At 47.8% G+C, this 265353-nt stretch overlaps 8 protein-coding genes and 2 long non-coding RNA genes across 15 annotated transcripts; 3 read left to right on the top strand and 7 right to left on the bottom strand.

Annotated features, from left to right (window-relative positions):
• The first annotated feature begins 2687 nt into the window (after positions 1-2687).
• Positions 2688-14406, top strand: DIABLO (diablo IAP-binding mitochondrial protein). Of its 2 annotated transcripts, none has more exons than XM_045534906.1 (6): positions 2688-2788; positions 3585-3711; positions 7527-7658; positions 8758-8868; positions 9361-9457; positions 13521-14406. In XM_045534906.1, exons 1-6 carry the CDS (start codon positions 2742-2744, stop codon positions 13721-13723), a joined length of 717 nt encoding a protein of 238 aa, XP_045390862.1. In that variant the 5' UTR covers positions 2688-2741; the 3' UTR covers positions 13724-14406. The 2 variants fall into 2 exon arrangements, with proteins under 2 accessions (XP_045390862.1, XP_045390864.1); XM_045534908.1 differs by lacking the exon at positions 2688-2788 and adding an exon at positions 2930-3296.
• B3GNT4 (UDP-GlcNAc:betaGal beta-1,3-N-acetylglucosaminyltransferase 4) lies at positions 12682-17880 on the bottom strand. Of its 2 annotated transcripts, XR_006730731.1 has the most exons (4): positions 14697-17196; positions 13307-14377; positions 12797-12865; positions 12682-12721 (listed from the first exon to the last, which is right to left on the bottom strand). XR_006730731.1 is itself a non-coding variant. In XM_045534895.1 (2 exons), exon 2 carries the CDS (start codon positions 15750-15752, stop codon positions 14700-14702), a length of 1053 nt encoding a protein of 350 aa, XP_045390851.1. In that variant the 5' UTR covers positions 15753-15761; positions 17805-17880; the 3' UTR covers positions 14556-14699. The 2 variants fall into 2 exon arrangements, 1 of the variants encoding a protein (XP_045390851.1); XM_045534895.1 differs by lacking the exons at positions 12682-12721; positions 12797-12865; positions 13307-14377 and adding an exon at positions 17805-17880 and having other exon boundaries at positions 14556-15761.
• A 344-nt stretch (positions 17881-18224) lies between these two features.
• LRRC43 (leucine rich repeat containing 43) lies at positions 18225-34524 on the bottom strand. The gene is made up of 12 exons (XM_045534724.1): positions 34258-34524; positions 33788-34048; positions 32765-32875; positions 31651-31790; positions 29892-30130; positions 29063-29250; positions 28235-28464; positions 23116-23257; positions 22761-22907; positions 22481-22669; positions 22146-22179; positions 18225-18477 (listed from the first exon to the last, which is right to left on the bottom strand). Exons 1-12 carry the CDS (start codon positions 34522-34524, stop codon positions 18350-18352), a joined length of 2076 nt encoding a protein of 691 aa, XP_045390680.1. The 3' UTR covers positions 18225-18349.
• Positions 34525-38465: 3941 nt separating this feature from the next.
• Positions 38466-42775, top strand: IL31 (interleukin 31). The gene is made up of 4 exons (XM_045534723.1): positions 38466-38665; positions 40823-40986; positions 41775-41917; positions 42467-42775. The coding sequence occupies exons 1-4, from the start codon at positions 38466-38468 to the stop codon at positions 42773-42775; spliced, it is 816 nt and encodes a 271-aa protein (XP_045390679.1).
• Positions 42776-59045: 16270 nt separating this feature from the next.
• Positions 59046-114092, bottom strand: LOC123626075 (MLX interacting protein). Of its 2 annotated transcripts, none has more exons than XM_045534878.1 (17): positions 113558-114092; positions 76042-76148; positions 75299-75384; positions 73769-73858; positions 73331-73372; positions 72821-72992; positions 72000-72089; positions 71326-71417; positions 69695-70346; positions 69105-69226; positions 68793-68973; positions 67189-67313; positions 66473-66574; positions 66237-66382; positions 65860-65983; positions 63634-63763; positions 59046-63031 (listed from the first exon to the last, which is right to left on the bottom strand). In XM_045534878.1, exons 1-17 carry the CDS (start codon positions 113968-113970, stop codon positions 62910-62912), a joined length of 2796 nt encoding a protein of 931 aa, XP_045390834.1. In that variant the 5' UTR covers positions 113971-114092; the 3' UTR covers positions 59046-62909. The 2 variants fall into 2 exon arrangements, with proteins under 2 accessions (XP_045390834.1, XP_045390835.1); XM_045534879.1 differs by having other exon boundaries at positions 66237-66364; positions 113558-114057.
• Positions 114093-124973: 10881 nt separating this feature from the next.
• On the bottom strand, positions 124974-128457 carry LOC123626096. The gene is made up of 3 exons (XR_006730738.1): positions 128426-128457; positions 126832-127136; positions 124974-125672 (listed from the first exon to the last, which is right to left on the bottom strand). It is a non-coding gene; the product is annotated as an uncharacterized LOC123626096 (long non-coding RNA).
• A 2027-nt stretch (positions 128458-130484) lies between these two features.
• On the bottom strand, positions 130485-157040 carry BCL7A (BAF chromatin remodeling complex subunit BCL7A). Of its 2 annotated transcripts, none has more exons than XM_045534900.1 (6): positions 156726-157033; positions 149511-149592; positions 145953-146049; positions 141941-142108; positions 136787-136908; positions 130485-132311 (listed from the first exon to the last, which is right to left on the bottom strand). In XM_045534900.1, exons 1-6 carry the CDS (start codon positions 156815-156817, stop codon positions 132240-132242), a joined length of 633 nt encoding a protein of 210 aa, XP_045390856.1. In that variant the 5' UTR covers positions 156818-157033; the 3' UTR covers positions 130485-132239. The 2 variants fall into 2 exon arrangements, with proteins under 2 accessions (XP_045390856.1, XP_045390855.1); XM_045534899.1 differs by lacking the exon at positions 130485-132311 and adding an exon at positions 135531-136536 and having other exon boundaries at positions 156726-157040.
• Positions 157041-157378: 338 nt separating this feature from the next.
• LOC123626094 lies at positions 157379-165273 on the top strand. The gene is made up of 3 exons (XR_006730736.1): positions 157379-157549; positions 157840-158006; positions 164879-165273. It is a non-coding gene; the product is annotated as an uncharacterized LOC123626094 (long non-coding RNA).
• Positions 165274-169930: 4657 nt separating this feature from the next.
• On the bottom strand, positions 169931-228385 carry CFAP251 (cilia and flagella associated protein 251). The gene is made up of 22 exons (XM_045534910.1): positions 228054-228385; positions 227350-227588; positions 225962-226327; positions 219823-219963; positions 217499-217608; positions 213748-213859; positions 213423-213503; positions 210261-210338; positions 208793-208843; positions 206167-206381; positions 204105-204299; positions 203086-203336; positions 202595-202746; positions 201322-201495; positions 200061-200245; positions 193008-193122; positions 192218-192381; positions 188062-188152; positions 187709-187852; positions 172024-172252; positions 171205-171306; positions 169931-170185 (listed from the first exon to the last, which is right to left on the bottom strand). Exons 1-22 carry the CDS (start codon positions 228235-228237, stop codon positions 170073-170075), a joined length of 3492 nt encoding a protein of 1163 aa, XP_045390866.1. The 5' UTR covers positions 228238-228385; the 3' UTR covers positions 169931-170072.
• Positions 228386-230365: 1980 nt separating this feature from the next.
• Positions 230366-250285, bottom strand: PSMD9 (proteasome 26S subunit, non-ATPase 9). Of its 2 annotated transcripts, XM_045534905.1 has the most exons (7): positions 250059-250285; positions 245923-246025; positions 242482-242693; positions 240735-240836; positions 232045-232133; positions 231669-231719; positions 230366-230808 (listed from the first exon to the last, which is right to left on the bottom strand). In XM_045534905.1, the coding sequence occupies exons 1-6, from the start codon at positions 250254-250256 to the stop codon at positions 231692-231694; spliced, it is 732 nt and encodes a 243-aa protein (XP_045390861.1). In that variant the 5' UTR covers positions 250257-250285; the 3' UTR covers positions 230366-230808; positions 231669-231691. The 2 variants fall into 2 exon arrangements, with proteins under 2 accessions (XP_045390861.1, XP_045390860.1); XM_045534904.1 differs by having other exon boundaries at positions 230366-231719.
• Positions 250286-265353: the final 15068 nt, after the last annotated feature.

The raw sequence follows: 265353 nt of genomic DNA, 5'->3' as shown, positions 1-265353 counted from the left end.
AATACTAAAATGCACTGGGTTTCTAAAGCAGACAGGAAGAGGGGCTGTGATGAAGATGGCAAGGCTAAGAAATGCAGACATCACATAGACTAGCTTTAGACTGTGAATCGCACCATAGAGCCTGATGTATGTATCCACAGTCGTATGGTTTAATGATGACATACCGTGGAAAAGAGAGGATGCCTTTTTGTCAGACAACAAAGAAAAATACAGTAACGTACAATTTCTCAGATTCTTTTATTTCTAAATGGATTCATGCGAATTTCAATCCATGTAGTGATTCTTAGCTTCAGTTACTCCGTTGCTGTAAAATACCCAAAATTGGGTGGTGACGAAGTCGGAAAGTCTGAAACACGTAACTGCCTTGAGACGTCCATTTGAAGGATTATGAGAGTTAAAAGGGAACAGAGAAAGGCCTATTTTTAATAGACTGTTTCAGCCATTATTTTGGTGCGGGGTAAGAGTATAAATCTCAGCCATACTTTCTTTCCTGTGACTGGGCAAGACACGGAAGCCCTTCAGATGACCAAGTCTCTGGGGGAGCAATTACTACTCCCTGGCTTCCTGAGTGGCTTGATGATGTTCTGCTGCTGTTTTCAGCCAGGCTGCGGCCGAGGCAATGATTTGATAATAAGAGATCCTGATTAAATTAAGGAGCCATTTGTTTCTGGATGATGATGTTGATAAAGGGGTTGATGTCCATGCTGCTTGCTTTTTCAAAAAACAGTCTTTAACTAAAAACTACTACAACGAGCAAAATAATCAGAAGCAGCATAAAGTTTGTGATTTCTTTTCCTTCATTGTTACATGTGGGAAAGTGTCTCTTAGTTTGCAGAAATCCCTACTGGCTCCTTTTGCCTCACATTTGGAGGAGGTGAAATTGGCAGTAGGCACATTGGGAAGGTGCCTGCCTGTGTAATGAGTCTGTAAACTGCTAAACTCTGTGTAAATTAGAATCTAGCATTCGGGAGCTCTTGGGTCTCTTGGCTTGGTTCTCACGCACACATGCAAGCTCGCACTTGCATGTTTTTTAAGACAACAGCGTTTGTATTAGTTGAGTGGTCACAGGTTGTTTGTACAGTGGTTCTGGTGTCCAGACTCAGGTTGGGACTGGTCTCGATGTTTGTTAGAAAAGGAACCATTGGCACTGTAGCCCACCTACAGTATTTAGCAAAGCAAGGCAAGAAGGGGCTTGAAATACTCCCTAGTGTACCTCCTGCTCAGCTCATCTAAGGCAGGAGCTTGGCACACGGCGGCCGAATCCTCTTATCTGTGGTGGTGACACAGGCGGAGAGTGGGCAGGGTTGCCGGTGCCCCGCCTGGCCCGGGAACGCCTGTGCGCAGCTCCCTGAGAGCTCAGGGACCGCACAGAGGTTGTAATTGGTCTCCAGGCCACACCTAGTTGTTGAGTGCGGCTGCTGCCTGAACATCTCTCAGCGCTGCCGAGCTCGCCGGAGTGCGCGCAAGCTACCTTCGAGCTCCAGACCCAAGAGGACCGGCAAAGCCCGGCGGTGGAGGAGTTTGGAAACTGCCAAGTGAGTGAAATGGAGAGAGAGGGAAGCTAGTGGCTGGCACTGAGGGGTCGCTGGGCAGGGCAGCAATGGTGTTAGAGCCGCCATGTGGTTCCTACTGTCTGATGGGGTCTGGTGGGAGTTAGCAGGGCTGGGGCAGATGCAGAGCACCGTGGGGATGATGAACCCAGGATCAAGTTGCTGCCACCCTGGCACTCCGGGCTGGCCAGAGGGCGAGTATGCCCACCAGGGAGCAAAGATTCTCCAGCTCTGCTGCTGGCGAGCTTTGGGGCCAGGGCGCTTGCAGAGGAGCTGCAGTGAGGGCTGTGCCTCCCCCTGCCCAAGCGGGTCTCTCTTCTCTTCCCCGCCCAGGCAGGGCCCCAGCTGGGGCTGCAGCTTGAGTGACGGGAAAGCGAACTCCACTCCACCAGCCCATTAGCGGCACTCGGAGCATTAAAAATGCAGGGGGTGGTGCGAGGAGAGAGCTGGGACAAGACTAGTGCGGCAGGGCTGGAAGAGCCAGGCTTCTGCCTCCTGGGAGCCCCGCTCAGAGCCCAGGGATGAGGGCGACTTCTAGTGTGGGAGGATTCTCCACTGTAACTGGGGACGGCGTCCAGGTGGTGGTCGCGGAGAAAACCGGCCTCGGTTCCTGTGCAGAGGGCCAGGACCTGCCTAGGACGCGCCAGCCCGGCCGCGCCCGTCTCCGCGCGCTCAGGGTCCGGGGCCTCCCCGCACAGGGCGATGCCGGCCTCGTCCGCCGTGCACGTGCTGCAGCTGCTGCGGGAGCTGCTCGCCTTCGTGCTGCTCAGCTACACCGTGCTGGTCGGCGCGCTGCTGCTGGCCGGCTGGACCACCTACTTCCTGGTACTGAAGTGACAGCGCCGCCGCCACCGCCCGGGGCACGGAGCCGGCGCCGCCCCGCCGCCAGCGCACTGCTAACCAGAGGGCTCCCCGCCTCACGCCCGGGTCGACCCGACGCCACCTTTGGGCCCAGGACCGCCCAGCCCCGCGCTGAAGGGGCAGCGGTTGCGGCCCCAGCGCGCCCGTTACGGCCGTTACCTTAAGCTCCGCCTCCTCCCTCCCCGTCTGTCCAATCCCAACTGCACCCTCGGGTCGGGGCGTGGCCATGAGTCCCGGTCTGCGCAGGTGGAGGTCGCGCCCCGCCCCCGCTCACGAGGTGGTGTCACTTCCGGCGCGTGCGTCCGGCGCGCGGCGTCCGCCCTCCGCGGGATGGCGGCTCTGAGTTGGCTGTCGCGGGGTGTAGCCTCCTTCTTCAGGTACCGAAGCGGCCGCGTAGGTGGGTGGGCAGGATATGGGGAGGAACCGACGCAGAGTGCTGTCGCCTGCGCCGCAGCACCGCCTTGCTTGCGCGCTGCTCCCTGGTCGGCCGAGCCGGGCCGCGGCGTCTCGCCCCGCTCGGCAGTCCGGGGACCGCCCCGCCCCCTGGTCAAGCCCCGGGTTCTTTTCTCTTCAGTTTCCAACTCCTACAAACGAGTCCCCCAAGTCCCGGGCTGCTTTTATGGGGCCGCTCAGCCTGCCGGCCGGCTCCCGTCGCCCCTCGAAGTCCCTGAGAAGAGTGGAGGGAGGAGGGACGTCGGCGTCGAGGGAGGCCGGGGAAGGGAGCGGATTCCTAGGGGACGTCCTGCCTGAGGGCGGAGGGGGACCGCGACAGGGCGTTTCTCTCTGAGCGCCGCCAGACACGCCTGGAACCCGGGCCGGGCGTCCAGAGCTAATCCTGCCTGCAGAAGCTTTTATTTTGGCATAAGATTCGTAAAAGGCTTTGAGGTAACAGTTTAAACTTCCTTAGCTTGTTTAGATAAAAAAATAAATAAACTTCTTGGCCTTCCCGCTCAATGATGGTTCGCTGGGCTCAGTAGTGGCTGCGCCTTTAATGAGTCGGTGGCTTTCCAGGCCACCGTGCCCCCTCTGTGCCTGTCATCTGGAAGGCTGCCCCTGCATCCTCACTTAGATTTCTGCTTGGCCTGAGTTTGGGTTTCCAATCCCTGTAAATAAATTTAAGGGGCTGTTACAGATTGGGGGTTGTGCCTTACTAAATTTGACTTCTGTTTCTAGGTACAGACGGTTTGTTCCTGTCGTGGCTAACTTTAAGAAGCGCTATTTGTCAGAATTGATAAGACCATGGCACAAAACCGTGGCGGTTGGATTTGGTGTAACCCTGTGTGCGGTTCCTATTGCACAGGTAAGGTACTGTTATTACGTGCAGGGTTTCTTGTCTTACTTAGGGTACCGTGTCCTCTTGAGGTCTCAAGTGGACAATGGAGCGTGGGACAAGCTACCATAGTTTTACCCAGTGCTGCCACCCCTTCTCCACATGATGGTATACTTTATCCTGTACCAGCATCTGTCCAGAGTTGAGCAGATATGTTAAAATTCCCATTGATTGTCTAGTTTAGTAGGAACAGCACATCAAGTTGTATAAAGAGAGTAGAGAAATGAGAAGAGCGTATTACAATCAGTAAAATGCTCTTTTATTCAACAGAAATTTATTGAGCAACTTTTGTGTGTCATACACCGAGAATGCAAGAGTGAGCAAAACAAATTTCTGCCCTTGTAAAACATTCCGAGGAGATGAAAGGAGAGAAAATAAATATAAACTGTCAGCTGGTGATAAGTGCTGTGAAGAAAACAAATAGGTTAAGGGAACAGGCAGAACTCTGAGGAGGTGGTTTTGTTTTAGTTAAGGGTGGTCAAGAAGAGCAACTCTGCTAAGGTAAAGTTTAGAGAACTGAATATTCTGGAAGAGTAAGCCATGATACTAACTGGTGAGGGGAAGAGCTTGCCAGGCAGAAGGAACTGAGAAGTGCAGAGACCTCGAAGCAGGACTGTGCCTGGTATGTTTGAGGAGGCTAAACTGTGGCTGCAGTGGAATGAGGGAGACAGTAATAGATGAGGCCAGAGCGTTAACTGAGAATCAAATCATGTGCTTTGTGGGCCATTGTAAGGCTTTAGGTTTTATTTTGAGAAAGAAGCCACAAAGTATTTTATCACAGGACTGTTATGATCCGACATAAATTTTAAGTTTTAAAAGGTTGCTGTGAGGAACCAGGAAGACCAGTAAGGAGGGTGTTGCTCTAATCTAGGCATGTGACCATAGTGGCTCGGACTTGGCAAGCAGCAGAAGCGGAGGGGAGAAGTTGGCCAACTGTGGCCAGCAGGAGTTGCTGATGGATTGGATGTGGGGTATATAACTTGGATTCCAAGATTTTTTTTTTTTTTTTTTTTTTTTGAGACAGAGTCTCACTGTGTAGCCCCAGCTAAACTGCAGTGACGTCCTCATAGCTCAAACTCCTGAGCTCAAGCGATCCTCCTGCCTCGGCTAGAATTACAGGTGTGAGGCACTGCGCCCAGCCTCCAAGACTTTTTAAAGGCCTAAGCAACGGAAAGATTGGAGTCGTCATTTAGTGGGATAGAGAGGAGTGAGTTTTGAAAAGAAGAAATCAAGAGTTCAGTTTTCAAAATGTCATTTCTGAGATGCCTAGGTGGACCTGTCAACCAGGCAGTTGATATGAAAGTGGCACGTCATTAAAAAAATCACTGGTTATATGCCTTATAGGAAAAAGCTAGATAAGGAAACCACCCAGCCCTATTTCAGCAAAATATTTTGCTACTTGTGTGTGTGTATTGAGATTAATTCCACAAGTATTTTCAGCATCTTCTGAGCCTCACCTTCCTGTGCCTGACTTCAGCTGTCATCTCTGCATGCTGATGAATCTTCCCCGCCCCACCCCACCCCCCAACGCTATCAGAACTCTAACATGCTATTAACTGTTGTACCTTGCTGATGAATCTTCAGTTCAAAACCCTCACGTGAACACCAGGCCATTTTCAGCCATGATTAGGATAACTTTTCTTCCTTCAAAAGATTTTTTTAGGTGTGTCCTTTTTCAGTTCATGTACTACTTTCTAAGCCCTTGATTACCTTAGTTCTGGGCTACAAACTGGAGCAGTCCCACTTACATTCTTCAAAACCGACGGTGGCTCTCCATTAGATGTTACAGAACTAGAATCCAACTTTCCTGCACTCCAGTGCCCTAGTCACTCTCATATCTCTTGTGCCATCTGCTCTAACCAGGCTAGATTCCTGGATATCCCCTGCATGCAATAAATGTTTTCTCCTCCTCATTGTTTCTTTCTCTCTAGGATTCCTGGGGATTCTAATCCTGGCTGTCCTCTGTACCAAGTCCCACCTCTCTGTAAAGCCGTTCTTTGGCTGGGTGTGGTGGCTAGTGCATGTAATCCTAGCACTCTGGGAGGCCAAGACAGGAGGATTGCTTGAGTTCAGGAGTTCGAGACCAGCCTGAGCAAGCTGAGACCTGTTTTTACTAAAAGTAAAAAAATTAGTCAAGCATCATGGTGCACCTGTAGTCCCAGCTACTCAGGAGACTGAGGCAGGAGGATCGCTTGAGCCCAGGAATTTGAGGTTGCAGTGAGCTATGAGGACGCCACTGCATTCTACCTGGGGCGAGAGACTGAGACTTGGTAAATGAATGAATACCTTACCTACCTGCCTTCCTATGTACATACATACTTCCTGGCCATCTCCCTCTTTCTGGCCACTTAATATTATATATTTTGATATTTGATGATAATCCCTGAGGCACTCTCCTGAGTCGGGAGAGCACAATGAAAAGGGTTCAGACTTTGGAGTGAGATTTGGTTTGAGGTCTAGATGTATGACTGTTTGGGAAAATTACATAACTACGCTGAGCTTCCATTTTATCTGTGAAAAAAGAAGTGATAATACCTGGACTGTTACGAGGAAGGAAGGAAAACACATCGTAAAATGTAGTGCACTATGAAGACTTATCAGAATATTATGTCAAAATTAGCTTCTTGTGAGCAGAGATACCATCATTCTTCCCTTTGTAGCCCTTCAGTACGAGGTACATAATGAATACTTAATAATTATTTGATTAAACATAAATATAAATGAAATTCTTGGTTTGGTCATGTATGAAAACTATTTCTTGACTGCTGCTTTCAACATGCAATGCTTTGGGGTGTTTGTAAATGGCAAAAATAAGAACATAGAGCAGTTGGTTTCTTTATTGGTTCTGACACAATAAATGAGGAGGAAGAAGGCAGAGTGGGGATGACCTGTCATTACAGTTGCCAGTATTTAGTCAAGATGGCCACAGTCCCTTAACTTTTGGGGTACTTGGTCTTTTCTTTTTCAACATAATAGCTGAAGTGAGAGTGAAGAGACCCCCTCCCCCACGGTATTGCTCATTTTGTTCAGAGTTGTCCTCCCCCATCCACTCATGTACTTTCTTGGACTCAGCTTAATCCTCATCAAATCTATGAGGACTTTTCTGAGCTATTATCACTCAGCATAGAATTGATCACTCCCTTATGTGCACCCCCACTGTACCCCACATAGACTTTCCCCCAGCTCCCGTTCTACTTGATTGCATTTGGTTTTCTGCTTCTCTGTTAGCCCGTGTCATCCTGCTCTCCCTGCCCTGGCCTGCAATCTTTGAGGGCAGAGAATCTCTCTTACTTATCTTTATATCTCAAGCATCTAATACTGTGTTAAGGAATGACTTGTAACCTCATAAATTTGTCAGTTTATAATTACTAGCATTTTATTTTTTATTTTTATTGTTTTATTTTTAAAGACAGGGTCTCACTCTGTTTCCCAGGCCGGAGTTCAACTCCTGGGCTCAAGTGATCCTTCCACCTCAGTCTCCCAAAGTGCTGGGATTACTGGCATTAGCATCACACCTGGCCACAATTACTTTATATAAAGAAATACTTTGTTTTTTGGAACAGAGAATGAAAGTAAGTAAAAAGCAGAAAGCATACTCTGGAATTATTTCCCAATATTGTCTTAAATAGCCAAAATAAAACCATTAAAAATAGTTAACCCAAAGCAGTATAGTGCAATTACAGCTTAAAACACTAAGCAGCATGAGAATTGTGGTTTTTTGTCTGTGACAAAGTTCTCAGTTTGAGCTTTAGGTTAGAAGTTGAGTGACAATGTTTGTCTTTCAGAAATCGGAGCCTCACTCTCTCAGTAACGATGCGTTAATGAGGAGGGCCGTGTCTTTGGTAACAGACAGCACCTCTACCTTTCTCTCCCAGACCACGTATGCATTGATCGAAGCTATCACTGAATATACTAAGGTATGTCTCCTCTTAAGTCTTCATCTTCTAAACCAGAGGTTAGCAAACTGTGGCTCACAACCAAATCCAGTCCGAAGCCTGTGTTTGCATTTTATTGGAACATAGCCAGGCTCATTTGTTTATTGTCTGTGACTGCTTTCAAGTGTTTGAATGGTTTAAAAAGAGGCTCTAAGGCCCACAAAGCCTAAGATATTTATTTACTTTCTGGCCCTTTACCAAAATGAGCCCTGATCTAAATAACTGGTTTCTAGACTTTTTCCAGAAATCTTTCTAACAGAAAAATCTGTTGTTTTTTTTTTCTTGGAGAGTCTTGCTCTGTTGCCCGGACTAGAGTGCTGTGGCATGAGCCTAGCTCACAGCAACCTCAAACTCCTGGGCTCAAGCGATCATCCTGCCTCAGCCTCCCAAGTAGCTGGGACTACAGGCATGCGCCACTGTACCTGGCTAATTTTTTCTATATATTTTTAGTTGTCCAGCTAATTTCTTTCTATTTTTAGTAGAGATGGAGTCTCGCTCTTGCTCAGGCTGAGCTCGAACTCCTGACCTCGAGCGATCCTCCCACCTCGGCCTCCCAGAGTGCGAGGATTACAAGCTTGAGCCACTGTGCCTGGCCAGAAAAATCTTAAATATGGCTATTGAGTATATAAAACAAGAGCCAAGCTGATCTGGGGTTCACTTAGGGGTAAAGGAGTCCAAAGTCTATCACTAGAGGCTTCTTTGTGAGGACTGTTTAAAAAATAGCGATCTCTAATAGAATATGTGGATAATCGGAATCAAAATTATTTCAGAATCTCATGTATACATTTATTTTACCTATATTTTCCAATACCTTTCCTCTCAACCTTTCGAATTTTCCCTCTGCATTGTGTTCTTTTTCTACATTTGAGTTGCTAACAGGCTTTAAAAAGAAAAGCTTATAGGTGGAGGAACTAACGTCCTGGAGTGAAGCCTCTACTTCATCATATGGTGACAGTGAAACTCCAGGGAGGCAGAAGGACTGGAGAGCCAGTTTGCTGCAGTGGGTCTTCACCTCCTTGACATGGAACTCTCACTAACATGCCTCACATTTCACTCAGACTTATTTATTCTGTGTTTATAGGCTGTTTATACCTTAATTTCTCTGTACCGACAATATACAAGTTTACTTGGGAAAATGAATTCACAGGAGGAAGATGAAGTATGGCAGGTGATCATAGGAGCCAGAGTTGAGGTAAGTAAAAAGTTACTAGACATTTGTGTTTTGTTGTTTTTTTTTTTTTTTTTTTTTGAGACAGAGTCTTGCGCTGTCACCCAGGCTGGAGGGCAGTGGCATACTCATAGCTCACTGCAACCTCAAATTCCTGGGCTCAAGTGATTCTCCTGCCTCCCAAGTAGCTGGGACTGCAGGCCCGTGCCATCACACTCAGCTAATGTTTTCTATTTTTAGTAGAGACGGTGTCACTCTTGCTCAAGCTGGTCTCAAAATCCTGAGTTCAATTGATTCTCTCACCTCAGCCTCCCAGAGTGCTGGGATTACAGGTGTGAGCCACCCTGCTGGGCCTAGACATTATGAATTAGTGTTCCTACCTCATTGTAGTGTTTAAGTTACTGAATTAGTCTAGCCAATCTAACCAGTAATTGTTCTCTAAACCTATTTTGAATAAGTCCATTTAAAAGTGCTGAACCTCTTCATGTTGTCTGAAGCATTTTGCTTAATTGACAGATGACTTCAAGACAGCAGGAATACCTGAAGCTGGAAACCACCTGGATGACTGCAGTTGGTCTCTCCGAGATGGCAGCCGAAGCTGCATACCAAACCGGTAGGTTCAGGTTTTGTTTTCTTTCGCTAAGGAGATGCCGTTGGAGTTTTCAAAATGAGGGATTTATAATTAGATGGTCTAATGGGTGGTCTGCTGTGGCTCTAACTTTGTGGGAAATTTTCCCCATTTCCAATATATTAAACATTTTATTTGTATAGTAGGAAAAATGAGCACTCATGTAGAACAGACCAGTAGAAGGTAGGTTGCTAATATCTAGAAAAAGAAAAATGATAAAACTTTTGCCATTGGAAAATGATTGCTTCCAAATAGTTTAAACGTTTTTTTGTAATCCAGACAATTAAGTCATAGAATGACAGAGTTGGATGAGACCTGATTATCAAACTCTGTGGACCTTGAGACCTGGAATCAGAGTCAGTGGCAAAACCAGGACAAATTATTGAATATTTGTCTATTTCAGGCTTTCCTAGGCACCTTTAATTTAATCCCCACAGTTCCTTACAGATTAAGAAACTGGGGGACAGATGGGTTAAGTTATACCTAAGATGCCTGGGGGTACGTACGCAGCTAGACTGATGTTCAGCCGCAGAGGTCAGGTAGCCAGGGCACCGTGCCCCTTAGTGCCCCGACAAAGAAAATGCAGTTATTCACCAAAGTATTCATTGTGCCTGAGCTGAGTGGCTTTTTACAGTGGATTCAGGAAAACTCTAGTTTAACATCTTCCCTAATTGGTTCTAAACAGGTAGGCTCAGAGAAATTATAGCCTAGAAACCAGGTCTTACTAACTTTGTTTTTGTTTTCTGATTTCAAGATAGACTAGACTCTCTTAAAAATCTCAAAAATGATAAAAAGGATTTTTTAAAAGTAAATAAGTACTTCATAACCATACTGAAAAACAAAAAGAATTCTTAGTGAACTAAAACCTAAAGCATCAGAGGCTCTCAAGGGTGCAGCAGCAGCAGTGCCCCACCACAGTTGCAGCAGGGCCCCCAGGGGCAGCGCACGGCCTCAGGCACCTCCCCAGGCACCGTTCACCACTTGCCGAGGCAGCCTCAGAGCTGGCAGGTGACAAGAGAGAGAGGGATGTATAAGCATTATCTGAAAAAAATAGACAAACTGATTGAAAAGGCTCACAAAAGTTCTGAACGGTTTTTTAAGAAAACACAAGTAAAATTATAACGAAAAGATTCAGAGAAAAATGCTAAAAGCTACTAGAAAGAAAAAAATAGACATCAGTCTTCTTACCAGCAAGACTAGACACAAACTGACAATAAATCAATAATCTAAAATTTTATATGCAGTCAACTATCATTAAAATTTAAGACATATAGAGGCTCAGAAAACTTACCACCTGCATACACTTTCTGGAAAAACTTTATGAGGAAGGAAAAATTAGTTTTGAAAGAAGATACAATAATTAACAAAATTTAGTAAAACTTTCCAAAAGTTCTGAATATAAAGCAAATGTTTAAAAAATCAGTTTGGGGAAGGAGAGCTAGACAGGGCATAGCATTAGATATTGTTACACACGACAGTAAGAGCTAGTAGTGGGAGGGGAAGACTTGATAGATTCAGTTGAGGCAGGAAAGGTTTAAAAGAAACAAAGCCTGTGAATTAGAAAATACAAAATAAAATATAGAAATAATTTCAAACATCAGTAATTACAATAATAGATTAAACTTACTGTGTTCAAAAAAATTGCTCTAGCAAAACTTGGAAAAAGATAAACTGAACAAATTACCCACAGAAAGCTACCCAGAACTCACAGAGCAGTGTCAGAAATCGGAGAGAAGATTCAAGGCAAAAAGCAATAAATGGGACAAAAAATAATTCATCAAGACAATATCAATCTTGTACCCAATAAGGCAAAAACTGATAGAATTACAAGGAGAAATTCAGTTTTACACACATCTCAGTGGCTCACAGGTCAGGAAGACCAAAAATATTACAGATTGGGACAGAATGATTGCTAAAGGGTTGACCAAATCTATAACTGAGTATAAAGCTTTGTCCCCCTCCCCCACAGAATACATACTCCTTTAAAAAAAGACACAAAACCATTAAAAAATTGATATTGTGCCAGGTGACAAAGGAGGACAACCAGATCCTTTAAAGAGTTAATGTACTACTTTCACTGACCTTCAAGTCACCACCAAAAAAATTCCTTATGCCTATAATATTTAAAAACACATTTCTTTTTTTGTTTTTTAAGAGATAGTCTTGCTGTGTCACCCAGGCTGCAGTCCACTGGCCCGGTCATAGCTCACTGTAACCTTGGTCTCTGGGCTGTAGCTGATCCTCCCACCTTAGCCTCCTAAGTAGCTAGAACTACAGGCACGCCCCACCATGCCTGGCTAATTTTTAATTTTTTTGTATACATCATACCTTGCAATGTTGCCTAGGCTGTTCTCGAACTCCAGGCCTCAAATGATCCTCCCACCTCGGCCGCCGACTTTTAACTAAGTTATAAAAAGCAAAATAAATTGAGAAAAGCAGAACAGAAACAAAAAAATAAAAGGCATAAGAAGAAATTAAGTAGAAAAGTCTGTTTCCTTGAAAAGACTGAAAATTAGGCACAGATTTGGCAAGTGAGTTTTTTTTTGATTTTTTTTTTTTTAGAGAGAGTGAGAATAACATCAGAAAGGGTTGTTATAGATAAGGATTTTTTTTTTAATTATGTGAGACTGTTATGACTTTTATGTAAATCCCAAATTGGCTGATTAAGAAATCTATATAAGACTAATAACCATAAAATTTGAAATGGTATTCAAAGATTTTTGTGCCCCCAAAATGGACACCAGGCCCAGGCTGTTTTGTTGGGAGAGTTTTATCAAATCTTCAGAAGCCGTAATTCCCACATTACAGAAAGTGTACTGGTGCATAGAAATTACAAGCCTCCTATCACAACTGTGTGAAGCCTGATCCCAAGCTGGCCTGGGTAGTACCAACACACAAAAACTAGTTCAGTTTCACTTCTAAACATAGATGTAAACGAAATGTAGCCATTTACCCTCAAAATACAATGATAGTTCAACATGAACAAATATCAACATAATTCACTACTTGAGATTAAAGAGAAAAGCCACGCCACCCATGCAGTCATATCAATATATGCCCAAACACCTTCAAAAAACTGTAACACTCATGATTTAATCAAAGGACACTTAGCTGGGCATGGTGGCGAGGGCCTGTAGTCCCAGCTACTCCAAAAACTGAGGTGGGAGGACACCCCAAGCCCAGGAGATCGAGGCTGCAGTGAGCTCCGACAGCACCACTGCACTCCAGCCTGCAAGACAGAGACCCCATCTTAAAAAAAAGAAAACTAAGTACATTTATGAAGAGAGAATTTTCTTAACATGAAAAACATAATTTTATGCTAACCGTCAAAGAGGAGGATGCCTGCTGTTCCCCACTCCCTGCAACGTTGTCCTGAATGTTCTTATTAATGCACTAAGATAGAAAAGAAGAATCCAAATGTTCTGTAGATGAATTGATAAAATATGTATAGCCGTGTGATGAAATACACTAGCAGCAAGTAAAATGGTAGAGCTCAAAACATTTTTAAATGAAAAAAAAGTTATAAAATATGTTTAATAAATATATTTTATGCTGTTATATAAATTTATAGTAAAATATTTTTCTGTGCATTCTATATGTATATAGTTACATTTGAAAGATGAAAAAAATACCTCTAAACTCCCAGAAGAGGACCTCTGAAAATTACGTACGGTGATCTTTGGAAAGGGATCTTTGGAAGTTTTATTACTGATCTCTTAATTTGCCAAAAAGAAATGTATGACTTGTGTAGTTAAAAAATTAAATTCATAAAAGGTCTGTACTAAGAGCTGTACAGCTATCAAGATGATTGTGGGAGCTGCATTTAGTACTTACAGTGTCAGCTGCCGATGGCTGAAGAGAAATACTGGGGTTTTGACAATACGGCGTTGGATAAATGCAGACCTGGAAGTTGAGGTGAAAGGTCCCCCACTCCAGGGAACCAGACCCCAAGAGGGCCTCAGATGACAACCACGGCGCCCGCAGGCTTTCCTGTGTGCCCCTTCTACCCTGTTGGTGGGCCTGGCTCAGCTGTCCCATCTTTTGGCAGGAGCAGATCAGCCGTGTATAACCGCCAGGAATCACATTCAGCTGGTGAAACTGCAGGTGCAGGAGGTGCGCCAGCTCTCGCAGAAGGCGGAAACCAAGCTGGCAGAAGCTCAGACAGAGGAGCTCCGTCAGAAAACACAGGAGGAAGGGGACGAGAGGCCCGAGCCGGAGCCGGAGCCGGAGGCCTACCTGCGAGAGGACTGAGGGCCTGACCTGCTGCCCTGTCTGCCTGCTGAGTGGGGGAAGCAGGGGCAGAACCATCCTGCCCAGGGTTGGCGCGACTCTCCTCGCCGCGCAGGGAAGGGGCGGCAGGTTCTGGCCCGGCCCATCAGGCGAGAGGCCTCTGTGAGCTAGAGTGCCCGGCCCCTCCCCCTGCGGTCTCAGGCTCGTCCTGGACCAGGTTCTTGTCACTGCATCCTCTTTAACACTTCACCCCACTCCGTACAGCTGCTCCCACCGCTGCTGTTCTTACCTCAGACCCAAAGCATTCGCCAACCTGGGCCAGAGAAAGGGGTCCTTTCTGGTCATGCCCTTAGGTTCAGTAGCTGTTCAGCCTCAGTTTTTAATCTTACATTTTCAAATATGATTTAGTATTTGCTCCCTCTGAAGTATTTGCTAACGTGGGAGGGAGCAATGTGAATTTTGGGGGAAGGGGAGCCCATTTGGTTAGCAGGATTTCCAAGTGTTTCCAATTCCTTCTCTGATCGGGCCCCGCTGCCCTGCAAGGACAGCCCAGGCCAACAAGTCAAAAGCCTGTCACCGTGAAGGGAATGAATGCAGAGTGTTTACCTGGTGCTCTCAACGGGACTGTTCTAACACATGCCTCTCCTTTCCTTCTTTCGAGTTTGTCTGTTGTATCTAAAGGAAAAGAATAAATTTTTTTTTCATTTAAAAGAAGAAAATGTGTATGTCTTCTGGGGCCCTGTGCAGCCTCCCCCTCCAGACCCCAGACTGCCAGAGCCCCGGGTGCTCCGGGCACCCCCCATTGGTTGTGGCAGCGTTTGCTGCGCTTGGCTCCCACGCAACACACCACAGGTCAGCCGGGCACTCTTTAATCAGCGCTAGCAAGGTGGGGGGCGCGGCTAGGTTACAAAAACGAAGCCAGCGTTCCCTGCAGACCAGCAGGAACCAGAGAGAAATCAACATGAGTCCACTCTTGAGCTGCTGCTCAACCCACCCCTCAGAGCGGGGGTCTGGGGGCAGCTGCACACTTGAGCCCCTCATCTGTCACCAGCGCCCACATGGTCCACATCTCCTGGGGGCTGAGGCGGTGCACCAGCAGGAGCCCTCTGTACAGGCAGGGGTCCAGAGGCTGTCGGATTCCAAACGTCTTGAAGCCAGCATGGTGGGTGGGGCTCAGCCCCAGCTTCCTCAGGCACATACCCACAAAGACGTCATCGATGGGGAAGAGCTCCGCCTCCTCCACGGCTGCTTGGAGGCGTCGCACGGTGGCTCTGGACATGACATACCCTCCACCGCCGGCGTAGGGTGGGTAGTGGCGGGCTCTGTACATGGAGGGTGGGATGAAGTATTTGACCTTGGTGTTCCTGTTGGGCAGGGCCTGGCGGATGACATCTCCCACCAAGAGGTCCTGGGCTGGGTCCCAGCCATCCAGGAACTCTAGCACATTGGGGACATGGACAAAGACGTCATCATCCCCCTTTAGCATGAAGTGTGCCTGAGGGCAGGCGGCTGCCACCCATCGTTGCAGGTGCAGCTCCTTGAGCGTCAGGTTGAAGAAGTCCTCGGCAAAGTCCCACTGCAGGATGTCATCGAACTCCCCACTCTCATAGGCCAGCAGCTGGGCCGGGGGCGTGGGTCCTGCCACCCCCAGAAGGAACACCAGCTTCAGTGCCCGGCCCCTGGCCCAGCTCCCTGCCCGGCCCCATGTGCTGCGGATGGCCGCACGCCGCTCCACGTGACCAGGCTGTGACTTGATGGCCAGGAGCAGGAAGGTGTCCTTGAAGCAGCCAGAAGGCTCCAACAAGATGGAGAAGTTTCGGCAGTGGCGATAGGTCAAGAAGAGACGGTGACGGCTAGGCAGGGACAGGGAGGCATTAGCCACTGTTCGGTTCGGTGGACACTGGCTGCGGTGAGGCCCTGGGGGGGCCCAGAAGCGCTGGTGGGCCGTGGGGTCCCCGGCTGGCTCTTCCTCCTTCCGCAGGAAGAGCCGGCCGCTGAGCAGCAGCACCGCGAGGCCGTACGGGAGCAGCCGGGCCAGCCTGCGCAGCATCGCAAGTCCCTGCAAGGAGACAGCCGCCTCAGGAGGGCCCTGCCCTGTCCCCCTCCCTCACCCGGGTCCCTGTCCCCAAGGGCTGAGCGAGAGTTACCACAACCCAGCAGCTAAGTCCCTGTTGGACTTTGGGACTTTTATTCTCAGCAGATCCTCTGGCTTTTTCCAGAGTCCCTGCCTCAGAGGACGCAGTTAGCACACCTGCTGTGCCAGCCCTCGCCTTCCTCTGCCATCAGCTGCAGGCTCTTGGGTCGACATTTTCCCTAAATGACTCGCAGCCCCTTCAAAGCTGAGACACCATAAACATTCTTAGCCTTTCCAGGAAATTCAAATACCTGACGAGTTTGAGTGAAAATAGTGAAAACGGCACAGACTTAGATTAGCTTTGGATAAAATTCACTCATGACACCTGATGCTCGAGGTTCTTGAAGTCTGAAGTCAAATCATTTAAGGAGAAAAAGGTGTGGCAACTGCCTGGTGTGTCCGCAGCCGGCTGTGTTGGGTGTCTCCGAAATGACCAAGCCACAGGCACTGCAGGGTACAGGTGGCTGTGACCACCAGAGAACACCCCCTTCACACCTGCCTCCAGCGGTCGGGTTTGTGGGGAGGAGTCAGTTAACTGGGCTTTGAGACAAAACCACACACACACAGCAGGGCGGGAGCAGGAAAGCTGGTGACTTGTACCAGAGATGGCGCCCCAGGCCGCCCTGCACCCCCTTCCCCGTCTGGTGCACAGTGCTGACTCCTCCCACCAGGTCCCTCAGCGACCCAAAGGACAAGGAAACAGAATCCACCAGACTAACCTGCCCAAGGTTCATAGTGGCAAAGCCAGGCTTCAGTGTCCCATCTTGCCATTTTTGTCCCTTCAGTGTCCCCCTCTCCCCAATGCCTTCCCTCTCTCCTTCACTGCTAACCAGTCTACCTGCAGCAGCCTCATCCCCACCGCTGCCACCAGAAAAGCAACTCTGCCAGGTGCCAGGGATGTAGTGGCAAGACGGGGTCACTGCCCTCCCAGAGAAGACAGACCAGCCCTCCAAACTCCGGTGTGAGCCAGACTCGGGCGGGTAACGGAATGAAGCGACCGGAGGTCGCTGTCGCCTAAGTTGGTTAACAACGCCCTCCTTATAGAGGAACATGTGAGCAAGAACTGAATGAGGACGGACACACCGTGACGATCAGGGGAGCCATGCGAGGAGGCTGAGCTCAGCGCAGCGGGAGCACCCGGGGAGGAAGCGGCGGCGGGGCCGCGGGAGAGGCGGGGAAAGAGCCGGTTTCGCGCCAGGCAGATCCACGGGGGCTCCGGCAGAAGCAGTGAAAGAATTTGCATTTTTTTTAAACGGTTGCCGCTGTCGCTGCCGCTGCTGAGATGCCGGGCTGTGGGCGGCCGGTCTCCCAGCTGGAAAACTGCTCTCTCGCCCGGGACGCGAGGCCAGGGCGGCTGCAGCGTCCGGCGGGAGAGGCCGCAGGTGTGCGGGACCCGCGGGCGCTCGGCGGCGCGGTCGGCCGAGGGGGCCGCGGTCTCGCCCGGCGCCCGCTCCCTGCGGCCCCGCCAGGCCCGGAGCGCGGCTGTCAGGCCGCCGCGGGCTTCGCGGGCGCACGACTCCCGCGGGGGGAACGCGGGGCCCAGGGCTGCACCTGCTCCTGGGGTGACAGGCGGGGTCCTCGCAGGATTCGGTGACCCGACACGCTACGATGCGGGAAAGGGCCACGATCTAGTTCCTTCTTTCAACCTGACTCTCCAGAGGGCTGTCGAAAGACGACAGGGACCGCGGTCGCCAGAGCGAGGACCGACCCCGCGAAGGCCACCGCCCAGGCTGGCGGGAGCACGACGCGGGACATTCCGCCCCGGCCTGCGGACGACAGCCGAGCGTAGCGCCCACCCGGCCGAGGCCAGGCCCGGCGCCGCAACCCCCGGGGGCCGGTGTTGGGACGCGGGGTGGGGAGACACCCGAAGCCCCGGCGCCCGCCCCTCCCCGCGCGGGTGACACGGCCGCCCTCACAGCGGCGGGGCCCAGGCGCCTAAGCCCGGCGCGACGCGCCCTCGGGACCTACCTGGGGGTGACGCCGGGGTCGGGCACGGGCGAGGAGCTGCGCCGCGGAGCTATGGCCGCGCGCCCAGATGCGCCGGGTCTAGGGGCGGGGGCGGGGTCCTGTCCCCCCTCCCCCCCCGCGCTGGACACGCCCCGGCACGGGGGGCGGGGCTCCTGGGGGCGGGGCTCCCGGAGGGGCGGGGCGGGCCCCCTGCCTTCCCCGCGCTGGACACGCCCCGGCACGGGGGGCGGGGGCTCCCGGAGGGGGCGGGGCTCCCGGAGGGGAGGGGCGGGGCTCCCGGAGGGGCGGGGCGGGCCCTGCCTTCCCCGCGCTGGACACGCCCCGGCACGGGGGGCGGGGGCTCCTGGAGGGTAGCGGGGCTCCCGGAGGGGGCGTGGCGGGGCCCGCAGGTGCAGCCCGCCGGGTCTCCGCGGGCCCGCCCGGGTGCACGTGCCCCGCGCCGCTTCCCCGGCCTTCGCAAGAGCCCGGCCCGCAGAGGCCACTCCCGCCCCGGCGCGCGGACAGAGCGAGGCCCCGGTGCCCAAAGTGGCCTTTACTGCCCGCGGCTACACGGCGGACGCGCGCAGCGCCTCGGCGGCCGAGCGGCTCTGGCTCAGCTGCACCTGCAGCTCCACGGTCAGGGGCTGCGGCGAGTAGTCTTCGTCGGACACCACGGCAGGCAGGGGTGTTTTTTCTGAAAAAACGGAAACACGAGCGAATGAGTCCAGAGCGAGGAGCCGGCAGTTCTCGGCACCACAAGCCCTGTCCTCCGACCTGCGGGAGCAGAGCTGCGGCCCTCGGTCTGTCCCATGATCAGACAATTAAATCGCAATTATATCATTTAATCAGTCGCACCTGTGGGAGTTGCAAGACGGAACTAGCTGCTTTTTTTTCTCAAAACACCGTTTTAACTGGAAAGAACACTGACTAACTGTGTATGTTTAGACTTGGGTATTTGGCAGATATTTTTCTGCAACTGAAGTAATTCTGACATTTCAGGGAAAACAACTGAAAACATTTTGATAAATAAATTTATAACTTTTGAGCTTTCAGCTCGAAATTGTAATTTTGGAACATTGCATCTGCCACCGTGAATTTACCAGCTTCCCAATACTCAAAGACTTTTCTAATGATAGGGGTGGTGATATTAAACAATGTGATTTTTGGATAATGTATAATGAATGTGTTAACAGCTGGAAGATCTGCATAACTCAGCCTGTATTTTACAAATAACCAATGCATGTATAAATCATGCATGATAAAATATCCATTCAAAATGCAAAGTAGACCAATAATCTAACTTATGAAAAATTTCAGTATAGATTGTTTTCACATCTTAACAACCGTTAAGAAACTACTACCTGTCAAATTTGGTGTAATATTAAAGAATATCGTCAATTATTTGAAAGTCTATTAAAAAATACCCCCTCCTTTCCAATTATGTGTCTGCATGAGTTTGGATTTCCTGCATACACTTTAATCATCACAAGCAACTGTCTGCAGAAGTAGCTATAAAAATTCAGGTGTCTCCAATTAAGACAGACATTAAAGAGAATTACAAAAATGAAAAAAAAAGATCATCTTATCCCTACAGACAAGTATGACAAGTCACATGTCCATATCATGCGTGTGTGGGTCTTGGAAGTCCAGTAGTGTAAGTCTTCCAACTTTGTTCTTCTTTTTCAAAGTTTTTTGGCTATTTTAGGTCCTTTCCATATGAATTTTAGGATGTTTGCTGATTTCTACTAAAAAATTCTGCCAGGACTATGATTGAGATTATGTTGAATCCATAAATCAATTGGAGGAAAACCAACATTTTAATATTGAATCTTCTAATCCACGTACATAGTGCATCTCTCCCTTTACAGCATTTGACAGTTTTCAGTGCACAGGACTCCCACGTCTTTTGTCCGATTTATCCCTTTTTCATATTTTTCAATGCTATTATAAATGGTATTTTAAAATTTCAATATCTGTTCACTGCTAGTGTACAGAACTACATTTTTTTTTTCTTTTTGAGACAGGGACTTGCTCTGTCACCCAGACTGGAGTGCAGTGGCTCAATGGTAGCTCACTGCAGCCTCAAACTCCTGGGCTCAAGGGTTCCTCCTGCCTCAGCCTCCCAGGTACATGGGACTACAGGCACCCACCACCACACCTGGCTAATTTTTCTTATTTTTTTATAGAGATGGGGCCTCACTATGTTGCACTGGCTGGTCTCTAGCTACTGGCCTCAAGCGATCTTCCTGCCTTGCCCTCCCAAAGTACTGGGATGACAGGTGTGAGCCACTGTACCCAGCCTAATTTTAGATAGTTTCTATTGCTTCAAGTTCACTAAACTTTACTTCTGCATTGTCTAATCTGCTGTTAATCCCACTGAGTGTAACTGTCACGTGACATTGTAGTTTTCATCTCTAAAAGTTTGATTTCTTTTATTGTCCATGTCATTACTTAACATGTTCAATCTTTCCTCTAGCTTCTTGAATATACAGAATGCAATTATAATTACTGTTTTAGTGTCCTTGTCCACTAATTCTATCACATATGTCATTTCTGAGTCAATTTTGATTGATAATTACATATTGCATTTTCCTGTTTTGCATGCCAAGCAATTTTTTACTGGATGGTAGACGTTGTGAATTTTACCTTAAGTGGTGTCTCTTTTTGTATTCTTACACATATTCTTGAGTTTTGTTCTAGGATTCAGTTAAGTTTGATCCTTTCCGGTCTTGTTCTCTCTTCCTGATCAAAATTGGTGGGGTTCCCCAGGGACTGTGTCAACCCTTTTTTGCAGACAAGTGGTGTCTCTTTTTGTATTCTTACACATATTCTTGAGTTTTGTTCTAGGATTCAGTTAAGTTTGATCCTTTCCGGTCTTGTTCTCTCTTCCTGATCAAAATTGGTGGGGTTCCCCAGGGACTGTGTCAACCCTTTTTTCTTGTCTGCCCACAAAAGCTCATGTATACAAACTGATCATTTCATTACTAAATGTTTGTAGATGGCCTATTATGTGCCTGCTATGCTGTTGCAGGAGATTATGTGACATTATATAATACAGGCACAACCCCTGGCCTCCTGTAGCTCACAGTGTGAGGGACAAGATAGTAATTACATAATTATACAGATGGATACCTACTGGGTTACCACTGTGGTAAGTACTGCAGAGGAAAACACAGGGTGCTGTGAAGAATGCAGGGAGCCCACCAGAACCCCCAGAGGATCGGGGAAGACATCCCTGAAGAAGGGTCACTGAAGCTGAGATGAGACAGATGAAGTAGTAGCTGAGCGAACAGGGTGGCAAGTGCAATGTAAGTGTTCCAGGTGGATCTCTCAGCGCCTTCATGGAAATAACGGATTTTGTAATGTGGCTACCAGGAAGTCACGAAAGAACAGAGTCTCGCTCCATCGCCCAGGCGAGAGTGCAGTGGCGTCATCATAGCTCACAGCAACCTCAAACTCCTGAGCTCAAGGAATCCTCCCGCCTCAGCCTCCGAGTCATGGAAGAATCTTAAGCAGGGCAGTGACTCAACCTGACAGCAGCTGCAGGGGAGGAGGCAGGTCTATATGAAGGCAGGTGCGATTGTATGGGTTCCAGAATATTCTCAGCACCCCAAGTGGACACCCTGTCCACGTGAGACAATCACATTCTCCTTCCTCCAGCTCCTGGCCACCACCAGCCTGCCTTCTGTCTCTGTGAACTTACTTGTCCTGGACATTTCATACAAATGGAATCATCTATGTGGCCTTTTGTGCCTGACCTCTCTCACTCAGCATCATGTTCTCAAGGCTGGTCTACGCTGCGGCATGTATCAGACTTTCCTGCCTTTTCGTGGCTGAGTAATATTCCTTGGTACGGAGGTGCCACGTTGTTCATCCATTCAGCAGCTGATGGACGTCTGGGTTGTTTCCACTTTTTGGCTTCAGAATTATGGATAATTCTGCTATGATCTTGCCTTATTCTTTTACAACAGCTTCCAGCTGCTCTCTGTCTCCTCTCTCTCCCTCTAAGCCAGGCAGTTCTTTCTAAAACTCAGATCTAAAACGTGCCTGTTTCAGACACTTCAGCAGCTCCCCACATGGCAAAGTAGGGCCGAGGACCTGAAGCCGACGCCAGACACCTGCTGAAGGAGGACCCTGGGCTGCGCCCGGCTCTGAGCCCCTTGGCGACAGGCGCCTTTTCCCGCGGTGTCAGGACCCACAGTGGCAACGTGGTCTGGGGGCTGCAGGGAAGACCCCGGGATGGGTCCTGAGGGTGGGCCTGGCCCCCCACGGGCCAGCAGACAGGACTGTCCGCCCTTCTGTTCCTTTGCCCCATCAGGGCTGCCCCGCAGGGCTCCGTCAGTCACCACCTCCAGTGCTTACCTTTTTTGGCAAGTTTCTTAAGCTTCTTCAAATCCTGAGAGAAAGAACCACAAAACGAGGTCTTTACTAGAATGGGGAGATGCTGGGGAGGGGCGTCTCTGGGGGCCCCATCCCCTCCAAGGCCTCTGGCTGGTCCAGGGGGCTAAGGGCTCTCCCAGTGAGGAGGGTGCCCACCCCAGTCCACACCGTGCGCGTGGCCCACAGAGGGGTCCCCACGTGTTCCACCCAGGGAAAGGCCCCACCGGGCCAGCCTTCCTCCTCCCACAGCCCGGGCAAGGTTTCCTTGGGGAGGGCGAAGGCAGAGGTGGGGGGTCACCGTGTGGGCCCCGCTGTACCCTGGCAAGTGTCAGCTTATCAGATTCCAAGGTGCGGATCACCCCAAAGTTGCACTCTGTGGACACCATGGGCTCCCCCGAGAGCAGGGGCTCCAGGGCCACCGGGCCGCTGCCCAGCACCCGCAGGATGGGCGGGTCCTGGCGCAGCTCCTTGGGAAGCTCTTTCTTCTTCTTGTGCCACTTGCGTTCCTGGGGAAGAGGCCAGGGACGTGGGGCGTGGGGCGGGACAGGCGAGGGCCTGTGGCTAGGTGGCCCACCCGTCTGCGGGGCCTGCTCGTACCTTGGCAGCCTCCTTCTCCTCCTTCCCTGCCTTGTCCTTCCCCTTCTTGTCTTTCTCCTTCTTCCCTTTCTGGTCTTTCTCCCCTTTTCCTTTCTTGGCAGGCAAGGGGCTGTCGACGGTAGGCGGCACTAAGGACCAGGAGACGATCTGGGAACAAGAAAGGGCCCCAGGTGAGCAGAGGTGCGGGTGGGCCCCGGGGCGGCCCCCGCCCACTGTTCTGGAAAGGCGCAGAGACCGGTCTAAGGGGGCAGCGGCTGCAAGAAAGGCTGGGATGGCCCCATGGGATCTGGAACCGAGCAAAGGGTGGGAATGAGTCAGCCACGGGGAGATCCAGCCCCCGCCTCCGCCTGCCCACCTTCTCCTCCACGATGGTCACAGTGGTTCCCGTCAGCAGGAAGGCCTTGAGCAACACCAGGTCCTTGAAGGTGTGCTGCATCTCGTAGTTGCAGGCAATGACCTCAGCCCAGGGCATGTGGACGGTGCTGAAGAGGACTCTCCTTGGGGAGGGGGAGATCAAGACGTGGGCGCCATCGCTGGGGGCTGTGGCCGGGCACCAGGGACAAGGCTGTGAGGGGACTTCGGAGAAGACCTCAAGCATCAGAGCCCAGGCACAGCGTGAGACTGGGGACCTGGCCACTGCCTCACAGGGCAGAGGGACCAGAGGGCCAGGAAGGAAAGTGGGCACAGAGGAGAAGGCAGAAGAAATGCAGACAGAGAGTCCTTCCGGGGCATGACTGTGCCCTGCACGCCTCGTGGAAACCAGCCAGACAGGACCGGAAGCTTAACACAGAGCTCAGCAAAGCAGCCGCAGAGGAGTAGAGACACTACAAAGTCATGCCCCAGTGGCAGGCAAAATTCTACTGGGATATGTCCTGGGGCTTGACAAACGGAGTGTGGGGAGTTACCTGGCAGAGAAAGCAAGAAATCCGAAGAACCCATTTACAAGAGAACGACAGGGACTGGAACAAATACTGTGCGGTTCTACTCACACCAGGCACCCGGGGTAGTCACATGCACAGAGACACACAGTAGGACAGCAGGGGCCAGAGGCTGCGGGGACGGGGAGGACAGTGAGTGCTTACTGGGGACAGGGGTTCAGTCTGGGAGGGTGGGAAGAGTTCTGGAGATGGACGGTGGTGATTGTGGCACAATAATGCAAATACCACTAAATTGTATACTCAAAAAGGGCTAAAAAGGGGACATTTTATGTCGCGTGTATTTAACACAATACAGAGCTAAGGATTCTGTCAATGGTGAAGTCCAGGAATGTACTGGCACGCCAAAAGTGATATTCTGTGAATAAACAGATTGATCGATAAATGAATGAGTTATTTATGCCACTGGATTATAAAGTATATCAAAACCCAAGAATTCCCGGAACAGCGAGATGCTGGGTCCCAGGCGGAAACTACTCCAGCCACGCCGCAGACTAGAGCACAGGCCGTGTACCTGGGACTACGTCAGCGTCGGGACATTGTGGTAACCCGGAAGCAGCATTAAGCTTGGGAAGTATTTAACATATATTGTTTTTACAACTTGATCACAGAATTAAGAAGAATTCATAATATACTGTAACAAAATTAAAATAAGCCCAAGTTAAATATTAATCAAAACCAGATGAAAATCGAATAACTCACTTATTCGAGCTCTGAGGAGGAAGGACAGCGCAGTCAGAGAGAAAGTCGGGGCTGTGGTGTCACAGCCGGCAGGGCCAGTGACACAACGGGGTCAGCCCAGGGCTTGCAAAGGATGCAAAAGTTGAGCAAAACCACTGCTAGAAGGGGAACATCAACATGGGGGAAATTCATGTGACAATAAAACATATGTGATTTAGTGATAGGATACATAGTAAAATCTCAGATACAATGTGAATAATTGTACTTTCCCAGGTTAAAGAAGTTTTAGAACTTCCTGAATTTAAAAAAAAAAACAAAACCACATTTAAAAACCCCCAAAACTAGTGATAACATGCTGTGTGTAAATGATACAGATATATAAAGGTTACCACTCAGAAATCTACTGAAGAAGTGAGTGGGGAGTCGACACAATCTATCTGCACGACGTCATCTTCTTCACTGTCGTCGCTTCCTGGAACGTAACCCTGACCTGGTTACTTCTCTGCTTAAAACTTTCCAGCAGTCTCTCCTGGGGAGGAAGGAGGCTTTTGCTCCATCTATCTCTCCAGCCCTATCTCTTGCCAACCTCCACCCTCCGTCTCATTCAAATTTCTTTCTGCTGTTTCCTCCCACATCTGTGTGCCCGCCTGGGCCTCCTGAAGCGCTGGGATCACAGGTGGGAGCCACGCGCCAAAGGTTTCTTAAATAGGAACATTAATAATGAAAACGTCTGTTCATCCAAAGATCGTGTTAAGAGAGTGAAAAAGCAAGCCAGAGAATGGGGAAGTTACTTGCCATGCATAATACTGAGAAAGGCTTATATCCAGATTATATGAGGAAATCCTACACATTAACAAGAAAAAGACGGATGAGCCAATCAAAAAATGGGTAAGAAAGTCAAGAAGGAAATCCACAAAAGATGAAATCCTCATAGCCGATAAACATATGAAAAAGTGTTCCATGGCATTCGTAATCAGGGAAAAGCACATTCAAACCACCCTGAGATACTAACACGCACCTATGGAGACGAGGTCACGGAGCAGGCGGGAGCTGCTCTCCTTAGAAAGGCGGCTTGCGGCGGGCCCCTGCCTGGCGTCTGGGAAGTGTGGTAAGGACCTTCCACACCGTCAGAATCTTCAAAGATTCTAGGGGGGGTTCCCATCATTCTCTAACTGGTAAGAGCGGCTCATCGCTTCTAGACTGTTTATACAAACAACATGTTTCAGGCTGCACGCCGGCTTTCCTTCTGGGAGGCTGGAATTTTGGTAGGTGCCTATATGACCAGCCCCCAGTAAAAACCACCGACTCCTAGACTCAGGTGAGCTTTCCTGGTAGACACTGTACGAGTGTCGTCTCAACTTGCGGGGAATTAAGTGCATGCTGTGTGACTCCACGGAGACAGGACTCTTAAAAGCGCGTGCCTGGTTTCCTCTGGACTTGTCCCATGTACTTTTTCCTTGCTGATCTTGCTCTGTGTGCTCTCACGGTAATAAATCACAGCCACGAGTTTGACTACAGGCTGAGTCCCGAGAGTCCTCCTAGTGAATTACTGAACCTGGGGGTGGTCTTCGAGACCCTGACAAAACACTCAACAGAATAGCTAATATTAAAAGACTAACAAGAGTTAGCAAGAATGTGATGCAACTGGAATTCTCATATACTTTTTGTCAGAGAGTAAATTGGTACAACCACTTTGGGAAAATGTTTCACAATATCTCCTAAAGCTGAACATATACATATATATATTTTACCACAATTATACTTCAAAGAAAAAGAAGAATGTTCCTATGAACAGCAGGTTTACTCATTATAGCCCAAACCTGGAAACAATCCCAAAGTCCAACAATAACAGCATGGACATAAAATTTGGTACATTCATGCAACAGAATACTGCACAGGAAGGAATCGGAATGACCTAATGCCACACACAACATGAGTGAATCTCATGAACAAAATTTTGAGTCAAAGAAACTGGACACAAGAAAGTACTGCATGGTTTTATCTATATGAAGTTCTAAGACGGGCACAACTAGTTAATGGTGTTAGAAGTCAGGAGAGATGATAGTGGCCTTGGGGAGGAGAGAAGGGGCTGGGATTTGGAGGGGCTGTGAATGCTCTACTTCTTGTCGGGGTGGTGCTTATGTAAGTGCCCTCGCCACTGAGCTGTAAGATGTATATACTTTTCCACACGTTACACTTAAATTATTTAAAAAAGAGCAGGTGTATATGTCTATGCCACATGCAGAATCAGCAAATTTCAAATCAATACACAGAACCAGGCCGGGCGAGGTGGCTCACACCTGTAATCCTAGCACTCTGGGAGGCTGAGGTGGGTGGATCGCTCGAGGTCAGGAGTTCGAGACCAGCCTCAGCAAGAGCGAGACCCCGTCTCTACTAAAAATAGAAAGAAATTATCTGGCCAACTAAAAAATATATATAGAAAAAATTAGCCAGGCATGGTGGCGCATGCCTGTAGTCCCAGCTACTGGGGAGGCTGAGGCAGTAGGATCACTTGAGCCCAGGAGTTTGAGGTTGCTGTGAGCTAGGCTGACGCCACAGCACTCACTCTAGCCCGGGCAACACAGCAAGACTCTGTCTCGAAAAAAAAATACATAGAACCAGTCCATTTTATTGCAAAAAATAAATTATATAAATATATGTATTCTGTATATATGTCTGTTGAAGAAGAATTAGGGAATTACATACACAAAACTGCTAAGAGTAATTAATTCTATGAAATGAGTTAGATGGATGGAGGAAAGGAAACTTTTATTTGCCAATTTACCTAATGTTTAAAGTGGGAGAATTATTTGTGGCTCTTACTTTTCTGTTAATTTTTCCAAATATTAAAAGAAAATTAAGTCCTCCGCCGTGATTCACCAAGCACTCTCACACAAAATCGGCAGGTTCCACTACTGTCCCCTCTGCCGCAGCAGGGACAGTGGCTGCCCACGTCCCGTTACCAGGGGGAACATCAGTGCTGAGATGTGGGGGGGGGACTAGCTCCCCTCACCCTCAACAAGCCTGTAGCATTTACTTTCAGCTGAGGTTTTAAAGTAACTGTTAGCAGCAAAACCTGCGTGAGGTCCAGTGAGCTGGAATCCACCCACTTTAGCATCTTTCAATATCTAAATTGTGCCTTCCGCCCTCTGGTAATGAGAAGGCTCAAATAACCACCAAAGCTGACAGCTGGAAATTTGTAAAAAAATAAATAATTAAATAAAGTATGCTGCAATTGTTAATATACAGGCCATAGGGAAAAAAATAAAGTAAAATAAATAAACCAAAACAAAGCTCAATATTTTGAGATTAGTACAAAAATCAGAGCCTCAATACTCTGTGAAAACTGACTCTAAGTTCCTGTAAAATTCTTCATCATCAGAATAAATTCTTTAACAAATCAGATGTGTGATACATGCGAAGCCCATGACATGGACCAGATCGGACTTAATAAGGACAGGAAGAACAAAGTATCCGGGCTGGAAGATCCTTACTGCACTTTCTATGCCCGAACACATTCCACATGGACTACAAAGTTAAACCGAAAGGTTCTCAACCCCAAGGGCTGAGATGAAAAGGGTGTCCATTTACCGTCTCTCAGGTGACTCAAGAACATTCAATCGTTCAGAAACTCTGGGCTGCTCAGGGAGACGGGGTTTAGCTGCACTGTGGTGGGAGTCAGGACTGCAGAGATTGGACCCACCCGGGATCGAACCCGCGCAGCCCACGGCCCAGGGCCTGAGTGGGCTCCGGGGTGTGGCTCAGCCACCAGGACTGGAAGGGGCGGGTGACAGTGCGGTCCCGGCGTGCTGGTACCCCAGTGACACTACTTGCTCCGGGTCAGGTTCCCATCCTTACCCCGGGGACGGGAAGAGCCGGGGATCCATGCGAGGCCGCAACTTGCCCAACTCCTCCACGGAGTCTATCGACCCTGGCACCTCGACTGACTCGGCCGAGACGAGGGTCGACTCCGACTCTGCCGACTCGGCTGTCCCAGACTCTAGCGACACTTCTTCTTCAGCCTCTTCCACAGACTCTTCAGCAAATTCCTTGACAAATAATTCCGGGCTGGGAGAAGGGTTGACGATCTGCAGGGAAGACACAGAAACACGTGCCAGGCGGCCGTCTTCAGACAGCTCCCATGCCCTGGGTATGTCCACAGCCATCGACGTCCGGAGGAGCCTAAAGCATGCGCAGACACACCAACTTAGAAGGCAGGAAGTTTAAAAAAAAAAAAAAAAACGATCATGTTTTTTCTCAAAGTTCTACTTTATGAGCGAACACAGCAGCAGTAACGACCTCTACGCCAGAGCGGGAGACGGGGATCGTCACGTCAGTCCCGGTCAGATGGTGTCCTTGGGTTTTCTTCTGATGTGCAGGGAGACGGGAGACGCTGTAGACACTGCAGAATGGGGCTGGAAGTGAGGGGCCTCATTAGGAAACTCCGGGCTGCCCCTCATAAGGCCAGGATTTTGAGGGGACAGAGGATGTGTGCACCGTCGAGAATTCCTCTGGCTGTAAGCAAAGGGCTGAGCTGAAGCCAGGCCCCTGCTCAGAGCAGAGGCATGAATGAGAGAGCTCCACGGCACGCATGTTCCTGGGCCCCAAGAAGCAGTTCTGCCTGCACAGGGACCCAGCAGACCCACGCATGGAGCCACCGTGTTCCAGGAACAGCCCGGGGCATACCTCGGCCAGCACGCCCATGTACTCCTCCTCTCTGACTTCCTCCTCTTCCATAAATTCGTAGGTCACGTAATAGTTATAGGTGATGAAAGGGCCTTCAGGCCCTGGTTCCGAGTGGAAGACAGAGGAGTCCAGAACCCCTTTGACATTTCCAAGGTTCACCACAAGCTGCGCCTCACATGCCAAGAAATCTGCAAGGAGGAACAGGCAGGACTGAGCGACCTGCGGGAGCAGAAGGCGGCAGGCAGACAGTGGTCCCCAGCCCTCTCCTCCACGCAGGGCTGAGCCTTAGAGCTTGGCCGACTGGGTGCACATCCCAGCTCTGCCAAGTTCAACCGGAGTGATTTGGGCTAATTCATTACATCCAACTGAAGCCTGGCTCTCCCCGTCTGCACAACGGGAATGCCAAGAGCTGCTTTGCAGAGATGGTTACAGCGAGTGCTGGAGATCAGAAATCTACGTCATCTTAGCAAGTGCCCAGCACACAGCAGATGTAGCGGTTGTCAACGTTTTATCTCGCTGACCTTGAGGGCTCCAATGCACCTTGTGGCATGGGCCACAAGGGGGTGATCTTAAGCCACCATGGAAGTGAAGAAAAGGCTTGAAAAAACTGTCACGGCCTCCCGACCTCTTCTATCTCCAAATCCCAATCACAGGGATCAAAACCTGGGGGAAAACCCTGACCCAGAGGAGATGCTGGACCTGACCAGGGTCTGGGTCAAACGGGGAGCTGCGGGGACGGAGGGCCAGGTGGACCCAGGAGGGTGCGGGATGGCCAGGCAGAGGCTGGGGCATCCTGTGCCATCTCCTCCCTACACCCCGGCACCCTCACCACCACTGAGGCTGAGCCCCCGGAACTGATGCTTCTCGTTGGGGGACACGGTGATGTCGTCCAGCACGCAGAGCCGGGACAGGGTGTCGATGGTAAAGCCGCGGTAGTAGGGCACCAGTGCCAGCGGGTTCCCCTGCAGCACCAGCAGCCGCAGCCGCCTGAGGGGCCTGAGGTTGACCATCAGGCCCTGCAGGTCTGTCAGGTCATTGAAGCTCAGGTCCAGAGAGACGAGGTTGGGCCTGGAGGGCGAGCAGGACCGCGCAGGGTCAGGAAGCCAGTGGGCGAGGGGTGGCAGCCCTGTGCCCAGGACGACAGCCCACCCTGGGCCCTCCTCATTCCACCCAGGACCCAAGTCAGCCCTGGACTGGGAATGACCTCCTGGCGCTGCGTCTCTACCGTCTGGTGAGGCCGCCACCCACAGGACGGCCGTCGCAACCTGCCTCTGCCCGACTTCACACTGGGTGCACCTGGGAGGTTCTCCACAAACACTCACTGAGACCCCGGACAGCAAGGCTGGGGGAGAAGTGGGGGCAACGTGGGGGCAGGGAGGGGGGCCCCTGTGGCTGTAGGAACAAGCCGTCTGGAAGCTGGAGAGTGCTGGTCACAGCCAGAGCGGCACACGACCACAGGACGCTGCATCCGTGCCTGGAGAAGGGGGCTGGGAAGGGGGGCCGAGGCCTGCGGCGGGGTGGGCTTTCCCGCTGCCATGCACTAGAAAGCAAACTGATGACAGCCCTGAGGACAGACGCAAGGGAAACTCGAGGGGCACCTGTCAGCACAGCCATTCACAACCAGCCAGTCAGTTTCCCACTGATTGAACCCAGGGACCTCACCTCTCGTCCCCAGAGCAGAAGAGAAGGGGACAGAAGGAACCTACGGTCAGAGAGGGGCCATCCCTTCCCTACCAGGTCTTCCCCCCTGCAGCAGCCGGTACGATTGGACCCCTCAAGAAAGTGCGCAGGTCCCCTGGGCGGGGGGGCGAGGTGGGCTTGCCCTGCCCCTTCTGCAGTCCCCGGCTGCGGAGGAGGAAACAGTGCTGCCCTGTGCAGACGCTGAAACCCTGGGACTTCTTGCAGCAACCTTTGCTTTGCGAAGCCTTCCCGGCCCAGCTTCCTGTGATGGCCTTGCATGGGTGGCTTCTGACCCCCTCACACTTCTCAGATCCAGGATTTTAAGTTTTCCACGGCTCACCCGCCAAGGGGACAATGTCAAACATCAATAACCAGGAGGTGACTATTCTGCGCAACTTCAGACAGACACTGGCTCTTCAGTAGCGATGGCGCGTCCTGCGTAACGGAGGGTTCTGTCTCCAGGGCAGTGGTTCTGCCTTGGGGCGAAGTTGCCTCTCGTGGGACCTTAGGTACCATCTGGAGACATTTTTGATTGTCACTACTAGTGGGGAGCTGCTACTGGCATCTACTGGGCACAGGCCAGGGACACTGCTGACATCCTACCGTGCACAGGACAGTCCCCACAACAAAGGACAATCAGGCCCAAAGGGCAACAGAGCCCGTGTTGAGAGGCCCTGCTCTAAAGTATGGCACCAAAGCTAAGAGTCAGACCCACTCCCACTACCTCTCGGGATCCCTCCCTGGGCTTTGGTGGGCAGGGTCAGAGAAATAGGGCCCTGGTCCGGAGCTGGCAGCCCACGGGGAGTTAAAGGAAGAGCAACGCTGAGTTCTCCAAGCCACCAGGGCAGAATCGCCCAACCTAACACTGAATCCTCCCCTCCCTCTCTCCCTTTGGGGTCCCGAGTTACCAATGATTAGAGGTCAGGTACAGACTTTCCAAAGGGCCGCGGAGTTTGTTGTGGCCTAAGCCCAAGTGCTGCAGGTGCGGGGGTGGGTGGGCGCACAGACACTGCAGGCTGCGGATCTCGTTGCTGTAGAGCTCCAGCACCTGGGAGGCCACACGGAGGGAGACAGTGAGGTGCTAAGTCAACGCTGGGAAACTCAGAAGCGGAATCCCAAGTTATTCCTGCTTTGCCTCCCTGGACCCATCTGGACTCCCTTTTAAAAACCCAGGAAGAAAATATTCCTGCAGGTCTTGGGAAGTTTCCTTTCCTTTTGTGAAAGAACCTTCAGATTTTGGAAAGGGGGTGATGTTGGGTGGGTGGGAGGGGAGATGCGCCACACTTTGCTACCTTCTCAACTCATGGGACTATGTCTCTGCAGAAGTCAAAGGGACCCTGGACGGAATAAGGAATAACCCAGAGATAACTGAGAATCCTCTCCCTCACTCGTAGCTCTCACCCAAGGCTTTACCTGGGTTTTCTGGAGCATGGCACACAGCCACACTCAGGAGTCCCTTCTGCCACTAAGTTAACCATTCTCAGCCTCTAATTTAAAATTAAGATCATTTTGACATGCTCAGCTAAAGACTCATGATAAAACCTGGCCTACCCTTCTTAATCTATCTCTATTGGGATAAAATATATATAACAGAACATTTACCACTTTAACCATTTTTAGGTGTGCGATTCAGTGTGTTAATTACATTCATAGTCCGCCTGTGTTACAGCGTGCATCGGTACCTCGTCCCTTTTAAGAGTGAATAGCGCTTTATTGTAGGATATACCACGTTTCTTTTGCTTATTCATCTGTTCACAGACACTTGGGTCGTTTGCACCTTTGGCTGTGGACATTGGTGTGCGAGGACCTATCTGAGTCCCGTCTTCAATTCTTTTGGGGATACAACGAGGAATGGAATTGCTGGGTCACACAGTGATTTTATGTTTAACTTTTTGAGGAATGTGGCCTATATTTTAAAAGCCTAGAGCTGGGCCTGAGCACACAGCTGCCCTGGCCAAACCCGATAGGTGGTGAGGGGCAGCCCTGGCTCAAAGATCCTAAGCGGACCCGGGGCTCCCTCACCTTGAGCGTCGGGGGCAGGTTGGCAGCATCAACCTCCTTGATTCGATTGGCGCTCAGTACCAACTCCTCCAGCTTTAGAAACTTCAGCAGGTCTTTATCCACGTGGCTCACCTGGAGGGGAAGGCAAGGAAGCTAAAGGCCCCACGGGGCAAGGCAGCACTGGAGCAGAAGGCCAGTCTACGTTAGGAAAACCACAGCTTGCCTGCTCGGAGGGTCCCCTCCCAGTGCTCCCTCCCCTGTAAATCATCCCACCAGGATCCAAGGGCCTCGTCCAACCCTCGCCCCTCCGCTGTCTGTGGGTGGTGTATGATTTCCAGGTCAGCTCCTCTGCCCCATGAATCCTCAGTTCTCTGTGGCCCCCAAGACATCAGGAGCCTTTCCTAGCCAGGCCCCTATCCTCTAGGGTGACCAACTGCACCGATGGCCCCCGAGGGAGGGGTTCCTGGGACGTAAAACCTTCAGCACTAAAACTGAGAAAGTCCCAGGCAAACCAGTACACGTCAGTCACCCCACTCACCCGCTACTACCATGTAATTTCCCAGGTTCTCTGGAAAAAGAAAGCAAAGCAAAGGCCCGGGAAGTCTGAGACTAAGTTTCTACACAATGCTGGGCTCTGTTACTGGTCTAGGCAAAGAAGGCTTTTTAGTGACAGAAATGAATACAGGTAGCAGTGTGCCAGCCCTGCCCGACCCCAGGCCCTCACAGTTCAAATGCAGTGAAACCAACACGGACCCTTCACAAGGCCTTTACTAGGACCAGGAGGTTGACTGCAGGTCCGCCAGGAATGACCAGCGGACTCCCCCCACGGGCAAAGGAAGACACATGGCAAAGGATGACTAGCAGCTGGCCCTGCGTGGTGGCCAAGCTGACGACATTAATTAGACAGAGGACAGGCTGGCCTTGGTATCAGCCCCCAGCGCAGGTCCCCAGAGGCGCTGCAGAGAAGGGCACCCACGCTGCTCCTCCCTCCGGGCAGCGGCCCCCTGACGCGAACCCCACAAGCCGGTGCTCACTCGCGCTCACCTCCTCGTCCACCACCCGCAGGGACCGGAAGTAGGAGTAGAAGAAGGTGTCCTTGAGCACCAGTGGGTTCTGGACGGCCAGTTCTCGAAGAAAACGGTCTTCGTCGCTCGAGTCCGTCAGCAGCGCCCAGGGGGAGTGGTGGCTGCGGACCAGGCCCAGCAGGGCCTCCTCGGTCTCCTCCCCGGGGCTCACCGTGTCCTCCTCTCTGGGGACCAGCTCCCTCCATGTTCGCCAAGTTTGGGGAAGAAAGCGCGACTTGTTCTGCAGGGGTAGGGATGGAGAATTTCCCCAGGTGTGACAGTGCTGTTGTGGGGACTGTCCTGTGCCCTGTAGGACAGTTAGCATCTCTGGCCTCTGCTCAGCAGATGCCAGCAGCAGCTCCCCCACTAGTTGTGACAATCAAAAATGTTCCCAGATGGCACCTAAGGTCCCACGAGAGGCAAAATCACCCCAAGGTGAGAGCCCCCCACCTCGCCGCTGCAGCGGTGCCCAGACCCAAACTGCCTCTCAGCCCCTGGGTCCGAGCCCCGCCGCCCCGGCCAGTCCCCTCGGGCCCACGCAGCTCCCAGCCAGGCCCGGCCCGGGTCCTTCCCTCGGCCGGCCCCTCCCGCCGCGCCGGCCCGCACCCAGCTGCCCGCGCCGCAGGGGAACTCGCGCAGACACAGCGCCCGCAGGTGCTCGCGCACCGCCGCGCTCACGGCCCCGCTCTCGGGCTCGCTCGCGCGTCGCGCCTCCATGCCCGCGCCTGCGTTGCTAGGCAACCGCCGGGACGCGGGCGCGCCGGGCGGGCGCGTTCTCGAACCGCGGGGGCGCGCGGCCGCCCGGGCGCTGCCCGAATCCCGGGCTGGCGGAGAGCGCCGGGTTTCCCTGGAGGAAACGGCCTCCCAGGCCCGGGATGGCGGACCCCGGCTCAGCCCCAGACCACCTGGGTTTTCCCTCCTGATCTCATCTGTAAAAATGGGACAATAATACACTGACCCCACCACACTGGTGGCTTTAAGTGCTGCAGCTCCCAGCAGGATTTGATGGCCCCAAGACCGCAGGTTCCCCACCCGACCTGTTCCCATTTCTCCTCCCAAGGACTCCCCGCGGAAATGCTGATTGTTAGACCCATTTGACAGACCTGGAAAGGAGAAATGAGCCCAAGGTCAAACATCTTAAGGCTCCAACCAGCGGATTCCGGTGGCCATCTCTGCAATCCTGGAGGCGGCTGTTTAGCGCTGTCTACCTGTATAACCGTTTTAGCACCAAGACCTCACTTCAGACTGGTCAGTCGTACTCACCTCCCCGTCCCTCAGAGCGTGGCCGCACAGTACGGGCTCCTGGGCGGTGCTTCGTGAAATTAATAGGATAAGATGGTTCAGTTCCTGCAACTGGGAAATGCAACATCTTTGTTGAGATGTAATTTACATACCATAAAATTCACCCATTTAAAGTGTACAATTCTGTAGGCTTTAATATATTCACAGTGCAACCATCACTGTAATCTAACATTCAACGTTTTTCTCACCCCACAAGGAAACCCCGTACCCATTAAGCAAGTCAATCTCCATTCCCCCATCTGCCCAGCCTCTGGCAACCATTCATATGCTTTCTGTCTCTACTGATTCGTCTTTTGCATGTAAGTGGAATCATACAGTATTTGTCCTTTTGTGTCTGGTCCATTCACTTACAATGTTTTCAAGGTTCATCCATGTTGTAGCATGTGTCAGTCCTTCATTCCTTTTTGTGGCTGATTAATATTCCATTGTATAGACCACATTTTGTTTATCCATTCATCAGTAGATGAACATTTCGGTTGTTTCCACTTTTTGGCTACTATGAATAAGGCTGCTATGACCATTTGTGTAGATGTTTTTCTGTGAACATACTTTCATTTCTTTTGGGTAGATACCTAGGAATGGAATTGCGGGGTCATATGGTAAGTCCGTGTTTAACATTTTGAGGAACAGGGCCAAGCACGGTGTCTCATGCCTGTAATCTCAGCACTTTGGGAGGCCAAGGCAGGAGGATTACTTGAGGCCAGGAGTTCGAGACCAGCCTGGGCAACATTAGGAGACCTCATTTTTACAAAGAATTAAAAAATTAGCTGGATGCTGTAGCGCATGCCTGTAGTCCCAGCTACTGGGGAGGCTGAGGCAGGAGGACTGCTTGAGCCTAGGAATTTGAGGCTGCAGTGAGTTATGATGATGCCACTGCACTGCAGCCTGGAAACAAAGCAAGATCTTGTCTCAACAATAAGTTGTTTTGGTTTTTTTTGAGGAACAAACTGTTTTCCACAGTGGCTGCACCATCTGCTTTCCTACCAATAATATATGAGAGTTCCAGTTTTTTTATATTGTCGACAATACCTGTTATTTTACTTTTCAAAATTATTATTATAGCCATCTTAGTAGGTGTGAAATGGCATCTCATTGTGGTTTTTATTTGCATTTCACTAATGCCTGACTAATGCTATTGAGCATCTTTTCATGTGCTGATTATGCCCATTGGTATATCTTCTTTGGAGAAATGTCTATTCAAATCCTTTGCCCATTTTTTTCATTGGGTTATTTGTCTTTTTATTGTTGATTCTTAAGAGTTTTTTTTTTATATATTCTGGATAATAGCCCCTTATCTTACAGATGATTTGCAAATATTTTCTCACATTTTGCGGGTTGTCTTTTCACTTTCTTGATAGTATCCTCTGACATACAAAAGTATGTAATTTTGATGAAATAATTTATTTTTTTCTTTGGTTCCTTATGCTTTTGGTGTCATTTCTTAGAATCTATTCCCAATCCGTACAATTGAGTTTTAAGCATTCTTTTTTTTATTTTTTTTTACTTTTATTTATTTATTTTCTGAGACAGAGTCTCGCTTGTTGCCCAGGCTAGAATGAGTGCTGTGGCATCAGCCTAGCTCACAGCAATCTCAGACTCCTCGGCTTAAGCAATCCTACTGCCTCAGCCTCCCCAGTAGCTGGGACTACAGGCATGCGCCACCATGCCTGGCTAATTTTTTCTATATAGATTTTTAGTTGGCCATATAATTTCTTTCTATTTTTAGTAGAGACGGGGTCTTGCCCTTGCTCAGGCTGGTCTCGAACTCCTGACTCGAGCAATCCACCCGCCTCGGCCTCCCAGAGTGCTAGGATTACAGGCATGAGCCACCGCACCCAGCAAAGTTTTAAGCATTCTTTATATATTCTGTTCACAAGTCTTTTGTCACATGTGTGATTTGCAAATATTTTTCTCCCAGGCTAGGCTTGTCATTTCATCCTCATAACTCTCTTTAGAAAAGCAAAAAATTTTACTTTTGAGGAAGTCCAACTTATTGATTGTGATCTTTCCAAAAACACCCATTATGGTGAGCATCTGTCTCCATCTGTTCCTGCTGCTGTAACAAAATATCTTAGACTGGGTGCTTTATAAAGAACAGAAAGTTATTTTCTCACGGAGGCTGGGAAGTCCAAGACCAAGGTGTTGGTGGATTTGAGCCTAGGAATGTCTGGTGAGGGCTGCTCTCTGCTTCCAAAATGGCACTTTCTTGCTGTGTTCTCACAGGGCACAAGGGATGGCAGGGCCAGGCGGCTCTCTGAAGCCTCCTCTACAGGGGCATAAATCGCATTCATGAGGGGCCCTCATGACTTCATCACTTCCCAAAAGGCCTCACCTCTTCAAACCACCACACTGGGTACCAGGTTCCAACATGTGAATTATGGAAGGACACCTTCATGCAAACCATAGCAACATCTACCATTCTTTTTACTACTAGAAAAATTATCCGAAACTGGGAGATAAGCAAAAAGATGACCATATGTCCTTTCAAAGAATAAAATAAAGATCCATGAGTCCATAGTGATATAAAAGGAGATGAATCATAGATGGCTCCTGGGATTTTCATGGAGCAACTGGGTGGAGGGTGTGCAGTGAAGGGAGAACTGGCGCGGGGACGTCACGAGTCCTGTTTGGAAAGAGGTAAGTTCGAGATGCCAGGGGGCATCTACTCAATGTCAAATCAGCCGTTGGGTGGGAGTCAAGAGCTCAGGGATGAGGTCAGGTCTGGGAGGTCCATAGAACCCAAAATGCACAACAAAAGTGACACAGCCAGGAAACCCCAAGTTCCCCTCTGACCACTGCTATCTCCTTCCTCTTCTTTCTCATCCACGCTTCTCTACAGAGTGGTCTACGCTCACTTTTTCCTCATTTCCTAAACCACCACCACGTGGCTTCCATTCAAAAAATTTATTCAAACTCCCCTGGCAAAGTTCCTGTGACCTCACGTTGCCCAATCTAGTGAATCTCTTCAGCCTTTATCTTGTTTGACCTCCTGGTGGCTTACGTACGATCATGCCAACCATTTCCTCTGTCTTGAAAAACCACTTTCCTCTCATTCCATGACAACGTTTTCTTGGTACTTTTCTTTTTCTCTTGAGAGTGACCTTCTCAGTGCTCTAGATTAAGTCACCTCCTTAACCGAGATACATCCCAGGGCTCCACACCAGACTCCCATGTGTCCCACTGTTCGTCTATTCTAGGCTTACAGTTTTATCAACCACAATATGTTGAAGACACCCAAATTTATGTCTCGAGTTCCTTCAGGCTCCAAACCTAAATGTCCAGTGTCCTGTTGAAAGTCTTCCCCTGAGCGTTCCATGACACCTCTGCCTCGCCGTGCCCGAAACTGACTTCACCCCATGCGAGCCCCGAAGGCTTTCAGCCCGTGGCGCCCTCTCAGTCTGCAGCAGCAGCGTCCACCCGGGTTCCTAACCGGAAACCCAGACGTCGTCCTCGACGCCAACTTCCCACCAGCCCACATCCCGTCCAGCGCCATCTCCACTGTCACCAGCACCCTGGTTCAGGGCCCCCCTTTGGGCATGTTGAATCGCAGGCACAGGTGGGACATTTGGGAGGACATTTAGATCTGGAGTTGGAAGGAGAGAGGCATCAAAGTGTGAGGAACACAGACCAAGGGAGGAGACAGTGGAGATATGTCCGCATAAAGGGTGGAGCCGCAGGTGATTCAGCACAGAACACTGAGAAGGAACGTGGGGTGGGGGGCAAACCGGGTCCGGATCACATTGCGATGGAAGGAGAAGAAAAAGAGGTAGTTCAGAAGGTGGAAGTGATCGGCATCATCACCTGCCATGGAAGGGCCAGGTGCGATGAAGGCTGGGCAGAACCCAGTAACGTTGGCAACGTGAGGCCGCTGGGAACTGTGTCAGTGCCCTATTGCTGCTGCCACAAGTGCCACGCTGAGCAGTTTAAAACCACAAGTTTCCTGTCTTGGTGTCTGCGGGTCAGAAGTCCAGCATGTTGTGTGCGGATTCTTTGCTCGGGATCCCACTGGGCTAAAATAAAGGGATTGGCTGGGGATAAGGCTCTCAGCTCGGGCTCAGGGTTTTCTCCCAAGCTCACTGGTCGTTGGCCAAATTCATTTCTGTCTTGTGGCTTCCACGAGGCCCCCTTCATCTTCAAGCCAGGTGAATCCTTCTCACACTTGGAAACTCTGCCTTCCTCTACTGTCTTTAAGGGCTCTGTGATTACATTGGGCCCACCCAGGTAAACTAGGAAACTATTTTAAAGTCACCTGATTAGCAACCCTGATTACATCTACAAAGTCCCTTCTGCCATGTAATGTAACATAATTAGGGGAGTAAACCCCAGCGGGCGAAGGTCATGCCTGGCACAGACCTTGCTGGGGGACTTCGATGAAGTTGTTGGGGTGGAAGCCGTATCATGGTGGTTTGGGAAGTCAAGAGAAGTGAGCGTAGACCACTCTGTCAAGAAGCCTGGATGAGAAAGAAGAGGAAAGAGACAGCAGCGTCTGGAGGTTTGGGGTTTCCTGGCTGTGTCCCTTCTGTTGTGCATTTTGCATTCTATGGACCACCCAGACCTGACCTCATCCCTGAGCTCTTGACTCCTACCCAATGGCTGATTCAACATGGAATAGATGCCCCTGGTTCTCGAACTTACCCCGTTCCAAACGGGACTCCTGACCGCCCCTTTCCAGTCTTCTCTTTCCTCACTGAACATCATCCGCCCAACCACTTCATCAAAACCCTGGGATTCAGAGCTGGACGTGGTGGTGTATGCCTATAGCCCCCACTACTTGGGAGGCTGAGGTGGGAGGATTGTGTGAACCCAGGAGTTCGAGACCAGCCTGGGCAACATAGCAAGACCTCAAGTAAAAATAAATCTCAGGATTCTTGCTTGATTCATTTCTTTAATCCATCTCCACATCAGTCCATCAGCCATTTCTCCCTAGTTCTGAAGCGCTGCCATCTCTCACCTGGATGCTGCACAACCTCCCATGGGTCCCCTGCTTCCACCTTGGGTTCCCACCACACATTCTCCACTCGGCAGCCTATCTCATTCTCTCTTTTTAAAGTACACCAGGGCTAGGTGTGGTGGCTCACACCTATGATCCCAGCACTTTTGGAGGCTGAGGTGGGAGGATCGCTTGAGCCCAGGAGTTCAGGACCAGCCTGGGCAACATAGCCAGACCCCATCTCTACAAAAAATAAAAGAAAAAATTAGCCGGGTGTTGTAGTGCGTGCCTGTATTCCTAGCTACTTAAGAGACTGAAGCAGGAGAATTGCTTACGCCTAGGAGCTCGCGGCTGCAGTGAGCTATGATGATGCCACTGCACTCCAGCCTGGGTGACAGAGAAAGATCCTGTCTCAAAAGAAAAAAAAAACAAAAACCAGTGCACCAGATCCTATATTTGCCTATATTTCCCTACCTGAAGCCATCAGTGGTGGTGTCTCATCACACTTGGCATAAAGCCCAAGTTCTTTGTCATGGCCTCACTTCACTCCAGCTACCACGCACAACAATCAAGCTTTGCCCGAGCACCTTTGCAGGCGTGTCCTCTGCTTGCAACATTCTTTCCCCAGATCTGCCAAAGGCCAGCTGTTTCTTATCTTTCAGGTTGCAGTTTAAATGTCACCTCTTCAGAGAGATTTTGTTCTGATCACTTGACTTAAAGTATCTCACCTGTCACTCCGTAGCCCATCACCTTGCTATTATGACAGTCCCCGTTATTGCCTAGTACCCTGTTGTGTCTCGATGAGTGTTGTTTGTCGTCTGCCCTGGCCCACTACAACGCCAGGTCCGTGAGGGCAGGGACCTTGTCCAACTCGAGCCCTGCCATTCCCGAGACCCTAGAAGAGGGCCTAAGTGATTCCAACAAACAACTGGCGAGCATGGAGTCCGGTGTGGGCCCTGGGCCTGCAGAGGCACAGGAGAGAGGCCAGGGGTTGGAAGGCCAAGTGCAGTGGAGATGCGGCCTCAGACTCCCCACACTCTCAGCGGTTACGGGGGCCCTTCTCGCATGCTAGCGTGGCCATCTGCAGATGTCTCCAGAGATACCGCGTTCTGCGAATCTCACCCCAGCTTTGTGCCTGTGTGCACTCAGCACAGCCTCCCCAGAAATTCCCTGCGGGGCGCTGGCCCTCAACTCCTGTAAGTCACTTGTTCCCTGGTGGTTGTGCCTATCAATCTGGGCTTCAAAATTTTGTCTAGTCAAATCAGCAAGCTCTTTCCAAGAACTGGCAGCGACGTGAGTGCCTTCCTGTGCAGCGTGTGTGTGTCTCTGCACTGAGTCAGGCATCTGCCTACCTTGAGGGTAACCTCAGCGTTTCCTTCCAACCCTGCTTTCATTCAGCCTTGGCGGGCAGAATTTTGAGTGTTTCTGGAGAAAAGATAAGCAATTAGCCAGGGGCGGGACACTGACTACTGTTCCTCCCCACCCTGGCCCTTTATATACCCCCGGCGGCCATGGCAAACGCATCTGGCTGCAGAAGCTGCCCGGAAGCAGGCCGTGCTCCCTCTCGCCATGGTCTCTCGCGCAGGTACAAGCCGTGCTGGAGCTCTGGTGCCCACCGCATCTCGGGCATAGTCTTACCTCGCCGGGGAGGAAGATTCTGGAAGGGGGCTTCAGCAATAGAGCTGGGGGCAGGGGTGTCAGGTCCGTGTGCCTCACGGCATCCCTCTCTCTCTAGGACCCACGACGTCCGCCCTGTTCCTGCTCTGCTGCGTGGGGAGCTGGCTGACCTCCCACACCTTTCCCGCTCTGGGACCAACCGAGAGAGGGAAGATATTCAAGGAATTACGGTCCTTGTCAAAGACACTTTTGGAAGACTACGTAAGTGCCCCAGAGATTTCTTTTCCACACTATCTCTTAAAATGCCTTCTGTTGCCCCCAGGAGCAGCTACTCTTTCCAGACCTGAAGCTAGGGCTGTGGATACACAGGGACAGGGGACAACTAGACAGGCCAAGATGGCATTTTTATGAGGATAAAGATGCACTCAGATCAGACATTAGCCCAGAGGCACTCCAACTCCCCTCCTCGCTGAGCACCCAAGAGCAGATTCTGGAAGGCTGTGGAGGCCCCAGCTTGATGGGCAGAGGCAGCAGGATGGAGCAGTGGTCGTCAGCGTGGGCTTCAGAACTGCACCACACCTGGACTGGGTGCCGGGTCTGCCCCTTGACCTTGGGCCAGCTCCATAAACCAAGTGAGCTCACACTTCTTCTAGAAAGGGGGCTAATGGCCACAGCTTCATAGGGTGGTTGCACTGATTAGATGAGGTATGAACCAGGCCGGTCACAGAGGAAGCACTCGAGCACTAGCTGTTAGGATTTCTAGCTGTATCGCAAACCTAACGCTCACTGTTTCTCTTCCTCATTCCACAGGTGAAGGAGGAAAAGGGGGTGCCCACGTCCCAAAGTTACACGCTACCGTGTCTCATCCCCGACGCCCAGCCACCAAACAACATCAACATCTCAGCCATTCAGACATATCTCCAGACCATCAGCCAGCTAAGAGATACCACAACTATGGGTGAAATCATAGAACATCTTGACAAACTCAAGTTTCAAGATGGATCAAAAACAAACATTTCCGCGCCTACAGGCACCCTTGAACATAAGCGCTTCATCTTGACGATCTTAACACAGTTTTCGGAGTGCATGGAACTGGCATCGAAACTATCTAAACTCTGAAGCCCAACGGGCTGGTTAAGGCCTATTCCTTTTGGAGTGGCAGGAACTTATGAAGACTTAAAAAATGACTGACAGCTAAGTGTGAGAACTCTGCTGTGATCTATTAAGTAAATTTTTCCAGTGAATAATCCCAATGAATGCTCGGGTGTGCCAGTCCCGGGAGGGCTGAGATTGAAATTTATGAATTAACTTGAAAAAGATTATGTCATGGTTCTTAGTCTTGGTATTTATAGAATGTTTTTCTTCTGCAGGCTCAAGCCTTACTCTCATTATCCCTTTTGAGGGCAGGAGGTGGCAGCTATGTTAATTTATTGATATTTATTGTATTAAGTGTTGTTAAGGCTACTTGGAGGAGCCTTTGTAATTTATTTAATAAATTATATTGATTGTTTTCTCAAAATCTGTTTTGCATTTTGTGAGGGGGTTGAAATTAGCGAGTGGGGACCCAAGCTGGGTGGAGCTGTTTGGAGGGAAGGTGGTTGTGTTCTAGAAATAGATTACTCCCACCACTGCCATTTCCCCCACCGGACACACTCAGTAATGAATAGTGAGCCCAGCAACAACCTTGTTGGACATTTTCTTTATGCCAGGTCAGGTATTAATAAGTACTGTCACTGTCCTCTTTTTATGAGTGGGGAAACTGAGGCAGGCAAGCATTTTAGTCACCTGCTCAGGGCCACACAGCTGCTAACAGGTGGAACCCAGACTCCAGCTTGCACTTCACCACCCTCCCCGCCCTTCGTCTCTCCCTGGGCAGTGACTGGGTCTTAGAGGCATCTGCTGCCAGGTGTGGCACAGGGCAATCTTTCAGGGACTCCTGTGCGATTCTCCACTGGATTTTCAGGGCCCTCAGGGATGACCCCATCTTTCCAGGTCCAAAGATTTTGTCATCTGAACAAGCACCGAGATCCCAGCTGTTAAGGGTTCTTAGAGATATCTGGACTGATGGTTCTCAAAGAGCAGTCTCTGGCTGGCACCTAGCAATGTTTCAGAAATGCAAGTCCTTGGGCTCCACCCCAGAGCTGCTGAATCAGACGGTCTGTGAGAGGAGCCAGCGATGGAATGAACACGCCCGGGAATCTTACGCACTCTCAAGCCCGAGAACCACTGATCTGGAGTGACCGGCACCTTCACCTTCATCTTACCTTTGGGGAAACTGAGGACCAAAGAGGTGTGGTTTGCACAAGTCCACATGGAGGGGAGGATGCAGTCAGGATTCCAAGATCAGTTTTGGACTTCTCATTCTTACTCTTACAGGTATGTCCACCCCAGCCCCCCGATATCCTAGTCGCCAATGACAATGCTTTGCTGATCCTTCCAGAAACACCCACTGCAGTGGACACCCATCTCTTTTTGACTGTCCTATATCAGAACACCTTTACTATTAGGAAAATTATCCCAAACTGGGAAATAAGGCAAAACATGACCACATGTCCTTTCAAAGGATAAAATAAATATCCACGAATCCATTGTGATATAAATAAATAGTTGACTAGATAAATAAATGGGGGAAAGGACAAATGTTCCTTACAGAATTCTAATTAATAAATAATAAACATACGAGGAATGAGGGAAATAGATTTAACATCATCATTAGAACACCACAGTAATAACTGCCTCAGGCAAGATCCACAGAAGAATGCTAAAATTAGCAGGTGAAACTTTAAGGGGAAACAAGAAATTTGCCTCAAAGTCTCTCCCCCCAAGTATTTATTTTTATTTATTTATTTATTTATTTTTTGAGACAGAGTCTCACTCTGTTGCCCGGGGCTAGAGTACCGTGGCATCAGGCTAGCTCACAGCAACCTCAAACTCCTGGACTCAAGCAACCCCCCTGCCTCAGCCTCCCCAGTAGCTGGGACTATAGGCATGTGCTACCATGCCTGGCTAATTTTTTCTATATATACATTTTAGTTGTCCATATAATCTCTTTCTATTTTTAGTAGAGACGGGGTCTCACTCTTGCTCAGGCTGGTCTCAAACTCCTAGGCTCAAACGATCCAGCCGCCTCGGCCTCCCAGAGTGCTAGGATTACAGGCATGAGCCACTGTGCCCGGCCTTACCCCCAAGTATTTATGAATCGCAATGGTGGTTCTAACACACGTCCACAAATTCTTTGATATTTATTGCTTCCTCCGGGAGGTGGAGCTTAACTCCCCTCCCTTTGAAGGGAGGCTGGACTTGGTGACTCGCTTCTAAAGAACAGAGCACAGGAGGGAAACCACAAGGTGATGGGGAGGGTCATGGCAGACACCACATCTGGCCAGCGATCCAGGTGGATATCACCTGCCACATCGTTCTCTCGCACTTGATGCAACACGGTTAGAGGGCACCTCCCTCCCCTCTCTGTGGTCTTCCTCCCCCAAACCCACCATGCCAGGCTCATCCGGAGAAAACACCTGCCAGGCCCACACCAAGGGTCCTTTTACAAAATCTCCTGCCCAGCACTCTCCCAAAGTGTCAGGGTCATGAAAAACAAGGCAAGGCTGAGAAGCTGTCACAGATCGGAGCCTAAGGAGATGCGAGAACTAAACACAATGTGGGCGCTGGGATTGGATCTTGGACCAGAAAACAGACGTTAGTGGAAAAACTGGTGAAAATCCAAATTAGGCCTATAGTTTAGTTACCAATGTTGTATCAATGTTAATCGCCTAGTTTTGATAAATGTGCTGTGGTTACATAAGATGTTAACACTTACGGGAAGCTGGGTGTGAACTCTCTGTACCACCTACAACTTTTCTATAAATCTAAAATTATAAAATAAACATTTCAAAATAAAAACAAAAATATAAAATTTCAAAATAAAACATTTACAAAATTTTTTACTTCCTCAATCTCACTAGCCACATTTTTTTTTAAGAGATGGGGTCTTGCTGTGTTGCCCAGGCTGGAGTGCAGTGACACAATCATAGCTCACTGCAGCCTTGAACTCCTGGGTTCAAAGGATCCTCCTGCGTCAGCCTCCTGAGTAGTTGGGACTACAGGCACGGGCCACCACACCCAGCTCCTAGCCACGTTTCAAGTGCTCGACAGCACAGCAGCTGGTGGGTACCATATTGGACAGCGTAGATACAGAACATCCCCATTACCACAGAAAGTTCTATTGGACAGCACTGCTCTCTGAGAATGGAACTTACTGTCTGACATATTACATATTATCAATTAGGTCCCAAGGTCTCTGAACTTAGAGAAAACGGATAAGATGCAAAAGATTTCTATCAAGTAAAGAAGATAATTCCAGAGGTTCTGGCTGTATTGACTGCAGGGTGTTGGCCAGATGAGCATCTAACCAAGCGTTTGATTCCGGCATTCGTTTTCTTCCCTGACAACAGAAAGACAGATGAGAGACCCCAGTTTCTCGCTCCTCCTTTGAATCGGTCACGTTGTCCTCATTTCCTCAGTAATGACTTAAACAAAACCTTGCCCCGTGCCCACTCTGTATGAGGGGTGTTTTGATAGCTGGAGACCCGTGTTTGCAGCGCAGCAGAGCCTGCTTCCTGCCATGTGGGCACGTGACCACAGCAATACCAACAGACTCAGTGACATGAAGCAGCGGGGACAGTGGCAAGTGAATCACTGTGGGGGGGGGGATGGCAACTGCATGCAGCAAGATGCAGTCTGTGGAGCAACAGGGGCTGCCTCGTGCCCCCCCCCACGCCTGGATGGGTCCCCACAACCAACAGGCTCACAGCGATTCTGCAGAGTCAGTTACTGCTGCTCGAGTGATGAGCTCACTCAGGATCTTCCACAGACCTGGAGGCAGCCTCAGATTTCTCCTTTTGTCACCGAGAGCCCACACTTCTGGAGATGACTCAGCTGCTGGCTGGGGGACTCCGCTATGCTCTTCTGACTAAAATCACTTCACTGCTCTCGCAGGCGGAGGAAATCTTTTGAAGTTTCAGATTTCTCCTCTCCTATACTTCTAGCCCTTCCACCTACAGCATCTCTGGCAGAGATGCAAACCTGCTAACCACTTCTCTCACCCTTTGAGGGGAGCACCCCAGACCCTACTGTGGGGTGCAGCGCCAGCTTCACGGGCCTGGGGCCTGTGCAGTCACAAAGCCCTGAGCTCAGACGGGCCCTAGGCTGGTGTTAATGCTCTGCTGTCATCACTGCCTTGAAATTCTCAATGATACTTGAACAAAGTACACAGTCAGTTCTGTTGGGGTGTTCGGGTAAAATGCAGATTCCTGGATGTTAAGCCCAGAGATTCTGATTTAGTAGGGCTGGGCTGGGCCCTGGGATCAGTGTTTTTAACAGAGTTTTTGACATATAATTTACATACCATAAAGTTCCTCTGCCTAAAATGTACAGTTTGATGATTTCTTTTTAGCACATTCACATTTGTGCCACCATCACCACTACCTGATTCCAGGACATTTTTATTATAATAATATCATCCCCCAAGAAACCCTGTGCCCATGAACTGGCACCACCCCCCCTCGCCCCGTGTTCCCTACCCTCAGCCCCGGTGACCACTATGCTATGCCCTGTCTCTGCGGATTTGCCCTTTCTGGCCATTTCATACAAACAGAAGCATACAGTAGGTGGCCTTGTGTGGCTGGTTTCTTTCACTCTGCATGGTTTTCAAGGTTCATCCAAGTATCAATGGGCCATCCCATGTTGCTGGGGTCACTACTCCCTACCAGAGCTGCTACGGCCTGACACAGCTGCCTTGATGCCTAGTTTCCCTACAGATTTTCAGAAACAAGAAAAATCTAGAAGGGAGATAGGGAAGGAGATTAGAGGCAGAAATTCACCTCTAAATCAAGATCACCTACCACAGCATTATGCAAGAGAAAAAAAAATCTAATTCATATTTGCTTTTCCTGAAAGCAGCCACACAGGACAGAGCCAACCACAGGCAGTAAGTATGACAAATCCTAAGTCACCTGCAACTTGACTAGTAAAAACTCTCAAACAACTAGAATTTCTTTTGAGGTTAATCTGCCAAAACCTTAGAAAGAGACAAAAAGACACCGAACAATTCCCTGGGCACGTCTCGTGATCAAAACAGTCCAAAATAATGAGTTTTAAAAATCAAGTTCCACTAACGCACAGAGGAAAGGAAAAAACAAGGAAACAAATAATCAAGGGTCATAGAGAAGCTGAAAGTAGGATGATAACGTGATTTATTTCAGGAGAGATTAAGACTGAGTAAAAGCTTAAACGTGTGCAATTTATCAAGGCAGAAGAAGGAATAGCTGTAAGAACAAAAGTTTGAGCAGTATCATTTCCTTATTCCGGAGATTCGAGAATGAATGAAAAGAAAATAGAAGAGGCAATCAGAAAATGAGACGGGAGGGCAGGGGAGAGCTGCCTGACCGCAGGAGGTCTGACCCTTGCTGAAGGAAAGAGGGAAGGTTGGGGACAGTGTCTTAGCCTGTGGTGCTCCCCTAAGAGAGTTCCACAAGGCCGTGGGGAAACCCTCAAGCCACAGTCACTGTCAGAGGAACCTGTGTCTCCCAGCCTCAGCGTCCCCGCCGCACCGTCTCGAGCTGGGAGCACAACAGCTGGGCCCTCGCTCAAGTGCCCTTCCCCAAGTGGGAGATCTGACAGGTGCATTTTCACGGCCACCATCCAACCCAAATGACTAAAAATAAGGCAGTGACTAAACAAACTACGATGTCCCTCTATGTGATGACATTATGTGGCTACTCAAAATCATTTTCTCAAAGTATATTTAATGGCATGGTAAAATGCTCCAAATATAATATTAATTTATAAAAGCAGGCTATGAAACTATGGTGACCCCTCCATTTGAGTTAAAAAATGTGTCTACATCTAGTTCACATATGGACAGAAAGCAACACTGGCAAAAAGTGTCTTCGGGCAGGGGGATAATTTTACATACATACATATATATTCATATACATATATATAAAAAACACTTTGGCCACGCCCCCAGGGTTTTTATGATAGCAGTGGGTTTGTGACATTCGTGTTCCTTCTCGTTGGTCTCTGAAATGAAGCTCAGGTCTGCTGTTCGCAGCTCTTCATCTGGTCCGTGCATCCCCCAGCTGAATGGCAAAGCCGCCCATCAAGACGATCCCCGTGTAGCCCACTTCTCAGTGAGACCAGCGCAGTGTTACTCTCAGCCCTTTAACACACGACCCAAAGCTACCGTCCTTTATAATGAGAATATTCAGCATGACAATTCTGAGGCTGCTCAAGATCCCAACTGTATTAATTTATTATTTAATGGTCCCAGAAACACCTTCCCCCAACAGCATCAGCGTGAAGGGCAGATATTCTTGGGTTTCAGTTTTTGGTCCTCTACTTACTACGTGTGATGTAACCTTAGAAAAGTTGCTCCCTCTCTCTAAAGTATATAATTTAGTAGAGTGTATATGTGTGTGTGTGTGTGTGTGTGTGTGTGTGTGTGGTGTGTATTCACAGAGTTGTCCAACTCCCGTCACTAATTCTAGAACATGTTCATCACCCCGTTAGCAGTCACTACCCACTTGCTTCCAATCCTGCCAGCCCCAGGCAACCAGGAATCCGCGTTGTCTCTGGGGAGTTGCCTACTCAGGAATTTCATATAACGGAACCACACAGTACCTGTCCTTTCGTGTCTTCGCTTCACTTAGTGTAGAGTTTTCAAGGTTCACGTGTGTTGCAGCCTGTGTCAGACCATTCCTTTCTATGGCTGAGTAACATTCTGTTGCGAGAGTATTCCACATTCCGTTTATCCATTCATCAGTTCTAGGACATGTGTTGTTTTTGGCATGTTTTGACTGAATAATGCTTTTGTGGAAATCTCATACAAGTACCTGTTCGAGTCCTGGTTTTCTTTTCTTTTGGATCTATACCTAGGAGTGGAATTGCCAGGCCACTCCTTTAACTTCTGGAAGAACTGCCTGTTTTCCACCATTTTACCTTCCCGCTAGCCATGGACGAGGGCTCCATTATCTCTACATCCTCACCAACCGATTTTCCAGCTTTTTGTTTTTAAATTATAACCAGCCCAGAAGATGTGAAGTGGTTTCTTATTGTGGCTTTTACCTACATCTCCCTAATGCCTAACTAATATGTGGAGTATCTTTTCTTGTGCTCGTTAGCCATTTGTAGCTCTTCTTTGGAAAAAGGTCTATTCAAAGTTTTGATCACTTAAAAAATTATCCATTAATATTTACTTTAGAGACTTCACTCTGTCACCTAGGCTGGAGTACAGTGGCTATTCACAGATATGATCATAGCTCACTGCAGCCTCAAGCTCCCAGGCTCAAGGGATCCTTCTGCCTCAGTCTTCTGAGTAGCTGGGACTAGGCACAAAACATTTAAAAAATTTTTTTCTAGAGATGGGGTCTCACTATATTGTCCAGGCTGGTCTCGAACTCCCAGCCTCAGGCAATCCTCTTCCTCAGCCTCCCAGAGTGCTGAGATTCCAGGTGTGAGCCACCACGCCTGGCCTCCTTAGTTACTTTTTAATTAGGTTATTTGTCTTTTTGAGTTGTAAGAGTTCTTTATATGTTTTGGATAATAGCCCCTTATCAGATACACGATTTGCAAATATTTTCTCCCATTCTGTGAATTGTCTTTTCATTTGTGTGCTCTTTGACACACAAAGGCTTTTAATCTTGATGAAGTGTAATTTATTTTTTCTTTGTTTTCTTGTGCTTTGATGTCATATCCAAAAAAACCTGTTACCCAATCCAAGATCATGAAGATTTACACCTGTTTTCTCTAAGTCTCAACACTATTTGCTGAAAAAAATATTCTTTCCCCATAGTCTTGACATTCTTGTTGAAAATCATTTGACAACATACTTATAGATTTATTTCTGGACTTTCAATTCTATTCCATTGATTTATAAGTCTATCTTAATTTCAGTATCACATTGTACATTTATAGTTAGTCTTAAGATTGAGAAGTGTGATTTCAACATTGTTCTTCTTTTTCAAGATCAATGTCCTGTAACTACCACCTATATTAGGTTCCAAAACATGATGTCATCATTCCAAAAGGAGACCCCATACCCATTAAGCCGTCACTCTTCACTCTCTGCCCAGCCCCTGGCAACCGCCCATCTGCTTTCTGTCTCTATGGATTTATCTATTCTAGATATTTCATTTCTATGGAAAAAATACAATATGTGACTTTTTGTGCCTGGCTTCTCTCACTTAGCAAAATGGTTTTGAGGTACATCCATCCACATTGTGGCACGTATTCATCCACTTTTATGGCTGTATAATAGTCCTCAACAATGTTGTATAATTTTCAGTGTCTTCCACTCCTTTCATTAAATTTATCTCTAAGTATTTTATTCTCTTTGATGCTATTGTACATGAGATTGTTTTCTTAATTTCCTTTTTGGGTTGTTTATTGCTACAGAAACACAACTGATTTTTGCATGTTGATCTTATGTCCTGCAACCTTGCTAAACTCACTAGCTCTAATGGGCGCGCGTGTGTGTATGTGTGTGTGTGTGTTTGTGTGTGTGTGCGCACGTGCATGTGAGCATGCATGAGCCCATCCTTCAGGGCTTCCTATATACGGCACCATGTCATCTGCACACAGAACTAGTTTTACTTTTCCCCTTTCCAGTCTGAAGGCTGCAGATTTCTCTGTCTTGTCTAACTGCCCTAACTAGGACCTCTGGGACAATGTTGAATATTGACAGTACTGAAGTGGAAGGACCACTTCTTCCTGGTCCTAGGGGAAGGCATCCAGTTTTTCATAGACGCTATTTATGAGGTTGGGGACGCTCTACTTCTACTCCTCCTGTGCTGAGTGCTCTGATGATGAAAGGTGAACCTCAGGTTAAATGAGGATAGTAGCCTGTACTGTCTAGAGTCTTCTGAGGATGAAAATAGGATAACATGAAAATGTCCAGCATGGGGCTGCTACGTGTCAGCTACCATCATTCTGGGGCAAATAGGCTCTATCATAAGACACGCCCAGGGCTGCAGTTGAGATCAGCACTTGCTGGTAGCAACGCTGGGTAAGTTATATAACCCTCTAGGCCTCCGTTTCCTTATCTCTACAGTGGGGACTGTCAGTAGCACCTACTTCACAGGGCTCAGTGCCACCTCAGCAGGCAGTGGTAGATGTGACTTAAATCGTGCACTTACTAAGTGCCCAGGACACAGAAGCTGCTTGCTATGGTAGATGACTGATAAAATGAGATGCGGTCCTTGTCCTTAGGATGATAAAGTGACTGCGGCACTGGCAGTTACATTACACGTGACATCAGCAACAGAAATGGAGCATCAGCAATAGTTCCAAGTACAAAGCAGCGGGTGGGCCAGGCCAGGGCCGGCCACCGGGAGCGGAAAGCCCTGGGCCTTCCCCGGGGAAGCAAATGCTGACAAAGGCATGGAGGGAAGAAGTGCGGGACGCAGCTGAGTGGCCATGGGACGTTCCTCTTGCTGGGCCCCTGGGCTGCGTAACCGGGGAGCAGTGGGAGGTGACCGCCGAGTTAAGGGCTGTAAGGTGAAGTGTCCTGCTGAGGGCGGGAACGGAGGGAGGCAGAGCTTTGAAAGAGCGATTGGTGTCAGAAAGCAGGATCTGAGACGACTCGAGTGGCACGGGATGGGACCCGAGTCAGGGACGTTTTGGATCTTGAAAAAGAAAAACAATGTTGAAGTCACCTTTCTCAATCTTAAGACTAACTATAAATGTACAGTGTGATACTGAAATTAAGATAGACTTATAAATCAATGGAATAGAATTGAAAGTCCAGAAATAAATCTATAAATATGTTGTCAAATGATTTTCAACAAGAAAGAATTCACAGCACAAGATTTGCCAAATGAGAAGGGGAGGGAGGGCTGCCGTGAGGAAAGAAAACTTAGATATGTCTCCAGGGCGTCACGGAGGAGGATGGTCTTAGTGGCAGCCTTAATAAGAACTGAGAAATGTGGAATAGACCGGGGGAGATGAAGGATAACAAAAGTTGATTACTTTATAGGTGCTGAGTGTGGACCCTGCACATTTAATTCCTGTAAGAATCCGCAGGGTAGGTGTGATTATTACCCACATTTGCTACACGAACACTTCCAGGTGCAGACAGCTGTCGGCAAGTCAGGAGCCCGGTGGTACAGGGCTAGCACCTCTTGGTGAGGACTTTGGATTTTACTCTGAATGCAGTAGGAAGCCCCTTGAAACCTCAGCAGGGGAAGGCTACGGTCTATCCTAAGCATTGTTAAAAACACCATTCTAGCTGCATAGAGAATGGATTCAAGAGCAGCAAGAGATGAAACACAGAGACTAAAGCTGTCCAGGCAACAGGATTATCGACATGGCTGTGGGGATGGGGAGAAGTGGCTGCATTTGCCAGTATAGATGCTCCTCCACTTACTACAGGGCTACGTCCTGATAAACCCATTGTGAGCTGAAAACATCATTACGTTGAAAATGCATTTAACACACCTAACCTGCCAAACAAACATCATGGCTTAGCCGAGCCTACCTTAAACTCGCTCAGAACACTCACGCTCGTCTACAGTGGGGCACAACCGCCTGGGGACATGGCACACTGCAGAGCATCGGTCGTCTGCCCTCGTGGCTGCGTGGCCGACTGGGAGCTGCAGCTCGTTGCCGCTGCCCGGCATCACAGAGCGGCACTGCGCCACACATCCCTGGCCTGGGAAAAGATCATAATTCAAATTTTTTTTCTTTTTGTTGAGACAGGGTCTTGCTCTGTCACCCTGGCTGGAGTGCAGTGGTGTCATCACAGCTCACTACAACCTCAAACTCCTGGGCTCAAGCGATCCTCCTGCCTCAGCCTCCCAAGTAGCTGGGACTACAGGTGCACACCACCACATCCAGCTAATTTTTCTACTTTTTGTAGAGAGATGGGGTCTCACTCTTGCTCAGGCTGGTCTCAAATTCCTGGCCTCAAGCAATCCTCCCACCTAGACCTCCCAGAGTGCTAAGGTTACAGGTGTGAGCCACTGCACCTGGCCCATAATTCAAAATCTCAAGTACGGTTCCTACGAAATGCAAAATGCGTATTGCTTTTACACCATCCTAAAGCCGAAAGATCCTAAGTCAGGGACCGTCTGTGTTTGGGGGTGTTACTGACAGGACTTGCTAACAGGCTGACTGTGGGAAGTGGGAAAAGAAGATCAAAGGTGGCATCTGAGCTTTCGGCTTGAGCAAGCGGGTACGTAGCAATGCCGTTTACCAAGAGGCAGAGCACTTTCGGATGTGTGTGTTTGGGGCAGAGGACTGAAAGTAAGGTTGGTTAGAAGCAGAGAGATTTGAGAAAGAGAAACTTGTGAGGAGAGGAATGAGTCAGTGGAAAAGGAGGAAAGCGCAGGAGACAGAAGAGGTAACTGACAAGAAAAAGCCCCGGGGCGGGCGGGAGAGACAAAGAGACAGAGTCTAGGAAAATCTAAGACATGGAGATGGCAGATTTGGTCTTCCCTAAGGGTTTTGCATCGGGGTTCCTTCCTCCTGCTCTCCCAGTCCCTCCTTTGTCAGGTAACTTTGCTTGTCCTGCTAGTTTCTGGCGCGGATGCCACCTGTGGCAGGGGCACTCCCTGGCTGCTCCCCCCAGGATGGGCTAATGCCGCATCGGTAAGAGCTCGCAGCACCCCACGCTTGCACTGCCGGTGGTGTCAGGGCAGACTTACTGCATCCCCAGTAAAGTCGCTGTTGTGTTCCTACAGCTAGTGCAAATCCGGCCTTCAGTACACGCACCTTGATCCAAGGAGAATAGAGATGAAAAGGAAAAGCTGGGTCAATGTGCAGCGAGTGTTAGAGGAAGGGACAGACGCTGGGGAAGCGTATGTGTGTCTCAGTGGAGGTCAGTGACACTGATGACACCAGGGCTGTGGGACAGGTGTGGGGCTCGTGGGGGGACCGATAACCCCTGCCCACTCGGGACTCACCCCTACCACAACAATGTAATGGAACCAACCAGCCCAGCTCGGTCACATCTCCCAGGAGCAAAAATCCCTCAGACTAGATTAAGAGATTAGATTGTTGCTTTACCTTACCCACGAAGGCAGGAAAGTATAGACTCTTATCTTAAAAAGCCTTTCCCCTCTCTAAACAAGGGTTTTCTAGGTAACGATTCAGAGCAATAGAAAATCTGATCCCTCAGAACGCTCCACTCCACGGCTTTCTCGTTCAGCCTGACTTCGTAGATTTTCACAAAGCCTTTGGGAACTTTTAAATGACCAACGTTGCAGGTGGACGTGGAATTCTGGAAATGGTCATCACGAGGCACCCGTAACAGATGAAACCCACATGGTCTCTGGGATGTGCCTCAAAATGCCAGTGGTGGGGCCGAGGAACGCGTAACACAGAACCACCCCGCGCCGACCCCTGCTGGAGTGGACGACGGTGTGGGGCATCCCACGTGATTCTCTGCTTCTGTGGGTGCTGCAGATTTTCTGAACTGAAAAGGTAAAAAGCACATTTGTTAAACTTTAGGACAAGTGCGATCACACCACCCTACACGAGTCTAAATTCAGATCTTGACCAAAAGTAAGAAGATAACCTGTGTTCTACAGAACCAGGTCCCCATCAAGATGAAATGCTTTCATGCCACTTAGAGATTACTCTTGTATCTACAATCTAAATTACTCAAGGTGAAGTTTTAGAATTACCTACGTAGCCTTCGGAGTGAACGCCTACCTTAGCTTGACATCTGCACGCTCTGGCTCCAACGCCCTCCCTCCTGCGCTCCTGCCGCAGGCCGGGGGCTCCCTCCCCAGCTGTCTGCACACCTGCTCTGTGCAGCTCTGTGCAGAGCCAGGCACCGGGCCCTTGTCCTGATGGGCTTGGAATCTGGTGGGGAAGAGAGACTGAGTAATTATGACACAACTGGTCGTGTGTGTGTGTGTGTGTGTGTGTGTGTGTGTGTGTGTGTGTGTGTATGCACTGGTACACGGGGTGAGGAATGAATATTAAGGCTGGTTTCTCAGGAGCTGACATTTAAGGAAAGACCTGAAGACGTAGAAGCTTGCTAGGAAAAGGAGAGGAGATGGGAAAGGGCTTGGGAAAGCCATAAGGAGGGAAATAACCAAACAAACCAAACGTGGTGTGTTCGAAGAACCAAGAAGAGCAAAAATGAGGTTGGAAGGCAAGTAGGGGCGAGAGCTGCCCTTACGCTCGGTCTTTATCCGCAAGGCCCTGAAGGGCCGAAGAGCAGGGCGACGGGATGAGACTCGGACTTTTTCAAGCTAGTGCCGACTAGGACGCGAGGCCCAGGGAGGACAGAGGGACACGTCACACGAACTGGCTGAGAAATGACGTGACTGGACTGGAGTGCGGCCATGGGTATGGAGCAAGGTGGATGATGCATTTGGAAGGACCTGAGGAGCGGACGGGAAGGACGGGGGACGATGCTCCACGTTTGCGCTTGGCCACTGGAGGGCAGAGAAGCCATTCCCAAGACAGAAGCAACCTGTTAGCTGCCTCGGACCCAGGGAGCCTTGTAGCCTTGGAAACGACTTTGGTTTCTTCCTCTATAAAATGGGAATAGCCACGTCAATAACTGGAGAATCGTTTAGAGGCATGTATGTCCCTGCAGTGGCCCAAAGCCAGACACTGAGCAGGGCCCAGCACACCTGAGTGGGAATCTCCTGTGCTGTGGCCTCACTCCCCCCAGAAACACCACTCCTGTCCTGGGTGCTGCAATCGCTACTCCCTCTCTAACCTATCCCAGTGCACCTTCTCCAAACTGTGCCCTCACCATCATTGTCTGTTTAGAGACACAGTCTTGCTCTGTCGCCCAGGCTGGAGTGCAGTAGTATAATCATAAGCTCACTGTGATCTCAAACTCCTGGGCTTTAAAGATCCTCCCGCCTCAGCCTCCCAAGCAGCTGGGAATGTAAGTGCTCACCACCTATAATTAGCCTGGGTAATTTTTACAATTTTTTTGTGGTGATGGGGTCTCATTATGTTGCTCAGACAGGCCTTTAACTCTTGGCCTCAAGTGATCCTCCCGCCTTGGCCTCCCAAAGCGCTGAGATTACAGGCGTGAGCTACCGCACTCGGGATGCCCTTATCATTTCTGGTGATTCTATACAAACATGGAGCCAGGCTCAAAACATTAAAAAGAACAAAACAGACTCCTGCTGCTTAGCTCAATGGGAACCAAGTTCTTCTAGCCCAAAGCAGTCAGTGAACCACTCACCTCTCTCCACGGCCCCCGTTCTCCAGGCCCAGCGTCTTCCTTTGTGTCATACTTTTTTCCCTTAGGGGAGGCCGGAGGTTGGTCAGAAGAGAGCCTGTGCACTAACCCACTGCGCTGTGAGTCGAGACGTCCAGATCTGGGCAGCGGTTGGGAGAAACAAGCCGGCAGCATGTGCGGAGCTGGCTCTTCTCATTGGGTCACCCCGTCCAGGCACAAGGAGCCGGCCGCAAGGGTGAGGGGCACAGGAAAACGGTGTGGAAGAGAAAAGCTTCTAAATTAAACAGAGATGATCAAAACTTTCTCAGCACCTGAACAAAGGGACATCTCTACTGGTCAACTTTCTAATATTTCCCGTCTATGGTATCGGGTCAACAGTTAACAGCATCCAGGGGCCACCAGCACGGCTTGAGACCCCCTCAGAGCTGGGCCAGTGTTGGCCATACTGATGACTACACTTTCTAAGCTCAGTGCTCCATGGGGTACCGAATGCTCCGACATACACGATTTTGTGTGAACCTAGAGCGTGCAGGGCCCGTGCAGAGACTGTACAAGCATCAGTGAACTCTGTCCGACTGGGCAGGGTCTGGACCAGTGGCCTGGTGAGCCCACAGCCGCACCTGCCATGCTGGGTGTTTGTCATCAGCCTTTTGAGCGCAGGCCTCTCTTCAGGACCACGGCCTTTCCGGACACACCGCCAGAATCCCCCTCCCGCCTTGGGCCTCTCCCCGACCCCTGCCTCCAACCCAGGCGGAACCACACCCCCAGGCGAGACGCAGCTGCCCGCTGAGGGCCTGGCTCTGCTCTGACCTCTTCCACAGCTTGACAGCGTAGCATTCAAGGCCACACACCACAGGCTTTTCAAAAAAATAAGGTTTCTTTATTGTCTTGGCTGCAAATATAGTTTTAAAAATGCATTGTAGTGTTGGATACAGCTGGTGGGAACGTGCTCGAGAGCAGAGTGTCAGGGGGCTGTGCTCAGGGTGTCTCAGGCCAGACCAGACTCTTCTCTGGGTCTGTTTCTCGGACCATGGGCGTGACTGTCTCTTCAAAGGAGCCCTGACACGATCCCCAAAGCTCACAACAGGGGGAAAAAAAGCCATTTACACAAGAAACTGAAACCTAGAAAAGGAACAGAACGTGGTGTTTCAGCTGTGGCGGTACAAAATCAGCAAAGGAACCCGTTTTCCCTTCACGGCATGTGAGAAAGACTCAGCTGGAGAAACAGCAGGGGTGTCGTGGGCCGGCTGGGCCCAGTTCCCAGCAAGGAACATTCTGGAGCGGGTCCGGCTGAGCCTTTCCAGCCTAAAATAATTGCAGGATGTCAACGTTATGGAAATGGATAACACTTCAGCATCTCCCAACCCTCCACAATCTCAGCTCTCAAGATCTGTTAAGAAAACCAGAAGAGAATTCTTCCAATGAGCTACACCCAGGGTCCAGATCGCAGAATCAAAAGTTTGACTGGGAGATGGAGGTGGATTTTGCTACATAATTGGAAAGGAATTTCACAGAAATAAAATTCTGTGGAGTAAACACACACACACATGCAAGCACACACAGAAGTCAACATTCAATGTGAAAAGTTCCCTTTTCTTTTTCAAAGGTTGATTTTCTTGAGCCCCGACAGTCACCACATGGTGAGCCAGGAAGGCCCGGTCCGCAGAATGAAAAGCCAGGGGTTGATCTGTCCTCAACCACCGTCAAGGCCGGCCCTGGCAGAGGCACGGGGGTGGGGCACCCTAACAGCTTTTTCCAAGCTTCCCAGGTGCCCCGAGGTGCCCCTCAGATCACAAAAACCTCTGGAGGTGGCCATGGTCAAGGTGTCTACTAAATGCAACAAACAAGGTTGAGATTCAAAGCTCTTTAATTTCCTGGCTGGGCGAGGTGGCTCACACTGACAATCCCAGCACTTTGGAAGGCCGAGGCAGGAGAATCGCTTGAGGCCAGGGGTTTGAGACCACCCTGGGCCAAGAGCAAGACCCCAGCCCTACAAAAAATCTTTTTAAAATCAGCCAGGTGTGGTGGCACAAGCCTGTAGTCCCAGCCACTCAGGAAGCTGAAGTAGAAAGATCTCTTGAGCCTGGGAGCCTGAGATTACAGCGAGCTATGATCTCACCACTTCACTGTAGCCCAGGGGACAGAGGGAGACCCTGCCTCCAAAAAAAATTTTTAACTACAAAAAAAAAAAAAAAAAAAAAGCTATTCACCCTCCAACCTCGCTGTCCTCTCTCTGCTTACGTATCCAGACGTGGTAAAACCCTCCATGACAATATGAGGCGTCGAGCGCACTGAGCCACCAACCACAGCTCCCCCTGCGCCACGGCCTGTCAGCCCAGCGCCCTCCACCAACCCACTCCCCGTGAAACCGCCAAGAAAGCACTTTGCAGAGGGAGGTTTCACCAGGGGGTGGGGTTCATCTGTGGCTGGGAAGCAGGGCGTGTGGGGAAAGCCACTCCTCCCACCTGAGAGAAAGAGAGAGGCCGGACCCACACCCAGGCTGCTTGTCAGGAGGCCCCAGGCAGACGGGACAAAGACCAGGGAGGAGCCAGGTGATGACAGGGAAGCACAGGGACAGCGGAGGGCAGAAAGAGGTGACAAGAGGGGTCTCCCAACCTGCCCACATCAGTGCCAGGGAGAGAAAAGAGCTGGGCGGAGGCATGGCCCACCAGCACTGGGCCCAGGGCCCACAGCTCCCCAACACCCACACCCAGGGGTCTGCTGCCAGGGCAGAAACGCTCCACTCCCACGAGTTCTGAGAACGCAAGGTCTCAGCAGGCAGCAAAAACCTGCCATCTTCAAAACAACAACATACCTGCAAACTTAGGACACACCCGGGGGGCCAGTCGGGGCCTCAGAGGAAGGGGCCTTGCCAGCCACACACACCAGCTCCCCCTCCGTGCAGGAGACCCTGACTCGAGCCCAGGCTGCTGGCGTAGGTCCAGCCAGGGCTGTGCACACAGAAGGGTGATTCGAGCCCTCCCTGGCAATGACAGGGACAGAGGTCTCATGTACCGCTTCACCTGGGGAGGGACTGGGAGTTTGGCACCACCTGGGGTTTTGGGTGCTGTGTCCTCTAAGAGGCCCAAGTTTTCATCCCAGCCACAGAAGAGAAACCTTCAGGACTGACTTCTAGAAAAGAGAGTGGTGGCAGGTCCCGAAGGCAGGAAACAGTAGAGTCAGGTCACAAAAGCACGAGGTCTGGCTGACCGCTGACCCCTCCTGCAGTGGCTCTGGGACCTGCGGGCAATGCCAGGGACCCTGCTGCCCTCCAGCCTCTTCCCACTGAGACCTAGTCAGTGCTTCCCGCTAGAAGGCGGCCGGCCGCCCTGGGGGCAACAGCAGGTGTGTAAGCTGCTGGTCACGTCTCAGAAAGCCCCCTGGGGGCACCCAGCCTGCCTGACGTCTCCCACTCATCACGAAAGCACAGCAGAGGACAGGGGCCCTCACAGAAACACTCTCGAGTATTTATATGCCAGCAGGCCTTGTTTTGTCTTTTCAGACTGATTCTCTTATTCTCCAAAGCGCTAGCATTTTGAAGTTTCTTTTACGGGAAGGGGGACAGGAAAGGGGTGAAAAGGAGTGTAAACAAAGCGCAGCCCTGAGGTCAGCGCCCACTGGAGGCAACCAGCAAAGTGGCTTCGGCTGTCCCCTCACCCAGCCCAGGAGTCCAGGACAGAGGTCAAGGCCAGGCCCCTCTGGCCGGATCACCAGGCAAGATTCCAAAACAAGAAAACTCCTGGGACAAGAAACAATCGCGTCTGCAGCAAAGATTCGGCACTGTGGCCCTACGGCCACGGTAATCATGAGCACCAAGAGAAGTGAATGCACAGAAATATCTCGAAACAAAGATATGCACACAGTTAGCAATGGACACAGTTAGCAATGGACACAGTCAGCAGTCTGCCAGACTGTTAGCAGACAGCAACAGGCGCTCGCACGTACGTATGTACGTGTACACACACACACACACACACACACACACACACACACACACGCGCGCGCGCACCCCTTCAAGTCTCCTACAACCTAACAGCCTTCAATATTTGACAAAACAGAATCAGGAACAGTAATTCAGCAAAGGGGAGAGGTAGGCCAAAGGAGCAACAGGCCAATTTTATATCCCACGGAGTTAAAAAAAAAAAAAAAAAATTACTCCCCAGCAGGGGGTGGGGAGTAAACTGTTGATTTAGTTAGGAGAGACCTTGGCTCGCTTGGCCGACCACCAGGGTCACGTGTGTGTTTTGCACAAGCACAGGAGTTGGGAAGGGCTGGGCTCACGGCCCTCCGTGAGGCTCTCACAGCTAGCAACGTTCAATTTTTTTCCTTCTGACCTTAGTGGAATTCTTACCACAGTGGCCCTTGCCTTTGGAAAGGGGACTCCATGTTTATCCTGGGGGTGAAGGATGGGTGTGATTGCCATTCCCAGTGGGAATTCCGAGGACCAGCCCAGCCTGGTCTTGGGAGCCGGAAAGCCTGTAAACACGTCTGGGGCGGCGGAGGTGCCCAGGCTGCTCTAGCGAAGAGCTGCAGCACAGACAGGGGAGCAGGCTGCTGGCCGGGGACCTACAGCAGAGGCGGTGGCAGGGCCAGGGAGACCCCATCTCTGTCCTCCATCAACCGAGGCTGAGGCGGAGCTGGCTGCTCCTCGGAGCCCCAGTTCTGCGGCCTCCAGGAGCCAGAGAGCGCCCCTGACTGATCTAAACTTCAGGGGCCGCCTGTGCCCCTCCCCTCACGCTGCCAGCTCACGCCAAAGCCCTCCTCAGACCTGCGGGCAGGGGTGGCAGAGGCGGCGGGGAGGACAGAGGTGGAGTGGAAGCCTTACAACACGTTCTTCCTCGAGGAGGGACCTGAGTGTTGCAAGGCCCTGCCTGGCAGCCACGTGCACAGGCAGCCAGAGACAAAGGCGGGCACCGAGACCGCGGCCCTCCTGCTGCCCACGCGCAGTGGCCGGACCGGACCTGCGCAGGCTCCGGCTCTTCACGGTCCGGTCTGGGGGACACCCAGAGACAGCTCTGAGGGCCGATCCTCAGAGTTTTGCATCCACGTTCAGTTTCTTCCTCCAAACACAAGACAGGACAGACTTTGAGCTTGGTGACATCTTTGGTCTGAGAAGTGTCCTGGTTTGGGGCTCCCAGCAGAACATCAGACAAGAGGCAGCGGCTGACAGGCAGGAACGTGGAGTGTGACATCTGAATGCCAGAGCTGAAGGGGTAACCACTCCCACTGGACACACCTGGCTTGTCACTGCTGCAGCTCGGAAGCAAGTAGAGAATAATGGCAGAAAGGCCATGGCGGCGAGGTGACACCCGAGAAGGACCTGGGCGAGTCCCTGTGGATCCTGCAACGCCAGGTGGAAGGGACACAGGACAGACGAAACACCACTGGGAGGGTTTCCAAGCCAGAGCAGCAGCTTCGCGTCGCATGTGCTTCCTTTCCCGTCCTGCGTGTGTGTCCACACACACCATCCGCCCGTGTTTTGGGGGGGTCTCCGGAAAAGGCACTTCCCCCAGCAGCCTGAACACAAGCCCAAATCCATCCAAAGGGCCAGGCGCTGCCAGAGTGGGGGGAGAAGAAGGACGCCTTCCAACTGCCCTGGGCAGGCCGGACAGCAGCACAGGGCACCGGCCAGGGGAGCAGAGTGGACGGGACGTGGCGGAGGGACAAATCCACGCATTTCAGACAGGAGCAGGCTTTGTCTCCCTCAACCCCCTCACTGGCATCAGACCCTGACAGGCCACCAGCAGGACAGGATGAGCACAGCTGGCACTTCCCTTTTGTCCGGGCTGCCCGAGGGCAGGGAGGTTGGTGACTGAGGTCACTGAGTGCGAGTTCACAGCAAGGGGGTCCCGAAGACGGGCTATTGCTGTCAGCAGGCCCCGAGCCTGCTTCAGACCTGAGCGGCGTCCTGACCCGCGCGGGCCGGCAGAGGTGGAGGGAGGCCCTGAGGCTGAGCATCAGGAAGGGCTGGGGGCGCAGTGTCCTCTCCACGGGCGCAAGGGTCTCCATGGTGTCTCATGCAGCCACATGCCAGCTAAGCGGTTAAGACTCTCCCGATTTCTTGCCGATTCTGGTGACAGCCTCTGACGCCTGCTCCGGCAGCTGGGACGGGTCTGTCAGGATGGAGGTGGTGGTGCTCAGCTGCCGGAGGGTGTTCAGCACCACTGGAAGACAGAGTGGGGCAGTAAGACACAGCAGGGACACGGACCCACGACACACAGTGTCCCTGGCTGCATACCCAAGCCTTATGTGGCGATTCTCAGGCACCAATGGCAGCCACAGGCTCAACTGGAGGAAAGAACACCAGGAAGGCCCCACGCTGCGGCCTGGGCACTCGTGTCTCTGCCTCCAGTTAGAGTTCCACCTCCCAGCAGGAGTTATAAATAGGTGGAGGATTCTAAGCTGTTCCTGCTGCCACAGGGTTTGCTCTAGCTGATTTACTATTAAGCTCCTATAACCTGAATACATAGGATTAGCTTTCTAGTTCTAAGAATTGAACAAGGAAATACGCCTGGGAGCACCTGATACAGGGCCTAGCAAGTAGTAGGTGCTTAAGAAACGTAAGATGGAGTGGTTGGAAGGGACACGCTGCTGGTAAGGGGCCTGGGGACCTGTTCCCCGAAGTGCGTCCCTGGTGTCACGCTCACGTCCCCTGCCTGGCTGCTGGCAGTGCAGTCTGGACCTTCTCAAGCATGACCTCCAGCCCAGGGCCTTCCTCCCTCCAGGACCAGCACGAAGCCCACGGCCCCGGCACCGCCCCACTCACTTGGCCTGAGGATGGGCAGGGAGCAGCGCTGGTCCAGCCAGGACAGCGCCGTCTGGTGCAGCTCCTCCAGGCTGCTGGTGGACACCATCCCCTTGAACGACTCAAACAGCGGCTTGATGATGATGCTGAACTGCAGCGCTTGGGTTAAAGGAAAGGCAGTGTGGAGGGGGCCAGGGAACCCCCGAACTGAGGTAGGCCAGGTTTCCTATCGATTTCCCTGGGGACTGGCAAACGATCGCCCACAGAGAATTGATAATGGGGGGACAGAGTGAGAGAGCAAGACCTCCAGGCACAGTGCGTCCTCCACTTGACTAAAACCTTTCGAGCTAACTGTCACTGGAGAGCAGCTCATGACCACTGAGCAGGCAGTGGCAGGGAAACGGAAGTTTCCTTAGTCTGGAACAGGTCCCAGCACAGTGATGCGAACACAGTGGTTCTTTTTTTTTTTTTAGACAGAGTTTTGCTCTGTTGCCTGGGCTAGAGTGCCGTGGTGTCAGCCTAGCTCACAGCAACCTCTAACTCCTGGGTTCAAGCGATCCTCCTGCCTCAGCCTCCCGAGTAGCTGGGACTACAGGCATGTACCACCATGCCCGGCTAATTTTTTATATATATATTTTCAGTTGTCCAGCTAATCTCTATTTTTTTTGTTTGTTTGTTTGTTTAGAAGAGACAAGGTCTCACTCTTGCTCAGGCTGGTCTCGAACTCCTGAGCTCAAATGATGTACACTCGCCTCGGCCTCCCAGAGTGCTAGGATTACAGGTGTGAGCCACCACGCCTGGCCAACACAGTCATTCTTTTTTTTTTTTTTTTTTTTTTGAGACAGAGTCTCACTCTGTTGCCCGGGCTAGAGTGCCGTGGCGTCAGCCTGGCTCACAGCAACCTCAAACTCCTGGGCTTAAGCGATCCTACTGCCTCAGCCTCCCGGGTAGCTGGGACTACAGGTATGCGCCACCATGCCCGGCTAATTTTTTCTATATATATATTTTTAGTTGCCCATATAATTTCTTTCTATTTTTAGTAGAGATGGGGTCTCGCTCTTGCTCAGGCTGGTCTCGAACTCCTGAGCTCAAACGATCCACCCGCCTCGGCCTCCCAGAGTGCTAGGATTACAGGCGTGAGCCACCACGCCCGGCCAAACACAGTCATTCTTAATGCATATCGGCAAGTGGAGGCACGAATAGATCGAAAGGCAGAAGCTGCCTGGGTGCCATGTGCCTTTTGTGCTGAACATAAACATGCCGTCTCTCTGCAGCTGTGCGGGTCTCCAGGCCCATCTTAGGAAACAAGCTCAGGGAAGCACAAGGTGCATTTTTGGGGGTTTTGGTCCAGGTGATGCCCACAGCGTCCCCCTCTGCCTGATGGTGAGGAACGCAATTCACCAAAGCAGCTCTGACTTATCCCAGATGCCACTCAGCCCTGTAACGAAAGGATCACGACCAGGGCAACAGTAAACAACAAAGCAAAGCAAGGGACTAGAGCTGGCGCCTGTCATCTCTTCATTTGAAAATCATGCCTTAGAGCTCACAGGCACCCTGCCCTGTCCCACTGCTGCGGCAGGGATCCTCTCCCCTATGTGACTGTCTCTGTCAGACCCACGTCCCATTGCGGCCAAGCTACCACGTGTGCTGCTTACTCAGGCAGAACAGAGGCAGGGTGGGGGGCGGGCGGGCAGGAGCCACCCCCTACACTGTCGTGCTGCCACTGGAAGGCCCAGTGCAGCACTCAGGTGGACATGCTTCGTTACGGCGTTCCAGGCCACAGGACACAAATGCAGAGGAGAGTCTGAAGAAAGTGGGTTCAAACCCCACTCTGCCACCGCCACTCAGTGGTTCTGTGAGCCCTGGCTCCCGTGTCACAGTGGGGGTGGCACTCACCCTTCCTGTCACTACGTGGACTGAGCTGGCCACCAGGCTACAACAGATCCCACTCCTTCCCCCTTGTAGCTTGTGCAAGTGGCTCTAGCATTGTCCTCATTTCCTAAGGACCAAGAGAGCAAAACTCACCGCTCTGCCTCCCCAGCCCTTCCTGCAAAGCACCCCAAAGCCCCAGCCCACACTGCCCCAGGACAGACCACTCTCTCCCAAGACAGACACTAGCACTTTCTGTCATGACAAACTCAGTGACAGACATTTAAAGAGAATCTTCCTGAAGGAACTAGAGCGTCACCATCTACTGTTTCCGTGCATTGGCTGGGGGTAGGAAGAGCAATAGAACTCAAAAGATACAATCCAGAACTTCCAATTCTGCAGCGTCCGGCTTTTCACGTATTCGTCAAACATGTCTCTCATGTGATCAAACTGGCGCCGGGTGACAGGGACTCCTGTGGCAGGGAGCAGCTGCTGGCAGGAGCTGAAACAACAGGAGGAATCAAGGGAAGCTTTGGAGCAGCCGATGGCAGATCAGGACCCTGGGACACAAGCTGGCAGGGCCGGCCCAGTGCTGGGCCACAGCCAGAAAGAAAAAGAGAGGTCTGGGGAAGGAGGAGGATGACAGAAAGCTAAACTCTGCAACAAAGAGGCATCTGTCAGTGACGAGGCCACAGGGTCCCCCTGCCTCGGTAACATGGGACCGTGTGGGACGCGGCACCCGCCCAGAGCCTTACATGATGGTGGCGTTGAGCTCCTCGATCTCCTCCCGCAGCCGCCGGGCCTCCTCCTGCATCTGGCTCCGCTCCTGCTGCAGCTTGGTGATGTACTCCACCGTCTTCTGCAGCGTGATGGCGTGACTGGTCTGCAGGACGACAGGTGGCTGGAGGCGGCAGCAACGCAGCTGGTGGGCCCCACCCGGCGCCGCCCGATGTGTCTGACCCGCCCGGCCCGGCACTCTCAGGCCACCCACCAGCTTGGAGCTGTTGGAGATCAAACTGTTCAGAGTGTCGAAGCCCATCTTGATGTTGAAGCGCCTCTTCTGTTCGGCTGAAATGTGCTTCATCTGCCGGTTCTGTTGGGGAACCGACTGTCACTGAGACACGTGGGCATTGCAGTGGGGTCACATCACCTGTCCCTCCTCATCTCCCAAGCTGATGCTGAGTGGCTGGGGGCAGATTAGGACCCTGGGGCACCTGACAGGCCAGGGATAGAGGGCTACGTGGGAGGAGGGGACAACAAAAAGCTACTGGCTCCAGTGAGGACAGGGCAGGCAACACTAAAAGGTCATCGTTGCAGAAGAGGACACAGCCAAGGCTGGGGACGGCCATCAATGCAGCCCTTCCCAACCAGCCTCAACCTCACCTCTGCCCAGCCCCACCCTCCCAGCTGCAACCTCCCCCTACAAGTGACGGGCGCAGAGCTGTACCGCTCGGGGGATTCAGTGTGGGCTCCTGGGCTTGGGGCCCACCCTCCCCACAGGGCTGGTTAGTGCGAAGGGGCGGGAGCCCATTTAACCTCAAGGTTAAAGCAGCAGACCAAGGGCTTCTGACAAGACCCAGGATGGAGCACCACCGCCGGATCTATGATTCTATTTTCCAGACATGTGCTCCCCAAAGGTTCCCTGATGTTCCCCCCGCCCTCCTCCACCTTCCAAGGAAATCAAGGCCCAAGAGAGACACGTGATACCTTCAATGCAGCCATGTTTTTGGGGTCTGCAGATTTCCCTGAGCAGTTGTTCTGGGGAGACTGAGGACTGGGGCTCTGTTCTGACGCACATGGAGAGGCCTGCCCTGAGCTGGGGCAGTCCCGGCCTGAGAACAGAGACAGCCTGAGAAGGGCACTTGGCAAAGCAGCAGCAGGGCCACCCCACCCCACCTCAAGGCAGTCCCTACAGACGAAGGAACCCCCAAGACTTCGAAAGCCATCTGTAACCTTCCACGGCCATCCCAGAACAAACGCTAGAGAAATCTTTGCCAACCACTGGGCCCAGCAAGGCCTGAGCCAGAGCGCAGCGGGAACGTGCCCGCGTCTGGGGGACGTGGCAGAGTTCAGAGGGAAGGGCCGACTACTGACTTGGACCCTCGGAGTCACCTCAAGACAGCCAGGGGGTCCTGCGCGGCTCGTAGGGTGCACGTTCTCACCCTGTGTGCTGAGGACACAGCTGTCTGTCTCATTTTTGTTCTTTAAACTGTACACACACGTTTTCTTACACCTTTATCTTACCCACTCCATGACATTTGTTAACTAAAAACACCACCCCCTTTGACCCACACAGAGCATAACAGAGAAGCCCTGTGACCTCCAGGGGCCCCTGTTCTAGTCAATGGTGCCTGTTTAAGAGACATCTCCTGGGTGGAGTCTGGAACCTTCTCAGCCTGTCTCACTTTACCACAAAAATGCCTCAACTCCCTGTGCTCTCTACTGGACTTCTTTTCCCCAAACTGCCCTGTCAGGCCGCACAGCACGGCTCTCAGTTCCCGTGTGGACTCTGCCCGTTCCCTAGACTGTTTCGTGGCCCTTCCAGTCTTTCTCTTTCCAGACTGAAGAGCCCTTATTCTCCAAAACCTGTCCTAGGACAACTCCCTCTACTGTCCGTCCCTCTGTCAGAGATACCTCCTCATTCGTGTCTTCCTGAGGTCGGGGAGACAACTGTCTGCACAGAGACCCAGGGACAGCTATGCCGTGGCTATACTTAAGAAAGGAAGACATTTCTGCCTCCGTCCCTGTTGTGGCATCTGAAAGGAAGGAGCTGAGGTCCTGTCTGCACCCTCCTGGCAGCCCCACAGCTGCAGGCAAATACTCAGCCCTGACCTATCAGCTCTTCGATGGCCCTGGGCACAATCAGTCCTGCCCTGTCTGCCTTGTGGGAGGCCCCGGCGTGGAGAAGGCTCACAGCTCTGCGGTGCTCTCAGAGCTGTCGGGGGTGACCACACCGGCGCCAAGACCAGGCTGGGTGGCTTCTGTGGCCACAGCGACCCCTATGCTAATGATTCCTGGAAATGGAACACAAGGACTGCTCGATGCCTTCTCTGGAGACCGGCAGCACCGAGCCAGGGCTTTCTGGGAGGTCAGAAGTGGCCACCGAGCCAGGGCTTTCTGGGAGGTCAGAAGTGGCCTCCTATCGAGCATTTTCCCAGCCTGTGCCATCAGCAGGCCTACGAGACCTCACTGTGTATCCTGCAGGCCCTGGCTCCATTCTGGGGAGCCCTGTGGGGGGCCTCCCCAACCCATGGCAGCCCACTCATTTCCCTCATGATGTCACGACCATTCTGCCCTCAGTGAACACTCACTGGGCCCTGCGACAGGGACCTGAGGACTGCCCCCATGCAGTGGGACCTGCTCGCCCTTCACCAGGGAGTCTTGTACTGTGCTTGGAGAGAAGAGCCGGGAGACGGGGCCAGGCTGGCCACCCGTGCTGTGGCCAAGGTCTGTCACCAGGATGCTGCTGTGGAACTCCGTCACTCCAGGAGCCTGTGGTAACACGGGAGAGAGGCCGTCCCCAACCACAGATAAGCAGCAGCAGAGCAGGAGACCAGCTATATCAGGGGAGCGTGGCTCTGGGGTGACAAGGACACTGCAAGTCTGCCCAGGGCCCTCCTCACCCTGGCGATGGCAGCAGGTGCAATGACCACGTTGGACTGGGACACAGTAGAAGCCAACATCCCTTCTCTCTTCAGAGGGCCTGACGTCATGATCACTGCTCGTGGCTGGCCTGCAAAGGCAGCTGCCGGGACACAGAGAAGGTGAGTGAGGCCCCGGGCCACAGGCCCGGTCCCAGCCCACAGAGGCCATGGCTGCTACTGATCGGGGCCGGCCACGCCGCAGACACAGGGCTCCTGAGGAGTGGTACCCACCCTCTGCCTAGAGACCTCTCGTTCCTTGCTAAGGGGACAGAAAACAAAACCACCAGGATCCCTAACACTATTTTTGCAACTTCTCCTTGAGGAAGACATATCACAGACCAGGACCATGTGTTTTCAAACTGTGGTTTGAGATTAACTTTAACAAAAGATATAGAAAATAGACGAGATCACCCAAATGCAGTATTTTTCGACGCCTGTTTCATCTAGGTGTGTGGGTCTGCATGTGTGCCCAGGACAGGATGGGTGGTCACAAGTTTGAAGGCTTCTGGGACAGGGAATATTTCTCCATAGGGGCAAGAGCCCAGGCTGGCCCCCTTCCCCTGACTCACCTGGGGTGAGGCAAGCGTTCTTCAACACCAAGGACACAGGCTCTGGTTTGGGAGCAGGCACTATTTTGGGGGGCTGCTTGGGCCTCCCTCCAGTCACTGATACAGGTTTGGGGGGCACAAAAGTTAACCGAGGCTGGGGAGGCCCAACAGCTGGAGGCCGGGTGACAGGAGACAGCGCCAAGCCGCAGGGGGCCGTGGACGGGGCAGGGCGATGGGTTGTGATCACGAGGCCCTGACTCTGGCTGAAGGTGGCAGAGGCGTCGTGGGTGAGGGTGGCAGAGGCTGTGTGGGTGATGACGGAGGGTGACTTGCTGACTCCGGCAAACTTCTGTGGCTGAAGGAAGGCAGGTGGAGCCGGGGGGCTCAGGGGGGTGGCAGGAGGAGGAACCAATGGCAGCGCTGGGGACACAGGTGACGGGGCAGGGCTGGGAGACAGCAAGGGCATGGTGAAAACCGGGAGGAAGGGCTGCGGGACGGTCAGCGGCGGCTCTGAGGGGCCAAAATCTGTGGGCTGGATAAAGGGGTCCCCAGTCTGGGAAGAGCGTTCACAGGCCTGCCCATCAGCAGGGTCCAGGGAGGGGGCCGTGGGGGGCACGATGAGGCTGTCGGGGAGGCTCACGGTGGGGAGAGTGGTGGTCGGCAGGATGCTCTCCTGAGAAAGGAAAAGAGAAGCCACGAAGCCACACTGGGCTGAGACGTTCACTTTCACTGTCCAATACCACACACTGCAAAGCCCAGCGGCCCACGCCAGCACCTGGACAGAGGGACAAAGGCGATGTCTCCCGTGCCCATTACTGCTGATCTGGGGAGACGCAGCTCCCTGGGCATCTGCAGGGGTTCTGTTTCCATTAGGAACTAAATGATAACACAGAGCTCAGACAAAGCAACTGCCTCCACACTGCTGGACAGCAGCCTGGGAGTATCTTGTTTCTGGATCCAGCAGAGGTCCCCCCAAAGTCTCTGCCATCTTCTGTTACAGGGCAGAGGCAGCCTGGACCGCAGCTGCTCAGGGTTCCCCCAGGGCAGTTTCACATATCAACTTGCAGCCAGGCCTCCTCTTCCCAAATGAAAAGCTATAAGCAAACAATTGTCCAGATCTCAGTCTCCATAGAAGAAATTCTTCCCAGAGCCAATTTGAAGAAGGTGCCAGGTTACCAGTATCTAACTAGATATGGGCACCTGTCTGAGAGCTCCACAGGGGTGAAGAACTGTGCCCTGTTCAGCTCTGTAGCCCCAGCACCTATACCTGTAACCAATTTTTTTGTAAAGTAAAAAGTGAAAGAACTATACAGAACTTATTTTTATTAATGATCCATGTCGTTCTTCTTTGTCTAGCTAGTCCTGTCTTAACTGATCAGAACGGAGCCAGCTGCACACAGGTTACCTGGAGCCCCAGGCAGGAGCACCCACATCCTGGCAGTGTCCTGCCTCATGGATGTCTCAGGATGTTTTCGGAGAGGGCTGAACTAGCGCCTCTGCACGTTACCCGTGTGCCCAGCGCTGCTCTAGGAATGCTCAGGATTCTGCATGCGATGCACGGTCACACACCAGCCTTGCTCTGGCCGTAGGGTTTTGATGACCAGCCCTGTGCCTGATGGCGCCTCCCCCGCCCCACCCCCAGCATCCTCTACCTGTGCAGGTGGGCTGTTGGGATCTGGTACAGATGCTGAGGCAGGTGCAGGCAGCAAGGAGTTAAAAATGGAGCGGCTGGAGGAAAAGAGGTCTGAAAAACAATATCAGGGGTCTTTGGAGTGCCACATGCCCTGGAATTAAGACCCAAGCAAACTGAGCACTGAACCCCACATCAGCCAGAGGGATGCCATGGCCAAAGGGCATTCCCCTCACAGATAACCTTCTTCTGTGGAAAGAGGCCCTCTGATGGGAACTACGCACTCCGGCAGCCATCCTGGGCTCTGAAACACTCCCAGCCTGGTCTCAGCGGCTCTTGCAAGGCAGGGCCCAAGGCCCCGTCCACCTGCAGGAACCTGTGCGGGAGGTGGCTGTGCCGCCAGCGCCCTCTGCTGCTGAGAGAGAGAACCGCTCACAGTCACAGCAAACCCGAGGCTCCAAGCCAGTGAGAACTCTCCTGAGAATGCCAATTTCCTTCGAGAGAGAACATCCCAGAAAAATTTCCCAGACCTTGCAGTTATTGCAAAAAAAAAAAAAAAAAAATTTTAGTTTTTGAAAAATTCTAAGTCCTCCCCCTTGCCCACTATAACTTCTCTCTCAGAAAGGAAAGCACCCATCTGCTCTGTGCGGGCAAAGGGAGACACACAGTCAGGCTCACTCGGCCACCCATCCTCACCCTGGAAAGGCTCGAAAGTATCCATGAAGTCCAGGTTGGGCTGCAAAGGAATGAGCCCTGGCTGGATCATGTCTGCATTTCCCAGATGTGCTGCAAGAATCAGAGAGAGAGCACGATCATTTTGCTTTCTCAGACAACGCTGCAGGAACATATTATATAAAAGGCCTGGAACAGATCTTCTGGGCCCTGCTCACATTCTAGAGTCTTCCAAGGAGAACTGTAGGCAGCTGGCTGGGATTCTACCTTCTTACAGGTTCATGGCCATTCTGCACCCTCAGAAGGCAGGAAAGAAAGTGATTTTTACAAGAAAGGCAAACTGAGTATCAGGAAACGGACACCCCTAGAAGCTGTGACTAGCTGGGCAGAGACCCCTCCCACCCCCTGGTCTACTCTGTGATCTGCGGGCTCATCCCTGAGGGGCCAACTGGAAGTTTGAACGCTGTCGGGTGAGAGATCATGCCACGGGCGCTTCTTTAGACAAAATCAGGGCCCAGCCACTTAGGCTCAGGCACATGTCCCCCACTAAGGGGATGGTATCAGCAATATGGAAATGATTCAGACTAGACCTAACTGCTGTTTTGTCACAGTGATACTGAGGGAACGGCAGAGGCCCCAGTGAAGATCAATCTGCAGGCCAACCTACTCAATGCATGTGGCCTCAGATGCCACATGAGGATGGCCAGTCCTCCTTATGTACTCTGTCTGCACAGTGACATGCAACAGCTCGGGGAGGGCCCTGAGGCGAAGCCTGGCCCCGAGGGGGTCTGGAGAGAAGGCAGCCGGCTAAGTGTTCCAAGTCCCGGGACCCAGGTGTGCCTTACCTATTTCCCGTGGGTTGGGCCAGGCCACGGGCTGGTGAGAAGAGAGTGTGGAGAAGAGGGTATCGCTGAACTCTGACATGAGCATGTCTGTGTCCAGCAGGGCATCCTCCTCCATGGGGACTGGGGTCTTCCACCCGTCCCCATGCTTGTGCCAATACAGCATGTCGTCATCCTACCACCAATACAGTGGGGGGAGGGAGAGTCAAAGGGCAACAGTGAACTCAGAATTCCCAGAATTCCCGAGCCCACTATGCTGGGAAACACGTCACAAGGACTGCTCCCCAGGAATGAGGGGAGATGTGCAGAATGAGGAAAGCAGCTCCCTGCAGCCCACCCCGTGCAGAGAGCTGGACTGCTTCCTCGGCCATTCACAGGACCTTCTGAGGACAAGGGAGCTGGCCCCATCTCCAGCCTTGGTGGGGGCAGTGTCCTGCCAGCCCCTGCTGCAGTGCTCACTGCTGGGCCACCAGGACTCCCGTGGGGGTTCTCATGGTTCCAAAGCTCACTCACCTGGGCCAGGCTGGAGAGGTCCTCATCCTTGTGCTGCTGTAGCTGTGGGCAAAAGGGGGGCGGGGCGGGTTAGTCACCCAGGGCCCTGGGAGGGGATGTGGCCCCTGCCTCACTTCCCTGGGAGGGAGGGAGGGAGGGATCCCACTCCCTGCCATCCCCAGTCTGAGGCTGGCACAAAGGAGATTCCCACCCAGTGTGTGTGCAATCAACAGCGCAGTTCACAGATAGGCAAACAGAGCAAAGATGATATGACCAAACAGGCGGTCACCTGGGCTGGCTGGAACCCCAGGTCCTGGCTTTCCTCCTTAACACCACATGCCCACATGGGGTAGCATGGTGTCCACCACAGCCTCAGGCCTGCGTTCTGAACACAGACTCTGCTCCTTCCCTCCCCCGCGGGCCTTCCCCAACACTCCCCTGTGAGGGCCCAGCAGATACCCTTTTCTTGAAGTAGGTCCTCCACTTGTGATACTCCCTGATCACGATCTCAATGCGGCTTTTCCAATACTTCCCTTCCGTGGTGATGGCCTGTAACAGAGACACAGGCAGGATCAAAAGAGATGTTTTTGCTCAATTAGCAAGACTCACCCATGAACAAAGAAGTAAGTGACAGGAGAACTGGGCCTCAGGCCATCCAGCTCAGAAACCCCTATCCTGTGGCTCCACCTTCACTCACAAAGTGTAGCCCATCTCCTCTGCAGAGACAACCGGCCTCTAGCTAAAAACGCACTTTCCAGACCTAAGGTAGCCAAGGGGGCTTCCGGTCCTGAGGCTCCGCACAGGAGCACAGCAGGGGAAAGCAGAGAGCCGCCACTTTCAAAGGGTAAAACAAAGAGCCAATCACAGGAAGGTTCTGGTGGAATGTGACCTCCAAGAGCATTAATTCAACCTTCCCGTGATGCCAGGCGTAAACACCTTCCACGACAGCCCTGAAGAGCGAGAGGGACCAGGCAGCCACCTGCCTGACAGCCCACCTCACTGTCAGATCTCATGGCTCACGTCATTTTACCCAAAAATAATTCACTGTGTGTCCTGAACAGTGAAGGATCTTTAAAAACAAAAACAAGATTACAATGTTATTATTATACCCAACAAAATGATATTCCTCGATACTGTCTCAATATCAGATCAGGTCTGTCTCAAAACTGTCTTTCTTTAGGTTACTTTCTTGTTTCTCTTTCAGCGTAACATTAAAACAAGTTTTGACAAAACTGAAACAACGCAGAAGGAGCATAAAGTGAAGAGAGTCTGGCGCCCCACTCCAATCCCACCACTCAATGATTTCTGTACATCCTTCTAGATGTTTCCCATGCACACGTAATCACACAGATACACATTTTTAAAATTAACATAAAGATACTAAAAAGACTGCTGTGCCACTGGCTTTTTTTCATTTATTCTTTTTTTTCTTTTTCTTTTTTTGAGACAGTCTTGCTCTGTCGCTCCAGCTAGAGTGCAGTAGCCTCATAGCTCACAGCAACCTCAAACTCCTGGGCTCAAGCGATCCTCTTGCCTCAGCCTCCTGAACAGCTGGGACTACAGGCACAAGCCACTGCATGCGGTCCCTCATTTACTCTTTCTTCAACCTCTTTTCATCTCAGTTTTTAAAGATTTTGAGGTCCTTCTTCAATTGTTAAAAATGTGTGCCTTGTAAGGAGCCAGAATTTCTCCCTGTTGACTTCCAGAAGAAACTCCAATTTTAAGTGAAAGTGGAGGGTAAGTCTCCATTATTGAATCCCTCGGTCCTTGGGCCAGCCCATCTGAGAAGCGGGAGCCTCTAAAGCCTGGGGGCTGTTAGAAGCCTCCTGCCCCCCATGCCTGTCCTTTCTCCAGGCTGTCCTGTGAGGACTGTGCAGGCCCCGTACTGCCCCCAAAGTCTCCCTGCAGGATCCAGGCCTCAGTGAGATGTTCCTGTTGAAATGAGGGCAGTTTTCCTTTCTCAGCCACCCTTGATCACCTGCCAAATACCTCTGGCCGGCGGTGCTCATCCACGTCAACAGAGCCATCCAGGGGAGTGACAAAGTGACACACGGGGTTCTTGCGCTTTTCCAGATCTGGGCAGGGAGAGGGTGAGATGTCATCACTATGATCCAGACCCCCGAAGGAAGCCTGCTCTGTCTGTCCACACCCCCCAAGTGGGACCTTCCCAAGTATTCTTTCCTCTCCTTTCCTTGGAAAACTGGCGCTTTCCAGGGAAATAAAGGAGTCCAGGTTAAAGGGAAAGAATGTGTCGATAATGCACGAGCAAGAAAGGGAACCTGGCTTATCAAGAGGAAAGCCAGCCTAGCACCAGCACGCTCCAGCCCACTCCTCTCCTAGAGAAATCCCTGGGGCCACCAGCACCCGCGCTGGAGTCAGGAGGACAAGGCTGCACTTGCATCTCCTCAAACCTGCTCCCAACTCTTCAGATGTCACCTCTCTGCTCCACCCTTCCAGCTCCCCTTCCCAACTCCAGCCCAGGCGTCCAGGATGACACTGAGCACATACACTGCGGGGAACCGTCTCACATGTCAGTCCTGTCCAGACCCTGGCAGCTTCTCAACAGAGGTCACTTTATCGGCCCACTGGCCCCGAGGGCTGGCAGTATCCAGTTCCCTAGGGTTTGGCTTGGGTTTCCCAGCTCCACAGCCTGCACAGAGACCTCTGCTAGAAACACAGTGTCCCAAGAGCAGGCTCTGGGCCCACGGTCCCGTCCTGCTCCTGGCACTTACACTGCATGTACCACGCCCGCCAGATGGCGTTGTTGAGCCGGATCTTGTCTCTCCACTGGAGCTTCAGGCCCTTGAAATTCTTCCACTTTGGAGACACTAACTTCCCACTGAAAGGCAAGACAAAGGGGGAGACTCAGTGGTGCCTCTGATAATGAGGTGAAATGACAATGTGCCGCCCCATCATTCCAGGCCCCCAAACTCCTCACTGGCCCATCACTAGCCACGGGCTAGGCTTGGTGGAATGCAGAAGTCGCACTGGGATTGCCTCAGAGCGACGCCGCAGCGACAGTGTCAGGTTATGGAGGAAACGGGATCACCCACAGGGTGCAACTGCTGGAGTGCAGATGATATGTGGGGTTCACTGTACTCTTTGGTCTACTTTTGCATACCTTTAAGATGTTCCATAATTATTTTTTTTTTTTTTGAGACAGAGTCTCACTTTGTTGCCCGGGCTAGAGTGAGTGCCGTGGCATCAGCCTAGCTCACAGCAACCTCACACTCCTGGGCTTAAGCGATCCTACTGCCTCAGCCTCCCGAGTAGCTGGGACTACAGGCATGCACCACCATGCCCGGCTAATTTTTTGTATATATATTTTTAGTTGGCCAGATAATTTATTTCTATTTTTAGTAGAGACGGGGTCTCGCTCAGGCTGGTCTCGAACTCCTGACCTCGAGCGATCCACCCGCCTCGGCCTCCCAGAGGGCTAGGATTACAGGCGTGAGCCACCGCGCCCGGCCCTAAAATGTTCCATAATTAAAAATTAAAAAGAAACCTGCTGACCACTGAATGAAGACCTGACCCTGGCCCGCCTCCTTTGCCACCAGAGCCCGAGAGGCGCTCGCAATCTAGACACACGTCCCACTAGCCTGAGTGCTCGCCGGGCCCTCCTGGCTCCAGGAGCCTCGAAAACGTGGTGCTCACTCCTGATGGCACCCCGTCCACCTGGCCACCGGCTCGTCCTTCCAGACGCTGCTCCCACACCATCTCCTCTCAAGCCAGTGCTGGCCTCTCCCAGGCGGTGGCCGATTCCACCTCTGGGACAGCACTCGTGCGCATTCGACACGGCAGTGTGTACACACATGCACCTCCCCACACGTGAGACTGTAGCTTCTCTAGGGAGGGGCCCTTTAGGTATTTTGGCACATAGCAGGGGCTCATTTAATAATTCTTCACTAAATAAGTGAAGAGCACTTGCAAACCAAGCTGGGAACAGGCAAGGAAAGCTCCTGGTGGCACAGCCTTCTTGGGCAATTCAGTTTTCCAAGTGCTATGCCAGGAGCCATCTCTGAGCAGCTGGCATAAGGTTTCTCCCCTTCTGATGGCTCGAGAAGGGCAAGGCACTATTTTTGGTCCATATCAAAGCAGGTTTGGGAGTTTTACCTGACCGCAGGCCATAGCCCTGGCTCATTCTCCAACCCCACTTCAGAAAGGCCATGTGCTGGGCAGGGATATGCAACAGCTGCCATCTTCAGAGGAAGTTCCCATGCAATAAACATTAAGTGAACCTGAAAACTTGGTTTATAAAGCAAATGCCCTGGCTAAAACCTCATGCCTATCCCCACCAAACCCAGCAAAGAGCCAAGGCTTTGGATAATATGGGCCAGAAGGCTGTGACTTTCAGAGAAAATGTCACAGCACATCCTCTTGGCATACGAGGTACACACAGCCAGCAGCTGTCTCTGTCCAAAGGGTGAGGGGTCTCAGAAGTCACACACACACCTTCTTCCTTCCTTCTCCCCCCAGTTGAAAGGCATGTCTAACCCACCTCCATGCTGTCAGCCTCACCTGCGTCCAGGAGTCAGAGCTGCGGCCGCTCAGGGCTGCTACTGCATTACCACACACCAGCAAAATCCGAATAACACCCCCTCCTCCAGTGCGTGAACAGGGGTTAAATGAGAGTATGCGTGTATACGTGCAGGATATACATGCAGATACACACACACAAACATAGATATTAATAACCACCTCAAGTACCTAGATTTAAGTTATCACTGAAAGGTGGTTTTTTAACACCACCGCGTGACTTAAGAAGTCCTTTCCTTGATGTCTGCCACATTGCCATTTGGCTCCTGCTCGCCCACGTGGAAAAACGGGACATGTGTGCCCCGTCAATACCAGCAGGCAGCGACGCAGGCAGAGGTCGGCCCGTTCACCACCTGGAGCCCTGCGTCACTGCAAAACTGAGGACTTCTTGAGTGCTTCTCATTTACTGTCGACAAGCACTAAGCACCTACTCTGTGCCATCGAGAGCTAAGAACTGAGGAAAGGGACAGATGAGGCAGCTGTGGCCCCCAGGGGCTGAGGCACATGTCACGCCCACATGCCAAGCATCGGGAGGGCAGAGGGCTGTGGGCAGGAGGCAGCATAACCAAGCCAGCCGGGCAGTCAGGAGAGGATGGGAAAGCTGGCTCAGCCAAGAAGGGAAGGCAAGGCCCACGCTGCTCCTTCTGCCTGGCCTCTGGTGGCCCCGGTGAGCAGGAACTCGGCCTGGTCAAGGCAGCAAAAGCCCCCAGTGTGGTCAGACCTGGGATTGGGGGTGGACAACACCAGAGGGCAGAGGGTGTCCCGGAGGATGCTGGCTCCCACCTCTGCACAAAGCCAGCCCTCTTTCCCCTTCTCTGCAAGATCGCCCAGCCACTTGATGCTGGCCAAGCAGGTGGATCTAGGAATCAAAACTGTCCTCTCTTACTATTTCCTTAAGGGGAAAAGAAACCTCAAATAACAAAAAAACTCCCACTTTACTTATGCTTGACACACCGTCCTCACACTGAAGCCCAGAATCCCAAGGCTGCTTTCTCTGTGTGTTCAGCAGGACCAGATCCTGATCGAGCGTCTGCTGCCCGGTGGCTGCAGAGGAGCAAAGCAGAAGGGATGTGCTGGGACTTGTGTTTGCAACCGTACCTCTCTGTGCTACTAAAGAAAAAGGGGCCAGTGTGAGCACAGAGCATCTTCCCACAGGAGCCAGATAATACCAACAGCTTCAATTACGCACAACAAAGGGAACAGGAAGACACAGAGAAATTAAACCTTATAGGCTAGAAACCAAATGTGACAGGCTTTGGTTTGAGGATTCCCGTCTTCTTCCTCCCCACTTGCTGAAATGTTTCCCTTTTCCTAGATGTTTATGTCAAATACAGTCAAACTTCAGCACGAATACACCGATTTCAGAACTCCTAACTGGTCTCACATCATCACCCCAGGATTCTATAATATCTCAAGAGCCAACAGGTGGCGCTCAACAAACATAAAGAAGTGAGTCCAAATCCAAACCAAAACCTAAAACCTGCCCCCCCCCACCTGTGTAGCAGCTTCAAGCCAAGACCCAAGGGAGCAACACGCGTGGTTCTATGACCTCACGGTGTTACAAAGAGAAAAGGATACGCCTAGACAAATTACGTTAGCAAACGCTGGGGTAGGTTTTCATAAATTTCTTTTCCTCACGAGCTCCTCAAAGCCTTCAAGTTGCTATGTGTGATGTCGATCTCCAAGGAGGGAAAGAGAAGACATTTCCTATGCAGATAGCCACAAGGACCCAAAGTCTAGTTTTCCACAAAACACACTAGGAAAAGCTGCTCTAAAAAGTCCCACAAGGGAACCCACAGCAGTGGAGGGCAGCTCTCATGGCAGCGCACAGGCAACACCCCAGAAAACATTGAGGGTCAGACTCCAGCTCCCCCAGCCTCGCCCAGCTGAACTCATCTTCCAGACGTTGACTGGGATGCTTCTTAGTCTAACTCAGAGCGGGGCCTTATTCCTTCTTTAAAGCACAACCAGAAACATACTATGAACATTGCTCTGAGATCCCTGGCTTCCCCAATTCTCACAGGTCCTCTTCCAGCCTCAGCCTCCCAAGCCATCTACCCATGGGGTTCCTGGGGCCACCCTGGCCACCCAACCCTCTCCTTCCTACTCTGTGGCAAGGCCAAGGTCTAGGGCTGGCTCACCTCGACATTATCAGCACAGTGCCTGGCACACAGGAGGTGCTTTTAAATAAAGAATAATTAAATATATGCTAAACTTTTCCATGAAGAACAATCTTCACACCACCCTGCCATGGCCGTCCTTCCTAGAAGGCAGGTTCTTGACATGAAACAGGAAATTCTCAGTACAACAAAGGTCTTTCTCAAAACTTCTTGGATCAAACTAGCAAACTACGAATTCTTCAGAAGTCTGGCAAGAGACTGCTTTGGAATGGAAGGAAATTAAATTGCAAGCCTGGCACAGACCAAGCCAGAAGAAGAGCAGGGGCGGGAAGAGAAGAGGGGCGGGGCAGGACCAGGTTAGGGATCCCGAGTTCTGTTGGTCCCAGGCAGGATCAGCTCCTGACTCCTGTTCAGACCATCGTCTCCAAAAGAAAGCAGGCAGAGGGCTCTGCTCTCAGAACATTGGTGGCGTCCATCCAACCATATTTGATTGACATGGGGCAAAACTTATTCGCCATTCCTGATGCTTCTGGAGGGACATCCGTCAGCAAAACATCCCTGGCCTGCCTCTTCCTCACTCCCCTGCAGACAGGTAGAATGGGGTATGCCACCCATGTTGGAGGAGATCTGGGCAGGGGTGGGTAGGCCCCTCCCCTCCTCTCCTCTGGGGAGCAAGCTGCCCACAGTCCTCCCACGCTGCTCCTGGGGAGAGGGGGTGGGGAGGAAAGTCAGTCTGGGCTTCACTTACAAGCTACATCCTTAGCTTGATTAACAACAAAGGTAACATTTTTGTCACTATCTTCTGACTGTTTTAAATTGTAGTAAAATACATATAACATAAAATTTACCTTTTTTTCACGTAGAGACAGGGTTTTTGTCACCCAGGCTAGAGTATAGTAGTGCAATCATAGCTTACTGTAACCTCAAACTCCTGGCCTCAAGTGATTCTCCCACCTCAGGCTCCCAAGTAGCTGGGACAACAGGCAAACACCACCACACCCGGGTAATTTTTTAATTTTTTTGTAGAGACAAGCTCTTGCTATGTTGTCCTGGCTGGTCTCGAACTCCTGGCCTCAAGTTATCTTCCCACCTTGGCTGCCCAAAGTGCTGGGATTACAGGCGTGAGCCACCACACCCGGCCCCATTTTAACATAGACAATTCAGTGCTATTAAGCACAATTCACAATGTTGTGCGACCATCACCACTACCTAGCTCCAGAACTTTTATCACCCCAAAAGGAAACTCTGTGCCCACTCTCCATTACCTCCTCATCCCAGCCCCTGGTAACCACCAATCTGCTTTCTGTCTCTACAGATTTGTCTCTTCTGGACATTTCATACAATATGTGGCTCTTGGTGTCTGACCTCTTTCCCTTAGCATTATATTTCAAGGTTTACCCACACTAACAGTTTCAGAACTTCATTCCGTTTTAAGGCTGAATTATATTCTGTTGTATGGACAGACCATGTTCTGTTTATCCTTTCATCTGCTGACGGACACCTGGGTTGTACACACCTGAGGCTACTGTGAACAGTGAACTGACTGCTTTGTTCTATTTCCCAATCAGTTCAGAGCTCTGGCAGGGAAGAGGTCTCATCACTGAGCTGGCGCTGGGGGTACAACGATGGGCAAAAACCATTGTGAACCCTCCTGGAGGGCGAGTTGATAACTGTCTATCAATATTGTAGGTGCACATCCCTCTGACCCACAATTCCACTTCTAGGAATTGATTCTACAGACCCGCTTGCATAGGAGTACTAAGACAAAAACAGAAGGACATTAGACTGCAGCAAAACACTGGAAACAATTGGGATGTTCATCACAGGGGACCAGTTAAACTGTGGCATCCTCACACAGTCGAACACTATGGGGTAATTTAAAAAACAACACATTTATATGTGCTAAAAAGCCAAGACCTACAAGACACATTGTTAAGCAAAAAAACAAAAACAAAACCAAGGTGCAAGATATACAGCGTGGCTACCATTTGTCTTTTTAACAGGGAGATAAACACACAAACACACAGGAAGGAAGGGAAGGAGAGAGGACGAGAGACGGCCAGCCAGTCTCAGGATGGATACACAAGAAACAGGCAACAGTGATACAGCAATTTCCCCTTGCAGAGATGAGCTGGAGAAAAATTAAGGGGTTGGGTGTGAAGGAGTCTTCACTGTCCACAGTTTTGTATTGTTTAAATATAACATAGGAATGTACAGCAGTTCCCTCATCCACGGTTTCACTTTCCAAGGTTTCAGTTACCAGCAGTCAGCGTTGGCCCAAAAACATTCAACGTAAAATTCCACAAGTAAATAATCCATAAGTTTTAAATTGCACGCTATTCTGAGCAGTGTGATGAAATCCCAAACCACCCTGCCCTATCCTGCCCTGGATGTGACTCATCCCTTTGTCCAACAAGTCAGGTGTGTTTGTGTTGGAGAGTTATTATCCTGGTCCTTTGGCTCCTTGCTTGGAAGAATCACAAGCAGGGCTGGTGCCACGGAATGAGGACAAACACGAAGCACTCCACAGAAGCAGCCTTAATAGCAAAGCCAAGGATACAAGTCAAAAGTGTGTCCTGGAAGAGAGATGGGGCTATCTCAGTGAGTGGAGAAGACCCTGGGGTCTTCACACACTTCTACTTTTATGTCTATACCTTATGATATGCTAAATGGTGAGCAGAATATTTATTATTTTTCTGGGAAAAGAGTGGCGAGTTCCTAGAGCTAACGGTCCTCCCCTATTGTATCCTTACAGGGTAACTTCCAGGGGTTGCTATGACATTTGTAAACTATCATGGCATTGGTGGGTGTGGTTTTTACTATGCTAATGTATGTTAATGGGAGAAATGTTACCTTTGGACATAAGCTCCTAGGTTCTCTGCATGCTCCTGGCCGGGAAAAGCCCCTCACCTCAAGTTCCTGTTGGTGTAGGTTTGGTTCTAGATGCTCACTGGCCACCTCATTTTTGCCCCCTTCCTCTTTCCCTGTGGTTTAGCACTGCCAGCCTGCACCTGTCTCTAACACCTGTGATTCACTTGGCAGCCTTCTGGGTGATCAGGGCAACTACTGTGGTATCATGGTGCTGGTGTTCAGGTAACCCTTATTTTATTTAATTACGGCCTCAAAGCACAAGAGTAGTGATACTGGCCATTCAGAAATGCCAAAGGAAGCCGTAAAGTGCTTCCTTAAAGGGAAAAGAAGAAAGTTCTCGACTTAGTAAGCAAAGAAAAAGAATCGTATGCTGAGTTTGCTAAGATGGTAAGAATGAATCTTTTACCCACGAAATTGTGAACGGTATATTGCTGTAATTGTTCCATTATGTTATTGCTGTTAATTTCTTACTGTGCCTAATTTATTAATTAAACTTTACCATAAGTATGTATGTATGCGAAAAAACACAGGATATATATAGGGTTTGGTACTATCCATGGTTTCAGGTATCCACTGGGGGTCTTGGAACATATACCCCTTGGATAAGGGGGGACTACTATATTATTTTTTCAAAATAAACAAGGAAAAAATATGAGTCAACGTCCAAGATCTTACAGGCTTCTAGTTAATTTGGGAAGGCAATTAACCACAAAACAAATATAAACTTGTGAATCGGCCAACTTTGTACACCAGATCCAAACATGGGGATAATAGTTATTAAGTGATTTTAATGGGTGAGTGGAGGAATAATGTTCCATCTTTCTCTCTTCCAGTCTCCATCGGCTCTTCCTGGGACCTGGGCCTGGTCCCACAGGCTGCCTGGAGCCAAAGCTAACAGGCTGCAAACAGACAAAGGTTCATTGAGGAGCTGGGACGTGGGGCAGAGCCACAGCCAGTGGCATGGCAGGAGGAGGGCAGAGTGTATGCAAGCCCCTTTGTCACAGGCCACCCGCCCAAGCTGAGAGAGCCCGGGAGGTTTGCAGGCCCTGCTCCCATGCCCAGGTGTGGGCATCTCTCCTGTACCTGAAATTTATCCTTCTCGTGGCTCCCTTAGCATCTTATTTCTTCTTACGTTCAAAGAAAGTCCCGTTGGAGAAGCAGGCTCTGAAGGGCTGTGGCAGGAAGCAGGAACACGGGCTCCTGAGGTCCTCGCTCCAGGTCTGTCCTACTGACAAGGTGAGTGAGCGAGTGCACTCAGCACGTGGCTGTGTATCTGCCCATGTGAGTGCCGGCTTGCTTGTGAGGATTATGCTCACCTTTTTTGTGAAAAAAGCAGGAAGTAACCATTTCCATGATCACAAAAGGGCAACGTGAGGGAGTGAAGACAGGCAAAACATGCCTTGCTATGATGATTTCTTCCCTTGCGGTGTCCTCCAATAGCCTGAGTCCTTGCCGTCCCCTTGGGGACAGACACCATCATGCTTATACCACTTCTAAGGCAACGAAGAAAGTAGAGTAGCTCCATTTCTGGCCAATTTTCTTCTGCAAAATGATGACAATGTCCACTGCGTACAGGAGGTTTAGGAGGGTCACAGCAGGTGTGGGGGCCTGGGCCCAGCACAGAGGAAGCCTGGTCATTCTGGACACGTTCCTGAATTTTAGGTGATTCTTGGGCATGTTCTTGAGTTTAAAGCCTGGAGCTGCCTGTCAGATTTGAGCTGTAACTGGACTTTCAGACAGGGGCAGGGGCCCCTGCGCAGCGTACCATTTAAAGCCTTATTCCTAGGTTTACTTACCAGGAGAGTAAACTCTGATTAGAACCCAGGGTGCTCCCAACTCCTCTGGACTAGGGATGGGACCAGATTTGCAACAGGAAAAAGGGGGTGTCTCACTTCAATTTGCATCATTTGTTAATGAAATTTAATAATTTTAAAAAATCTGTGCATTAATTGTGTGTCTCTTTTATTTTCTGAGGTGTCTGTCCATGCCTTTCATCTTAAAAAAAAAACAAACCTTTTTGGGCCGGGCGCGGTGGCTCACGCCTGTAATCCTAGCACTCTGGGAGACCGAGGCGGGTGGATCGCTCAAGGTCAGGAGTTCGAGACCAGCCTGAGCAAGAGTGAGACCCCGTCTCTACTAAAAATAGAAAGAAATTATCTGGCCAACTAAAAATACATGTAGAAAAACTTAGCCGGGCATGGTGGCACATGCCTGTAGTCCCAGCTACTCGGGAGGCTGAGGCAGGAGGATTGCTTAAAGCCCAGGAGTTTGAGGTTGCTGTGAGCTAGGCTGATGCCACAGCACTCACTCTAGCCCGGGCAACAGAGGGAAACTCTGTCTCAAAAAAAAAAAAAAAGAAAGAAGAAAAGAAAGAAAAGAAAGAAAGAAAGAAAGAATAAAAATGCAATGACAAGTCCCATGTACCCTTCACCCAGCTTTCCCAGTGACAGCACCTTATACAGCCATGGTATAATATCACAACCAGGAAATTGGCTTTGGGGCATTTCTAGTAACTAAAGTCTTATTCAGTTCTTCACCACCCATTGAAATGTTAGTTTGTTTTTTCTTGCCATTTTATATTTGTGATGTTAAAATATTAGTGATACCTAACACTTTGTGAAGTTTCTGCAAATGTCTCTGTGGGGTTGTGTTTTTTTAAAATAGAGACAGGGTCTTGCTATGCTGTCCAGGCTGGACTTGAACTCCTGGGCTCAAGTCCTCCTGCCTCAGCCTCCTGAGTAGCTGTGACTACAGGTGTGCACCACCGCAGCCAGCTCTCCCCTGGGTTTCCAACTTGTTTTGATAGCACGTCTCTGATTGTAGCTTATGTATTTTTGTAGTCAACCCGACTAGTCTTTGTATCTCTTGTGTCGCTCCCCTGCCTGCCCACTCGCCCCATTCAGAGATTTAGTTTTCATTTTTATCTCCTTTTTAGTTTTAGTCTTATTGATTTCTTTAAAAATTACCCACCTACATTGAAAGAAAATTCAAAACATAAGGAACAGTAGAAGGAACAAAGGCAAAGTCACCTGCAATTCCACCACCTAGAAATAACTATTGTTAAATTTTGGTGATAATACTGTGTAATAAAGATGTGACCTTACCCAAGGAGAGGTCAGGCCTCTACCCTTGGCAACCAGGAGGTGAATTCTAGCCCCTGGAATGTCCTGCCTGATGGGAGTGTCTGCGTTTGCCTGGGGGCTTTTGCCACAGCACAGCCTAACACTAAGGTTTACCTGCAAAGGGAGGGGTCAGCTCCAACTCTGGAGGAACTGATAACTAAAGGTCTTAGCCAGACCTGTGGGAGGGCCTGGAGACTAAAGTTCAGCCCCAGTAAAAACTCTGCTCTTGGCTGGTTTTAATTTCAATCCTTTCCCTGCAATATCCTATAACCATAAACATAACCATTTTCGGTGAGTTCTGTTAACCCCCCTGGTGAATTAGTGAGTCTGAGGATGGGTCTAGGAACCTCCCAATATGTAACTAGTGTTACAAGTAGTATGAACCGTTCTAACTCTGTAGATAGCCCCTAAGTCCTCCCACAATGCATTTATCTAACTATGTATATATACAGATGAAGATACAAATATATGAATAAACATAATGTTTAAACATGTGGGATCACATTTTCGGTTTTGGGGGGTTTTTTGTTTGTGTTTTAGAGATGAGGTCTTGCTCTGTTGCCCAGGCTGGAGAACAGTGACACGATCACAGCTCACTGCAGCCTCCAATGCCTGGTCTCAAGCCATCCTCCTGCCTCAGCCTCTAAGTAGCTGGGACTACATGCGCGTGCCACATGACTCACGTAAAAATATGCCTTGCATATTTCGTTTTAAAGCTCACTTTTGATGTATATATCACAGACATCTTATGCCAATAAATATAGTTTTATAATATTTTTATTGGCTACAGAATATTCCACTGTACATATTATCATAATCTACTTAGCCATTTCCCTATAGAGGTATGTTTATATCAGCAGATACATATTGTTTCGATTTTTCACTATTATAAAAGATGCTGTGACGAACATCCTGGTACTTAACATCTTTGTGCAAGTGCATGACTGTTTCTGTAAGAATAATTCCTAGATATGGAAAAGTGGAATCAGAGGGTATGTATATATTTACAATTTTGTGACAGTCAAAGAATCTTTCAAAATTTCTACTAATTTATACTTCCACAAGTAGTGAATAGTGCCTATTTCTTCAAACCATTACTCACACTAATTATTAATGTTTGCTAATCTAAAAAGCAAAAATTTAGGTCGCTGATATTTTGATTCCCATTTAGCAGTATCTTTTATGTTTATTAGCCAGTGGGTTTATGTTAACTGTCTGTACATCTTTTGCTCGTTTTCTGCTTCTTTTCCTTGCTGCTTTACGAGCGCAAGGTCTCCAACACACGTGACAGAGTTACTGTGCCCCGTCCTGACTGCCGATCTTGGTCTCGACTATTTAGGGTGTGCTTAGTTTGGGTTTTGCCTCTACTTAACTTTTTAATATATGGTGGGTTTTTATTGTTATTTTTAGTAGAAATTTTCAGTAATGTAATCAAAATTTAAAAGTCCTTTATGTTTGTTTTTGTGTCTTATGTAAAAAGGCTTTTCCCGCCCAAGACTGTGAAAACACTTGCCTATGTTTCTTTCTAGTACTTTCACAGCTTCATTTTTTACATTCAACTCTTCCCTCCATCTGGAATTTATTTTGGTGTGATGACACAGGGATCCTGCTTTAGGATCATACTAAATAATCCACCTTTCCCCTGTTAAAGTTCCACCTTCTTCGTGCACCATCTTCCCATATATATACTTGGGATCACATCTGAATGCTGTTTCTTATGGTGTTTTGTGCATATGTTTTTAATGATTTCACTTTTTACATAACTGATTCATTTGGAGGGAAAAGCAATTTAGTTCTTCACACAGCTCACCAAAATAAATTCCGACTACTTATCTGTCTCGTCTTCCCCTACTCATTTATGACACTTCCATTAACATATATTAAATCATAACATACAGTAAGGTCTGCTCTGGGGCCTTGTGTCATGAACGTGTCCAATCCTGTGCTAGTATCGCAATGATTTAATAATTACCACTTTGTGATATGCTTTACTGTCTAGGTAAGGCTAGTCCTCATCATTTTTTAAAACAAATTTTAGAATTCTAGCCTATTTAGTCTTCCAGGTGAACTTTATAGTCATATCATCAAATCTCAAAAGAAAACTATTCTAGTATTTTGACTGTGGTTGTACTTAACAAATTAATTAATTAATGTGAGCAGCACTTATCATCCCAATTGGGCTACCTCCACCTCAAATTAGGGAATGTTTCTCTACTTATTCAAGCTACTTCACACGTTCAAAAAGAAAGAGAAATCTGAAGCTGTCTGGTTTTCTATAATCTACTTCATGTGTATCCTTCACATTTCTGATCGTAATACTTTCATAACATTTTAAAATTATATAAAAAGAAAATTTAGAAAGAAAAACCAGCAAAACAAAACTGAATCACACAGTTACACCACCCAAACACAAGTACCATCCACCTTGTACTGTAGTCCACACAAACTCGCCTCTCTGACTGACACTGCCACCCTCACCCTGACCAAGGGGCTAAGCCACAGATACAAGAGAAAGGTTTCTATTATACTCAGTAGTTGAGATAACTACCCCCAAACAATACAGCTTTTCTCTCTCTAGCACCTCATCTATCTTTGTGAAAAGATAATTAGTAGGTTCAAATATTCACCAAGGTAAGATTTTTATGTAAAGAATGAAAACCTCTACCCTATTGCAGACATATGGCTTAAAGAGAAATAAGTCAAGGAACAGAGTTTCCTGGCCAGAGCACACACCTGGGGTTAAATAAGACCTAAAACTGGCCACCAGAGATACAACAGAAACAGATCATACTTGCAAATGTTTCTGAGCTCCTTGGAAGACTGACAAAAACCAAATTTGTTATTATCACCCTTATTAGTCATTTCGAGGCATTCCCAGCTACATAACCTACTTAAAAGTCAGAGAAACCTGAAGCTGTCTGACGCATTCAGAGGACAGATAAGGTAACACTCACTGGCCAGGTAGCCAAGGCCTATTAGTAAGCTTTAAATGGGCTTTTCTGTTTTTTAGATGAGACAGAATTCAATGAACTCATCCCAAACTCCTCTTCAGCTCTGACAGTCTGGAATTGTACTCCTCCTCAGAAAAGGAGATGCTGGCCTTAGAGGTCCCCAAAGCAGGCTGTAGTCTCAGAAAGAACAGACAGATCTACAACACCTCCCCACAGCTTATCTCTGAGGACGGGGATTCAAAACAAGCAGACAACTTTCTACTGTCCTTGTCACATAACAGAAATTCCAAAGCAAAATCTGTTTTCCAAATTAGCCAGGCATGGTGGCGCATGCCTATAGTCCCAGCTACTCGGGAGGCCGAGGCAGGAGGATCGCTTGAGCCCAGGAGTTTGCGGTTGCTGTGAGCTAGGCTGAAGCCATGGCACTCTAGCCTGGGCAACAGAGTGAGAATCTGTCTCAAAAAAAAAAAAAAATCTGTTTTCCTTTTGCCTGCTGAAGATGATTTCCCTCCCATCCGCTGAGAACTGGCTGTCATCCTAAATCTCTCCCTTTTTTTTGTCCTCCCCCATGTGTTTTTTAATCCATTTGTTAACCTTCCAAGTAGCAGAGGAGTTTGAGGGGGCAGGAGAGCTGGAGAGCAACCCACTAAATTGAAGGCAAGCCACATAACCTCAGACCGGTCTCTACTTCATACACGCTACAAATCTGCGCAGCCGACCCAAGCGAGGCAAAACAGCCCTTCTGTCTCCGTCTTCTGAGACATACGAATGGATCGCATCTTTGTCAGTATTCCAATACCTACATTTCTTTCTTTGTGATATACTCATTTTCACTGACCTTTCTGTCAAAAGCAACAATTCATTATTTGTATCAAACTTAAAAACAGAAGATAAAGTGAAGTTTCAGTTTATTATCAAATCCCAATTTTAACCTCAGACCTTTATATATTATTGACCCTGATGCAGGGGTTATTTCTCATCCTCACTGCTAATGCAAATGCATAAAAAGAAAAGGGCATTTTTTTATACCTCCATTCAAGGGGGAGCACACCTTTAGTTACCACAGTGCTGTGAGAATCAAGGTTGCAGTAACTACAGTCTCTCTCTTCCAACTACCCCTGCTTCAAGGCCTCCTGGGAAAACAGACAAAAATAAAATGAGAATGCCTAAGGCACAGATAATTTAAGAAAACAAACTAGGGAATAGAAAAAAGAAGTCAGCACAGAAAGCGATGGTCATTTATTTTCCCAACACTGAAGCTCCTGCTATGCTGATTTGTTCCTCCACATTCACAAACGCAACCAGAAACCCACGATACACAGGCCTGGCTGGAGCCTGAGCTATAATAAAAGGCTCTGAACCAAACGGGAAGGAGCTTTTGTGCCTTTTTTTTCCTTCAAAGAGGACAGGGTACCCAGGCTGGAGCACAGTGGCGTGATCATAGCTCCCTACAGCCTTGAACTCCTGGCCTCAAGTGATCCTCCCACCTTAGCCTCCCAAAGTGCTGGGATCACAGGCGTGAGCCACTGCACCTGGCCCTGTGCTTTCTCATTCCCGCAGATCTTTGGGGACCAGTGTTCCTTTTTAGGGGAAGGAGGTGAGTAGGGAGAGAGGTACTTATAAACAAAACTTGAAGCCAACCATTTATGATGACTTTTTAACTATAAAGTTTCAGTCTTTGTGTTATTTGTAAGGGCCTGCTACTCTTCCTTGGCATATGGAAAAATGATGACATTTGATTCCTCTGAGGTCAAAATCCCAGATTTTACAGAGGAAATCTGATTCTGTCCACTGTTTCTGTCCGAGGTCATAAAAATTCATCGTATCCATCAGCAGACTCTCCCACCAGGCCACCCTCCACAGGGGGAAACACAGGATGTCTCCCAATCAGAGCCACCTCTGAAAGACACTTTCAGAATCACCATGTCACCTGCCAGCCACAGGAGAGCTGGGAAGAAGGCAATCACTGTCCCCACCTGCCAGCTCTTTGCACTTGCAGATACTTGGCCTTTCTGAACTTCACTTCTTTGGGCAAAAAGAAACCTACTCCACAGAGCTGCAGTAAGAATTAAATGAAGTCAGGTATTTACACTCCAGGCTAGGTACCCCTTCCTCTTTTAAGAAAAAAAACTGTCTGGAACACAGGAGGTTATCAGTACAATGAATTTATGCATTCGGCTGACACTTGCCATGATGCTCACACTGACTCACTGTGCTGTGGGAAGGTACAATTAAAGACCTCTAGGCCACTGCAGCCAGGCCTCCCCGTGACTCTGGCCAGGAATGATAAGCAAAGGTCCTGGAGAGAGCCACGGGGAGAGATTAGATGTGTCAATGAAAATGCAAAGGAATCTCACCAGTATCACGGCACAGATAGAATTGTCTTTTTTTCTTAGCACCAGTTCACACTCCACTACAGCAGAGTATCTACATAGCAGAAAAGCCTCAGCTCCTCACCAGGAACTGTAGTCGAGGTTTCACAGCCATCCCATCACCTGCACCTCCAGCTCCTTCAGCAAGAAAATGCTGCCAAGGGACTGACTGCTGCCTGCAACATCAGCTCTTAGGCACACTTCACAGCAGTGTCCCTTACCAAGCACCACTTAGTCAGGCCAGAGAGTGGCAAGTCTGGGAGAGGGCGGAGAAGGAGAGAAAACACGAGGAGGACGCTGGTGATGTGCTAAGCACTTGCCAGCTCCAGGAGGAAGCGGCAGGCCTGAGTGGATTCCTGTCCTTGGCCATGTGGCTGGCTGCTATGCCTCTTGCAGCTCTGTGAATCTATAGCAATAAAGAACAGCAGAATCAGAAATGGTTCCCCTAGAATGCTGAGAAGCCAGCTCTAGGGCAGGTGCAATAGTTACAAAAGGAAAGGACAAAGGGTTTTCATTCCTTGATTAGTTATAAGGTATAGATAAGTGTTTTGATTAAAAAAAAAAGGCCTATAATTCCATCTTGCTTTCACCACTAGGACTCAAATGCATCCATACCACACAGAAGAAATCATCTGCAGGCCAGGGCGTGAAACATGGTACGTCAGCGACATGTACCAAGAGCTGGCAATACGTCAGGCTCTGCATGGAGGACCAGATGACAGAGCCAGTCCCTGGCCCCTACCCACAGGACCCCATGAGCTAAAAGATAGACACGTCTTCCTTTGAATGAGCAAAGGCATGCGTGGCTGTGCACTCAACGGCATTTTCCTTAACTAGGATGCCCCTGAAACAAGTCTCCAAGGACAGGCAGAAGTTTAACCAGGGAAAAGGAAGGTAGAGAAAGGGGTTTCAGGCAGAAGCAATAAGGAGGCCTTTTTTAAGATATTAGCAGTTTTGGCTTCTGGCCCTTTCTCTTCCCTCCCTCCTCTATCACCACCATAAAGAGGTCCTTTGCTTTGAAGAAAAAGGAGTTAAGATAACACCACTGATTGTGTGGAGCCCTCAGGGTCAAAGTCTCAGCCTTCCTGCTGCTGTCCCCAGGTGGGAGGGATGGCGTCAGCAACAGAACTCAAGTTCCTGGTGGTGGCGCCAGGGCTCATGCCTATAATCTAGCATTATAGGTAGCCAACGCAGGAGGCTTGAGCTCAGGAGTTGGAGACCAGCCTGAGCAAGAGGGAGACCCCGTCTCTACAAAAAATAGAAAAATTGGCTGGACGTGGTGGCACACGCCTGTAGTGCCAGCTACTCTGGAAGCTGAGGCAACAGGATCGCTAGAACCAGGAGTTGGAAGCTGCAGTGACCTATGATGACACCACTGTTCTCTACCTGGGGTGACAGAGTGAGACTCTGTCTCAAAAAAACCTATAGAATTGTACACGTAATAGGGTGAATCTTATTGTTTATATATTATATCTCAACAGAGCTGATTTAAGTTTTAAAATTATAGTCATGACACCCAGGGTTGGGGAGAATGTGCAGAAAAGGGCACTCTTATATAGTGCTACCGAAAATATTAATTGGTAATATTTTTTGTAATAGATTTATTAGAGTACAATTCACATACCACACCACCCATATCTATTTTAATTTTTAATTTTATTTATTTACTTATTTATTATAGAGATGGGCATCTCACTATGTTGCTCAGGCTGGTCTTGAACTCATGGCCTCAAGTGATCCTCCCGGCCTGGCCTCCCAAAGTGCCAGGACTACAGGCGTGAGTCACCTCACCCAGCCTAATTCATATACCATACCATTCACCCATTTAAAGTGTACATTTCAATGGTTTTTAGTATATTCACAGAGTTGTGCAACTGTCACCATAGTCAATTTTAGAACATTTTCACTACCTCAAAAAGAATGCCACATTCCTTAGTTACCACCCTCCAACCGTAAGAACTACTAATCCACATTCTGTCCCTAGATGTAGGGACATTATGGAAGTTTCACATAATTGGAATCATATAATATGTGATTTGTGCCCGGCTTCTAGCACTCAGCACAATGTTTTCAAGGTTCGTCTGTTTTGCAGCCTGTGTCAGCACTTCCATTGCAGGTATGGACCATGTTTTGTTTAATCCACTCATTAGTTGATGGGACATTTAGATTGTGCCTAACCGTTGGCAGTTATGAATGAACATTCATGTACAAGTTTTTGTATAGACATGTTTTCACTTCTTTTGGGTAGATATCTTGGAATGGAATTGCTGGGTCACATGGTAACCCTATGTTTAACTTTTGAGAAACTGCCAGACTGTTTTCCACAGCGGCTGCACCATTTTACATTCCTACCAGCAGTGTGCGAGGGTTACGATCTCTCCACATGCTCATCAACACATATCACATGCTAGTGGGTGTAAAATAGTAGCTCATTATGGTTTTAATTTGCCTTTCCCTAATGACTAATGGTACTGAACATCTTTCCATGTGTTGTTTTTTTTTCTTATTTTTAAAAAATTTTTTGTAGAGACTGGGTCTCACTATGTTGCCCAGGCTGGTCTTCAACTCCTGGCCTCAAGCCATCTTCCTGCCTCGAGCTCCCAAAGTGCTAGGATTATAGGCATGAGCCACCACACCTGGCTTTCCATGTGTTTATTGGTAATTTGTATATCTTCTTTGGAGAAATCTCTATTCAAGTCCTTTACCCATTTTTTAAAAAATAGGTTGTTCCTTTATTTTTCAGTTGTAGAGTTCTTTATATATTCTAAATATACAATCTTTACTAGATATATGATTTGCCAACATTTTCTCCCATTCTAGAGGTTGTCTTTTCTAATCAATTTAACTTTTGAAAACCACTCCGGCAGTATATATCAAAGATTTCATTATGGATACCCTTAGATTTTGCAGTCTCACTTTTAAGGATGTCTCTTAAGGAAATCAATCATTTCCTTAAAAAGTGTAATGAGGGCCGGGCGTGGTGGCTCACGCCTGTAATCCTAGCACTCTGGGAGGCCGAGGCGGGTGGATCGCTCAAGGTCAGGAGTTCGAAACCAGCCTGAGCAAGAGTGAGACCCCGTCTCTACTAAAAATAGAAAGAAATTATCTGGCCAACTAAATTATATATAGAAAAAAATTAGCCGGGCATGGTGGCGCATGCCTGTAGTCCCAGCTACTCGGGAGGCTGAGGCAGTAGGATCGCTTAAGCCCAGGAGTTTGAGGTTGCTGTGAGCTAGGCTGATGCCACTGTACTTTAGCCCAGGTGACAGGAGATTGTCTCAAAAAAAAAGTTTCATATCTTTACCCTTCCACATGATTTGCAGATAATTTCTATCACATACAGGTTAATCTGGAAACAACTTTCAGTGATATTACTGGATAATAATGGCTTCAGATTATCCTGTAAAAGAAGTTTATATGTATGGCATTATCTCACAATTATCTGGAGCTCAAGTTAGTTATCCAGAAGTAACTAAAAATAATTCAAGACACATAATAAAGGTCTGTGCACTTAACTCTGAGGAGAGTCTCTAATCCTCACTAAGTTAATTACTCTTATTTTACACCCAATTTAACAAGTTACGCAAACCAGTAGAAAATGGGAGACACTAGACAGACAGGTAAACTCACTGCAGAGCAAGTGGCAGCCAACAGCCTGGAGGAGACATCGTTAAAGATTTGAAAACACGACTCATGAGAGAGTCTGGGATCCCTGAGTAGAGAAGCCAGAGCAGTGGAAGATGCCACAAAGTTACTATAATAATATAATAAATAATATTCAGAAATAGGTTTCTCAATAATCAAAAGCTATACTATGTTTCATGTGTTCAAGAACGCAGCAGATTATTATGCATTTGAGACATTTCTGCTTCCTATTAATAATGGTTAATTTTATAAAACAGATGACTAATAAAATAAACAACAGTGATCTAGAAAATCTGCTTATAGGCCAGGGGCAGTGGCTCACACCTACAACCCCAGCACTCTGGGAGGCCAAGGAGGGAAGATTCCTTGAGATCAGGAATTTGAGACAGCCTGAGCAAGAGCAAGACCCTGTCGCTACAAAAAATAGAAAAATTAGTCAGGCATGGTAGCACATACCTGTAGTCCCAGCTGTTCAAGAAGCTGAGGCAAGAGAATAACCTGAGCCCAGAAGTTTGAGGTTGCAGTGAGCTATGATGACGCCACTCTACCCTAGCCAGGGCAACAGAGCAAGACTCTGTCTCCAAAAAAAAAAAAAAAAAAGACAAAAAAGGAACCTGCTTATATCAAAGGATATTCCTCAAGAGTGGGGCACATAAATGAGGTATTTTTACAAACATATTTTAATAACAACACAACTTTAATGACACAAAACTCAAAGGACTGACCTTTCAACCTAAAGAAGTCATTTTAGATCCATTCAAAGATTATTCTGTGCTCCCCAAATAGTACCATGGAGGTGGTTCCCAAGTCTGTCTCTAAGTAAGACTACCCTGCGGATAAGGTCATATGGTAAAATGAAAATATCACCATCCTACCACCCAGCTTGGTCCTCCAGGTATAAACTCCTGCTTTTGCACCTTCATCTTTGAGAAAAAACACTGTAACTTGGTTGTCTGAGACAAGGAACTTAAAAAAATTTTTTTCCACACTCTGCATTTTCTCTGTCTAAGCTCTTCAAAGGTCAGTCTGCAACCACACTGCATTTGGAAGCTATTAATCAAAATGCAGAGAAACTAAGTTCCTGGCCTGGTGAGCAAATGGAGTCTCAATCTTTTTACTACAAACACCTTCCTCTGTGAGCTATCTCCACCCCCAAGGGAGTTCCTAATGTCCTCAACCCCTACAGGGCCGGGATTTCCACAAAGACATCTGGGTATGACGAACCTGACTGCACAAATGTGAAACCAAACTGAGGGGTAGAAGTTAGACAATGCAGCCTAAGTTTGCATCCAAAAACCAAAACACGAGGCTCTGCTCCCTAGTCTTGAGGGAGTTCAGCCAGAGGATTTTCTCTCTTGCTAAAAACTCTGTAGCCTGAAGCATCACACACATGATAGGGACAGACACCAGGCCAAAAAGGTCACGGGGGGGGGCCATCAGCCAGGGCAGCAGTGACAGCAGGTGGGGAACCTGGCCAGAGCAGGTGGTCTCATGTCTGGAAGAGTCAGGCCACCGGCAAGCAGTGTAACTCCTGGAAGTTCAGTGCCCCTGGGGTCTGGGATCAGCCTGGGATGCCTACTGGGCCAGGAGACAGCCATCGGGTCTGAGATGTTTGACTAACTGCCCTGAGATGCTGCTGCCGAGCAGGGAGGGCCGAGGGAGTCATTACTGCCCTCTGGAGCTGGTGGTCCTCCTCCCAGGTCGCCCCCAGCAACAGCAGTGGAGGTGGGAGAAGAGAAGCCAGTTTCAAAGCACCAGAGGGACTCAAACCAAACCAACTGGCACTTTATTCAAAACAATGATGGCTTTGTCAAGCAACAGCCCAATAAGAGCCGGCTGAAAAACCTGCCCTCCTCTCCTAATTTCTAGCCTCAAGTCCCCGTGACTTTGAGGCACAATGTTAAAAAGGAGGAAAAGAAATTACACACATAAACCAACATTGGCCAAGCCATGTGACCCGACAGAAGGCAGGCCAGCTGCCCTTCAGGGGTGACACATCACTGGAGCTGGCTGTTTTGTAGCTCTGGATCTCCTACCGGGCAGCCCAAGCTCCTAAGACACATTTAAGCTTCACTTACTGATATATTTCCAGTGATCCCAGCCAACAAAGAACAAAGGGTTGAAACACCAAGTTTCTCTATAGTTGTCTGGGAGGGCAGTATACCCCAGACCTCAACTTGAGCTACCCAGTGGGGGTGGCTGCCCCCCATCTTTAAAGGAGCCTAAAAGCTGCTACCCGGGGCCCCTCTAGGACAGGAAACAGAAGGAAACGGCCTGCAGGGAAGAACTGGGGGCTGGGGAGAAGCAGATTATAGTATTTCTCACACTACACCCTGCCCTGCTCACTTCATCCCTATTTTGCCAATCGGGGCAATCATTGCCAACGCTGTCCAAACACACCCATAGCTCCAAGGAGCCAGCAACAAGCACACAAACAAAGATAAGCAAACAAACTTATCAGACAAAAAGCAGCTGGCTCCACATAGGCCATGCCAGCTCCTGTATCCACGGGTCTCCAGTAGGCTGCTCTGAGAAGGATCTAGAGGAGGCTGGGCACAGCACAGGTTGAACTTTACCTGCCTGCTGGCTCTCAGGGACCACACAAGGACAGGGCCAAGGACAAGCCAGAGCTGAGCTGATAAACGAGTTCTTTGCTTTTGTGGCGGCAGGCTTCCCTATGAACAAAGGCTTCTGCCAAGGTTTCTCATGGGGAAAAAAAACCATGGATTGCAAGACTAAAGGAGAAGGGAGATGGGTGCAGCAGATAAGAGGCCAGCCTAAGAGAGCAGGGAGCAGGGAAACGGCCCCACAGGAGCTCCCAGCAAGAACACAGCAGGGGGCACCCAGCCTCCATACAGTCAGACCTGACCAATTTTCAATTTCCAAACATAACCAGAGTCCTCGTGCCTTCGATCAGCAGCCCCTCCACCAAGCCCTCTGCTGAGGGTGCAGGTGGCAGGGCAGATGGATCCACAGAAGCCCACAAGCGAGCAAACTGACGACAAGGCCGCCAGAGCCAGAGAGGAGTATCTCCAGCCCTTCTGACAAGGAGGACTCAGACTGTTTCCCAAAACGCTGAGTCAGCTCTTCCTTCCACATATCAAGTTATACCCCGGCTCTGCAACACAGGAACATGCACGCATGCGTTCCACCATCGCATGTGCGCTCTCGCCAGCTGGGAAGGCTCACACCTGGAATCACAACCTTCCACAAACTCTCGCTCTCCCTACCCCAGGCGTAACAGCCAAGGGACAGCAGTCACTGCGACATCACTGCAATCATGGCCCCAGAGGTCTGACAGCCAGCAGCGCGTCCTAGGACGTGCAAGCTTGAACCTCAGTCCTATGAGCACACTGCTGACCTTCCATTATGTCCCCTGCCCCACTGGAGCATTCAGATCCAGAGCCCACAGCACCCGAACAAGGGCCAGCTTTCAGCTACGCACTTACTGGCCACCATTCCTCCACATACCTGACCAGTACGGGTGAGACAGTGGGACAAATTACCTACTAATGTGGCAATAGGAGTTGCTGCCTTTTATTAATGAGTCCTGGAAAGTTCTCAGGGTAAAGGATCCTGTCAGGAAGGAGGAAGAGGCAGACGGATATTCTCAGAGAAAGTAGCCAAATCTGGTGCATGACAACAGAGATGAATGGAACAGGGCCCAGAAACACCAGAGGGGGTTACAAAAAATACCATGGAAACACTCTCCATGATCAACAAGGAAGGATTACATAAACAATAGTACATCCACAAAATAAAATACTATCCACTAAAAACACTGCATAAGCTGGGCATGGTGGTGCGTGGCTATAGTCCCAGCTACTTGGGAGGCTGATGGGGGAGGACCACTTGAGTCCAGGAGTTCAAGGGTGCAATGAGCCATGATTGCATCACTGAACTCCAGGCCTGGGTGACACAGCAAGACCCTGTCTCTGGAAAAAAAAAATTGTAGATGAATATTTTGGGGCTTAGAAAGATATACACAACCTATTAAATGGAAATATATATATATTTTTTTTTTCACTATGCAAAAAAATAAAAAACAAGGGCCAGGCGAGGTGGCTCACACCTATAATCCTAGCACTCTGGGAGGCTGAGGTGAGAGGACCCTTTGAGCTTGGAGTTCAAGACCAGCCTGAGCAAGACCCTATCTCTACTGAAAAGTAGAAAAATTAGCCAGGTGTCACGGTGCACACCTGTAGTCCCAGCTACTCCAGAGGCTAAGGCAGGAGGATCACTTGAGCCCATAAGTTTGAGGTAGCAGTGAGCTGTGATGACACCACTGCACTCTACCTGGGGTGACAATGAGACCCTGTCTCAAAAAAAATAAAAATAAATAAATAAATTTAAAAAAAAAGCCGGGCGTGGTGGCTCACGCCTGTAATCCTAGCACTCTGGGAGGCCCAGGCCGAGGCAGGAGGATCGCTCAAGGTCAGGAATTCTAGACCAGCCTGAGGAGCAAGAGTGAGACCCTGTCTCTACTAAAAATAGAAACAAATGATCTGGACAGTTAAAAATATATACAAAAAATTAGCCGGGCATGGTGGCACATGCCTGTAGTCCCAGCTACTCGGGAGGCTGAGTTAGAAGGATTGCTTGAGCCCAGGAGTTAGATGCTACTGTGAGCTAAGCTGACACCATGGCACTCTAGCCTGGGCAACAGAGTGAGACTCTGTCTCAAAAAAAAAAAAATAATAATAATAAATAAATAAATAAAACAAAAATAAATAATAAACAAGGTCTAGAAAGATAAACACTAGGGAACTGACAAGTTATCTCTGGTGTTGGAATTTTTATTTTTTTCTTTAGCTTTATCTATATTTTGTAATTTTTCTATGATATTAATATAAAATATAACTTAAAAGGAAAAGGTTAATTTTAATTTTAAAATGTAAAAAAAAAAAACAAACAAAAAACTACAAACATAGAGAAATAATGATAAGTGAAATCTGGAAGGAGGCCTGGAAAATACAGCCAAATTCCAAAAAGTAAGGTCTTAAGCTTAGAAAAGAATCCCCCAACTTTTCAGTGAACATGTCTCAGCAGAGGAAGTACTACTGCATCTCTGATAAATACAAATTCTATTTTAATCTTGCTTAGAAGCAGATGTTATAGCATTTAAGAACCATAAAGCTATTTGCCAACACTTTTATAAATCAGATCAAAAAGAAAGAAAGAGCTAGAAATCCTAAGGAACATGTGCAAGGTGCACAAGCAGTACTTCTGCATGTGAGAATGTGTATGGTGGGAGACGGTTCTAACTCGCAAACTCACTGCTTCCTTAGCCACCCCAAACACGCGCGCGCTAGGAAAGCTAAGCCACAGATATGTAACATAATGTAAAATGTGCAGGTTAGAAACTTTAAACAAAAACCAAGACAGAGGCCTTTTCAGTCTAACCCAGAGTTATAATTTTGTTTCAACTATAACCAAATCAACTGTCTGGAGTTAAGTCAAACTATCCTCCCTTTCTTCCACCCCAGAACCACCCTAACAGCCCCACCCTAGTCAAGTATGGTGAAGATGAGGGGTAACAGGTTGAAATAAAATGTAAGGCTAAGATTAACGCATCATATAATCCAAGAATTTCACAAAATGGAGACTAAACTCTCTATTTGCAGGACAAGATTTTTCAAAATCATTGCCTTAGCTCCTCATAACTCAGATTAACTGTCTCCAAGAACTGCAGTCCCCAACCCCCAGGCCACAGACCAGTACTGGTCCATGGCCTCTTAGGGACCGGGCCACAGAGGCCTGCCTCCCGCCCCCTCTCCCCACCTCCCCTACCCCCCCCCCCCCCGCCACATCCCCACTGTCCCTGGAAAAACTATCTTCCATGAAACCAGTCCTTGGTACCAAAAAGGTTGGGGACCCCTGTCCTAGGAGCATGCATACCTCTGGGGGTTACCAGGCAGATAGTCTTAGATTTGGTATTCAGAGTGTTATGGTCTGTGACTTTAAACAGAGCAGGGGCAAGAAGGCCAACATGGCAGTGAGAACACCTAAAAAAATTGTCCTTTTGCCAGAGCTGACTGGTGGCAAACAGCACACCACCTTCATCTCTTAAGCCAAGACTCACTTCTAAACAAGATTCAACCTGGATTAAATTCATTTCCTCAGAATACCTAATACCTGAACTCAGACTTTAAATTATAACCTAACTGAACCAAAATTTAAAAGTAGAGTTCACATAAAGATCCAGATTTCTTCCAATTTTCCAAATACACTAGATCTCACAACACTGGGCTCATATTCCCAAACGGCAAGCAAGAATCAGCCGGAGTTGAGTGATGGCTGCCTCTCGGGTAAACACTGTACAGGTCACCACAGTCCCCACCACTCCCTATTGCCTTTCTGTCACTGAGGCCAAGTTGACCGCAGTTGATGCTCATACAGTCTTCATAAAATATTTCTCTGTAACCATGATTTTATCAAAAGGAGGAAAATAAAAGATAGAAAAGGTCCTCTTGGCCTTACAGAGGAACTATTTTATTTCCTGGCCCCTGTGAGCATTTAAGTTTGTGACCCCTGACCCCGATAAACAATGTTAAGAGAAAAAAAGGTCTTAATAGGATAACTTTACAGAGGGTAATTTGGCAAGCTCTGATGCAAGACAGAGAAACCAATTCCCAGGTTGTTTCTGACCTAGGGGAAATGCTCAGGGAAGGTCACTTTCCCAAACACTTCCCCACTCACTGGACACAGTGGACATACAGAATCATAGGATTTCCAGGCACTGACACATTTAGGATCTTTAAGACCATCTGGTACTGCACTTCCCAAGTCAGATTTCTTGAAGATAATGTTGAAAATCTGACCTGTTTTCAATATTAAAAAAACAACAGCTTATTGGCATAGCATAAAATTCTCCCTTTGTGTTCAGTGGTTTTTAGTGTATTCACAGAGTTGTGTAACCATCACCATTCTCTAATTTTAGAACATTTTCATCATCCCCTCAAAAAAATCATACCTATTAGCAGTGACTATCCATTCTTCCCTCTCCCAGCCCCGGGCAACCCCTACTCTATACTCTACTTTCTGTTTCTATGAGTTTGCGGATATTTCATACAAATGGATCACAACATGTGTCTTTGTGCCGGGCTTCTTTCACCTGGAATGATGTTTTCAAGGTTCATCCATGTTGTAGCATGTAACAGTACTTCACTCCAAAGTTGTTTTCAATATTTTTAAAAGTATTTGCTCACCCACAATAAAGCCAATATGGTCATTCTTTCAATAAACGTGATTTTTCTCATTTTTTCTAACACTTTATTACAAGAATTTTGAAACATACAGGAAAGGTGAAAGAATTACACAGTGAACACTCATGTACCCACCACCTGGGTTATACAATTAACATTTTGATATCTTTACTTGATCACTAATCCATCTCTCCATCTTTTTTTTTTTTTTTTTAAAGCGGTGGTTCTCAAAGTGTGGTTGTCAAAGGGTCCCTGAGACCCTTTTGGGTGTCCACAGTATCAAAACTATTTTGAAAATAATACTGAGAGATTACCTGCCTTTTTCACTTTTATTCTTTCAAGAGCATATGGTAAAGCTTTCCAAACATGTGCTATCACAAAGGATGAACGCAAAAGCAGATCTGAACATCCAGCTACCGTCTCAGCAAACATCAGCCAAACATTAAAGAGATTTGCAAATGTATAAAACAATGTCATTCTTCTCAATTCTCTTTGGAAAATATCCATTTTCCATAAAAATGGGCTATTTGTTAACACGTGATGGGTTATTTTTATAATGCTTCAAAAATATTTTTAATTTTTCTCAGTTTTGATTTCTAGTATGGTAAACATCAATAGACATAATCCATATAAACAAAAGCTCTTTGGGAGTCTCAATATTTAAGAGAGTAAAGGGGTTCTTAGCGCAAAAAGTTTGAGAGCTATTCTAAAGCATTTCAAAGATGCAGAAAGCAGAACACTTCACCCCAAACACCTCAGCATGCTTATCATTAACCAGATTTAATATTTATCAATGGTTCTTTTTGTTTTGGGTAAGAATTACATACAACGAAATGCACAAATCTGAAGTCTGCCATCCAGTGAGTCCTGACAAATTCTTGACAAACGTATACTCATTCCCTACCAAGATGTAAAACATCAGCATCACCCAGAAAGTTCTCTCATGCCTCCTCCTCATGAATTCCCTCTCTAATCCCCCTCAAAGGCAAGTATTGATCTTGCTTTGTTTTTCCCTGTTGGTTAGCTTAGGCTTTTTTTTTAAACCATAAATTAGTTTAGTCTATTCTAGAACTTCATACAAATGTAATCTTTTGGGTAAGCTTTTTTTCCTTCAACATGTTTCTAAGATTCATCCATGTTGTTGCATATACCAGTCATTTGTTTATTACTGAATGTCCTTTGTTTCTATGGTAGTATCTCTCAATAAATAAAGTTCATGAAAGAAAAATAAGGTTGGTAACCATGATTCCAGTCTAACCCTCTCACTCTTGCTTTGTTTTTTTATTTCCTCATGGACACCAAGACTTAGAAGAGCTAAGTGGTATGCTACCAACCAGTCACACCACTGTCCTGTGGCTTCCAATCCAAGCATCTGTCCATACACCTCATGGCTATTTCCATATGCTCACTCCATAAGGAAGTTCCTGATGCTATAAGAGAAATTTGTTACAGGAAATGGAAAGTCAATACCCAAATAACAAAGGTACTAAAAGTCCCCTTAAAAGCATGTCTGTCAATGGATATAGAACGGAAAAACAAAATGTGGTACATCCAAAAAATGGAATACCATTCAGCAATAAATAGGAACAAAATACCTGCCATGTACTACAACAGGGATGACCTTTGAAAACATGATGCCAAATCAAAGAAGCCAGACACAAAAGGCCAAATATTGTATGATCCCGTGTATAGGAAATGTCCAGAGAAGGCAAATCTATAGAAACAGAAAGCAGATTAGTGGTCATCTGGGGCTGAGGTGGGAACTGTGATTAAATGCGAAAGGACACAAAGGATCTTACTGAGGGACATAATGTCCCAACACTGGGTTGGGATGATGACTGTACAACTAAAAAAATCACTGAGCCGTAGACTTACAATGGGTGTATTGTATGGTATGTGAATTACAACTCAATAAAGTTCAAACAAAATTTAAAAAAAAGGCTTGTCTGACTACAAATGGATAAAAGAGTTCTACTCCAAGGCAGAGAAAGATCTGCTTGATAATTTAAACACAGGAGGCAATTTAAAAGATGGTGCTACTCAACTAGACAACAGCTGTTTAAAACAGCAAGTTGATATAACTATATACTATTGTAAGAATTCATTGAAAGTGTTTTATTTTAATAAATAAAAGGAGCCGAGAGAGCACAATGGCTCGTACCTGTAATCTCAGCACTTTGGAAGGCCAAGGCAAGAGGATGGTTTGAGGCCTGGCATTTGAGGCCAGTCTGGGCAACATAGTGAGATCCCATCTCTACAAAAAATTTTTAGAATTAGCCAGTCATGGTGGTGCACACCTGTAGTCCCTGCTATTCTGGAGGCTGAGGCAGGAGGATCACTAGAGCCCAGGAGTTGGAGGTTGCAGTGAGCTATGACTACACCACTGCACTCTAGCTGGGGCAGCACAGCGAGACTTTCCCTTAAATAAACAAACAAACAAACAAAGATTTATAAATTAACTTTCTCTAAAAAGCTTAGTTTCAAGCTATCTAGGCAGGATCCAACTGCCAATCTTAAGATAAGGCAACCCATTTCCAAGATGGTACCACATGAGTATATGAAGAGGTTCTTTAAAAAGCTAGAATGCTGCGTGAATATCCAAAAATCAAGCTAATTTTCCTACTTCCTACATAAGAAGCTGTTTTTTGTCTTGGTGACCAAGTTGCTCTCATGGTGGCAGAACAAAAGCAGCCACCCTCCGTCCCCATGTCCACAAGCCTGGGACGAAGGAAGAGTGAGTAGCTTTCAAAGCTGCTTCTCCTACTCAGAATATTCCTCACCAGTGAAGCTGTACTACCAAAATCTCCATGGTTTCTCCTCTGCAATGCAACAAAATTCCCCCAAACCTTTGCTTCTGCCAACAGCCTAATTCTCTGCTCCATCTTCTTTCAGGAGCCTTAGCTCTTCCTCCTCACTGCTTTCCAGTGGAGATCCTTCACACTCACGTCTCAGACTCAAAGGCTAAAGACATGAAATGCTGTTTCTGGAATTATTTCTCTAGATTTTGGACCCCCTTCTGCAGCTACCAAAATCACCCCTTCTCCACTGCCTGCTTCTAGAAGATTTTTTGCAGTCAAACTCTAAATACATCAAGAATGGAGGCTTCAGAGAACACAAGCTCAGACAGTATTCCTCCACCACCGCCAGACCCATCTGAGGAAACACCACGCAGGACACACGGTGGTGCACGTCTCACACCACTCAGGATGCAAGCTCCAAACTCCAAAGCCTTCCTCCCTACCAGCCCCCGAGAGAGGCCCAACAGAGCTCAGGGGACAAGACAGAGCAGCCAATAGAAGGAGGAACCCAATGCCTCACAGGGCAGGGCGACGTGGATGGCTGTGGTGCCCACCACAAGGACAGCCCCTCTGAGGGAAGCTGCCCGCCCGCAGCTCGGGCTGTCAGGGCGGCGCTGGGCAGCTGAGCTTTGTGCACTGTGGTGCCCTCATCACACACCAGCCCCAGAGCTGACTGGCCCTTCCCCAGGTCTCCTCATGTCAGGAGTGGCCCCCAGATGCTCAGGCCCCAAACCTCAGATTCATCGTTGATTCCTTTTTCTTTCATCTCCCATGTCTAACTCATCAGCAAGTCCAAAGATTACCCTGAACGATCCACCTACTCCTCACCACCTCCACTGCCACCACCCCAGTCTGAGAACGGAGCTGGACAGCTGCCCAACGGCCATTCTCCTGCCAACGGCCTCTGGCCTCCCACAGACAAGCCACGAGCCGCCCATGGAGATTTATCGGTACCTCCTCGTTTCCTACCCCAGCCAACAAGGCCCCTTGTCACATCTTCCACCTTCTCTCCTGCCACTCAGCCTGCTCTCGACGCCCCCCGCCATGCTGGCCTGCTTTTCGGCCTTGCACTGTGCCAAGCTCACTCCACCTGAGCCTCTTCCCCTGCCTGGAATGCCTGCCATGTCTGGCTCCTACTCGCCACTCGGGTTTCAGCTCAACCTGACATGTCACCTCCTCAGAAGACTACTCTGAGGTTCTTCACTGCACTCAAAATATAAATTCTGACTTGCCTACAGACTCCCCCACTAGAATGTAAGATCCATGAGGGAAGATGACATATCTGTCTTGTTTACTACTGTGTCCCCAAAGGCTAGAACCATGCTGGCACACGAGAGAGGCCTGGTTCATACTTCTGCAGGGAATGAGCACTTGAGCTAGGGGCAGCTAGACCCAGACCAGAGCCCGCTCATGCTCTGAGGCCCATGAGGTTCCACTCAGAGTGGGCCAGCCAGGCACCCTCTCAAACATTTGCCTTGGACACCAAGGGGCTAATTTAATTAGAAACTGGCAAAGAGCACTGATGGCCCAGGATGCTCTAAGTGAGGTCTGTATGTGAAACACAGGCCACAGGCAACCTGGAGCTGGCACACGCAGAAGCTCCCATGCCCAGAAGCTTGCAGCAGACGGACGCAGCAGGGCAGTGGTGAGAGGGCAGGCAGAGAGAAGCAAAGCCTGCCAGGAGCAGAGGCTCTTAATGGTGGCCCGACAATAAAGAGTGTCTCCCCCTGCTGCGGACAGAGCCACCTGGAACGCAGGTCCAGTCCCCACTGAAGTCCAGTAGCCTTGGACTCCTGTAATTAGCATGGGTGACCAGCACCCTCCCTGACCCATTCCACGGGTGAGCAAGGGAGGGTCCCTGACGTGTGCAGCCGAAGAGCTCTGCCTACAACATAAGCCCTGGGCCTGGAATTCTAAACATGGACAAGAGAATTCCAACAAAACACAGAAAACAATCACCTATGACACTGGCTGTCTGGACTGCACATTTTACACCCAAGAATTAATTCAGTTCTGGAGAATGGGAGCTCATGCTCTGATTTTTTCATCAGCCATTATATAAATCCTTAAAAATAAACAAAATTAACTTTCTATAATACCTTATTATAGAAATTATAGTGAGAAACAAGGACAAGGTCCACTTCACAGACTTTTTTAACAAGGGCCCTCCTGTCACTAGATCCCCCTGCAAGGCACCCAAGACGCCCAGCATGGCGCGATGGAACTCGGGCTGGGCTGCTGTGCTCTCCTGTGGTGGAAGAAGAGTTAAGCCAGACTTTCACACCAGGCTTATGTGCTTAAAATGTTTCCTCGAGAAACTTTTGAAACCAGTTCGTTTCCTATCATTGCTATAACAAATCACCACAAACTTACTGGCTTAGAACAACACAAATGTTATTATCTTGCAGTTCTGGAAGTCAGAAGTCTGACCTGGGTCTCAGAGGGCTGAAAGCAAGACTGAGCAGGGCTGCTTTCCTTTCGGAACCTCCGGGGGAGAATCCGCCCCCTTGCCTTCTCCAGGCTCTCGAGGTGCCCGTACTCCTCAGCTCTCGGCCCTTCCTCCAGCTCCAAAGCATAGGGCCACATCCTCCTACTGTTCTCTCTCTGGTTCTCTCTTCTGATTCTCTCTCTTAATTTTGAGAATGCTTGTGAGCACATTGGTCCACCCAGATAATTCAGATGTTAAGGCCAACAGATCAGCAACCTAATTCCACCTGCAATCTTAACTCCCCCATGCCACGTACCTGACGTGTTCACAGGTTCAGTGGATTAGGACGTGGACATCTTTGTGGGGGGGACTAATCTGTCTAACACACCAGTCCAAGTGGGCCCTGATACAAACACCACCCAACAAAAGCACTTCTCCTAGGGTCGCCTCCACACAACATGCCCTAAAGCACAGTTCCACAGGCCATGTCTTGTCTGCAGAGCTGAAAATAAATCAGACTTGCCACGGGTGAGTTTATAAAGTTGGCATCCAGGTCTCTGAGCGTTCCTGTTCAATTGATATTTCTTAATCACCTACTACGTACCAGACACTGTGAGGCTCCGTAGGGAAGTCAAAGGTGAAGAGAGAAGGATCCTGGTAAGTCAGGTCCCCAGAGCAATGACACAGGCCGAATCAAACAAGGGCCGGCGTCGCAGAGGGACTCCACGTTCACTCACTTTGGGAAGGCGTGCCAGGGCGTCAGGTGCGTGAGCTGAGTCTTTAAGGAAGCACAAGAGGGACACAGAGTGGCCCAGGGCACCCATTTTCCCTGCCTGGCCTCCCCGCCTTAGCTCAGGAGAGGAACTGGTACTTTCACCTCCTCCCTAACAGAGCTCAGGCTTTCATGAGCAGGTGAGGGAGATAACTTTTCTGCTCAATAGACTTTTCCTTGGCTGGGCACAGTGGCTCATGCCTGTAATCCTAGCACACTGAGAGGCCAAGGCGGGAGGATCACTTGAGCTCAAGAATTCGAGACCAGCCTGAGCAAGAGTGAGACCCTATCTGTACCAAAAATAGAAAAAATCAGCTTGGCGTGGCACATCCCTGTAGTCCCAGCTACTAGGGAGGCTGAGGCAGGAGGATTGCTTAAGCCCAGGAGTTTGAGGTTGCAGTGAACTATCATGACCCCACTGCACTCTATGCCGGGTGACAGAACAAGACCTTGTTTCAATAAAAAATAAAGAGAGAGAGAGAGAGAGAGACTTTTCCTTGAACAAGTTGCCCAACTTCTCAGCAACAAAGCAAATTATCTTCTGAGCTTGGGTTTTTCCTTTTTTTTTAATTTGAAAAATGAGGATTCCATTACCACCTACCTAGAGGGGTATTATGTGAGTTGCTTAAGATTATGGAAAAAGAATCTAGAACATAGTGGCTGCTCAGTTACTGTGAATCCTCTTCCCTCCTCCTCCCACCCTAGCAAATAACCTCCCTCCAACTTCTCTAACCTCTGCCCAGACTCTCTGTTCCCAATTCTCTCAGCCCTTCCTTGCCCCTCCACCATACTGGCAAGTAACCTAGAAGCCTCTACACAAAATGGAAATCTGGTCCTGTGCTACTAAAGGGGAGAAGATAGGTAAAAAGAACATGACTTTCTGGTGGAGAATGTGGGGTTTTGTTGTTGTTGTTTGGGGGTTTTTTTGAGACAGGGTCTTGCTCTGTTGCAGGGCTGGAGTGCAATGACGCAATCATAGCTCACTGCAGCCTCCAACTCCTGCCCTCAAGCGCTCCTCCTCAGCCTCCCAAAGCACTGGGATTACAGGCATGAGCCACTGCACCCGGCCTGATCCGTACATAATTTTGACAGTAAACTCGGGAAAGGGAGGATAAGTACTAAACCCTCATGTCAGGGGAACCGTCCACACTGATTCTGGTTTTTGTCTATACACACACACACACACACACACACACTCTCTTTCACTCACTCAGTCTGGCTTAGACACCCTCCCTGAGCACTGCCACGAGACCTGCTTCACCCTGCTATCACAGCCCTGACTAACTGCTCTGCAACTGTCTGTGTATTTGTCCCCCACCCCTCGTCTGTGAGCTCCTTGAGGACAGAGACTGTGTTTTCCATCTCTGCAGCCCAGCTCCCACCTCAGAGCACACCTGTAATGACACACTCTCTAGTGATTAGAGACTAAAGAGCGCAAGAGAAGAAAAACTGCTTATCTCTGGTACAGTTGCAGGAGAGTAAAATTAATTTAGTCATTTTGTGCGAATGGTTTCCATTCCAACTAGTTACCATGCCTAGCACTGGAAGGTTCCTCTACTGAAAACTCCACATTTGGAGGCCATTATAGCACTCTAAACCTTTAGTCCTCGCTACTCCTCCACTCTGGCACACACTCCCACCTTGGTCAGAACACAGGATTACTCTACAGGGCATAAAAATAGAGGGGTTACATCCTAGAAACTAATATCCCAAGGCTATCTTGCAGGCCCTGATTTAAGTCTCCTAAATATACACTTAAGCACAAACCCATTTTCCAGAAAGCTACTGCTTATACATTAAAAAAAAAAAAAATCTCTTACCCCTGGAGACATTCACACCCAGCCTCCCTGATAAGGAGTTACTTAAAAAGGTAGAGAAGAGGAACCAAAACCAACCACAACAAGCTACACACTAGATGTGTTCAGAATCTGTGTGGGGGACGTACATGTGTGACATTCCTTAAAATGTTAAGAGGGCAAGAACCATGAACTATGTTCTAGAGCACATAGCTCCATTGTGGAGCCTTAGAAAGTGTCTGGCCCAATCAAGAATGCTTCTATTTAGTACTTGTCGAGCAGGCATCTGAAAGCTGTGCTAAACGAGCCCAGTTAAAGACATCATTTTCTGCAGTTCACAGATGAGAAATTCGGGCTCCTAATAAATGTCAGATGGATGAGGAAGCTGAACTGCAACTCCGCCTGACCCACCTGCTACATTAGCCTCATTCCCAGAGGTTATCTCGGTAGATCCTCACTTCCACCCTGCAGGCAAAGTTCTATCCTCCCCATTGCAGGGCAGGACAGGAAGACATAGACAAGGAAAGCTACAGGCTCCTTTCCCCTCGGGGAAAGGCAACTTCTCCCCTCCAAAATGTCCCAGTAATTGAGTCCATGTTTTAGGACCAAACCAAGACATATCGCCACAGGGCTACTTAGCATCACAGAGAGGGAAGGACATGGACTGTAAAGGCAGCGCCATGAAATAGGAATCTCATCTACGCTGTACTGTACCCGGCAGGCTACTGGGCATGCTCACACAGCCCTCGAACACCATGTCCTACCTACAGTCAGTCCTGGCCAAAGATCCTTCTGGAGGTAAAGCATTTGCACGTTCAGGAACAGAGCACAGTCAGAATCCCTAGACCACTTCTCAGAACTGGGTGAAAAATAACCACAATTTCCTTGCACTTAGTTCCTCCCCAAAGAGCTGCTGAACCTCATCTGGAAACAGCTGGGAGGCAGCAGTTAACAGGAAACCAAACCAAAAAAACGAGCACAGAATGTACCAGGAGAGTTAGGCAGCTAGAACGAAGAGGCCAGGGGACAGACAGGAAGTTGAAGTTAGAGAGAACCTGGGCCAGAAACAGTCACACAGAAGAGGAGACCCAGCTGGCCTACCTCTCAGCCCAAGCTGGAGAAAACCCGGAGAACCGGTGGGGAGGGCTCAAACCCCCCAGAATGCAGGTCAGACCACCGCTGAAGTTGTCTTCTTTCCTCCCTGCCCCCATCTCGATCTTACTCCTCTGAAAGCCAGGCAGTGGTCCTAACCGGGAGAGCTGGGGTCAGAAACTCACTTCTCTTCAGCTTCCTTCTGTGCCAAAGGCCGCAGCCCAGGCAACTGGGTTTGAGTACTCCTGCGCAGATCTGCACTAAGTTCCGCACTGCCAACTAAACTAAACGGCTGGTCAAACCAGCCTCACACAGACAAAGGGTATCTTCATGAGAAATTACAAGGCAGATTCCATCCCGGGACCTGCAGCAGTAGACCTTAGGTGGCAGCAGATCTCAGGCACAGGGAACAGCAGCAAAAGCAAGAGAGCCAGAGCTGGCGCAGTGGCGCGTGCCTGCAGTCCAGTTACTCGAGAGGCCCAAGGAGTTTGAAGCCAGCCTGAGCAACATAGCAAGACCCTGGCTACAAAAAAATAATTAAAAACATAAAAAATTTGTATTTAAAAAGAAAAAAAAAGAACCAGCGAGAGAGCCAGCAGGGTGAGAAGCCCTGAAGAGCTAGGTGAGCTTCTTGCACCAAACTAATGGTGCATTTTGCAATCAAGAAAGCTAACTGAGCAGTGAGTGGCCAGTTGCCAAAATATTTTTGAAAGAAATGAAAAAAAAAATCATTACTAAAATTCTTTGGTATTATTTTAAAAGCCTTTAGGTTATATAAACAGAGTGCAAAGGGGAGACTAGTTTATTTTTCCTTTAATAGCGCTTACTTAGGTGAGACCTTTCTGGCCCATGCCTCCTGTGACTCAATCATGCATTCTCTCCCAATATATGTAGAAGTTTATATTAAAATAAAGAAGAGGATTAAGTTCTCTTAATAAACCGCATTCCTGTCTTTCACCTCTAGCTTTGTTTGAAAAGATTCTCAAAGTATAGCATATGCTGCAATCTACTTGGGTTTGTTTCCAATGGACGTGCTCAAAATTTGAGACTGAAAGGCGCACAGGGCTACAACCTCAATCCCATTTGTTTTTTTTAAAAAACAGAACATCTTTATGGGCTCAGTGCCAGCTCAAACTGGCAAGACTAGAGAATCAGAGCAGACTGACCAATGTGTGAGTAAGGGGGATGGGAGGAAGAGCTATGGGAACAAATCATCAGGGAAACCTACAAGAGAGGAAATGGGATGGGGGGGGTGTTTCGGGAACATAACAAAGGAACAAGTTGACTAATCATTTATTCCAGAGGGGGAAAACGCCACCCAGAGCCAAGTATCTGGTATTTTAACTGCAGGTAAATGCATTCAGGGCTCACAGCTCTCCAAAAAAGCGAGGAATATTCCTACTCTTAACTGTGTTGCTGGAGTCTCTTAGGAAACTTTTCCTGCGCTGCCTGTAGAGCAGACCCAAGACAGCCTGGGCCAGTCCAGTTACTAATGCAATAAGCCCAACTCAGCAGAGATCCTATCACGAGCTCTGTGCGGGGTGAGCTGCTCAAGCCACCGCAGCTAGTCCAAAGAAGTTCTGCTGCTGAGGTAGAAAAGTCACCTGAAACAAATACCTAGCATACACACTGGGGAAGAGACAGAGTGGAAAGATGTTTTAACCCCTCAAGGGCCAATAATTTCTGCGACTAGGAAAAAAGGGATCTCCACCCAGGATCAATCCACAAGTCAGGATGGTATCTGGGATGTCTGCCCCAAACACTGACATCTCCCTCATATAATGTTTCAGGGCAGGCCAGAAAACCCTCCAACTTGCCAGGAGGACAGACTGCACCTCCAACAGCTGTGGTTTCTAGGAGGCACCCAGGGCCCTCCCAAGAAGGGGGAGGATCATGTCCCAATAAACGGTTGTGAGGGGGTCTTCAGGTGCAGACACAGTAAGAAAAGGAGCCAACATTTCTGGAGCACCTAACTCTTGCCAGGTGCTGGAATGAGCAATTTACTCATCTCATCCCATCCCCACCACAGCCCCACGAAGACAGACGCTACTGTCATCCCCTTTTTATAAAAGGGGAAACAAGCTCGGAGGTGTTACACAACCATTAAACAAACAGTGGAGCCAGCGCTCCAGCCACCCTGAACAGGTGGTCTTAACTGCTGCTGGATATTGCTCGAAACACACAAAGCGTTTGGGGGAAGGGGTCGATAGAGTCGGTAACACAAGAGGCAGGCAGCTTATTATACCTCTTTCTTGTCCAAAATCGGTGGCCCCAGGACACTGGAGGGGAGGGCCTGGATGGGGAACGTGAAGCCGAAAGAACCCAAGCACTACCGGCAGGGGAGGAGGCCAGGACCCCGGCCCCTCTCACAACGTTGAGGACCCCAGACCCCTAAACCCTCCCGAAGGGTTAAGACCCAAAGGGAATGCGTAAAGCCAGGGCTCAGGCGGTCCTGGGCTCCACGCTTGTTTTGTCGAAGGGGGGCCCCCGCGGGAGGCGTGGGGCCCGGCCGGGGCCTCCGGAGGTCGCCAGGTCCCTACCTGTAGGCCAAAGTCATGCACTCAAAGAGCTTGGTGAGTGAAGCGTCGATGGACAGGTGGCAGGAGCTGGTCTTGCCGAAGCTGTAGGTCTGGCAAGTCTGCTTGTTGACCGTGTCGAAATCGTAGCCCTTCTTGGGCGGGTGCTCGCGGTGCGGCGACGACACCATGAAGTGGCCGCTGTGGATGATCTGCTGGCGGCGCGGAGGCTCCTCGCGGCCCGGCCCGGCCCGGGGCGGCGGCGGCGCGGCGCTCGCGTGGGCCCGGGCCGCGGCGGTCGCGCCGGAGGCGGGCGGCGGGGACGGCTCATCCGTGTCCGAGTCGTCGTCGTCCTCGGGCACCTGGGGCTTGAGCAACACCGGGCGGCCCCCGCTGCGGGGCCGGCGCGGGGAGCACATGAAGACGTCGGCGGCCATGAGGGGGGCCCGGCCGGGAGCATCCCCCGGGGCCTGGGGCGACGCGCGAGCTGAGCTGAGGGCGCCGGCCCGGCCCGCGCGCGGACTGTCCGCGAGCGCGCGGCGGGGCGGGCGGGGGAGGGCGCGGGCTGACGGGGCCGCCTCGGCGCCGGCCCCGGCGTGACGTCACCGCCGCGTCTCGGCCAATCGGCTGCCCGTGTCGGCCTCTTAAAGGCGCAGGGGACCCCTTCCTTATCAAGGAGGACAAAAAAAAAAGGACGCGGAGGCCGTGCCTCCCTGCCCTCCCCTCACCACCTCCTCCCCTTTGGGCGGCTGAGGGGGCTGCCGAACTCCGTGGCCTGGCCGCGCCACCCACTGGTGGCGGGGCGTGCGAGCGACGTCCCGCCCCGCCCCGCGCTCCGGAGTCGCCTGCGGCCTCGCGGCGGCCGGGCGGCGCTCCACGTGGTGGGCGGGTGGGGGTGGGGGTGGGGCGTCCTCCCCGCCCAGGCCCCGCGGCGCCCGGAACTGGGTCTTAATGGCTCGTTCCTGATTTTGCTGGGCCTGTGGCAGTTGTCCCCTTTTGGTTGAGGCGAAGACCGGGTCGCTGAAGACCGAAAGGGTTTTCCTAACGCGAAAACAAGATCAAGAACACGTCTCACTGAGAGCTCGCGTCCACCGCGGTGGAAACTGGCTCTGCCAAGTTGGGGCGCTTTACCGGCGCGTCGCAGCTGCTAGTGGCGGAGCCCGCGGAGCCCAGCTGGCTGCCGCCGGGTCCCGGCTCTTTTAACTGCAACTCGGAATGCCCGGGCTTTTGTGGTTTTTTTTTTTTTTTTAAGTGTGGCGGGCTAACTAGCCCCAAAACGAGTCCAAAAGGGGAAATTCGGAGCCACAGTTTTCTTCTCCGTCAAGTGGGGAACAATTCCTGTGCCCCAGAAAGTCGTGACGGTGTCAAAATGGCCCTAATGTCCTCCAGTCCTGATTTTGTGGGGGGAAAAAATGGCTATAACGTGTTTAGCAGCGTGGCTGGCAAGAGACTGAGCGCTAAATAAATGGACTATTTAGGTTGAAGGAATTGAGTCTGCCAGTCCTGAGGTGCCTAGAAATTAGCAATAGTCGACCACTTTTTTTTTTTTTTGAGACAGTCTCACTCTGTTGCCCGGGTTACAGTGAGTGCAGTGGCGTCAGCCGAGCTCACAACAACCTCAAACTCCTGGACTCAAGCGATCCTCCTGCCTCAGCCTCCCGAGTAGCTGGGACTACAGGCATGCACCACCATGCCTGGCTAACTTTTTCTATATGTTTTTAGTTCGGTTAATTTCTTTCTATGTTTTAGTAGAGACACGGTCTCGCTTTTGCTCAGGCTGATCTCCAACTCCTGACCTTGAGCGATCCTCCCACCTTGGCCTCCCAGAGTGCTAGGATTATGGGGCCAATCGACCACTTTTTGACCTACAGAAACAGCAACTCCACATGGCTCAACCTAACCTCTAGACACTTCTAAAAAATTGTCAAGTTTTCAGCTGCTTAAAGCCAGCGTGAAGTGGGGATGGCAGGGCACTAGGAGGGCGGTGAGGCTCCTGAGCCTGGAGCACCCACCTTAATACCTCCACAGCCGCTCCTTCTCTCTGCTTTGAAGCTACTTTCACTTCCAGATTTGGGCGGGAGCTGGGTGTCCTGCCCCACCCTCCTCCTGAAGGGACCAAGGACTCTTACCAAAATGACTGCACCAGCTCCTTTCCAAAGGTCTGCAAGGAGGGTGGGCTAGATGGACTGGCAGCTTCCAGGTGTAAGTTTGAGATGTTCTTTCTTGCCCAAACCACTGTTCCCAATGCTGGTTGCAAATGTTTGAAAGTCCAGCCTTTGAACTGCCTACCTTTATCTGAAGACCAGTCTCCTTGGTAAACTTAAATGCCCAGCCACATTTAACACACAACTATCCCACTTATAGAATGTTATCCCAAATATATGTGCACAAATTATTGTAGCATCATTTATATTAGTGAACGCTAGAAACAATGTCCAATAAGAGAGAATTCTTTGACTATATTATAGCCCCCAATATAATGTAACACTGTATATTAAATGATGTATATTTATTGACATGGAAAGATATCCTTGATATAGTATTCTGTGGAAAAACAACTTTTAAAAAGTCATCAGGGGTTAGGCACAGTGGCACATGCTTGTAATCCCACCAATTTGGGAGGCCAAGGCTAGAGGATCACTTTAGCCCAGGAGTTAGAGAACAGACTGGGCAATATAGCGAGACCCCATCTCTACAAAACAATTTTTAAAATTAGCCAGGTATGGTGGCACAGGCCTATAGTCCCAGCAACTCAGGAGGCTGAGGCAGGATCACTTGAGCCCAGGAGTTTGAAGTTACAGTGAGCTATGAACATGCCACTGCACTCCAGCCTGGGTGACAGAGCAAGACCCCTGTCTCTAAATAAATAAATAAATAAATAAATAAAAATATCAGTAGTTTGCTACCAATTAAATAAAATTCATATATTTATGTGTATATGTTAGACAGTGTTACAAAATGTTAACACCAGTTATCTCTGGGTGGGGTGATTTTGATTTTCCTCTTTATGTTTAGCTATATTTTCTAATTTCCAAAATAAACATGTATTCCTTATATACATTTTTTAATTAAAAAAATTAAACATCAGTTCCTTGGGAGGACATAACCTCATAAGGCTGAGGTTGCCAAGTGGCAACCGGAGGACCATATTCAGTGCAGAAACATGCTTTGTTTAATCTTCACTATAAATTCCCAAGAGCGTGTGTTAGGGAAGAAACAAGATTTGAGAAAAAGCACAGTTAAAACTGTGGAAAGCAAAGACCACAGAGTGCGAGGTCCAGTCATGGAGGGTGCTCCAAGCTCACCATCCATGGCTGGAAGGACAAGGTCTCAGGAGGAGTTTTCAGGGAAATGTGTAATTGCTTGCAGAGAATCTAGGCTGGTGGTCCTCCACCTCCCTTCCTGCTGAGTAAAAGGCAGTGTCAGCAAGTGTGCAGAGGCTGGACACATGTGGAGTGACCCGGGGAGCTAATGAGCCCCGTGGAGAACAAGTAGTTCTCATGCCCAAACAAACCGCAAGAAAACAGAAGCTCACAGGGTCGCCATCTCTTCTCCAAAAATCAGAAGAAACAATTGTGAGCAAATTAGTAGTCAGGCAAATAGGGATTCCCGAACACAAAGGATTACAGACCAGCAGAAGTCAGCAGGCAATTAAAGAAAGCCCGCACTCTGGAAGAAAGCTAAAAGCTAACAAGTAAGGGGGGAAAATTAACAGAACAAAGACTTTAAAAATAATTAACAGTCCTAGAAAGAACACAGAAGACTCTGCACCCACTAAGCAATAACCTATTATGAGAAAGAAGCAAATAGGGGTCTTGGTAAATAAATACAAGTATATAAGTAGAAAAATATGATTTTTTAAAAAAGATCTGAGTTAAATAGCAAAATGGAGAAGGCTGAAAAATACAGCAGTAAACTAAAAGATGGAACTGAGAGTTTGTCCCAGAAAACTGCCAGAAGGACAAAGGGAAGTTGTGACATGGAGGACACATCCAAAAAGTTATCCTTCCAGAAAGAAAAAAGGAAATGGGGGGGGGGAATAAAGTAGTAAGAAAAGAAAATTTCCCAGTGCTAAAAACACAAGCCTTTTATATCTGTAAATATAGCTGATTGTGTTGTGATAACAAACCACTCCCAAATCTCAATGGCTTAAAAACACATAAAGGTGTATTTGTTGCTCATGTGACCTGTCTATTGCCTGCGTGTCTACGGCAAGTTGCAGTGGGCTCTGCTGGTTGAAGTCACTCCAAGACTCAGCCTCGTGACAGAGCAGCCACCACCTTGCATGTTGCCCATCCCCCTGGTGGAGGGGAAGAGAGAGCTCAAGAGAGTCTCATGTTGTCAATTAAATGGTCTGACCCAGAAGTGACATGTACTTGCAACTCCTTGGCCAGAAGTAATTACATGGCCCCACCCAACCACAAGGAAGCCAGGAAGTCCAATCTGATCATATGACCAGAAAACAGTCAGCCAGAAATACTTGGGGAATGGTAGATATGAAGACTATAACTGAAGACTATAACTTTGGATTTTAAAGGTGCCCTGTAAGAGCAACTCCAGGAATGACTCTCAAAAGCATTGTGCTAAGTCAAAGAGGTCAGACTGTTTGAATCCATTAATGTGACCTTCTGGAAAAGGCAAAACAATCAGGACAGAAACCAGATCACTGAGTTGCCAGGAACTGGGGGCAGAGGATGAGGGACAATGGAACTGACCACAGAAAGGCACAAGGGATCTATTTAGGGTGATGAAAACATTCTGTCTCTTGACTGTGGTGCGGGTTACGTGACTGTGCAAGTTTGTTGAAATTCACAGACAGTACACCTAAAAAGAGTGAAATTTACTATATGTAAATTATACCTCAATACATTTTGGGCGATAAAAGGTTAAATGGTCTTTTCATCCATAGGCCATATTTGAAAGAATTACTAGAGGCTGTTCTCTCCAACAAAACAAAAATGATATTTGAGTAAGAAAAAGGTATGCAATGCAAGAAACAGTGTAGAGCAAAAAAAATAAAATAAATGGGTTTTAAAAATTATGATAAAAAAGAAAAGAGTTTTTAAAAATCAAGCTATGTTAGAATTTTAATTAAAAATAACAGTCCCTTATCTGACCACCTACATGCTTCTCCCCCTTACTAGCAGACCAGAACTAGTTATACAGCCCTACCAACCACCTCCCCAGAAGTAATCACTTTGAAATTTTTTAGTTATTACTTATAGCAGTTATTTCTAAATTTTCTAAAATAATCATATATATTCTAGAATCTTCAGTTCCAGAGATCACCTATTGACTTATGTGTTAGAATTATTAGATTTTACTTCCTTATATACCTCTTTCCTCCCCCATTCTAGCATAGATAAATCAAATTTTGTTAAATTCATATTTAATGTTTTCACTACTTGACTAAAAAAATGTGTGTTCCTAAGCCAGGTTGTACACTATGATTTCTTTTCCTTTATTGTTCAAATTTTTGTTTTTCCTGGAGTTAACAATTGCCTCACTTTTTTCCCATTTGCTTTGCTTTTTTGAAGCTGCAGTTAAGTCTCCTCATCCCATAAAATTGCTTTGTTAATTATCTCTCAATATAATTTTCAGAGTCAGTCCTGTCAAATCCTATCTGTCCCAATTTTTCTGCCTTGAGTTTTTTGTCCTACTTCTCTAATCAAAACTAGTTATTCTCTAAGCCTAATGCATAGCTGTTGTCTTGGGGCTTCCTTTTATCATCCTACGAATTAATTTCATTTCTCTTATGTCAAATCTACTATTTCTTGGATCCTTTGCCTTTTTTTTTTTTTTTTTTTTGAGACAGAGTCTTGCTCTGTTGCCCAGGCTAGAGTGCCGTGGTGTCAAGCTCACAGCAACCTCAAACTCCTGGGCTTCAGCAATCCTTCTAACTCAGCCTCCCGAGTAGCTGGGACTACAGGCATGTGCCACCATGCCCGGCTAATTTTTTTCTATATATATAATTTTAGCTGTCCAGATAATTTCCATTTTTAGTAGAGATGGGGTCTCGCTCTTGCTCAGGCTGGTCTCGAACTCCTGATCTCGAGCGATCCTCCTGCCTCGGCCTCCCAGAGTGCTAGGATTACAGGCGTGAGCCACCACGTCCGGCCTGAGTGATCCTTTTTTTAAAAAAAAGAAAATATCCTATTCTTGTTTCATGGATGCCATATTGTCTCTTATCTCTCAATAGTATTTTGAGTTTATCTGAAGTTATCTTTTACTCCCTGCGTTGTGTATATTTCTATTTCTTTTTTTCTCTTAGTTTGTTTTGACCTCTTCATGTTGGAAGCTTTCCTCAGAAGTCTGGAAAGGAGCCCATTCAGATGACTGATAGGAACAGAGTGTATGGCAGGAGCGTGGCCCATCAGCTGGTGAGTCAGCGGGTGGCCAGGCAGCTTCCTGGTTGGAGGCTCCCGAACATCAGTACCTGGCGTTTTCTCTGCGGGTGATTCCGGTTGTCCAGGGGAGGACCCCAGTTGCCTTCCGGACAGGTGTTGAGTCTGGCTGCTGAGTCCCTGGAGCAAAGCCAGGGAAGGGGACAGTAATCTTGCTGTTTGCTCTGCCCACTACCACTAACCCTCTCTGCACTCAGCCCCTGGCAACTCACTCACTCCCGGTACTCAGTGCCCACTGTCCCCAATTCTAGTGCCTCTCTGATTTAATGTTTCCAGAAGCTAAACTTGGAGTGAGAGAGGGATCATCAGCTGAGACTGCACAGGAAGTGGGGTGGAAACCTGGAGGTCTCACTGTTCCGTATACAGACTTTCAGCCAAACTTTGTTTTCAGTCCCCTGCTTTCCACAGAATGGATGCCGCCGATTCCCCAGACTTTCTGGGATCCTGGGGAAGGACTGGCCTGCGTCTCGTTGGGATCTGCTTCTGCAACAGTTGGGTGGAATCTTCCTCCATGTGCAAAGGTCATTTCTGTTCCTCTCTCCTCTTTGCCACTCTCATGTTTGAGGCTACAGATGTTGCCTTATTTCACTAAATATGGCTTTTCTGCTTCTGTTTCTCCTTTTTTTACGCTTTCAGGGCGATTTTGGAGAAAAAGAAAGGGGTGAACATGTCTTTAGCACAGTAAACTGACATCTAAATAGTTTTTTTTTAATTTTGACTTATTTGCTAACATTTTAAAAATCATGACATTTCATATCATATAAACCTTAGAATATTAGGATTTTCTTGAACTATCAGAAGACCTGACAACACTAGCCCCTTATTTCTACATAGCAGTAGCGGAAACTCAGGAGTGACTTTCCTCTTTAGACAAAGCATGAAGCATGTGTTCTCCAGCTTTCCACAATCCCCACCCATTCCTATTGCCCCAGCTCAGGGGTGGGGAACCTTTGCATGTTGGAAGGCCACATTAATTTAGCTGTAATCAAATAGTTTCTAATTCAAGAAACTTCAATTAGATTTACTTAAAAATGTACATTATTTTTGTAAAAATCTACTATGTACTTAATAATTTCAAGAAATGAAAACTATTTGTTAATTTTAAAGTTAACTAACCTTTTAATGACTTTAATCCTTTTTGTTGGAGAGCATTTGAATATTTGGTTGCAGCATGGAGGTCCACAGTTTCAGTTGATCCGTGACCTTAAGTGTGTCTTGATTTGGGTTAGGTAGGAGAATATAGATTTGCAGCAATAAGTGGCTGAAAAGCAAAAAAGCATTTTTCGGGCATGTTGCTAAAGTCGTGGGTATTCTACTGCATTATTCCATATTTCAATTGGATCTTCTTAGCATCAATCAATGACTTTAAAATGTCATCTACTGAGAGCTCAATCAATTCCATCTGTAGTTCTTTAGGTGCCTTGGTGATATCAATAAGGTGGGGCTGAAATGCTAATTTGAGTGTGATGTCATGATTCTCAAAGTCAGTGAACCTTTGATTGTCTTCTCCAATTAATAGGTGGATAACGGCTGCGTATTCTTCAAATGATTCCCACATATGATCTTGCTCATAAATGACCTTTGCTAACTGGAGAAAATGTTCATCCGAAATTTCCCTTTGAAGAAATATTTTGAAAAAAGATAGCTTTTTCAATAATTCACATTGCTGATTCTGTTCTTCATCAGATTTAACAATCTGTTCTCAAAGAAATAAAACTTTGGCTAACACCTGTCCCTGTGATAGCCAATGCACTTTAGAATGATATGGCAAATCCACACTGAATACCTCATCGATCAACATTAGCATGTTACGAAGCTGACTGATGATGCTGTGTTGCATTTGCAGAAATACAGTTAACAATATTTATAACTAGTTGCAAAGTGTTAACTAAAATAGTAGCTTTAGCACCTAGATTTTGCTGATGCCAGATACAATGAAAAGAAATGGCAGCATCTGGATCTGGTAATACTTTTTTTTTTCCGAGACAGAGTCTTGTTTTGTCACTGCGGCTAGAGTGCAGTGGCATCATCATAGCTCACTGCAACCTCAAACTCCTAGGCTAAAGCCATCCTCCTGCTTCAGCCTCCCGAGTAGCTGGGACTACAGGTGCGTGTCACCACACCCAGCTAATTTTTCCATTTTTTGTAGAGAGGGGGGGTTTTACTCTTGCTCAGGGTGGTCTAGAACTCCTGAGCTCAAGTGATCCTCCTGCTTCAGCCTCCCAGAGTGCTGGGATTACAGGCATGAGCCACCATGTCCACCCATGTTGATACTTTTTTAAAAAATCTGTGCAATAAACCCTTCATGTTTTCCTGTCATGGAAGGTGCTCCATCTGTACATACACTCACTAAATTTACCAAATTCAGTCTAACATCACAACATTTGTCTTGAAAGTTGTTGAAGATATCTGTTCCCTGTGTTCTCTTTGCAAGAGTGCCCAAAGTGAGTAACATTTCGTAGCAAAGAAAATCTTCTGTTAAGACTCGAATGAAGTACAAAACCTGTGCCAAGTCAGTAGTATCAGTTGATTCATCCAAAGCAATTGAATAGTATGTATTTTCCTTTTAAAGTACTGCATGAAGTTGTTCTGATAATTTGAAGGCTAATTCATGCTGCCAGTCAATTATGGTTCTCCTTGAAATATGCAGTTGTTGGTGCTTTGAAATGTTATCAGGGTCTAAGCATCCTAGAATTCTGACAATGCATTCTTTCACAATTTCTACATCACTTCCCTTTATTTCCCTGAGTATATAAGCTGCTTTATAAGTTGCTTCAGTGGCATTATTTCCAGGTTTTATTGCTGCTTGAAAGAATTGACTTTGCTTTTCATCTTTTAATTTTTACAATACAATCTTTCATGCCTCTCCCTCTGATTTAAAATAGTTGTGGTATTTCCAAGTGTTATAATGCTGATGAGCATTGAATTTCTTTAATGTTGGTATTGCAGGATCACAAGGCAAGTAAATCATCTTATCTTTAGCAGAAACAACATAATACTGCAATTCCCAATCCTCATTTAAAAAATCTGTTTTCTTCCTTTAGTGTTCTCTTGGTTGTCTTTGACATGATAGGCTGTTACGCAGACAGAATTAAAAATACTGTCGAGCTGTGCAACTATTCACAAATTCCACTTCCAGCAGAATCACAGTACTCGACCCCCACAAACTCTCGCCAGCCAGCCTTGTGCGGTGGTGGCACCAGTGGTGGGGGTCGGGGGGCAGGGGGAGAAGGAGTTAGAACTAAACCATGCACATAGCAGCCGTCGATTTAGCCCTTACGGCTTACTAATGTTCTAATTGTGCTGGTCAATCTGGGAGGATTATTTCATTGAAACTTATTTTATCCTTTAGTATTTTAAATATGTTCATTTTAAAAATTAAATTAAAATATTTTTTGAAAAGTATTAATAAAAATAAAAGGATTGTTCTGTAAAATTTGGATTCAGTCAAAAGGCCGGGCTTAAGGACCCAGAAGGCCACGCTTCCCCGCCCCTGCCGCAGCTGTCATGCTTATTGACATGCCCTGCCTGGCTCCTGCAGGCGCTTGAGTCTCACGTTCCAGCTAAGCCTTGTTGTGCTGTGTGCCCTTCTGTGGAACAAGTTTGTGGAAACTTTTCCTCCTGCGGCTGTGGGAGAGAGGAGGGGACAGCCACAGGAGAGGCGAGTGTTCCAGAAGGAAGAGGGCACCGGAGATCAGACCGAGGGGGAAGGAAACTGAAGGTGCGAGGGCTCTGGGGACAAAATTTCCATCATTTGGGATAATTACTTCATAGGGTTGTGAGGACTGAGTGTGTTAATACGTACGTAAACCACTTTAAATAGTGCCTGGCATCGAGTACGTGGTGCTATGTTTGCTGTTATTATTTGTTTTGTTTTGTTTTATTAAGGTATAATTTACATAAAGTTCTCTCTCTTTAGGGTACAGTTCCAGGAGTTTTGACACACACACACGGTCAAAACAAACATACACAATCAGCATAGAGGACAGTTCCCTTTGTAGTCAGCCCCTGGCGACTCCTGATCTCTTTCTTCCCCCTATTAGTTTGCCTTTCCCAGAATGTCATATAAATGAGTCCTTCCAGAAGCCACCTTGAGGCTGGCTTCTCTCACTTAGTATAACGCATCTGTTGTGTCTATGGGTAGTTCATGCCTTTTTATTGCTGAGTAGTATTTCATTTTGCGAATGTACCATAGTCTATCCATTCACCGGTTGAAGGCCATTTGAGTTGTTTCTAGTTTTGGGTGATTATCAATAAGGCCACTGTAAATCATTCACATCCAGTTTTTTGTACATTTTCTTTCTTTTCTTTTCTTTTTTTTTTTTTTTTTGAGACAGGGTCTCACTCTGCCACCCAGGCTGGAGTGCAGTGGTGCAATCATAGCTCACTGCTGCCTCAAACTCCTGGACTTGAGTGGGCCTCCTGGGACTGCAAGCACTTGCCACCATGTCTAGCTATATATTTTTTTAGGTTTTGTAGGGATGGGGTCTTACTATACTGTCCAGATTGGTCTGAACTCCTGGCCTCAAAAGATCCTACCGCCTTGGCCTCCCAAAGTGCTAGGATTATTGGCATGAACCACTGCACCTGGCCAGTTTTGGGCACATTTTGATTCCTCTTAGGTAAACACAGGAGTGGGATTGGTGAGTCCGACAGTAAGTTTATGTTTAACTTTCTAAAAATATGCCAAACTCTCTTCCAAATGGCTGCACCTCTTTACGTTCTCACCAGCAGTGTGAGGTTCTAGTTACTATGTATCCTCACCAACATTTGGCATGGTCAGTCTTCTTAGCCATCCCTGTGGACACGAACCAGTATCTCATTGTGGTTTTAATTTGTGTTTCCCTAGTGACTAATGATGTTCAACATCCTTTATGTGCTGATTTGCCTTTTGTATATTTCCTTTGACGAAGTGTCTATGCAAATGTTTTGCTACAATTTTTTCTCTCTTGGTGAGAACTTTCTTCTTATTTTTTTCAGAGACAGGATCTTGCTGTGTTGCCTGGGTGGAGTGCAATGGCATGATCATAGCTCACTGCAGCCTTGATCTTCTGGGTTCAAGCAATTCTCTGGCCTCTGCCTCCCAGGTAGCTGGGATTACAGGCGCGCACCACCCAAGCCCAGCTGTGCTTTTTTCTTATTGAGTTTGGAGAATTCCTTATATATTCTGGCTATAAGTCCTTTATCAAGTAGATGTTTTGCAAAGATTGTCTGCCTGTCTGTGCCTTGTCTTTTCCATTTCTTAAGCATGACTTTTCAAGAGCAAAAGTATTCAATTCTGATGACGTCCAATTTATCATTTTTTTTCTTTTACAGTCAGTGCTTTGATGTCACAAAGATTTTCTCCTATGTTTTCCTCTAGTTTTACATGTTACAGTTTGGCTTATGATTTTGAGTGAATTTTGTGATAAGGTGCAAGGTATGGGTTCATTCCTTTTGCACACAGATGTCCAATTATTCCGGCATCATTTGTTGAATACTTGCAATTATTATTGGTAGTGTTGGTGTCCCTAGGGCTCCCAGGGGTAGGGGTGAGTAAGGGAACCCCTGGCCCACTCTGCAATGGAGTCACCTGGCCCAGACCGCCCTCACACCCACTGGCTAGGGCCTGCTGCAGTTCTTTGCTGGCAGAAGACTTTGTTTCTGGTCTCTTACCTCTTCTCTCTCTTCCTGAAATCTCCCGTGTAGAACAAACCATGAAAGGGCAGGGGTAGCCTCGCGGTCTGGCAACATCCCTGTGAAAATAAACAAGCGCAGAAACTGAAAGGCAGCAGCCACCTCTGGGGACTACTCGGGAGAGAGTTCAGGGCCGGTGCATCCGCTGCGCGTGGCTCTCCAGCCCCGGCCGGCGGCAGGTCGGATGTGGCAAAGCCAAACAGGATCCTGATTGCTTCAGGTGCCACCTCTGGCCAGAGAGACCCCTGATACCTTTGCAGTGAGCACCTAATCGTGTAGCTGTAGGGGGTCTGGAAGAATTTCATGGCTGAACAGCCCTCGAAAGTTTGCACAGCCTTCCTCACCCATCCTCCTCTTCTCCTCTGTCCCCACACAACCCTGCGAGGTGGGCAGGGCAGGGAGGTTGACCCTGTCGTACAGGTAGGGCAACTGAGGAACAGGAGGGTGAAGAAATAGATGGGAGGGGGGTTGGGATTTGGGGAATAGCATTATTATTATTATTTTTTTTTTTTTTGAGACAGAGCCTCATTCTGTTGCCCAGGCTAGAGTGCCCAGCGTCAGCCTAGCTCACAGCAACCTCAAACTCCTGGGCTCAAGCTATTCTCCTGCCTCGGCCTCCCAGAGCGCTGGGATTATAGGCGTGAGCCACCGCACCCAGCCAGGAATAGCTTTATTGAGGTCTAATTTATGCCCCCTTAAGTGCCCATCTTAAGTGTACAATTCCGTGAGTTTTAGTAAGTTCACACAGTTGTGTAATTGTCCCCACAATCCCGTTTCAGGATGTGTTTAGAAACCATTCCCTTGTGCCTCTTTGCAGCCAATTCCCATTCCCAGCCCCAGGCAACCCAAGTTCTGCTTTCTGTCTCCACAGTTTTGCTTTTTCTAGAAATTTCGTATAAATAGAATCATCCAGTAGCTGGTCACAGTGGGATTTCAAGCCAGAATCTATCAAGGAAGCCAGAGAGCCAGGATGGCAAACACAGCGTCACTGAGGGCTCCCACCTGCTGCGTCACCTAATGGGACTCACTGTCTCAGAGCCTCAGTTTTCACACCTTTAACACCAGGCGACAGATTTACCCCCTTGTCAGAGCAGAAGCCAGAGTGAAATGAAATAATGGAGGTCCGATGTCTCCCAGTGAGTATTCGTAATCCACCCCCCAACTGGAAATATCCCAAAGACCCAGCAGCAGAACGGGTAAGAACAGTGTAGAACATACCCCATGGAATATTCTCCAGCCGCGACGGTGAATGGACTGCAGTCACACACAGCAGCATTTGTGTGTGGCGTGAACGTCCTGTTGAGTTAAAGATGCCAGACGCAGAGGAGCCCACACTGCACGATTCCATGAACGTAAAGCTCAGGAACAGGCCAAACCACCGTGCAGGGAGAAGTCAGGGGGGTGACAAGCTGGGGGCCGCTGGCGGGTCAGTAATAGTTTCTGGACGTGGGTGCTGGGAATGCAGGTGTGTTCAGTGTGGGAAAATTCATTGATAAAAAATTCAGCAACGTCTTGCATGATGCCTGGAACACAGCAGGTAATTATTATTATTCTTTCGACTATATAGCATTTCAACAGGGAGGTGGGGCCTGTGGCAAGGGTTGGCACACTTTTTCTGTAAAGAGCCAGGTGCTAAATACTTTCAACTTTGGGAGCCACAGGGTCTCTGCTGCAATTAGACAGTCTCCAACTTGCGATGGTAGAAACCGTGCTTTGAGTACCCGCACAACCATTCTGTTTTTCACTCCCAGTACCATATTCAACAAATTACATGAGATTTTCAATGCTTCAGTATAAAATAGGCTTCATGTTAGAGGATTTTGCCCAACTGTAGGCTAACGTGGGTGTTCTGAGCACGTAGGCTGGGCTGAGCTGTGATGTTCAAAAGCCTCCTTCCCTGAGTCCCTGCGGGACCCTGTTTGGTTGCTGTCCCCCTCTGGCCTGAGCATCCTGTCTGTACAATGGGGAGGCCGATTCCCTGCTCTAAACCACCGTTCGGGTTGCGGGGAGGTCAATGAGCTCAGCAGGGAGGGAGCCCTGAGGGAGAAGACGGCAGGATTAAGGGCCGCTTGAGGTTCTCTGATGCAAAGCAGATTGTTTTTTCTGCCTAAGTCTGGCCCTAAATCACCCAGTGCACCCAGGGGCACAGTGCCACAGGGGTACCCCAGAGGGAGAAGGGCACAGCCTGAGCACAAGTCCACCCGGAAACAGGCAGAGGGGAGATGGGAAATGTTCCTGGCTGAGGAGGGGTCCTGAGCAAAGGGCAGAGGTTAGATGACACATCCCTGCCCCAGCGCTGCTGCTTAGGGAGCTTGGGGGCAGGGGTCTCAGAACAGCCTGTTAGAGATTCATTTCCAGTCTCTCTCTCACTGTTCTCTCTCCACAGGTGTGGGGGGAAGGCCTCCGGGAGGTGAGGACCAGGACCTGGTGCCAAGCCTGTGGACACTTCCCTGGACCTGAGCTTTCTCTGCCTGCCCACCTGTCCCCACCCCACCTGCCTGCGGTGCCCAGGGCTTTCACATCACCTGGGGGCACACGGGCCCTCTGGCCAACTGCTGGCCTCTGCTTGGCCTCCTTCCCGGTTCCCCAGTGGTCTTGCCCCTACCTGTGGTCTGGTCTTTTCCAACCCATGCTATGCCAGCACATCCCTAGTCCCGCAGGACTCAGAAACCTCCAGCCACCCCTGCTTAGCCCCGTGCCTGGGGTTCCTCCACCATCCCAGGAGCCTCCCTGCCCCCACAGTCAAGATGTCTGTATCCCCTAATTCCACACTGTGTTGGGCATCTTTCTTGGTGCCCTGGGGCTCACTTACCTGTCTGGAGGGAAAGGGTCAAGTTTGAGTCCTTGCTGCCCAGGGCCCCGCACACAGGTGGTGCTCAATGCATGCCTGCAAAGCCTACGCTCCCAGCTCCGTGCACGGCTGCTGCTTGAAGGGAGATGGGGGAGAAAGTCGGCTCCATGGAGAGAGGCAGAAGCCCAGAGAGAGATCCCGAGAAAGTTAAAGGAATGACCAAGAGACAGAGACCAAGGGGCATGGAGACGAGAGCCCCAGAGACGAGGAACAGACTCGGGTCTAGACAGCGGCCAGGGCAGACACCGGGCAGGGCGGCACGGGAGGGCGGGACCTGTGCCAGCTGAGGCGCTTTTCCTTTAAGCAAACAAGGCGCCTATGATTTGTGTTTTGTCAAGCTGAACTTTCCATATCTGGAGTTTAGTTAGCTGGGCAACCAATTCTGGTAAAAAACACTGGGACATGCTTAAAAGGAGCGGGGCGGGGCGGAGTCAGACAACACAAAAAGAGAACGTTTGCCTCCAGGTCGGCACGAGGGGGACTCCGCCCCACTCCCTTGGGCGCTGACCCAGGGCTGGGGTGAGGCCAGACAGAGGAGGGAGGGGAATCAGCTGAGAGGGAAAGGCCCCGGGGAGGTTCTGGTTCCAGCCTGCCCATGTCACTACAGGCCAAGTTAAGAGAGGTCAAGACAAGGTTGCAATCCAGCTGTGCGCTGACCCTTCAGAGTCCTTACTGGGCACAGGCCAGAGGGGCGGGGATGGGATTAGGTATAGCTTTTAAACCAGGGACAGCCCTGCTGTTTCCTCACCAACACCTGCTCACAGAAAGGAGTGTCTAGTGGCTTGCATGGTACCCAGGTGGTGCTTAATAATGACAGCTCTCACGACTGGAAACCAGCAGTCGCTGTGAGCAAGGAGCCCGCCGAGCCCTGCAGAGCCAGGGCCACACGGCCGTGCAGGGGCCAGGGCCACGAGAGGGGCATTCCCACCCTCAATCTGACCTTCCTCTTTCTCATAAGGTGACAAAACCACAGGGTATTCATGATTTGAACTTTTTTTTATTTTCTGAAATGGAGCCATTGTACATTGTACAAACCATATCTACTGATGGAATAAATAAGTGAAAAATTATACTGCTGTACAACACACCAAAAAAAAAAAAAAAAAAAAAGATCGTAAGAGGGAAAAAAAAATTAGGTAATGGTGAAAAAGGTCTTTATGCCTCTCACCAGGTCCTCGGCGATAATGAACATTCCAAACCATGACACCGGTTGATAATGGGAGGTCACCACCCTACACGAGTCGGTCAACAGCCTTCCGGGTTGTGGGTGTAAGTGCCAGCACTTTGTGGAATGTGTAGCCGCGGCTTCCACGACTTCAAGTTTTGGGGGGAATCAAGTCTGCCCGGGGAGCCCTGGAGGCCGCGGGCCCGATGTCCGCGGAAGGCTTTCACCCAGGGCCCCGCACCCCGGTTCTGCGGTGGGGGCAGGCGGGGTGCGGGGCTCGGAGCAGCAGGCCGCGCCGGGAAGGAAGCACGTGGGATCGCTGCAGTCTCGTCGTTCCGCGCGGAGCGCAGGGCTGCTGGCGCTTTGCCTGGCGTGGCCGCGGCCGGGCCCACTCCTACCTTCAGGCACTTCAGAGAAAAACTAGTGACAGCCTCGGTACCGTGGACGTCTTCGTCGCCTCCATCCTCAGCCGCGCCAACTCCCCCTGCCGCCCGGAGGCCGCCAAGAGGCGCGGTGGCCCTCCCGCGTCCCTGGGTGCGGGTGTCTCGCTCTCCTCCAGCTGTCTGGGTTGTAACCTCTTGTTTCCCAAAAAAGAAAAGGGCGGGGGTATCCAGATTCATCTTCCATCAAAGTGGAGTTTCCCTGCAAAGAAAACCGTTAACTCTACAGGGTCTGGCGGTGACCCCGCGGGGGGACGCGCTGAGAGAGACGCTTCTGGATGCTTCCGCGCCGACCGCAGGACACAGTTCTCCACAAAACTGACGGCCTGAGGGGCAAAACTGGTAAGTACAAGGATTTTTTTTTTTTTAAGACAGAAAACTTTCGGCATTGCTAACTTCAACATTAAGATTTTGCAAAGTTTTTTTTTTTTTTCCCTTATTTCAGGAGACATTTTGCATGAGGTATTTGAAATTCAGGAACATTTTGATTCTTCTTGAAGTGCAGGAAGTAGACAGGCTCCCTTTAAAAAAAGAAAAGGTAAGAGCCTCACCCTCAGAAACTCTTAGAAAATGGAATCTGGCAGACGCTTTCCATGGTGGTCAGGAGAAAGATCCACACGTCAAAGGTGGTACCTGAATATGCACCAGTTAGCCAAAAAAAAAAAAAACAAACAAAAAACACAACAAAACCCGCAACCCGCCCCCCCCATAACACACAACTCAAAGGGAGTTAGAACTCCAGTGCAGTAAAGAAAGCTCAGGAAAGGTTTAAGGTCTGAGGAGTCCGTATATTAAGAGCAAACCAGGCCTCAGAACCCAACGACTAGGCAGCTCGTCCAAGGGGCATCTGGGCTGAGTGACAGGACGTGGTCCCAGCATAGGCAGGGACGGAGGGCGAGTCCGTCTCCCCTTTCGGAAGGGTGTGCAAATCTTCCTAAGTCCTGGGCGCCTTGTTTCTGGCCTTCGAGGCCCAACCATCAAGGCCTGCCCCCCCGTGGGGACCGACGTAGCACGTTCCGGGAAGGAGACACGATCAGACTGTCAGCTCTGAGAGTCAGAACGTCACGCAGAAGCGAGTGGATTGTGACCGGCTGCAGGGCTGCCTCTCAGGGCATGGGCCAGGGTGCGGGGGAGGCAGAGGGAAGCAGGTTCCCGTGGATTTGAAATCCAAGCGACGTCCTATGAGAGAAAGTTCAGCACCAGCTACTGCTGCCGCCTGCTCCCAGCCTCCCCGGCCCGTTAGCGTCTTGGGGAGACAAGCCTTGCAGTCAGCCAGAGAAGCCTTTTCATCCTGGGAGGTCTGGAACAAACCGGGGGTGGGGGTGGGAGTAGGGGCAATAGAGTGGAAGTGCCAGAAAAATCTAAGGGCTTTGCATGTCCATCCGGGCCGCTGTGGGCTCGGGAACACCCAGCCTCAGAGGCCCCGAGGAAGTGAGGGCACATCGAGCGCCCGGTCTGGACCGAGGAGGCCAGCCCTTGGGGACCATGCCCCACACCTGCGACTCCTCGGGCCCTGGAGGCCGGTGCGGACCCCACCCAGGGCTCAAGGGGGGCCGGAGCCCCCTGCACCTGGAAATCAGGTGGGCCGAGGAGCACCCCGCTCCGCCCTGCCTGCCCCGATAAAGTCCTGGGGCACGGAGGAGAGAGGTGAGCACGGTGGCGGCTGCCGCCCTAATGAACCAAGAGGGCACTTTGCAAAGGAAGATGCAAAACAACCAGGAAACATGCCAGAGGTCACCTCAAGGGCACAAGGCACAAAAACAGAAAGCAGAAGGAATCGGTTGAACAGTGTGAAAAGCCCCGACGAAAAGCGAATTCCTGATCGGTACCACCCTCAAATAGCTTATATCGTTAAATAGAGAAGTGGAAAAAAACACAGCAGCAACACAAACGTGGTCTCGGCTTCCGAGATGTGTGCAGACGCTCCCGGGCTGCCGACCCGCCTCCCCAAGGACAGTCACACAAAGGTTCGAGTGTTTCGCCTCACAGCAGAGTTCTTCAGTGTCTGAGAAGTTACGTCGTTCTAGGTGTTCTTGGATTTGCACTTGGTAAACTTGAAACGTTAGTAGTTCTGTTCGCACCCAAGAGGAGTCGCTCGGGCAAAGTTGTTCTAGAATTAATTGCTGATGTACCTTCCATGAAACATGGACCGGAGAGTTTCACTTATTGTCTACATCTCTTCGGAGTTTTGTTGAGAGGCCTCCAGTTTCATCTTTTTAGAGGGCGGCACTCCTTCCAAATCCTTGGGGGAAGAAGGAAGAAAAGAGAAACCCAGTTAATAAGCCAGGGGAGCGATTTGGGCCGCACAGCCGAAGGGCAGCCTGGTGGTTCAGAGGAAGGCCCGTGCTCGGGCTTCAGGAGGTTCCCGAACCTAGGGAGACTGTCACACTCGGACTCCTCCTGAGCCCGTGGAGGCCTGTGTCGCCTGCCCCCGCCCAGCCCTGCCACAGGTGAACCATGCCCTCATCCAGGACCGTAGGCCACGCTCCCTTCACCCGCCCAGACGGTTGTCAGTCTTTCTGCCTGTGATGAACCGCTAGGGTGGTGATTTGTGCACAAGTTTCAGGTTCACCTCTCCAAGTTCCAAGGCCATCTGTCGAAGGCCCAGACTCGCATTGCCACATCAGAGACTAAGTGAGGCACACTCTCAGCCTTTCCTGAATGTACTTATGTATGTGACTCTGGGGGGGGGAGGGGGTCTATAGCTGTCACCAAATTCCCAAAAAGTCCCATGACCCCAAAAAAGGTTCAGCACCCACTCATTCACCTATCACCCAATCAACCCGGGCATCTCCAACCTAACCTGAGACCCAGTCCCGACTATAGCCACCCATCAGCCTGGGAGAAAACCCAGGCCCGGATGGCACCCAGCAGCCCCACCCCCGCCTGCACCCCCCACCTATTAGCAAGTCCCACCAAGCCCATCTCCTTGAGCCCACCCACCCCTCTGCACTGCCCAGCGCCCCGTCCACACCTGAGCCAACATCGCCTGTTCTGTTGTTTCAGTCACCCTGCTCCATCCTCTCATAGCACTTGGTGTGACTCTGTGACCTGTTTGTGTCTGCTCTATCCCAGCCCTGCCCGAGACCCCCTGCCCATCATTAGCCCCACGAGGGCAGGGAGGGACCCGGTGCAGCGCCCGGTCCGAGGCAGGTGCTCAGTGCTAAATGTTAACAGAGGCCCCCGGGCCTGGAGGAAGGACGTGGCGTGAGACTCGCAGAGAAGGTGACACGCGCTCCTTCTGGGGGACCCTGGGAGCAGGAACCACGGGCAGTCAGGAAGGCCTGGCTTTCTTCCCTCTCTCCCCTTTTGCCTTATTTAGAAAGGGACACGAGCTCGACACAGATGTAACAGGAGAAAGCAGGCCGCGGCGCCTTCTAGGGAAGGTGGGTCCCACGCAGGTGAAGGGCCTTTTGTTTTGTGGAGCACCTGGCCAAGGGGTGGCTGTGGGTGAGCTTGGGAGTGATGCCCGGGAGACAGAGAGGACAGTCTGACCTTCTCAGGGCCACCCAGCAGGGCAGGAGATGGGAGGAGGAAAGGGAGGAGAGAGAAGGGCAAGATGGACCGAGCACGGGGGAGGGCCAGAGGCATCTTCCTGACGCTGGGGCGTGGGCAGCATGAAGAGCATGTGTTTTCTTAAATGCCAGGGGTTTGCTTTGCTGGAATGCATCCTCCTCTTGCTCACACGCCTGACTCTGTAGGGCAGTGTGTGTGTCTGCGTGACCGGGAAAATGGCAGAAGAGGTCTAGGACCTCTGGAAGCAGGAGTGGAGGAAATAGGGGGACATGGGAATAGGAAACCCCTGGCCTTTTCAGACACCAGGGGAGGGCGCTGGCCGCTCTCCCAGGGTGTGGATCAAAGTGTCAAGCTGACCTTTATGCCACTGAGCTCAAGGGGCCGGGGGACCCCAGCCAATAACTTTGGTTCTGTTAGGTCATGTATGATTTCAAATCAAAAGCGTAGTTTATTGTATTTCAAACAAGAAGCAGTATAATTAATCAAAGTGTGCACCTAAACTATCGACACAGTTTTGCCCTCTTAATGGTAGCTTGCTTATGCCAGCAGCGAAGAATCCTGGAGAGCGAGTGGCGATGAAATTGTGAAAGGCATTTTCCACAGCTTGTTGAGAATTGAGTATTTTTCCTTGTAAGAAGTGGTCCAAACCCTGGAAGAAGTGGTAGTCAGTTGGCGCAAGGTCTGGTGAATATGGTGGATGACAGAGAGTTTCCGAGTCCAGCCTCTGTAGTTTGAGCAGCGTTGTTTGTGTAACATGTGGTCGAGTGTTGTCTTGCAAGAGGATTGGCCTGTCTCTATCAGCCAATCTCAGCTGCTTCATAGCGAGCATCCTCATCATTTCATCCACCTGGTTGCAGTACACATCCGCCGTAATGGATTGACCAGGTTTCATGAAGCTGTAGTGGATAATACCAGCACTGGACCACCAAACAGACACCATTAGCTTTTTTTTGATGAATATTCGGTTTTAGACTGTTTCAGCACTTGATCCAACCATCGTGCACAATGCTTGCAAGTGTCAAAAAGAATCCATTTTTCATCACACATAACAATATGGCGTAGAAATGGTTTGCTTTTATGTCATGACAGCAAAGAAAGGCAAGCTTCGAGACGATTTCTCTTCTGATGCTCGTTTAATTCATGCGGAACTCATCTACCTGCTTCTTTACCTTGCTGATTTGTTTCAAATGGTCCAATATTGTTAGAATAGTAACGTCAAACCTTGCGGCTAATTCATGTGTAGGTTGAAATGGATTCACTTCCACTACAGCTTTCAGCTCATCAGTATCCACCTTGGTCTCAGGTCACCCCCACATGGCTCATTTTCAAGATTAAAATCACCAGAACAGAACTTCTCAAACCATCGATGTACTGTGCGTTCATTAGCCACACCCTTCCCAAACACTTCGTTGATATTTTGAGCTGTCTGTGCCGTACTGGTTCCACGATGGAACTCATATTCAAAAATAAAACAAATTTTTCACTTATCCATGGTTTCACAAAAATTGCTCTAAAAAAAAATCTGAAAGATAATCACAAGCCAAAATGTGCCTTTGTAAGACTGAAGGCTGTACCTTCATGGTAAACATAAAACAAGTGTCAAAGTGAAATGTCAGCAATATCAACGGTCAAACTTAGTACTTAAGAAAATCGGGGCTGGGTGTGGTGGCTCACGCCTGTAATCCTAGCACTCTGGGAGGCCAAGGCGGGAGGATTGTTTGAGCTCAGGAGTTTGAGACCAGCCTGAGCAAGAGCGAGACCCCGTCTCTACTAAAAATAGAAAGAAATAATCTGGACAGCTAATATTATATACATAGAAAAAAATTAGCCAGGCATGGTGCCAGATGCCTATAGTCCCAGCTACTCAGGAGGCTGAGGCAAGATTGCTTAAGCCCAGAAGTTTGAGGTTGCTGTGAGCTAGGCTGACTCCATGGCACTCTAGCCTGGGCAACAGAGTGAGACTCTGTCTCAAAAAAAAAAAAAAAAAGAAAATCGGACATGTCATACTTATTTACTATACACACCAGGTTTGAATTTGTATTGTTTTTAACCAAATGGGCTCATGCTCTGCCTGCAGTTCTGCAACTTGCTTTTCTCAGTTCATGTTGCGAGAATATTTATGGTACCTGCAAGGTCCAGCCATGCTCTCCTGGGCAGCGCCACACTTGTCTGACACGCGACCTCGGGTTTATGTAACCAGCCCCCTTTGGAGCAGAGGCCGTGTCTACTTCCTGCCACGGCAAACGCACCTTCTGTCAATGTCCCCTTTGTGCCTGGGTGCTGGTGGGGGGCCCCGCGGGGTGAGTTCCCTGAGGATCAGAGGATTCTGAAGATTTTAAAGTCTGAGGGACACCTCTGGGGACGGCCTGTTTTCAGGCTCCGCCACGAGACCCACCGTGTCCTGCTGCCTCCCTTCGTTTTGCTGTGACCTCTTGTTGGTTTCCCTCGAGGCACCAGAAGACACTCAGCAGAGTGGGAACCATGTTATTAGTTGAGGTTTCGAGACCTCTGAGTCCCCACTCCTCTTATGGTGAGTCTGTAGGATTTGCAGCAATAGTGATGGCCGCGGCAAAGGACCCTTCTGCATCTTCTGCGCCTGGCTCCACGCTAGGCCACGTTCTCTCATATGATCCTCACTAGTGCCCTAAGACAGTTCTGTGACCCATTTGACAGCTGGAAAGACTGAGGCTCAGAGAAGTTAGCTGCCCAGCTACTAAGGGACAGAAGTGGGATTCCAACCAGGACTTGGCTCTGGGAGGTTTGCTCCTGACCACGGGCCACGGTGCAGGTGCACTGACTGATCCAGACCAGATCAGGACACACAGCTTCGACCCAGAAAGGGGCCCAGCCCCGGGGCTCAGGGTCAGCTGCGACATTCCAAAGCGTGAGCCACTTGCCTTCCCGGCCCTGGAGAATATTGGGTCGCTGAGACCAGGTGATGCTTCCGTGAACTGAATGGACAAAACGATGAAGCTGAGGGTGAGATTAAGGACCCTCCCTTGTCCTGTACTGAGGACAGGGACCCTGCATTTCATCTATCCCTGCGGAGCCCAGGGCAGATACGGGATGAGGCTCACAGATAAATGACAGTTCCACGTGTCCAGCAACAAAACGACAAAAACACCTTTCAGCATACCCCTGACAACCTAACAGGCTCCCAGCCGCCCGCCACCCTCCGCCCCCAGACCCGGATCGAGGTACCTGAGAGATTGCTGACGTCTCCGCGGCCAGACCCGAGTCTCCAGATGGCTGCCGCTCCACTTTCTCTGAACTGTTCATCGAGTGTTCCATCGAAGACTGTGAATTCTGCTCGTCAGAAGCGTCTGCGGGAACAGCAAGACGACAGAAGCTGTTTTCAGGCACGTGAAACGGAGCCAGATGGGCCAGATACTAAAAATACCCGCAGCTGGGAGCTTTGTGGTCGGGGGTCCTGGGGGGGGCTGCAGCGGGCTGGATGTGGGTGTTGGGGGGCCTGGGAGAAGCCTCTTATTTCTTAGTGACACTGTTCTAAGCAGCCAGGCCACACGCTTGCCCTGAGGTCCCCAGCCCTCTCCGGCACCCTGATTAGCTGCCACGTGCCTCAGCCTGCAGGATGCTGTGGGCGCGAGCTGCGTGCACGCGGCGCCCCCTGGTGGCCCCAGCGCGCCCAACAATCATGGCTGAAGGTCCCTCCCTCCCGCCAGCCAAGGTGGCTGTGTCCTCTCGCCTTCCAGAGCCTGCCTCCTCCTCCTGGGGAATGTCAGAGGTACCTGGCCCTTTGTAAACATTTCACTTAATAATATGGGTATTTTTCTGATTGTCAGAGCAATGACTGATCATTGCAGGAAAGAGAGGATACAGAAAAAAATAAAGTCACCTGTCACTCACGCTACCCAGAGACCCTCCCCTAATGTTTTAGAGATTTTACTTCCCATCTTTCCAGGTTTTTCCTCCTACATGCATATAATTTTCCCCCTCCCCAAACAGGCATCAGCAGTGTTTGGGAAGAATTTTTCACGTCTTTAACAATTCTCTAACGGCCGGGCGCGGTGGCTCACGCCTATAATCCTAGCACTCTGGGAGGCCGAGGCGGGCGGGGATTGTTTGAGCTCAGGAGTTCGAGACCAGCCTGAGCAAGAGCGAGACCACATCTCTACTAAAAATAGAAAGAAATTATCTGGACAACTAAAAATATATAGAAAAAATTAGCTGGGCATGGTGGCGCATGCCTTGTAGTCCCAGCTGCTTGGGAGGCTGAGGCAGGAGGATTGCTTGAGCCCAGGAGTTTGAGGTTGCTGTGAGCTAGGCTGATGCCACGGCACTCTACCTCGGGTGACAGAGTGAGACTCTGTCTCAAAAAAAGAAAAAAAATAGAAATTAAAAAAAAAAAATTCTCTAAGTACTGGAGCTCACGAGAAGGCGGCACTGCAGCCCCGGGCCATGGGTAGACCTAGCAGACCCAGGCATCCGGGCGATTCTCAGGCCTCGGCCTCCCTGCTGCTTCACCCCAGCTTCCTCCAGCAGAAGGAGGGTAGAGGCTGGAGGCGGGGGAGGGGGTGGCAGCAGCTCTACCTAGAGCTTACCGGGCACAGAGCCGCAGACTCATGAAAAGAGCAGCAAAATCCCACCAGGGCCCCAACACTGTTACCCTGATTTTTAAAAAGCCCACTCAGCTAATCCTGAAGAATGCTGGAGCAACCGAGGCTCGCTTGCCGGGGCTTCTGAGGCAGAGAAATAACAAAGGGGAGGAAAAAAATCAACCAAGCAACACGGGGCCAAGAGGAAGGGCTGCGACAGGCTGGGGCAGAGGACCCGGGGGCTCCTTCTGGGGGCTGAGCAAGCGTGCGGGGCTGTTGGTAGCAAACGCCTGTTACTCGTCAGGCCGGGAGAACCGATCCCCGCGCAGGCGTCACGGCCGGGCTCTGCGCTGGGCTCTCTCGTGCCGCGGGGTGGGGGTCAGGTGCCCACAGCCCGGGGTGTGGAGGACACAGGGTTTGCAGATGGATCTGGGTTCCAGCACGGCCCACCCCGCCTCTGCCAGACGAGGGGCTCTCAGCCTCAGACGCCCCCTCTGTAGAAACCAGGTGGACAACAGCCACCCTGTGGAGTAGCCGTGAGGATTAAATGGAACGACAGGACAGACACCCGAGCAGCACAGCCGCCCCAGGCGGGAGTAACTGAGGGAGAATCCAGGGCGTGAGGAGCCAAACTCCCCAGAAACCTGAAATTTCTTTGATGCTTTTAGTTTTACCTTTAAAATCCATGGTTAATGGCCACACCTCAAAAAGTTAAACACACAGTGATCCCAGGACCCAGCAATGCCCCGCTTAGGTGTGTACCCCACAAAACTGAAAACTGGGACTCAAACTGCTATCTGTACTCGAATGTTCCCGGCAGCGCTATTTGCGGCAGCCCAAATGTGAACGGAAAGATGAGCAGACACACGCGCACGGGAGCGCGATCCAGCCAGAAAACAGGGTGAGCCACTGACACACGCCACGGAGGGACCTTGAAACCACGACGCTGAGGGAGGAAGCCGGACACAAAAGGCCGCGTGTTGGAGGACTCCACGCACACGAAACATCCAGAACAGGCAAATCCACAGAGACGGAAAGTAGATTAGTGGTCTCCAGGGAATGCGCGAAGGAGAAATGGGGAGTGACCGCTAGTGGGTACGTGGTTTCTCTTTGGGGTGATAGGAATGTTCTGGAACTAGACAGAAGTGGTGGTTGCACAACCTTCTGAGTATACTAAATGCCAGTGAATTGTTGTTCACTTAAAAGTTGTTAATTTTATGTGAATTTCATCTCAACAAAGAAGATAAAAAATCCATGTTGGTGTTATAGTCTATTTCATAACATATATTTGTTTTAACATAAACATTTAAAATTTTCATTGACCTAAAAAATTTGCCACACCTGTGGCTTTGCATCTGACCACAGTTCCTCTTCTGCTGGGCACCGCGGGCTCTTAGGAGTGGAGCCGGAGGTGGGCGCCCCAGTTGTAGGCTTAGAAATCACGCAGGCGGCCGATCGCCCGGAGACTCATGCTGACCCTTGCCGGGTGGAGATGCCCCGGCAGAGGCCTCCCCCGAGAGCCAGGCCGGGAGCTCGGTGGGAACCGGCCTGGGAGCTCACAGAGTGTTCAAGGGCTCGGGCAGCAGCTGATTCTGAGTGCAGTGGTGCTGGAATTCACCCAGGGGAAATTATTTTCCTGGGGACTAAATTTAGTCCAGGGAGCTTGGACATTATGTCATTCCCTGAACTCACTCGGCAGTAAACAAGTTCAAAGCAAGGTCAACAGCTGGTGGCCGACCTGCCCTGTCCTAGCAGGCAGTGTGCACCCACCTGGGAAGGCCATGTGGGTGTGTCCTTGTGCCCCCCTCCAGAGAGCTCGACAAGCCCCTGGCAATAGGCAGGTGGGTACTATCTGAGCAGCACTTGGGCAGCTGTGTGGGCCCAGGGGTCTGGGGTGGCCCACCTGGGTGCCAGCACTTCAGCTTTTGGTGGTGGCGGCAAGGAGGGGTGGGTAGAAGTTAGCGAAATGTGGCAGTTATGGGAGCATGAGCCTAAAATACAATTCCTGTAGCTGAGTTCTAACCGGCCTTTATAGCAAAGGAGATGCAGACCCCAAACATGGGAGAAACAAGGCCACGGCCAGAAGGAAACCAGGATGGGAAAGAAGCCAGAACGTGGCTGCAGACGTGGCCCACACCAGCCCCCAGCACCCCCAGAATCGCTCCCCTGGCTCCCCAGACCCTTCCTACGCACCAGGTTCCAGGCCAAGTGTCCACAAAATAACCTTGGCAGTGGTCCCCCCACCAAGGACGGGAAGGACACTTGCCTTGTCTGTGTCCTAGTATCTGTAGAGACCCTGTGTCTACCAAAAAAAAAAAAAAAATAGAAAAGTTAGCTGGGCATGGTGGTGTGCACCTGTAGTCCCAGCTACTCAGGAGGCTGAGGCAAGAGGATCGCTTGAGCCCAGGAGTTTGAAGTTGCAATGAGCTGTGATGACACCATTGCACTCTAGCACAGGCAAGAGAGCAAGACCCTGTCTCGATAAAAAAAAAAAAATCTTAATTTTCCCTTTAAATCTACAATAGGAAAAACAGTCATCATGGGGGAATACGTGGCACTGGGCCGGGCACGGTGGCTCACGCCTGTGATCCCAGCACTCTGGGAGGCCAAGGCAGGAGGATCGCTATAGGTCAGGAGTTCGAGACCAGCCTGAACAAGAGCAAGACCTCATCTCTACTAAAAACAGAAAAAATTAGCCAGGGGTGGTGGCATGCACCTGTAGTCCCAGCTACTCAGGAGGCTGAGGCAGGAGGATGGCTTGAGCCCAAGAGTTGGAGGTTGCAGTGAGCTATGATGATACCACTGTACTCTACCCTGGGCAACAGACCAAGACCCTGTCTCAAAAAAAAAAAAAAAAAAAAGAAAAGAAAAGAAAAACAACAAACACACATGGCAACTGCCCTTTGGCCTTGGTGCTGGAGTGACAATAGGGAGTGGTGGGGAGTGCGGTAACTGGTGACTACAGGCCATCCCACCCTCCCTGGAAGAAAGCCACTTCTCTGCTCTAACTGGTTGCTGCCTTGTGGAAAAGCAGGCCTACTACTGCCAAATCTGATTTTTCAAAAAATGTCGGAAATCAACCCTATTTATTTATTTATTTTTAATCTGTTGTAGAGACAGGGTCTTGCTATGTTGCCCAGGCTGGTCTTAAGTTCCTGGCCTCAAGCTATCCTCTCGCCTTGGCCTCCATCTCCCCGGTCCGACCACCATCCTCTCCCACCTGGACAAGTGCAGCAGCCCCTCCCTGGTCCCCCCATTGTCGGTGGTCAATCCTTCATATCACGTCACCCAAACCCCAACGGCTCCTATCTCACTCATCATAAAAACGTGGGTCGGGTGGTAGCCTTAGGAGCTCCCCGTGCCAGAGGCTCTGCTTCCTCTCTGACTCCACCGTATCTTCCAGTCCCTCATGCACACTCCTCCAACCACGGCGAGTACACACCTGCCACAGGGCCTTTGCATGGCCCGCAACGCTCTTCTCCAGATACACACTGGCTTACTCCTTGCCTAGTTAAGCCTCATCTGTGCTAACGCCAGCTTCTCAGCGAGGCCTTCCCTGACCACCCTAAAACTGTGACATCCCCCGTTGTTCGGCAAGACTCCCCATTTCCCCTTCCCACTGTCTAATTCTCCACCACACTTGGCTTCCAAAGAATAGATTGTCTGACTTTTTAATCACCCTGCAAGACCATGTGCTCCAGGTGTTACCTTTCATGGCAGGGCCTCCTTAAACACCTGTCCCCCGAGTGCTGAAGGCCGGGTGGAGGCCCCTGGGAGCCCAGCCCCAGAGGGCACGTACCTTCAGCCCCAGGGTGGCCCTTCCCATCGGCCTGGGCATCATCTGCCTTGGCTTCGGTGCCGTCACCTGGCACAGCCGCGCTGGGCTCGGGAGCAGGGCTCGAGTTGCTGCTGTTCTCCTGCTTGATGGGGGAGGCGTCGGCTATGGAGCTTTGGTTGCTGTTATCGTCTGTGCAGGGAGAAGAGACCCAGAGGGTGAGATCCTGCAGCTGCCGAGGACAGGCAGGTTGGGGTGGCTCGGCTTCCCTGTGCCCCAGCGCCTGCAGCCCCACAGGACACTCTCCCAGGAAAGGGTCTGGGTACTCCCTCCTCCACTCCCTCCTCCGGAGCGACCCACACCACCCAGGGCCACCCTGCACGGCCTGACCTCCCCCACTCCTCATTCATGGAGAAGGAGCCCGTGTTTGGAGGCAGCCAGCTAGAGACGGTGGCCTAACACGTTTAAACTCTTTGGGGGACATCTGGGTGGGGAAACCAGCCATCGTGTGCATCTGGCTGTGAGGCCACACGGAGGACAGCACGGCAGGGTCCGGGGGCATTACTGCCAAATGCCTCATCCGACTTCACCGAGCCCTAGCTTCCGCTTGGTATGAAACAAAAGGGAGAGAACAAGACAGCGGCAGAAGGTGGGACGTTCCAAAGGACACTTGGTCTGATCTCTTCAAGTTAATATCATTTTTATTAAAAAGAAAAAAAAAAAAAGAAAAAAGGAGGGGGGAGAAATAGGGAAGGTTACCACGGAGTAAAAGAAAGCTCAGAGACCCGACAACTACATATGAAGTATGGAAATGATCCGGATCCTGTTTTGAACGTGCCAGCTGTAACGTTTTGGAACAAACTGGGAGATTTGAATACGGTCTGGATTTTAAAAGCTATTAAGGAATTGCTAATTGTGTTAGAAGTCACAATGGTACGGTGGGCATAGAGAAATGGTATTTTTTAGCAATGCACGCCGAAATGTTTAGATATAGACTTAAATGTCACGATGCAGAGAAATTTACTTTAAAATGCTCCAGCACAGGTTGCACACAACTGTCAGAACTCCCTGAACTTTACACTCGAGAGCTGCGAATATTTTTAATGTAAATTAGACTTCAATTTAAAAAGCTTAACACATTAAAAAAACAGACGGGGAATACGGCATCGTGTTCACGAGAACCAAGTCATGGGGTACACATTCGTCTCACTACTCTTCTCTACAGTGAAATGTCTCACGATGAAAAGAGGGAATCGTCCATCGGCCAGTGGCATTCAGGCTTGGGCTGGGCAGAGGTGGGGGGCCCGGGGGCCCCTCTCCTTGCCTTGTACCCGCTTCTAGGGCACGAAGAGTCAGTTTAAACTGCAGATGCCCAAGTGGAGATTTCAAAAATACCACCACACTCTGGCACTGCCTTTCTAGGCCACGCTGCACCTGGGACCGAGCCATTTTTGCACAATGAAAGACACCCTGACAGGCCCAGGCACCAGCTACACGCCAGGCACTGGGCAGGAGCATTTACGATCACCTCGTTTAATCCTCCCGACGACCTACCAGAAAGGTGCCGCTACCACCTTCACTGGGGCAGCAGAGCCGTGTGCTCAGGCTGCCGGCCCAGCCCCCAGCCCTTCCCCCGCTCCACCTGCCTGGGAAGCACCAGGCAGTGGGGCAGCCCCAAATGGGTAAATTGGATCTTATTTTAAGCATACTCTGGGGTGCTCATTACACAAAAGCATCCTCCTGTGAATTCTGGAACTTTAGGGGGGGAAAAAAAAAAGGATGTACACTCTCCCGATTTATCCTTCCGGAAAATCCAAACTTCTTTTCCATGCCAACCGTACGTGTGCAAGCAGCTCGACTCCCAGGCTCCAGCCTGAGGCTGTGTTAATTAATGACAATAAGCACTAATGTTTAACGAGTTAGCGGTCTGAGGCTATGCTGGTGACCTGGTAACAGGCTGACCCTGACACTTGGGCTAACACCAGCTGCATCTTGTAGACTAAAAGGCCAAATGTGTGCACCCTCTCCCGTCACCTCCTGCTGAGCCCATCCTCCCACCTGAAGCCTTCCAGAAAACTCTTCCCCTGCCCTGCGCGTCTCCACAGCCCGCAGCGTAGTGTGGTTTGGGGCGCATGTGTACGAAAATGGAAATGATACCGAGAAGGTGAACAGGGCTCCCGTGTCCAGGGACCTGGTTTGTCAGGCATCCTAGATTTTTCTAGATCATGTGTCCAGGCATAAACCTGCACTCGGCCTTTGAAGGACTGGGTGATGGTCTCATCAATGTCAGCTGTTAACATGCCACAGCTTTTAAAGGATCAGCTTGACTGGACGCAGTCGGCACGACCAGCCCTATTCTACAGATAAAACCAAACAAACCCGAAGGCCAGCGGCCACGTAAGCAGCCCAAGATCGCACGGCCGGGGGAGGTCCTGGGAGAGTTAGGACTTGAACCCAGGAGGGATCCTGACCTCTCTTCACCTGTAATTCTGTGAGTATGATCCAACCGAAATCCAGAGCCGGGCCTGGGGTCTCCTCGGTCCCCACAGAGGAAGGGGAGCTAAGCAGGGTAGGGAGACTGGTCACATCCCAGCTCACATATCTATTTCAGAAAATCAAACGTATCCCAACTACGATCCTACGGCCAGCTGAGGGGGGCTCTCTTGACACATCAACCAGCAGCCAAGCTCCCACGGCGCTTCCCCAGCATTGGAAACTCCAGCAAACCAACATTCCTTTTTCTGATCTCCTTATTTCGTTACTTAGCTGATTCTGCCTCATTGTACCGAAGGCTCGGGATGGTCACAAGCACAAAGACCTGGGAATTGGCATCGAGAGATGGAAAAAGGCAGGAGTTGCAAGCTCCTGTCCCACCAGGCCAGGCAGGTGACAAAATGAGGTGGTGGAGCCAGGTGGGCCTGGAGAGGGCCACATGCCTCCCCCCGCTTAAGGGACACCGCTCGAGGGAGCACCCGCTCCGGGGAGCCAGACTGCATTTCTCAGAGGACGCCAGTAATGCAGATTTCCTGATTCATAAATATCGGAAGCTCACTCAATTTTTTAAAAAACTTCAGGTTTGAGTCTCTGAGGTGGTTTTCCCTGGAGGGGCAGGGACGGGGACCAGGAGGCCGTCGGGAGGAGCACAGGGATTGTCTGGGAACGCTCTGTGTCCGACCTGGGTGGGCCAGACGGGTAGGTGCGGTTTGGGAACATTTCATGGGGCCCCACACTTAGGATTTGCGCTTCTCCTCTCAGCTAAAAAGGTAAAAACAGAACCAAACAACAGCAACGGGAAACAATGGCAGACAGTGACAGCACCGTCACGGATTTGACGGCTGGGACACTGGTTACAACTTCCGTTTGCTTTTTGGTGTTTTGTTGTTGTTCTTAAAAGACAGGGTCTCACTACATGGCCCAGGCTGGAGTGCAGGGGTCATGGCACACTACAGCCTTGGACCCCTGAGCTCAGTCGATGCTCCTAACTCAGCCCCCTAAGTAGCCAGGACTACAGGCGTGTGCCGCAGCATCTGGCTGCATTACAACTTTTGAAATAAGACAGCAAAGGAAATTGGGCTGTGGATGTGGAAAGGCTGTTCCCATGGTCCTAGGGTGATTAACATGAAGTCAGAAATCTGGTTTGGAGCTTCCCAGCAGCCAATGCAAAATGGGAAACAGAAAACATAGCCATTTATATAATTTATATCTCCCTGGAAGGGAAAAAGAAACGTACACCTCCCAAAATCTTCCTGGGCACACATGGGGCCGAGGGAAACATCTCTGGTGAGGTTTTTGTCACTGGGTGAAGGCAGGGTCTTATTTTTACGTTTCGGGTTTACTTTATACTTCTTGGCTTGGTGCGCTGGGAAAAGAAACTTCCTCCCCTGCTTCTCCTTGGCACCGAGGCCTCCTGGTCCTGCCCAGCCCTCCTACCCCTTGCCTGGAATGTGAACAAACCTGCTGAGAAACAAAACACAATTAAGCGCATCACCAAGGCCCAGGGACCCGAAGGAGAGGCCGCAGACCGGGGGACGCTCACCATGCATGTCCATCATCCCCGGGGAGGAGCTGTTCTCCGGAGTGGTCACCTCCGAGCCGCACTTCTCATCTTTGCCTTTTTTCTTATTCTTGTTTTTCTGGAGGGGAAAATGGAGCAGAGACCAAGTCACCAAATCACATGTGTGCACGCTCACTCGGGCCCCTGGGGAGCGGTATGAATATTTTATTCCATCAAATCCGCTGGGAGCCCCCAAGCTCCTGGAGGGTTCTCCTTGGCCAGCATTTGAACGTGTTCCACAAGCGGCTGCACTCAGGGCCTTGCCCACTTTGGAATCAAAGAGCCCCGCGGCCGGGAGGATTCTGAGGCTGGCCCACCTCTGGCACGCTGGGAAATGAACCCGCCTGTCTGCAGGGCAGGCCCTGGCAGCACGCAAACACCCTGGCTGGCAGCAATTGCCTCCTCCTCCCGGGAGAGTATCTGGGGAAAAGGTCCCCATCGGCCCAGAGCAGGTACAAAGTGATGCCAGGTGAACCTGGCAAAGACAGAGGTCACTCAGTTCCACTAGCTTCGGGCCCCCTGGGGCTGCCTTTCTCAAAGCTTAGTAAGCCGACTTCCAGCACAAAAACACAGGGGGAGCTAAGGAGGGAAAACCCGGGGAGGAAGGAGGGGTGAGGGGGCTGCTGTGAGCCGTTCCAATTTTTACAATTGGAATAGAATCAGTTAGAAACAATCTAACTGTGTCCATTGGTTAAGAGACTCATTAAATAAATTATGACACATTCATCCAACGAAATCCAATGCAACAATTACAGAGAATAAAGCAGCTCTTCATGTACTAATATGGAGCAATCTGCAAAAATATTCACGTACTAAAATATTTCAATATCGCCACGATGTACAAAAGAAAGGTGCAAGACATGCAAATGCCACCATTAGTGGGAAGCAAAGGACACACAAGTGTGTTTTTGCACACGTGTCTGTGAGCCCAGGCTCCCTCTGGAAGGATAAACAAAAACTAGTAATACGAGTTGCCTCCGAGGAAGAGAACTGGGCTGGGTGGGGGTACGTGTGGGGACGAGACAGATGTATAAAAAGACACACAGTAACAGAGCAACATCTGAAGAACACACACAAATCTACAGACGGAACACAGACTGGTTGTCACCAGGGCAGAAGAGCAGGGAAGGGGGAGTAACTGCTAACAGGTACAAGTCTTCTTTTTCGGGTGATGACAATGTTCTGGAATTACAGTGGTGATGGCTGCACATCTACGAATAAACTAACACAGACTCGCACACTTTAAAAGAGTGAATTTTACGGTACATGAATCATCTTAATTAAAAAACCGGTTTTTAAAGTGACATCTGAATTTTGTACCATGTTTTACTTATTTGAAAGGATGAAATTGTCAAGAGTTCTAAAATAAAAAATTGGTGCAACCATATAGTCATTGAGTGTTAAAAACAATAAAAAGCTATCCCTGCCCCACAATGCAGATCCTCAGCCCCCACCCTCTAGAGATTCTGATTCAGCTGCCCGGGATGGGGCCCAGGAATCTGCATTTATCAAGCTGCTCAGCCAGGCCGGCACCGCTGCCCTGGGGGGGGGGATGGGGTATCCCACATCATGGCTCAGAGACGAAAGGAGAATTAGCACCGTGCTAAGTGTTCTCCGTGGTGATATACTGCCTTTGCTCTGTTGCAGAAACCCCGCGAGCTGGATATTACTGCTCCGTCACACAAAAGAGGGAATTAAGGCCCAGCAAGGTGGGGTGACCGCCCAGCATCACAGGTCACTCGGGGCTGGTGTGTCCAGCTCCAATCCAATGCCCTTTGCCCAGCCTGGAGCTGCCCTGTCCTTCCTGACGGCCCATATATAACGCTTTCTCCTTGATCATATTCCATTTGGCACATCCCTAATGTCTGTTTCATGCTATTCTATAATTATCTTCCCCCAACGAGATTAGAAATTCCTTGAGAGCAGGGACCACGTCTTCTCAAATGCAACCGGCGTTTCTACAACACCTAATGATGTGCAAGGCACAGACATGGGCCGGGGCCAGGCCAGCCTTCGAGGAGCCCGGCGGCGCTGCTCTTCCTCTGGGGAGGCGGAGACAGACCCGGTCTCCATCCCTCTGGGGAAGGCAGCCCCGGTGGAGCCCCAGCCAGAACCAGAAGGGACAACAAATGCCTAAGTTCTCAGCCCAGCACCAACCTGCCCAGGGCCGAGCATGTGACCACAGTGTCAAGAACTGGCTGAGACCAGGCGCAGTGGCTCAGGCCTGTAATCCCAGCACTCTGGGAAGCTGAGGAGGGAGGATTGCTTGAGGTCAGGAGTTCAAGGCCAGCCTGAGCAAGAGCGAGACCCCGTCTCTACAAAAAATAGAAAAATTAGCCGGGCGCAGGGCTGCCTGCCTGTAGTCTCAGCTACCCGGGAGGCTGAGACAGAAGGATCGCTTAGAGCCCAGAAGTTTGAGGTTACAGTGAGCTATGATGACACCACTGCACTCACTCCACCACCCAGGGAGACAAAGTGAGACCCTGTTTCAAAAAAAAAAAAGAATGGGGCTGAAGCTGAGCCCTGCCTAGAGACCCAGGTAAGGAAAGACAGCGGAGGGAGGCTTAGCCTGTCTCACGGAAGAAGCTGGACCCGCTGCAGCCTCTCAAAGCTCACCAGTCCTGACCACATCACTCCCAGGAGTGACTGGAGCCACGCGCGTTAGTCTGAGCCAGCAGGGAAGGCAGTCGGGCAGGAGAGCAGCTCAGGCAAAGCCCGTAGGCGGGACCGTTCTGGGTTTTGACCAGAGATGAGAACAGCCGACCCTGGAGCAGCAAAGCTGGAGAACCGGGCGCTGGGGGCAGCTACAGGCCATCCAGCCCTCCCCAGGCAGCGCAGCCCCTTGAGTGCTCCCCAGGGGTGGCAGCCAGGATGGCTCCGCCCCTCCTAGAACCCTCCGGGAGCCCCTGCCTGGGAAAATGACAGGCTCTCTCATTGCTGGGGCCACCTGCCACCAGCAGCCCCAGCCACCAGAAGGGTCTCCAAGAACAGAGAGAACATGCACTTTGGAGTCAGACAGACATGAGCTGGATTCACGGCTCGACGACAGCTGTGTGACTCTAGGGAAGTGACTTCACCTCTCTGAGCCCGTGTTGTCACTTGTACAGACGAGAGTTTTTAAAAAGATCAACTCCACCGATCGAGTGTGAGAAGTAAATGAGAGGATGCATGTGAAGCATTAGCCCGGGGCCCAGCAGACGGCCAGGTGCTCAGGAGCAGAGTTGCACCACGGGCACCACCATTCCTGCCCCCAACTGTGCTGCCCGGGGACGGCGCGTGGGGGGGGGGGGACAGGGGGCTCTCAGCCCAGAAGACACAACTTGCAGGGACACTCCCCAGCTCTCTGAGGGGTGGGCTCTGGAGAGGGATGGGGACAGATCCAGCAGCCTCTCCAGGCCTAAGCTGGATCCTTCTGTTTCCCAGGGGGCCTTAGCCCCAGGGACCCATGGGGGTGGGTGACAGCAGGCAGTCCCCTATCACCATGGTGGGAGGGGCATGGACAGATGTCCCCAGCCCAGGGCACCAGCCCCGCATACTCACATCGTCAACCTTTGGCTCTGTCACAGGGACCCACTTGTAGATTCGTAGGGATGTGTCACCAACAGTCACCCACTTCTTCTCCCTGTGGAGGACAAGGAAGCGCCCATTACCAGGGGGTTATGGGGCAGGACCCCGCTCATCTCCACGGGGGCATGGGCCACGCTCCCTCGGGGCAGAGGCCAAGCTCCGGATCACACAGATGTGGGCTTGAGGCCCGGCTCTGCCCTCACTAGCTGGCCCTAGGCAAGTTGCACCGCCAGTCGAGCCTCAGTTTCCTCACCTGTTATACCACACGGGACCACTGACTATTCTGGGCTGTTGCTGGAAAGAAATGCTTGGTAAGGGTGAGGGCAGGGGAGGGTGGGGGCTGCCACTGTTAGGAGGATCTCTGTGGATGACGGAAGCCAGGCCGCGGTTCCCCCTGTGTCACTGCCAACGCCACAGGGCCGGCAGACTGGGCCACCCGTGCCCCTCTGGGCGGCAGAGAGGGCTTCGGGCCAGTGGGGCATTTCCCTTGCAGGGAGCAGGGGTCTTTACCAAGGACACGCCCGGGGCTCCTCCTGCCCCTGGTGACACTTCTGGGGGCAGGGAAGGGAGGCAGGGCAGACACGGGGGGCCGCCCCTGCCCTGCTGGCGAACGCCCCTCGGAGTGGCCAAGGGAAGCTGCAGAGCAGCGGCCTCGGCCCAAAAGGTCGCCCGGCCTGGACCTGTGGCAGCAGCCAGGCCAGGAGGGTGCCCATACCGCTCGGTTCAGGGCTCCTGGTGGCCCGTCTGCACAGCCGCCGCGGCCGCATTCCAGGCCCCAGCTGCGAGAGGCAGGCCTGCAGACCAGGAGGAGAAGCGGAGATGGCCTTTCACTCGAGGTAGTAATTACCGCACTGGCCGCCACCGCCCCGCTCCGGGCCATCACGGTTTTTAGATTATCGCTACAGCCACCCGCCTTCTGCCCTTGACCCCTGCAGTCAGACGGACTGAGTCCCTTCCAGCCCCATACACCTAGCGGCCACACTCAGGGGACTGGGGCTCTGCCACCCAGGCGGATGTATGAGGTCACCAAGCGGCCGCTGACCGCCCAGTGAGGAGACTGGCGGCTCAGAGGGACCCACACTGGGCTGGTGGGGCCAGACGTACACCTGGCGCCAGGTGGCATGTTACAGGTCCCCCACCTCGTCACCATGGGGACTTCTGGGAGCCCAAGCACACTCAAAACCAGACAGCCGAAACCACAGACACCTCTGCCTCCAAAACGCTGCCGGCTAGGGTCCTTCACGTTCCCCAGAGGACAGGGCCCGGCTTTTCTTATTGTACTAATGACTGTTTCTAGTGCCTTCTATGTGCCAAGTACTGTGAATACTTGCTCTAATCTTTACATAACCTAGTGGCAGGAAGTGTCAACTTTTCCATTGGACAAAGAAACTGAGGCATGGGGAGGCGAACTTCTGCACTATTAGAAGCAGCCCCTCTGGCCCTGCCCCTTTTAGCCCAGAAAGAACAAACGAGGCCGGGTGCAGTGGCTCACACTTGTAATCCTACCACTTTGGGAGGCCAAGGCGGGAGGCCTGCTTGAAGCCAGGAGGTTGAGATCAGCCTGAGCAAGAGTGAGACCGCGTCTCTACAAAAAATAGAAAATTTAGCCAGGTGTGGTGGAGCAAGCCTGTAGTCCCAGCTACCCAGGAGGCTGAGGCAGGAGGATCTCTTGAGCCCAGGAGTTTCAGGCTGCAGTGAGCTATGATGATGCCACTGTACTCTAGCCCAGGCTATAGAGTGAGACTCTGTCTCAAAAAAAAGAAAAAAAGAATGAAGGAAAGGCAGGTAACTAAGTCGCCACCTGCCTGTCTCTCTCCTGTTGGAAGAATGGACAAGCCACAGTGCCAATCTTTCACCTCCTCCTCCATTACTAATAATCAGAAGGTGCCTGGAAGGGACAGGGCATTCCCAGGAACAACTTTAGTGACAAACAGAGCAAGCATCATAATAGCCATTGTGCACCACGGCCTTACTACATGCCAGGCTTCCCGCCAAGCACTGTATTTACACACCCTCTCGGAGATTCCCAACAGGCTACAAGAGAGGGACAGTTGTCACTCCATTTTATAAAAATGAAAAAACATGGGGCCCAGAGAGGTTATACCACTAGCTGTGGTCACACAGATTGTAGGTGGCAGAACAAGGATTTGGCGCAGGCTCAGATCCCTGAGCCCACCTTGTGCTATTCTGTTGCCCATGAAAACTAAGAACCCATTCTGGGGAGCACGTGGGTAACGGGAGCTGGAGGAAGCATGACAAATTGCTAGAATCCCACGCAAATGGCCAAAGCCACTCAATACACACGAGCCCTCGCCTGGCTTCCTTGGCCTGGGCCCCAGTAAATCAATACATTCAAGGTTTGATAGTGTTAAAAAAAAAAGAAAAAGAGTAATTGACTTGCAATACACAGGACACCTTTCAGGGCAGAAAGTGTGCCAGAGACCTGGGCTCTGCCGGCATGAACGAGCCAAGATGAAGGTCTGAAGTTGCAGCTGCTTCCCTGGGAGGCTCCAGGCCACGGGAGGCCACAAGCTGAACGCAGCCAGGTTCTCATGCTTTCCTTTGCCCCAGCTGGAGACCCCTTCCCAAGTCCCCAAGTCACCCCAGAGATCAGAAATTGTTCAAATTGTTCTTCAGCTGCATTTCTAGGTGCAGTTATCGAGGGGGCTTCAGGACAGGGGTGAGAACGTTAAGACCCCACCATGGGAGCTGGACCTCAGACCTCGGCTCAGCCAGCAGCCACCCAGGGTGAGGGGGCCCCCGGAACTCAGGGAAGTCACTGGGCCAGCACCGGGGAGCACAAAATGGGATTTCACAGACACACCAGATAGGCGTATGGGCTCAAGGGAGCAGATGAGATTTCCCACAACTGCCTCCCCAAACCCATCACCCCAGAACACACAGCACCCCCATGAGGGTTTTAAGCTTCACCCATAACCTTATATCTGGGGTGGCAAACAGCTGGCCAACAGGCGTGTTTCGTTTGGCCTGCACAGTTCTGTTCTTTTAAAAATTTGAATCTACTGCCACATTTTCTTTTTTCTCTTTCTTTCTTTATTTTTATTTTTTTTTTTTTTGAGAAAGGGTCTCACTCTGTCACCCAGGCTAGAGGCAATGGCATCATCACAGCTCACAGCAACCTCAAACTCCAGGGCTCAAGTGATCCCCCTGCCTCAGGCTACCCAGTAGCTGGGGCTACAGGCACACGCCACCACATCTGGCTAATGTAAAACTTTTTTCATAGACATCGGGTCTTACTATGTTGCCCAGGCTGGTCTCAAACTCTCGGCCTCAAGCAATCCTCCTGCCTTGGCCTCGAAAAGTGCTAGGATGGATTACAGGCGTGAGCCACTGCACCTAGCCTCTACTGCCAAACTTAAATAAGACTCCTCATGAAAATCCAGATTTTTGGCTACTCTTGAAAACATGATCTGGGGCCACATGCCCTGAGGAGCGACTGCTTGCTCCAGAAGGGCTCCCTGGCTCCCTCTCATCCCCCAATTTTCGCCACCTGTAGGCACCAGGGCTAGAACTCACCATGACCACCAGGCTGCACCCAACCTTGCCGTGAAGCTGCCCCTGGGCGTACCCTGAGCCCTCCTGCCTTGATGGCCCCTCGTAGTCAGCCTGGCTTCAATACCTCTCTTTTTCCACCAGACTTGGGCTCCTGGGACGAAAGGACAAAATGAGGTCCCTGATGTAAGAATATAGCTCCAAATGCTCCTCCCCAGCACGGACTCCTACATAAACTACAAGCACCTATCCCAGATTCTCCAGGCCAAGGACAATTTCCAATGTTTTCCTGGGTCCAGGTCCAAGGAGATCATCTTGGGGTCGCTCAGCGCCCAAGAGGACTCTGCCAACATCCCAAGAGAGTCACTTTGTATTTACTCCCTGGGACTAGTCCCTGAAACCTCAGGCAGCCGGGCCTACGGCCGGCCTCATCCTAACCAGGCCCAGGTCCAGCTATGCACCTGGCAGGAAGGTACCTGTGATGAAACCCCCAGAGGAGGGAAGGTGAGGCCTCAGGCTCAAACCTCCACCTCTCCCAGGGCTGGGGGGGGGGTCCCCCAGCCTCTCAGTCCCCACAGCAAGCCACCGGGGGAACCCTCAGGCCAAGTGCCACAGGGTCCCAGGCCTAAGCTTACTTGGCAGCTCAAGTCTCTGTCTCCCAACCAACGGCTCCCCCTTCCTTTTCTCTTCTCCATCCATGCTGGGCTTCTCTAAGCCTGGCCCAGTTTCCCAAAAGAGGCCCACCATTTTGTTTTCCCTTCGGCCATCTTCTGGCTTCCTCACTCCGCCAGCCTGCCTTGCTGGGACACCAGACAGAAAGGACAGGAGAAATCACCTGGTGGCTGCAGACAGGGAGGCCACAGCTAGCTGCTGGCTTTTTCCAGGGATGGGGGTGCAGGGGGGTATTGTGAGGGGCTACAGGGGCACAGGAGAACACCACCCTAGGCTTATGGGACTAACAGTTACACCAGACATCCCAGCTCTCCTCTGCATAAAATGCAGGAAGCCCAGTTAAATTTGAATTTCAAATAAATGAATTTTTTTTTAGCATAAGTATGTCCCAAATAGTACCTGGGACATACTTACACTAAAAAGCATTTATTATTTTAAAAAATGTCGTTGTTTGTCTGAAATTCAAATTTAACTCAGCGTGCTGTATTTTAATTTGCTAAATCCGGCAACCCCCTGTCCTAGCCGGTGGTGAACCGCATGGTTGGTGGCTACACGGTTAATAAACAACCCAAAGCCTCAAGGGCTGACTGGAAGACCCATTCTGTGGGTACAGCCATGGCAGGCTTCTTGGAGGCATGGATGGTCCCGTGGCTCGCCATGGCTTTTCGCTGAGAAGGGGGAAAAAAAAAAAGAAAAGAAAAAGAAAAAAACAAGAAACCAAAAAAAAAAAAAAAAAATCACAGAGCCAAGTTTCTACAAAGTCCACCTTACAATATTTGGCGAGCACTCCCGTGCACAGGGTGAGGTGTTTTTGGAGGCATGACCTTACTCATCCTCAACAGCTCTGAGAGAGGAGGAAGCAGCACAGAGCCTCTTGTTGCCATGGTTAGAGAAGTTACATGGTTTGCCCAAGGTCACAGCAAGGAAGTGGACTGGAAGCTCAACCAAGAGATCCCAAAGCCTGAGGTCTTTAGAGGACATGATGTGTCAAATGCGCAGAGGGGCAGAGACACATCCCCCACCCCAACTACAGGCTCCCCCAGTGGGCCCGGCCGCGGAAGGCCTCCAGGCTGGCTGCTCTGGCTGCTCTGGCTGCTAGGGGCCCGCAGGGCAGAAAGCCCCATCTCTCCATCTGCCCTCCCTGCAGAGCAGCTGGCCGCCCTGCGGGAGCAGCTGTCAGGGTGCAAGAGCCTCTGCCCAGCTGGGAACCCGGGGCAGGAGGCCCCACCACGCCTCCCTGAGCAGAGAAAGGCAGCTTGCTGGGGCCCCTTTCTAACCTACCGTCGGTGACAGAAGGGACCCAGGCACAGACACCAGCTCTTTCTTTGCACAGGGGCTGAGGCAGGGAGGGGGCCAACTCCAGCCTTCCCACTGGCAATCCCACAGGAGAGGGGCTGCGGGTTGCTTTCCAGAGTGTGTTTTGGCCTGCAGCAGTTTCTGCCATTTTTAAATGGCTCCGGTCAGGCACTGGGCGCCCTGCGCTCCAGGGGAGCTCCCGAGGCACCACCGACTTGGATCTCAACTTTGGAAAGCCTCCCCTTCTCACGGTTCTGAAAATTCTTTGTCCCACTGGAGCCAAACCCAGCCCACGGCCGGGCATCCAACCATCAGACAGCCCTTTCCATAGGAGGCCCGGGAGCACGTGGACTTTATTGATTTTCCTCTTGCCTTTTTTGTTGGGTTTGACTCTGAAAGGACAGCTAACTTGTGACACAGCCAGACCGGAGGCTCGCCCCCAGTGGTTTTAGAGACCCAGGCGTTACTCAAGAAATGACACCTCCCCAAACATAAACATACCCTGCCCCGGGGCCTGCCCAGTTTCCGGGCTTTAAATCAGGGGTCAGGACGAGCCCGCGGGCGCTGACACTCGGGGACAACGTCGCGGCTGCTCCTCTGTCTCCCGGACCCCAGTGAAGCCGTGGGAAAAAAAATAATAAAGTTGAAATCAGGGCGCTGGGAGTTTTCAACAAGTCTGACCCAACCGGGCGATCTGCTCGCGCCTCGGGCCTGGCCCTGGGTCCGTTTCCGCGGCGGCCCCCGGCGAGGCCGTGGAAATGTTCGATCGTGTTAATTACAACAAGGCCACGCCGGACAGGAGCTAATTTGAGCTTGAAAAACACGCACGGCCGACAGCGAAGCTCCTTTCTCCGTGCAGAGAACAAAAACAAGGGCTCTCTCCGCAAAACAAACACGGGCTCCCGGTTTGGAAAGGCAGACGCGGCCCAGGACCGGTTTCTGGCCAAAATCATCGGCCCGCCCGGCCCCCGCGGCCCGGGGCGCCCGGCGGCGCGGGGTGGGACGTGGGCGGCCCGCGCCCCTTCCTCCCCGCGCTCGCCCCCATCTTTCTTCCTCGCCGAGAGCCCTCGCTCCAGGCAGCCCAAAGCGCTAAATTTAAACGGCTCGCGCTCTGCAAACTCCGCAGACTCGAGGACGCCGGGCTGGGAGGCGGGGAGCGGCGGGCGGCGGGGCAGGCGCGGGGAGGCCGGCGCGGGCCGGGGCGCGGGGCCGGCGCTGCGCCGCCCGGGGCGCGCGGGGAGGCGGCGGCGGCGGCGGCGGCCCGCTCGGTGCCTGCACAATGGAGCTCGCGCTCTCCCCGCCGCCGCCGGCACTGCGGCCCCGGCGCGCGGGAAGCCGCTTTCATGTGACTTGCACAGAACGAAATGGCTTCTGGGGCCGGCCCCGAGCCCCCCTCCCGGGAGCCGGGCGCCGCGGCGGGGGCTGCCCGCCGCTCCAGCCGCCCGGCCCGGGCGCCCGCCGCCTCCGGGCCGCCGTCGCCGCCGCGCCAGGTGGGCGACAGGCGCGAGCGCACCTGGACAGCGGCCGCGGCCCCCGCCTGGCGCAGGTGACCCGGCTCGCGCGCGCCGCCCGCCCGCCCTCGCCAACTCCGGGCCCCGCGGCCGGGCCGGGCCGGGCGCTGCGCCCCGCGGCTTTTTGTACCCGCTCCCGGGCTCGGGGCGGCCGCGGCGCCGAGCCGCGAGCGAGCGAGCAGGCGCGTCCGCTTACCATTTGCGCACTTTCTCGATAGCCGCCATGACCCTCTTGATATCATCTTTGGCCCGGCTCCTGGTCTCGGCTCGAACCGACCTGCCCGACATGGTTCCGGCGGGGACAGAGAGGCTGGGGAGCGCGCCCGCCGGGTCCTGCTCGCGCTCCGCGGCGGCCACACTCGCGCCCGCCGCCCGCTCACTCACTCACACACAGACACACACACACACGCACTCACACACGCACTCACACACACACACACAAAGCCTGTGCCGCCGCGCGCCGGGCCCAGTGCGCAAGCGCCGGGCGGCAGCTGCACCGAGCAGGGGGAGCAGCGCCGCCGCCGCCGCCGCCAGCAGTGCGGCCTCCGGGCGCCGCCGCCGCCGGCCAGCGCCCCCGAGCCCCCTGCCCCCGGGACGCGCCCGGACCCCTCCCGGGCAGGCGGCGAGGGCGGCCGGCGACCCCCGCTGCGGCTGGCGGAGGGGGCGGCGCGCGGACGTGCGCGCGGACACTTACTCGGAGGCCGCAGGTGCCGCGGGTCCCCGGGGGCCGGCGGGCTGGCGGGCGGACGGCCGCGGAGGGGGAGCATTCCCTGGGAGCCCGCCCGGCCGCCCGCCCCGGCCCCGGCTGGGGGGCAGCCGCTGCGATAAGGCAAGTTTCCTGTGGGGCTCTCGACTTCTCGGAGTTGAAGGCGGCGATTCGGGACGCGGGGTGCCCCTGGAAAGAGTTGAGACACACGGATCTCTGCTGGCCCGCTCCCCTGCTCAGATGCGCGAGCTAGGACGTCGCCTCCCCCGGCTTTGTCCTCTTGGAAAGCCGGGGCCGTAGGAGAGGTGCCTGGGGTGAGGCAGGCCCCGGGGGACTTAAGACCTTGCTTATTACGGAGCTTTCTGCTCTGGAAACGCTCAGTGATTACCAGTTTCGTCGCAGGGCCACGACTTGCCCCGTCTTAAGTAAGGGGAGAGGCCTCCGCTGGCTTTGCCAGAGGACGGCAGTTGAACTTCAAGCCACTCTTGATTTAAGTACCAGGCTCCGACCACGTGCTGCCACTGCACAGATGGCCCTAGCAGGTCTGAAAGGGACTGGTCAGGTCTACCAGGAGCACTTTTGACGTTACTTTCCTCCCCATCAGGCCTCAGAACAGAACTGTGGGGGAACCTACGGTTATTAGGATAACGGAGCCACATCTTTGTGTGCAGCTGCGTGAAGCTGACTTGACCAGAGCCAGAGCACGCCCAGAACGACGCTGGGAAAAGTTAGCAAGCAGTGCCAGAGAGCCCAACACTAGTCATTTCACAGGTGGGGAAACTGAGTCTCGGGCCATACGCTAAATCTGACTCCCACTCATTCTAGTATCAGGCAGTGCCCCCCCCGAGGTTCTGGGAAATGGAGAAACTACAGGCCTTTTCCTGGGCAGATACTTTCACTATTCTGAAACGCGAGCTCCTAATGTGAAAAATGAAGATACCTTGGAGAATCATTCTGAGGATTCTATGGGAAAATACATAAGAGCAGGTCATAAAACAGAGATCTTACACTGTTGACCGTCCTCGCTGTATCCGGTCAACAGATAACGTGCTTCGGGTTACACAGAACTTTTAAAAAATATATATTTGAATTTAAAATAGGAAGATACTATGTCAAACATCCAAATATCAACTGATGAATGTGTATATCCACACAGCGGAATATTATTTAGCCATAAAAAGGGAATGAATACATGCTTAAAGTACTGATACATGCTACAACACAGAGGAGCCTTACAAACATGCTAAGTAAGCGAGGCTGGGTATAGTGGTGCCTACCTGTAGTCCCAGCCACTCCGGAGGCTGAGGTGGGAGGATCGCTTGAACCTAGGAGTTCGAGGCTGCCGTGAGCTATGATCATGCCCCTACACTCCAGCCTGGGTGACAGAGAGAGAGCCTGTCTCTAGAAAAAAACAACAACAAACAAACAAACCATGCTAAGTGAAAGAAGCCAGTCACAAAAGGACAAATATTATATTCCACAAATATATATGATTCCACTTACATGAGCTGTCTAGACTAGGGAAATCTAGAGACACAGAATGCAGATGGGTGGTTGCCTGGGGCTGGGAGGAGCAGGAGTGACTGGCTGCTAATGGGGATGGGGTTTTCTTCTGGAGTACGAAAAACTCCTGGAATGAGTTAGTGGTGATGGCTGCAGAACATTGTGAATGTAGTTAATGCCACTTAATTATACACTTTTAAATGGTTACAGTGGTCAATTTTATGTATATTTGACCACAATAAAAAGAAATTCAAATATCCACCTTCTCTAGAAACAGTAGAAGATCTGCAAACTGGGCCCCCAGTGCCACGTGGCACCCATCAGCTAGAGCCAAGGAGCCCTGTGCCCTTCAGACAAAGCTCTCCGGGTCACCAATGTGTTCACCGGCCACTTTATAAATTTGTGTCACCTGTCTGGCCCCTAAAGGTATTTGTGTTTTTGGTCCCTGATGAAACCATAAAGCTTTCCACAAATATTCTTTATAAATCTAGTATGTCACTTGTAATAGCTTCCTGTCCCCTGCAGATATTTTTCAACTTCTTTCAACAAAACACAGTTGTTTTATAGCCGGTGTCTGATGATTCTAATATTTTAAGTATCCGAGGATCTGTTTCTGCTAGTTCTTGCTCATGGTGTCCTGTTTCCTTGTTAAATGTCTGGTTCCCTTTGACCGTACTGAAAATTGTGTTTTAAAATTACAGGAATAAGCTTTCCTTGAAAGATGATTAACATTGGCTTCTACCAGGCTCCTCAGGTCACTGCTAGTCCAGAATGACCTAAATTCAAGTTCAGGGCTTGTGGTTCCCTGGCCACCTGGGTGATGCAAATACAGGCTATGTAACTGTGCAAGACTGGTTCTCTTACGGCACTCCGAGAGTGCAGTCAGTGTGTGCTGCAGCTGGCTTCCAGGTATGTGCTTCCAGGATGTGTTCAGTGACATCTCGAGAGTGTGAAATCAGCCATGGTGGGGATATTCACACTACGGAAATTAGCAAATGCTGTGTACATCAGGACCCTCCCTCTCCAACCCTCCTGGGGCTGGTTGTTAAACATTTTCTAGCATACTACTGGTGGACTCTCATGGGGTCCAAAATTGTTGTGGGAAATACCTCCCACTTAGTATGAGCCCTGGACTTTAATTTTCTGGCCTCTTGCCCCACAAAACCATTCACAGTCAAGTTCAAATATGCTAGGGTTGGCAAATACCTGCAGGGGAGTAGTGGCTTCCTTGCTGGATTATAGTTCAGCATTTCTTTTCCCTTCAATTTTGGCCTAATTCCTTACTATCTTGTCACCACATGGTGGCCTTTAGGAGGTTTTCAAATACTTTTCCTAGCATTTTTAGTTACTTTCAGCTTGAGAGTTAGTTTGGATAGTTGTTTATCTGAAACTGAAAGTCAAGCTCTCTACAAATGTTAGTTATTATTCTAGACTTGTTAAAAAAGGTAAAATAAAAAGTGATCCCAGGGTGACAGAAGTGAGTTATTTAGTTATGGCTTGTGTCAGATGTCTTACCCTCTCTGTGCCTCATCTGTAAAATGGGGATGAAAATAACACCCACCTCATAGGGTTATTATGAGGACTCAACATAATATCCATCAAGCACCTAGAACGGTGTCGGCACGTAGAAAGTGCTGCGTACCCAAATGTAGAGTCATGCACAGAATAAGGACTTTCCAGCCAACAACAGACCGCGTATACGATGGTCCCATAAGATTATAATGGAGTTGAAAAATTCCTATCACCTAGTGATGTCATAGCTATAGTAACATTATAGCGCAGTTACTTTATTTTTTATTAAATCTGGTGTAGCCTAAGTGTACAGTGTTTATAAAGTCTACAGTAGTGCACAGTAATGTCCTAGGCCTTCACATTCCCTCGTCACTCACTGACTCACCCAGAGCAACTTTCAGTCCTACAAGCTCCATTCATGGTAGGTGCCCTATACCTATTTATTTTTAATCTTTTAGATTGTATTTTTACTGTACCTTTTCTGTGTTTGGATACACAGATATTTACCAGTGTGTTACAGTTGCCAACAGTATTCAGTACAGTAACATGCTGTGCAGGTTTGTGACCTAGAGGCAAGAGGCTATCCCACATTTCCTAGGTGTGCAGTAGCTACGCCATCTAGGTTTGTACAGGTACACACTCTACGATGTCTGCACGTGGACAAAATCGCCTAACAACGCATTTCTCAGAATGTATCCCCACCATGAAGGGACACATGACTATATTTTTGTTAAAGGACCTGTAGGGTCACTCACATCATTATTATATTAATAATCATAATAATGGTTAGATATCATTATTACCTAATGACCCATGGTAGAGACTGAAGTCAAACTACTCCTCTTTCCTGAGTTGCTAAATTCAACTCTTAATCCACTCCTGCTGTTAAGTGTTCCTCGTTCACCACCGTGGGGTGGAGGAGGTTTCCATCTCTGGAACAGAGATGTGTAATTGTGAGCAAACGCAGGCCCCGCTTCGTGCGTCTCTGCATCCTAGCAACTTGCACCAGCAGCAGCACGTTGGATTCATACACAGAGGTGCTCTGGTGTTCGGGAAGCAGGTCATTAGCCAGGCCCAGCAAAGGGGGAAGACCTTGAAGAGAAAGCTCCAACCACAGAAGGAAATACAATCCTCTCCTCTGAGACAGGAACAGAAAGGATATGCTGTGTGTGAAACTGACCATCCAGGCTACCTCCCTCCTTTTACAGAAAAGAAAGCTGCGATCCAGTAGTTTCCCAGCCAGTTAGCACAGTTGTGGCCAGAACTCAGCTCTCTTGGTTGCAGAGATTGTGTATGCCACACGCCTCATAATGTTGACAGTTTGAAATCAGCTACACTGGGAGGATTTATTTACACCATGGAAATAGGCAGGTGCTCCTCCTTCCTCTCCCCCACCCCATGCTGGTTGGTAAACATTTAGTAGCATGGCCTGCTGGAGCCGAGTGGGGTCCCAAATTATTGTGGGGAAGGTGTCCCACCTAGTGTGGGCCTTATCATGAGTTTCGGATGGCCTAGGGAGGCCTTGAAAAAATGTGTGTGTGTTTGCACCAAAGTCTGTAATCTACCTCTCTGCAGACTGTTTTCTTGCTTATAATCACAACTATAAAGCGGTCACCAAATACTAGGAGATTAGCAACTTGCTTATCCATTTATTGTCTTGCCTAAAAGTTGGGCCACTTGAAGTCATATAAAAATAAGATAGTATGGACGGCCGAGGTGGGAGGATCACTTGAGCCCAGGAGTTCAAGGCTGCAGTGAGCTGTGATCGCACCACTGTACTCTAGCATTGGTGACAGAGTGAGACCCTGTCTCTTTAAAAAATAAAATAAAATAAAAAGTAAAAAAAGGTATAGTAGATTTGAAGTGCTTTGAAAGGCTGAGGTGTTCCAAGGTGAAATAATGTAATCCAGAAGCTCTAACATTGAAAGATTTTTTTCTGACTTTTATTTCAAAATATTAAGGGGGTACAAGTGTTTTTGTTACAAGGATATCTTGTATAATGCTTAAAGTCAGGGCTTTTGGTGTGCCCATCACCAGAAGAATGTTCATTGTATGCAACAGGGAAGTTTTTATCCCACACCCTCCTGCCCTCCCCTCTTGGTTTCTCACGTCCTTTGTATCACTTTGTGCCCCTGTGTTCCCATCTATTAGCTTCCACTTATTAGTAAGAACATGTGGTGTTTGGTTTTCCATTCCTAAGATACTTCACTTAGGAATAATGGTGTCCAGTTCCCGCCACGTTGCTGCAAATGATATTATTTCATTCCTTTTTATGGCTGAGTAGTACTCCGTGATACACACACACACACACACACACACACACACACACATTTTCTTTATCCATTTGTGAATTGAAGGGCACTTAGGTTGATTCCACATCTTTGCAATTGTAAATTGTGCTGTGATAAACATTTGGGTGCAGGTGTCTTTTTGATAAAATGACTTCATCTCCTTTGGGTAGATAACCCAGCAGTGGGATTGCTGGGTCGAATGGTAAGGCTACATTTATTTCCCTGAGGAATCTCCATACTGTTTTCCACAGAGGTTATACTAATTTGCAGTCCCACCAACAGCGTATAAGCATTCCTTTCTCTCTGCATCCATGCCAGTATCTATTGTTTTTTTAATAACGGCCATTCTGATAGGGGTAAGGTGGTCTCTCATTGTAGTTTTAATTTGCATTTCCCTGATGATTAGTGACGTTGAGCATTTTTTCATGCTAAAATTGAGTGATTAAACACAGAAAGTCTGCTCCTGACCCAGTGACTTGGAGTAAAGCTGGAAAGCTGGAATCCCTCTACAAACAGGCTCTGTAAATTCTCCGGTCAGGAAACTAGAAGGCTGCCCAAATTCCTTCTCCCTTACTGTCCACATATGCAGTTATTTCGGCTGGATAGCATGTGAATGCCCTTCCTAACTCTGAGCGAACCTCTGGGAGTGGAAGCAGCCCCCACTACAGAAGCTAAAGGGGGCCTATCTCTCTTTTCATGCAGGCAGTTAAGTCCTGGCCGTGGGTCCCAACCTTAGCCATGGGTGGATGGTCTAGGTAGATTTTTTTTTTTTTTGAGACAGAGTCTCGATTTGGTGCCCGGGCTATAGTGCAGTGGCATCATCATAGTTCACTGCAACCTCAGACTCCTGGGCTCCTGCCTCAGCCTCTCGAGTCGCTGAGACTCAGGCATGCACACCACGCATGGCTAATTTTTCTGTGTTTAGTAGAGACAGGGTGTCGCTCTTGTTCAGGCTGGTCTCGAACTCCTGAGCTCAAGTGATCCTCCTGCATCGGCCTCCCAGAATACTAAGATTACAGACATGAGCCACGGTGCCTGGCTGTTAGTTGGTTTTTAAGAGCAGTTTTATTGAGATATAATTCACATACCATAAAAACACCATTTTAAAGTATATAATTGAGTGGTTTTTAGTATATTTGTGGAGTTGTGCAACTGTCACCACAATCAATTTTAGAACTTTTTCATCATCCATAAAAGAAACCCTGTATCCATTAAGCAGTCACTCTCCTCCTGTCCCCGCAGCCTCTGGCAACCACCGATCTATTAATACTTCCTGTCTCTATGGATCCGCCTGCTCAGGATGTTCCATGCAACATGTGGCCTTTGTGTCTGGCTTCTTTCACTTAGCATGTTTGCAGGAACCGTCCATGTTGTAGCATGTATTAATACTTCACTTCTTTTCACAGCTGAATATTATTCCATTATAGAGATATGCCACGGTTTGTTTATCTGTTTATTTGTTGATGGACATTGGGTTGTTTCTGCCTTTCGGCTGTTGTGAAGAATGCGGCGGTGTGGTGCACATTAATGTGCAGGTTTTTGTGTGGTTGTGTGTTTTCCTTTCTCTTGGCTAAGAACCTAGGAAGGGAATTGCAGGATCATTGGTAATTCCGTGTTGGACATTTTCAGGATCTTCCAGACTGCTTCTGGAAGCAGCTGCACCCTTATACGTTCCCACCAGCAGCGTGGGAATTGTGCCACATCCTCACCAACACTTGCTATTGTCTGTTTTGTTTTAGCCACCCTAGTGGAGGGGAGGTGGTATCTCATTGTGGCTTTCAGTTTGCCTTTCATTTCTGAGGGACGCAGGGGCAATGGAGAATGACTCGTGGCAGAAGTGGCCATGGGAGGGCCTGCGAGGGCTAGAGGATTGAGTGCCCGCTGCCGCAGGGCCACTGGCGTCCAGGCCTTCTTGGGTTCCTGCCCATCTCCCAAATCTCCATTGATTTGGGAGTTACCTGGTAGGTCTTCTAGGATCAATGACAGAATGGCTGTAGCCTATGGCCTACAGATACTCTAACAGTGGCCCGTGTGGACCATGTGGGAAAGAAAACTGGAAGAGGACAGGGGACCGACAGATACTGCAGAGGGGTCAGTGGCGAGCATCTGCCGAGGCTCTGCTGTACTATGGGCTGCCTGTGGCAGCCACCAGCGACTCGGTATACATTTAAGTAGGATTGTGCATAGAGGGCAAGATCACTGAGAGCATTGTGGCTGGTTCCATTTTTTTTTTACAATTTTGCAATCCCTGGAAAACTCAGGGTGAAAAGATGCTGACTCAAGGACTTAAAATATGTGGGGCTGAAACTCACCGTGAGCTTTTTTATCTTTGGCTAGTGTCACATGAAGGAACTTCGAGGGCTGGTACCACAGGTGACTTATCTGTGGTCTTTCCTGGGACCCTGTAACAGCCTTTCCCACCTCAGGACCTCTGGACGTAAAGGAGTTTGTTGGACTCATGAGTGGACCAATGAATGAAGACACGCCTCTCTGCGTCCTCTCGTGCTCCCGCGCTGCAGTGTCTGCGCCTGGTGTGCTCTCTGCCACCGAGCTGTCATCTGGGCCCAGGGCACACGTGCTGGCCAGTGGGGTGGGGACAACTCCCATGTGCTTCGATCCGCTCACAAGGAGCGTATACTACTTGTCGTAATTAAACTCGTCCCCCCAAAGGAAAAAACTCCACTGGCTTTAAAGAGTAAGATATGAAAAAATAAACACTATGTTTACACTGACGTGTCTTCTGACTTCCAATCAACAAAACAAGAGCGCGCGGTGGGGTCAGTAACCAGAGATGGGCCCCTTCCACGGAGGCAGCGCTTGCCCAGGGCTCTCACCGCACCCCGGCCCGACCAGTTCCTCCCGTTACCTACCGCAGAGCCGCCCTAGGCACGGTGTACTCAGGAGGACGGGAGCCCGGGGGACTGAGATCCCGCTACCAGCTAACTGTCCAGACACTCGGTATTGCACTGCCCTGAAGAATGTTGCATCAACCGGTTTTTCTTTCTTTTTTGTTTTTCAATTTTCCTTCACCGCTAAGCTAGCAGGGGTGGTTATGTGACATGTGAGCAGGGTGGCAACTTGCTGTTGATTCCCAGTGCCCTGTATCTATTTATTACAATCAATTTGGAAATAGCTGCCCGCAGGGGAACTGCTGGCCAAATCTCTAAAGAACATGCTCGAGCCGGAAAAACACCAGTTGTCTGAGGCAGCCATAGCCCGAGGACACAGATGTTTAAAAAAAGACCTTTTTTGTTTGTATTCCTCGGAGCACAACAGCGGGCCGCGTCTGCACGGGACAGACATAAGTGAGGGGACCCAGGTGCAGCGGGCACTGACTGCTGGAGAACTAACTGAAAGGTGCGGGGCCGACCATGGAAACAATTCAGGGTGACTGAGTCAAAAGGGTGGCACTTGCCTGTAGTCCTAGTTACTCGCGAAGCTGAGGCAGGAGGATTGTCTCACCCCAGGAGTTCCAGGCTGCAGTGAGCTGTGATCGCACCACTGTACTCCAGCCTGGGCGACAGAGCAAGACCCCATCTCTTAAAAAAGAAAAAAGAAGAATGGTACAGATTTCGTTCTTTAAAAACGTTCTCTATGAAATGGTTTTAGATTTACAGAAGAGGTGCAAAGATAGCACAGAGCTCCCACAGACGTGTCGCCGCTATCTCAATGCGAACGTCTTACACAACCGTGATATGTTTATCAAAACTAAGAAATTACCATTGGTGAGACACTATTAACTAAATGACAAACTAATTTATTTGGATTTCGCCAGTTTTTCCCTAACATCCTTTTTCGGTTTTAGGAATGGTGCAGGTTCCCACACTGCACTGAGGGGTTGTCTCCCTGGGTCCCTCTGGTCTGTGGGGGTTTCTCAGTCTTTTCTTGTCTGTCGTGGCCTTGACCTTTTTCAAAGAGTGCCGGTCAGGTATTTTGTGCAGATGTGTGCATTTGTGGTTGGGATGAGCAACCTCGGGCTGTGAGGTAGAGTGGGGTGGGTGAACCACGGCCCGTGGGCTGGATCCAGGCGGCTGTGTTTGTGTGGCTTACAAACTAAGAATGGGTTTCATATTTTTATATGGTTGAAAAAAATCAAAAGAAGAATATTTCATGATATGTGGAAATTCAGTGTCCACAAGTAAACTTGGTCAGGACGCAGCCACAGCACTCTCCTGGTTGCTTTTGTGCTGTAGCGGCAGGATCACAGAGTCCAAGAGGGACCCTTTGGCCCAAGGAGCCTCAATATTTACTCCCTCTGCCTTGACAGGGGGAGTTTGCCAGCCCTGACGCCGAGGGTCCTGTGAGGACCTGGCATTCACCTTAACTGAAACCCAAGTCAGCTATTAAATGAGCACTGATGCTTCGAGTTCACTCATTCTGTCGTTCCACAAATGTTTGTCGAGGGCCCATCGTCAAAACTAGGAGAGATCTCTATTTGAGCAAATGTTAACTCTTGTTCAAACTCTGGGATTGGGAGAGGTTAATTCTCACCAAATGTCTTCCCGGTTCCCAGGCACAGTTTCTGCCTGTGATAATAATAGCTGCTGTCATATTTTGAGTGCTACCCTGTGCCAGTAACGCTTTACTTGCACCGTCTCTTTTAATCCTCGCAACCACCCCAGGAGCTGTTCCAGGAGGCAACTGAGGTTTAAGAGCTTAGCCACACCTCAGGGCACACAGGTATCTGTTAAATGGCAGAAGCAGAGCAGGAGCCCAGCCAAGCCCAGGGCAGATGCTGTGCAAATCAGGCACTCACTGCTCAGGGGGTCAGGGCTGGAGCAGAGACTGGGGCTGGGGGAGGCTCTTGGTGGTTCCTGATCTAGAAGTAACAAACCAGGACAGCTAGCCAGAGGCCCTGTCTGAAACACACAGGATCCTTTTCTCAAAGGAACATCATAATGTGCTTTTTGGTGTTCAGTGTTTTGTTCCTAAGTCTTTTTTTTTTTAAGAGATAGAGTCATCCTCTGTTGCCCAGGCTGAACCACAGTGGTGCAATCATAGCTCACTGCGGCCTTGAACTCCTGGGCTCAAACAGTCCTCCTCCTTCAGCCTCCCAAAGTGCTAGGATTACAGGCGTGAGCCACCACACCTGACCAATGTCCCTAAGTCTTGGCACACAAGCGCTATGACACTTTCTGTTTGTCGTCCCTTTTTTTATTTTATTATTATTTTTTTTGAGACAGAGTCTCACTCTGTTGCCTGGGCTAGAGTGCCATGGCGCCAGCCTAGCTCACAGCAACCTCAGACTCCTGGGCTCAAGTGATCCTCCTGCCTCAGCCTCTGAGTAGCTGAGACTACAGGCATGCACCACCATGCCCGGCTAATTTTTTATATATATTTTTAGTTGTCCAGCTAATTTCTTTCTATTTTTTTTTCAGTAGAGATGGGGTCTTGCTGTTGCTCAGGCTGGTCTCAAACTCCTGACCTCAAATGCTCTGCCTGCCTTGGCCTCGCAGAGTGCTAGGATTACAGGCGTGAGCCACCACACCCGGCCTGTTGTCTCTTTCTGTCATCACTACTTTGCCACTCCCACAGCTGGGGACTCTGAGCTCTCTGCATCCGGCCCCACCCTCATGTCCTACCTCCTCTCTACCTGTGTGGCCAGCACTGCCCCAGGGGAGGTGAAGAGGCCCTTCTGGGGCTGAGAGGGACACACTGGCTGTGTCCCACCTTTGTCGAATAAGTCAAGAGACAACAAAACAAAAGCACCTGCAGAAAGAGGTCCCCAAGGTGAGAAGGGGGCCCCTGGCCGGGCTGGGTTGAAAGTGGGGTGGGAGTGCTGTCCATACGGATGCTGCTGTCCATGGCTGTTGTGGACTCCTAGGTGAACATCCAGAACCCGGACCGCACATGCCTCCACTCTGACTCAGAGAGACGCAGGGAGCCAGAGCAGCACAGAGAGAGCAGCTGCACCTGCGTGTGACAGAGGTCCCAGCTCACTGCCCAGCCATAGTGAGCCCAGCTCGTCACTGGTCAGCTCTAGTAGGACAACTGTTCCGATACATGTAGTCGATCAGAACAAAATCGAAGGGTGCCAGATTGAATGAAAAAAGCCCGACTGGTGTCCAGACTGCATCCAATTCTGAGTTATTTTCTGAAGAGAACAACAAGTGGTTTGAGTTTCCTGTTCCCTAATATGTCCCCGTGAACTTTTTAACTGGCTTGATAACAAATATATCTCCTAAGCCCTTAGCAGCTGCAAAGTTGATTCACAGAGCTGTTTTTCTTTTTTGTGTTTTTTTTAAAAAGAACAAAATGTAAACTAGGTTGCAAAGCCTCGGTGACACGATCTGACAGGCTGGCGCCTGCAGAACCTTGGCCCGCGCTGTCTGCCCCAAGGTTGCGGTGACACAGCCTGGCTTGGGGTAGACAGTTCTGTTCCGTGTTCCAGGGTGTTCCAAAGACGCTCCCGTGCCAGATTTCCAGCTGGACACCATGTAGTGGGGAGGGCTTTGGGCACAAGTAAGGACGTTGCTATTCTGTTTCTCTTACACAGACCGCCCCTTAGGAGAAAGGCACTTTAAGTGAATCAGAAATGTCATCTCAGGTGCTCGTTCCTCTGGGGAAGAACCCAGGTGCATGGGAGGGTGGGCTGGACAGTGCTAGCCAGGGAATAACACTTGGCACACCGGCCTGAATGAGACGTCAGAACTGATGACAGAACTCTAAGATAAGACCATAACTTTCATCTCTTCACACTACAATGCTATGCTATTTTCAAGGCCAAAATACTGCTATAAACTTAACTAGTAATGTCCCCTAAATGTCCTTGGAACTGGGGAACTGGCCCCTATTTTTGCCTACTACGTGTTTTAAAGCCCCGCGGCGTGTGAGGCGGCAGCTTGAGCGGGGCCTGTGTGGTGCTCTAAGGAGACTCCCAGCCCGGGGGGCGGGGCTGCCCTGCGGTTTGGCCCAGGTGCAGCACCCACGGCTCCGGGGCTGCTTCTGCGTTCTCTCTGGCAGCTGCCACCGGGGTTAAGCATGGCCGGTGATGCTCTTCCTAACGGCCACACACAACTGCTTGGGTGTTTTGCTGATAGGAAGCCACAATCAGGGACTCCCAGGAGCCCTGAGCACCCGGCACCCCCACCTGAGCCTAACAACAGGCAGGGGTGGCCCACATTGGGCCAGGTGGCACTCCAAGAAAAGGGCATAGGGCCACTGATCATCATTTCCCACGCACATCCTGAGGAAGGCCTGTTGCTGGCTGAGGCTCCCTCTGCCCTCAGAGGCCACACCCCCTCGTGTCCTGTGCAAACCTCGCCAGGCAGCACTGCCTCAGACCCGGGTATCCAGCCACCGTTTACGTCCAGTTGCCAGTGTTTTTCTTGCCTCCACCCACTTTTCTATTTCAGAAACAGTGGAATGTCCAACTTTGTAAATTCTGTGGCTTAACAGAAATTTTCTTTTAATGTCTAAATGTTCTAAAGATGAGAGGGGGGTAGGGAGATGTAGAAAAAGCAGTGCCTCATGGAAAACACACACGCACGTACACACAAAGTCCTTTGTGCTTCAAACATTCCTTACAGCTTCACTGACCATACTGTTCAGAATCTTCTGAAATGGTTAAGCCAAGAATCTCAGTCGTGAATATTTCTGCAGTGATTTCGTCTGGAAGTTCTTCTTCAAGACAAATTTCTGAACCTAGCCAGACAAGAAAAGAAAACCAAATGCCTTCACAATGATTAGGTTTTTAACTCAGCAGGATTTTCCAAAAACACAAGGAAATGCTACTAAACAAAAGCAAGAGGTACTTTGTGTTATGGTTTAGCTTTGATTCCTTGAAAACCCCTGGGTGGAAATTGGTTAAAATCCTTCCCTTACGGAATGGAGCACCGTTGACCAAATCTCACTGCAAATACCTACATGGTATCACTGATTTTACTGTTTCAGGATTCCTAGGAACAGGATATAAATATGTAACAATTGGGAAAGTTACATTCTGAGATCTGAAGTACACAAAGCTTGTAGGTTGAAAACGACCCGTGAGATGCTAGAGTCTAGAATTATCTGAGTTCAGGAAACGTGTTTAGTGCGATATGGGGAATGGACAATGAAAGGAGACGGGGAAGGGGGACTGGCGAGGGCTTTGTCCACCGTGGAGATGCTCTAGCACAGACAGGCCCGGGAGCAGGCTGCTTGCACCTGTCCCCCGAGCTGAAATTCACAACCTAAGTTCAGGTGCAGTGGACTGAAAGAAGAAGGTGAAAAATACTTAGGTTATAGCAGGAAGGGAGAGGAAGGGGGAGGATCTTTCAAGACTTTAAAGTTCAGGCAGCTTAAAGCTGGGCCGTGCTGCCCTCTCTTTGGAGTCTCTCCTGACAAGCCTCTTCTGAGACAGCTACAAATTGCATCCCCTACTGGTGGCCAATATTCACCCACCCAAGCTGGAAAGATGAACAGGTCAGTGGAATAAAGGGAAAAACAAGGCCAGAAGACACAAAAGGAGAGCGGAGCACGGGAACAAAAGCTTCCCTCTCTTAGACATCACCACACTCACTGGTCTTTTCATAACTTATTCATGTGGGATTCCCAACAGACTGACTTTGTCGTGTGCATGGTCTTAAGGAGAGTGGCTTGAGCCAGTCAGGAGAAATAAATGCACTTAAGTCGACAAATGAGTGAGCCACGGCTACCTGCCCAGACAAAGCCAGCCACGGTACCTTTGAAGGAGGAGGTTGCAGGCTCCGATTTCCATCCCTCAGGATTCAGGCCAAACAGCGTAGCAAAGCAGTCGGACAGCTCCTCTTCTGTCATGTGCTCACCTGGGTGTCACAAAGTAAAAAGGTGGCTGTTTAGCTCTTCGGGCTAAGCACTATATCAGGGCTTAGGGCTACTATTCAGGGTCTGAAAGAGAACTATTCTATTCTACTATTTCCTTTTCGTTACACAAAAACAGTCTAGAGAGTCCCATGATACTGCTCCTTATGAAGTGTTTAGGGGAAAGCACGTGAGGGCTCGTACAGAGAAACAAGGCAGCTGGCTGATAAGACCGGACACAGCCTTATTCCAAATTCCCTCATATAAGAACCACTTAGTTTGACTAAGAGGAAAATGTCATCCAGAGGGAAAGCCTACTTGACTACCTCACATGAAATAACAAGGAAAACAGTAGTAAAAATAAAAAGGTTGACTTTGGTATGGTTTTATTTCACAAATGCATCCCAATCTTAAGACACCACTGGGAGACTCATAAGCTGGCATTTTTATTCTCATTTTACAAGTGGGGACACTGAATCTTGCAGAATTTCAGGAAGATGGAACACGAATCCCATCCTCCTGGTTTCTAGGTCAGGGTCCTTCCCGTTAGCCCCCACTTGCCCGTTGTGTGGGTGGGTAGCCAGCATCTCTCACGACTGACACCCTGTGAAGTTATTCTTTCATGAAAGGTGAGGATCCCGGAGGGTCTGTCTCCGCAGACTCTGTCCTCTCCACTGGGCATGACCCAAGGATGTTACCAGTGTCCTTATTTGAGTATTTACCTTTAGTTAGGAGGAGTTTCAGGAAATCCTCTCTTCGAATAGCCTTTTTTCCTTTTGAATTGGTGTAACCAAGAATGTCAAAACTCCTGTAGATGCCACCCATGTTGTTACCGAAAGGTGGCTTGTGATTGAGGTAAACTTTGAGGAAATCTGGTAAGTTGATTTTGTCAATTAGCTTCCCGGTATCCACATACTCACTAAATCTGACTTCGTTAAACATATCATCAATCTAGGGAAAAGATTAAAAAACAAAGACAGTGGTAAACAGAAAAGATACTCATATATACTTCTAAAAATTGGGAGTAACAGAAAAATATTTACAGGTAGCCTAGAACATGTCAGTTACACCTTGACTCGTGTCCTCCAAGAAAGATATGTTGAAGTCCTAATGCTCAGGACCTCAGAATATGACCTTGTTGGAAATACAGTCATCGCAGATATAATTAGTTGGGACGAGGTCATACTAGAGTGGGCGGGGCCTTTAATCCAGTGTGACTGGTGTCCTCCTGAGGAGAGGGACACACAGGGAGAAGATGGCCACATGAGGCAGAGATCAGAGGGACACAGCTTTAAGCCAAGGGACACCACGGATTGCTGGCACCCGCCAGAAGCTACAAGGGGCAAAGAAGGATTGTCCCCTGCGGGTTTGGCCCTGTTAACGCCTTGCTTTTGGACTTCTGTGAGAGAATACGTTTCTGTGGTTTCAAGCCACTTAGTTCGTGGTACTTTGTTATGGCGGCATTAATGCAGTGTCCAATGTGTCAAGACTGGCATGAACACAATACGAGCACTGGCACGAACATTTTAGCCTTTCACCTCAGGATCTCACAGTGTGCCAGACGCTTCCTTGCCTGTGAAGTAGATGTTAGTTTCATTTTAAAGACAGAATCATCAAGAATTTAGAAATTACCTTATCTAAATAAGAAAATATTAACAATTCAGTGTGAAACTCAAATACAGGACCTATGGCCCTATAAAATTTTATATATACAACAGATTATATGTAACGTATATACTTTATGTGGTATACTTTTTTAAAGGAACGGCTAAGAAGCCCTCAGTCATTGAAAAGATCAACAAAATTGACAAATCCTTAGCTAGACTAACCAAGAAATAAAGAGAAAAAACTCAAATTGCTAAAATCAGGAATGAAAGAGGTGATATCAGTACCAATCCTACAGAAAAAAAAAACCCTGAGCATAAGGGAATACTATGAACAACTGTATACCAACAAATTAGATAACTTAGATGAAGTGGATACATTTCTAGAAAGATATAAATGACCAAAAACTTATTCAAGAAAAAACAGAACATCTGAATCGGCCTATAACAAATAGAGAGGTAGAATTAGTAATTTTAAAACTTCCCACAGAAAAAAAGGCAAGGACCAGATGGCTGCACCGGCTGTGGCTGGGGATGAGGGTTTGGGGGAAGCAGGGAGTGACTGCTAATGGGTGCGAGGTTTCTTTTCTGGATGATGAAAATGTTGTCAAAGTGGATTGTGGTGAAGGTTGCACAACTCTGTGAATATGGTAAATCCATTGAAATGTGCTTTGAAAGGGCGGATTGTATGGTCTGTGAATTCTATCTCAATAAAGTTGTTTTTTTTTTTTTTTTTAAAGAAGCCATTTCCCAACTAAAGAAGAAAAGCACCAATAACCTTCGTATTTGTTCACGTGCTCCTTCCCTAAGCCATTTCACTACCTCCCTCCCAGGCAACCACTATCTGAATTTTCTATTTGTCACTTCGTCGCTATAGTTTCATTACATGTATGCATATCCCTAACCCATAGATTGTTTTCTTTTGCTTTGAAGATACTTGAAAAAGGAGATCATTTTAAACCTAGTCACTTGTTGCTCTCAAGTTGTCACCTGCACGGTTATAGGATACTAGTCATTTCATTTCATTCACTTTCAGACTTTTGTTGCTTTTGTATGAAGTAAAAAGAAAATGTGACGATTTTTCACTCCAAGAACTTTAAAATACTCTCCAGGGGCTGCATGAGGCCACCTCACCTTAGAGCATGCACAGCATCTCCTCAGGGATAAAAGCTATAACTCCAAGCTCCTAAATACCTTTCTGAGAAGGGCTTTCTTTTCTGCCACTAGCAGATGACCAGGTGACTGTCCTACTACCTTCATCTCCTGGAGAATCTAGGCCCATGAGATTCTGTAGATGCTTATTCTTTGAAACTTAAAAAAATAATAATTTTTAAACTTTCCCCTCCTCTCTGGAAAGTCATTCTTTGTGTATTTTCCAAATTTTCTAGAATGAGCAAAGGGTGCTGACATGTCTGGATTCAAGTGGAAATGTGATGCCAGTGAACACAGGGTTCCTCACGGGACTCCTTATGTCACTGGCAAAACACGAGGAAGAGAGAAATAAAATAAAAAACAAACAAACAACACCATTCCTCCCTGCCACCAGCCTCTCTCTGTGCAGTATTTTTGTCCCATGCATAGCAGTCAGCTGAAATCTGGAAACCCCAGTTATGCCTGGCAAAGGGCTAGCAACAAGCAACTTATTTTAACATCTACACTTTAAACTAATATGTTTCCCAATAAATTATGGGGTTTGGAATTTTACAAAGAGAGAATAAGACCCACAGAAAAGTGGGAAATAATTTACTTTCCCTCCCCCCCAGAATAGGAATTCTACTTTGGTCTATGGGAATGAATCAAGAAGTAAATGTATATTTGCATACAATATTTATCAATAGGTAACCAATCCCAGTGACTCAGGAGGCTGATGTGGGAGGATAGCTTGAGGCCAGGAGTTTGGACCAGCCCGGGCAACATAGTAAGACCCCATTTCCAAAAAAGTTAAACATTAGCTGGGTGTGGTGGCACCCACCTGTAGTCCCAGCTACTTGAGAAGGCTAAGGCAGGAGGATCACTGGAGCCCAGGAGTTTGAGGCTACAGTGACCTATGATTGCACCACTGCACTCCAGCCTAGGTGACAAAGTGAGACCCCATCTCCCAAAAAAAAAAACCCAAAAAGGTAACCAATTAATTTCTCCCTATCCCACTCAATCAATGTAGAACAAAAATTCAGAGAACAATTCAAAGCAATGCCAAATTACCATCCTGTCTGGAGCACCTCCACCCTTGTGTCTTGGTCCAGCCCCAAGTATCAAGAAGAAAACAAAAATCTCCTATAATCTAACCATCCAATCACAATTTCTGTGAAATATTTGGTTTTATTCTATGTATATAAAATATATGCATATTTTTTTACAAAATTGGTATCATATATATGTAATTTTGTATCCTGCTTTTTTCCTTTAACACTGTATCTAGGTAATCACCTAGTATTTTCAGAGAAGCCACATATTCTCAATGCAATATTCCAGGAATGGCCTTTTGAAATAACATTATTAGTTACAGATACAAATAAGCTATGATTGATACTAAGTAGCTGTAAATGGTAACACTGTTTCATATATGAGTTTTATACTATGTACAATTGCATGTTAAATTATGTATAATCTTATGTAGGAAAAAGCAACTATCCAGTAGCAATTATTTATATATTGTACTATATGATTTTAACAGTATTAATATATACAAATGCTACTGTTTACTATGAGCCAGTAGAGACTGGGGCTAATATATGATCTTAGATGACAGACCTAGGTTCAAACTCTGGCTCTGCCATTTTCTATCTGTATGACCTTGGCTGAGTTAGTTAACATTCCTTATCCTCAGTTTCCTCATCTTGAAAAAGGGGGTAATATGGTGATACACATGCATTGGCCTTTTTTGAAGCTTATGAGACTAGAGATGTAAAGTGCTTACTGTAATGCCTAACACACAGTAAGCACTCAACAGACAGTAATTATTCTTGCCATTATTGTATTTTCTATGCACTTGCTAATCGGAACACATGCAATCATAACATAAATTATTAAAATTATATAATGCATAATTATGTAAGTAAAATTTATGATTATGTAAGTTATAATAGAAATAATATATATAAATTAGCAATGTCATATATGACTTAACTCAACTCAGAAATAGACTAAAGATGACAAAAAGATCCGTAAGTGCCAGAGTTACTCATACCTGCAGAGTTCCAAAGATCTGTGAACATCCTCAGCACAAACCATTCAGTAGGTGACTTACACTGCATACTCTCTCTTCCCATACGACTGAGCAAGAAGCACTACTCAACAAGCATAGAGTTGGCAGCCTTGGCATCACTGACATTTCCTTCCTGAGCCTACTTTTGCAAGTGTTAGTTGAAAAGGCAGGTTCTGCCACGTGTCTAAACAAAGCTCCTGTTAGGAGAAGAACCTCGGAGCTGGAAATGGAACACTGAGCTCGTTCTGGGTGGCCCAGTGTGAAAATGACTCTGGAGAAACAGCAGCCCTGGGTGACCTACCCAGATGCTCTGGTGGCCTTTGACTGGCCTTCTCACACTGGTCCATCACCTGTTAAGGCAGTGGTTCATTCCATTCACCTGGAAGCTTTAAAAATTCTGAGGCCCTGGTCCTATTCCCAGAGATCCCGATTCACTTGGTCTGGGGTGGACTCTGAGCGGTCATATTTTTTAAAAGCTCCCCATTAGGATGGTTTGAATGTGTAGCCAAGGTTGAGAAGCATGGCTTTAAGGCAACGGCTCTTGAATGTTGTGAGGCATCAAAATGACCAGGAAGGCTTTTCAAAACACAGACTGCTGGTCCTACCTGCAGGGTTTCTGATTCAGTGAGTCTGGGATGGAGCTGGGAGTCTGCATTTCCTACAAGTCCCCAGGTGAGGTCAACACTGCTGGTCCGGGGGCCACACTTTGAGAACTGCTGCTCTTAGACCACAGGGGTTCATGGAGGTGATACCCGTTGCCAAAATGAATCAGCACCAAGCTTGTGATTTTCCGTAGAGAGTAATGATGGGTGGCAGCTGCGGCATATGCTCTAATTCTTTGGGCCCACATCTGTCTCCCCCATTAAGCTGCAGCCAGAGCTTCCATCTCTGTTTCCTCTGCAGCTTAGTTCAGAGGCTGGCACATCGTATGGGCTCAGAAAAATATTTACTGAATGAATGAATGAAGTAAACAATGTGGGCACCAGTGAGACCACGGAAGAATTTCTTAAACTCACAAGAGGCTTATTTAGAATAACCACTTACTGCCCTAGTTAATTTCCTTCAATTTATAGTTGTTACTGGGCATTTGGTTTAGTGCAAGGAAAATGAAAGGCAAGTCACTTAATCATCACTAGAACAGTCCTACACTCTAGGAGTTTTCAATCTCAGTCAGTCAGCCAGGAAATATTTATTCAACACCTACTAAGTGCCAGGCACAGGTCTGGGCCGTGTGAAGAGACACTCGAGAGATGATACACATATGTGGGAAGAGAGAACTAACAGGAAGGTGCCATCACCATGGTCCTCAGCCCTGGCTGCCCCGGAGGAACCCCTGGGGCTTTTAAAAACTGCCCATGCCCCGGTTCCACTCCTAGTTCCGACTGCGCATAAGGGGGGCCCAGGCATCAGAATTTTTTTAAGTGCTCTCAAGTGATTTTAACATGGTTAGCAACCATGGCTCTAAAAGATCCAGTGCCAAAATGCGTGAGAACAGCAGCGAGGCTGGGGGAGCTCTCAGCCAGGTGGGCTTGGGAAGGCGTCGTGAAGAGGTAGGTGGGCCTGGAGCAGAGCCATGAGGGATGCGGCCAGCAGGTGAGGGGAGGGCACTCCAGGCTGGGAAACAAGTGGGAGGAGGTAAGCACAGGGAGGTGCCCACTCTGTGCCCATACCCCCCCATTCGAGGCCATACTCTGGGCACCCTGAACCCTAGGCTTCTCTCCCCAAACCACCCAAGCCCACTTCTCACCTCCTGAGGGTGACCTGCACCCTGGTGAGCCCAGGGCCTGAAGGGTGGCCACGGGGCCGCTGCTTCGAGGGTATGGAGAGCCGTGCACCCTGTGAGTGCCACACGTGCTGTGGCCAGGGATGCAGCCAGGGCGGGGAGGACAAGTAGGGCAGCTGGCCTGGCTTCCCGTGTGGCCCCGTTCAAGTGCGAAACTCTAAGGAATTGGAGATTCTAAATTTGAATCAGCTCATGCTGAAGGTACAACTGTCAAGGTAGAATATTTCTTTAGCAGCTTGTCACTTGATTTATCACTTTTAAACATTTAGATCTACGGCATCTGGGCCTCTTGGTTCTGCTGCCCCAGGCCCTGTGGCATGTGGGTGGCCTGTTGGTGTTGGGAAGAGTCCCCACGCTCATGAGTATGTTACTTCTGCCTCTGTCGTTGACCGACGCAGGCCTTTGGGTTTGTGATCCCTGCTGTCAGCCGCAGGAAGCCACTGATGGCCTTGGAATTATGTTTTATAATTAAGTTTTATAAGCTCCCTATTAAATGGAGAGGAACATGATACATTTGAGCTGAGGCCATTCCTCATTTTTATAAGAAGGCTCCTGGTGGGGGTTGCATTTCTTTTGCAATGTTTTCTAGACTCACAGGGCTGGGCTGGGAGGACTCCCCCTTCGCTCCACAAGGCACAATCATCATCTTTAGAACATCCTCGACCAATGGAGACAGGTTTTTGTCCCCACTCATCATCTACGCCTCATGCCCTCTTTCTTGTTGCCCCTGCCCCACGTTCCCTGGCTGACCTGGGGCAGGAAGGAGCGAGCTCAGGAGGGTTCAGGGCCAGGCACTCCTGGAGACACTCTGGGCCCCCTGCTGTCTATCCATCACTCTGCGACTCAAAACTGCTCCATACCTTCTCCAGTAACTAGACATGGATGGCGGCTCCTCTTTCTCCAGAAGTGGGGCACACCACCATCAGTTCTGCCCGCTGGGTGCAGTCTCGGGGTGATCCCAGCCCTAGCGCGTGGCCATGGGGCTCTCTCCCCAATGTCTTCTACTCCATGGAAAAAACACCCATCCAGAGGGCCCTTCATGGTGACCTTCACCCCAACCCTCATCAGAGCCAGGCCTCAGACACCTCCAGGGACTCCTCCCTGCCCATGTGAATGTTTCTAAATGTCTGAAAGAGACAGTCCTATCTGAATGACAAGTCCTGGACCTTGTCCCAAACCCACAATCGAGGGTTTGTTAGTCACGTGCCCACAGCTCTCTGAAATCCTGATCTTGCCTTGTGCGCCCTGAAGCACCAGATGGATCCTAGTTCAAATGAAGAAGTAATATGGATGGGGAACAGCCTGGCCATTCCTCAAACGGTCACATACCATTTGATGTGGCCGTTCCACTCCTAGCTATATATATAAGAGAAAGGAAAACTTAGGTCCACACAAAAACCTGTACGCAAATGTTCACAGCAGCATTATTCATAACAGCCAAAAAGCAGAAACAACCCAAATGTCCATCTGCTCATGAATGGATAAATGTGGCATATCTGCATGAATGAATAGAATATTACTCAGCCATAGAAAAGAATGAAGGACACACTGCCATGTGACACATGCTACAACCTGGATGAACCTAAAAACATCATGCTAAGTGAAAGAAGCCAGATACAAAAGACCACATATTGTATGATTTCATTTATGTGGAGTATACAGAATAGACAAATCCTTAGAGACAGAAAGTAGATAGCGGTTGCCAGGAGCTGTCGGAGGGAAGAGGGGAAGTGACTGCTCATGGGGAGGGGGTTTCTTTCTGGGGTGATAAACACGTTCTAAGATTACATGGTGGTGATGACTGCACAACTCCTTGGACATACTAAAAGCCATTGAATCACATACTCTAAATGGGTGAATTGTATGGCATGTGATATATTTCAATAAAGTTATTACCAAAAAAGAAAAGAAATAATATGGAGGCAAAGCCATGGCAATAGCAAGTAAAATGTTTCAGTTCTAAGAACATTAGTATTTTTATTTCTTTGATTAATTTATTTTATTTTTTTAGAGACAGGGTCTCGCTCTGTCACCCAGGCTGCAATGCAGTGGCACAATCATAGCTCACTATAGCCTGGAACTTCTGGGCTCAAGTGATCCTTCCGCCTTAGGCTAAGTGCTGGGATTACAGGTGTGAGCCACAGCACTGGGCAACATTAATATTTTTAAAAATAGGCTGGGCTTGCTGGCTCACGTCTGTAATCCCAGCACTTTGGGAGGCTGAGGTGGGAGGATCGCTTGAGGCCAGGACTTGGAGACCAGCCAGGGCAACATAGCAAGACCTGTCTTTACAAAAAATAAAAAAATTAGCCAGGCGTGGTATCCTGCATCTTTAGTCCCAGATACTCAGGAGGCTGAAGCAGGAGGATCACTTGAGCCCAGGAATTTGAAGTTACATGAGCTATGATCATGCCACTGTACTCCAGCCTGGGTGATAGAGTGAGATCCTGTCTATAAAAAATACACACACACACACACACACACACATATATATTTTTCTACCATCACTATGATCTACCCTTTTATAGCCATAAAAATCAGTAAAGATTAAAACATACTTGTTATGAAAAATTCCAACAATGGAGATATAAAGAAGAAAAAGAAAATGTCCTCTAATTCCTCGTCCCTCAGCAGTAGCCAGTGCTGGACGTCTAAAGGGTTTCCTTCCTCCTCTGTACCACCGAGCACATATGCAGAAACAGAATGTGGAGCTGGAGTTTAGAGTCCAGAGTGCTCACCATTACACAATGGAACCGCCTGGAGCTGGAGTTTAAACCCTGGCTCTGAGTGACTGTGCAAGCTCCCTCATCTCTCTGAGCCTCGCTTTGCCCTTTTGCATAACACGGAGAGGATAAAGCATGCACCTCATGGGGTCGTTGTGAGGACTAAGTGACACCAGGCATTTCAGCAGAACACTCGGCATGTGGTGAGAGCTCAGGAGAGAAGAGCTATTTTGTTGTTGCTGTTGGTGGTATTGTCGTTATAGCATTATCATCACCTGCATTCTTTTTTTAGTGGCTGCAAGGTAATCCAGGATTTATTTCTTTAAATGCTTTAAGTGTGAAAAACAAAAATAGTTTTGTCTTGCTCTGATCTTTCTGCAGGAAGCCAACTGCCTGCTGAGCAGGGGCCCTGGCCGAGGGCTCCCGTGGTTGACTAGGAAGGCTGGAACACTGGGCCGTCTCTCTTGCCTTCAGGATGGAAATGCCTCCTGATATTTATGTCCCGGAGCAAGACCCAACATACTGAGGGCTTCTCTTCAAAGTGCAAATTTCCAAATTCCCACAGGATCTTTATCAGAGCAGAAATTGTACCCATGATTCTGGGCTCAAATTTCCCCCCTCGTTACGGGTGTGGCTGCACCACTTGGCCGTGGTCCCTCCATCCCAGCTGGGACCACGGTTTAGCCATGAAGATTAGCGCGCAGGGCTTTGGGAGGATTTGTTTATCTTTCTGGTTTTTGTTCTAAATACAAAAGCAACACAAGTACATGCTTGTAGTTAAGAGAAATTACATGGCACCGAAAGGCATGTATGAGGTCCATCCCCCAATTTACAACTACAACTGTCTTCTAAGGAGGGCAGATGCCACTAAATGGAAAGGTCCTCAAAGGACCATTCATTCATAGAGCTCCGAGACGGGCTTGTAGCGCACATTGGGAAAGGCCAGCTAAGAAGAGCCAGACTGTGCTGGCTGACAGCAAGGAGGCGGGAGCAGCCAGGGTGGCAGCAGTGAGAGCTCTCCGTGGGGGGCCAGCGGCAGGACTGAGAAGAATGTCTAACGTGCAGTTTCAGGTAAACTGCTGTGAGATGCAGGTATGTGTGACCCTTTCCGGTGATCCCCAAATCTTCAAGAAAGCTGTGTTGTGTGAGTGGGCCCGTGTCTCTGGGAGAGGTGGGGAAGGGGCTGAGTGTCAGGGCTGCAGTGAAAGGGGGGACTGTGGACAGAATCTGCACGTGCACTCAAGGAGCCCCGGGGCAGCCGTGCAACTCCCACTGGCTGTGACCAGGGCCTGCTGACCTCGGGTTCTGTGTAGAGAGCAGAAAGTAAAAGTTCTGAATCCCATCCCCTCGAAATCAGTGTCGTTAAGGGTTTGGAACATGTTCTTTCAGGTTTTGCTAGGTAAACAAACATATATATTATTATCAAAGAAATGAGATCCTACTTTACATACTGTTTTTGAAAATTCTTTCTCTCTTTAACAACAAATCCTACACATTCTGGGTCAGGAGACATACGTCAATCTCACTTATTTTTCAGGGTGGGTGGACAGAGTCTTGGTCTATTGCCCAGGTTGGAATACCGTGGTGTCATCATAGCTCACTGCAGCCTCCAACTGCTGGGCTCAAGTGATCCTCCTGCCCTCAGCCTCCCAAATAGCTGGGACCACAGGTGCGCACCACCACACCTGGCTAATTTTAAATTTTTTTTAGAGATTGGGTGTTGCTATATTGCCCTGCTGGTCTCGAACTCCTAGCCTCAAGCAATCCTCCTGCCTTGACCTCCCATGGTGCTGGGATTGCAGGTGTGAGCCACCTTGTCTGGCCCAATCTCACTTTTTAATGGCTTCTAAGTGTCACCGTGCCTTATTTTATGAATCCCATCTCCTATCATTGGATATTAGGGTTGCTTTAATTTTTTGCTGCAATAATCATCCCTCCAGGCCAGGTGCAGTGGCAAGTGCCTGTAGTCCCAGCTACTCGGGAGGCTGAGGCAGGAGGATAGCTTGAGCCCAGGAGTTTACACTTGATCTTAGCCAATAGGCCGAGAAGCAATAGAGCCCAGGAGTTTGATAACAGCCTGGGCAACACAGCAAAACCCCCACTCAAAAAAAAAAATCATCCTTTCCACATGTACATCATTGTATGTGTTGTGAGTTTTTCTGTAGGACACATTCTTTTTTTTTTTTTTTTTTGAGACACAGTCTCGCTCTGTTACCCGGGCTAGGGTGAGTGCCGTGGTGTCAGCCTAGCTCACAGCAACCTCAAACTCCTGGGCTTAAGCAATCCTACTGCCTCAGCCTCCTGAGTAGCTGGGACTACAGACATGCACCACCATGCCCGGCTAATTTTTTTCTATATGTATATTTTAGTATGCCAGATAATTTCTTTCTATTTTTTTTTAGTAGAGACGGGGGTCTCGCTCTTGCTCAGGCTGGTCTTGAACTCCTGACCTTGAGCGATCCACCCGCCTCGGCCTCCCAGAGTGCTAGGATTACAGGCGTGAGCCACCGCGCCCGGCCTGTAGGATACATTCTTAAAAGTAGATTTGTTGGATCAAAAGACATACACATTTAAAAACTTAAGTAAAAATAAGTAAATAAGTTAAGTGATTATTTGTTTCCTCTCTAGATATTCCTAAACTATGCCAAAGCTCCTGAATATATCAAACACATTAGGGTTACTGATAATTACTCTCAGGTCAAATAATAGCATCAGGGATTCTATTTTCGTCATTGTCTTTGCTGTCAAATAAGACCAATAAGTATCAATCATTCATTCATTTGATCAACATTTGCTGAGTGTCCACCATATGGGCACTTCCTGGGCACATACATCTCTGCCAGGATTAGCCTTAAATTTATAGAACTAGGCCAGGCATGTTGTTGCATGCCTGTAGTCCCAGCCACTTGGGAGGCTGAGGTGGGGGGATCACTTGAGCCCAGAAATTTGAGGCTGCAGTGACTATGATTGCACCACTGCACTCCCAGCCTGGGTGACAGAGTGAGGCACTGTCTCTAAAAAAAAAAAAGAAAAGAAAAAGATATGCAGTCAGAAGTGACCAGGGAATGAATGAATGATATACCAGACTCTGTCCCAACATAATATTCCAATGTCCTAGAGGAAAATATACATTTATAAAGATAGCGGATGAAACTTTCTTGTATGTGAAATCATCTATAGAAACTGTGATGCCTAAGTTATGGTTCCTTCATCATCACATCATGCACTTTGCAGATCTTTCATTTAAAAAAATGAAGATTTATAAGAGTAGACTACCCAGACCACTTTCTGCTTCTGAGTGCTGTTTTCTGCAAAAGAAGGAATGGCTACAAATTCTTTGAGGAGGGTTATATTCTGTATAATTTGGCTTCAATTTACCACACTGACTAGCTTCAAATCCCCACGGCAGTCATAATGATGTAAGAAAAACATAAGTAATGTATAGTCTTTGGGGCACTGGTCTGAATCTCTGTGTCTGAGTCTTTTATGTAATCAAGTGTTCAAATACCCCATTAGCTAAGCATACTTCATGCAACTTCTTGAGGGAGGGGGAACAGCTACATCTTAATAGGAAAGGTGTCAGTAACCATGGCAAAGCCTAGGTTTAGAAGTTTCAAAGCCCCGAAAAGATTTTTTTAAGTCACTATAAATCTGACATGAAAACTTCTCCCTGTGTAGCTTCAGATATAAACTAATTCATCACCAAAGTTTGCACACTGGTGTGGGGCACATCTGGATCACAGGGCCTTCCGAAAATGTCTTCAGAGAGTAAATGTATTTTTTAAAGTGAATTAAAAACCTTGGAATCCAGGGGACTCATGAAGATACCGACTGGGGCAATGGTGGTGGTGGTGGAGAAACATATACAACAGCCAGTGAAAACCTTGCAACCACCATTTTTCTTTCTTTTTGTTTTTATGTTTTTAAGTAATTGTCAATGTCACTTTATAATATTTGTTGCAGACTAACTTTTTCTGGATACCTTTCATTCATCAGCAAGACTCTGATAGGTTGCTAAGCTTTTTTATTTTTTGCCAATGACAGGCTAAGTGGGCCAGTCTCCAGCGATCAGGCTGCCTTACTTCCCTAGGGAGCAGAGAAAGGCCAGTTCCTAGGTCTGCGGGGTGGTGCTCTGTGCCCACCTCCTTTCTTTAGCACTTTGTGTGACAGGTGGGTGCTGGTTTCAAGGGCTAAATGCCCCAAATTCCCTCATCCACAAAGCAGGGCAGCACAGGAGGACACATTTATATTAATAAGAGCCCAGGGTTTCAAATCAAGAACCTTGAATGAGAAGACCCCATCAATTTGATGACTTTTGGACATTAATGCAAAGTATAAATACTTTACATAAAGTATGATTCAGGTAAATCAAGAAAAATCAGATAAATCAAGAAAATATAAAATTTCAGATTTTTAGAAAGGGTATTGTGAACAAAGAGGCATGAGGTCAGGGGAACATTCATGTGAGGGGCTTCTAGAATCAGGCATCCAGAGACAAGGATATGACAATGAAGATAGTAATACTGAGTGATATTTTTCAGATATTTAACTTGTGCCGTGGACTGTACTAAGTAGATACCCAGACTGAGATCAAAGGTGACACAGAGGAAAGCGAGGCCCAGACAGAAGGACGCTTCCTGGAGACACGGTTTGAGGCCTGGGTTAGGTTATACTGCACATTACCACTACCTCTGGACCTGGAATTCTGTGAACCAAAAAATGGGTTGACTTAGGTTTCTATTAACTTGTAACCAAAGAAGAGTCCTGACTAATAATCCCATTTAGCGCATTGAGTCCTCATCTTCCAGTGTGAGTGACCCCAGTCAACGTCCCTCAGAGCCAGGGGTTTGCAACCTGGTTGCACATCTGAACGGGCTGGAGAGGTGAAAATGCAGACTCCTAGGCCCTTCACATGGAGATTCTGACTAGCTAGATCTGGGACGGGGCCCAGGAATTAGATATTTTAGTAAATGCTGCAGGTAATTCTGAGGCAGTGTGCCAGCCTGGGAACCACTGTTCTATGGAACATGCTTTGGGAAATGAAGCTCTAAGGAACACTTTTATGTGGGCTACACAAACTTTCTTAGAAATTGCTATGTCTTACAAAGTGCACATCAGTTGAAAGACCTTTTCTTTTGAGGAGCTAGCAAGAATACCTGATGTTTTTAAGGTCCTCATTGAAGACTCAACAGGGGCTTATGGGCTCTGATAACTCACTTCCCCAGATGCTATTTGGAGAATAAAAGTCACCTTCCAGTCATATCTGGACTACACAAAACAGGTGATCCTGGGGACCAAAGCCAAGAGAAGTGACTGGGACCATAGCTTACGTCCCTAACATGTTCTCAGTCACCTAACAGGAATATCAAGTCTTAGCTGGGTTTCAGGAGTTGGGTATGCCTGAAGGTGGGTATGTAAAATGTTACATTTGTGGAAAGCAGTTTGGCAATAGGGCCTTAAAGTTCATATTCTCTTAACCAGTCTAATTCTTGGACTCTGACCCAGAAAAATAATTACAGACATTTGCAAAAACCATGCACAGAGATGCTCATCATAGCCGTGTCTCCGACAGCTAACTATTTCAGACAACTTATGTGTCCAACCACGGGGGAATGGTTCAATTAAGTATTCAGCCTTTAAAAACCATGTTGCCAAGGAATTTTTGCCGCCATGTTCTCACAATACTGAGAATGTTGATATATGTACACACACACTCTGTGTAACATGAATATATGGATACCCCAATTCTTTGTTTAAAAATATAGATATATCTATATCTATACATAAAATAGAAGGAAATCCATCAAAATAACAACAGTGATTATCTCTGAGTAATTTCTATTTTCTTCCTTATAGTTCTCTTTTCTAAATCAGAAAAAGTTAAAAAATTAAAATATAAAAAGCATATTTTCAGAGACTAATAAAATGGAAAGTGCTTATGATATAATATTAAGTGAAAATATAGAATACAAATATATATTCAATATGGTACCAATTAGTTTTCTAAAACTATATATATGTATATACACACACAGCCATACTCCATGTAACATTTCAGTCAACAATGGACTGTATATATGACACTGTATTTTTACTGCACCTTTTCTACTTTGAGATACGTTTAGATACACAAATACTCACCATTGTGTTACACCTGCCTACAGTATTCAGCGCAGTAACCTGCTGTACGGGTGTGGCCTAGGAGCAACAGGGACACCATCTAGCCTAGGTGTGTACCAGGCTATACCGTCCAGGTTTATGTAAGTACACAATGACAAAATCCCCTAATGACACATTTCTCAGAATGTATCCTTGTCATTAAGCAATACATGACTATATATATGATGATATAGATATACAGATATATAAACTGTTAAGTCTGGGTAGTGGAATTACAGGTAATTATTTTCTTCATTCCACTTGTATATCTTTCTGAAACTTACTCAGTGGGAATGGATTACATCTCAAGTCAGAAAGAAAACACAATAAATTGCATCTTTAACAACAGTTTACATGAGGAACATTTCCCTGGGGTCTTCTTGTCCCTGTTGGGAGCTCCTTGCAGCTGGGGTGTGGTGTGGCCAAGAGGAACGACTGTGTCTTCTGAGCTCCGCAGCCCAGACAAATAACCACTTCCCAGGGCTGCCCCATTAACACTTGCCAGGTTGGTAGGGACCACGCAGTGAGGATAAGGACGAGGACAATAACCACCACCGTCTGCTGAGCTCTCCCCATGCGCCAGGTGCCATGCCCGATGCTTGCCAGGCATTGCCGCCTTGAATCCTAGGGCGCTGGTCTGTGCCCAGAGAGGGCAGGTCCGGACCGGAGCCGCATCTGCCCAACTCCAACACCCGTGCTCCCGAGCCCTGCACTCCAACCACTTCCGTAAGGAATACGTCTCTTAGGAATAGCACACATCTTCACCGTGAGTCAGTTATCCAGGAGTGCATCGCAAATGCCCAGAACCTTCTCTCTGATCCATTTATGCAAGGAAAACATTAAATTTTTACTTTGACCTATAATTATTGTTCCCAGAGGTCGTTTTTTATAAATAGCATATCCTGCCGCTGTTCTTGTTTTCGTTCTACCTACCTTCTCTTCAGACGGGTAAAAGCCAATTGCTCTCATGACAAAAGGAAGTTCCGAAAGGCAAATGTGTTCCGACACCTTTCTCGTCGCCATTGTGTCGATGCCTTGACTGCGGAGCTGAGAATAGTAGAAATAGTCTTCCAGCTCCTGCGTGGAGATAAAATGGAAACACAACACACATTTTGGCTTAAGTCTGAAACATCCATTAAGACTTCAAAGACATTTTCTAGAAAACACATTTTGAGCTCAGTGGGGAAAAGAGCTTTGGAATAAAGCAAGAGGGTTAACTCTGGGCATGTTTGCTTTATAAACTTAACTAGATGTTACCGGGAAGTGTTTACTCTGAAGACAATTACCCTGTAGAATTTTCCTTCCCTGCCACCAGGCACCAGACCATAGAACGGGGTCAAGTCTTCGCCCCCGAGAGAAACCGCTGCCTCCAGGGCACTGGAACAATGACAGAAGCATCACGATTAGAAAGCACTCATGCGCAAACACGTTCCAGACGCTCGTCTGCACGGCACCGCGGCCCTCTGAAGAGTATTACCACACAGACACAATTAGGGTCTCTGTAATTTTGTTAACAAAAGTCCCTCCAAAACGAAGCTGAAAATGGAAAATTCAATTTCAAGCATAGAACTCGGTGGTACAGGGCACCCGCCTCAATTACGGTGATATTCTCTCACTGATGACAGGGCAGGCGCTTGGCAATTTGTCCACAATCTTTGGGGAATGTCTCTCTCCTGAGGTGGGAGGGAAGAGGGGGGCTCCTGTGTCCCGAAACCACAATCCTCCCAAGCAGAGGTTTACCCATAACTTTAGAGCCACGATGACCAGAGCCAAAGAACGGGATGTTGTACGGGGGGACGGCCAACGCTAATTGCTTCCACAAAACTCAGGAGACCACAGGGACCCATGCCAGTCAGATAAAAATAACGCTCTGCTCTCTAACACGGGGTCAGATTTTCCAAAAACAGGCTCTTTAAATGGTAAGAAAACCTACTTTTTTGTATGAGACTGACTTTGCCTTGTACAAAAGGCTAATAATCTGAAATCATTATAATAATCCACTAACTGGATTTCTGCTAATCAGGTGATTAGCCTCTTTGCTCAGATATTAAAACACACTTGGATGTAGACCACAGTGGGGAAGTGGTTAAGTGTCCAGAATGTGGAGCCACAGGGACACGTGAGTGAGTCCTGGCTCTGCCATTTGCAAGCTGTGTGACTATGGGCAGGTAACTTAACCTTCTGTTTCCTCAGCTGTAAAATGGGAAGATTTATAGCGCTTAAAGAACTCACAGGGTTGCCGTAAGAGCTCAGTAAGTGAATGCCTATGAAGGACTGGAGACAGAGCCCTTCATTTCCCGCCTGTGATAAATGTTTTTGAGGCGTGGGGTCAACTCCCAGTCCCACCAGTTACTCCACTGTCTGCGCAGTCATTTAACCCCATGGAGCTAGTTTCTCGATCTGTCTAGTGGGGATAACAGCAGGACCAGCCTCACAGGACGGTAGTGAGGAAGAAATCAGATAATGTACGCAAAGCATTTGGCACAGGGCCTGGCCCCCAGAAAAGGCTCAGGATGAGGTGGTTGGGATTATACTCCCATGGAAATGGGTGTTGACAGGCACCCATAGTTCTCACACAGAGAGTTAGCCACAGACCTGGCCTCGGTCCTCTGGCTGGGGCCCTGCACAAGCCCGTGGGCTGGGTTAGAGTCTGAGGGACCGGGTATATTCTCCAGGTGGGCCCGAGGGCCCCCATAGCAGGGCCCGGTGTTCACCCCACTCCCTGGCTCTGATATTAGGCCATGAAGGCAGGCGTCCAGCTGACAGGGCTCCCTCCAGGCCCAGGCCCAATCCCGACAGGCTCCATGAGCAGTAAGGCCACTTTTAGCCGTGTGGTTCTGGAGTAGGGCCAGATAAAGGCTGGAAGTGACACAGAGGAGCCTGTCACCACCAGGAACCCCTTAGGGGAAAGGCTTGAAAGAGGTCCTGGTCCTCTGGGCTCCAGTGGTCAGGGCTGTCCTACATCCCCTGCTTCCTGGCCACTGTCAACTGACCCGACACGGGCCAGGGGGATGGTACTGGGATATCTCCAACCAGAGGTGGGAAAGAGACTCACTCTCTCTGCAGTGAGAATTACAATTTGTGAAATTCACCAACTTAGCGGCCATGCTCCTGCTTAGTAAGGAAACCCAGTTCTGCGGAGAATGAAGCCAGCAGTGGAGCCAAGCAGAGAGACAATACAGAAGGCACCCATGGGCTACGGAAGATCCCAGAGACCTTCGCACGAAGCCCTCTTTTGCCTAAGTTGGGTTCCTAACACGCTCAACAACAACAAAACAGAGGTCATTGAGGCACAAAAGGGAAGTGACATTTATTGAAAACCTGCTATGTACCTGGCAATACATACAGTACTTCTGGGAAATGAGCTAAAGCTCAAACAGCCATGAGCACTGTGACTAGCACATGGTAAGCGCTCAGGAAATGCTCTCTAGAGGAGGAAGAGTAACAGTAATGACAGTAATCATCACCCCCAAAACAACTCTGAACTTGGGGATAACATTCTTATTTAACAATTGGAGAAAACGAGACTCAGAGAAGTTATCCGGCAAGTAGGTAGCAAAGCTGGGATTTGAATCCGGGTCTCTCTGCTACTGTCTGAGCAGGGCAGCAGGATGACAGGAGGCAGTGAGGTTGAGCCTAAAAAGGGAATGGGGGATTTTGAAACACATGCCAGACGAGCAGAGGAAAAGGATGGCACACTGGCAAAGACGGAGAAGGGAGAGGAGGTGTGGGGTGGGCGGGGCTCTCCCAGGGAAGAAGTTCCAAATGCCAAGACAGTAGTGCTTTGGGGCTAGGGGTGCGCTGATTAAAATAATCAGAACGTGAGGGGACTTATCATCCTCATTTCACCCTACAGCTCATCATCAGTTAATCTAGTAGGCAATTTTGTTTGTTTACTTATTTAGGATTTTTACATTTCTTTCCATTAGTGAAGCACTGAACATATTAAGTCACCAGAAGCAGTAATGAAGTGCTAATTAGTTTATAATGATCTTTTGTCCCCACAACAGATTAAATTGATATTCTCAGACTCCTGGACTCTGGCCAGGCACAGGAAAGCTATTGGAAAGTGGGTGCCTTTTTTTCTCTTTAGATCTCTACATTCCAGATCCCATGAGGACCGAGAGAGGACAAACATGAAATGGGAAGATTCTGCTCTCACCCAGGGTGCTGCTTGCCCAGTGGTTGCAGGTAACAGGCCAGGCAGCAAGGACTCAAGCAGCTCATTAGGGGGACACGACTGGGAAGTGCTTTCAATGGGCGCGCTCACCCCCAGCTTCCAAATCCCCAGCTTCCCAAGATCCGCTGTCTCAGGTGAAGGCGGAGGTGAAAGTCAGAGTTGCAACTGCAATCTGAAACCACCAGGCTCCAGAGCAGATTTAACTGGTGATTTTTGCTCATATTTGGGTTAAGAGGAGAAGCTTCAATGTCTGCCATAAAAAGCAAGATGTGCACTTGGCAGATGGCAGGGGGTGCACTTTACTAGGAGCCATGAATCAAGTTTGTTCTTTGAGGAAGGAAGGCGTCACCGAGCTGTTTTTGCCTGGCTCCTTAATGTCACACCGTCAGGAGAGAGGCCCATCTGAGACAGGCAGACTGGGGCTCGGAGAAGGTGGCAGAACAGGAACTGGCTGCTGAGTGGTTCACTCTGTCCTGGGGCAGCTCACTGAATTTGGGTGGTGAGTGTGTGCCCACTCTTTTAGTGAGAAAGACCCCAAGTGCATAAGCAAACGTCCTTCTTAGGAAGAAGGAAGGAAAAGAAACCATTAATTTACTGAGTACCTAGCTCTGCACTAGGTGCTTTACACCTATGCACCTACCTGATCCTTACAAGGATCCTATAAAAGTCACTGTGATTACCCCCATTTCACAGACAAGGAATCTAAAGATCAGAGATGTTAAGGAACCTGCCCTAGGTCCCAAAGCCAGTGGAGAGCAGGCCCCGTACTGGAACTCATGTCTCTCTGACCTCCAAGTCCACATACTCTCCCATGTCCAACTCCAGAATTCTGCAGCCTCACCTTAGGCAGAGATTCTCAGTTCAGAGCAGGGGATGGTGAGAAGAGTAGACTGAAAATACATATTTCAAATAATACTCTTACTATTTCTGTAATGCAAGCTTTGGAGATTTGGCCTAGATCTTCCTAGCTGGTGTGGATATGCAGAACAGAGTGAGACGTATTTTAGGGAGCAAGGGTGAACCCATGGTAGAGTCACACTGCCTAAGCTGCAAATGCCATGGGTCTAAGAGACTTGTATCTGCACGTTAATGTGAACAGATGTCACAAGGGAGCAACCTGAAGGCCAGGCCTTGTGACATCCCAGCACAGTGCCTGGCACATGGTAGGGGTTCAGTACTTGTCTGCTGTTGCTGAGTGAAAGGAAGAGGTTTACACTCGACACCCTCCTTATGGGCCTAAGCGTTTCACCCCCATCACAGACCTTAAGTTGATTTTCCACTGTACGACCGAGCGATCGTGTCCTCCTGCTGTGAAGGCATAGCAGCCATCGTAGGAAAGGGCCAACCCAGCCACCCCGTTTGGGTGACAAACAATAGCGGCTGTCTTATGAGGATTGCCATCGACTGGTAAGATCTGAAGTCCAACCTAAAAAGGAATTGGTAACTGCATATTCAGACTCAGGTAAGCAGGGCCCAAGCAAGGCCTGGCATGTTCACCTGTCACCTTCCAGTGTGCTGAAGGACCTCTGTGTCTGGAACCATCTCAGGCACGAAAGCCGTGTTTACCGCAGCTAGGCACCGGCCCTGCAGGGAGGTCCCCGAGAGGAGAGGGGCCCCCTGCACAGCTCCAGCAGGTACACAGAGGGGAAGTCCTCCTCCCTGTCTTCATGGTCAGCTGTCCAGGGTTTTCCAGAATAATTCTCATATACTATGACTTTAACCTTTTCCATATAGATTATTCATTAAATGTAGAACTAAGTGTAGCTAATTTGACTGTCTTTATAAGATCTTTCCATGTAAAGAAGAAAGAAAAATCCTTTGGTGGTCCCTGTGTCTTCAGTGGGAGCATGGAAAATACAGTAATTCTGCTTAGAAATGCCTCCCAAGAGTCGTTCTCACTAATCTATGGCATTTTTCAGTCTCACTCCTGACCCGGATGGAAGTAGTAGGCTTGGCTATGAAGCCAGGCCTCGCTCAGTCTTACAATCTTTGGGACCGACTGCTGTTCATCACACAGTTACCTTACAGAGCTCAAGAACCAAGGGCTGCTACCTTGTCTCTATTAATGAACACCAAGTAGCGCTTCTGTAGTTCCCTGGTGGTCTTCACTGGAAGGACTTGTGCCTGCTCAATAGGAGAACCATAAGCTGGCCCAAGGAGCGTCTTTCTGAATGAGAAAAAAAGAAAAAACTTTTTAAATTCCGCAAATCTGAATGTAAGTTTTAAGACTTTTTGGTCATGATGCCCTTATACATTTTTAATTCTGAATTTTCTGTCTTGTCACTCAGCTAGCCCTGTCCATGAGAACTTCTCTCTCCACTGCTGCTGCGCCTGCTGGGAAGTAGGGGCTGCAGCTCCAAACAGCAATGCTCCAGGGAAGGTGATTATGAAGAATGCTTTTAGCGGTAGTGGCTCTGACTCTCCTTGACAGCTGAGTGAAGGGAACATTATGCCTCAAGAATGTGTATGTGAACAAGGGACGAGAAAAAAGCTGTGATGAAGTGACGTGCATTGGCAGCATGCACATCAACACCCCATTCCCCAACGGGAGGCCAAGAGATTAGAATGAGATGCCATACATTGTCCCAGACGTCTGATGTACAGGTATATGTGCAACATACAGATTACCAGAAAGCTATCTCTGCATCAAATTGTAACTGAATTGTGTCCCCACACCCATCATAAGTATCTCACTCAGACTCTGTTATACTAAATAGGAATCTGCTCAGAGGTGAGGGCACTGGATGGTACCCTAGGCCCAGAGCTGGATTCTTCCTGAAGCTACCAAAACGTAAGCTTCAGGACCCCTCACTTGTGCAGGCACCTTCTGAGCCCTGGGAGGGGCCCTAGCTATTTTTTATCCTTAATTATGCATCCTTTTTTCTTTCTTTTCTTTTTCTTTTTTTTTTTTTTGAGACAGAGTCTCGCTCTGTTGCCCTGGCTAGAGTGAGTGCCGTGGGGTCAGCCTAGCTCACAGCAACCTCAAACTCCTGGGCTTAAGCAATCCTACTGCCTCAGCCTTCCGAGTAGCTGGGACTACAGACATGCACCACCATGCCCAGCTAATTTTTTTCTATATATATATATTTTAGTTGGCCAGATAATTTCTTCCTATTTTTAGTAGAGATGGGGTCTCGCTCTTGCTGAGGGTGGTCTTGAACTCCTGACCTCGAGCGATCCACCCGCCTCGGCCTCCCAGAGTGCTAGGATTACAGGCGTGAGCCACCGCGCCCGGCCACCTTTTTTCTTTTTTAAAGACAACCTACAAAATCAAATACCATTCAGGCCCCACAAAACCCGGGTCTGCCGCTGTGGAAGCTCAGCAAGGACTTCGTCTTATTCTGTGACAAGCCTGGGAGTTTGAATGTGTTTTCTCCCTGTATCCCCTGCACCCAGCCTGTGTCTACCCGGGAAAGCGGGTACCCATGTATGTGCTCGATAAATGAGGAACAAATTCCACTAAACAAGACTTTCTTGAGTACCTCTCTGTGCCAGGCATTGTGTTAGGTGCTAAGGATACAGAAATGAGTAACGTATGTCTCCTGCCACTGTGGTTACTGCCTGGCAGGGACAACAGACGTGGAACAAATATGAGGGGAGCAGGGTGGAAACCCAGCAAATTCACAGTGCAGGGATTGTGCTGGGAAGAGTGAAGGGCCACCAGGTGACATCTAAGCTGCTTCTGGAATGGTGACTCAGAGATGGAGAGACAAACACAGAGGTAACGGGGAAACAGGCAGCGGCACAGGCAGTGAGAAGGCAGCGGACGTAGAATACTGTCTGTAAACTGAGGAAGCACAAACAGTAAGGGGAAAAGGAGTGGGAGGTGGCAGGAGGTGAAACTGAGTAGGTGACAGGGGCAGTTATGAAAGCAGGCTTTCCCTGCTGGGCCACAGGGTGCTGTGGGAGGGTGTCAGGCTGTGATGATCCATGATCAGGTTTATATACATGCAGAATTAGGTGAAATTTTAAAAACACTAAAATGACCACTAAGTAGACAATGCACCAGCTAATTCAAAGTCACCCTTCTCTGATCATTGAAGTAGAAAGGTTGAAGACCTGTCCCCACATATCACTGAGAGGGTAGAGGCAGGGCAGAGCATGCTGAAGAGCACAGACTCTGATTTGAATCCCAGCTCTGACCCTTAACAACTAGGGCAGGCCAGGATCGGTGGTTTAGCACTTTGGGAAGCCAAGGCAGGAGGATCACTTGAGGCCAGGAGTTCAAGACCAGCCTGGGCAATAGCAAGACCCTGTCTCTACAAAAAAAAAAAAAGTTTAAAAATTAGCCAGGCTTGGTGGTGCATCCCTGTAGTCCCAGCTACTTGGGAGGCTGAGGCAGGATTGCCTGAGCCCAGAAGTTTGAGATTGCTGTGAGCTACGATGATGCCACTGCACTCTAGCCTGGGCAACAGAGCGAGACCCTGTCTCAAAAAAAAAAAAAAAAATTAGGGGAAAGTTGGGGAGAAACTGGAACCTTCAAACATTGCTGGTAGGAATGCAAATGGTGCAGTTACTATGGAAAACAGCAGGGTCCTCAGATGGTTAAACACATAATTACTGTATGAACCAATATGCCCACTCCTAGGGCTATATACAAGTGAAACGAAACACATATATCTTCACAGAAATCTATTCCCAAATGTTCATGATAGCCAAGAAGCCGAAACAACCCTAATGTCCATCAAGTGATGCCTAGATAAACAGAATGTGGCATATCCACACAATGGAATACTATTCAGCCATAAAAAGGAATGAAGGACTGATTCATGTCACAATGTGAATGAACCTCAAAAATATTATGTCAAGTGAAAGAAGCCAGGCACAAAAGGCCACATATTGTATGCTTCCATTGATACAAATGTGATTTATATATCCAGAATAGACAAATCCATAAGACAGAAAGCAGATTAGTGGTTGCCAGGGATAGGAGGGGGGAGGGGAGAATGGGGAGTGAGTGCTGGCAGGGTTGGGGTTTCTTTTTGAGGTGATGAAAATGTTCCTGAGTTGGATATTGGTGATTGTACAACTTTGTGAATATAGTAAAAACCACTTAAGTGTATTCTTTAAAAGGGTGAAGTTTATGGTATACGAATTATATCCCAATTTAAATTAAAAATAACCTCTCTGTGCCCTGGGTTCCTTACCTGTAAAATAGGGACAAAAACTGTACTTACCCCATAAGACTGTGCTGAGTTATGTAAGTTAACTTATATAAAGCACATAGCACAATTTCTACCATACAGATATATAACTGCTACCAAGTATTATGAGACACATACACCAATTGTGTAAAATTAATATCTTTTTCTTCTGTTTAAAAAAGTATTACAGATTCATTATGAAAATTTTCAAACATTTAGACATATAGAAAGTAGAAAATCTACCTATAACTCCACATTGCTGTACCCTATCCCAGTATAATGACAGGCAATGGTTTGGCGTATATGACTCAAGAATTTCTTTTATAATTATAATTTTATATAAAAATAGAATTATGCTATTCACACTTCATTGGCAATTTGCTTTATCTCTTATCTTCAAGGTAGTTCCACGTCACTACAGAGAGAGCTATCTTAACTCTTTCTCTTTTTTTCTTTTCTAAAAGCAGCATCGTGTTCCAGTGCACTGACAAGCCATCATTTAACTAATCCCCTATTAATGGGCATTTGGATTGTTTCCATTTTTTAAAATATTTTCAAACAAGACATCCTTTTACTTATGTCTTGGCACACTGTGTGAGTACTTCTGTGGCCTGTATTCCTGGAAGTCAAAATATAGGATAAAATTTAATAGAGGGTGACAAAGGTTACACCGATTTACACCCCCACCAGTGGCAGATGCGAGTGCCCGGTTTCTCTAAACCCTTGCCAACACTTGGCACTATCAATCATTGTTATCTTTGCTAATCTGATTTGAGAAAAATGATATCTTGTTTTCATTTCCATCTTTGATACACTAGTGAGCATCTGCTCATAGGTTTATTGGCCTTTTTCTGTGAACTGCCTTTTCATGTTCTCTCAAATATTTTTAAAATGTTTTTAAATTCTTTCAGATTTATCATGAAAAGTCAATTCCTTGCCAATTAGCTGTAGTTATGAGGCTTTATTATTCCTACAACTTAAAAGATGCTTTATGCAGGGGTTTTATTTTAGAATGATGGAAATGTTCTGGAACTAGACTGAGATGGTGGTTGCACAACACTGTAAATGCACTAAATGCCACTGAATTGTTCACCTTATTTATTTATTTATTTTTTAGAGACAAGATCTCACTCTGCTGCCCAGGCTGGAGTGCAGTAGTGCTATCTCAGCCTTGCAGCCTCCAACTCCTGGCCTCAAGCCATCCTCCTGTCTTAGCCTCCCAAGTAGCTAGGACTACAGGCACACGCCACCACATCCAGCTAATTTTTACAATTTTTTTGTAGAGATGGGGTCTCACTATGTTGCCCAGGTTGGTCTTAAACTCCTGGCCTCAAGTGATCCTCCCACCTTGGCCTCCCGAAGTGCTAGGATTACAGGTGTGAGCCACTGCACTCAACCGATAAATTATTTTTTTTAAGATGCTTTACACCAATTTCAGATTGATCTTCAATAGTCAGAAACTCATAACTGTGTGGCTAAAAGTCCCTCCTGCTTTTTCTCTCTGGTTAAGAACTGTTAGTAGGAACTTCAAGCCTAAGGCCACTCTAATTCTCCTGCTCCACAGATTTAGAGTTTCTCAGGACTGGGCATAGCTGAGGGATATTCTCTGTCCAAAAAATGTGTATCCATTAAAGACAATGCCTGAAGATTCTGAAATCTTCCTAAAACTCTTCTTCGTACATGCTTTCAAGTGTTTTAATAGTTTTTAAAAAATGTGCTGGATTTCTCCTATCACATGCCATGGCATTTCTCAGTCATTTTTCCTTGTGCCTTCTGGAAAAGAACTCTTGAAAAAAAAAAAAAATCCTGGGTGGTCCTGGCCTTTTGAGGGACCTATCTTATCTGTGATACATTTCAAAACAAGGATCTTTCTCAAGCCTGGGGCCGGCTGCTGCTGCCCGTTCCCTAACTTCCTTCTCCAGGCAAGATGACTGAAACATTCTCACTGCCAGGTTCTCCTCCTCCTTGCCTTTTTTCAGCTATATCCAGCAGGCAGCCAAACCACAGCTTACCTCCAGGGCTGAGCAGGTAAGATCCCAAAGCCAGGCCTGTGTCAGGGCCTGCAGTGCCCAGCAGAGGACAGAATCCAGGCTGGATTCAAGGGTCAAGTCCTGCCCTGCTTCACCTTGGGCAAGTGACATAGTCTCCCCGGACCTCAGTGGGGTACTCTGCAGGGTTCTTGATGATGAGATGGGATGAGGCGTGTAGGCCCTAGCACAGGGATGGCGCATGATAATCAGTGCTTGTCACAAGGGCAACTCCTGGGACCTGTGTGGGCTGGAAGCACAAGAGGCCACCTGCAGGCGCAGGACGGCTTCAGAAGGGAGGAGATGCTGCACTAAGAGGCCAAACTTTGGATGCCCTGGGCATGGTCCTTCAATCTCCATCTACTCCTCCCCTCTGGAGTCTCCTCCTATCTCTGTGGCTTTATTTTATTTGTTATTATCTTTTATTTGTTCCTAACCACTGGACAACCAGGGATTCATGGATTTGAACCATCCTGTGCTCTTGACCTCCAGCCCAGCCTCTCCCATGACCTCCATACTCAGGAGTCTAGTTTGCGGACTCCCACCTGGATGATGAGTAGGCATCTCCAAATTGCCTTGTCCAAACTCTGACTCTTGATTTGCCTTAAATCTATTCTTCTTCTGGTTTTTTGTTTTGTTTTTCTTTCTTTCTTTTTTTTTTTTTAGCGACAGGGGCTCGCTCTGCCACCCAGGCTGGAGTGCAGCCTTCTGGCTTTGAGGTATGTGAGAAGCCCGAGCTCTCACACCTCCCTTTCACTCCATCAGCAAACCCCGTTTGCTCTGCCTACAGGATCCACCCAGTATCCAACCCCCTTCCCTGCTGCCCCTAAGGGCCAAGCCACCAGCATCTCTCACAACAGCTTTCTGAGTCTTGCTTCTACCTTTGAGCCCCAGAATCCAGTCTCTGTACAGAAGCCAGACATCATTTTTAAGTATAAATCAGAACATGTCAGTCCTCTGCTCTAAACCCTCCACTAGCTCCTGAATTCCACAGGAAAGAGCCAGAGTCCCCGTGGCGTCGTGCATCAGGCGACCTGCCTGCACCTCTGACCTGCTCTCCCACGCTCTCCTCCTCGCCCACTCTGCTCCAGCCATGCAGCCTTCTTGGCACTGCTCAAACCTCAAACACCTTCTGCTTTCCATCCTTTGCACCTGCTGGTCCTCTGTCTGGACGCTTTTTTCTCCAACTACATGGTCCGCTCCCTCCTTTCTGAGGAGTCTCTGTCCAGAAGTCACCCTCTCTGAGGCCTCCCTGCCCACCTTGTGCAGCAGCAGCCCCTCCAGCTCTAGGGCTTCCCTTCTTTTCCCGCTGCCCTGTCACACTTTTTGCACAGCACTGATTACCATGTTCCCACTCCCCGGCTACCCGTCCGTGTTAGTGCATCATCCCTTCCCCACTAAAGCATAAACTCCATGATGATGGAGACATTGTTTTGTTTTTATCCCATTGTGTTCAGTACCTAGAACAGTGCGTGGCTCATGTAGGGAGTGAACAAAGGGAAGCTATCAGTTGAATTTAAAATTCCTTTGAGAGCCAAGAATAATAAAAATCAACAATTAGTAGTAGTCAGGTGAAAGTGTGTTTTTCTGCAGGAGAGAAGGAGATTTTAGAGTATCAGTGACTTTTCCAGGGCCCCAGGGTCTGTTTCCTCCCTCAATTCACAAACACTGAGCTCTGGATGCCTTACTCCCTGCAGGGCCGGGCTTAGGTGCAAGGGCTCCAGGTTGCACCCTGCCTCTGGCACTTCCTAGCCATGTGACCTTGGGTGAGAATTACTTATGTTATCTGTGCCTCAGTTTCCTCCTCTACAAAGTGAAGAGGATGATAATAGTAGCCAAGCTGCTCACAGGTCCTTAAATTGAGACTTGAAATAGGCTTGGGGCAGAGAAATTGATATATTAATACACATTAGAGGGGAGCTCCTGGTGCTTACCTGCACATTTTGGTGGTAGAATTGAAAAGTTTCACTTTGTAGGCACTGTTGCAAATGAGCAGGAAGAGCTCCTTGGTGAGCGGTGGGTACCAGACCATACAGGTGGGGTAGCTGCCCTGGTCAGTTCGGTGAATGTCTAGGACTTCCAGGTGGTCTCTGTGGCTCTTGAGAAGATTATACTCTATCTGCGGAGGGGCCCAGATGGACACACATGAGGGCCTAGCCAAAGAAAAGGCTCGGCTAAGGAGCCTCAAGCTTTTAGGTAATAGCCTTTGTAATTATCAGTCAATAGTCCTATTCTGGGGGAGACAGTATCAGGTCTCCAAAGAGAAAACTTGCATAGACCTGACACCTTATCAGTTACCGTTATTGAGTATTCACTATGAGCTAAATGCTCTTAAAAACATCATGCCATTTACTCCTCATAACTCCCCTACCAAGTAGTACTGTCCATTTTACAGATGAGAAAACATATGTTCACAGTGGCTTGCCCAAGGTCACATAGTTAAAAAGTGGCAAAGTAAAAATTCAAATTTAGGTCCAACTGACTCCAAAACCTGAACTCTTACAGTTCTGTTATTCTGCATCTCTTAGCATTATCTTAGAAACTCTTCGAGAGTAAGAACTAATTTATATCTAAATCTCAGCACAGCACTCGACAGTCACAAATTAGCAGCCTGCTGAATTTGTTCCACAGGTATGTTTCAGTGGGCAGCCCAGGATGGATGGATGGATGGATGGTTGGATAAACAGAATAAAGGAAAGAAGGGGAGGAAAGGAAGGGAGGGAGGAGGAAAGGAAGGAAGGATGCATAGATAGATTCACTGACTGATTCTGAATCCATTTGGCTTGGTCCTGTAATACTGCGTTTCCCTCCAACTCACATCCTTTACTAGTTTTCACATGTAGGTGACAGCCTGGCCTGACCCCTGGACACAGAGCGTGAGTGAGTGTCGGCTTTCCCAGTCACATGGGGAGGCAAGGGGAGGGGCTCTCCACACTCTGGGGAACACGCCTCCCCTCGCCTTCCCACTTGGTGCTTCCCAAAAGCCTCCTCATTCAGAACGTTGAGTCCCTGTGCCGTGTCACACCTGTGTTAAGGCAAAGTGCTGACTTGAAGAGGTTTATGATACTTTGTTGTATACTCATTTTTTCCAACAAACACACATGCTGTGGGCCTGGTTCTGTGCAAGATGCCAGGGATGTAACAAGAATGAAACACAGTCCTAGTGACCAGGTAAACGAAACCTAACCAGCTCACCAAGAGACTGTCTCTCCCGAGGCTCAGCAGTCTAGGCTCGTTGTTGTCCAGGTGAACCCCAAACAGGAGACATCGGATGCTTTTGCGATGAGAGCGAAGTCTTGCTAAGTATTCCCAGACCCTTTTTCCACTTTTGACTACCACCATGTAAATGGCCACAGTAAAACTTATGTCCTGAATGTGAGCGTAAGAGAAGTTATTCCTTTCTTAATTCTGTAAATTAAGAATCATTACACTTTTATACTAATTTTGCCCTTAGAAAATTTTCTCCAAAACAAATCTTAGTCTATCAGAGCAAGTGGCAAAATAATGCCCATTTTACAGATGAGAAAATTAAGGTTAAAAATAGATAACTTACATAGGTAGTGGGGGGAGAAAGTATTTATTGATGCTATGGTCTTACTCTCCAAGTTCCCACCTCATTCTCTGTGGAAAACCAAGAGCCTCTTTTCGCTTTTGTCCCTTTTCTTTGTCCAGCTACATAAAATAAAAAAGGTATGATTTAAAAAAAAAAGGTATGAAGGCTGAGAGTGAACTGGGTCAGAGTGGAAGAGCCCAGCCTGAAGGGGCACAGGGACAGGGAGCCTGAGCTGTGTGGGCCCACAGTGTGCTGGGACGGCTTTAGCTTCGAAAGCGTTGTGTACACAAACCAGAAGGGCAGCCACACCACGGTGAGGAGGGGACAGTGCTGGGAGGGACGGTGGTTTAAGTGATTACAGCTGCCTTCCCCACCCAACGCAAAAGCAGACCAAGAGAACTTGCAGGAGGGAGAGGTGAGAGGCCTGAGAAAATCTTTCCTGAGATTATGAGCCAGCCCTGTTCACAGAGGGAAGAAACAGAATCCAAAATATGGTAGAGGACACTGCTCTGAGATCAATGTAGTCAAAAATCAGAGGGACAGATGAAAGAACGAACGCAGAGAGAGGGTTCCCAAAACCTACCAACCGAAATGAGCTATCAGGGCAGCAGAATCCAAGTCGGGAGGTTCTGAGGCCTTGGTCTTGTTTTCAGGGAAAAGTCCTCATCCCTCCCTTGCCCCTTTCTCTTTGTGTAACAGCTTTATTGAGAGATAGTTTACATACCACACAATTCACTGGCTTCAAGATACAATATGATGGGTTTTAGTATATTCCCAGAGTTGTGCGATCATCATCACAATTTGAGAGCATTTTCATCACTCCAAAAAGAAACTCTACATTTTCCCCCAGCCCCCTTTCTCTTTTGGTTTTAAAGAAGGTTGCTAAGCCACTGAACAGTCAGTGAAAATACTTACAGCAGTTGCCATATACTGAGAGTTATGGGAAAAACTTATGTGAGTCACACTGGTTCTGGAGTATCTGAAGGGCTCTGGGGTTTCGTTTTCTAAAGACATTGCATCAAGAATGTACACCGTCCCCTCTGTGAAGCCAGCTCCAAGAAGGGCTCCTGAAACGACAAACCAGAGGGCCAACGATGGGAAAGGACTTCATTCATTCAAGAAATACTGAGTCTGTGCCAGGCTTTGTTCTAGGTACAGAGGAGGCAGCAATGAACACAGCAGACGAGGTTCCCGTATAGAAACAAACTGAAAAGCACGACACCTTAGGATGAGTGCTCAGATAGTACTAGGCCCAGAAAGCTGCAGGATCCTGACAGAGAAGGTATCTTATCTACCTTGCTGAGGGGACTTAGAGAAAAATTCCTAAAGCTGTGACAGCCAAGGTATATCCCCCTGGGGTCTGTTTTCCATTTGGAACCAATGATAGGCTGATAAAATGCAAATACCTTCGGGGTTGTAGGTCAGACTCTGTACTCCAAGCCCTTTCTCAAAGACCCTGCTGAAAATGTACTTTTTCTTTTCATAATCCCACACTTTGATCATCCCACAGAAGCTCCCAACGGCAATGAGGGGTTGATATGGGTGGCAGGAGATGGCACAAATGGCATCTTTGGGCTCTACAAATAACTTCTCAAGTTTGGTCCCATCTGTTGTTAAGTGGTACACGGTGGCATCAGATGTTCCAATGATAAGATTCCTGTTTGCCAAGGAGAGACCAAACAGTTTCAGTGTTTGCAGGGAATGGGGCATGCCAGCTATTCTGCTTCTAATTGCACATAAAACGCCTCTGTCGTCTGTAATTTAGTGACATTATTAACCCGACATCTCCAAAAATATACCACCAATACCCAACAGCCTCCATTTGCAAGTGAAAAAACCCACTTTTCTACATGTAAATTGAGTCATTAAGTATGCAGATGGACAGTCAGTTGTACAATTAGCTAATCTGCACATGCAAATATTCATTTGTGTATGCAAATATGGAGTTTGGTGCACACATACAGATGTGCCTGTAAATACTGCAAGGGTAATTAAGCAGACTCACAGATAATTCGGTCTTAAAATGTTATGGCTATTAATTATCCAATGCCTTTCACCACAGCAGCTAGGACAAGATCAGCTACAGAAAAGAGACCAACCTACAGGAAGGACTCTAGACTCGACAGAGATTAGAGTCTAGGGATAAGGACCTTACAGCTTCCATTTACTAAAGAGTCTTAATATCAAAATGATGGCTAATAAATTTTTTAAAAGATCAAATAGTGATTATAATCAGCCAAGAACATCCATCTGTAAGCCAGGTAAAGGAATGATTAGGAAAGCCAGGTCTCTCTATGGCATATCCCAGGAACAAGACGAATGTTCCAATGCATGCAAACTAAACAAAGACATCCATCATTTTTTGACCATTCAAATGACTAGATTCATTCATTCACTCAAATGACTAAATTCATTAACAACTTACCTTACAATAAAGAGATCACCTTTTAAAGTGCAGTCCGGAGGATAGTTTGATTTTTCTGTTGGAGGAGCTGCCAGGGTTATTGAAAAGGACAGAGTTCTTATGGAGCTCAGTTTCAGGTGACTATACCAGTTAACAATAGCCAGGGTATGATCATAGAACTTAATGTTGCCCTTAATGTCACCTGTGACAATATAGCTAAAATGGAGAATAACATCAGTTTGGTAAACAGCAGTAATAACAAGTACCTTCTATTGAACACTTAAATTATATGTTAGGCTCTGGATTCCAAGACATTGTAAAAACTTCATTTCGCACTGCCCAGTGAGGCTGATTTTACTGTTATTCCACTTTATATCTAGGAAACTAAGGCTAAGAGAAGTTAAGAAATTAGGCAAGGCCTTGTGTTGCTAGGTTTAACAAATAACAATATAGGATGCCCAGTTAAATGTGAACCTCAGATAAGTAATAAATAACCTTGTAGTATAAGTGTATCCCAAATATTTTATGGGACATATTCAGACCCACCTGGCTAGACTATGCCGGGAATCCAGGTGTATCTAAAGCAAAGTCCCTGCTCTCTGACACACTCTTCCCTGCCCTCCGTGATCAGCCATGTACAATGGTGGTGAGCAGTGATTTACACTCTCCGCCGCATGACTACAGATGACAGTGGAGAGAGTCACTCTACCAGCCCTCTGAAATCACACAGGCTGGCAATGGGACACAAGCTGCTTTACAGGAAGGCACTGCTGTTAGAGTGATCGTAAAACCCTGTCCAGTCACCACAGTCAAACGCAGTGCTGCGTGACAAAATGGCTTTTATTTCCAGTCCTCGGATCCATCCCAAATGAGTTTTTTTTAAGACTCTGACATAATTCTAATCACGGGGGACAGAGGGGGATGAATTTTCTCCTATGTACGCACAGTGATTAAATGAGGTTTCTGATTAATAAGCAAGGCAGGTGGGCAGAGGAAATGGTCACATCTTTCACTGCCCTCTGCTGGACAGAAGCAGCACAACTGGCCAAGTGTTTTCAGAGACCTTTTCCTTCAAGGGCTCCCAGGTCCTGGCTGGGTTTTACTAACATGGACAGAGGGGAACCCCGGCCTGGTCTTCACTGGGTCCTAAACCCTAACTAATTAAGAGTTGATTGTATGGCCAATTGCAGTTCTACTACTGTCTTTTCGCACCACTGAGTGAGGATGACAATTTGCATTTCTCTTTGTAAAGCCATGTCAGGACCTCACTGTTCCCCTGCATCAAAAGAAAGGCAGATGAAAGCAAATGGGCTTTTTGAAAGTAGATGGCACAGTGACTCTACCCATATGGGCAGGGTCCTTGTCATTAGGCAATTTTCTCCACACTTTTGGGAACTTCCTGCACACACTAATGATGCCTGCCTCTGCTGGGCCAGGCAGTGTGCCAAGAGTTTTACACGCCTTGTCTCACGAAATCCTCATAAAACCACTCTGAGAGAGACAGTGTTGTGATGCCCATTTTACACATAGAAATGGAGGCCCAGCAAGGTGAAGTCCCTTGCTCAAGGTCACTCAGCAAGGAAGGGCTGCCGCTGGAATGCAGACCCTGTTCTAACTGACCACCTCTGAGTCTCCACAGCTGCTCAAAATCAAAGAGTGAATTTTATAAAGTTCTGATGTATTTTATCTTTTCATGATGGGTAAATGTTATTTTGTAAACAGAAAAAACAATATAACTCTGAGTTATTTTCTTAAATTTAAAGTGTGTAAAATTTTAGGTGCAAAAATAAATCTAATTGGCACAAAAGAAAAAAATCAGTTACTTTTTGTTTCCTCAATACAAAGGGATTTTTTAACACATGATTTTTCAAAAATCCAAATAGTACAAACGGGACTATAAAAAGAAGTCTATCCACCCCCAGCCGTGCTCCTGGTTCTCAGTTCTTTTCCTCAGAGGCTCAATGTTTCCAGTTAATTGTGACTCTCCTGAAAAAATATTCTATGCATATAAAAATGTGCACATACATCCAAAGGGGTTTTAGAATATTTTTATAATCATCTATAGCTACTTTTCAACAATTACCTGTCAACTGTAGTAAGCACAGTGATACTTTCTTTCTGCAAATGAACCAATTTACACGGCTTGATGTAGGGACCCCCCAAAGAGGTGGATGAAGACAATGGTGAGCGCTGTATGTCCCAGACAACCAGCTTCCCTTCCATCGTGGCTGAGAGTATTTGTGTCAAATTCAAGTGAAAGATGGACTGGCTAAATTTTCCCACGAGCTTGTTGAAAGTCTGTGTTTCAAAAGACAGGTTATGAGTTATGGTTGGTAATAAATATAAAACAAATCACTGATCAACATGACATTTTATAACATTATGCAGAAATACACTGGGAAAAAGAGAAAGGAAAAAAACAACACTAACTAAAAACCGTCTCCCATGGATTGCCATGGTCCAGGCAGTTCTGAACCTCTGAAGGTTTGCTAAGAGCAAGTGAAGGGTTATGTATTGTGTTCAATTAAACTGTTTGTTTAAAGTAAGTGAAAGAATAGATAATCACTGTTATACCTGTTAAACTTCTGTTATGGAGGTTTCAGAGACTGATAAAGAAACTGATATCTGTTGCGAGCAAAAGCATACTCCAGTTGTAAAACATCATAAAATAATTCTCCCAGTCTCTTTTGATCATAAGGTGTTTCCCCATCAGTAGAAATTATGTAAGCACTGTACATAGAAATGCCCCGAGTAAGACTCCCGATTGAATTTGTGCTATGTGAAATAAGGCACTAGGCCATCTTTCTTAGTGTCTGAGAGATGAAGGATCAAAAGAACCCAGAGCAGTGATAAAGCCCCCCATCATATAATACAACAAGTCTGCTGCCCAATTCTCTAATTATGCAGAGGACATCCTAGGGTTTACCTCTTCCGACTTGAACATAAGAGGAACAGTAAAATAATTGGTCAAGCAAGAGCATCAAGTTCTTTCTAAGAGCAGCAATATTTCAATACGAGGCATTTTTATCATTTCAACTTACAATCAATGCTCACTATTTGTGGATTCTGTATTTTTGAATTCACCTACTTGCTAGAATTTATTCATAACCCTCCCAATTAATACTCATAGCACTTTCATGGTCATCTGCAGGTTTTGATGTACAGAGTGGCAAAAAATTTGACTCATCCAACACGAACACCAGTTGAGGTCAAACAAGGCAATGCTCTGCCTTCTTGTTTCAGCTCTTATATTGTAAAAAAGTATCCTTTTGTGGTCAATAACCATGTTGTTTGCATTTTTGGGGTGCTTTTTCTTGGTGATTTCAGGACTTATGTTGGCCCCCAAACATAGTGCTAAAGTGATGTGTAGTGTTCCTAAGCAAAAGAAGGCTGTGATGTGCCTTATTGCAAAAATACATGTGTTAGAAGACCTTCGTTCAGAAGGCATGAGTTATAGCACTGTTAGCTGTGAGTTCAACATCAACGAATCAATGATATATATCAAATATGGTATCTTTAAACAGAAAATATATATAAAACAAGGTTAGGTATTGATCAGTTGGTGAAAATGTGATCAGAGGCTCACAGGAACCTAATCCCACATTTGCCGTAGAAGCAATGGTTCAGTATTTGCTAATTCAGTGTTTGTAGAGACTTTATAGAACATAACTATATAATAATGAGAATTGACTACAGTTTTTGGTACTTTAATTTCTGAAAAGACAGAATAATCTTTCCTTGTGTCCATCCATCTCATCTTTTTTTTTTTTTCCTTTTAGCATGGCCTCTTAAAAAATAAATTCCGGCCAGGCACGGTGGCTAACGCCTGTAATCCTAGCGCTCTGGGAGGCCGAGGCGGGTGGATCGTTTGAGCTCAGGAGTTCGAGACCAGCCTGAGCAAGAACAAGAACCCGTCTCTACTAAAAATAGAAAGAAATTAGCTGGACAACTAAAACTATATATAGAAAAAATTATCCGGGCAGGCGGCACATGCCTGTAGTCCCAGCTACTTGGGAGGCTGAGGCAGGAGGATCCCTTGAGCCCAGGAATTTCAGGTTGCTGTGAGCTAGGCTGACGCCATGGCACTCTAGCCCGGGCAACAGAGTGAGACGCTGTCTCAAAAAAAAAAAAAAATATTCCTACAAATCATACCGAGAAGAAAAGAAGCAGAAAAATCATCATAAGGTACTCACTGAGGGAGAATCAAATGCAGAAAATGCTACAGGAGGCAGAACTCGAGTTCCACTTCAGACATAATAGCTTGAGGGAAGCAGGCAAGATGAAATGTTCTCTCAACCTCTGGTTCACCACCTTCCTACTGACTTTTAAATATGTAAATGCCCAAAATCATTGTTTATTATTCTGAAACTGAGCAGCTTTATAAGGGATCCACTCACATTCAGCTACTCTACTTACACCACTTCAGATTAACTTTTGTTCTTTGTTACTATGTACATATGCATTGTAAAAGCCATCACACTTTTTTCTCAGTAATTTTTTTCTCCATAATATTGTATTTTTAACAATATTTTCATTATTTTCAACTGACAATTCAGTATGGATAAAGGACCCAAGTAAAATCTTTCAAATTATTTCCCAATGGTTTCATATCAAGATGTACAAAGAACAGCCTAAAGCAACTAAGCTTGCACATACGTTATTTATTCTCCACAAAATGTGATGTATAAAAATGCAGCAGGCATACTCACTTTTTCTGTTAAAAGTGGGGCACTGTGAGCAAGTGTCTCTTTCTCTTCAATCTGATAAGTACAGAAAAAATAATCACTACTAAAAAAAGACCTGGTTTCCAAAAGAAGAACTACATAATAACAAAATCAAAACAAATACATCTAAACAGGTCAGAAACTTGCAATTTCTACACCTTAAGAGAACTTGTTGCCTCAGGGAACATCTAAAAACATTCTGAAAGAAAAGTAAATACATAAAAAAATACCACAAATGATTGTGACTTTACGTGGCAGTTAATGCAAATTTGAATTACACATTAATAAGGCTTTAGAACTATAATAAATACCTGAAGTAATGAATGTCATTGACAATCAGTGATTCAGTGTCTTTTTGTTTTTGCTTTGCAATTTTTTTATTGAGGTAAAATTCACTTAACATAAAATCAACCATTAACCAATTTAAAGTGCATAATTCAGTAGAATTTAATATATTCACAATGCCGTGCAACCACCTTCTCTATCTAGTTCCAAGGCATTTTCATCACCCCGGAAGGAAACCCCATGCCCACTGAGCAGTCGCTTTCTATTCCCCACTTTCCCCAGCCCCTGACAACCACCGATGCACTCCCTGTTTCTGTGCATCTGCCTATTCTGGTCATTCCATATAAATGGAATCATACAGTATGTGACTGTGTGTGTCTGGCTTCTTTCATTTAGCATAATGTTTTCAAGGCTCATCCGTGCTGCATCCGTGCCGTGGCCTGCATCAGTACTTTATACGATAATATTCCTTGTATGGATACACTGTATTTGTTTACTTATTCATCAGTTGATAGACGTTCGGTTTGTTTCTACCTTTTAGTTATTGCAAATAGTGTTGCTGCTATGAACATTTACGAAAAAGTATTTGTTTGAAGGCCTGTTTTCAATTCTTTTAGGTATATACCTAGGAATTGCTGAGTTATATGGCAATTCCATGTTTGATTTCTTTTCTATTTATTTTTTTAAATTTTTTTTGTAGAGGTGGAGTTTTGCTATGTTGCCCAGGCTATTTCAAACTCCTGGCCTCAAGCAATCCTCCCACCTTGGCTCTGGGATTACAGGCACGAGCCACCATGCCCGGCATAATTTCAATGTTTTTTTAATCTCATGATTTTGCCCTGTGGTGGTACATATATCACTGATCTGTTTGCTAATTCCTTAGTTCTAACAGGGAATAAAGTCCAAGGTCTCAACAAATCCTATATATTAGACTTGTTAAATATATTCAAATAAATATTTTCCTCATTACTTTAATACAATTAAATTATCTGATTCTGATTTAATATGCTAATTTCCAATGGGAATAATTAAATCAAAACATTTTAATATATATTCATTGCTTCCTAAGTGGAGATACTATATTGTTACATTATCAAAACATCTGTACTCAAAGAATGAATATACACTCGTATCCACATTTAAAACAAATCAAAACATTTCCACTTACCCATGAATAATATATTGCCTGTGTTTTACTATTGCTCACCAATTCTTTATTATTTGTTGGATTAAAAATAAGGTAGTTCTGAAATATAAAGTATGGAAATATGTTAATGATAATAAATTTTGTGTCTCACTCTGGTTAAGCTGAATGTTAAAATTAAATAATAATTTTAATTAAAATAAATGAGTAGGAATATAAAACAGAAAAGACATGGCATTTGGTAAGCAATAGGAATACCATTTAAATACTAGTTATTAAAATAAATGATGTCAAATGTGTTCTCTTTCTAGCCTTATTTATTATAATTCATCATCTGTAAATTGGAACAAGCAAAAGTAAACCAGTATTCATCAATAACCTTTATTCTGTGTCCTTTGGACAAAGACGGCTGCATACACATCTCTAAATTTGACAGGGCCACACTATATCTTGGAATGAACGCAAGATATTGGAAGAGGTTTCTGATTCCTGCCAAGATGGTGAATAGCATGAGTTGCTGGCTCCCTTCCTAAAAATCAACCCTGCAGAAACCATGGAGAGGGGGGAAACACTAAATACAGAAACAAGACAATAAGAGCAACAACAACAAAGCGAGATACTCCTGGGGAACCATAAGGCTGGTGTCTTGAAAATGTGTGTGGGAGGTGGGTGGCTGCAGCCTGAGGCGAGGAGGGGCTGCAGGAGGCAGTGTTGGGGGACAGACTGAAGAAAAGCTTCTTAAGTTCTGTTTCTATTGCTCCCACCCCGTCTCCACACCTGTTCCTAACCCATCACTTGCTGCATCACTGCAGGAATATAAACTACCAATGCCAGTGTCTGAGCATTGATATCAGGACAGCACAAGAGCCTGGGTGGGATGAAGAACAGACAAAGCAAAGTGTATGGACCAGACCTCACAAAGACCTCCAGCCGGGGTGACAGAACAAGACTCTGTCTCAAAAAAAAAAAAAAGAAATTTTAAAGAGATCAAATATTTCTTGCAGGAAAAAAAGTGAAGGCAGATGAGGAAGTAGAGAAAGTGAGTGGAGACAACTCCTCTGAGCAGTTTCACTGTGAAGACAAGCAGAGGGGAGAGATGTGGGGTCAAAAGGAGTTCTTTAAAGACAGGTGACACAAAAGCATGTTTCTGTGCTGATGGGAATAATGACTCAGAGAGGGAGAGGTGACAGCTGCAGGAGAGGGCCCCGAGTAAGTGAGAGGGGAGTCAGAAATTAAAGAAGACATAAATAAATAGCAAGACATCCTGTGCACTGGCCCATCATGGCAATCAGAGGGGGAAAAGAGAAGACAGTGAGGTTGGAAGTAGGTTGCGGGCTTGGGAGTGAGAACGGGCCAGTGTTTGTATCTGATGGCTTCCGTTTTCCCAGTGACATATGAAAGCTGGTTGTCAGCTAGGTGAGGGGAAGGGCTGTGGGAGTAGTGAGGAAGGGAGGAACTGTCATCCTTGGGGACAGAGAGAGCCCACTAGGACAGGCAGGCAGTGCTCAGAGCCCTTTTAAACTTTATGACTGGATTCAAGGTCAAATGAATCAGCTCAGGGGGGTGGTTCTCTTCAGCTTTCTGTATATCCAGCTACAGCTGGGGTACAGAGAAGGCTGATGGTGGAGTTTATCCAGAGTTGGGGTGCTTTCTGTGATAACGGAAATGTTCTATAATTTCTTCTGTCAAATACAGTAGCCGACAGCCACATGTGGCTAGTGAGTACTTGAAATGTGGCCAGTGAAACTGAGGCACTCAATTTGTAACTTAATTTCATTTTAATCAATTTAAATTTAAATAGTCACATGTATCTGGCAAAGTTGCAGGATACAAAATCAACACACAAAAATCAGCTGCGGCCAGGTGCTCTGGCTCACGCCTATAATCCCAGCACTTTGGGAGGCCAAGGTAAGAAGATTGCTTAAGATCCAGAGTTCAAGATCAGCCTGGGCACCACAGCAAGACCCCATCTCTATAAAATAGAGTAAAAAAAAATTAGTTAGGCATAGTGATGAGCACCTGTAGAGGCTGAGACAGGAGGATCCCTTGAGCCCAGCAGTTTAATCTACGATCTATAATCGGGCCACTGCACTCCAGCCTGGGTGACAGAGTGAGACCCTATCTCTTAAAAAAACAAAAACCAGCTGCCTTTCTATATACTAGCAATGAACAATCTGAAATAGGAAATTAAGAAAACAATTCCATTTACAATAGCATCAAAAAAACAACAAAATACTTAGGAATAAATTTAACCAAGGAAGTGAGAGATCTGTACACTGGCAATTACAAAACATTGCTGAAGGAAATTAAAGAGGACATAAATAAATAATAAGATATCCTGTGCTCATGAATTGGAAGGCAATACTCTGAAGATGACTGATCTACAGATTTGGTGCAATCTCTACCAAAATCCCAAAGGTGTTTTTTGCAGCAATAGGAAAGATCCATCCTAAGTAGCCATGTTGTTGGTGGCTACTGTATTAGTACAATGTGAAGAAGAAAAAGTTTTTCATGGACAGGAGGAATGTTGGGGGGAAAGGAGAGAAGATGGGCATAAGGGCTGCATCTAGTTACCAAAACCCTCTGTTGGGGAGTTAGATCCTGCAAGTCAGGTGTGTACTTATCATAGTGCCTGGCACAGAGCAGGGACTCAATAAATGTGCAGTGAAAGAAGGGTGCAAGGGTGAACGAGACAATGTACAACAGCAGAGAGCAGTGATGTGGGACATCAACAGACTGGATGCAAACTTTCTGGGTGTCCTTGGCAAGTCACCTCATGTAAATTGAGAGTGATAATAATAACTTCTTTATATAGCTCACAAGTCAGCTACAAGGTTAGAAGCAGGTAAGAGCATGCTGCTTGAATATGAAACTCTGCTAGCTGAGTGACTTTAGACAAATTATTTAATAATTAATAATAGTATTCCACAGATATTAATATCTTCTTGCTAGCATATTTGCATGGATTATGTGAGATAACATAAGTAAAGAATTTAGCAGAATCTGGCACATAATAAGTGCTTGAAAAATATTAGCTATTATTATCAAAGATAAAATGAGATTAGGGATATGAAAGTGTTTCAGAAAGCTCTACGGCACCGTTATAAAACTCCACTAAAAAAGTAGGTTTTGACCTAGCGTCAGTGTAACTTTACATTCATGTTTACAGGCTCAAATTGAACTCACCTGAAAACCATATTCTTTGGGAAGTCTGAGAGTACATGCCGGCGTGTCCACTGCTAAAGTCCACTTCCAGATGCACACTTCCTGAAAATGATAGCAGACAGAGGGGCATGAGAAGATCTCTGAAGGCTGCTGAAGCAACTTACACCCCTTGTGGTGACCCTGCCTGCAACTTCGGGTAACTAAGCAAAGTACCACCAGCTAAGCCACAAGCAGAGAGGCCCTGACTGTGTGGTGAAGTCTTTCTGTCTCCTGAGAACGTCACTGACACCACACGGACCGCGCAGCGCTGCCCAGCTTGCTGAGGCTGACCCAAAGGGCCCTTTACCTGGATCTCGGCATCTGAGATGGTTGCCAGATACTTGGCGTCCGGGGTCATGGCTATTGCCCTGATGCCGTTCCCTTCTGGGCAGCTGTCAAATATTGTGTGCACGGGAATACTGCAAAACAGGACAAGGAGGAACAGCACTTGCCGAGGTCTCCCTGATTTCCCAGGGAGCTCAGCTCAAACCTTCCAAAAGCATAACAAACAAAATGTGATGTATCCACACAATGGAATATCATTTAGCCATAAAGAGGAATGAAACACTGACACGTACTAGAACATGGATGAGCCTCGAAAACATGATGCTGAGTGAAAGAAGCCAGACACAAAAGGCCACAAGTTGTACAATGCCATTTATATGAAACGTCCAGAGTAGACAAATCCACAGAGACAGAGAGTAGCCTGGCGGTCGCCAGAAGCCAGAGGGGAGAGAGAAATGCAGAGTGACTGGTAATGGGTGCAGAGTGCCCTTTGGGAGTGATGAAAATGTTTTGGAACTAGATAGAGGTGATGGCTGCACAACAGTACAAATGTACTAAATGCCATTGAATTGTATACTTTAAAATGGTTAATTTTATGTTATGTGAATTTTACCTCAATAATAAATAAAAAAAATACAGCCTAACTCAGGGCAGTATGCAAATGTGCTGTTTTCACTCTTTGTAAGCTCTAGTCTCTCAGTCACTCGTTCCTGGGTGCCAATTCTGTGCCAGGCATGAAGGATTCAAATATGAAAAAAGATGACTAGGACAATGTCCCAGCTTCAGGAAAACGGACACTCTCCTACATAGGTGGGAATGTAAACGAGCACAGCCTTTCTAGATAGCAGTTTGACAGTATCTGTCAAAATTTTCAATGCATACAGCCTATGGCCCAGTAATTCCACTCCTGCAACTTTTTCCTAGAGTAATAACAACAAATGTAAACAGAAATCAATGAGAATTCATGGTCATTGTGGCATTGCTTTAATAGCAAAAACGAAACAACATCAATGTTCATTAATATACCATATACAAATTGCTGAAAAATATTATGGCATAACCGTATAATGAAAAACCATGCAGCCTTCGAAAAGAATGAGGTAGATTAGGAAAGTGACCAAAATTTTGTGAAAAAAGCAAATTGCAAAACAAAAGCATCACCCTGATCATATGAGAGAGAGAGAGGGAGAGAGAGAGAGAGAGAGAGTGTGTGTGTGTGTGTGTATCAGAAAATCCTGGAGGAACAGACTGCAAACTATAAACAATGGTTACTCTGGAGATGGGTTTTGGGTGAGGAGGAACTTTCATTTTTTATTTATACCCTTCTGTACTGTGTTACTGGCAAGACTTAGAATTGTATGATCTAGACAAAGCCTCGACATATGCAGAATTTAATTAGATGAAATTTAAATATCTGAGAGAGCCAAAGAACGCAAGCAGCAATGGAAGCAAGGATGGAAGCAAGCTGACTGTGGAAGGAGGGGTCAGCTGACCTCTACTGGGATGGAAGAGCAGGTGATAGATGGTAAGACTTAAACCGGGAATGTGGGCTATGTAACTCCCGTTTTTGTTGTTGTTATGGAGTCTTTGTCACAGCGAATATAAACAGGCCTCAGGATGTCACGTCAGTGTCCCAATAGGCTGGAACCAAGTCTGTGTCCCAGCTGAGGGCCAGTCTGGTTCTCTCTCACATGAGAAACTTCATCCCACTGAGAAGTAGCCCCAACAATTCACCTGGGAAGGCAGTCCCAAAATTGTTTGGAATGACACAATGAAAACCTTAGTGGGAAAATGTATCTTATCTCTGGAAATATTTAGAATTAAATATAGAGAAGATAAAGTCAGTCGGACCTGTACCATTAACATAGTTGTGACAAGAGAATTTGTTCATTTTTTTAGGACTGTGTGATGTTTAAGTGAATTTGACATATCAGAATCCCTAATAGATTAGTGATTCTAATTTAAAATATGTGGTTGATTTAGACTTGTGATTTTAAATTGAAATCGTATTAAGTTTACAAACAATATTAGAACACTTCAGAGAACTTAAGATTTACCACATTTATGTCTAATTTACTAGATTTATAAGAATTACTTAAGTACTGGTGGAGGATCTGTTTGTTAATCAGACTACTAAAAAACTTAAAAATGAAACTGAATATATTAAATTTCTAAATGCAGTTTAAAAATGTTTAAGAGGAGTTAATAACCAAATTTGTAAGTGGGGCTAAACATTAATCAAAGCCTCCTCAAAGGTGATTGCAAAAGTATGCTAGATTTATAGAGTAAGATTTTTAAGTTGAATGAAAAGCTTAAAGAAGAACTACAGTTTTCAATTTGTCAATTAAATAAAGTGAATATTAATTCTAAAACCAAAGCAACCCCTGAATAATCTTTTCTGGGTCCCAAAGTCATCATTTGGGATATCATAAATCTCATCTTGACGTAGCATTTGAATTGCTAATGCTTCTGAATTGGCTTTCCTTTATAATTAAAAAAAAAAAATCACCATCCTCAACTTGCTCTGAGTCTAGGAGGGAAATAGCTTCAAAAATGTAAAATAAGCCATGGATCAACACCAGAAGGGGGCTCGCTCTGTCTGGTGAGGGGCTTCCATCAGCAAAGGCTTTGGAGAAGAGACACACATGAAGGACTCCCACCCTTCTGCTGGCAGACTTTGCAGACTTCCTACTGCATGAGATAAGGACTTTCCCTAGTAGTTAAGCTGGATGTTCCATGACTTGCAGCTGAAAGCATGTAACAGCTGCAGATGACGGCTAAGTACCCAGCCAGGGCATTTCACTTTCTAGGGGAAGTGTATGCACAGCTCCAATACAAGGTGCATATTCTCTCTCCGTAACAGGCTGATTTGGAAATGGGCAGTCCCCGAAGGGTTTCAGTCAGAGAGGGGCAACACCATCAGGTTTATGTTTGGGAAAAGATCACACTAAAAATGTTGTGGAGAAAAACCACATGATGATGTCTAAATATATGTAATTAAAACAATAGCAAATGTTCTGGAAGGAAATACATCAAATTGATTACTTCTAGAAAGAGGACTAGATTTGAAATGGTAAGCCAATGTTTTCTATTAAAATGTATTATTTCCATTAAATGTAACAGTTTTTCGTTAAAATGTATTAAAACTATTTTTTAAAAGTCAGCACATGGGCCAGGCACGGTGGCTCACGCCTGTAATCCTAGCACTCTGGGAGGCCGAAGCGGGCGGATTGTTTGAGCTCTGGAGTTCGAGACCAGCCTGAGCAAGAGCGAGACCCCCGTCTCTACTAAAAATAGAAAGAAATTATATGGACAGCTAAAAATATACATATAGAAAAATTAGCCGGGCATGGTGGCACATGCCTGTAGTCCCAGCTACTCGGGAGGCTGAGGCAGGAGGATTGCTTGAGCCCAGGAGTTTGAGGTTGCTATGAGCTAGGCTGATGCCACGGCACTCTAGCCCGGGCAACAGAGCAAGACTCTGTATTAAAAAAAAAAAAAAAAACTGCCCAGAAGAGTTAGCCTGACCTGTGATTAGAAAATCTGTCCTTGTGAAAGTAAAGTTTCTCATTGTAATGACAGATTTTGAATTTGGTTTATGTTTTGAACTAGGTTATTATGAAATCAGCCCTCCCTTAGCCCAGTCTACTCTGGAACACCAACAAACCGAGTTTCCAGGCACCAGCATTACTCATTCTTTGCTTAGTCAAAGTGGCAGATACTCCACAGAAATTAGGGAAAAAAAGAAGAAGAAGTGACTGCACAAGGCCTACCCTGTGAAGGAGTCCCATATAATTATCAGGCAGTCCGGCCCTTTGTCTGCTGTGGCAATCCACCGCCTGTCTTCACTGACGCAGAGGCAGGAGATTAAATTGGGGTGGCCCTACAGAAATGGAGAGAAAATGCTTTGAGACACCCAGGATGCTGCCCAGCCCTGAGCACCATCAAGAAAGGCTGGGCCCCCACGGAGGTCTGAGCTTCTTTCAACCAATGCTCATCTGACTAAAAATTCTCCTCCCTCTGGTCTTCCCTGGGGTTCCTCATCTCCTAGTGGATGGTTTTCAAACTTCCTCTCCCTCCAAACACCTGAAAGATAAGCTGTACTCCCCACAGCAACGTGGCTCCCTAGGGGTCAAGACATGTACCCAACTCCAACCCAGGGGCCAGTGGGAATAGTGCAGGGGTACAGCATCTGACTGCAGATCAAGAGAATAAACATCTGGGCCAGGGGTGTTCTGGGTCTTCATTAAAAGGATTTGTTCTATAAAATTTGGATTCAGTCAAAAGGCTGCACTCAAGGATCCAGAAGGCTACATTCTGGGCCCTCTCCCCCCGCAGCCATCCTGAACCTCTCCGCCAGCCTCATCCCCCTAAAACACTATTCACTCAGGTCACTGAGAAGCTCTGGGGCAACAGGCTCCTCACTGGTCTCTCTACTTCTACTCGTATCCTCCTACCATCCTTTACCCCCACAACAGAGGAATCTTCTAGAAACATAAATAGCAGCACTTCCTGTCAGGAAATAGCCCGTTTCCCTCGTATCTCATCTCTCTCCCTCACTCTGCACCAGCCACACTGGCCTTCTTTCTGGGCCTCCCACACAAGGCCCAAGCACTTGGAGCTCCCTCTGTCTGGAATGTTCTTTCCCCAAACTTTGGCTCATTCTCATCTTTCAAGTCTCACCAGAAACAGCACTTTTTTTCGTCCGTGACCACTCCATCTAAAAAGTAAATCTCTCTCCCTGTCTTCTCTCAGAGCATTTTCACATTTCCTTGGAGCACTGGTTACAGTTTGTAATCATACATGCATGTGTTCACTTGTTTAATGTCTGTTGTCTCCACAGGAAACTGCAAGCTCCACGAGAGCAGGGAATAGATCTGTTTTCTTCATGACTACACATCCATGGTCTGAAACACAGCAGCTGTGATAAATATTTGCAGAAGGAATCAATGCATGGTCAAGGCCATTGCCAGCCACCTGGCCCTGGCAAGGCTGGACTCCTGCCAGACATGCTCCTTCCTCTCAGCCCCTCTGTGCATTCCTGCTCCTCTGCTCCTCTGCGACTGAGCCTGCCGACAACAATCCCTCCGCCTGCCTCCGCAGAAACCATTGTGTGTGCTCACTGCCACACATTCAGTGAAGCTCCAAGGGGAGCTGCTTGCTGATTTTGTCGTCTGTATTTCTGGACTTCTAGAGAGTAAATTCCTTAAGTTGTGCCCAGGTATCTTAGATCCCTGGCACAACACTGAGTACCAATGGGGCTCCTGGTAAATACTTCGTGGTGTTTTTGATCTGGGTGTCGACTAAGGAAGGTCGTATAACAACGTACGTCAACTGAAAGGGTAACATGGAACTGTTTACTGGGTCAACTAGTAGAAAGTCCGATACTAAGAAATAGGACATTTGGATAGGTTGACGGTTAGAATAAAAGGAGGAAGTGGAGTGGCGTAAGGAGGGCAGGCATGTGGGACATGTGGAGGAGGCTCAGAGAAGGAGAAAGTAAGCAGACCTGCTGAAGGGAGGGAGGGAAAAGAAGACAACGTAATACTTTCTTACTTACTTAACACCTACTGAATACTTTTGAGTTAGGAGACCTAGATTTATCATTTACCAGTGGCACTCTTGGGCAAGTCACTTAAATCACTCTGGGCCTCAGTTTCTTCTTCTATAAAATGGGTATATTAGCACCCACTTCTCAGCATGGCTGTAAGGATCACAGCCCTTTGGGAACTGGAGGAGGCTGTATCCATCAGGCTGCATCCCTGCTGAGCAGCTGCCTTTCTTTGTTTTACCACAGTTCTGCGGAGACACGAGCTGCACTGTCCACATGTTTGCAGAAATGTAAGAAGTACAAATGCTTAAAATTCTTGTAACTATAAAATTAAATCAACTGTTGTTTGTAGGCTGGTTCTTATTAGAATCAGAGAGACAATGGGCAGTAACATGTGCTGCTAAAGACAGATTGGCTGTGGCTCAAAGAGAGGGAGGAAAGCATGACGGTGGTATAATGGAGTCAGCCCTTGAGATACAAAACAAAATGCTACACAGAAGCCAAAGACAACCTCCTTTACCTGCCAAGAAGAAAAACCCTGCATACCTGAAGGTGGTACTGATTATTCCTGGAAACGTTGTAGATGACCGCACTGTGAGCGCAGACATACAGAAGAACTCTCTGGCTTTTCTCTCGAATGTAGTAGACAGGAAGAGAGCTGTTCCATCCAAACGACCAGGTCATGGTCTGGAAGACAAAGGTAAAACCAGCAGATGCTACAGTGCGCTGAGCCCAGGACTGTGGCTCCAGATGTTCCTGGCACGAGTCCCTGGAGGAGGAGGATTTCTTATCAACAGTCCAATGAAGAGAAACCCCTCTAAGAAAGTCCTCAACAACATGCTGCAATACGGATGAATCTTGAAAAGGTGATGCCAAGTGAAAGAAATAGTGATGATGGTTGCACAACCCTGTGAGTACGTTAAAAACCAATAAATTGTATTCTTTAAAAACGGTGAATTTTCTGAGGATGTGAAAAAATTGGAACCCTCGTACACCGCTGGTGGGAATGTAAAATGGTGCAGTAGTGGTGGAAAACAGTATGGCTGTTCCTCAAAAAATTAAAAATGGAATTATCCTATAATCTAGCAATTAATTTTTGGGTATATAACCCACCATTACTGAAAGCAGGGTCTTAAAAAATACTGGTATTTCCATGTTGATAGCAGCATTACTTACAATAGCCAAAAGCTGAAAGAAACCCAAGTGTCCACTGATGGATGAATGGAGAAACAAATTTTGGTCTATCCACACAATGGGAAATTATTCAGCCTTAAAAAGGAAGGAAATTCTGACACAGGCCACCACATGGATGAAACTTGACAACATTGATAAGTGAACAAGCCAGTCACAAAAAAACAAACACTGTATGATTCCATGTATATGACATACCTAGAATAGTCAAACTCATAGAGACAGAAAATAGAATGGCGGGTACCAGGCGCTGGGGGGAGGAGGGGTATGGGGAGTTGTTGGTTATTGGGTGCAGAGTTTCAGTTTTGCAAAATGAAAGGAATTCTGGAGATGGGTAGGGGTGACGCTTGTGCAACATTGTGAATGTACTTAATGACACTGAACTGTATACTTGAAATGGTTAAAATGGCTTTTTTTTTTTTTTTTAGACAGAATCTTGGTCTGTCACCCAGGCTGGACTGCAATGGCAATCACAGCTCACTGCAGCCTTGAGCCTCTGGGCTCAAGCAATGCCCCTGCCTCCACCTCCTGAGTAGTGGGGACTGCAAGCGCACACCACCACAGCCGGATAATTTTTTTTTTTTTTTTTGTAGAGACTGGGTCTTGCTATGTTGCCTGGGCTGGTTTTTTGTTTTTTTTTTTTTTCTGAGACAGAGTCTCACTCTGTTGCCCAGGCTAGAGTGCCGTGGCGTCAGCCTCGCTCACAGCAACCTCAAACTCCTGGGCTCAAGCCATCCTCTTGCCTCAGCCTCCCAAGTAGCTGGGACTACAGGCATGTACCACCACGCCCAGCTAAATTTTTCTATATATATTTTTAGTTGTCCATATCAGTTTTCTATTTTTAGTAGAGACGGGGTCTCGCTCTTGCTCAGGCTGGTCTCGAACTCCTGAGCTCAAACGATCCACCCGCCTCAGCCTCCCAGAGTGCTAGGATTATAAGCATGAGCCAACATGCCTGGCCCCTGGGCTGGTCTTGAACTCCTGGCCTCAAGTGATCCTCAGGCCTCAGACTCCCAAAGTGCTGAGATTGCAGGAAGGAGCCACTATGCCTGGCCAAGATAGTGAATTTAATGTTATATGTATTTTATCACAATTTAACAAACTACAGAAATGATCACTGAAAATAGAGTATTTTACAATTTTAAAAAAAGTTAAAGGGTAAATTTCATAGCATGTGAATTGTATCTCCATTAAAAAAGAAAAGAAAGTCTTCAACAATAAATAGAAAGAAACTTCCTGTTCTTCCACTCCCCAGGACCCAGACCTTGCTTAGTACCAGCCACACAGTGAGCACTTAATGTTGTGTAATTCCATTTACTTCCTAAAAGCATGTAGAGTGGACAAGTTATAATAAAGCCATTAAATAACTTTATAAGAAAGGCAATTAATTACTCAGCCTGGGTATTTATTCTTTTTCTTTTCTTTCTTTTTTTCTTTTTTTTTTGAGACAGGTCTCACTCTGTTGTCTGGCCTAGCGTACAGTGGTGTGATCATAACTCACTGCAACCTCAAACTCCTGGGCTCAAGTGATCCTCATGCCTCAGTAGCTAGGTCTACAGGCATGTGCTAGCTGTAGAGACAGAGTCTCACTATGTTGCTCAGGCTAGTCTTGAACTCCTGGCCTAAAGTGATCCTCCTGCCTCAGCCTCCCAAAGTGCTAGGACTATAGGCATGAGCCACCTCGCTCAGCCATATTTGATCCTTGCACACCATTTTTCTTGGAAGGATAAATGATAAAGAGATAAAATCCCCTTAGAAGAATTAAAAATTCTATACTGCCAGGAATAAATCCAAAATAAAAATATTATGAAATGAAAAATTATAGGTACTATAAATCTGACTACTGCTTTTAATTTTGTGTTCAAAGTCTTTTATAAAAATTAAACATAAACAAACTGTGGCACATCCAGACAATGGGAATATTATTCAGCAAGAAAAGAAATGAGCTATCAAGCCACAAAAAGACATGGAGGAACCTTAAATGCATATTGCTAAGTCAAACAAGCCAGTCTGAAAAGGATACATACTGTATGATTCCAACTATATGACATTCTGGAAAAGGAAAACTATGGAGACAATAAAACAATCCGTGGTTGCCAGGGCTCAGGGCGGGAGGGAGGGATGGATGGATGGTTGGGGGACAGGGATTTAGGGCAGTGAATCTGCTCTGTGCAATACTGGAATGGTGGATACATGTCATACATTTGTCAAGGCCCACACAATGTACAACATGCAGAGTGACCCCTAATGCAAACTATAGACTTTAGTTAATAATAACGTATCAATGTTGGCTCATCAACTAACAAATGCACCACCCTAATGCAAGATGTTAATAAAAGGGAAAACTGGAGAGGAAGGAGGCGCAAGGGAGTACACGGGCACTCTCTGTGCTTTCAGCTCAATTTTTCTATAAACCTAAAACTGCTCCAAAATAAAGTCTATCAAAAAAATTAACTGAGGCCAAGGAATGAAATGCTGTAGAGTGCTGAAAGTGATGGTAAGTGAGGAGCTGCTAAAAATCAGTGAGTTATACTGCAGGACAGAAACAAAATCTGGTAAGTTTCCTTTCTTATCTTTGAACAATACTTATAAAGTTAAATTCTTTCTCCCCAAGATAGACACAGCAGGTAACATGGCTGATTTCTCTCTCTTACATTCTTCATTTCCCATCCTCTCCTGTTTCCATCTGCTCATTCCCTATAATTTATATTTATATTTAGATCTCTTATTGTGTGGGTGTGAGTGGTAGAATTATGGAATCATAATTGTCTCAGGCTGCAACTTCTAGGAACAGAATTATTTAATATTTGGCTAGTTCTTAAAAGCTGATTTATTCAAATGAAATTGTTCTTTTGGAAACTTGCTAATCCTAAAAGGATCATGTTATTCATCCTGGAAATTAACTTTGCCATTTAACAAATTAGTTATAAAAAGAAAATATTCCTAAACATCCTAAGCAGACTCCCGTCTTCAGCTACAACAGCTCTTCCAAAGTCAAAACTAGGCTGACTCCACTCAGTAGTAGCAGAAATACCTTCCTCAAGCAGTGCTCACAACTACTGAAATCACATAGTATCAATCATCATGTTTTGCACCAGTTTTAACATTCACGACAAATGATTGTGGACATAACCACCTCTTACATCAATATTTTTCTAAAACATGGTAATCTAGAAGACAAAACGTTATTGTCAGAACTGGATTTCACTAAATTTGATGCTCATAAGAATCCTGCTCATAAATGCCTTATTTCTTGGCTGGAGATGGGATCCACAGTTAGGCAGGCCTATTTACCATGAGCACTGTGAGTTACTACAGGCCTTTGGACTAAGGCAGGGGACCCCAAAGGACAAGAGGATGCTGCAGGCACAGGAGAGATGGAGGAGCACATTAACTGTAGGACCTTTTGTGAGAGTAAGAAACTAGCAGCAACATAAATGCCCGCCAAGAGGGGAAGAGTTAAATTTAAAAAGAGGGGCCTATTATCCTAGCACTCTGGGAGGCCAAGGCAGGAGGATTGCTTGAGGCCAGGAGTTCAAGACCAGCCCGAGCAAGAATGAGACTCTATCTCTACTAAAAATAGAAAAAATTATCCAGGCGTGGTAGTACATGCCTATAGTCCCAGCTATTCGGGAGGCTGAGGCAGGAGGATCCCTTGAGCCCAGGAGTTTGAGGTTGCTGTGAGCTACAATGTCACCACTGCAATCTAGCCTGGGCAACAGACTAAGATCCCATCTCAAAAAAAAAAAAAAAAAAAAAAAAATTAAAAAGAGAAGTGGAGCTACATGCACTAATGTAAGAAACCTTCAAAGACATATTAAGTGAAAAAACATTTTGCAGAGATGCAGAATATCACACTGGTGAAAACACAAAACAAAACCTAAATGTGAGCACACATACACATGAGCACACAGATAACATGTTTGTATATGCATGAAAACGTCAGGAAAGACACAGTTATACTGAGTAGTAACAGTAGCTATCTCAGGGAAATGGGATTGGGGTGGGAGTGTGTGTAGGAAGAGGAATCTTTGCCTTCAGACATGTATATGTTGTCTGAATTTTTTACAAAGAGCACTGAATATTTTTAATCAAAAGAAAAAATAATCAAGGAGGAAATGAAGGAAAGTAGAGGAAAAAGAAGAAGAAAGAAAATATAGGCAAAAAGCTAAAGAAATTTCAGGAAGCTAAGGTGTAAGGATTGCTTAAGTTTGGATCCAGCCTGGGTAATATATTAATAGCAAGACCCTGTCTGTAAAAAAATAAATTAGAAAGAAAAAAAAGCTAAAAAAATCTGCAAAGGGAGACAGTCTAGAAAAGTTTTGGTTCTGCAGTGAGACCAAGGCTAACAGGGGACCCTAAACTGGGAAGTGGCTCTTGTCCCATCCAGATAGCTGGGGCCATGACACCAACGCTACACCATTCTCATCAGGAATATTACCTGATTCCTTGTTAGCTGGCTCACAAGACGAAGGTCTTCATGGACCCTAAAACTCCATTACTCTTTCTCTCAGACTGAGCAATTACAAGCTACAGGAAAGAACCTATAACTCCACTGCTCAAATCTGCAGAAAGTAGGTTTTCAATTGTCTGCATTTCCCACTGGACATCTTTCCTCCATCATCATCATCATCGGCATTGTCATCACACAGTTAACACTTATCAAGTCACTATGAGTTAGTGACTACGTTAAGTACTTTACATACACTTAATCACTTCCAAATCTTCCAAAAGCATGAATCTACAGGAGAGAATTTTTTTTTAAAAAAAGGACGAATCCTACGAAACAATTTTCAGAAAGTAGCAGATGGAGGAAGAAGGAAAAAAACCTCTCCTCTTCCTTCTCGTGGTAAATGATAATATTTTTATTCCTCGCAGATGGTGCCTCCCTGGAATATTTTCAGCAGAAGCTAAGGCAGACTCTTTTGCACTGCCTGGGGCTTCTCACGGTGGCTTTCACCCTTGCCATGCCTTTCACTTCTGACCTCTTGGGATGGATGGTTTTGGAGCATGTGAAGATATCAAGGCAGAAGACGGGAGGCAAGAAGGGGACAGCGAGGAATTGGTGGGATGAAGGAGTATTACAGTGTGAGAGAGAGAAAGAGGAGGAAGGAGAGAGGCGGGGAGGGAAGGAAAAAGAGAGGGTGGGGAGGAAGAAGAGGGAGAGAGGGAAAGAGATGGACAAGCGCAGCAGGGTGGGAGAGGGATCAGTTTTGAGTCTCCCACGTGAAACAGCACCCTATGCAACAGACAAACTATGTCTGGAATTTCCTGCCTGCCGAGCAACACTATTGAACCCAGATGCAGCAGTGCTCAAGTTCATGTTCAGTCACACGTGTCCAGCCAAAGCTCTTTACTGAACTTTAGAAGACATGAGTCTATTATTAGTTTAAAAGTATCTTTCTGGTGGTATTTTTCCCCCCACAAACATAAAATTCCCCTCCTTCACAATACTTTCAAGGCACTGGGGGAAATTAAAGCATGCTACACTTACCAAGGGATACATAGTGCCCTCCTCCTTCTGAAACAGAATGTCTTCTGAGGTGGTGGACACCAGAGACTCCTTGGAGATCCCTGCTTTGAACTGGACGTCTTTCTCTTTTTCATCTTGTCCCTCCTTTCCCTTCTCTGGTTCCAAGTCTCTTCCTTCTTGTCCCAGTTCATCTTGGGGCATCTGGATGGTTTTCTCCTCAAGCTCACCTGAGGGCTGCCTTTCAAGGGAACTAACCTGTTGTTTCTCAGAACTGATTCCATCCAAATCAAGAAATCCACGTTGTGAGCTCAGGACTCGTGAAACCTCTTTTGTTTTGGAACCCTCTGATTGTAATGAATGCTTTGACTTGCTACCTCTACGGGTTTTCTTTAAAAAGAAATAAAAGGAGATTGTGATCACCATACAGCATTCCTCTATTGATTTTTTAAAATTTTTAATTTAAAAACATTTTTTTGAGACAGGAACTCCCTCTGTCACCTAGGCCATAGTGCAGTGGTGCAGTCATAGCTCACTGCAACCCCAAACTCCTGGGCTCAAGTGATCCTCCTGCCTCAGCCTCCTAGGACTACAGGCATGTACCACCACACCTGGTTAATTTTTTTTTCTTTCTTTCTTTCTTTTTCTTTTTTTGGTAGAGACAGTGTCTCAATGTGTTGCCCAGCCTGGCCTCAAACTCCTGGGCTTTAGCGATCCTCCCGCCTCAGCCTCCTCTATAGCTAGGGGGATTACAGGTGGGCACCACATCCTCCCACTTATTTTCCTCTTCTATTCCCAATCAGCCAGCCTTAATGTTAGCCTCACCTTGGAATTATGAAATGCTTTAAAAAGGAGGCTGGGACATTTTGTATTTAAAAATAAAGGTGTGTTCAAGTTTATTTTTGGTCTATTGCTGCTAATAGTAGTACAGTACACAGCAAACCACAACAGCAAAATCATTCTTCTAAGTGACACTGGGGGTCTCCAAAAGGCTGACTCGTCACAGAGAGTTACTGATCCTTGGGCCACAGCTGAGTTCTCCTCCTGGCAGCAGTCTGTGGGAAGCCTACCTATTATCATACTGACTCTGTTCTAAGACAAGCACACTTCAGCTAACCCTGACCAGGCCTAAAGTCAGCTATGGCACACACCTTCTCCAGGAAGCCTTCCCCGACCATCCTCTAAACTGAGTTAAGTGGCCCTGTTTTATCTTCTGTGCATCTTCCAATCACTGCACTTAGCATATTGTTTTATAATGTTTGGTTAGGGGTCTGCCTCCCTACACACCTTAGAGCTCCTTTAAAGAACAGATTGTGTCTTATTTGGTTTTATATTCACATAGCCTGGCCTATACTGAGCATTCAATTAATGATTCTGAATGAATGGATGAAGGAATTATAATTACTACTTACTGGGAAAGTTCCTGACGTGGCTGACTGGGAACCGGTAATAAGTTCCTCCAAGCTGATCGTGGACTTGGTAATTTCTTGGGGTTCCACTGTGGTTTCTTCCTGTACTCCGGAAGCCTCTTCCTCCTGGGCTTCTCTAGCCTTTTCCTCCTCCTTCTTCCCCTCCCCTTCTTCCCCCTCCTCCTCTCCCTTCTCTTCCTCCTCCTCCCACTCCTCCTCCTCCCCCTTCTCTTCCTCCTCCTCCCCCTTCTCTTCCTCCTCTTCCCCCTCCTCCTCCTCTTCCCCCTCCTCTTCCCCCTCTTCCCCTTCCCCTTCCTCCTCCTCCCCTTCCCCTTCCTCCTCCTCCCCCTTTTCTTCCTCTTCTCCCTTCTCTTCCTCCTCTTCCCCTTCCTCCTCCTCCCTCTTCTCTTCCTCCTCTTCCCCCTCCTCCTCCTCCTCTTCCCCCTCCTCCTCCTCTTCCCCTTCCTCCTCCTCCCCTTCTCTTTCCTCCTCCTCCCCCTTCTCTTCCTCCTCTTCCCTCTTCTCTTCTTCCTCTTCCCCCTTCTCTTCGTCCTCTTCCCCCTCCTCCTCCTCTTCCCCTTCCTCCTCCTCCCCTTCCCCTTCCTCCTCCTCCCCCTTCCCTTCCTCCTCCTCCTTCTCCTCCTCCTCCTTTTTCTCCCCCTCCTCCCACTTCTCCCTTTTCATCTCCTCTCCCTCCTCCTCATCCTGAGAATCAATCCATGGTAATGTGTCATCTTCTTTTGATTGTTGTATATTTTCTTCTTCTTTATAATTTGGATTATTGTCTTCTTCCGTTTCTGTTTCTCCATTTTCTTCTGTTTCTTCTTGGGGGATTTCTTCTGCATCTGACATTTTTCTCTGTGGAGTTTCCTCTAGAGAAATTTTGACCATAATAATCAGCAGGTCCCTCTGTGTCCCATTTTGATTTCCTGGTGCACTAACTTATTGACGAAATGTGCAAGACCAGCTCTGGCTCCTTCCCACAGGAATAAAAAGAATGCCATATTTGTGGGAAAGCCTGGCCCAAATCTTAAAAATATTGATCCCAGGACCTCTCATCTCTCTAGGAATAACCTTAGTGCCATCTAACTCATTTTAAATATATTTATATTCCCACAGCAACAAAATGCACAACCAGACATTAGCAACAATTCTAACACGAGGAATAAGAGAAGAAACAGTACAGCTTAGTGATGCTAGGATAAGCTTTGCAGTTAGCTTATCCTAGCATTGAATCCCATTCTACCACTCACTTCCTCTGTGACCATGGGCAAGTCACTTTACCCCTCAGAGTCTTCATTTGCTCACAGGCAAAATAAAAATGATAATCCTAAATTCTAAGATTGTTGTGAAGATTAAATAACACATGTAAAATGCTCAACACAGTTCCAGCACACAGTGTCTGAAAATGGTAGCAACAGTTATCATGGAGGTAGAAGCAACCCTAATTCACAGAGAAATGAACAGTTTTGTAGCCTTTTTGACATATTCTCTCATTTATTCCTTACATCAAACAAAAAGTATGAACTAGGAAAACAAGAAGGATGGACAGTTTATCCCTGAAAATTTGGACCCCGAACAAAAAAATCCCCAAATTTTCAGCGACAATAGAGTAAGGGAAATTAACTCCTTGAAAACACAGTCCCAAAGAGTACAGGGTAAATAAGGTATTTCTATTTCTTCACTTCTCTTTCTTAGTACTCAATGGATCAGTTCCTCAACTCCATCGCTGGCAAAAATATAAATAAATACAGAAAAGAGTTTGAGGCTCTGAGAGGTGAAGTGACGTATTCAGGACGACACAGTGTCAGATCTCTCTGACACTGCGTTCCTCCATGTGAAAAATGCCTGCTGTGGATTCAGGTCCAGGGCTGTTGCCCGCGAGCCTCTTCCGACCGACCCAAACGGTGCCAGGGCATTTTGACGGTGCGGGTTCGAGGCCCGGGAGAGCCGCAGGGGCTTTAGGGCGCGGTGGCAGGTGTGTGGGTCTCTGGGAGCAGAAAGTCCGGCGGCCTCTTCCTGCACTCAGGTCTCCCCGGCGCCGCCCCAGGCCCGGCCGGAGGGGACCGTGCGCCCCCCACGAGGCACCAGCCCCGCCAGGCCGGGGACCCCCGCCCGGGCCCCGTGGCCTCTGCCCCGGACTTACAGAAAGCGCCCACTCCCGTCCCCAAACGGCCGGAGCGTCCCGCCGCCTAGACCCCTCAGCGACCTGCTGGGCCTCCAGCTGCCTCTACCTCCTCCTCCACAAACTCTCTAGTTACGGTTGCCAGCAAGCCCCGTCCCCATGGCAACCGCCGCCGCCGGGGCGACGGGCCGTAAAGCTACAGGCTGGACGGGGGTCACGTGCCCAGAAAGAGGCCGGGAGTGTGGCCGGCGCGCCCCCTGCTGGTCGCGGGGGCAGAGGCACCACGCGAGGAAAATGGCCTTCCTCGTCTTCCTCTCATCTTTTGCTCCTCTCAAACTATCCCCCACCTTCCCGTGGTGCCATCCCCCGAGAAGCTGCAGCGGCCAATACTGGCGATTTTGATTTTCCGCTGGCTTGGCAAGGTTAAGTGAAGAAGTATCAACTCTTTGATAAAATTCTCTTGTCCAAAAGCAAACTAAATTTCCAGGTGTCATAGATGCATCTGTCCTGCCTGCCCCCTGGCCAGGGCACCACATGCTGGATAGAGAATTTTAGCTAGCTGGGATTAAATATTACATAGATTACATTATCTTGCTCTTCTTATCACAAAGCATTTCTGAAAAACCAGTTTGGGTAAATCTATTAGGATCATTCCCTGTTCAAAGTGACTCTCAGCTAATAGAATCCCACAGAAGACAGCAACAGGTGGCCATCCTGAGGTTTTCACAGAGAGGCCTGCAGGAAGCCAGCCAGAGGCACCCACGCAGAACACTCTTTGCTGCTATCATTTTAGAAGAATGCAAACCATTCTCCCTATCCCCACCACCATGCCTCAATGATGGGAAGTTGATTAATACGCATACATCTCGAAATTTAAAAAAGGGATAAACTGGGTGGTGCAAGCTGTGTTTATTACAGTCTGAGACTTATAAAAAGAGATTGGAAAACACTTGGAATTAGAACATGCAATTTAAACAGTAAACACTGGTAAACACAGCAAGTCTGTGGCTACGAGAGGGGAATACACACGGCTGTATGGCTGGAATACACACTCTGAGGGAAGACACTCCACAGGAAGGCTTTTGAGTTGAGCGTGAGAACCCATAGCTGGAAGCACACACCAATACTGACTCTCACCAGGGCAGGCTGGAATCTGCACCTAACCAGAGCAAATCCAATCCCAAGGAACACAAGCTTGCTGGGCAGAACGTGCCAGACCTCCTCCAAAACAGAAAGTGGTGTGCAAGAACTGGGGAAATAAGCACTGTGATACTATGAAGAGAGGAAGAAATGCAGACACAGCATCAGCAGGAATCACTGAGACTCATTTCAACATCCTAAGAGAGAGAGAAAATAAAAGGAAGAAGGAATAAGCATTTTCAAGAGGTCTGATCTGCAAACACTGCGAGTCCCCACCAGCAATGTTAGGCACACCTTAGCAGTTTACAAGATAGTGCTGGTCTCAGGGCATGGCCAGGGGGTTCAATAACAAAAAGTCAGATTAGAAGCTAATCTGCAGTGCTTTTTATTCCAGAAGTGAAAGAAATGAAAGCAGCTTGCTGCCCTCTGGTGGGTTACTGAGAAGGTGCTGACACCACGCTGGGCTAGCCAGGAGCCTCCTGGCTTTCCCCGTTCTCCAAAGGGAGCTACTGGGGGCCCTGAGGGCCCGACTGCTGAGGGTGCATGGAATTGTTTAGCAATTTCTGTAGCCACAGCAGCAGTGCTTCAGTGCAAAGACAGAAGTTGGTCAAATCTTGACTTCAGCAGAGTTGCTTGCTTGTTTAGCCCAATTTTCTATAAGGATGTTCTGTCTGAACTTTGGTCTGAGAGGTTCATAAATTCAGTTGGGGTGATAACTTGGTCATATTAGCACTGTAAAACTGTGTTTACTTGAAAAAATAAAACAAAACTCTAAAAGAATAGTTACATAACAGCACCTGCCAGAAAAACTCCCACCCACGTGCCCACAAGCCAGAGAATTCCCATTTAGGGCCAGGGCCTAATTTTTGAAAGATGCTAAACACAAATCAAGTTTTTAACAATGCCTTAATCCAGAGAGATTACACAGTGGGCCACAGCGTTTCCACCACCTAGAAGTTCAGGCTTCTGGCCTCTTCCAGATCCTTATGCTTCAGGGAAAGGAGAGAATGAGGAAATCTCCACTAGACCCAAGTCCAGGGCAAGGGAAGATGCTTTCCTGTTAATGTTTCCCAAGGACAGTCATCTTTGCAGAGGAATAATGTTGCAGCTGGAAGAAAATAAGAAAAGGAATGGCATAAATGTGGTGGCTCCATTCAGGAAGGTCAGAAGGTGGGTCCTTCTGGCTTTTCATCTATATTCTTTCATTGTTTTTAAGCAAGTGCCCATGAAAGAACCAGAGAGGCTCTTAGGAGAGACACTGGGGCTCCCTCCGCCTCTAGACCTGCAGTCTCCTTCCTACCACGAGTACTTACCACTAGTTCCTACACACTCTGGGGAGTCCCTACTGTCCCCCCAGCTTTCCCCTCCAGCTTCACATCTAACACACACTCAAATGATGTCCCAGGGTGACGGAATGGAAGCAGATACTTTACCCCAGCAGTCCTTTTCCTGCCCAGCGTGTTGGAACAAGTCTAAGCTGGTGTCTCTCTCCCCTGCGGATCACCATCACATTCAGGGACCTCTGAAAAGTAAGTAGGATCACTGCAAACTCAGCTCCGTCAGTACTCAAAGAGATTCAGGCTAAAAGGCTGAGATACCATTTTTCACCCATCAAATTGTAAAAGATTTGTATTTTAAGCATAACCCTGTTTGGCAAGAGTGTGGGGGATGTGGCACTCTTGGGGCAGCCGGTGATGTTGCAAATTGGCATCATCTTCCTAGAGAAAAACATGCCCCCCCCAAAAAAAAATCCTTAAAAAGTGCATATTAGAAAAATTTTACAAGGCCAGGCTTAGTGGCTCATGCCTGTAATCCTAACATTTTGGGAGGCCAAGGTGGGAGTATCACTTGAGGTCAGGAGTTCAAGACCAGCCTGAGCAAGAGCAAGACCTCATCTCTACCAAAAATAGAAAAAAGAAAAATTAGCCAGGTGTGGTGGCACATGCCTGTAGTCCCAGCTACTCAGGAGCCTGAGGAAGGAGGATCGCTTGAGCTCAGGTTGGAGGTTGCAGTGAGCTATGAGGATGCCACTGCACTCTACCCAGGGTGACAGAGCGAGACTCCATCTCAAAAAAACAAACAAAAAAACCCAATATTTTACAAAAGTACAAGATGACATACAAATGATGTATTCATTCTAGGACTATTTATAAATTCGAAAACTGAAAATGCCCAAAACGTCCATCAATAAGATATTGTTCAAATATAGTACAGTGAATTAAGTGTTTGTAAAAACAAAACAAAAACAGCAATGTATGAACCCATTTGATTATATTTTCTAAAAGGACATATGTGTTGCTTTGTGCAAAGTTTTCTGGAAGAATATACAAAAAAAACCTGTTAAGAGTTGTCACTTTGAGAGAGAAATGTCAGTAGTAAGAGAAGAGGAAGATATTTACTTTGGGGGAGGGGGCAGACTGTATGTTTTTTTTGTTTTGTTTTTTAGTTTTTTGGGTTTTCTGAGACAGAGTCCTGCTCTGTCACCCAGGCTCATAGCTCACTGCAACCTCCAAATCCTGGGCTCAAGGGATCCTCCTGCCTCAGTCTCCCAAGTAGCTGGAACTACAGTTGCACACCACCAAGCCTAGCTAATTATTTTTTTCTATTTTTTGTAGAGACGGGGCCTCCCTCTTGCTCAGGCTGGTGGTCTCGAACTCCGGAGCTCAAGTGATCTTCCTGCCATAGCCTCCCAGAGTGCTAGGATTACAGGTGTGAGCCACCGCACCTGGCCGTATGTTTTTTATTATTAAGGAATCCACTTCTGTGACTGTCATGAAGCCCAGGCTCAGTTAACAGTGACAAGTTCTGGAGGTAACCTCTCTCAGCCTCAACTGAAAACCCAGACTCATGAGGTCTCAATCTCTGCCCTCCTGTTCCTGGCAAATGGCAACACCAACTATGTAGGAGGTTTCTTCAGAAGAGAAAATGATTTTATCTTCTCAGAAGACACACCCTCCACTTTGCTTTATGAGGCAGATAGCAGCCCCAGACCACAGATAGGCTGGGGCCTGCGCAGGCCTCAATTACTGGTTTTTTTTGAGACAGAGTCTCACTCTGTTGCCCGGGCTAGAGTGAGCGCTGTGGCATCAGACTAGCTCACAGCAACCTCATACTCCTGGGCTCACGTGATCCTCCTGCTTCAGCCTCCCGAGTAGCTGGGACTACAGGCGCGAGCCGCCATGCCGGGCTAAATTTTTGTTTCTATTTTTAGTAGACTGGCTAATTTTCTTTTCTATTTTTAGTAGAGAGGGGGTCTCGCTCTTGCTCAGGCTAGTCTTGAACTCCTGATCTCAAGCAATCCTCCTGCCTTGGCCTCCCAGAGTGCCAGGATTACAGGCGTGAGCCACCGCGCCCAGCCTCAATTACTTTTATATATTTCTGTATGATTAATTTTTTTATCCATGTATATGTATTACTTTCTTTAATTAAAAAAATTAAAGTGAGGGAGAAAACATACCAAACGAAATTATAAATTAAAATAAGATGCCATCAAAATCTAAAACTTTTATGCATCAAAGGACACTATTAATAGAGAGACAATCCACAGAATGGGAAGAGATATTTCAAAATCACTCTGACAGGTCAACAACAAAAAAACAAACAACTGATTAAAAAATGAGCAAAGGACTTGAATAGCCATTTCTCCAAAGAAGATATACAAAGGACCAAAAGGCACATGAAGAGATGCTTCACATCACTGATCACAAAAGAAATGCAAATCAAAACCACAATGCAATACCCCTACATACTCATTAGGGTGGCTGTTACTAAAAAGACAGAAAACAACAAATGTTGGCAAGGATGCAGGGAAACTGGAATTCCTTGTGCATTACTGGGAGGAATGTAAAATGGCGTGGCAACTGTGGAAAACAGTATGGTGGTTCCTCCAAAACTTATACGTAGAATTACGATATGACCCAGCAATTAAATTTCTGGGTACATATGCAAAGAAATGAAATCAGGGACTCGAACATATATTTGTACAACCATATACACAGCAGTATTATTCACAATAACAAAAAGCTGGAAGCAACCCATGTATCCATCAACTGATGAACGGATAAATAAAATGTGATATATACCTAACAGTGGAATATTATATTCAGCCTTAAAAGGAAGGAATTTCTGACACATGCTATAACATGGATGAACCTTAAGGACATTATGCTATATGAAATAAGCCAGACACAAAATTCATATAGTATGTATGATTCCACTTATATGAGGTCCCCAGAGTAGTCAAATTCATAGAGACTGAAAGTAGAATGGTGGTTTCCAGGAGCTGGGGGAGGAGAGCGGGGAGTTAGTGTTTGGTGGGGACAGCCCTTCAGTTTGGGAGGGTGGAAGAGTTCTGGAGATGGATGGTGGTGATGTTTGCAGAACAATGTGAATGTACTTAAAGCCACTGAACTATATACTTCAAAATGGTTAAAATGGTCAATTTTATATTATGTATATTTTACCACAAAAAATTACGGCAGTTCTATCAATGTAATATCTAAATCTTAAAAGATAAAATAAAGCATGAAGGAGAAAAACCCAACAAGATGCCATTTTCTGACAATACCACAGTTGGGGAGGGGGAAAGACCTGAGCACTTCCGTAAGCTACTTGAGAGAACGTGAACTAGCGCAAGCCTCTTAGAGCCTTGGCAACACCCACCAAACCTGCACATGTGCACTGCCCTTAACCCAGCAACCCCACTTCCGGATCTATGACACAGACTCTTCCACCACAGGCAAGGATACTCACCACACCATTGTTTGTAATGGTCAGACATGGGAAACAGCCTAAATGACCAGTATGGGGAGCTGGTTAAATAAAAGACGGTGAACCGGCCGGGCGCGGTGGCTCACGCCTGTAATCCTAGCACTCTGGGAGGCCGAGGCGGGTGGATCGCTTGAGGTCAGGAGTTCGAGACCAGCCTGAGTGAGACCCCGTCTCTACTAAAAATAGAAATAAAAATTATCTGGACAACTAAAAATATATATAGAAAAAATTAGCCGGGCATGGTGGCGCATGCCTGTAGTCCCAGCTACTCGAGAGGCTGAGGCAGTAGGATCGCTTAAGCCCAGGAGTTTGAGGTTGCTGTGAGCTAGGCTGATGCCACGGCACTCACTCTAGCCCGGGCAAGAGAGCGAGACTCTTGTCTAAAAAAAAAAAAAAAGGATAAATACACTTTATATTTATTATTGAGATATAACTCACACACAATAAAATTCACCATTTTAAAGTATACAATTAAGTGAGTTTCAGTATATTCAGACTTTAATATAAGAGGGCTGTCCAGTCTGAGGCCACACTGCCCTGAAGGCGCCCGATCTCATCTGAGCTGGGAAGCTAAGCAGGGTCGGGCCGGTCAGGACCTGGATGGGAGGGCTGTCTGGAAAGTATCCACCCATGTAACCGTTCTCGTTGTGTTAACAATGGCTGGAAACTTTCCGGACAGCCCTCGTGTTTGGTATAGTTAGTATATACAACTGCCACCACTATCTAATTCCAGAACATTTTCATCACCCAAAACGAAATTTGTCCATCAGCAGTCACTTCCCATTCTCCCCCCACTCCCCGTAAGTCCCTGGCAACCACCATTAATCAACTCTCTGTCTCTATGGATTTGCCTTTTGGACAATTTTATATAAATTGAATCATATATGTGACCTTTAGTGTTTGGTTTCTTTGACTTAGCATAATGTTGTCAAGGTTCACAGCATGTATCGGTACTTCATTCTTTTCTGTGGCTAAATAAAATATACATTGTTTTTATAATAAAGACAATATTTATTTTAAATTAAGATTTTTTCTCTTGAAAATATATGCATTTGATCCAGAAACACCACCTTTAGAAAGTTAAAGAAACACAGATTTATCTACACAAGTATTAATCTCAATAAAACTGGAAACTACCTAAATGTCTCACAATAGAGTACTATGTTTTGTTTTGTTTTAACTCACAAAACAGACAATGGGAACCCAGATGCTTGCTTCTCAAGCTGGGTTCTGGTTCCAGGACGACCCCTAGTCCCCCCAAGGGCGTGAAGTTCAGGCCAGGCAGGCTGGGCCTCACAGCACCCAACCTGCTCCCCCCAGACCAGACATCAGCTTTCATCTGCCGGATATCTTGGAATTCCTCATGCAATTTCCTATGAAGAAAAGTCTCTGTTTGCTTAAAAATGTTGAATGACTGCTTTATAGACCTGCAAAGCAGCTGAGAATATATTTAACTAGAAAAGGCAGATTAAAAAGCAGTAGCTATTATCAGGCATACTAGATAACAAGGGCCACTGCACAATTCCAGTTAGGGAGTGACAGATATAAGTAGCTATTATCAGTAATCACCAAAAACTGGAAACAATCTAAATGTCCCTCACTGGAAAATAAACAATCTGTGGGACACCTACATAGCGCAGTGCCACTCAGCAGTAAAAAGAAACAAATTACAGATACACACAATAACATGGAAGAACCTCAGACTCTATTACGATGAGTGAATGAGGTCAGACTCAGAAGGCAGTTTCTATTTCTATGACATTCTGGAAAAGGTAAAACTACAGGGATGGAGATAGACGGTGTTTGGGGGTGAAGTTGGGGGCAGGGGTTAATTACAGAAATATGTGAGGCAATTTCAGGGGGCGATGGAACTGCCGTCATCTTCATCGTGGGGGCAATGACACACTAAACACATCTGTCAGAGCTCGCAGGACTGTCCGCTAAAAAGGGTGGATCTTGCTGTAGGTAAATTATACCTTAACAAAACAACCAGCAACTCTCCGTGCTGGTGCACGAGCAGACTTTCTGGAAGGACACACAGCTGGAAAGTGGCTGCCTCTGGAGGAGAGGAAATGAGCTTGGAGGGAAGAACTTTCTGCTGTATGTTCTTTGGGTCTCTTTTTACCCCACGTGTGTATTTCCTCTTCCAGAATTTAGAAAAGAGATATATTTACAAATAAACCTGTAATAATGAGCCCAGACAACTGCAAAGTTTAAAAGTAGATGCATCAAGGCACACAAGAGAAATGAGTAAATTGTGACACATGAGCGTGCTGGGGGAAAAGGATGAAAAATAGAGACTTTGGATAACATGACACAATGAACCTATCTCTGCGCCACCTCCGGACACCTCACTGCAATGCTGATGGAACAGCACAGGGACAGCAAAGGGATGAAGCCACAAAGATCAAGAAACAAAACGGGTAGGGGGGCTACAAAGATGAGCGACGGCAACAAAATAAAAAGCCTGGCAGGGCGCGGTGGCTCACGCCTATAATCCTAGCACTCTGGGAGGCCGAGGCAGGAGGATCGCTTGAGCTCAGGAGTTCGAGACCAACCTGAGCAACAGTGAGACCCCGTCTCTACTAAAAATAGAAAGAAATTAGCCAAACAACTAAAAATAGAAAAAATTAGCTGGGCATGGTGGCGCATGCCTGTAGTCCCAGCTACTCGGGAGGCTGAGGCAGGAGGATCCTTTGAGCCCAGGAGTTTGAGGTTGCTGTGAGCTAGGCTGACGCCACAGCACTCTAGCCTAGGCAACAGAGGGAGACTCTGCATGTATGTATGTATGAATCAATAAATAAATAAGTAAATAACTTGAAGTGACTAGACGTGTGGTAACCAAATAAGTAGAGAAAACAGAAACTTTTTATGGTGGCTTGAGAACCCATCCAAGAACTATTTGATATTTATCCCTTCAAGAGGTGAAGCCTAATTCTCCTCCCTGAGTATGGGCTGGACTTAGTGACTCGCTTCCACTGAACAAAGCAGACACGACAGTGTGTGTCTTCAGCAATTAGCTCAGAAAGGCGCTGCTGTCTCTTTCTTGCTTTCCTGGGTTACTGCCTCTGGGGAAGCCAGCTGCCATGTTGGGAGGGCACCCAGGAAGCCAATGGAGAATCCACAAGACCAGGAACTGAAGCCTCCTGCCCACGTCCATGTGATCGGAGCGGGTTTTCCAGCCTCGGTTGGGCCTTCAGATGACTGTAGGCCCTGCTATATCTTGACTGCAACCTCACGACACTTCCTGAGCCAGAACCTCCCAGCTAAGCCACTGCTGAATGCCAGACCCTTAGAAACTGTGAGAAATAATAAATGTTTGTTGTTTTAAGCTGCTAAGTTTTGGGGTGATTTTTTTTTTTACTAACCAAGAGACAACACATACATCCTTTGTGGCAAGGACTTAAAGGGAGGCTGACAAGGAACACACGGATTTCTTCCAAAGAACCCCAGAAAGGATCAGAACAAAAGACCAATGGAACAGAATAAAGACTCCTACTAATACAGAAATTTGATATGTAACAAAGGGGACAATTTAAATTAGTGGATAAAACATTAATATTCAATAAGTGGTACCAGCACAACTACTGCCCATTTGAGGAGATTAAGTTCGGTGCCCTGTCTCACATCATTCACAAAAATAATTTCCGGATGAGGTATATACGCAAGAGAAGTGAAAAAATATGCCTACATAAAGACTTTTATATGGATGCTCATCACAGTATTATTAATACTAGTCAAAAAGTGGAAAAACCCAAATGTCCATCGACTGATGAAGAGATAAATAAAATGTGGTATATCCATAAAATGGAACATTATTCTGCCTAAAAATGAGTGAAGTTCTGATATACACTACGTGAATAAACCTGGAACACATTAGGCTAAGTGAAAGATGTTAGTCACAAAAGATCCCATTTATCGGAAATGTCCAGAATAAGCCATCCACAGAGACAGAAGGTAGAGTAGTGGTCACCAGGGGTTGATGAGTATAGAGGGAATGGGTGGGGAGGTACAGTGATTGCTAATGAGTACAGGGTTTCTTTTTGAGGTGAGGAAAATGTCCTAAAATTGATTGTGGTGGTAGTTGCACAATTCTGTGACTATGCTAAAAACCACCTTAAATGGGTGAATTGTATGGTATGTGAATTAAATCTGTTAGCTATAAAACTGTTATAAAAAATAAGAGAAATAAATTCCAGAGGGATTAAAGAACAACTAAAAAGAAAACAGTAAAAGAACTAAAAGAATTTCTTGAGGCAAGGTCTCCTCTGTTGCCCACACTGAAGTACAGTGGCCTGACCATAGCTACACTACAGAGTACTACTGATATGGTTTATTCATACACTGTTTATCAGGGTATAAATCAGTAAAATATTTTCAAATTACCTATTAAAATTTTAAACATGCATAGCTTAGAGCCTGTAATTCTACTTTCTGGTATCTACCTACAGAAGCACCCACTTGTGCACATAGTCATTCGCAAGTAAACACGACTGTTCACACTGGTATAAAACTGCAAACACCAAAATGTCCACTGATAAGGCAGTAGACGAACTGCACTCTATTCACACAACAGAGAACTATGCAGCAGTGAAAAACAACAAGTATGTACCAAAATGAAAAGATCTCCAAGAAACACTGCTAAATGAAAACAGGAATTAGGAAGCAGGAGAGGGGAATTTTAGTTAGGGTGGCTAGGAAAGGCCCTGCTGAGGTGTCACTGGTGTAAAGAAGACAGGGGTACAGGGAAAAGCATTCTAGGCAGAAGGAACAGCAACTGCAAAGGCCCTGAATGGGGAATGTGCTGAGGAATAGCACTAAGAAGGCAGCAAAGGCCTCAGCAACCTTCCCTGGCCCCAGCAAGTCTGCGGATATTAACCAGTGCAGTTTGTCTGTCCACTGCCTCATCAGAAGACATTCTGGTATTTCCAATTTTATGCCAGTGTGAACAGTCACATATACTTGTGCATGACTATGCCAGATGCCAACCGCTATGATCTGAACATTTGTGTCCTCCTCAAATTCATATGTTGAAACTCTAACCCTGTTGTGATGGTATTAGGGGGTGGGGCCTCTGGGAGGTACTTAGGTCACAAGGGTGGAGCCCCCATGATGGAATTAGTGCCCTTATAAAAGAGGCCCCTGGGAGTCCCTCCCCTCTTCTGCCACGAGATGACACAGCAAGAAGGTGCCAGCTATGGACTAGGAAGCAGATACCAGCACCTCGATCTTAAGACTTCCCAGCCTCCAGAACTGTGAGAAATGAATTTCTGTTGTTTATAAGCCACCCAGTCTATGGCGTTCTGTTACAGCAGCCTGAACAGACGAAGGCACCAGGTAGCCCCCAACTCACCCCCTCGCTGTGCTGCACCACAGTGCTGATGTTTTGCAGTGAGTGGAAGTTTTGGGCGTTGACAGAGCCAAACTCCACAATTTCGTCATCCACTAGCAGACCCTAAAGAGAGAAGAGAAAATGGAGAATCAGGCTAGAGATTTAATGTGCTTCTGGTGTTCTTTACCCTTCAATACCCAATTTAATGTCAAGGCAAAGAGCTTGTTTTCTACAGGGCAAGCTCGAAGCAGAGAGGTCAGGGATTTAGACACTTCACGCAGGAAGGGGCAGTGGATAATTGGGCCACCTCCTCCTGTGGGTTCCTTCTAGGGCAGATTCTAGTAAAGGTGGCCAGGTCTGCCCCATGTGTGACAGCTGGTGGTTGTGGAGGCCTTGAGGAACGTGGGATAAGCCAGATGCTACTCTCTGAGGCCCTGGTCCAGGTTCAAAGATAAGAAGAGGCAGGACAGTCTGGGACCATTTTATTTGGCAGTCAAAACTGAGACAAGACAAACAGTTGTCCAAGAAGCCCCCAAATGAGCAGCCACAGGCACAAGGCTGACCCAAACTGGAGTGACCCTCTCATTCTAGGTCCTAAGGAGGACACAGACCACCACTCATTCATCCGTTTAACAAGTATTTGTCGTGGGTGACTAGCACTGTGCTAGAAGTTGTGGACATAGTAGTAAATAAAACAGAGTTTATGCGTAACTTACAGTCTTGTGATCATTAAAGAAGATTGACAGGACCTGGATTTAGGACCCAATTCCCCCTGTTAGGAGATACGTATTCTGGCACAAGTGACTTCAGGTCTTTGAGGCTTTTCCTCATGGGTGAAATGGGGTCAAGATTAGTACCTATCCCAGAGGGTGGCTGTGGAATTAAATTTAAATACATGTCCACAAAAAAACTTGCACAAGAATGTTCACAGCAACATTATTCATAATAGTCAAAAAGTGGAAATAATCCAAATGCCCATTACCTGGCAAATGGATAAAGAAAATACAGTATATCCATGCTGTGGAATATTATTTGGCCATTAAAAGGAATGAAGTTCTGAAGTTCATGCTACGATATAGACGAACCTTGAAAACACAATGCTAAGTGAAAGAAGCCAGACACAAAAGGCCACATATTGTTTGACACCATATATAGGAAATGTCCAGAATAGGCAGATCCATAGAGACAGAAAGTAGATTAGTGGGCCAGGGGCTGGGGGCATGGGGGTGATGGCAAATCAGTACAGCGTTTCTTTTTAGGACAGTGAAAATGTTCTAAAGTTGATCGTGGTGATAGATGCACAGCTCTGTGAATACGCTGAAAGACACTGAACTGCATACATACTTCAAATGGGTAAATTTTATGGTATGTGAATTATATCTCAATAAAGCTGTTAATTTTTTTAAAAACATACCAGGTAAGATACATAACTCATTTGGCAGGATGCCTAGTGCAAATGGCAGCAATTATCATTCTCAATTTTATTATTCAGTGCCCAGCTAAAATGAGCCCCAGGAAGACATCCTCTTTCCCTCTCCTGGGACATTTAGCATCTTCTGAAGCGGAGAATAGTTCTGTAGGTTCCCCCCCCCCCCCGTGTAGTTAGCAGTGAAGGCTGACCCCCCTCCAAAACCCTGGCCACCAGAGCAAGGCTATTTATGCAGCAGGCCTTGGTCAGCGTTTGTTGAATGAGTAATTGAACCTGGAGCTCCAGCATGGATAGAGCAGGTCTGTCTTCCCACACCCCCCGCAAAGGGCCCTGGATTACCGCAGTGCTTGCTGGGGAGCCGGGGCTGATGCTGTTCACTTTGGCAAAGCCCTGACAAGTGCCATAGCTCATACTCTGCCCCAGTTTGTGACTCATGGCCTCTTTCTGGGCCTCAGCCATGTCCCGGGCCTGCTTCTGCTTGTCACGAGCGTGCAGCTGGTGTAAAGCCTCCTCCACCTGCTTCATCACCGCCTTGTGGTCATTCTGCAAGCCTGGGATGAGAACCACCACGTCAGAGGCCAAGGGAGATAGCCCAGGACACGAGACTCCCATATTCACTTGCTGAATATTTAACAAGAGCTTATGACATGCCAGACATAGGGCTAGTGGCCAAAGACAAACCCGGGACCAAGACTGAGGACCTACCCTCATGGCTTGCAGTCCCTCAAGGAGAGCAGCTACAGAACAAGTAATTACGATGATATCTGATGACTGTGGTTAGGCCTAGCCAGTGGGGGAGCCTGACCCTGCTAGTCTAGGAGATTAGGGAAAGTTCCCAAAGGTAGTGTTGTCTCAGCTGAGACCTGAAAGGTGACCAGAAGGAAGGTACTGTTCAGCCGAATCCATAGCCATGAACTCAAATGCATACAAGGGGCCAGCATGGTGCTCATGCAAATGAGTGATGTGGGCTAGGCAGAAGAAAGATTACATTTTTCTCTTAGATCTTCTAGAAGAAAAAATGATGCATAAGCCTAGTATAACATGGCTAGGGACACTCAGGCTAGAAGAAGTAACAGGGAGTTAGCCAAAGGGGAGCCTTGCTATTGGGCTCTTGCCAACTGCTGGAGTTTGGGAGGGAGAGCCAGTGTCACCAAATCTTTGATTTTTCTAGAAAAGCTGAAAATTGGGAGCCATTAGGTGAAATCTTCTGATTTTTCAGTACTGACAGCTAATTCAAAATGTTGTGAATCACCATGCCAGTTGAACAGATCATGTATGCACGCTAGGCCAGCACAGCAGCTGGCAACCTGGTAACTTTTTTTTTTTTTTTAACTAAAAACAACTTCCCTACTGCTCTGAAGTCCATATCTTTATTCTAGCTGGTCACTCACAGAATCCCCTCTGAGGAGTTTCCAAGAAAGCCCAAGCAGACTAGCACTGCCAGCCAATCCATGGCTAGCATCTATGGGTCCAGGGCCTTCGACTGTGGGGCTGCTGGGCTACCTGACCTGGCTCCTCTGCCCCTGTCACTTTGGCACATAGATGAGGCCCTCAGGCATAACGGGACTCAAGCACTCAACCCACAGGAGCAGACACAAGAAAAGATCCCAGATTTGAATAAGAGGAGACATACACCTAGGAAGGAAGATTTAAAATGCTGCCAGTAGACAGCACGTGATAACTCTCTGACTAGAAAAGCAACCCACGTATGACAAGGTCCACAAGGGTCCCCAGAATCTCCAGCAATGCCTGGCACATCGTAAGGACTCAATCAATATACAGCTGTTGGGTAATAGAACAAATGACTTTATAATATATTACAATTCTAATTAAAAATTCAAAAGTTTTTTTTCTGCGATGAAATGTTTCAGCAGTATATTTCAAAAACCAAACTTGCAATTGTGACAAGTATACCATACTAATTTAAGCTGTTAACAATAGAGGAAACTGGGTACAAAGTATAAGGCACCTCTCTGTATTATTTCCCTAATTTTTATGTAAATCTATAACTGTTCTAAAAAAATAAAGTCCACTTTTTAAAAATAAACTTATGATAACAGTTTTTCAAAAGAAGACCAATAAGGAGGAATTGTTCAACCAGATTCTTATGTGTAATAAAGTCATTAAGATGATGGGATATCAGCATCCAAAGAATAGATCAATGGAAGAATATAAAAAGCCCAGAAAGAGACCTAAGCATGATGCAAAACTCAATACGTAATGCTGCTAGCATTTCAAATTAAGGGGGAAAGAATGGACTATTAAATAAATAGTGTTGGAACATCAAGCTAACCATTTCGAGAAAAACAAAAGCCAGTGCCCTGCCTTGCACTATAGGGTGGCACTTCTCAAATTTCACCCAGAGTCCTCACTGCAGGAGCCAATGGGCTGCATCCCTGGAGAGGCTAGAGGTTTAGCCAAAAGCCCCAAATTTCCCTCAAGCGTGATTGTCTTAACGTGGTTTTCCCCTACTCTGTATCTTCCTATTTGTTTTAATGTAAAAATGAAATACTTCTTTTCCCAAAATCTTCAAGGAAACATGATGCACTAAGAAGTTGTCCCCAGTTTCAGAAGCAGGGCCTTACACCCAAACATGCTGCAGACAGGATCAAGATTCAGAAAGATTAAACAGAAGTCATTAAGTAAAACCACAGGTGATAAATTCCCTTCTAATAGGACTTTGTGGTAGAGATTGCTGGCAAGGTGAATCACGGCCCCCAAAGATGTCCACGCCCTGGTCCCCAGAACCTGTGAATATGTGACCTTACATGGCACAAGGGACTCTGCAGACGTGATCAAGTGAAGGACCCTGAGATAGGGAGATGATCCTGGATTATCCAGGTGGGCTCAATGTCATCACAGGGATCCTTTATAAGTGAAAGAGGGAAGCAGAAGAATGAAAACAAGAGCTGTGACAACAGAAGCAGAGGCTGGAGAGATGCAGAAGCCAGAAAAGGCAAGGAAACAGGTTCTCCCCTAGAGCCTCCAGAAGGAACCAGCCCTGCTGACACCTTGATTTTAGCCCAGTGAGACTTCTAACCTCCAGAACTATTAGATAATAAATGTGCACTGTTTAAGCCACTGAGTCTGTGGTCATTTGTTATGGCGGAAACAGAAAATGAATACACTACCCAACCTCTACTCTCTGCTAGTTCCTTAGTTAAAAACAAATAAGCACATAAAAGATTTAGGAGAGCAACATGCCTGCAGTGGAGTACGTTCCCTATCTTTTTGCAGGCAGAGGGGCCTAAGAGGGGAAAAAGCAGAAATTTCTGGGTGCAGTGGCTCACGCCTATAATCACAACACTTTGGGAGGCAGAGGTGGGTGGATCACTTGAGCCCAGGAATTGGAGACCAGTCTGAGCAACATAGCAAGACCCTGTCTCTATAAAAAATAGAAAAATTAGCCGGGCATGGTGGTGCATTCCTATAGTCCCAGCTACTCAGGTGGCTGAGGCAGGGGATTCGCTGGAGCCCAGGAGTTTAAGGCTGCAGTGAGCTATAATGACACCACTGCACCCCAGCCTGGGTAACAGAGTGAGACCCTGCCTCAAAAAAAGAAGAAAGAAAAAAAAGAAAAGAAAAGAAGAAACCAGAATTATAGAATCCTAGAGTCTAGCCTATTTCCTTGGTTCTCAGTCTCTTGATGGGACAAAGAGATAATCCCATCAAGGCAGAAGAGAGGATGGCAGATAACATCAACCACTGGTGACTTCATTTATGTCCCTTTAACATACCCCACCACATGGCAGGGAGCCATCCCCCAACAGGGCCACTCACAGATGATGTTGTGCCTGGCAGTGCGGACTTGGTACAGGTCCACGTCTGACCGGGGGTAGCCTTCACAGTCCACCAGTGGCTCGTTCATCCCAATTCCTCTTTGCTGGAGGGAAGAAACAGGGTTAAACAGATCTCACAGATATAACATCCTCAGGATGGCTTTCCCCAGACCCTCTTCCTTCAAAGTCATAAGCAAGGTGACAATAATGAAAATCACCATATATTGATCACTTAGCACAGACCAGGCGCTCTACCCATGTCCTCACAACTACCTTCTGACATGGGCACTACTTTTTATATTAATTTTTAATAGCACAAATAATATATGAATACGCTCTCCTTTTTAGAAATCAGAACAGTGTAGAAAAAAATAATGACTCCTCTGAGTATCATCCCCAAGCCCAGTCTCTTCCTAAGCTCCTCCAAACCCTCCTTCCCATGGGCAGCTGACACCTGGCTGGTGGCCTTGGAAGCTGCAGGGGAGTGAAAACCCCAAGGAGCACCCAGCTGTGGCAAGATTTTGAGTCTTCTGAAAATATAAAGATCTAAAAGGGCTTTCAAAGAAGCTCTTCAGGCCGGGCGCGGTGGCTCACGCCTGTAATCCTAGCTCTGGGAGGCCGAGGCGGGTGGATCGCTCGAGGTCAGGAGTTCGAGACCAGCCTGAGCAAGAGTGAGACCCCGTCTCTACTAAAAATAGAAAGAAATTATCTGGCCAACTAAAAATATATATACAAAAAAATTAGCCGGGCATGGTGGCTCATGCCTGTAGTCCCAGCTACTCAGGAGGCTGAGGCAGTAGGATCGCTTAAGCCCAGGAGTCTGAGGTTGCTGTGAGCTAGGCTGATGCCACGGCACTCACTCTAGCCCGGGCAACAAAGTGAGACTCTGTCTCAAAAAAAAAAAAAAAAAAAAAAGAAGCTCTTCATCCCTAGGAGGATACACTGATACCACCTGTTGCCTCTGGGGAGGACTGGGTGGCTAGGGGCCAGGAGTGAGAGAGAGACTTTTTGCTTTACATTCTTTTGCAAGTTTTCAATTTTAACCATGGGAATGTGTTCCCTATTCAAAACAATACATTTGTTTCAACTTAACACTTTAAAGACATAAGTCAGAAGATGGTACATAAAAGCAAGGAAATATGTCAAACGGTATAGGGCAGGGGCTTTGTAGGTGGTTAAATTTTGATGTGAATCCAATTCTGCCATGTACAAACTGGGCACCCTTGGCTAAGACCTTCTCTCTAAGCCTCAGGTTCCTCAATTATGAAATGCGGATAGTAGCACTCACCTCCCTTCCTACCTCATGCAAGAACCAATCAGTTCACCAACATAGAGTACTTAGCACAGTGCCAGGCACATAGATGGTGTAATGGGTTAAAAAGTAGCCCCCAAAAAGCTATATCCATGTCCTAACTCCCAGAACCTGTGAACAGGTTTTGATTTTCTTTGGAAAAAGGGTCTCTGCAGATGTAATTAAGTTAAGGATCTCAAGACAAGATATCCAGTGACTGGTAGCCTTATAAAAGAAAGGCAGGGGGAGATTTGCAACACAGAGACACAGAAAGGCCATGTGAAGATGGAGGCGGAGATTCAAGTTATACGGCTACAAGCCAAGGACTGCCGGCAGCACCAGACGCTGGGCAAGAAGCATGGAACAGATTCTCCCTCACAGCCTCCAGGAGCTAACCACGCTGACACCTTGATCTCAGACTTCTGGCCTCCAGAACTAGGAGAGAATAAATTCCTGTTGTTTTAAGCCATCAACTTTGTGGCAATTTGTTACAGTGACCCTAGGAAACTATAAAGCATAGAAAGTAATAAATGGTGGCTGTAATTATTAGTCAGTCCAGAGACAAGCTGCCCAGTGTACACATTCACTTTTTTCCCTTCCTTTCTAGAAGCCTCTAGATTACACCCAAACCTCCTGTCTCCCTAACACAGGACTCTCTATAGATACTGCAGAAATGTACCAGGGCCTAAACACCTGTATCTGCCTCCTGCCTTTCCACAAAGACTAAGAGCTCACTAGCCTCCGAGAATTGATACCACGAAAGATACTGCTTCCCAAAGGGTGGGCCCCATGCCACTGGCTGTTCACAAGCATGGCATTAAACAACCCTGAATCTAAAATATGTATTCCTTTTCCAATTCTCTTCAATCCTTCAATAATCAAGAAAAAAATTCTCCATCTGGTGCTGGTCTTTATGACACCCCTAGATTACTTGCTATCTCTGGGACTCTGCATTTTTTAAAGTTTTATTGAGATATAATTCATATACCATACAATATTGACCTATTACAAGTGTACAATTCAATGAGTTTTAGTCTATTTACAGAGTTGTATAACCATTTCCACAATCAATTTTAGTATATTTTCATCACCACTCAAAAAGAAACCTTAGACCGATTAGCAATCACTCTCATTTTCCCTCTCCTCCCATCTCCTGGGAACCACTAAGCCACTTTCTCTCTATGGCCTATTCTGGACATTTCATATAAACAGAATTAGGGAATATGCGATCCTTTGTGACTAACTTCTTTCACTTAGCATAATGTGTTCAAGAATTATTCACGTTATAGCATGTATTAATACTTCATTCCTTTTTATTTTTTTTTTTAGAGACAGGGTCTCACTATGATGCCCAGGCTAGACTCTAACTCCAGGCCTCAAGCAAATCTCCTGCCTTGGCACCCCAAAGTGCAGAGAGTACAGGCCTGTGCCACCACACCCTACACCATTTAAAAAAAAAAAAAAAGAACAGAGCAAAGCTTCAGGCTAAAAGTCTTCAACAAGCAATAGTAACTAGCTAGAAGCAATCAACATATTGAACCACCTTGAGAAGCATTTTTACCTTCTATTTAAGGGGAGAGATTCTAATTTCCCATATGTAGCAGAGTTGTAAAATTTCCCTTTAAAATAAATGTATGGAAGTAAAAATGGTTCAACTTAAGGAAAAACATCAAGGGATACAACATCCTGCTTGTGGTAGAAAAGTAACTAAAGTTTGAGAAATTGCTGGTAACTTGCTTGAAAGCACAAGTTCTGGATATAACAGCCCTGAAGTCTGAATCCCACTTTGTGACTTCCCCTTTCTGAGCTTCAGGGGCACATACTAACTTCACAGAGTAGTTGTGAGGATTTATTGTAAAACACACACACACCCACACCCCACCAGCACCCTTCAGGTATATAGTCAGAACCCTGTAAAACGGTTCCCTAGCCTCATATGATCTTACATCATCTAAAATGTATTCCATCCCACCCACCATTAATTGGGTGTAATTAATTTACTCTTCCTCTGCAAATTGATTTGTGGTTTTCCACTAGCTGGCATAAGAAAAACTGTATCAGTTTTGGAGCCAGACAGACCTGGGAACCAAACTCACTGCTTCTGCTTCCTAACTACCTGAGCCTAGGCAAGGTTTGCCCCACTCCCGGCCCCCATTTCTTCCTTATACCGTAAAGATAATGAGCCTTACTTGTCACTCAAAGGGCGGTCCTTAGACCACTAGCATCAGCATCGCTGGGAGCTGAGAGAATCTGCTCTCCCACCTCAATCAGAATGTGCATTTTAATAAGATTCCCCAGGTGATTCACATACACACTTAAGTCTAAGAAGTTTTGATGTAAAGTAGGTAGTAAAGCACATGACACCTGGTAAACCTTCAATAAGGACCCACGATGGTGGTGATTATCACTCTGCCTCTGCAAACATACTAGCCCTGTGACCTTAGGCAGGTTTAGGTAACAACTCAGTTTCCTCTCCCCCTAAAATGGAGAAAATACCAGCATCCACCTCAAAGGGTCGTTGCGAGGACTAAATGAGCTAACCAACGTCCTGCACTTTAAACAGCGCCTAGCGCCCAGCAAAGTCTCCACGGTGACTTGCTAGACAGCAACAAGGTACTAACCGTCCTCAGTTGTTAACGTTCTTTGCCTCAACTTCTTGCTGCCGACAGAGGCCGCAGTTGCGGCGCCTCGGGCCTCCCGGGGAGAGGGATCCACAGCTAAGCGCCCAAGCAGAGGCCGCTCCCGCCTCCCAGTCCTCCCGGGTCGGAGCGCCGGGTCGGGGCGCCAGGTCGGGAGGCCTTGGGGCGCCCACCATCCCCGCCCCGCAGGCCCGAGCCCGCACTCACGCTCTCCAGCACGTCATAATTGGCCTGGATCTGCGCCTCGATCTCCTCCTTGCGCCGCATCAGCTCCTGGACGTCGCTGACAGTCACCGCGCCGGCCTTCAAGGAACCTCCGCTCGGCCCATCTTCCGTGTCAGACATCGTGGACGGCGGCCCGCGGTCGTGGACGCCTGAGGAGACTGGGGCTACGGCTCCGCCCATGGGCCAAAACACCGCAGCCGCCCGCGAGCGCGAGGAGACGCGAGGGGCGGGGCCACGGCGGGGGCGGGGTCGTCGGAAGCCACACCCTGCGGGAACACGTGGGCCTGCGGTGACTCGGCAGGGGCAGGGTGCGGAGGAATGGATTCCCGGTCCCCTCGCCACACACACACACGCACACGCACACGCACACGCGCTAGAGGAAGGTGTCGCCCTAGCTGATTTTCCTCATTCGTTCAACAGACATTTATTGAGCGCCTACTGTGTGGATGTGCCGCAGAACACTGAGTCCCTCTCCAATTCAATTCTTCACATCTACACAGTCCTTGAGGACTTACCAAAATACATTCAGGTTCCTTATGCCCCATTTTACAAACCCAACAAAACTGGGTTCATGTCCCACTCTTGCCATTTACTGCAATCTGCGTGATCTTAGGCAAATTACTTCACTTCCCCGAGCCTCAGTTTCCTCATCTGTAAAATGGAGCAGTATGTTGATAGCAGCCTGTCTCACAGAGCTGGCCTTCTGCCAATCAGTATTCACGGAATGCCTCCTATGTGCCACGCTTTTCTAGGTGCTGGAGGGGAGAAAAACTGTGAGGCACTGTGCTCAGTGCCCCTCATGTATTGGGCACTTCACAGTAATGTTTGGTGAAAATAATAGTGACAATGACAATGGCAGTAATAATAATTCATTGAATACTTATAATTAGGATTAGCATTAGCCCCCACTTGACAGCTGAGAAAACCATCTCAATAACCAACTTGCCCAGCTGGAAAACCCCGAAGCCAAAATTCCACCCCAGCTTAACCAAACAATCAAACTTAACATCTTAACATGCACCCCTAGTATTTTGCACTGGAAAGGACATAATGTCACCTGTATAGTATCCAAACATGTTTGTCCTGAATCTCATCATGGGGACACAAATAAAATAAATCCAAAGTGAGGGACATTCTTCAAAACAACTGGCCTGAAATCTTCAAAAAGGTCAATGTTGTGAAATACACATGGGGGGTGGAGGGGGCAATTGCCTAGATTAAAGAAAGCTAACAAGATGCAATAGACAGCTGTGGGTCATGCCTGTAATCCCAGCACTTTGAGAGGTAGGGGCATCCCTTGAGCCCAGGAGGCTGCAGTGAGCTATGATCATGCTACTGCACTCCAGCCTGAGTGACAGAGGGAAACCTTGTCTCTAAAATTTTTTTTTAATTTTTTATTTCTTTTCTTTTAATTTAAAGGCTCATCTTGGCATCTAATTTTCTTTTAATTTTTTTAAAAAAGATGCAACAACTAAATGCAATAATTGATCCTTTTTTGGGTCTTGGTTCTCCTAAATCCTTCCAAAAAAATAAAAGATATAAAGGACATTCTTGGGACAATTGAGAAAATTTGAATATGGACCGCATATTATCAATGTTAAATATCCTGATTTTGATACTACTTGCACTGTGGTTATGTAAGACAATGTCCTTACAAAATTCACCCTGTAGTATTTAGGGACAAGAGAGGCCACTTACTTTCAAATGGTTCAGAAAAAAATATTATACAAACACGTATTTGTAGACAAGAGAAAGATAAAGTAAATGTGGCAAAATGTAAATAATTGGTGACTCCGGCTGAAACACATATAAGCATTCTTTATTCTATTTTTACAACTTTTCTATAAGTTTGAGACCATTCCAAAATTTTAAAAATTGAAAAATAATCTTTTAACAGAAAAAAGGAGAAAAAAGAGGAAAAGTAGAACTGACTACATTAGGCCTCCTATATTTTCTTTGATTATCTCTTTTAAAGAAACTAACATTTCTAACATTGGCCAAAAAAGGGAGAGACAGAGAAAGAGAAAGAGACACAATGACTAAATGCAATATACAATCCCTGACTGGATTTTTTTAATGAAAAACAGTAGCTTTAAAAGATATTATTGAGCCAATTGGTGAAATTTGAATATTAACTTTGTATTGTGGTATACTGATGTTTAATTTCCTCAGTAAGACGATAGTATTGCTGTTATATAAAAGAATCTCCTTATTCAAAGGAGATAAATGTTAAAGTATTTAGAGGTGTTACTGTCATGATTTCTGCTACTAACTTGCTAGTGGTTCAGAGAAAAAGAGACTAGAAAGAGGCAAAATGTAACAATTGGAAAATCTAAGTGAAGTGTATATGGTGTTCATGGAAATTATCTTGCAACTCTTCTGAGATTTGAAATTTTTCCAAATCAAAAAGCCAAGGAGACGATTTCCACTCATGCAGAGCTACTGTTTAGATCACTATATTATTGTGAGTATTGTTGTCAGTATTACGATAAAGCCAGATCCTGTCTCTTCCACTGTCTCCCTAGCTCTCGAATCTATCCATCACGGGCACCTCTACATCCCCTCTGCCCCCTCGATCTTTTTCCTGACTGTAGCAGCCTCAGGTTGCCCCTTTAATCCATTCTCGACAGCAGCCAGAATAACCTTCCAAAGAGCAAGTGATATTGTCAATCCGCTGCTTAAAAGCTTCCAGTGGTTTTCCAGTGCCTTTTTCTTGGGCTTTAAGACCCTTCTGATCTCCGCTTGCCTTTAGGCTCCCCTGCCTCTACGCACCCCTCCCCAGCACACACACATCACTTACATGTGTGTTCCAGCCACACTGAACTGCTAGCAGTTTCTGGCTCCTTTATTGCTCAGTCTCTCTTAGCACTGGGTCTTTGCATCTGCTCCTCCCTTCCCTAGAACACCCTCTCAGGCCATGCCAGCTCCTTCAAGATCCAGCTCAAACATTAACTCCCCTGGAAATCATTCTCTGACTTGCCCCAGAGCTGGGGTGCTTTCTGCACTTTCCACTTGGTATTATAAAAGCACATTTACTTGTTTGTCCCACGCACTGGGGATTCCTGGAAAATGCTGACCAAGTCTTGTTTATTTTCAAATGTTGGACTGAGTGTTTTGAGGATTACAAGGGAACAGGCTGTGAGAACAATCTTAGCCCCTTCCCCTTTCCAACTCTTCTGGTTCATCTCACTTATGGTGGCCACAGACAGCCCAAAAAAGCCTTTGTTTTGGAAAGCTGCCAAGATCTAGTAGAACTTAAATTGCCTTTTCCAAGCATTCATATCTTGCTTATCTTCATTGCAGACTGAGGGGTAGGCCAAGAGACACAGAATTGGGAAATACCTAGCAAGTCCTGGTTGGTCATAATTCATACTGCCTGACTTAAGGACTCAACAAACTGTCCATATTTAACCTCAGCCCTGACCTAGGAATCAGGAAAATGACAAATTCTCCCTTCAGTTCCTGCATCTGTAAACAAGAGTTTGGACTCTGAGGTCCAAAGTAGTGGCAGACTCGTGTGAGTGAATTGGCTAAGAGTTTTTAGGAATTTTAAATTAATTGCAGAATCAGTTCAGGGCCCTATCACAAAACAGCTGGATCACTCAGCAGGGTATTTGAGAGGCATTTAATGAAAGGGGGCTATTCACAAAGTCATGGGCAATGTTAAGAGAGCAAATAAGCAGCCAGGAGCATGAATCCCAGCATTCTGGGAGGCCAAGGTGGGAGGATCACGTGAGGCCAGGAGTTCCAGGCTGCAATGAGCTATGATCACGCCACTGCACTCCAGCCTGGATGATAGACTGAGAGCCTGTCTCAAAAAAAAAAAAACAACAACAACAAATAAATGATGATGAAGCTATCTGGGGACTGGGAAAGTGTGTGGGGGTCCATCACCATTCGTAGACCTAAGGGGCAAGGACGGGAGCACTTTGGAACCTAGAGCGTTGCAGCGAATAGGAGTGTGGCCTTTAGTTCAGGGACACAGCTGCTGCTGAAACGGCACCTGGAAGGGAGGGAGCCAGGGAGTAGATACCCCCACCTCTCTCTCCTCTCGTCTCCTGCAGGAGCCTCTGGTTGGCTGAAGACAGTGGGGCTTGGGGCACCGAGCAGGGCAGGGAGGGAAGAGATTTGGAGAGAAACAGAATATCCAGCACAGTTGCCAATATTTAAATATTTGGAAAAGTAAGATACAGAGAACCACATAGTTCATCTTATTTTTGTACAACAAAGTCAAATCCCCCACATATGTGGACATAATATTCTTGCATATAATTGCATAAGAATGGAGAAAGGTGAGTGGTTATACATTAAGGGGTTAATATTTACTGGGCAGAGTGTGGGGCAGGGCAGAAGGTAGTTTTTAAAAATAGGATATTTGTTAACATGGATTCATAGTAATTTAATAAAGAAAGTGATCATTAAAGAACTTGAAACTGTACCCTCAAGTGAGATAGATCACCAGAGATAGATGCTGTTTCTTTCTTTCTTTTTTTTTCCTTTTCTTTTCTTTTTTTGTCCTGCCCCATCCTCGATAGATGCTGTTTCTAATGGCAAGACTTTGGTAATGTTTGGTTCTAGGAGTTTGTTAAAGTACTTATGGTATAGCCTTTCAGTTACACACACACACACACACACACACACACACACACACACACAAACACAGAGAGACGTGTATTTATTGCCATGAAAAAGGTGGTTACACAGCCATCAACATCCAGGCAAGAAGACCCTCCACCAGCAAAAAGATTCTGACTCGCCAAAGGCTCAGATGATTATTAGCATTTTTTAGCAATACGTATGTACATTGTTTTTTAGACATAATGTCATTGCACAGTTAACAGACTACAGTATAGCGTAAACATAACTTTTATATGCACTGGGAAACCAAATACAATTATGTGACTTGCATAAAAAACAAAAGGTGGTTACAGACTATATGTAAAAGAAAATTATGTTACAGAAAAGTATCATATCTATATATGTTTATACATTTTTAGAAAGTAGTCTGGGTGGATATTCCCAAATCATCCTTGGTAGTTGTCTATGGATGAAGGTTTATCAACCAGTTTGATAATTCTTTCTTTTTTTTCTTTTATTTTTTTTTTTGAGACAGAATCTCACTCTGTCACCTGGGCCAGAGTTCAGTGGCATCATCATAGCTCACTGCAACCTCCAACTCCTGGGCTCAAGCAATCCTCCTGCTTCAGCCTCCCAAGTAACTGGGACTACAGGTGCATGCTACCATGCCTGGCTAATTTTTCAATTTTTAGTAGAGACGGAGTCTTGCTCTTGCTCAGGCTGGTCTCCAACTCTTGAGTTCAAGCAATCCTCCCACCTCGGCCTCCCAGAGTGCTAGGATTACAGGCGTGAGCCACCGCACCGGGCCTCTTTTTCTCCTTTTTTCTTTTCTTTCTTTTTTTTTATTCTTAATTATGCGTATTTTCTCTCCTCCCTAAATTAACTTGTATGAATTCTGTTTTAAAGAACAAAATAAAACACATACCTGAGCTGGTTAAACAGGTGTGTTCGGTGTGTGAAAATTCAAAGTTGTTTGCTTACATGCACTTCTCCATGTATATTACTCATCAATAAAAATACTATTTCCCAATATCAAAAAATGCATAAAATCATAAAGAAAAATTTAAAAGCAATACAATGTATTGAGACAAGAGTCCCATAACATAAAATTAGCCATTTTAAGGTGAAAAATTCATCGGCATGTAATATATTCACAATGTTATGCAACTACCCGTCCCTGTAGAGGTCCAAAACATTTAGCCCGGAAAGGAGATGGCCACACCCACCAGGCAGTCACTCCCCGCTCCGCCCTCCCCCAAGCCCTGGCCACCACCAGCTCTACTCTGTGTCTGTGGATTTACCTATGCCGGATATTTCATATAAATGGAATTAAAATACGATACAATTTCTAAATCAATGGATTTTATATAAAAATCCAAATTTCTAACTCCTCTTGAACAAAATCTGGGCAAACTCGGCCCCTGCCCCCAGGCAACACCTGGCTGGAAGCGAGTTATCACCCTGTTGGACAGACTGGGAAGGTATAGTCTCCACGAGCCCTCCCGGCTTCTCTTTCCCTCTCTCTCTCTCTTTCTCCTGGGTCCTGGGACATTTAGTATAGGTTTCAAGTCCCCAGCTAGTGGCCTCTCACATCCCTTTCATTTGTAAAAATTGTGAGTGTCTTCAGGGGCAGTGAGGCACGCCAGAAATGATGAGAAACTAGAATTGAGGGTAAGGAGAAAGGAATCCCAACTCCACCTACTAGTATGAACCACTTAGCTTCTCTGAGCCTCAGTTTCCTCAACTGGGCAATGGGTATAATAATACCTACCTCACAGGGTTGTTGTGTTAATGCAAAGCATTTGATACATAGTCACTCTTATCCCTATAAATAACAGAAACCCCTAATAGCTCTTCCTAATATTCAGAGAGGGAGAAAAGGGGTTCAGAGAGGTTACGCAATGTATGGAAGGCAACTCAGCAAATCAGGGGCCAAAGCTAACTCCCCTATTGCCCTTGCCAAGAATGAAAGTCAGTGCATTTTTTCATTTCAAATCCAAAGGGTAAGAGATGTCCGCAAGCATGGGGACTTTGGATGGTGAGGACACAGGTATGGCCCAGAAGGGTTCAATGTCTGGTCTTGAGTAACTTCACCCTCGGCTTCCACACATGTTGGAGCTACTGATGCGATGGTAGTTAAGGCCAAGAGGAAAGAAAATTTCTTTGATGTGTCCTGGGCTTTGACGCCGTATCAGCTGCTCAAACCCCCAGGCCACTGTTTCCCTCTGCCCATCCCCCCGATGGATCTGGGGGCCTCTCACCCCCTAAACCTCAGGCAAGCAAAGTGGAGGAGAGGCTCCTATTCCCTTGTGAGAGCCTGTTGTTGATCTTCCAGGAAGTTTGTGAACCAGTTTTTTTAAACACCAATATTATTTAAAATTAAATTATATTTTAAAATTAACTTAAAAAACAAAAAAGAAATATAAATGTACAACTAAATAAACTGTATTAAAGCAAAGATAATAAATGCTCAAATTTCATCCCTTCCTAATCATTTTAGTATTAACTATGCTTTCGAGGTTGTTTAGATCTATTGTGTCTGTGTGATATGTTGCTGCACGTGCTCAACTCCAAGTTCAGGGATCTCATATCAGTAGCTTGAAATCGGCCCTAGGGAGTACCTATACCGCAGCACTCAGCAAATGTTTACAAACCAAGGTTTGACTTACTGTTTTATTTCTGTATTTATTTTTATTTCTTCATTCATTTTTTTCTTTAATTTTTTTATCTTTATTCATTTTTAGAGACAGGGTCTCGCTTTGTTGCCTGGGCTTGAGTACAGTGGTGTCATCAGAGCTCACTGCGACCTCAAACTCCCAGGCTCAAGTGATCCTCCTGCCGGAGCCTCCTGAGTAGCTGGGAATATAAGCCTGCACCACCACACTGGCTAATTTTTTTATTCTTTGTAGAGACAGGGGTCCCCCTATGTTGCCCAGACTGATCTCGAACTCCTGGCCTCAAGCGATCCTCCCACCTTGGCCTCCCAAAGTGCTGGAATTACAGGTGTGACCCACTGCACCTGGCCACTATCTGGCTCTTTACAGAAAATCTTTCCCAGGCCTTGTTTTAGACTTAAGTGATAAAGTTCAGCTCACAATCTTCAAATATATGCTTCCCAAATGGATGCTAAGTGCCTTGAAATCCTGGAAGCAGGAATTGGCTTTATGTTTGAATGGTCACCAACACAGTGAGATAAATGTGGTGTGGAGCTTCATCCTGGCTATGCATTTTCTAGCTGCAGTGGACATGTTATTTGGGCAAGTCTTCCTCTTCCTGAGTCTCAATTTCCTCATCTGTAAAGTGAGAGAAAAAAATAGAAAGTTGAAAGGATTAAATGGGCATGGTGCTTAGCGGTGGCACACCAAGGGGGAGAGGGGGACAGATCTCCCTGTCGGAAGCAGGTAATAAAAGGGTTATCACGAGTTGGGTTCTCCAGGAGCAGAGGCTGAGACAGAACTTGGGGTGCAAGATGATTCTAAGGGCACACATTGGTGAAAGGATGGAGGGAGGCTGGATTGGGGAGGAGAAGTCAGTGGTAGAGACCCAGCAAGGCCTTGGCCAACCCTACTGGGGGCTCTGAAGACAGACTCACTGGGCAGAGTTGTCCCCACTACTCTGAAATGGCCCAACCTCCCTACTCCTTCCTTGCTCAGTCACCAAATGTGGGCTGCCTGGGGGAAGGATGTGGCCTTAAGCCAAGTCTCTGCAGCTCAGGCAGATTTTATAGGAGGTGACAGCTGATCTGTCTCCCTGTAGCTGGGCAGCAAATTCTTCCTTGAAGTGGGTTATGAACAGTGTATCTCTAAGTCTACCATAGGGATGCACTGTCTACAGAGAATTTTAAAACAATAAAACCTACTAAAAGTCTGTGGACTTTTATTATTTGTGCCAGCAAATCTAAACAATGTCAATAATCAAATATACCTTCCTGCTGGAACAAACACCTCCCATCACCCCTTTCTTTGATGTCTGATAGTGAATAGGTGCTCATAGATCGTGTTGTTGTTGTTATTCTTGTGTTTGTCAGGACTTGTGGTTATAAATGCCAGAAACCCAACTCAAACTAGCTTAAACAAACAGGAAAAGTTTTGGCCCATCCAGAAGCATGGCTAGAACAAGTTGCTCAAACATCAGGAACCTGCCTTTCTTCTCTCTGTCCTGGTCTCATACCCGGGCATGTTTTCCCTCAGCAGACTTAGGTAGGGCCCCTGCAGCACCATTTGATCAACTTAGCAAACCCAGAGCTCAGAGAGAGCCTGTTTCTCAAGCAGAAGTCCCAGGGCAAACCCACATTGGCCAGTTCTGGTCAGGTGTCCCACCCTGAACCAATCACAGGGATTTTCATTGGCCAGGCCTGACTCACATGCCCCACCCAAACCATAGGGACAGAGACAGGAGAGGATGGCTCCCCAAAGGAAAATTGAGATGCTATTATTAGAGGTGGAACAGATACTAGAGAGACAAGAACAGCATCTCCAGGACACTCCTCAGTGCCCCCAGTGCCAAGCATAAAGGCCATCGTACAGACCATGTCAGATCCAGTGCCTCCCTGCTTTCAGTTTGGGACACTGAGACCCAAAAACAGGCTGGGAGTGGCCCAAGATCACACAGTCTTCAGAGCCCAGGAACCTTGCATCCCATGCCATCAACCTTCCAGACCCTCCAGGTCATCACTGGTGCCTGGTGATATAGACGCCTGTCACCTCAAGGCTCAGCACACGGGCTCTGTGCCCCAAGAGATAAAGACCAGCCCTGCCCAAATGGCCTGGCCCAGCGCACTTGTCCTGATAACAGCCAGCTGGGCACCCTGGCAGATCATACTCCTTCAGCTGAAGATCTTGTCTTTTAAGTTAAAAAGTCAGTTCATTTCTTAGATGGGGCCCCAAGAGCACAAGTGACAAAAGAAAAGGTAGATAGGTTGGACGTCATCAATACTAAAAACTGTCATGCTGCAAATAACACCATGAGGAAAGGGAAAAGACCACCTACAGAATGGGAAAAAATATTTGCAAATCATGTATCTGATAAAGGGCTTGTACCCAGAATATGTTAAGAAGTCTTATAATAATGAAAAGATAATCCAATTAATATAGGCAAAGATATTTTGCCAAAGAGGACATGCAAATGGACAATAAGCCCATAAAAATATTCAGCATCATTAGCCATTAAAGAAATGTAAATCAAAACCACAGTGAGATACCACTTCAATGAGAGATGGGAGGGCTAGGTTAAAAAAGATGCCAGCAATAACAAGTGTTGGCAAGGACGTGGAGAAATTAGAACCCTCCTGCATTGCCGGTGGGAATGTAAAATGGTGCAGCCACGGTGGAAAACAGTTTGGGGGTTCTTCAAAATTTTAAGAGAATTACCATATAACCCAGCAATTCCACCAAGAGAAATGGGAACACATGCCCACGCAAAACTTGTGCACACACGTTCATGCAACATTATTCATAATAGCCAAAAAGTAGAAAACAACCCAAATGTTCACCAACTGAAGGTAATATTAATAGGTAAATAAAATGTGGTGTATCTATACAATGGAATATTCAGTCATAAAAAGGAATGAACTACTGTCACATGCTACAACATGAATGAACCTTGAAATCCTAAGTGAAAGAAGCTATTCACAAAAGACCACATATTGCATGATTGCATTTATATGAAATTTCCAGAATAGGCAAATCCATGGAGACAGGAAGTAGATTACTGGGGGTCTAGGGCAAGAAGGGATGGGGAAACTAGGAGGTGATAGCTAAAGGGTGTGGGGTTTCTTTAGAGGGTAATGAGAATGTTCTGGAAACAGATAGTGTTGATGGTTGCACAACATTGTGAATGCACTAAATATCACCCATGGTAAATTTTGTGTTAAATGTATTGTATTACAATAAAAAATTCATTTTATTGAGATATAATGTCCATCCTGAAAGTACACAAATCTTACACACATCTCAACAATGTTTCAAAAAGAGAACACGCTTGTGTAACAAGCACAAGATCAAGAACATTCCCAGCCCCCAGAAACCCTCACAGCGATCATCTCAGTTACTATCCACTGAAAGGGCTTTAAGAAATAAGGATCGGTTCCCTCCTGCTTCCCTTAGCCTTCCTCTTCTTAGAGGTCACACCCATTTCAGATTTTCTAATTTTGTTTTCTGGATTTACCTATTCACTGACATCTCATTATGAAGGACAAGGACTTTTTTTTTAACAACAAGAATGTTTTCACACCACCATTGTCGCCTTTCCACTCTGCTTCTGTACAACATATTTTAGTTAGGTTTTTTATTTGTTTGTTTTGAGACAGGGTCTTGCTCTGTCGCCCAGGGTGGAGTGCAGCGGTATAATCATAGCTCACTACAGCCTCGAACTCCTGGGCTCAAGTGATCCTCCTGCCTAAGCCTCCCAAATGGCTAAAACTACAGACACATGCCACCCTGCCCAGCTAATTAAAAAAAAAATTTTTTTTGTTTTAGATATGGGGTCTTGCTATATTGCCCAGGCTGGCCTTGAATTCCTGGCCTTAAGCAATCCTCCTGCCTCGGCCCCCCAAAGTGCTGGGATTACAGGTGTGAGCCACCATGCCAGCTTTACTTAGGTTTTGATTGCTTTTCTTTATCACTTAAATAAAATTCTAAAACTTCTGTTTCTTGAGGCATCATCTTTAGAAAGCATGGTATACCTCTCCCCTTTGTAAGATGAAGAAACGTGTCTCCCAGCTTCTGTTCTCTAACCCTCTACTTTTTTTTTTCTTTTGAGACAGTCTCACTGTGTTACCTGGACTAGAGTGCCGTGGCATCAGCCTAGCTCGCAGCAACCTCAAACTCCTGGGCTCAGCCTTCTGAGTAGCTGGGACTACAGGCACATGCCACCACACCCAGCTAATCTTTTCTATTTTTAGTAGAGATGTGGGGGGGGGTCTCACTCTTGCTGAGGCTAGTCTCAAACTCCTGACCTCAAGCAATCCTCCCGCCTCAGCCTCCCAGAGTGCAGGATTACAGGCGTGAGCCACCACACCCGGCCACCCTCTACTTTTATATTCTGTCTTGGAACCAAGACTCAGTCTTCCTTGATTTGTCTATAGGCTGATTATAAAAAGTGGACAAGCAGTGTTAAACTCTGGACACTCACAACAACACACTGCTCAGCAGGAGAAAAAAACAAAGTCTGCACACAGCACCAACATGGATGAATCTCAGGTGTATTACGTTAGGGGCAGGAAGCCAGACCCAGACGGCTACATACTGTCTGAATCATTTATGTGACAATCTGGGAAAGGCAGAACTATAGGGACAGAAGAAAATGGACCAGTAGTTGCCAGGGGTTGGCATGGGGAGAGATTGAGAGCAAAGGTACACAGCCGGGCTGGGCGGGTATGTTTTGGGGTAATGCAATTGTTCTGAATTTGGTTGCAAGGGGACCGTTTGAGGCACTCAGCTCCAACCTGATTGATTGTGGTGACAGTTACACAACTGTACATGTTTTCAAAATTCGTAGAACTGTACACCAAAAAGAATGAATTTCACTCTATGTAAATTAGACCAAAATAAATAGGACCCCCTTGAAGCCATATTTACAAAATTTTAACTCATGGAAATTATGATGTAAATCATGTAACTATGACTTGCTGCAGAACCAGGCCGGGCAACGACATGCGCAGAGAAGGATATAAATCCTGAAGTCACTAAGCTTGGGGTGCTCCCAAGAGCAGAAGATTCCAAACGGAGAGGCGGAATTGATTCTCTTTGCTTAAACTCCGTTAAATGGCTGAGAATCGCTGGCATGTTTTGGACTGTGGAAAATTCAAATAAACTGCAAGAACAAAATTAAAACCATCCATAAACTGTGGGGTTTTTTTTTTTTTACACAAATGGCAACATACACACTGTTCTGTGACTTGCATTTTTTTTAACATAATGTATCTTAGAGCTTTTTCCCCATCACTCTATAGAAAGTTTCTTTCTTTTGTTTCATTTTCTCTTTTTTTCCCCAGAGACAGGGTCTGGCTCTGTTGCCCAGGGTGGAGTGCAGAGGTATAATCATAGTTCACTGGGCTCCTGGGCTCACAAGATCCTCCCGCTTCAGCAAGCAGGCTTTTCTCAGAACGGCTATGTTTTCTGCACAATCTACCTCCTTTGCCCTTGGCCAAGACATCTTTACAGCAAAATTATTATCAGTAGGCCCCCACACGGCAGGGTGAGACCAACAAGTAGCCTTGATCTCAGCTATGCCCTTCAGATGTCCTGGACTTAGCCAGTTAAAACAAATCCCATTAATCATAAAGTTTTATCTTAGAAAAGGAGGTGACTGTTTCCATAAGTTTCTATATTAGCCTTTTTTTAACCAGAGCAAAGCCATCAATTCAGGCACAGCACAACTCTGGCCAGGAAGTTGAAACTGACCTGAACGTCTTCCAGGGCAGAGGCAATGTCATTACACTCAGGGGACAGGCCCAGAAACACCACTCCAGAGGGCACAGGCTGTCCCCCCTGGAAATGCAGAGTTTGCAACATCAGGGTCCCCCAAGCAGGACATGCATTCATCAGGCAGTCAAGGTAACAATGTCCCCAGTGTGATCTCCCATCCTGGGGTTCCCCCGCCAGTCCAAATAATTCCATTTAGTCCTTGGTTGCAAGGAGACCGCTTGAGGCATTCAGCTCCAACCTGCTTTGTTTGTCCATGACTCGTGTGGACTGGGTTGTTTTATTTTAAAATTCTGTTTTTAGACATAGAGTCTTGCTGTGTAGCCCAGTGCAGTGGCTACTCACAGGCACGATCATAGATCATAGCTCACTATAGTCTTGAACTCCTGGGCTCAAGCAATCCTCCCACCTCGGCCTCCCAAGTGGCTGGAACTGCAGGCTGGAGCTGTCATGCCTGGCTGGACTGGACTCTGAACTCACAGCAGCCTGGGAAGGCAGCAAAGGGAATTTTCCTTCAGGAAGACCGAGGAAAGCTTCCAGGGATGGTTCTGAAAAGCCAAGATTATTCATGCTCTCTCCTCCTTCCCTGAGCCTCCCAGATCCTGGGATTTTGCTTTTCTCTGTTGTTAAAAAATCCATTTGTCCCATTTAGTAATTAAAACTTTACATTCTTCCCAATCATCCTCTACTCTCACCCCATCTCTAGAATAATAATAATGATACTAAATTTTAAAAATTAAAAAAAAAAACAACCAAAGGCTTTACCCACTCTGGGCTTCTTCCCCCTCACTTTAGCCAGAGCCGCCAAAAGAGGCCGGGGATCTAGCCAGCCAACGCCCCTGGGGAGTGACCTCTCATTTTCAAATTGCGCAGGAAATTTTCACCTCTCACAGCAGCTGCGGGTGCGGCTCAAGCTGTCTCATGCCGTGGGTCACTCCATAGCCATGTAGGCACCCAGGGTTTCTCGGCTCTTCCCGGAGGCCTCGCAAGCTGCCCTGCATCACCTGGAAGCAAGGTCTTCAGAAAGCAGTTTGGCGCCAGGGCTGCCTCTGTCACAACAGGATGAAGACGGCCACTGTTCCTGCAGCTACAAATCTTCTATTCACATCCCAGATAAGATATCTCTTGCTCCTTCATCCTTTCTGCACCCAGACAATGCTTTTGCCATGTTTCAGTAAGTCAGGGTTGATCTAGCAAAGCCCCTGCTGCCACCACTGTGTCAGGGTCCCCAAGACCCCAGATTCACCGATTTGCTAGGACTCACAGGACCCAGCCTACAGTCATACTCACGGCTAGGATTTGTTACAGCAAAAGGATTCAAAGTAGAATAAGTGACAATTTGCCTGGGGTGAAGTCCAGAGGAAACCAGGCACAAGCTTCGGAGGGTCCTCTCCCATGGGGTCCACACAGGACAGGCTTAAGTCCTACAGCAACGAGTTGTGAAATGTCGTGTACCGGGGAAGCTTACCTGAGCGGAAGAGCCCAGGATTTCGCTGGGGAAACTGGTCGTGCAGGCATACTCTGCATAGCCCTTCCCAAGTTCCGGACTCCCAGAGGGAAAGCAAAAACTGCCTTGCCCCTACAGACAACTGAGGCATGTCAGCCACTCTTCTCATTTCTGGGAAGGGTGGGAACCTTCCTGAAATCCAAGCTCCTGCGTGCCAGCCAAGACCCACCTTGCCAGCAGGCCTCCCTGCGAGTGGCAACCGCAGGCCTCCTAGGTGAAGCTCCTGCACAGCAGGGCGCAGTCAAGGATGGACCTGTGAGCCCATCTGAATAGTGGGCTCCTTGCGCAAGGTCCCTGGAACCCACCTGCTAGCACAGGCTGGACACAAGGAGCAGAGACAGTCACACCCCGCCACTGCTAATCTGTTACCCAGCCGAGCCCAGCCTGAGCAGGGGCCATCTGGGCCCCAGTCTCTGCCCACAGATGGGAATGGCACCAAGGGGTGTATCCAGAATGTAACCGAGACCCACAGTGTTTCTGGAAGCAAAGCCCAGAGGGCAGGAGGGACAAAGTTAGCCCCTCTGCTCAGCTGAGCCGGACACCTGCCAGCCTTTGAAACCCCAAGGTTGCTGCCACCTCCTTCCTGGAGTCAGTAAACATTGACTTTGTGCCTAGGATATAAGCCAGGCGCCAGCAGTGGAGCTGCGAGGTGGCCACAGCAATCAAAGGGACATGTTCCTGCTGGCCTGGGGGGATGGGTGGCAGCACTGAACCTTTCTCCCGCAGCGGGACCCTCTGGGCCTGCCTGTGAGCTCCACTCTGGGCCACC

Source organism: Lemur catta, chromosome 21 (assembly GCF_020740605.2).
Source record: "Lemur catta isolate mLemCat1 chromosome 21, mLemCat1.pri, whole genome shotgun sequence".
In the NCBI taxonomy this organism is placed as follows: Eukaryota; Metazoa; Chordata; class Mammalia; order Primates; family Lemuridae; genus Lemur; species Lemur catta.
This window is presented reverse-complemented; position numbering and strand designations above follow the sequence as displayed.

Excerpts from the sequence above, each read along its gene's own strand:
- DIABLO (XM_045534906.1), top strand. The coding sequence starts at position 2,742 with ATGGCGGCTCTGAGTTGGCTGTCGCGGGGTGTAGCCTCCTTCTTCAG. Across the intron at positions 2,789-3,584 it reads GGTGTAGCCTCCTTCTTCAG|GTACAGACGGTTTGTTCCTG; the intron begins GTACCGAAGCGG and ends TTCTGTTTCTAG. Across the intron at positions 9,458-13,520 it reads CGAAGCTGCATACCAAACCG|GAGCAGATCAGCCGTGTATA; the intron begins GTAGGTTCAGGT and ends ATCTTTTGGCAG.
- B3GNT4 (XM_045534895.1), bottom strand. The coding sequence starts at position 15,752 with ATGCTGCGCAGGCTGGCCCGGCTGCTCCCGTACGGCCTCGCGGTGCTG.
- LRRC43 (XM_045534724.1), bottom strand. The coding sequence starts at position 34,524 with ATGGAGGCGCGACGCGCGAGCGAGCCCGAGAGCGGGGCCGTGAGCGCG. Across the intron at positions 34,049-34,257 it reads GGCACCGCTGCAGCGGCGAG|AACAAGTCGCGCTTTCTTCC; the intron begins GTGGGGGGCTCT and ends CTACCCCTGCAG. Across the intron at positions 22,908-23,115 it reads TGACCATCGTGGAGGAGAAG|ATCGTCTCCTGGTCCTTAGT; the intron begins GTGGGCAGGCGG and ends TCTTGTTCCCAG.
- IL31 (XM_045534723.1), top strand. The coding sequence starts at position 38,466 with ATGCGAGCCCCGAAGGCTTTCAGCCCGTGGCGCCCTCTCAGTCTGCAG. Across the intron at positions 40,987-41,774 it reads ACTGGCGAGCATGGAGTCCG|GACCCACGACGTCCGCCCTG; the intron begins GTGTGGGCCCTG and ends CTCTCTCTCTAG. Across the intron at positions 41,918-42,466 it reads AGACACTTTTGGAAGACTAC|GTGAAGGAGGAAAAGGGGGT; the intron begins GTAAGTGCCCCA and ends CTCATTCCACAG.
- LOC123626075 (XM_045534878.1), bottom strand. The coding sequence starts at position 113,970 with ATGGCCGCCGACGTCTTCATGTGCTCCCCGCGCCGGCCCCGCAGCGGG. Across the intron at positions 67,314-68,792 it reads GGTCCCTGTCGCAGGGCCCA|GCCGGGACTGCCCCAGCTCA; the intron begins GTGAGTGTTCAC and ends CTCTGTTCTCAG. Across the intron at positions 63,032-63,633 it reads CCTGCCCATCCTCAGGCCAA|TGGTGCTGAACACCCTCCGG; the intron begins GTGAGTGGGGCG and ends TCTGTCTTCCAG.
- BCL7A (XM_045534899.1), bottom strand. The coding sequence starts at position 156,817 with ATGTCGGGCAGGTCGGTTCGAGCCGAGACCAGGAGCCGGGCCAAAGAT. Across the intron at positions 142,109-145,952 it reads GGGGATGATGGACATGCATG|ACGATAACAGCAACCAAAGC; the intron begins GTGAGCGTCCCC and ends CTCCCTGCACAG. Across the intron at positions 136,537-136,786 it reads AGACGTCAGCAATCTCTCAG|TTCACGGAAGCATCACCTGG; the intron begins GTACCTCGATCC and ends TTGTCCATTCAG.
- CFAP251 (XM_045534910.1), bottom strand. The coding sequence starts at position 228,237 with ATGGTCAAAATTTCTCTAGAGGAAACTCCACAGAGAAAAATGTCAGAT. Across the intron at positions 213,504-213,747 it reads TCTCAGATGCCGAGATCCAG|GAAGTGTGCATCTGGAAGTG; the intron begins GTAAAGGGCCCT and ends TATCATTTTCAG. Across the intron at positions 187,853-188,061 it reads GGGAAGGAAAATTCTACAGG|GAGCTGGAAGACTATTTCTA; the intron begins GTAATTGTCTTC and ends ATCTCCACGCAG.
- PSMD9 (XM_045534904.1), bottom strand. The coding sequence starts at position 250,256 with ATGGGCGGAGCCGTAGCCCCAGTCTCCTCAGGCGTCCACGACCGCGGG. Across the intron at positions 242,694-245,922 it reads TGCCAGGCACAACATCATCT|GCTTGCAGAATGACCACAAG; the intron begins GTGAGTGGCCCT and ends TTCTCATCCCAG. Across the intron at positions 232,134-240,734 it reads TGGTGCAGCACAGCGAGGGG|AGGTCCCTGAATGTGATGGT; the intron begins GTGAGTTGGGGG and ends CTTACTTTTCAG.